Consider the following 279,543-nt stretch of genomic DNA (forward strand, 5'->3'; position numbering starts at 1 on the left):
TCACAGTTTCAGTCATTTTTACCGAAATCCAGAACATCACCATCTTCGGTTACTTTCAAGAAAGTGGCCTGGTTGTGGCCAAAGGTCAGTGATTAGTTTGTGTGCCCATGGAGACCTTTTCGTGGAATCACAAGATCTATAACATATCAAAGTTTCAGTCATTTTTACCTAAATCCAGAACATCACCATGTTCCGTTACTTTAAAAAAAAAAGTGGCCCTGTAATGGCCAAACGCTCAGTATTTATTGGTTGTGCCCATTAGGACATTTTCTCAGAATCACAATATCTACAATATATCACAGTTTCAGTCATTTCTATCGAAATCTAGAACAACACCATGTTCCGTTACTTTCAAGAAAGTGGCCCGGTAATGGCCAAACGCTCAGTATTTATTGGTTGTGCCCATTAGAACATTTTCTCAGAATCACAAGATCTACAACATATCACAGTTTCAGTAATTTTTACCGAAATCCAGAACATCACCATCTTCGGTTACTTTCAAGAAAGTGGCCTGGTTGTTGCCAAACGGTCAGTGATTAGTGGGTTTGCCCATTGAGACCTTTTCTCGGAATCAGAAGATCTACAACATATCACAGTTTCAGTCATTTTTACCGAAATCCAGAACATCACCGTGGCCCTGTAGTGGCCAAACGGTCGGTAATTATTGGTTGTGCCCATTAGGACATTTTCTCAGAATCACCACATCTACAACATATCACAGTTTCAGTCATTTTTACCGAAATCCAGAACATCACCATGTTCCGTTACTTTCAAAAAAGTGGCCTAACGGTCAGTAATTATTGGTTGTGCCCATTAGGACATTTTCTCAGAATCACAATATCTACAACATATCACAGCTTTAGTCATTTTTACCGAAATCAAGAACATCGCCATCTTCGGTTACTTTCAAAATAGTGGCCTCGTGGTGGCCAAACGATCAGTGATTAGTGGTTGTGCTCATTAAGACCTTTTCTCAGAATCACAATATCTACAAAATATCACAGTTTCAGTAATTTTACCGAAATCCAGAACATGGCCATCTTCGGTTACTTTCAAGAAAGTGGCCTCGTTGTGGCTAAACGGTCATTGATTAGTGTTTGTGCCCATTAAGACCTTTTCTCAGAATTACCACATCTACAACATATCACAGTTTCAGTCATTTTACCGAAATCCAGAAAGTGGCTATCTTCGGTTACTTTCAAAATAGTGGCCTCGTGGTGGCCAAACGATCAGTGATTAGTGGTTGTGCTCATTAAGAGCTTTTCTCAGAATCACAATATCTACAAAATATCACAGTTTCAGTGATTTTACCGAAATCCAGAACATAGCCATCTTCGGTTACTTTCAAGAAAGTGGCCTCGTTGTGGCCAAACGGTCATTGATTAGTGTTTGTGCCCATTAAGACCTTTTCTCAGAATCTCAATATCTACAACATATCTCAGTTTTAGTCATTTTTACCGAAATCAAGAACATCGCCATCTTCGGTTACTTTCAAAACAGTGGCCTCGTAGTGGCCAAACGATCAGTGATTAGTGGTTTTGCTCATTAATACCTTTTCCCAGAATCACAATATCTACAACATATCACCGTTTCAAGCAATTGCTATGAAATCCAAAATAACGTTAAGTTCTGCTGTTGCCAAAAATGTGGCTCTGTAGTTGCCAAACGGTCAGTGATTGGTGGTTGTGCTTATTGAGACTTTTTCTCAGGATCACAACACCTACAACCCATCAAGTTTTACTGATTTTCATTGAAATCCAGAATATCACTATTTTTGGCTGTTTTCAAAAAAGTAGCCCTGTAGTGGCCAAATATCAGTGTTTGGTGGTTATGGCCATTAGGACCTTTTCGGAATCACAATATCTACAACATCACGGTTTTAGTATTTTTGTCCAAAATCTCGAATGTCATTTTCTTCGGCTTTTTTTAAGAAAGTGGCCTCATGGTGGCCAAACGGCCAACGATTTTTGGTTGTGTCCATTGAGACTTTTTCTCAGGAACATAATATCTACAACATAACACGGTTCCAAGCAATTCCACCGAAATCCAATTTCCATAAAGATTGTTCGGAGTCCTTTCTCATTTCGAAGGAGCATTGCCTCTGCAAAACTTCTCTGTGAAAAACTTCAAAACCCGTATTTTGTACTTTGAAGTCATCTTTGCATCGGCAGAGTATCGTTCCTTTAATTTGGTCCTTTTAAATCAAAGGTACCCTTTTTTTAAAAGGGACCCTTTGCCTCCTTTAACCTGTTCTCCGAAAGAAACAAGAAAAAACATGTTTGCATTTATTTTCGGTCTAGTATATATGTGCCAAGTTTGAAGAAAATCAGATGAATAGAAATCCTTGTGAAGCTATCTCCTTTATAGTTTCACTTTTTGGACTTGACAAGTCGTTTGTCCCGAAGTCCTCAATTTCTTTATTACCTCAAATTGCATTGTAAATAAATGCACTTGCAAATTTGCAATATTATATACTGTAATTTCTTAGCCGATACAATTTTCTGTCCCCGAAAAACAAGAAAGCACCCGTCAAAAGCAATTCGAACTTTCCCCTAGAATTTATCAGAAGAAAGTTTTTTGTTCCTCTCTCTCAGAGATTTGCATCCCTTTTACCTTTAGGGCCACTCATTGACAAAAGGTACTCACATGACCGCTATATACAGACATGCTCTTAGGTAGGTCAGAGATTGGGAAAGTAGACGATTTTTAATAATCATAATAATAATAATAATAATAATAATAATAATAATAATAATAATAATAATTATTATTATTATTATTATTATTATTATTATTATTATTATTATTATTATTATAACAATTAGGTTTACAACTAGGGTTCCATCTCTTTATCTTGTATGAGAGGCCCGCTAGTCAGCTAAGCCATTGGTGTTCCTTATTCTGTGTTTCTCTCTCTTTCTGTGTCGTGTGGATGTTTGTTTTGGGGTGTTAGGCTTTTATATTAAACCTTTACATTATAAAATCTTTTTCTTTTTTACGAGATTTTCTTTTGGAAAAGGAAAGAAACTGCTTTCCTCTTATGTGTGTTTCTTACCATTCACCTTGTTTGAACTGCTTAGGTAAGATGATTTTGTAACTTTTATGTCATCCATTGCCATCACGATAATAAAATGGTAAGTCTTAACAATTTATTTTATTCTCTTATTTGCAGTTTGCCACACTGATATATTTGTAACAAAATTGAGGTTTGGTCCAACGCCTTTCGAATGTGCAACCAACCCAAGCGCTGAGCTTTTTGGGTTGCCTGCTATTGCAGGAAAGGGAGAATTGCAGGTGGTAATGCACTTTTGGAGTCGTGTATACATTCGGCAGGGGAATTGATCGCAGAACTTGGGTAACACGTGATTGCCAAGGCTATATTTCTTTTTAACCTTTAACATGTTCCTAAGCTGGAAAGTGTATACTGATAGATCTTGAGGTAGAAATGGAGCCGTTGTTAATAAGTGTTCAGGAAGATAGCAGGAGCAACGATGAGTCAACAAACCCATTATGAAAGTGAATGAAGTAAATAGATTAAGAGATGAGTTTTTGGATGTTTTACTTCAACGTTTTATTTTATTACATTGAGAAGTGTAATGAGAAGTGTATTATTATTTTTATGATGTGAAAGATTATAATAAATATTTTTTCCTATTACATTCTTTATGAAGTAGGCTTCGCGCTACAGGCTTCCTGAACGCGACAACACTGTACGACAGCGGTGCCGCACTTCCACTTACTGTATGCTGTATCTTCATACAAGCGCGGGGAATTTAAAGGTTGGGCTGCAACATGGCTCACCGCTTAACGCAGAGAATATGTTGAAGTAAATTTTTTTTTTAAAAATAAATACTCTACCAACTAAACCTTTTTTGTTAATAGATTCAAATATTTGGAACACTAGACTTCCAAATTTTCGAACAGTGTTTTGTACGTTTCTCTACCTACCATGGTAAAGGAGATCAGAGCGTCGTACATTTGTTTTAATTACACAAAAAGTATCAAGTGATGAAACTTGAATTTTTCACAACTTACAGTTAATGGATGCATCTTCATATTGTACACAGGAAATTATTTCACGTGATCTCTTTTCTGAGATATAGTCCTATAAACATTGATCTACCAAAAAAGTACGAAAAAATACGCACTTTTTCATTAATTTTTATTTTTTTCTCACTACATAGTACAAAGAAAATTTGTATGTCTTAAGTATTGAAAAGACAACATTCCAACAATTTCAACGAGGTACGACAATGCAATATAAATTTTGACTGAACGTCATGGCAGCACCACGAAGTCAGGGGCCTATCTTTATGAAATGGATAGTAGGTGACTCGTGATAACGGTACCTCATACAAACTAATATTGTCTAGCGCGCTTTTGTCCCATATTTGGATGATCTTTTATCTATTTGAAGATATCACATAATTACTGTAAAGTTAGCGGTGTTTTAATTTCGCAGTGATTAGACCCCTTAATTATAAGTTATATACTTTATATAATTTACTTATAATACAAGTTGGTCGAAAGATTCTTATTGTATTTTAACATTGAATTCTTAAGTGTAACCTTCAAGAAATTTTTTGACCGTGTGCACAACACACATTTCTTTTCCCACCTAAACTTATTCTCAGTGTTGTTTATGCTTATTTTTAGGCTTATGAGCATATAAAAAATTACGAGTTAAGTTACGAAATTAATACGTTACTTTTTAAAAATCTCATTGCAGAAGTTTCCAATAATGTTACTTCTATCACTGTTCGTCTTCAGTTTGTCTCCTGCAGCAGCCCAATTGAGAGTCCTCTATGCGTGGAGCAGCTTGGATTGGGAATTTCCAAATGAAACTGCGAGAAACGATGCGATCCAAAGTGGTGCTTTCAATGCACAAAACGCAGTACCAGCTGGAGTTGTACAATGGGGCAATCGTGTGTTCGTCTCCGTGCCGCGATGGAGGGATGGTATTCCTGCAACATTGAATGTTGTTGAACTGAATCAAGGAACTAAATCTATTTCACCTCGTCTTAATCCTTATCCAGACTGGAGTTGGCATCAGAATCTAGGGAACTGTGAAGGTATAATCTCTGTAGTGCGACTGGCTGTTGATAGATTTGGTAGGCTTTGGGTTGCAGATAATGGAGGTGAAATAGATGGTGTTATTTGTCCTGCACAACTTATGATTTTCGATTTAGACTCAGATCAACAAGTTCTCCGCGAGAATTTCCCATCAACTGTAATATCTGACAATTATCACATAATAAACCTTGCACTAGATTATAGCGAAAGGGATGGACGAATGTTTGTTTATTTTGTTGATTTACTAGGCAATGCCATTATAGTTTATGATGAAACCAATAACAAATTTTGGAAAGTTAATCATAATTACTTCTATCCAGATCCTTTCGCTGGCGATTTTAAGGTGAATGGAGTAAGATTTCAGGAGATGTATGGACTATTTAGCCTTACACTCTCTCCGGAGAGAAGTAACGGTGAACAATATCTGTTTTTCAATGCCATGGCTAGTTACAAGCTATTTGCTGTACCAACAATTGTTCTTAAGAACGAAAGTTTATCTCAGTCAAGTTTTGATAGCTTTTACTATACACAAATGGATAAAATATCTCAATCAACAGTCATAACAATGGATGAAAATGGTGTCCTGTTTTACCCACTACTTTCTCGTTCTTCAATTGTTTGCTGGAATTGGAATACTCCTTTCCGTTCAGAAAATAACCCAGAAATATACCGAAATAATATAACTTTAGAATTCGTTGCTGATCTTAGAGTTTTTGGACAAAATTTATGGGTATTGTCGAATAGATATGCGAGATTTCATACTGGTGTAATGAACTGGACCGACACAAATTACCGCATTTCAACTCTTCCTATACAAAACGCCATACAAGATACTGTTTGTCAACGGAATTAAATAATTCTTTCTAAAACTTCTCAGATGGAACTTCATGTAAATATGTAATTATAAGATAAAAACAAAACATTAGCCAGTATATTTGTTAAAATTACTTTTAATATCCACACAAATGTAAATATGTTCCTAGTGTTTAATATGAAGGTATGTTCAAAGGAGTTTGTTTCCCTTCTTCTTTCTAAAGGTCTATTCCAATCTACCTGTAACTAATAATATATGAAACAAATTTGTGTTCTTCCCCCTGTTGATAATGAGTGTTAAAAATTGGTTACTATTTTTGTTGTAGATTTATTTTTGTAAACTTTGTTTAGATTTTAAATCTTACATGTTTTCAGGAGTAAAATGCGTAAACAGTATTCGAAGTGAGGAAATATATTAGGGGAAAACATGGTTCTTGTACTTTAAATAAAAATTGTAATACATATTCTGAGTAGTTTTTGAAATACTATGAGGAACAAATAACAATTTTCATGTAAACTTTTCTTTCAACTCCTAATCTCACTTAGATATTAGTATGAATTAAATAATTTGTGTTGTATTTAATACGTGAAAGGTATAAAATGATTATTTGTTATTTTTATTGTGTAAAATAGTTAATATGCTGTGAGACCTGTCGATGACACTTGTAGGGTCTGCTTTGACAACTCGAAAAGGCTACTTCAGGGAATACTGTATGAAAGAGTGCACACAGTACAACTTCTCTATTAAGATATCTGTGAACGAAGTGGTGTCTCTTGCAAGGAAGTATACAACATATAGTGCATTAGTGTAATGACAGGTTTATTTTACTAAGCGTAAACAATAAAGTTTTCTTACCTGTAGTAAATTGTCTTCTATGTGGATTTGTAAATAAGTTTAAACGGTTTGGGTACAAAACCTCGCGGCGACAACCTCGCGGACCAAAACCTCGCCTCCCAAAACCTCGCGGCCCAAAATCTCGCCAGGCCGAAACCTCGCCTGGCCAAAACCTCGCCGCCCAAAACCTCGCGGGACAAAATCTCGCCGGGCCAAAACCCCGCCTGGCCAAAACCTCGCCGCCCAAAACGTCGCGGGGTCAAAACCTCGCCACCCAAAACCTCGCGGGCCAAAATCTCGCCGGACCAAAACCTCGCGCCCCAAAATATCGCCATACTCAAAATCTCGCCTAACCAAAATGTAAATGTTCCAACAGATGATAAGGATGACGGTATAAAAGACGCTGTTTCAGAAGAAGTATCACGGGTATTTGACCAAGTCCCGCGATACCATATGAAAATTCTATTTTTGTATTAGAGGATTTCAATGTGAAGGTAGGGCGACAGGATGTTTTTAAACTGGTTATAGGGAAAGAAAGTCTGCATAAGGAAAGTAATGACAACTAACGAGGTTAGTTTCGTGAACTTTGGAACATCCAAAAACTTAAAATTTTAACAAAAATCTAATAATATTTATGAAAATATGAAACAATATATGAGTTTTTACGACGTCCCTTGATTATGTCCTATAGGTTAAAGGAGACGTAGATGACCAGGATGAAGGAAATGATCGAATAAAGAAAGTGGGAGGAAACGGGAATAACGGGAAAGCCCACGCACACGATGTTTTGTATATTATTATTATTATTATTATTATTATTATTATTATTATTATTATTATTATTATTTGTAATGTGGAATACCCGTGATACTTCTTCTGAAACAGCGTCTTTTATACCGTCATCCTTATCATCTGTTGGAACATTTACATTTTGGTTAGGCGAGATTTTGAGTATGGCGAGATTTTGGGCGGCGAGGTTTTAGCACGGCGAGATTTTGTCCCGCGATGTTTTGGGCGGCGAGGTTTTGGCCACGCGAGGTTTTGGCCCGGCGAGATTTTGTCCCGCGAGGTTTTGGGCGGCGAGGTTTTGGCCCGGCGAGATTTTGTCCCGCGAGGTTTTGACCGGCGAGATTTTTATCGGCGATGTTTCGGCCGCGAGATTTTGTCCGTATACCGTTTAAACTTTTAAGAACACGTTTATTTTATTTTAGAGAAAATTATATTCTATATAAATATTCTTGATTCATGAAAAATTTTCTGCCATACTTGTAAATTCCATGCCCAAATACATTCCTTGCCCAGCTTGGATATATTTCAGAATTCCATGGCCAAATCAATAATATAAAAGATGACTGCTACAGTAATGTATGAGGCTGTTTACTGTATACTTATTTAATGTGTAGATTGAAAGTTCGTTATACGTATGTATTATAAAATTCCTATGTACGACATGTGTTTATACATACGACACTACAATATTTTGTACGCAAGGAAAATAGGATACAAATATATTTACTAAACTATTCTGTAAAAATAATGTATTTTCGTCTTAATATGAAAGATTTATATGTTTAAGAATTTTATTCATGAAATAGCACTAAAAATAAGCCCGAATACCTTAATATATGGACCGCTTGGGTGCCAAGTGGCCTAAATTCCCCTCAAAAATAAATAAATAAATAAATAAATGACTAATCCTTTCACTCACCTCTATAGATAGTATCTCTTCTAAGAGAACTTTGTAACCAGTAAATTATAAAATCATCAACTATATAGTAATGGTTTTGGTTGTCAACAGAACAGAAATACGAATTGCTCATTAGATATTAAATTTTAAATCTCACTCTTGGAAAATATCAATTTTGGAGTTAGATCACTCGACATTCAAGCCGTCCATATTCATTTCTCTAAACGATTTTGAAAGACTATGATGTAGGCCCAGAAGTTCTCGACATTTCGTTACTCATGTTTCCTTGTTTTAGTTCTCCGAACTATGCTATGCATAAACATTCGAAGTCTTATAGAACGGCTGATGATATGAAGTGTGAGGGTGAAATAAGAGCAAGGATAGGAAGGACGAAAGAAATAATTAGAAGGAAGAAAAGTCTATTTTGTGGGACCTTGAATAAAGAGTTGAGAAAAAGAACCCATAAAGTGCTTCGTGTGGAGTATTGTGCTGCATGAATCAGAAACAAGAACATTACGCATAAATTATGAAAAACGACTGGAAGATTTTGAAATGTGGATGTGGAGAAGAATGGAGAGAATTAGCTGGGTGGAGCGTAAAACGAACGAGATGGTGTTACAAATGGTGGGTGAGTAAAGAACAATTTTAGATATTATTAAGAAGAAGAAGAAAAGTTGTTTGGGACATCGGTTAAGAAGGGACTGTATCATGAGGACGTTTTAGAGGATATGGTCGCAGGAAAGAGAGAGAGGGGCGAAGGAGACTACAATTAATAGATGATATTGAAACAGAGAAATCGTATGTGAAGACGAAGAGATTAACGGAAGACCGTGGAGCATGGAAGCTTTTCAGTTGCAGCAAGTGACCTGCCAATAATGGCGGAATACCTATGATAATGATGATGATGATGATCATGTAGATGATATAGAACGGCTGTGTCAGTGCATGTCCGACGACGGGTATCAGAACAGAGCAAAAACGATAAGATACAACGAGAAGCGGTTTGTCGAAATTAGTTCAACGTTTCATTTTCGACCTTAACTATCTATTCAATCTGAGATTGGTAGAAATAAGCAATTTCCGATTTTAACATTGATCTTGGTAAGAGTTAGAGCAAAAACGATAAGATATGGCGAAAAGTGACGTGTCCAAAAATAAGTTTAACTCAACCTATATCCATCTATTCAAACCGAAAGTGGTGAAAATCTAGTTAAGAAAATGGTGATACATAGCGAAAATCAATTCTTTTATATGGATTTAGTACTATTAACTCCGAATTTATTTTCCTATTACAACCGGAGGTGGGCAGAAATCTCTATTACTTCAGGTTTCAAAATTGATCTTTATAGAGCGAAAATGGTGAGAGGTAAGAAGAAATTGCTTTGTAATATGGACTCAGCGTCTCAAGAATAAGTCTAATAACGTACTTCATTCCTTCACTCAAAACAAAATTTATAGAAAACGAAGTTTTTTCTGTTTCAGGTCTGATCGCCATATTTAAAATAAAAACTGTAATGGATAACGATTTGCATAGTTCTGAAGTGTACCATAGGTTCACAATACATTTTTTTTTTTCATGTGGTAAACTTCGTCAACTTTTGAAGAAGTATTGTGGACGCTGTTGCATGAAATATTCCAGTTTCTGAAATTATCTTGTCTCTCATCACACGTCTATCTTCATGACAACGTTATTCAAAACGTCTATCAATTTTGCACTATACAGCTGAAAAGAATTCATTCCTTTGAGCACTCGTTCACATTCATCCTTAACTGATCAATCCATTTTTACACAATCGCACAGCTTGGATCTCAATCATCACATGCACTGTTCATAATCTTTTGAGGGCATCCGGGATAGATTAACCTTCTTTTTAATTAAAAAAAAAAAAACTAATCACAATTAGTACCATTTATCACCCTGTTCATTGATACGTAGAAAAATTACGCATAGGCCTATACTATAGACCATAGTTTTTCGTATTTATTAAATTTTTTCGTCTTTGGTTAAAAATGTGTGCTTAATAAGTGGAGATGATAGAAAACTTCTCTGTATAAAAATGTTCCCAAAAATATTTAAAAATTATAAAATTATAAGCAAAGAACAAAGTCCGACGGAATGTATCCTGGGAATCGTGCCTTCGAGGGAATTTCGTGGTGCCAAAACATGTTTGCGAAGATAAAATCACATCAGTACATGAGCTGAATAAGAGACGGAAATGGAGTAAAATATTGAATACATTGGTTTAAATCTAGTGTCTTGATTGTTTGTCAAGCATATATTGACTCCTGAAATCGATATTTCGTACGCAAATATACAGGTAGAAACAAACAGAAAATATCTTTCTCTTGAGGCTTGAAGCGACGCGTTACAGATTCAAAAGCTAAATCTGTGTGGTAAAAGGTGGGGAGCTCTTTCAGTGAAGTCTTTATGGGTGAAAGAATAAAATGAGGAAGTATAGGAGTTCATACTACGTTTCGACACTGGTTTAAATACCATTCACTTTACTACAACCGCAAGCAGTAGAGTTCTTTCCGCAAGTATTGGGAAAGCACACATCAAATTTCATCAAAATAGGATACGTTTGCGACACTTATCGTGAGAAAGATGGACAGATGGACACACAAATGCCGATCAAGTCCAATAGTAGAAACTTCGTTAACGTCATTCTCTCTCTTTTTTTAAATTCTGTATTTACAGTATGTTAAAGTGTCAAAATGTAATGTGGATATGAGTTTTTAAATTTCATACAGAAATTAGCCTAGATCAACGTTGAGACAAAAATTGACTTAAAAAAAAAGAAAAAAAGAAATTGCTTTACGATTATGATGTGCATTGCTTACGACAAAATTAAATAATAATAAATGAGGAGCTTACTTTCGAAAGGAAATTTCAATTTTCAGTTCCAACTTTTGTTTTCCAAATGAACACTTAATGGTTTCTGAATCTTCGTTGCACAACTACTGACTTTACAATAGGAGTGAATGAACGAGATAGGTATATGCTCCTTTGATTTTTTTTTTAATTTCTAACTTTACGTTGTATATAATTTCTAGGAAAAACTTTTCCGTTTATATAAACTTTATTGTTTAACAATACAGAGCTCATCCTAAAGATTCAGAACCGGTTAAGGGTGAATTTAGATTTTAAAAAAGAAAAAAACTGAAAATGGGAGTTTTTCTTTTTGAAATTAAGCTCCTCAACCTCAATTTCACACTTAACAGTGTATGTGTTCATATACACATACATATACACATACAGTGTATGTCTTCATATAAATAATTTATTGTAGTAGAATAGGAACTGTATACTAGATGAAATTAACAAGGAACAACATAATTTTTAACACTATACAATTAGTTTTTTTCTTCCATTTACTCAAACACTACGCATGAAAGTTTATCCTAGAGCATGTCATATTGTTTAGCTCGATGTGATCTATCATTTGGTTTGTGCCTCATCTTTGTGATCAACATTTTTTTACCGTTAAACTCTAATAATATCATCGAAGTTAAAATAAATTATTAGAGAATAGATTTTTGTCTATTTATTGATAAATTGTCTTGAGCATGAAAAATACAGAGGTATGAAAAGCTGTACAAAATACGATTACCATATTGTATTTTGGTACATCATCACAGGTATATTCATAACCAAAGAATTAAACCCATTTTAATATGATTAACTCATAATTTTATTCCAAATTACACACACTGAAAGTCTGGCCTTCGGATTATTTTAATGATCAAAAAGTAGTACATATGATTGAATTATTTTTAGATACTAAACAATATAGATAAATCCTGTTCATAGGTCATTAGGAATATCATCTTTTTTATCACTGCAAATTGCTATCAGTGCTTTGAATAGTTTCCAATAGTTGTTTCTGGAGATGAGCGGATATGACGTGTTCAATCTAGAAATATTTTGTATAAACTCAAAATTTTCTGACGTGGTAGGAAGTTTACAATCACTCACAAGGTTACCTCGTGTTTTCGAACAGCCAGTCTGTGATCTTTGTACTCGAAAGGATTACTTTTCATTAATAATATGTTTTTCACGCTCTTACTATCGCAATGTTCATGCCAATCCAAAGATCCAAAGATTCATTTGATAGTATCACATTAAATTCAGTTTAATCTCAATATAACGTTAGGTTGACAGTGTACAGAGAATAGGGGGACTAGGCGGGCATATCACTCCTAAACTTCTCCTGTCCATGTAAATTATATCAAATAAGGGTGGCAAAAGAAATAAAATTTCTAGTTTTACATCCCACGTTATGCCCTATAGCCTAAAGGAGACGAATAGATAATTAATGAAAGAGAATGATTATTGACATTGTTTGTGGACTTAGAACGAGGAGAGAAATCAGAGAAACTAGAGGAAACCCACGGACACAATGTTGTCTATCACAAATTCGCATAGCCTGTGACAGAACTGTGACTTCTCGCACCACAAAAGAGCACTCTACCGCTGAGCCATGGTGGTCTCCTATGGCCAAAACGTTATAATAGTTCCTCTAAATATATATAAAACTCCTTGGAAAAGTTTGCTAAGCACAGACAAAGAAGTAAAAGCAATAGTTTATATAATGCAGAAATTTTCTGTTAGATAAGCTTATTTGAGGATTATTAAGGACATTCTATGCTATTATATGAAAATTTCACCCAGTAATATACAAAGAGTGAAAGAAAATCCATATTGTAATGTAATTCTCAAAATATACATCTATGTACAGTATATTAAATTTTTTTGTTATTGAAAATAAAAAGAAACAGGCTACGTCTCTACAAACAAGTAGATTGTCTTTCAAGAAAGTGAAATCAGGAAAATGAAAGTGACAATATCAAAAATACAAAACACAAACAAAGAATTTATACAGGTGAAAGAACGAAAATAAAAATATATAAACTGACCAAAAAAAATAAGCAAACGCTCAGAACAGTCAGAAGCGTTAATAGAGTCGTTATACTCTGCATCTCTCCCAGCATAGTCAAGTTAGTTGACAACCAGATTCTAGATTGCAATAATGGTCTACAGCAGGTTCAAACCTTCAACTATCCTGTAAGTATACCTTTAATTCAATTATGTAAAGAAACAACATATAAGAAGTTCATAATGCATGGAGGTCTTCGTCCTTGACAGGTCTTTCTTCTTGAATTGATCTATTCAATTCAAAATTCTTTAAATTTATTCTATCAATGACTTTAATTAATTCCATGTAACATTATGTATAAAATATAAATAGATAGATGCATCTAACTTAATTCCTTTTACAACCGAGAAATCAACAACCTATTTCATATCTCTCAAAAGTAAATGGTTTCATATTTTGAAATTTAACATGGTAATATAAGCAAATATCTATCAAGCTTCAAAGTCTGTTCTCTATCATCATTTTATTACCAGAAAACACTCTATTTTAAAATTACAAACATAACTCCTATTATATTTTAAAGTTACGAAACAATATTATAAAATTGAAAGTAACTATGTTTGTGACTCTTAATCTCTTGAACCACCCGACCGATCTCGATCAAATTTTCAACATAGATGAGGTTCGGATCTGAGATAGATATTAGTGTTGAATCCATAGTTTTCAGGGTCGCTGAGTTGAACAAAAATACTTCCGAATACTCCCCTTTTCATCCAAATTCAGCCCCACAACTTGGGGGAGGGAGATATACATAAATGTGATAACAAATGACCAATATTAATGTGGAATCCACACTTTTCGGGGTCGCTGAGATGAAGAGTAATACTTCCAATCCCCTTTAAATCCAAATTAAGCCCCGGAACTTGGGGAGGGTGAGGGAGGAGATATTAAAATGATCGAAAATGACCAATACCAGTGCCGAATCCATAGAATTCCGGGTAGCTGAGATGATCAATGACACTTCCGATGCCGTGCCCCTCAACATTGGGGAGGAGGAGGGAAGATATATATATATATATATATATATATATATATATATATATATATATATATATATATATATATATATATATATATATATAAATGATCGAAATTGACTGATATTAGTGTTGAAGCCATAGTTTTCGGGGTCGCTGAGATGAACAGTGATCTTTCAGATGCCCTTTAAATCGATGCAATTAAAAACGAAAACAGCTCATTTCACGGACACCAAACTGTACACTTGTATACTTCCTCTTACACAAATGATGTGAAGTTTCAACCACAGCAATATTTTATTGAGGTTTAACCAACTTCTGGGAAGCACATCGGCTTGACATCAATTAAAAGAACAAAAACGATCTATACACCAAATATTTGAGAGTTTAAAATCACCAATATTTTGTTGAGACTTAACAAAAAAAAAAAAAAAAATACTGTTAGCCTCAAAGAAATTGTAACCTCAGCACATATTTCCACGTATGGGGTGAGATATGGACAAACGCCGTTAAAGTCACCATTCGCCCCCAGAAAACAGAAAGGTAGTAAGCGCCATTATCCCTGATTTCCAACTAAGTGCATATCCTGACTTCCCATTTCATGTTTAATGTTGTGCAGGAAGGAGACAAGTTGCAGGAGACAACATGAAAGGTCTGCAGTGAAAACTGAATTCTATAGAAGAATGAAAGAATCGGAATAATTAGTATTTCATACGTTTTTATGCTCTTCTGAAAATTTTGCAGTTTGGCGCTTAACACCTTTCTGCATTCCGGTGGCGCATTATCCGTTGATTGACTCCATTAACGAATTCGGCCGAGATAATTGCTCTAGCTATCTATCGCTAAAAGCAGTATTCAAAAATTTGCTTTCGTTCAAGAGTTTTCGTGCGGAGTAACGAACAGACGGACGTGATAATTCTGCAGTCTTATAAGGCTCATTAGTGTGATCCTAATAAAAGCTATGGCTGCAATAGCAGAGAAAGTATATTTATTTTGTATGTTTGACCGTATTCTTATACAGATAGTTATCTGACCACACTGAGAAAAAAACGTATGTGGCGTATGTAAAAACGTAGGTTATATGCGTAAATCCTGTAGATTTTGGACAACGTACAAATGTAATATTCTGCAGCAAACATATAACTGAAAACGTATGTTTTATACGTACTTTCTGCATGTGTTCCTAATAATCGTACTTCCAGTACGAGAGAAAGACCTGTATATAGGTGGTCAGGATGTTACATATAGATGTACGTATATACTATACAGTTGACATATGTAACATACGTACGAGGTCCGACAAAAAAGTAATGAGGGTTTTTTTTCAGCTGATGCTGGCAAGCCTGCAGACTGAAACCGCCGCCAGCGTGTGACGTTGGGCCTGCTCGACTAGCACAGTACGTGGCACTCACGAAATATTATTCATTGTGGAGTTAGAGGTTGAAGAGTGCGGTAGTGTGTTGGACCCCCGTCACAACAATCGAAGCACGTAATATTGAGCAACGCTACGCAATCTCTTCCTGTGTGAAACTTGATGAGACTGCCGCGGTAACGTACCGGAAGCTTCAGTAGGCGTTTGGAAATGCACAGGTGTATCGTTGGCCCAGAAAAATCGAAGATGAACACCGCAGTGGGCGAGCCACAACAATACGAACGGAAGAGAACATAGACAGGGCGAGAGAACTTGTGTGAGCGGATAGATGATAAACCGTGAAAATGATTGCGAATGAACTAAAAATGAATCGAGAAACAGTGTGTATGATATTAACTGAAAATTTTGGGAATGTGAAAAGTGTGTGCCAAACTGGTTCCGAAAAATCTCACACAGCAACAAAAATATGACCGGGGGACTGTGGCGGCTGATTTCCTGGCACAAGTGGAATCTAACATCAAAATCCATTACAGTGCTACCACAGTAGTCAGTGTTTACAGTGAGTGAGCGTTCACTTGCTGGGCAATACAGATTAAACGAAAGGACAACAGTCTCCCGCATGAGTTGACAGTTAAAACAAGAATAATCATGATTGAATAGCATTGATATAGCAAGCAGCAAGAGCAATGAGTACTTACAAACTTTTTGTCAAATGTACATTTTCACTTTTCTCGCCTTCTGCAGATAGCGGCATATGGGTGTGATAAGACAGTGAATCACAACTAGAGGAAAGAAACAAGCTTGAGAACCTTGACTGGACTAATTATTCATCCTACTTTCTTTTACGTCACAACGAATTTCCAGTTGAATTTATGAACAAAACACTTCCTAGAGTATAAAATCATTCCTTAATACTTTGACCCCCTTATGCTCAAAGACACAAAACGCACTTTATTGTGTGTTATGGTATACTAACGGAGTAACTATTCCCAATTTCAGATTTTTTTATCCAGGCCCATTGGAGATATTAGACGGTGAAATATGCCAAATTCACATAATTAACCCAACTTTACGATTTTTTCTCAGGCCTTTGGGAGCAGCTACAGTCTGTAAATTTTTTAGTATAAACTTATGACCTCGGTCTACAAGCACACACAAATTCAGATATCTACGTTAGTTGCTTCCTATTCCCAAACATGTCTTAAATGTCGAAAAATGTTGCTACTATAGGACCTGATTTCACCCCTTTCAAGTGGTTTTAGGCAAAAATGTTAAGAGATCAAAGTTTTAGCTCTGCACAAGTTGAAGGCGTCTAGCAATCTTCAATTTGGTAGGACAAATACATTCTGAGATATTCAAAACGACGTAAACGCCTGAAATCGAGAAAACGCAAAATGGCGGCAGCCCCCGCGTCGCCATGCGATGTTGTAAAAAATAATTAATTGTGGTTTTGAAGTACTCTTATATCGACTCAACATTTTTGAAGAAAATAGATTTTTTTGAAAAGGTCGAGCGATGATTTTCCTTTTTTACTCGATCAGTTAGCATGGATTGGCCCCATAATGACTTTTTTCTTCAATTGAAACAGTAAAACAAAGAACATCTGCCTCGAACGGTTAAACAGGAGGAATGATGAAACTGTAATAAATTTTCAAAATTACAAGAAAAATCTTTCACAATGAGTGCGGCCAAGTTTAGCCCCAATTTCATCTCCCCATGAATTTGCCCGAACGATTGCAATCAATAGTTTCCGATTATTAGAATATGACTGTGAAGGAACCAGAGTGGTCACATGCACCGTTCCTGAGATATCGCGTTCCAAAGGTGTGGGATGCCACGAGATAGAAGTTAATATCGATGGCACTTTAGTTTACGAAACTCAATCAGAAACATCCTCATCATCGGAAGCATTTTCAATGCGAAGAGAAACATTGGACAATCGATGACCGGGCACAACAAACTCATGGTTGTTGCCGTAAGAGAAGTACCAAATAATGGTGGCCATGTGTGAACAACATCCTACTGTACGTGCTCCAAACTCGCACGTACAGTGGTAGGCAATAATTGCAGCTCTACCTATCTTCGCCTTGTCCGTTAACAGAAATATATAGTGCTCGGTTCGACTGCGATATCTCGACTTCATTTTGTGAAGAGGCGATCTCACAGCTGCGCCTCGATACTGACACCATCTCATGGCATCCCACACCTTTGGAACGCGTTTTCCAGGAACGGTGCATCTGACTACTCTGGTTCCTTCACAGGTGTATTCTACGAGTCGAAAGCTATCGCTTGCACTGAAGTTCGGACAAATTCATGAGGAGATGGAATTGGGGCTCCAGGCTAATGCTTTGTTGGCCGCGTTCTTTAAATATATTTTTCGCAGAATTTATAGAATTATAAAAAAAATTATGTTATTTTTCAGAGCTTTATGGAGAGTAAATTCTGCAAGTTTTGTTTCATTATGACAAATTTTATAGAGTATGGCCACTGTCCCACTTTGTAAATGTAAACAGGTAAGTTTATTTTTATAGCTTTTAATCATAGGCCAAAAAGCTATGGATACTGGAAATATGGTTTCAATCGTCCCAGTCCTTCAAAGCTAGACCCAAGAGCCAAAAGCCTAACCGAAACCCATCGGCGCCAATCGGAAGGTGACACCCAAAAGAGATACGCCAAAATCTCACACTCAGTTTTGTATACAAACCAAGGATGTTATGAAATAGAGGATCTGCCCATACAAGAAAATCGTGAAACCATACGTCAGAGCTTCGCCACACCTACTCTGCCTACTCCGCGCCACTAAGATCGCGATGTTTCGAGCGAACAATCATGGCGAAAACGAGAGTAGCCGATCAGACGTGCCGGCTCAGACGATGCTCGGTTGTTTTTTGGCTTCATTGAGTTCATATGATGAAGATACGTATGGGCAGATCCTCTATTTTATAACATCCTTGATACAAACCAGCTTTTTTCTGTTGTTGTTGTTGCACAAACGATGCGCTAACGATTGACACCATTTTGGCTCCAATTGGCGTTGATGGGAACCTGGAACCTAAACTAATTTATGCCAATATCTCACACTTCTGGCTGTGTACAAACGAAACTTTAACACGTATATACAAACGATACACTAACAATTGAGATCATTTTGAAGCTAAGCGATAGGATAGGAAGCTGCCGTTTATACAGCCCCAAATTAATTTGAATACCTTAAAATTGCTCTGTGCGCAAATTCCAGTTTTCGTACACAAATGATGCAGAAACGTTTGAGACTATTTTGGTGAAATTTGGAAGTGGTGGTGGTAGAGGGTGAGCTGTCTAAACGGATGCGAGATTACTGGGAGTCAGAACCACTGAAAACATTTAAACGTAGATATTGACTTTCTTTTGGGGGGGGGGGGATACATGTCAGGGAATTTGAAGGAAATGCATTATGGAGCTTGGAAATGATTGACTTTAGGACAATTTAGTTGTAATCTTGAGATGTGTACCATGTATATAACTATGATATCGCTTTTGAATCTTTTTCTTTAATTTTTGGTGTTCTGTGTAAATTAAAATCGTATGGCACACTTGTTTCTGTATTAGATTTTATTTGCATGGCCAATACTAAGTTACTTTGTATTTTTGATCGTAAAGAAATATATTAAGGAACTACAACTGCCCAACTATTAAATAAAAAAATAGTTGGGACGGTTTCGAAATGTAACTTTTCAATAAATCGCACATATTAATTTCAATGTCACAAATTCTGTGACTTCATCATGAGACATTAGTGTGATCCCCTGGTGTTTGAAACGGCTCGATTAGAACAATACATTTTTGTAATGAACTCAGTTATAGAGAGAAAGGGATTTAAAATAATAGGTAATTATGTGTTCTTGGTTAAGGAGCTATGTATTATTGTCTCAAGGAGTATTCATGGAAGGTTATTTTGTCTGAGTTCGCACAAGTTGTTGGATAACTGATAACCCTTTGATAGGTTAGTGGAGTAAAAATATGAATGAAAGGACAAAATATTTTTCTAGACTGATAAATGTAATCATAAAATCCTTAACTCTTGTCGCTGTTACTAAGGGATGGAATAAATACACTACACACACACACACACACTCACGTGCCCCTTTGATGAAGGTTTTGCTTTTGCACGTGATTGTAGTCAAGGAGAAGAGAAAGTTTATTTCTTGAAATTTACTTAAGAAACGTACATGCACAACTTTTATATAAAAACGAAGAAAACTCAGAAATTTAAAAATTGGGATATATAGTATGTAATACAGTTAGTTGTCGACTTACGACCGACTTCAGTTATACCTGCTCGGTTGTAGGTCGGTCACGTGGTAGCCTACTATACAATAGTGATTTCCAACCTATTTTGACTGACGATATACTTTACAGAACCCTCACGACACATCTATTAGATTTGTTATTAATGCATATACTGTATTTATGTTGTTATGTTATTAATTCTGTTCAGTGTTGGTCGTTACTATCAATAACTGGCAATGCCGCCGACCTCCTGCACAAAATGCTGTTCGATACCTGCATAGAAACGTTCGATGACTACTGGTACGGAGGTCATGCAATGTTTGAAAGCTTTTGTCCATAAACAACGTTTCTTGACAAATCCCCCGAAAGTAAGTCTAGAGGAGTGATTTCTGGGAACGTGGGGATATTCGACAAACCCTCCTCGACCTATTAATCTCTCGGGTAATTTTCATTGAGAAACGTCCTGACAAGATTATGGTAGTAGGATGATGCATCATCTTGTTGGAAATAAAACATCTCTCGTCCGCATAGAGGTCTTTGATGACAGATAAAATCGATGTCTCTAGCATCTGTAGGTACTGATTCCCAGTAATTCAGCCGTCAAAGAAGAACGGCCCAATCAAACCACTATAAGACAACCCACACGACACATTCATCTTCGGTAAATTCAAGGCTTTGTCTAGTGGATTTCCGGATTTACAGCAAACTTGTACACACAATTATAATCGGTGTACTGTGGCAGACCACATTGATTAACTCTGCAAACGTTTTGCGTTCCTTTCTTCAAATGTCAGCCTTGCAGTAATGTTTCACTACTCACGCCAGTTATACGAAAGAAGAAAATGAAAGCATTATAAGAATGTAATGTAATAACAGAATATTAAACTGTAACACTGCCAAAAACGAGACATTTTCATCAATCTATTTGAGTTATTTACAATTAAACAGTGTGTACATTTTTGAGCCACTCTGTGTAAATATAGCACATTAATCATCATTAACGATACAGGATGGTCCAAAAGTAGGTATACAATCCCATATTGATCGGCTGATGCCATTTTATATCATTTACTTATTTTAACCATATAGCTATTGACTTAGTTTCCTTATGATTGGTTTCTAACATATTTTCACTTATAGGGCCTACGTTAAACACGGAACAGACCAGAGTCTTCACTTATTTAAATAAAGTAAAATGACATACTTGAACAACACAGGGCTCAAAAAATACCTACTTTTGAGCCACCCTGCACATAAAACTATATGAACTGACTCACTGACATAAAATAACGGGTACTTTTAGTCGACGTGGAAAGTTGAAATTTGGCACGATTGTAGCTTTCTGTGACTAACCTACAGAAAAATTTGCCAAAAGTAAAAATTTTTAATTTTTAGATCCAAAGGGGAAGAATAAATTCTCCATATTATTTAAATAGACCTTTTTATAGACATATAATTTCATGTTTTAGGTACTTGAAATTGGAATAAAAACTTGAAATTTGGTATGCTTGTATATTTTCATTACCGTTACCTAAGTATATCACTAAAAATAAAAATTTCCAACTTCAGTGGGATTTTATGAGCAATTGAAAAATCTTCCCCATGTTATTTATATGGGACATCTTCTACATCCCAAAATGTTTAGGCACTTCCGGAAGAATTAGAATGATAAAATTTTGCATGATTGAAGCCTTCCGGAACTAACCTACAGCAAAATTGCCAAAAGTTAATATTTTTAGTTTTTAAGGAGTCTAAAGAGGATGGAGAAATTCCCATGTTATTTAAATGGGCATTTTCTTGGGATACAAAATCTTATCTTTTAGGTAGTTGAAATAGGAAGAGAAACTTGAAATTCATTGGAACTGTGGGGTAAAGAAGTATGAGTTCGTAGGCCGAGCAAACACGGGGATTGTTGGTAAAACCCCCAGCTGGCCGAATTCAGGAAGTATTAAGACAAATGCACGAAATTCACTCTTGATGCAAAGGCTAATACATAAGAGATATGAGGCCGAGGCCGAGCAAACACGGCAGGGGGCTGAGGACGGAGTCCCCAGCTAGTCAAAGACTAATCTGGTACTCTAAAACTCGCGCCCATTGCTCAGCGGTGTGGTGTTACCAGTAAAAAGACAAAAACATAATATGACCTTCGACCTGTGGGGACTTCTTTCGGCATTTGGGCCCGGTAAAGATGTGAGATGGCAACACCGCATGGCACATTAGAAGAGAAACGTTACTATTGTTTCTCGTGGAGTATGGGTGATGTGTGTATTTGCCACTCAAACGATCCGTTTTCAAATCTCCCCAAGAGTTCCTTTTATTTTATTTTTACTGTGCAAAACTATTGCAAGCTAAATGTGAATGAAAACAAATGAGAATAACATGAAGAAACAAAATAAGTACACTGACGTTCTACCACATAAATATCTGAACATGTCAACATCGGGAATCGAACCAGGCTCACACACACTGCATTGGTTGATTCTGAGTTTAGCATTCTGTTCAGCGCCGAGTTTATATATGAGGCGTGGACTTACAGCTTAACGAGGTATCCGAACCACGTGATTTCCCACCAAAAATCGAACCCGCATCTCCCGTATCAAGAGGTCGTACAGTAGCCATTAGGGATGGCCACATTTTCCAAAAATAATGGAAGACAGAAATTTCCGGAAAACAAAAGACGGAAAATGGAAACTGGAAATTTTACGGGAAACAGAAAACTGAAAATTTACGAAGAAACAAGAATATAAAATCATCTTACGAGAAACAAACCACACATATCACTTCAGGCCCGTATCCAAGGGGTGTGTACAGGGACCGTCACCCCCTAGTTTTCACGGTAGACTTGCAAATTAACTATAATATGGTAACTATAATGAACTATTATAATGAACTATAATATGGTTTGATGGCCCCCTCCCTAACTTCTAGCAGGGCCCCTCTACATTTTCGGACTGGCTACGGGCCTGTGTCACACCACACAAATCTATGGATCTACATATCACTTGTTTGTTTCAAGAACGACATTTCTAGTAAAAATTTCTAGCTTTTCAGGAGAAGCGATTGAGTTTCAAAACGCAATGAAAACAAATGGGCGTAAGAACGACACAAAGTTCTCTGTAGTGCCCAGTTCTGGAAGCACGTCTGTGAAATTTTTACTAGATAGACATCAAGATTAGTTTTCATTTTCTGTCCATAAATCAATAAGGGCGATTCTTGAGTTATGTCACTCTTGAAATAAACAGGCGACGAATGGTACGATGTGCCCGCGCGTGACGCTTAAACGTTTGTAACAGTCAGGGGCGGATCCAGGACCGACTTCTGGGGGGGCGGTGGGTTGTCATACTGCTACTTTTAAGAGCTCCAAACTTTGGGATGGGTTTTATTTATATATATAAAATAAGAAAGTTTCTTCTTCTGGTGGGGGCGATCGCCCCCCTGGATCCGCCCCTGGTAACAGTCATGTTCTTCTTTGATATATTGTTAGGGTAAAGACATAGAGACCTCGCGGTCGCTACCTCGATGTCTAGGTCTAGATCAGCGTTTCCCAACCGGTGTGCCGCGAATGGGCCGCTGGTGTGTCGCGAGGAAATCAAAACAAAATTATTAATTCTATTACAATCAAATAGCAGACATTGAGTATCACATTATATTTATGAGGAAAAATGTATATCTGTGTTTCACATTACTATGAATCTACAATTTTAAGTTTCATATTCTGTTAATATTCTGCACATTTTTAATGTTAGAGAAGTATTTGCCATCATTCTTATCACCATTATTGCTTCTTGATTGTTGCAGATTATTTCGTAAGTTGAAATTTTAAAATATCATTCAATCCTTTCGACAAAGCAAACATGGATACAAATGACCTACATTTGTGTTTTAAAAGTACAAGAGATTTGTTTCTTTGTTGTTTATTGATCTTCCTACTTAATGAAGGTTTGGATACAGTTTTCGAAAAAGAAAGCGTATTTTTAAAAAAACTGAGGCTATACGTCATTGTAATTGTTTTTTTTTATTTTTAAATTAGAATGAAAAATAAGCTTAATGAGTTACCACGGAGAAAAACAAGTGATCGATCTTTCTTCGCTGTGAAAAGATCAGTAATTACAGAAAAAAATACCACGGTATTTTATATTTACAAATAATAATAATAATAATAATAATAATAATAATAATAATAATAATAATAATAATAATAATAATAATAATAATAATAATAATATCTATATGAGTGTGCCGCGAGAATTCAAGTTACACCTGTAGTGTGCTGCAAGTTGAAAAAGGTTGGGAAACGCTGGTCTAGATGGATAAAGGGGCACATAGCGAGGAGGTCGCACCCTCGCTCTCTAAGTTCTCAGTTTGAGGAGAAACATTACTGTGACGCGTGTGAAATTATTGTATAAAGATCACTGCAAAACATTTTGAAATTGAAAGGACCAAACAGTTTATAAATAGGGATTGACGCGAGACGAAACACGAAAAATGCTAGTCTCGTCTCTTGTTTCGCAAAAATATTTGATTCTCATCTCTTGCCCATCTCCATCAATAAATAAATCAAAGACTTTTACATTTTTTCAAATTTCTGTGAAGAAATTCCCTCTTTCAGCACTCAGGCGAGAAATCATTTCCCAGAAAAAAAAAAAAAAAAAAAAAAATCAGTTGTCTTCAGATTTCGAGGTGGAGGGGGTATTAACTTCAGCAAATGAAGTTTCATCACTGCAATTCCATTATTCGACGTTTCCTCCCTATGGATACGTGCCTATCTTTATAGGTATTTCTTTACCTTATATCAGTAACGAATTTAGAAGAAGCCCTTTTTAATTAATCTCGGACCTCTAGGTCGCAAAGTAGTGTACATCTTCGGCATGCGCTTACCCATGTGTTTGTGCCAGTATCGAGGGTGCGACCGCGACTTAAACCTCGACCTCGATCGCGAGGTGTCTTCGGTATGTTTCTACCCATACACTTTCTATGTTTCTTTATCTTCGCTTTCATATAATCTGTTGTCGAATAGTTAAATCTTCCTCAGTATTTCTTCACGCTTTTTAGTTGTTGTGTCATCTATTTTCAGCGCTTCGATCTACTTCAATTTATTGCTCAGATTTGCTTTTTCTTCTTTAAGGTCCTTGTTTTATTCAGTATTTCTTACGAGATATCTGTTCCTTTTTTTCTGTGTATGTGTGTTGTGTAACGTATTTCCATGTTGCTTTGCAAAGTTTCACAAACTTTATTCCATAGATATCGCTAACTAACTAACTAAACTAACTCTATGGCCTATGGAACCCGGAGGTTCAGTGCCGCGTTCACAAAAGCTCTCCACTGACTTCTATCCTTAGCTAATTCCATCCAGTTTCTACTTTGTATTCCTATCTCTGTGAGATCCATCTTAATATTATCCTCCCATCTGCGCCTAGGTCTTCCTAATGGTCGTTTTCCTATGGGTCTACCAGTCAAGACTTTGAAAGCGTTTCTACTTTCTTCCATTCTAGCTACATGACCTGCCCACCTAAGCCTCCTAGACTTGACAACCCTAACAATGTTGGGTAAACCGTATAAACTATGTAGTTCCTCGTTATGAAGCTTCCGCCATTCCCCATTCTCGTTCCTCTTGGGTCCGAATATTCTTCTCAGGATCCTGTTCTCAAATACTTTCAGTCTATGTTCTTCCCTCAGAGTAAGCGACCATGTTTCGCAACCATATAGAACAACAGGCATGATTATCGTTTTATATATTTTAAGCTTCAAATTCCTCGACACAATTCGCGACGACAAGAGATTTTGAACCGAATAGTAACACGAATTCCCTGCTTTTAGTCGACATTTAATTTCTTCGTGAATATGATTTTCGTCTATTAATATTGATCCTAAATATTTGAAAGTATCCACTTTATCAAAAGTATTATTTAATATTTTAACGCTTCCACAATTTGCCGTATTACGGTCCCGACACACTTCCATGTATTTAGTTTTCTCTGCATTTACTTCTAAACCCATGTCCCTGCAAGCGTTTAAAAAGATCTCTGCATTTATTTCTACTGTTCTCCTATCATCCCCTATTAAATTTACATCATCAGCATATGCCATAACCTGGTGAATGCCATTCAACTCTAGGCCCTGGTTGCTATCTTTGATTTTCCTTATGGCGTATTCCAGCACAAAGTTAAATAATAATGGCGACAACGCATCTCCTTGTTTCAGGCCATTTTCGACGTGGAAGCTCGTGGACAAAAATTTTCCTACCCGGACTTTACTTTGGGATTCACTTAAACATATCTTAATTAATCTAATTAGCTTTCTCGGTATTCCAAGTTCTGTAAGAACGTTGTATAATGTTTCTCTCCTAACCGAGTCGTATGCCTTTCTAAAATCAATAAATAGTTGATGTACCGGGGTATTGTATTCCCACTTCTTTTCGAGTATTTGGCGAATGGTAAATATTTGGTCGATAGTTGATCGATTCCGTCTAAATCCGCACTGATAATCACCAATAATTTCATCTGCGTATGGGGTCAATCTTGCTAACAGAATATTTGAAAGGATTTTATAGGATGTTGACAGAAGAGAAATGCCTCGATAATTATTACAGTCAGTTTTGTCGCCTTTCTTGTGAATTGGAACAATGATTGACTCTTTCCACTCTTGTGGCAATTCTTCCTTGTTCCAGATAAGGAGAATGAGTTTGTGTATCATGTTCCACAATTTTTCGCCTCCAGCTAAAATTAACTCAGCCGGAATTTCATCTACACCCGGAGATTTGTGTTTCTTTAATTTCTTTATAGCGGCTTCCACTTCTATTCGATTGGGTTCTGGAATATACGGTTCTGCGGTGTGTATCTCCTTTTCTCCACGCACATTAGTTTTTGGCTGCGTGTTCAGCAAATCGTCAAAGAAATCTTTCCATCTATTTAAGAGGCTATTCGTATCAGTGAGAACTGTTCCGTCAGATTTCTTTAAAATATAAGCACGAGGTTGATAGCCTTTCTTAAATTCGCTGATCCCCTTATACATGTCCCGAATATTTTTATTTTTACTATTATCTTCAAGTTCCTTAATTTTAGCTTTCAAAAAATCCCGTTTCTTTGTTCTAAAAGTTTTGGAAGTTTCCCGCCTGATATCTGCGAAATTTTGTGTAGTTATTTCATTCGGATTTTGTAGCCACCGTAATTTTGCCTGTTTTCTCTTCTCTGCTAGTTTAATGCATTCTTGGTCGAACCATGGTTTGTTCCTACGTATTTCCGCGTGTCCCAATTTTTCTATTGCTGAACTTTTAATGCTATCTCTAATTTCAATCCAGGTATCCTCAACACTAGTGCACTCCGAGTCTTCTAAAACCGCGAATCTATTTGAAACTTCAATCTGGTATTCCTCTCTTACCTGGCTCTCTTCTAATTTCTTTAAATTAAATCTCTCCGTTTTCGGACATTGAATATTACCTTTATTCAACGATAATCTCTCCCGTATTATCGCTGCTACCAGGTAGTGATCAGTGTCACAATCAGCCCCTCTAAACGACCGGACGTCAATTATGCAAGATTGTCTTCTTCTATCTACTAAAACGTGATCAATTTGATTATGTGTTTTTCCGTCTGGTGATGTCCAAGTGTATTTATGAACGTCGCGATGTGGGAATTTTGTACTCTTCACGATTAGGTTTTTGGATGTTGCAAAGTTCACGAGTCTAACACCGTTGTCATTACTTTCCTTATGCAAACTTTCGTTCCCTATAATCGGTTTGAAAATATCCTCTCGTCCTACCTTCGCATTGAAATCCCCTAATAGAATCTTCATATGGTATCGCGGGAGTTGGTCAAATATCCGTTCCACTTCTTCGTAAAAACTATCTTTTATATCGTCACCCTTATCTTCAGTTGGAGCATGTACATTTAAAACAATAATATCACACCACCGTCCCTTAAGAGTAATAAAAGAAAGTCTGTCAGTAACAAATTCAACCCGTTTAATTGCTGGTAATATTCGTTTGTGAACGAAAAACCCTGTTCCTAACTGGTGATTTTTATTTCCTTCCCCGTAAAAGAACGTAAAATTTCCGGATTTCTCAGATCCATTTCCTTCCCACCTAACTTCCTGAACTCCTACTAAGTCCATCCTGTATTTCTCTAACTCACTCGTTACAGATTTTAACGCGCCTACCCTATAAAGACTTCTAATATTCCATGTTCCAAATCTCATGTCCATTTTCTTTTGCTGATGTCGTGCCAAGTTATCAGTCCTTGTCCGAGGCTTTTGTGAATGTTTCTGAACAAGTACCTTTCTTTACAGGATAAGGGTGTTAGCCTTACCCAAACCCCCAAGCTGGAGGACCACTCCTAGTCGTCTGTCCGCGACTGCTTATTCAGTATATTCGCAGCTAACCTCTATATCTAGAGGCCTTCTCCTCGATCCGCAACCTGAGGACGCGCCATGCCGTGGTGACAGGAACCCATGTTACACGGCGAACCATAGATATCGCAGTCTCTATTATCCATTTCTTCATCAAATGTCGAGATCATACGAGGCACACTAGGAGAGACATGGTTCTCTGCGTATGCAAAACTTTATTATAGCTATTACGTGTTTTCAAAGTATTCTCCGTGACACTTCACACAAAGTCTCATCCTTCTGAACCAATTCGGGAAGCATTGGCGCCAGTCTGCTTCAGGCACTGCACTTAATTGCTCTGTGTAAGCAGTGACAGCATCTTCAGGGGAAAGAAATCTACGTCCACGAAGTTTATCCTTCGTCGTAGGGAATAAGAAAAAGTCACATGGTGCCAGGTCCGAATTGTAGGTTGGGTGGCTACGAAGTTTAACACGATGTCTTTAATGAATTTTACTGTGATGTTCGCTGAGTGAGCAGATGCATTGTCATGGTGCAGTGTGATTTCCCGCAGGCCAGTTCTTAGTCTCTCTCCTGGATTTTCTAGAACACAAACATCTATGTACCATCTCGCTGTAACTGTTCGTTGATTTTCCAAAGGAATTGTGGCAACATGCCCATTTGGTGAAAAAATGTTGCCAACATTTTCCCTCCAACACTTCTTGACCTTTTGACTCTCATGGATGCTTCTTCGACAGGAAGCAACCATATAGACGAGTGGCGCTTTGTTTCGAGATGAAATTGATATATCCATGTTTCGTCACCAGTAACTATGTCTGACACCCTCCTAGAATCACCATTGTTAAATTTCTGGAGCATGTCTTCACACCATTCGACACGAGTCTGCTTCTGAGCATCTGTCAAGTTGTGGGGCACCCAACGTGACGAAACCTTCCTCACACGCAGGTGTTCGTGTAAAATGCTTGAAACACTCGGTGAACTAATACCAAGGGCACACTCATGTTTTCTTCCGTGACAGCTGTGGATGACGTCCCACTGCACCCCTCATCATTGAGTGAGGCCCGGCCCCGTTTCAATTCAGCATATCAGTGAAAAACTGTTGCACGTGATGGTGCACTGTCCCCAAATGCAGCAGACAAACGTTGAAGGCACTGTGATTCAATTAAACAACTTTTTTTGGTCCTACAAAATCATTGCACGAAAATATCTCCTTTTCAACTCCATGGCTGAAACTCAACTAACGACAAATGCAGCGACTTGGCAACACTGTTCACCCTGACGAGTGGCGTAATTGTTACGAAACTGGTTGAGTTCACTTGTAAAGAAGGGGAGTTCCTCCTTTCAACGGAATTTTTTCACTTCCTAAGTTCCAGTTTTCTACATCTCAAAACTTTCCCAGTGCCCCTCGTATTTTTTTCTTCTTTCTCGCAACATTTCATATCTTCATAACTGTATTCATTAGGATGTTTGTGACCTCCCTGTTGGCTTCTGAAATGTTCACATTCTGTTTGAGTGTTGCAGAAATTTCTCAGTCCTAGCTGACATACGTTACACAGCTGTTGAAGAATCTTCCTCTTTACATACATACCTGTTGCTCTAGAACCATGTCACCTGTCACCATGTCAATTATTTGGGGTGGTAACTCTTAGTTTGGGCAAGGCAGTGATATACTGTCAGTACATATTATTGCCGAGCGAGCGTGAGCGAGTGAAGGCGGGTTAGAGCCCCGCAGGGCACGTTGATTTCTGTTTTTCCTTCTTGAGACCTGTAACTATAATTGCGGGAACCGGTTCAGATTCATTGCTTATTGTCATTGTCTTGCCTAAAGTAAAGACTTGCCTTTGGGGTATTTTTCCTAGAGGAAATTTGTAACGTAATCTTCTCACCTTGTAAGAATTAAAAGGTAGCAATTTTCTGGTGAAGAATAAAATCGTCAGTTGTATGCTGCGAAATTTTATATCATTAATATTTTCCACTACATCTTGGTTTAAGTAGATTTTACCTTAATACGTCACTTTGCACTGTATTCCATCTATTTCAATTTCATTAACAAGTTAGGTACTTTACATACATCTATCTATTCTCCCTGTGCGAAGAAGGGGCATTACAGCTAGTGAGTGTCCATACCTTGTCACACTGAGCCAAACTCACAAGGGAACATCTTACATTGATAGTAGCATTGCAATATCAAACAACGCGTAATCGATAGAGGAGTGAAAAAAAGTGAGATATCCAAAGTTGTACGTAAAACTTTGCAGCGTAGAAACACTATTGCATCCGCCACTCTCCGGACATTGCACCGTCCGATTATTACGTGTTCCAGTCCTTAGACAATCACCCTAGAGGATGCCAGTTCAAGTCCCTAGTAGAGGTGCAAAATACACTTGATACCTTCTTTGCTTCACGGTCCAGCAAGTTCCACCGTGATGGAATCCATAGCCTTCCCGAATGTTAGCAGAAGGTCGTCGATGCTGATGGGGACTTTTTTGATCTTCCAGGTACGTCTTAGGTGACATATCGATGTTGGAAGGTGGTGGGTGCAAAAGCGACAAAACTTTCTTGGTTACCTTTATATATTAGGAAACAAGATAATCTTAAAAAGTTACAACATATAATTGAAGGATTTTGTGCTTCCACTGAAACAACATTCGTGAAACAACCACTTTATCTTTGTTATAAATATTCATAATACAAGATCTGTATTAACATGGGCGCCCGAAGGTGGGGGCAGTGGGGCCCAGGCCCTTGTCTGGCTCATGAAAATGTATACGTAATATGGCAAACCACGTATATTAAATACCAGACCTAATATAGCAACCATGAAAATGTACCCCCCTCTAGAAAATCTTCGGGCGCCCTTGAGTATTAACTCTAATTTCCGGTTATATTGATATTTCAGTTAGAATTTTATTAAACCCCGTTTCGAAATAGAGTGTCATTGCATTAAGCAGAATAATATAAAATAATAAGATGAAACTTAGTATACTTTGTGGGGTTCCTATATGCTAGATGGGGCCCGCCGAGTGAGGATCCTGCCGTGGCCCTATACCCTCCAGTCCGAGACTGGTAGGGCCTATAGTTAAACCCATCTTGATTTACGTTGGCCATTGTCGCTTTTATTGAAAAGTAATCTACTTACACAAAATAAATTTATCTGGAAGCAATAACTATTATAGATCACAATATATACGTATTAATAATGTAACAACTACATATTATGTGCGTATCAATTGTATCTTATAAACACGATAGTAATCCAAAAGCAAGATCTTCAAAGCGCTGGAGACACAGAGAAACTGTTCGTGCGGCCGTTTGTAACACTGTTCTTCTTTTTGTCCCCCCCCCCCTTTACAAAGAAGGTTGCGTGAATCTCGCAGGGATGTTCAGTCTTGGCTTAGCAGCCGCTTGTAAAAATGACCTCTTGGCGCTACCATCAAGTGCGTAGTTCTTCAGTTTTTCAACATCAAAATGCGTGAAACCGTTAAAATTGATGGAAATGCATGGAGAGTCGTAAGTTACATTGATGTTTTAAAAAACAGTCCATAAGCGATGTAGGAAGTTTACAGCTGGTCGTACGTGAAATTCATGACAAAGGAAGACGCGTAGACCTGCAAGTTTAGATGGAACATCATCGACAACCCAACCTGTACTCCGGAATTGGTATCTACTGACAAGGGACATCACCCAATTGTCCGGCTCCGATTTCAATGAAATTTCTTTCGCTGATAGAGGACATGTATTCATTATTTATGATGACAAATTTTTGCCATGGTGCATGTTTTCTATTTTTTTATTTTTTAAGAGTTGTGGTGTGGTTATTAGAGATTACTGCAGAAGTGCCTTACTACCCTTTGGAAACAGTGTTAATGAAAGAACAACCATGTAGATACATATAAGGCCTAGGGGAAAGTCGTATGGTAAGTATGACCTTGACGGCAGCCACCTTGAAATCCGCCATTTTGAATTAAGGTCAAGTTTTTTAAATGGGAATAGAATATGATACATAATTTCAGGCTAAAATTTAATCAGGAAGACAATGGTGAAATTAGTTTTAAGATACGCTCATTTGGAGAAACGTTACAGGCATATTAATTGTTTATACTTACTATGTGCGTAAGTCCCTTACCTCCGCTTCTGAGTGGCGTATTATTGATAATACGTGGATAAAAGCTTCAGTAATGCATATTATGCCTAGAGGGAGGTGATACGGTAAGGGTATCCTTGACGACAGCCATCTTGAAATTCGCCATTTTGAATTAAAGTGAAGTTTTGATAAATGAAAACATGTCACGTGACACCTCATTTTAATAGAAAATTTTCCCAAAAAGCCAATGGTATGCGTACTTTTGTTCTATATTTAACCAGTATGAATTTAGAACTGCTTCTAATGTGCACCAAACGTCCATTATTCGATCTTTCAAATTGGAAACACTCCTGATTTTTACCGCGTTTTAAGATTCCAACTGGCACTTTGTAATTGTTGCCATGGCTCGTTTTCTAAATTGATTACATTTTTTAAGAGTTGCGATTTGTCAGTTCATGAATAGAGTTGGGATAAACATCCAACAATCTTCAAACATTATTGAAAATGAACGTGTCTTTGTATCCTTAAAAAAGCTTTACTTTTGGGATTACTCTTGTACTATATATATGCAATGCAAAATTTGTGATTATCAGCACAGCCATTACAATGAATTTTTCACTTTTTGCGCTGCGTTACTGTACGCAGAATTTTGTTAAGAGTGTACAGAATGATCTCTGCAATACTACGACCAACTTATTGTCGTCCTAAATGCATCCTCTTCCAACTCTGCCATTGATGACATTCCCGAGGTCATATAAGCACAAATCGCCTAGGAATATTTACATAGTGCAAGAATGTTGGGGACGCGTTGGGAACAAGCCTGTTGATAAAACCAAAAGTTACGCCACCGTATGAAATAATGTATGGTGCAACTGGAAAAGTAGTTGTTATAACATTTTCTTTTTCTTGTAGGCTTCATCAACACTGCGACACAGGTATTTTAAGATGGATTCTTAACCTTCTTTGAAACTAGCAAACTAATTCATCGATGACGAAGCATGTCAGAGCAAATCCGCTGTGAAAGACAAAATGAAATTCAAATTCTACCAATGGCACTGGCAATTGATGGATGTGTTCTATAGGGAATGTTTGTTTCTCCAACAACTGAAATTACACAAACTATAGTTATTTGAGGCACTCTGACGAATTGCATCTATTGTTACAGGATATAATTGATGAATGAAAATCACGCCATGTAAGGTTGAAGCTTTACCTGTTACCAGAGACTCCAGAATCAAGGTTTCTTTCTGTGTACTCATATGTAGCAATGGCGACAGGCTTATTTTTCATATTTACTTATCTCAGGGCAGTGTTGTTTCAGAGATATATATAATGACGATTCCGATGTTAATCTACTGCAGGAAGTTCCAGGACACCACCTCTGATGATGCTCAACTTCGTGGCTTTGCATCGCCCAATATCGAAATTTCTATTGGGAGTGACTGCTGATATTCAGTGTAGATATCCCCCAGTCAACCACTCTTAATGATATTTTCCACAAACCATTAGTGTGCCTAGGCCCGTTTCGGAGACGGCAGTGGTGAAGGATTCCGAGAATTCACTGCACTGCCCTTCTGCAACTTGAAGGAAAAGGATCTAGAATGAGAGGTGTGTGTGTGTAATTGCCTTACTTTGATACAGCCATACTTGTTTCCCTCAAATTCAGACGATGAACGTCATGGCGATAAATTGGTCAGGATATCACTTTGGCATTTTTGGCGAACGGTGTACATAACTTTCCACTGTAACACAAACGAGCAATGATTTATATCTTGCCAAAAGTTTCCTCACATTTACAGTATCACTTTTGAGTTTTTATATATATATATAGGCAGCGGCCTGTTAATCGTTTTGAGATAGACATATGCCTAATCATGTCTGACAAAGTATTGTAATTCCACCTGTTGTGTGCTAGGTGTACTCATAGAGCCGTGGACAATTGGTGTGACTCTGCAGTCTGGCAACAGTTTCTGAATACATTAATTTTCGATGTTTTTTCAATCTTAGATCAGGATGGAATTATGGTGTGAATTGTCTTGAGAAATCATTCAACACGGTTTACAATACCACTCTGTATATTTGAGTTCTTCCTTGTGACAGGAGTTCGCACTTACCTGATAGCAGTTCAATAGCATGACGGTAGTTGGGTTGTTTCTTGCGATATATGAATCGCCACTCTCCTCATATTTTCTGTCCCTTGTAACTTCTAAGTAGAGGCCCGTCTTGAACACAAACGTTCACCACATCTATTACGTTTAAACTGACGTGTACCAACCACTGGTGCTGGCATTCACTTGGCGCTAGGTGGCATTAATATTACTTGTACAAATAAGTATACACTTAGTTACTTGTACAGTGTAACTTTTTGCGTCTCTTTTGGTTCGGAAATATCTCCAAAATCCTATTTTCGAATATGCCTAGCCTATCGTGCCAATGTTCAATTTTCGCATCCATGGAGAAAAGAATGTACTTGTACATATTTCCTTCCATGTAAATCTGTTAAGGACAACTCAGCTAATTTTAAAGAACATCCCACTGATATATGATGTGTCGATTCATAATAACCGATGGAACACAGCAACTCCACACACTAAAAGCAGTCAAAACACTCGAAACATTTTCATTTTCCACTTCAAAGTTGAAGGCCAGGTTTACGAAGTCTGATGAAAAGAAAAGAGTTTCGGCTTGATTCCCCAATTTTCGAACTTCGTTTGAGATTCTAAATGACAGTGTGTGATACAGAATACATCTGATTTTTTTTTCTGTCTGTTTCAAGACTGATGTTCAATCTGAGAGGAGCGCAGTTTGAGAAATGCTGCCTTATTACATTGTAGCTGAGGATGAAAGATGGGATAGAGACATTCAGAAAAACTGGGCAACAGTTGAGTGCCCACAGTGGTTTCCTTAAAACACTTTTTCTTCGTTCAGGTTCCTATATCCATTACCTCAATTCCAATTATCAGGTTGCTGCTTTGTTTATAAGTTGCTTTAGTTGACCGTACCCCTGACTAAGCAGTAATATAACAATGTGAAAATAAATAATAAAAGGCCCATATTAATACATAATACTTTTTACTTGGAATACAAAATGTTATATTCACAAACTTTTATACAACTGATATTACTTTCATATTTTTTTTTTATTGTTTTCTTTTTAAAACTGGAAAAAAAACATTGGGGGCTGGCATCATAGAGGCAGAACATGAGAAAACCAGTCTTTGGCCTTATTCAGATAATTAACTGTGAAACACTGGGGTTTTTATACGCATCAATAGTGGAAAATAAGCAGAGAATAATAACTCGCGCAACATTAAACAAAATACACCCTGCAAAAACAGCATTTCAGATTACTATTACCCTTCAAAAATTACTAGTATTACTTTCTTATTCCTCTATTGGATATATATTATATATACCTAGTGAGTTCAACCTTACTATATCTGTATGCACAGATTTACATGGAAATTACTTCACTCGATCATTTCAAGGTTTGTACTGAACAATGAACCTAGTGTTTATTTAAATGATCAGCAAAATACGCTTAAATACCCTACACACATATATATGACATACTGTTTTCTTTTATCTTCTCTCTTCAATTTATGTACTTATTTCTTTTAAACTACATTGTTCATGTGAAAGACCCAATAAAACTACGAAAAAGTGAGAAAAACGACCACAAGTTCCAAGAGTATAAATTTAAAGTAATAGATATAAAGTACCCTCTTTTTAATGTGGGTTACCTAACTAAATTCGGTATTTGCCACGAATTACATTTTCTAGAAAACTTTCAGTATTTTTTGGATCAAACTTCGAGGCATGTGACCAAACATAACGAGACAAATTAAAGAAAGCCAGGGTTTTCAGTAGAACATTGAAATTTTGGCTCCTATAGTGTTTCATAAAAAGCCGGTAAAGCTAGGGACTCTATTTTGTTGAACATCCCGTGTATCTTAGTTCAACGAGCATGAGGTGAAACTTTCTTAAAATTACCTCTTGTACAATGTGCTCGGCAGCACATGTACCATTATTCGGCCACATACATAGTTAAGTAGATATTTAATTGCAGTTTGGATGACAGAATTCACCGAATACCCTATATTTAGCAATCAGCAGTGTTGAAATACAAAACTTCAAATTTTAGAACACAACACGCTTCTAACATCAACATATCACATCACTTTTACTGAACAAAATATAACATTGGAAACTTATTACAGCATTGATATCAAAACTGTCAATTCCTTCTTTCACATGATTAATGTACATTTCTTTTACGTAGTACTTTCATTAGAACACTTCTAAGAAATCATACCTCTAATTGTTACATCAAACGAAGCTGAAATGAGGAGAAATAACTTTAAACAATCTTAATGCAGGAATAAATTACTCTCAACAATGCTAAAAGCAGCCAAAAAACATATTCGTCTCGCCATTCCTTGATATGTATCAACTGCAATTTAGAGCGTCGGAACTAGTTGAAAAATTAAAAACATTACTTTTTTGTGATGCTGTATATGGAGAAAATCCTCCCTGTTAGCTGAATTACAATTTAATGTCCCTTCCAGTACTGATATTGTATGAGACATTCACCTACAGCTTAACATGATATCCGAGCCATTTGATCTTTAATCCAGATTCGTACCCGAGTACACGCACCAAAGCCGGGAACGCTAGCCATACAGCAATGAGGAAACTCAAAATGATACCGGTGTTATTTTACTATCAAATATTTATATATAGTAACTTGTGTTTAACAAGTACATATATATTTTTTCTTTAGTCAAAGTTTCCCCCAAACTGATACCCATGTGGCATGTACATTGTTTGCATGTTATTATTAGTACTTGAACTTTTTATGCAGATATTCTTCAAGTGCAAATATTTTGGAATTGCTGTTATACAATAGGAACAAAAAATATTGTAGATAATAGCAGTCACGAAATGGAATTAAACATCACAGGACAAACAAGCTAAAATATAACTAGCTGCAAACTATTATTTCATGGCTAATTACTCGCCACCAATTACATGAAGATTAACAAGATCTTAAAGCACTGCAAACAACCTATAACGCTTTTAGCACTACTTTTTAATTCTCAAATTAATTGAAATTCATTTCATGATCTTTATGTGTTCAGTTTATCTAAATGAGAATGCTTATGCACGATAACACAATAGTAATGGAAACTCAAATTGCACTTATGCTATAATGAAATAATAGATTTTACATATAACAGCTTAGGAAACTAAACTGACGCATGATTCAAATATGAAACAAACATGCACTTACACTAATCTTGGTATATGTCTCTCATTTAGTAATTGCCGAAATTTCCAATAGGAGCACCCATCTTTATCAGCGGTGCTTTATTAACACATCCACAGCATACTCATCACTACACATGGTACCCAATGATATGGTACAGAAATATCAAAACTAGATCCCTTCTAGTAATAACAATTACACAAATATGTCGATATTATCAGTGACAAAAACCTGTTTTTTTTTAAAGAAAAAAATTAAGTTCACACAATTACTCAGAATTTTTTCTGAATAGTTCAGATGTACACTCATGTCCAAAATTATTTTCGCATGTCTATAAATATGGTGTTTTAGGAATATAATTTGATAACGAATTCGCCCGTTATTTCTTATAATGTTAGTATGTGTATAATCGGCAAAGACATGGATGTGGCAAATTTCATGTCAAAAGAGCAGTAAATAAGAAAAATAAAACTTTCTTCTCCATTTAGCAACATTTTGTTTTACTCATTCTAATTTTCGTATTTATAGCTTTTTTCCTATGAAATTTACCACAAATATACATTTCCCGATTATACACATATTATCAGTATTAAAAGTACCCTGCAAAATCATTATCAAATTATATTCTTACAAGAAGACAGTTATAGATATGCGACAGTAATTTTGGACATGAGTGTACCGTATGGTTGTCACCTTGAGGTAATGCTCATCCTTTACTACAGTACATGCAAATTATTTTATGCATTCAATAGATTTTCTACTGCTTTCGGCTTCTCGTAAGTATCCACAAACTAATACTCCATCCTTTCATTTTTATACGGCATTTTGTTGGCACACTTTCACTGAGACAAAACTAATCGGAATTCCTATAATTTATCTACACTGCTGCCTTTAATTTAAATATATATGAAATTTACGGCTATTTTTTTTATAGTTTTTTCTCCGAACAGTATAGATTTGTGTTATAAACACTATCTTGAAAATTTTACAGTAGTTCCTAAACAAAAAGCAAAACACCACTGAGAAAGATGTAAGTCCCTATTAACATTTTTGGCATTACTAAAAACAGACATATATGAAGAGTAGATTTTATTTTTAAATTAATAACCACAAACTTAAGTTCAAAAAATACAAGATTATTTAGCATAAGATCACTGACACCATAATCTAAATAATATCAAAATATTGCACAGTTGGTGTCCTGCGTGTTTATATAACTTCCTACAATTTTCACAACAGAAAACGATTAAAATTTGAGCTTCATAGTGAAATAGAATTTATATAGTCGTCTCATGAACAAAAGATGTGGCGAAGTCTTTTAGATCCTGAGCAACTTAATCGTTCGTCAATAATTGCAACGCTACGCATCAGGCTATCAAATTACAAGGCAATATCGTATCTTAAAGCCACTAATCATTCTGTTCCACAATACATGCACTTCAACAGCATAGAACAGTTTTTTCTAGTTAATCTGAGAAATGAATCAAGTTAACCTCTTCTTAATTTCACAGACTGAATATTTTCATGTACACATTATCTCAATTTTTTTTATTGGTTTGTTCAACTTTAGCCCGTTACCACGAGATAAATTGTTTCTGCCTGATTTATTCCATATTTTTTGCACCATCTGATACGCCAAAGTCATTCGCTTCTGACGCGCTCATATTTCAGTAAAATGATATTGCGCTCATATGAGGAACAAACTAACAACGTGTCAAATGTCAAAGAATTTGAGTTTTAGTTTTAGAGAGTGAGTTTTGAGTTATAATCGTTACATATTCAGTAATTTCCGTACAGTCCTAATTTAGGGACCCATAAATGAATTCACCAGCTGGATAGTCCTTTCATCACGAAATACACTCCTAGGACCTTATGAATTATTTCTCATAAGAGTTGCATTCCTGGGCGCAGATTCATTTTAGGAGGGATTATCCGTTGTGGGTATAAATACAGTGAGAGGAGATATGCAATAAAAACGATAGTGCAAAAAACACTACCCAACCTTGCTAGGTGGCCACTAAAAGCTAAAAATTGTATTTAACCTGAATAAGGGTAGAGCGAAGCTGAGAGCCCACACAGCGCGTTCGTAAAAACGAGGCCCGTTGCGCTTTAGACAAAGATAGAGGAAAAACATTGCATTTCAATGCTTTACGTTTACAGCAATTTTTGGATGCTTGTATCGTCACGGATCATGACTTCTTCTCATAGTGTGTTCAGAGAGAAATTCAGTTCATCATGGCTTCCTTATTGAATATGTGGTTAAAAGCATACACTTTGGATTACGTTTTCAAACATTACATGTTACACTTCAGAGTCCCATATATTTTTTATTGCTTACACCTTCATGGCACAAGAAGGGGAAGACAGAGTGTCCCCTCCCCCTCTGGCTCACGAAAATGTATACGTAATATATAGCAAACCACGTATATTAAATACCAGACGTAATATAGCAACCATGAAGATGGGCCCCCCCCTCTAGAAAATTTTCTTCAGGCGCCCCTGTTAACATTAGATATTTCTGTAAATTTTACAAATCTATGGTTCCCTAAAATAGGACAGCACCGTAATTCCTTATACAATTTTAAATTTTGCACAGAAGTTAAGTGGGTAAGTTACATCACGAAAAGAAACAACAGCGCCTAAGAGAGACTAACAATGTTAGTGTCTACAAAACTCGCATTATTAATATATACAGAATTGTTAAATCTTCAGTTCTTTCGTAAAGGAACAGTAGGTTTCTTTTCAACAAAAACAACCAGTATATCAACAAAATCTTATTATGATTTTAGAACCCTTGCATGGAAAGTGCAAAGGGTGTTTATGAAGTGATTGTATCTTAAGTAACTTAACCTAGTGAGCACGGCCACACAATAATATGTAAAAACGTTTCGGAAAACTCTTACAGAGTAAATTTTGTTTCCATTATCTATGTAAAAATTTGAACTAGCTAGCTAACTCCATACAAGAAATTAGTGAGAAACGAAATGACAGCGTTATTTCACGCATTATAGTAACACAAAGGAGATAATGAAAGTAAACTTCACACACAAACTGCCTATTACCATCCTGTGTACACATGAATGCACCAATACATATACATACTGAAGTACAGAGAAAGCGGACAACACTTATATTTTCCAGGAATTACCAAAATAACAAATCTGCAACAAATGAGTCATGAATAAACGTTTAGCAAGCCACTTGTCCATAGCTAGTTTCCAATCGAAGCAGTCGAAAGTAATTTCTACTCATTTCATGCTTCTTTCATCATTACAACCTACGCAAGGTTACTTTTAAGTTAATTATATTGACATTATAGAACCATCAATAATTTCCCTTTTACGTGATTTAAGAGAACAGAGAATTATGATACTTACTTTACGAACTAGTTATTTCACTACTATCTGAGAAGGACGGATTTGTGCATACCCCTCTTCTTACTGGCAATCAGAGGTGTATAAGTTCGGCAGTGCATGCACTTGATGATTTGCCTCATAGTACAACACACAATATTGAAAATATATAAAGTAGTGATGTGTTAAATTGGAATAGCGCTTATAACAAAGAAAAGAATATTATGTTTACTTCTTGGTTTAATAGGATACATATCCAATATTCATTAGAAAAAAGTACTTGCACTAATGGCACCCAAAAATTATTCAGTTTTGAATTTTTCGGCAAGTTATTTCCTTACCAAGGATCCTTACAGCAGATAACCTTGCGTATTAAACTACATAGAACCCGTTGATTATCTCATGCAGTGTCAGTTTAAGTAAACAAAGTTACATTCATGATATATGCACTTCCTTCGCCACGAATTTCATTTTTACTACTTTAGAAAGACATTTCTTAAGGAATGAGCTGCATTACTTGGTGCAGATTCACTTCACGAGGGCTTACACGTTATGGGTATAAATATAGCATGGTGACTTACGCCACAAAAACTACAGTACAAAAAATGGGTTTTAAGCCAGAGCAGGTGCAACATTTTCAGGCTTAAAAACATTAAAATCTTGTCATTCATCAGGAAATTCACTAGTGTTTCTCAAGAATTCATCGGTGCACGTTTATTTTAAGAGGACTCACTGTTTCGTGTGTTAATATTGAGTCCGGAAATAAGTCATAAAAACTACATCCTAAAAACCTCAAACCAACCTGTGCTATGTGATCACTAAAAAGTACAATTGCTATCTAGCAGAGTTAAGGAGGAGTACAACATGCAGCCCCGAGCGACAGGAAGGGGGTACGTCTGTAGTGTGCAGGCGTGCAACAGTACATTCGATTGCAATTACTAAACCTTTACGGTTTGTACAATTCCAACACTGCCTTCAGATAACTATGGGCCACTGTCTCGTTTGCCGTAGAGAACTTGAATAAGAAATCTGATAAATAACCTTCCATGTGCTCACTTTTTTGTTCCCGAATGCTAATATCGAATACTTCTCTATCAACAACTTTGTTCACATTTGATCAACATGATGTTCACATTTGTATATGTAACTATTACTCCATTTCTTTATTTTCAATGCCTTCCTACATTTACCACACTTTCTGCTCAATTTCAATAATACGCGCTGCTCTACAAAACGTATTAACTACTACTTTCCAAATATACTTTAAAAAAAAAACCAGGGTGTCGAAAATACCAAAATGAAATTTCGTGACCTTTTCTTTACCAAATCATAAAATTTCTTAACATTTTTAAGAGCGAATTTGCGTGCGGATTAGGCCGAATTTTCATCCATGCGATCGAAACGTACTTTGCTTGCGATTTGGTAGCGTCTAAAGCCGACCATAGATATTTTTGGTGGTGAATTTTGACGTTTTATAGAACAAAATTTTCCAATCTGTACTTACAATGTAGTTTTAAAAAACCGAGACCCAAAAGCTAAATTTCGTGACTTTCACGACCGTTTTCTGATTTCGTGACATTCGTGACCGATAGACACCCTGAAAACTCAAAATCGGAATGTCACGTGGAACTGCCATATTTTGAAGCCTGGGAACTAATTTCTTCTTTACACCCTAATGTCTGACATCAGCATACTTCCACTGAATGTAGTACCAATACCACGCAGCTTTTCACATTTCAAAATACCACAAACTTGTTTTAATTTTCATGAATTTCATGAAAAATAACCAATCCACCATTGCCTGCAAATTTTATGTATTTTTCATATTTCTCGATTTAGTCTTTGGCATTCAACCCCAAAAACACTAACCAACTTGTGCTAGGTGGCACTAAAAGAGCGAAAATTCTATCTAACCGAGTCAGGGCAGATGCGCAGAGGTTATGTTTCCGTCGGGAACAGGCACGTCACCCATGGTGGGTAATCGTATAAAAGAGAATAGTGGTGAAGCATCTCATATGGCATAAAAAGATGCGTTGCGTATATCACACATCTACAACACTTCCATGTTTACATTGTACTCTATCTTCACGTAGCACTTCACTTCATCAGGACGTGAAGGAATGTGATGTGGTAAAAATCACGCTTTACATTTTGTATTTACCTTATTATACATGTGAGTGATAAGATTCCGGTATGTTTCGAGTACTTATACATTGATCTTTGACAGTAACGTAACACATTTCTTCCATTAATTTTGTAAATTTATCATTATTTAAACTAGAACAACACCAAATATCTTTCGATTATCAGCACTTTTCTTACTTCCAGTAGCCCTCCATTAAATTTCCCTTGTATCTAAATACTCCCGTGCTCTAACCGGTATCTTATGGAGCTGTGCTTCTCAATCTCATTTGCTTCACTTATGATTAATTATTATTAATTAGCTACATAAGGCACCTATTGGTGCTCAAGAGGCTATTTAAGTAGAAGATATATTTTATGAAGAGCTACTGGAACTAAAAAGATACTGATATTCGTTAAGTTAATCAACGGGCTATAGTTCCACCACAACGTTAGTTTTCTCTAAGGATTCTGTGCTGAATAAGGCAATAACTTTTCGCCGAAATTGAGTAAATTTGAAGTACCTTTTTTATGATTGTGTGTACCAATATAACAAACTTCAGTAATTGTTAATGCACTGAAACCTGTATATAATATTCAGCTCTTAGAGTTGCCTAACTTGACAGATTGAAAATAGCATACTACTGTGTCTATATAATTCCAAATTTAGCAAGTGTCCAACTTAACAGGTTTTATTGTATTATAATACCATATTTCTTCAAGTAACACGTTCTTATAATCCCCACAAATTCTAATCGTACGGTCTTGTCTTTCGTCTTATAATATAGCAACCAATGATTTCAAATAAACAAAAAAAAAATGTAACATTTGGTTCCGCATGTGAAAACGTTTAGAACATGATATGTAGAATATAACCAAACAGTACTCGTATAAGTTAGATTTAGTCGCACAATACACTATATACATTTCCTTATATTTTAATACCAATTCATTTACGCTATCAAATAGGCACAAAGATAAAGTGGCCCACTTTCGCTCGTTTACCACTCTTTACCACAACGAATATGTGACTATTACATACATTAGCTACATCTCGAAACAAGTTTGAACAGGAAATTGTGTGTGTGTGTGTATATATATATGTATTCGCCCAGAGAATAATAAATCTACACAATAACAAACTTCTGTTCCTGTTGTTTAGAATTGAAACAAACAAACAAAAAAGTTATCCCTTATATACTGGATAAATTTGGTTAAACTGGTTACTGAGCCACCAAGCAAAATATGAAGACATCACTTTTTCAGCTTATTCATCGGCATTCAGAAATGAATACGTTAATTTGTTGTGAGATCCGGATATTCTAACTTAACGCACACGACTACAAAGGTAACAAACAAGTGAATATCCCGTTTCTACGCAAAAATGGACACCACACTTTAATGAACAAAGAGGCATCCACTTATTTAGTCATGATTGTATGAACAGTGTTCTTTCTGCTTTATTGACAGCCATAATTATGTAATCTTCTTCCTTAGAACAGTATATTCTAAAACTGTAAATACGCAAAATTTAACTCATTATGGTACACAATATACTGTACAATAACAGATTGACGTCAGAATTAATGAAACTATGCGAAGCTGAAAATCCGTATTGTCAACCGTATTGATACTGTTTACTTTATAAAAAAATAATAATAATAATAATAAAATAAAAATAAAATTACTACGTATTATGTGAAGAAATATGGTTTTATTTACAAATAAGAACTTACTGCAGAATCTTTTTTTTTTTCTTTTTTTTTTTTAACAGTCTTTCTGCACGACGTTCAGTAAATGTCTCGGGAATGTTCACTACAAGTAAAACTTTATTTTAACAACAGGGAAAAGTGAGCGATTTCTATCACACAAAAACACTTTAGCACTTAATTATTTGTTTTACAAACAGTAGAATTTCATCATTGTTCTAAAAGAGCAACAAAACTAACTATAGATGCCATACCTCACTACGGTGCAAGTTCACTACTAATTCTTGTAGTATTTCTGAAACTCACTCACATCATTAAGAACGATATATATATACTTAATATACAATACACACTCGTGTATGTTGACACTATAAGTAGTCTTAAATTATTTGGGTCAAATGATCAAGCAACAGCAACTTGGGGTAATATTTACTTGTACAAAATAAACTATAACGTTGTTAAATATGTACGCTTATTTAATGTTACTTCACACACAAGAAAAAAGAAATCAATTTTGACCAGTAAGAAAAGCTACGTTGGAGGGGAGGGGAATGAAATGACGAGAATTCACCTTTACGCTATCTAAGCGAAATGGTGTACACAGCTTCTCCGTCACAAACCAGAAGGAATCAATCTTACGTACACACAAACACTTATACAAGTTATAGCTGAATGTTCACGATAGTAAGTTTGATATCCATATGAATCTAATTGTAAATTAAACTTAAATGGCTGAATATTTTAATTAATCCACTCCATATTTCATTTAGGGTGAAAACCCGATGGCGCTATTGTAAATTGCGTTTGGAAAAATTTCATTCATAGAAGTGCAACCAATCGTTTATCAGAATCTACTATTATTTTACAGTTGGATTAATACTTTATATACACAAATTTAAGATGTGAGAAAGCAACTATCCCCATTTCATATACTGTACTATGTGAGCTATGCGTATTTCTGGTAGTATTACCCTACGAAAGTACCATACAATTAATATTAGAAAATAAGAAAGAAAAAAAAAAATACGACTATCATTGTAGTCGTTAGCACTATCGAAAAGATTTTAATGGCAGGTACCTCCGACTCCTACAAAAGTTGTTTCTATATACTTTCTCTATAAGGGATACACGTATTAAAGTTTTTCATGACACTGAACATATATTAGTCTTAATATGATAGTTCACACAATGGTATAGTTTGCGTCTTACCATTCTTATTTTCTACAATTTTGCTTCCTACCTCGTCCTCCAATCAAGAGAATTCATGAAATGGCGGTACCAGATCAAGCATAAGATGGTAGCATTTCTTTCTTGATTAGGATTTCTTAGGATTTAGCCTGGAGATGGTTAAAGCGAAGCTGATTAGACCATTATCTGAGATGAAATTATCTTACCAGGAATACGATAGAAGACCAAATAGGGAAAGGAAAAACCAAATAATGCACAATATTAAAGAGAGGGAAGTTGTTACGCCAAAACAAAGAGAGGAATACTAGAGAATTCTAATCTTAGCGTATGGAAACTAAATACGCTACAAATGACTGATCGTGATCGACTTTACTCCATGAACTACTATATTAACCCGTATAGTACAAAGTTTCGTAATAATTTAAACTTTCAACAGACTCACACACGTAATCCATTTGTTTAAACTGTTAATGTTTCGAACCTTTGCAGTACTACCCCGTGCTCATAAGCAACCATAATCACATTCAAGAATGTATGGTTGCCTATGAGCATCTTACTTTGTCGTAATTACCCAGTATCCGTTGAAGTGTTTCATTGTGTAGCTTCAGAACTCATCACAAGATCCTAAAGAAATTTATATGGGACTACAGTGAAGCTACATACTCCTTCAAACAAACAAATATAAATCGGTGCATCTATCTCGAAGTTATGCATAAACAAACTCAGACATACATACCGGTATATACATAAACGGGTTGAACTGAGATTTCTTTGAAGTCAATTAGAAAGCGTTCTGGCTTGTAATCGAGGCCTAGCTCTTCACACTTGAAAAGAAAACGTTCATTTCATATCTTAAAGTCGCTCAGTGAATCATCCCAGCATTTAATTGGATGATAATCAATCTGAATAAGAATCCAGTTCCATTTTAAGAGATAAGATGATAGAAGAGGGCGGTGAGGATTGTAAGTGATAACCACCAGAAGGTAAGTTGAGTTTATTTTGGATATACGGCTATATGAGACGATTAACGTGGAATCCGAACCACATCTTTCGCTCCCGCCGGTAATCGAACCCAGGCCTCCCACGACAAAGGCGCATACGCTAACCGTTTAGCCACGAATGAGCTCGAACCATCAGAAGGTGCAATAAAAACGATTTAAATCTTAAAAAAACTCTAGATTGATAAATTTTCCATCAAAATCATCTCACAAACTTGGTGTCGTATTACATTCGAGGCTGTATTACAATCAGGCCAATACGGTATATGCTCACTATGTAATCTTAGATATAGTCTAGTATTACATACATTATTATTTCTAATCCTTTTTACAGTAAAGTACAGATCGTTTTTGTATTAAAGCAAACAAACTGTATACAATTCCAATTAGTAGAACTTCAGTACCACTTTCAAAGAGTGAGTTGAGTAATTTGCATTTATTTTTAACAGTTTACGAAATATCTCAAACAAAAGAAATAACACCTTTCTGACCCAACTGCAGTCTCGTACTTAAACTAATTCGTGAAACGAAGTGATTGAAGTTTCCAGAAGTGCTACAGGAAAACTATAGATATCTCGCTTATGACAGAATCATTATTTGGTACTCAGCGATAAAGAGTATCTTGAAGATACCAATCATTTTGTTGGACAGTTTTTTCTAACCATTTAACTCTCTACTTTTGTATTTTTTAAACAAAGTACAAACACGTACTATGTAAACTGTAGAATTCTTGAAAGAACCTTCTAACTTACACGAGTTTTATTGTATTACCAAACATCGTTACATCAGGTGGTAGACCGTTCGAGGTAATTTATCATTAATCTGTCAACAATGATCTTAGACAATAAATTTCTTAACAATAAGCAAAACTTTAATACAGATAGTCTGGCATATTCTTGTTTAGAATAACAACCACTAACTTCTTCTTGTGTACCCTAAGAGTAGGTCGATGGCAGCTTCCAAAATTACGCCAGGAAAGCAATTATCCGATTAGGACTTCCAAAGGACATAAAAAAAGTTGTCATTCGAACCACGAAAGAAAATTACTGTTCACGTGCGTCCATTGATAGTAATCTGCAAAAATAGCTAAAACAGACAAGTCATTCGTAGCTATATGGAATTGTTAGGCTTAATTCATTATAAATCCACCTGCGACGAGTTCAGTTTTTTTTTTTTTTTTTTCTGAAAAATGTAAAAGAACTTTACAAGGACAATTAAAATACCGAACTTTTGAGATTTCCTAAATGTTTCTCCACCACCAAATAACATGTACATGTATTTTGAACTTGAAATATCTTTTTATGTTGAAAGTTTTAATATATCGTCTGAGATTCAACACCGCGTACCTCCAATTTTGGCGAATTTCAGTTTTTGATACTACTAGAATCATTATAGGATGGCGCACAATCTGAATAAGTAGTACACCTAAATCACAACAGAGGTCTCTGTTATTCCTCAAAGTAATACCGCGTATAATGAGGCTTAAGCTAGTTTTCAAAGTTTTTCTCTCTCCTGTAAAATTGGTGAAATGTTACTGAATCTCAAGACGACAATATTTTTCTGATTAATAACCATAAAATGAATAAAATGAGAGCAATAAGCCACAAGAAAATATCATTCTGAATAAACTGACACACAATACGCATTTGCAAAACAATTAAATTGTACAATTTAAAGCACTCTATAGGTACTGAACCATAGTGTACGACTCATTAGAACTGCTTTTCCTGCAGAACTAATCTTACAATAAAATTTAGTGAATGGCTTTCCACAGAACATTTATACTTAAGCAGTAAACCATTATACATCGTAAATTATGATAGGTTGGCTGTATTTCCTGAACAACTTTCTTAAGTTTAATATTTTAATACTCCTTATGAAGTTATCTTTTACATTCCTATTACTGAGTGAGAGAGAGAGAGAGAGAAAAAAAAAAAAAAAAAGGAAGAAGGATTACACCCAAATGGATTCATAATGAAATCAAAGTGAACCTAACAGGTCGGCAAGGCCCCAAATAAGGGGTCTATCTTCGATACTTTTGCAGCTAACCACCAATGGCCTCATCTGACACCTAAACAAGAATTCTCTCCATGCCGCAAATGACGCTGAACCCATTAACAAGGTTTCCTCATTAAGCAGCACACATAAGTATTATAAAGTTTAGAATAAGATTCAGATATTGTTCTTTTAATTCTACAAGAGTTTGTGAAAGACAAATTACAACAAACAGAAATAACAGTCGTGAAAACAAATTAGCTAGAGTGATTACAACGTCTTCCAATTCATTTCTCGAGACAATTTTTTTTTTTTTTAAAGGGGGAGAGGATTAACACTATAAAACCAAATTACAAATACAGACAACTTGATTATAGCAAACCTGTATGTTCTTCATATTTTATTATACAAATGGGAGAAAAATTCAAAGTGAAATAATATCTTGGAAATACTATGTACTTTACAGTTATTCTGTATGCCCTACATTATAAATGATCTTTGTACTTTCGGAAAAAAAAAAGTCGCCAGAAATGTACATATTCCTCATGATTCTTTTGTCAGTAACTACGAAATGCATATATTAATTTCCGTACATATACATACATACACATTATATATATATATATATATATATATATATATATATATATATATATAAACGGCAATTGCAATGTAATACATGTTATCTAAGTCGTGTAACAGTCTTTAACGGAAATAACGTGACTTGTATGCGGGGTCTTGGTTGCATTGTAATTAACACACAGGCACGATAAGCCTGATACCTAGATTTAATTAAGTAAACAAAATTATGTATATGCATGTCAAAGAAACCTGTATTCAAACTGTCCATTCGTTTCAAAATTACTGACAGAATAATGAGATGGTACGCTCTTTTCCTGGCAACTGTGTCCCTTGCTAAACCATGTACAATAAAACAGCGAAAAAGATGAATCTTACGCCGAAAAATATCTATATTATATAAGATCGAATTTAGGTATTCAACTTAAAGACAGATATCATTGTATATATTTACTCAAAACTTGAACTAAACGTTGCAAAATCCACACATCGTGTAGCTTGTTTTCTAGTAGCTTATGATGATATGTTTTTAACCTCCACGAAAAATTACATATAGTAACTGTTTCCTTTCCTATTTACTATCAGTTCAGGAAAAACTGAAGAACCCTGACGACTGAACACAGAACTAGAAATCTTTGTATATAGTTTTACATGCTGCAGCTTCCAATCTTTGATAAAATCATATTAATATTTACACTTGTACACATACGTATAAAGAATTTCTTCATTTAAAAAATGAACAATTTTGCTCAAATTCACAATTACATCGACTTCAAATATAATATTCAAAATAATGTTATAATTAATTCTCCGTAAGTCATCCACTGCAAGTCTTGTATTTGACTGAATAAAGAAATTCCAAATGAAAAATCAAACGGCTCCAAATTCAATTAAACTCGAAATGTTAACATTAAAGAATAGCTTCCTACCACCTTTTCAATTTAAGGACACTTCGATTTATAAACCAAGTTAATTAAAAGCAGTACCACAATAGAAATTTTTAGAATTATTATATTTAGCCATATCCACTTTTGCTAGTAAAGAACTGTAATTCTAAGTGCATCGTACCAGAAGTAGCTTCTTTTCTACTTTTCAAATTTTATTAAAAATATTCAAATAACCAACTTACAATCGAAAGAATACGGCTTTCTATGCATAGGTGAGTTAATTTTGAATACAACTTGTTTGGAAATTGTTAACCTAGGTTGTGCACGATAAAAATAAACATTTCAAGGATGAAACATGTCAATAGACTTTATAAAGTAAATTTATATCAGGGTTCAGTTACTACCGAGCTGATAGTTGTACATGATTTGTCTTTCTGTGCACTTTGAAAAAGTAAAATAAGAAAAAAATATTTTAGGAAAATATTGACCCTACTATGGTTGACTTCTTATCCTAAACTTTGTATATTCTTTCATACTTAAAAAGTAAAATAAAATAAAATAGAATAAAATAAAACTATAACAAAGATGTAAACAATGACGAAACTTACTCTAACTACCTGCAATCCCCCTCAAATCTTCATCCACTGGCTTACAACAAAGTTAACATTTAAATCACCGTTCATAGAAAATGCAAAGTACGTTTCCTTCATATAAAAAGAAAGTAAAAAGTGCTATAAAATGTTAACCACTCTTCTTTCGGTAAGAATAGTTCCCTTTATATTCAATTAAAAAAAAAAAAAAAGGCCAAAATATAATATGAAACACCATTCAACTTTCTTTCTTGAACCCAGCTTATTTTCTTCACTAATTTTACGAGGAATTATATGTAGAATTTACATTTCTACAAACTGAAACAACTGCCATACGAAGACTTACATAGAATATAAGAACTAAGAGGACAAAAAAGTAACGTTAAAAATAAAGTACTAAAAAAAAAAAGATTATTATTACAATAAATGTATTCGTTTATTTCGTTAACACATTCTTAATTATATATATATATATTTTTTTAAAAAGTAATGCAGCAAAGACTATGCTTCACATGCGCCGAATTCACAGATTTAACATCATATTAATATCGCTTAATACTTCTTTGGTTTGTACCCCACTTGATAAAACAAGAATTATATAACGGATTCCACTATATAATAAGTGATGGATCATTTTATGCAAAATGAAATCGTGTATGAAAAAAAAAAGATACATTCACAAGGACACAATATGTGTATATAACACACACATACACTCACTCACTCACTCTCTCTCGCTAAATTAATAATCTCTAGCATTCTCACGTATATGATTATATACAAGATTTCACATACATTCATTTTCTGTTACACACGCACGCTAAACATTCGTAAAAGGTATAATGTTCTTTTCTTCTTCTGAAATTACCACTTTAAAAAAAATAAAATAAAATAAAGCTAGTTCCGATATTTTTTGGAAGGAAAGCTTCTTTTGACGTGAAACTTTCCAACTAACAGAAACGACTGTAAAAATCAGCTTACAGCTTCCTGTACAGATTTTGTTTACACCATATTTGACATCCTCATCACTCTGAATCAGAGTCTGATGAATCAGAATCATTGGAATCTGAATCACTTGATGAATCACTATCGCTGCCTGATGAATTGTCCTCAGATCCTGATTCCTAGAACAAACAATGAAAATTATGCATAACTTTTTTCTTTCTTTCTTCGGAACACACTAATTTTCCAACCAAATATATCAAGTTCTACAATCATCTCTTGAACTTTACATTATTGAAATTATTCTGTCAATGGCAAAATTATTTTAACATTTTTATTTGCTGCTTCGATCGATTAAAAAATAAAAGGCTTGTATTTCCAGCAGTAACAATATTAAACAACCATTTTACTTATTTGAAAGAACTAATGATCATACCATCAGTAAAAAAGGACTTGTATAAATTTCTAATTTCGCTCTTTATGCTAATTTGAGGATACTGAATCCACTGGAAGTATTTTTAAACATATCCGTCCATGGGGTAACGAAAAAAAAATGACCCTTAAGTTGGAATCATTGAAGTACCACTTAAACCAATGGTAAAAATCCCCACGCTTGAATATATTTCTAAACATGCTTTCTATACTAATTTGAGGACTCTGCATCCAATGGATTTTTTTAAAGGACGCTTAGAAAAGTGATCTCAAATTTGAGATATAAATAAACATGCATACCCCAACTCCTAAGGTAATTTCTTTCGTGATTCTATGGGTGAATATGTTTGAAAGAAGATCCACTTTATTCAGGATCCTTAAATTAGTAGCAAAAACACGCACCTCAAAGATCTCAACTTTGAGGACATTTTTCTTGTGACTCCATGCACGGATATGTTTAAACAATAGTTTCATTGCATTCAACATCCTCAAACTGGCATAAAAAGTGCAAGCATTCGCACTCTTTACTAGTGGCATGATCGTTAGCTCATTGGTTTCCTGAAAATTCCTTGTACTTTCAAACTTTCTAGTTCTTCCTCCTGGAGCCTTGCTCACGAGGGATACAAACAGGAATGAAACTAATAAAAACAACAAAGAAATGTAACTGAACGGACTCACCGAAGCAAAAAAAAAAAAAAAATAAATAAATAAATAAATAAATAAATAAAATAATAAAAATAAAATTAAAAATGCGTTTTACGTCCCACGGTTATGCCGGTTAGGCTAAAGGAGACGGTGATGATGAGTAATGAATGAAATGGTGGAATGAAGAAAGTGGGAGGAAACGGGAGAACCCCGAGAAAACCCACGCACACGGTGTTTGTCCACCACCGAAGTAAAGCAGTGCAGAAACATCTTGTACATTGTTGTCGTTTACACGTTCATTGATAGTGTACACATACATCTAATGGCTACCCTGGTGAGTCCGTTCCTTTATATTTTGAACGAACTTAAAGGATTTGTTATTGAATTTTCTATGTCTAAGTGCGTCTGTTATTTGCGTTTTTTTTTTTTTTTTTTTTTTCCCTCCATCCGATAGAGCATCAAAAACTATCTGAGAAAGTGATGGGAGTTTTTCGCGTCACTCTTACCGTTACCGCCAAAAAATCTGATTTCGGGAGATTTAAGGAGCCATATCTCGGGAACCGAAAGTCATAGATCATACTGGGTTGATTTAGGGTTTTAGGTTTCTAGACTTTCGACATCTATGGGCATGTTAGTCCGTCACGTTTAAGGGATGACGTCCCTCGGCGAGCACACTACCCAGAGAAAGGGAAGGAAGAAAGGATTGGAAAAGGAAGGAAGCGACCTGGGACCTATATTTTAGGTATCACCCCTGCATTTGCCTGGTGTGAATGAGAAAAACACAAGAAAATCTTATTCAGGATGGCTGGCCTGAAAAATTTTTCCTACTTTTTCGACTGAGTAGCCCACAGGGAATCGAACGTGGGACATCATATTGGGTTCATCAATACCTAAGAGGATGGTGAACATTTTGGTACGAAAGAGTAACTGGTGGCCACTGGCCAAGCGGCGACCGTTCCTCAGATATTCCCAAGTCTTTGGTTGCACCAAGATGAACTTTTTATTCTCAACTTGTCATTGACCCTTGTGACATGCGCAGATCAATCAAATTTCTTTTCAGGATGCTAACAACTATTTGTTCTTTCTCAGGAAATTTGGTTACCACACATGCCCAACCTTTATCTTTAAAGAGTCCGATGCAAGTTTTGCACCTATTAGGTTTTCCCCGGTCACCTAGATTTGTTTCGAGTGCAAACCTTTCCAAGCCCTTTATAAACTGCTGTTTTAATAGATTGAGTAATTTGCACATGTGTGATTTCTTAGAAATTTGCCGGGTAACGAGGGGTGCGCGAGGAACTGTCACCCTAACGTACGTCCACAAATTGTAGAGCGATGAAATTTTACATGTGTAATCCTACATACTTATGTAGGTCATGTGGTAATGCACAGCTCGTAACTCTGCACCGTTGCTGTGCTATAGGTCCTAACGTGAAGTAAGGACCAGTGGTCCAAAATCTATTACTGCACCTCAAAAAGCAGCGTGGTAACATCGCAGAAGTACTTGCCCATAGGAAATGACAGTATGGTTGGGAAGAGGTAGAATGAGGAAGGTGTGTGGTCAAGAGAAAACGTAAACTATGGAGGATTTCATACCCAGAGTCGTGCATCTGTCTGGCCAACATTCCAGCGGTGAACGGGTGCGTTGGTTTCCAGGACACCTTTTGTCAGCATGCCGCACTTTTTTTCATAAGCTTTTGTTAGTGCTATAGTGCTAAATATGTTATTTTGTCATGACTTTCCAAGGTTTACATTTTTACCTTTGTAGAAAGATTACGATTAGGTTCTCATTGTAGCAATTGGCACGGCAATGGTCGTAAGTTTGTTTTGAGTTATTAAAGCGATGTATTCGATTGCTATTTCTTTATTCCTTTCTTTCTTTATTTATTTATGCGAGAGAATGACTCAGGGAAGGGTTCGGACCTCCAACTCCGGGGTCACATCGGTCTTTTACGTGGACCTAGAATTTGTGAAGGAACTGGCCCTGACTCTCTAGAAGATACGATCCTTGCCTTCGCCAAGTGCGAGTGAACAAAACCAGGGAAAACAACTAGTATTACATAACCCTAATATTACTTGATGCACAATATTTGATGAAAATACTACGAGGACAGAATTTAGAATTACGTCATGAACTTTAGTTTGGTTTTGTCGATTGTCGTTTTCAAACTCCTGTTGCGCAAAAATCGGTCGAACAAAAACTGCTACTGAATTTAGTTTTATTTCTTGCTTCGATGAATTTTCTTTCGACAATGGTTATTAATACCTGCGGTAAATGGTCATTTTTCTAAAATATAATTATGTATTAGAAAATGAATTAAGAAACAGCATGACATATTCGCGAATAACAACCTAAATTTAATAAGCGCTAAACATGGTATATTACAAAATATTACCTTTGATGACCTAAAACATGATTTTACGGTATTAAAAAGTAGCAAAGTTGCTTTATAATGTTAGTTTTGCTGTGGAGAAGGAAGCAGTTGTGGATAGGGAAGAATTTGTGTAACTTTCGTTTTGAAAACCTTTGAGTTTTACGTCCCACGATTATGCCGGTTAGGCTAAAGGAGACGGTGATTATGAGAAATGAATGAAATGGTAAAGTGGGAGAACCCCGAGAAAACCCACTAGCACGGTGTTTGTCCACCACAAAGTCCACATGGCGCAGGCTGGTCTCCCAAGCGCCAGAGGTGAACGCTCTACTACTGAGCCACCGCGCCCCCTAGTATCTTTTGTTTTGAATATCGCCTTCACATCCAACAAAAGAAATTACTTGACACTTCAAAATCGGTGTGCGTTTTATTCTCATTATTGCACATTATGAAATAATATAGGAGCCCCATTTTTCTCTTTCCGCAGGGGGCCTAAGAGATGTTGATTCGACATACATTTTAAACAAATACAACAAGAAGCAATCTGTAGAATAACTTTTATCATCATAATATTATTATTATATGTGAAACTTATTTTTTTAATATACCTTATGCGCCCCCTTTCTGCTTTATCAATATTTTCTCACTAAAGCGTGACTTGAAATGAAATGAAATCTTAAGTAGTTTTATGTCCCACGGTTATGCCGGCTAGGCTAAAGGAGATGGTGATTGAATTGAATTGAAAAGATTGGGGTGGGTGTGCCGACGACGGAGGTCTTTTAGCACACATCACTAAATAAGAGGACACGCAGTAGACGCGAAGAGACGCAAACACACACAGCTATTTAAAAAAAACATGGGAGCGCCACTTCCCGACGCCGAAAGGAGACGGTAATATTGAGAAAGTATTGAAATGGTGGAATGAAGAAAGTGGGAGGAAACAGAAGAACCCCGAGAAAACCTACGAACACGGTGTCTATCCACTACAAAGCTCACTTAAGGTGTGCTGGGGTCGAACCAAGGAACCCATGCACAAGAGGTGAACGCTTTACCACTGAGCCACCGCGGCCCATGATGGTGAAAAAAATAATCGAACTCGAGATTTCAATGGATTTACACGTTTCGTGGTTCAAAAAAGTAAAAGTTTTCTCCTGGGCATGAGTTGTTTTTCGGACGTCTTTCCTGAAAACGACTCAGGTGATTTTGTTTATATTTCATAAATATTTTGTTCAGAACATATAATGTGGAATGAATTACTTGTTATGAGAATAACCACAAACAGTAGTTTGCTTTTGCGGGAGTCTTCTTCGAACAATGTTTCCCGAAGGCCTTACAAGTTGGTTGATATTTCACAAGTAAATAATTCAATAATAGATTTAGCTTAAACTATAGTGTGGTGGCCTGTATCTTTATATTATGTTAAGACAACGTAGTTAATTCACGATACTAAAGTTGTAATACTATCAATTCATAATGAAGATTGCAGCAAAAGCAATTGAAATTACTCAGTCAATTATAAAATCAAGAACACAACAAATAATACTAAACATAACATGAATAATATTTATGAGAACACTGTACAAATAAGTTACAACCACCAAATATACTTACAGCATTCTCATTTTCATTCTCGCTCTCCTCGTTTTCTTCGTCCTCTTCTGCATCGCTATCACTGTCATCGTCAGAATCATCGGAATCATCTTCATCCTTTGATTCTTCCGATCGCTTGCAGTTTGCCTTTAACATAGAGTATTCCTTTAGCTCGTCTTGTGTCAAGCCCTGCACGACAAAACACAATCGCTTTTCAAACCACCAATAACGAATAAAGGGTTCTAGTCAAAGATGAAAATACGAAGTATCAAAAAAGTCTCGAGACCACTTCTGTTTACAAGAAAGTGCTTTAACCTGCGTTTACCTATTACTACCTTCAAAATAGGCTTCTTGCACTTGCATCCCTTCTGGAATACGACCTTGAAGTTTCGTTTTAGGTGTGAATAATCTTCTGCAATTCGTTGGGTGTACGCATTGGATTAACCCTTAAGAGGCCTAATCATTGCGAAAATAAAATACCATTAATTTTACAGTAATTATGTGATATCTTCAAAAAAATAAAATATAATCGAAATGTGAAACAAGAGCGCTCTAGACAGTAGTATTTCGAATGAAGTAGCGTTATCACGTCATCTAGTAGCTTTCCGTTTGCAGTCATTTAGAAACGCGAAAATAAATGCCGATTTTCTAAAAGGCTGGAAATAGAAAGCAGATAAGTGTGTCGTGATAACTGTATCTTATGTAAAATATTGTCTAAGGCGCTCTTGTTTCACATTTCGATTATCTTTTATCTATTTGAAGATATCACATAATTACTGTAAAATTTGCGGTATTTTAATTTTGCCGTGATGGGACTTCTTAAGCTGCTTCATCTTCGGGAAGACAATGAAGTCCACAGGAGCCAAATCTGGTGAGTAGAGTGGCGGTAAAGTCAAACCCAGTTTTTGACACGAAACGTGTGTGAACAGAGCTCAGTGACACGATGCATTATCATCATGTAGCATCTTTTTTTCTGTCTTTCCATTATTTTTTTAAAAATCATATCAGATCCGGTCTCTTTCACAGTATGTCCTACCTCTATCAAGTTTTAAAAAAAAACCTGACCACCCATGTTGATAAGCAGTCATATCTATAGTTGGAATTAAACAAGTGTGGATTAGCTTATATCAATTCAAGTCTTCTTTACACCCAAAGTATTAGAATTTTCTATACCCTGTTGCTAAAATAGGGTTTTGTAAGGCAAAGTGGGTTGACCAAGACTCTCTTATTATCTTGTTCTGTGACCCCGCGTGCAGCCCTGAGTTGTCATCTGCTGCAGAACTAGCTACAGAACTAGTCTCGACACTTTTTGGTACCACGTCGTATTGACAAGGAATCTTTCTTTAGATAGTTTTAAATTTCTACCTAGGCAGGATATGTTCAACACACACAAGCACAGAAAAGTAACAAGATAACAATGGAAACCGAATGTTCATACAGAGCAGCTGAGAAAAGATAAGATTGGTCTAGTTATGTTTGATGTTGACTTACAAATTTTAATATTATCAATGTAATACACCACCAGATAAATATCGAGAGTATGGACAGTGATATGCAGGCTCCAAGTTTAAAAAACATGTTGAACAATTTCCAACCTTGAGGAAATTTCGATGTAAAGAAATCTCGTTAATCACGAATTTAGAAATTTCAAAACAAGATAAAATAAGCAAACAGAACAAAAGAAATGGGAATCGAAATAAAGGAAAAAGAGAAATGAAAAAGAAAAAAAATAAGATAAATATATTGACTGATATTACTTATTCTTTCATCAGTCATTACAAGTGATTTCTTGCATACAAAAATCAGAAATGAGTGAAAATTGAATTGATCGAATTCGGAAGAAAGAAATTAACATTTTTCAAGATTACTCCTATAAACAGCCGACGTATTTATTCACTGCCTACAATTATTTTTACTATAACGCCGGCAGCTCTCAACTACTTCTGAAACTGCCTCACTGACCAAACAGGCATTGTCTGTACCTAATACTCGAAGTGCGAATATTCTACAATAAATATATTAGCATAGTCAAAAATAAACCGAACTTTTTGGACATCCTTACTGCAAATGAAATAAAATATTTTACACAAAACCACCTTCAAAATACTGATCCTCGCACCGAAACCACCGCAGCCCGCACTCGCTATTCTTAGAGCGTCACATTTCCACCCTAACAGACTACCTTAACAATAAAGGAACCACTTTAACTACACTATACTAGTCATGCTACATTAGCTAACGTGTTTGCACAGCCGAAGGACTGTCACTGCAAGTACAACCCCGAGGCGGCCAAACTTCGGTTCACCTTTGACTCCTGTACTAGTCTTACAAGATAACACAAATTACGAGTACTATTGAATTCGATGGTGACCTGGAGATTATAAGAAGATAATTCCAACGGTTTCCACCAAAACCAACAGCTCATTTCCATTAGTACTCATATTCAGAATTACGCTGATCGGCTGAAGGAAGACAAAGCCCCAATTTCACGTAACGTGAGAACAGAACAGCGAACAGTGTCCCCTATTATCATTTAGTAGCTACATGGATATTTTTTTTTCTAAATGAACCATAATTTTAGATCTTGTCTGTTTTCTGTTCATCATCTTAATTTACGAAACAAAAATAATAAAGCTTAAAAGTGGTGCTTTGACTCTGAAACGTTACTCATAACACAACCTAATACTACCCAGAAAAAAAAAGAAAGAAAGAAAGAAAGAAAGAAAAAAAAAAAAGATGAACGTATTAAATTTTCAAGTTAGCTTCATACAATGTGTTACCGAACTAGAGCTCTGGATTTACCGGTGTTCGCTAACAGTGCTCTACAAAAGTTGTAACTTCACGTCTAAACTGAATACCTGTGAATGACTGTCCATCTGCCTCCCCTTGGAAGTACATCATGCTCAATGACGCCAATCCTCTGCATTTGCTTTGACCTGCACCAGAGGTCAAAGCTCTTGCACTAAGTCACTACGGCCACTCTTTCATATTCCAGCATTATTGCATTGACTGTATCATGTATCAACAACAACAACTGTGTAAGAACTCACAGTGAAGTGGTGCCATTTCGTGAAAATTGTCCCACACGAACTTTTCCTTACGAAAGTTGTTTCCATGATCTTTTCAATGATGTACCAAATAGCATACCTTTTCATTTAAAATTTTCGGGTAATCACCCAGGACCTTGTGGGGCAAGTCGAAAGCTCCATTTGATGTGCTCTATTAACATTTTCTTTATCATTTTTGTACTTCGATAAGGAAAATTTCTTCTAATGAAAACCATGTTCGAGATTTGGTCGAAAACGTTCTAAATAGCAGAATTCTACCCCATGTACAAAACACTTAAGTTCTAAATGGCATTAAATTATTGAAAATAATGAAAATATAATTCCTGTTTATTTTATTGCTAAATAAAATTGGTATACTAATAAAAAGCAATATTTTGTGACTCAACATAATAGATATTCATATCACGATAGAATACGACTCACAAAAACGCTTATATTAAACGAAAAAAAAAGATTCGATTTCATTAAAAATTATAAAAAAAGGAATTAACTTACCTTGAGGAACTTTTCGTAGTTAGCAATATACTTTTGTTTGAGCTCATTTAACTTCTTCCTGTGTTTGGCCTTTTCTGATTCGGGCAACATCTGCCAATACCGTGGTGCTTCTTTCATCCTATTGCTTGGATGAATGTGTGTTGCGTCGTTCATAAATGACTTCAAAAACAATTGATATGCGGTACTGAAATTTAAAAAAAAAAAAAAAAAAAAAAAAAAAAAAAAAAAAAAAATCCGTAAAATCGTCAGTCACACACACAGACTCATCTTAAAAGAAAAAAAAAAAGTACACAGTGGTTATTTTATTTGTTTCATGCCACTATAACCCGTTTCAATTGTTGCAAGTAGTATGAGGTGAATGTTAAAATTCCGTGTGTCAATGTTAGATCAAACAAGATACAGTGTGCTACTTAACAGTGTAATTTTTCAAATACGATACGTAAATCAACCATGTACACAAGGAGATCATGTAATGGAGAAAATTATTTACTTCACGGCAAGATTATGATTCAGTACGTATGCTTCTCACAGAAACTGAACGGAACCACTACAGTAAATTAGCAAACATTGTAGATAACTTTCAGGAAACTGAACGTCATCATGCATTACTGATGACGTAGATCTATCACTTTTAATACTAACGACTGCCTATCCTCTTTCTTTCCTATATCTACCATATACGAGGTGCATACCAAAAGTACGTGCCATTTTGTTCAAAAATCTACACTTTTGTCGTTAAAAGAAAGCAATTGTGGTATCGGACATTCCATCCTTCGTCTTTAAGCAGCGCAGGTTTCGCTTATTACGTGGCCTGAACGAGGAAGGCGTGTTTCTGATATTCCTTGGGGACATGGAATTTTCGGTTAAGAGCAACGAAAAATGAAATGAAATCTTTGAGTTTTACGTCCCACGATTATGCCGGTTAGGCTAAAGGAGACGGTGATGATGAGAGATGAGTGAAATGGTGGAATGAAGAAAGTGGGAGGAAACGGGAGAACCCCGAGAAAACCCACGAGCACGGTGTTTGTCCACCACAAAGTTCACTTGGCGGGGGCTGGGTTCGAACCCGGGACCCCAAGCACCAGAGGTGAACGCTCTACCACTGAGCCACCGCGCCCCCGGTTAAGAGCAACGAGTGAATGTGAAATTCCTCATCGCAGTTGGACGTTCTGCAGCCGATATTCATCGTCAATCGGAGGATGTGTGTGTGAAGATAGTGCTCTTGCAGAAAACACTGTTAGGAAGTGCGTGCGTCAGTTAAAAGCAGGGCAAACGAGTGCGAAAATATGACCAGAAGTCTGGAGTCCAAAAACAACATCAACGGCCGCTAAAATTGTCCGTGTTGAAAATTATCATAGAAGACAGTGTGCAACCACACAGGAGATTTGAGATACACTGAGGCTAACAATGGGAACAAATAATTACGAAGAACTAGACCTAAGGGAAGTTTCTTCTCGCTGAGTTCCACGAATGCTTAATGACGATCAGAAAGATACGCTGGGGCTAACAATGGGAACAAATAATTACGAAGAACTAGACCTAAGGGAAGTTTCTTCTCGCTGAGTTCCACGAATGCTTAATGACGATCAGAAAGATACGCTGGGGCTAACAATGGGAACAAATAATTACGAAGAACTAGACCTAAGGGAAGTTTCTTCTCGCTGAGTTCCACGAATGCTTAATGACGATCAGAAAGATACGCTGGGGCTAACAATGGGAACAAATAATTACGAAGAACTAGACCTAAGGGAAGTTTCTTCTCGCTGAGTTCCACGAATGCTTAATGACGATCAGAAAGATACGCTGGGGCTAACAATGGGAACAATCGAACGAATAATTACGAAGAACTAGACCTAAGGGAAGTTTCTTCTCGCTGAGTTCCACGAATGCTTAATGACGATCAGAAAGATACGCTGGGGCTAACAATGGGAACAAATAATTACGAAGAACTAAACCTAAGGGAAGTTTCTTCTCGCTGAGTTCCACGAATGCTTAATGACGATCAGAAAGATACGCTGGGGCTAACAATGGGAACAATGGAACGAATAATTACGAAGAACTAGACCTAAGGGGAGTTCCTTCTCACTGAGTTCCACGAATGCTTAATGACGATCAGAAAGAGGCAAGTGTTGCAAATTCGACACGCTTGAGAAAAGAAGGACGCAATTTCTTGGAAAGTATCGTGACAATGGATAAATTAGATTCCATTATTCAACCCAGAAACAAAAAGGCAGTCGATGCATTGGAAACACACACATTCCTTATCCTCGCAAAATTTTTTTAAGTAGCATCCAGTGAGAAGGTGCTGTATGCTATCTTCTGGCATTCCCACGGAGTGATGATGTCTCACTGTTCCGAAAGGTCATCCAATTACGGGCGAATATTTTCGCACACTTTGGATACAGAACTTTTGCCAAATTTGACTCAGAAATAACCACAAATGGCAAATGGCAATTTCATCCTCCACATGCTCTAAAATTCTTGGCTGACCACAGTGAAATTGTCACACACACCCTACACACCAGATTTACTCCGAGTGACTCCTCATTGTTCCCAAACCTTAAGGATTCTCTTTGTGGGTGCCATTTTGCCAGTAGATCAAGCCTGGAAATTGCTATTTTCCAGTATCTGAAACATCCCTCCAAGATTTCTATGCCACATGCTTAAAAACCCCCGGAGTGATGGCCACTGTGCACCAAAAAAGAGGGGGAGTTTATTGAAAAATAAACATAGTTTAATTGCTTGTATTTTCTTGTTCTTAGAAATTAGACAGAAATGGCAGCTGCTTTGGTGTGCACATCACATTAACAACGCAATTTACTTTCAAACTATAACCTGATCCGACTTGCTTTCAGTTCTAATTGTACACTCATGTCCAAAATTATTGTCGCATGTTTATAAATATTTGTTGTGGGAACAATTTGATAACGAATTCACCCGGTATTTCTTATAATGTTAGTACGTGTATAATCGGCAAAGACATGTATGTGGTAAATTTCATGTCAAAAGATCAGTAAATAAGAACAATAAAACGAAAATAGAACTTTCTTCTCCATTTAGCAACATTTTGTTTTACTTATTCAAATTTTAGTATTTATAATTCTTTTCCTATGAAATTTACAACAAATATACATTCGCTGATTATACACATAATATCAGTATTAAAAGTACCCTGTAAAATCATTATCAAATTATATTCTTACAAGAAGACAGTTATAGATATGCGACAATGATTTTGGACATGAGTGTACATAACACTGTTTTTTTTAACCTCTTCGGAATTGCTTTTCTGATCCATTCATGTTGTTTTTTCTTATTCTTCGCAATATCTACACTTCGAAATCTTCTAGTCGTAATGTCCAAGTACGAGAGTCTCTGTACATTTTATGCTATCAGACATAACATTATGTACTAAGATAAGAAATTTAACTTTTACCCCCCCCCCAAAAAAAAAAAGTTTTAAATAGCATACTTACACGGGTGGCGGTTCTGGCTCTCCTTTGTACAGAACTTTATTGTTTTCACTGAGGGACTTCTTCTTTTCTTTCGTTGGCGTCGTTGATGAGCTTTCCTAAATTAAAAGAAGCAAAATAATTTCATAAATATATTTATACAAACAAATACAACAGAAAATAATGCGTGCTATGCAGCAAACACCTTCAGAGGAGTTAAAAAAAAAAAGTTTTTAAGTGAGATAAACAAAGCTATCACTAAATATGATCATTACCGTTTCCACGGAACAATATAATCAAACTTTCTGAAGGGTTCTGGTTCCGCATGTACATCCTTTAAAAGAACACATCACAAGTATAAAAGTATGAATCTGAACGAAACTCGGAACTATTGTAGGTTGAGTATACAGTATAATCATGTATCTGTTTACGTTTTTACTGCGCGTTGTAGTGACAGTCGAATATAGCAACGCAGCAGAAAATGGCAATATAACGTGCACAGGACAAGATTCTGAGCAACTTCAATGTTTTATTTAACATCCAGGGTTCCCACAACTACACACAGGACTACACCGCGTGAATACTGATCCACTTTCTTACAGTTCCGTTAAAACATAAAATGAATTGAACCAACCATTACTATCTATTTGCAAAGTATCACGAAAAAAAAAAAAAAAAAACTATTGGCACCAATTACGTCTATGTTACACCAATTATGTTTACAGCAAGACTACGTGTGATACAAAAACAGTGGGGAACAGCACCGCTGATACAGGGTTAAGTAAATATAATTTAGTATGGGAATTATATTAATCCTTGTATTATAAACGAGAAGTACAGAGATTACTGTTAACCATAGTTTATTATTTCGTATTTATTTATTTAAATATTATCTTTTAATTATGAGCTATTATTTAGGTATAGTTTAAATGAAATTCTCAGTATTAACCAAAAAAAAAAAAAAAAAAAAGTATAGTACTAGCACAAAATGAAGTTAATAATATTTTTCTGTACCTTCTGGTCATCAGGTATCAAAGTGTCTTTTTTTTTCTGTATTACCCAAGAATTTCTGAATTGGATATAAACTGTACACTCATGTTTAAAATTATTATCGCATGTCTATAAATATGAAGGGTAAGGGGAAAAAACTAGGAATATCCATGTGTGTGCTTGAACGGGTACTTTGGCCTATCTGTTGATGACTCTTGTTACTATTTGACTGTATATGCCATGCATGGGTAGATGTTGAAATATCAATATGAAAAGGGCAAAAGATTTGACTAACCCTATTCATTTGTACGCGGTTTTCAATATTAAAACGCCGTTTTCTCGAAAATGCACTTTCGTGACATTCCTTCTTTTTTCTCCTTACCCTTCATGTGGTGTTGTAGGGATATAATTTGATAGCGAATTCGCCCGGTATTTCTTATAATGTTAGTATGTGTATAATCGGCAAAGACATGTATGTGGCAAATTACATGTCAAAAGAGCAGTAAATAAGAACAATAAAATGTGTTTTACTCATTCTAATTTTCGTATTTATAATTCTTTTGCTATGAAATTTACCACAAATATACTTTTCCCGACCATACACATAGCATCAGTGTTAAAAGTACCCTGCAAAAATCATTATCAAGTTATATTCTTACAAGAAGACAGTTATAGATATGCGAAAATCATTTTGAACATGACTGTACATATGCCAATTTATTGTTTCCATGAAAACATGCTCCAAGCTCAAATTAGATGCATGAATGTTATCATCAGAAATTTCAAGAAATCAAGGGATCCTGAAGTGAAATAGGTTCCTCAAGAAACGTTTATGATGAAAGAAAGAAAAAAGAAAGAAAGAAAAATAGATAAAGATCATGTACTCTGTCTTATCCTGAGGTGGCATACTGTGAATGTTGGTCAACAAAGAAAATAACGAAATTTCTTACTCATTAACGACAGAAATCTCCAACGAGTTGAATGCACTTGGGCTGACGGGCCTGCCAATTCTATACGATCTTAAAAATCACATTTCACACAGCATTCAGAACAGTCTCCGGCTTCTTAACAGTTACAGATTAGCCAAATCATTTATTTCCTAGTTCTAATTTTAAGCGAGGGAATGAAGATGTGAGAGCTGTGGGGGTAGGAGTATATATATTTAACAGTTTTCTTGGCACTGTCAAGAGCGAGATAACAATCTAATAGGCATAACTCCGAATGTGATCAGCCAGACTCTTCAAAACTTATGAAATACTGTTTATTACCTTTAGTAATGGAAGCACTTTGTGCTAGTACACCATATCCTTATAGTTAAAGAACGCAATCAAGGATTAATTTCGGCCTTCTCTTGCACAGAAGAATCAGATGATCTCACAGTGCTGGCTTGTTTACCTTCCAGATCATAGTGAACTAGACAGTAGTCTTAATTTTCCATGTCATGCTTCGTAATTATAAGTACGAAACTCATCTACTGCGTGAATCGACCAATGCTGTCAGACTAGTGCAGCATTTCAAATACTCCACAGGGATTCATCCACAGTTGTCAAGAATATCTTTTTAAACACCCTCCAACGATTTCATAAAATACGCTGGGATCCATATTATCGAGACCTCAACACGTACAGGAGGTAGTCCTGTTTGCTAGTGGCTAGCGTGTCTCTCTTGGGGGGAGCAAAAATTTATCTTCACTATCATCCACTATCATTAATCATCTGTCTCCTTTAGCCTAAAGAACATTAACGTTGGACGTTAAACTAAAACTTCATTTCACATGCAAGAGGTGAACTCGAACACCACGCTCCGATTGTTCTTGGCCTCACACACCTATTTAGCAGAGGCTTAGTAAACTCCTAATTCGCATCTTAATGGGAATAGAATGACAAGGAACTCCGACTTATCTAATAATCGCACCCAAGTATGCAGACACTTTACATGCTACAACCACTGCAGCTCTCATCAAATCATTCTTTACTGGCTTGTTCCACTAATCTTCGAAGCAACTGTTTATGCTACTTTTCTCTATGAAAGTAACATTTAAACGACAAACATGAAATAGAGAAAGACTTAATGCACAAACCTTTTTCGCCTTTTTGGGACTAGGTGCAGTATTTGTCTCGTACGCATATGATTCTTCAACCTTCGGTTGCGGTGACTTAGCAGGGCGTTTTCTTCTCTGATTATTCATGAGTTCTTCTTGACGCTTATCTTCTGGTAGTGACTCCAAATATGAGGCGTACTCCAACTTATATTGGTCAATCATCTGAAGGGAAAAAAAAAAAGTTACATAAGTAAGAAGTTTTCGCATAAAGAATTATAGTAACGAACACCAAATTTATACAATTTCAAAATTCCACTTATGCTAATGCATCAAGCGTTTCAAGAACTTACTGCGTTGTACGATTTGAACCGCTTTTAGTCTTTGTGAATGCATACTCGCTAAAACTACCCAAAATATTGAAAGTATATTAGTCTCCAAAGGAATATAAAAAGGTAAAAGGTACGTACAATTTTGTACTTACATGTTCCTTTCATTAGTAATTAAAAACACGGTTGGTAACTTTCATGAGAGGAATGCGCCAAACTAGGAGACAGTGCTTCTTAAACGATTAAATCTTTCCAGAATAATTCTATTACAATTACATTCTCGAGATGTACTACTCGAACCCATGTGCTTCCTCTACGCCAGTTCAAGTAAATTTTGACTTGTAACCAAAAAGAAATATCAGATTCACCATTTACAAATGAAAGTAATTTCACGAAGTTTCAGAGCGAAACGAGCTCTACTATCAAGTGAAGGGATTAAAAGGTAGGTTATAAAATAGTAACGTGTGCTATAAATTTCAGTTTACTTAGTATGAAGCCAAACAGCATCTAAGTGCTAAGTGATAAGTACATCACGTCTGAAATTTGTTCCACGACTAGATACGATAACTCGCAAGTTAACATTGGACAGTTACTGAAGGTCAAGAAACAAAATAATAATTATTTTAGGCTTAATTGAGAAGCGCTTAGATATCACTTCAAAGTATTTTAGGACTCCAATCTACATGATCGAAATTTGCCTTTCTGACTGAAATGACCAACATTATAAAAATAATGCAACGTGCTCACAGTATCAGCGGCGATGGATTTAAGCTTTCTTTCCAACTGTGTCAACCTCACTCTTTAAATGACGACTCCCTCAGACAATACCTCTCGTACCTACCAAGTTACCTTCTATTCGGAGGTCCTTGAACTTCTTTTTGCTGTATAGTGCTTATATGTGATCATCTTATGGAATTACTATGTTGTATCTTCCAGTATAGAAGTACTTCCTATATTTGGCATGATGTCTACGTTTTTTTTATTTCCTTGAACAAATGAGTTATTTACAGCTTGACTCAAAGTAAGATTTCAAAATAAATTTACAAATAATAACTATGGCGTTATTTTGGATATTTTATAATAGAGATGTTAAAATATTAGTATAGAGGATACTTAGCTCATTAATATATATATATATATATATATATATATATATATATATATATACTTAGCTGTGTCGGAGTCTATATTATGTTCCATACACCTATGAACTCTTTTCTCTTTCTGATTAATACCTTAGATGTTCAATATTGCATTGGATTTTCCATACACGTCTATGCAAACTTTCTCCAAATCACGCGATTTTAGTTTAATATAAAAAGCCTGTATTCTCTCTCTTTCAATGTTATTATTCAGTTTTAATGAAACTTATTCCTTTTACGTTTGGGCAGTTGGGATAGTCCTGTTTTTCCAGTTTCTAGTGTGATTGATATTTCTTTTTATTACTTCTGTGAAATTCGTTCTACGTGCAAACGGCTACAGGACTGTAAAATACCACTTACATTTGATTTCTATGATTTACCTCGCTTTAACATCATATTTATTTCCAAGTAGTTGGGAACAGTTTTATGGAAAATATTTCTAAGGTATATTTGAACCCGCTCCTAAAAACCTAGCTTGATCGAAGTGATAGCTATCTACAAAGATTCATTTCAAACGGTGCAGTGTTGCGAAACATTAAAATTTTCCTATGAAACTACTCATTTCAATCAAGGTTTACCAAAGTGCTAGCTACTTTAAAAGATTCACTGTAAACGGTTAAACAATGTGCATTTGTATAGCGAATAACCAACCGAACACTTCTTTATACTCATATATTTTATATATATACTGTATATATATATATATATATATATATATATATATATATATATATATATATATATATATATATATTCAGACTATTATTTAGGCTGTGGATCTCCGGTAAAGTATGAGAAATGATCGAGGAAGAAAAGTTACAAAGCATGAAACTTATGTTATTTCCTATACTTAACAAAATTTATTTGTATATTAATAACATGCCTGTCTTGGTGCAGGTTTGAAGACCTCGGATTCTGATCATGTAAATCCAAGAAGCGGACATTAAAAATGATGACCCGACTGGAAAATTGGTCAAGAGTACAAGTGAGGTGAGTGATGCGGTTTTTGTGGGTCAAATATTTGCCTACATGCTGACATTCATACGCAGATTATAGAGGTGTGTGCAGAGAGCTAAATTTCAAAGCAACATGTAGGGAAGTGGAGTTGGGCCTTTAAAGAAAGACGGACCAATGTTGTCAATGACAACCCTGGACCGAGATAGTCCCAGTACTTCAACCACTGACGTTACGCTTGGAACGATTAGAGCACCCCTTCTACAAGCCCTGACCTAGCCCTAGTGACTTTCACTTTTTCCCTGTTCTAAAGCAAAAAATGGCTGGCCACCATTATCTGGCCATGTGATTGTCAAAACCGCTGCCTCACGTTGGCTACAAGAACTTGACGTGGGTTTCTATGCAAATGGTATAGAAAGCTTTATCTGCCGTTGAGATCAACAGTTGAACAAAAACTAGTTACATCGAGGACTATTTTTTTTAATAACCCCTTTTTATTGGTTACTTCTATTGGAGAAGGATTTTTTTACGTTCCTCAGCCTTTTCGTAAAATTAATACAGAGTATCAACTTTTTCGTTCTATTTTTATTGTAAGTCTAATCGATTACTTTTATCTTTTTTTAGCCCAAAGGGTCAACTTCCTGAGGGGAACGTTCTCTCATATTGATCTTTTCGAAAGGATGGGTTGGCTCATAATGGATGGACTTTGTATCTGTTATTGGCTAAATTTCTGTGTAGATCTTATTATTTTCCCTGTATATTAACTGATATTAATAAAAATGAAAATCATCTCATATGTGATGGAATGGCGGCCAAATGGCTGAGCCGACTAACATTATTTTCTTAACATAATTAGTTAGTACCTACTCAACTGGGTTTTTATCGTGTTCTTTACACGGAGGAGCTTAAGGAGGTTGAGCAGGAATTTAAAATTTCACGCCGCAACAGTAAATTATCATATTTAAATACATAGTATTATTAATTTTCATTGCTGTACATAAATTATTCTCCGTTGTTACACATTATAAAATATTTTCCATTATTTCTAATGACTACTTTTACATATTGTTAAGATGATCTCTTGTGAACCTGAACAATACACAGCTTCTCCCTCCTACTCGATTGCCAGTAGTGTTACCAGCTGACACGTTAAAAAATACAACTGTAGCTGCGTGATAGACTTATTCCAATGTCTACATTTATTGCCAGAATTACAGCAACAACTATCACTCACATAAACAGTCTTCATTATTTTGTTTTTAAGGTTGTTTTTTTTTTTTTTTTTTTTTCCCACTTTAAAACTGTTTTGACGATGTTGCTGTTATCTCGTTTTAAATGGGAAATTCCCTTCTTCAATCTTTGACCAGGCTGCCTTCGGTTCTAGAACAGAAACAGCATACAAAGATATCAATGTTGGTTAACAGGTCTATATATATACAAACACCGTAATCTCAATCTCATCTTAAAAATAGGAGTTTTCCTTTGACCAGAAGATACTATATCTTGCTCGAGAGTTTCGGTATATGGCACATTCATCACTGAAATCAATTTTTCACTTTCCGAGATAAGTGTCAAACACCTGAAGAAATACGTCATATGCCTCCCCCCTTCGGCTTAAACGACTGTCTGATAATTCTTTAATAATAATTAAAAAAAAAAAAAAAATCGGTCGATATGGGTGTAACTGTCAGTCATGCTTTGTGTTTTTGTGCAGACCTGACCACGCTATACCAAGTTCCGCAAAAAGTTTGTGAATTGACTTCATTGGTGATTTTTTCACTGACGCCGCAACTTCTTTGCATTCTTCCTATCTTGTCGATGGTCTACCACACATATTGTGTACATACTTCATATTATATAGTTACTATTGTACCTGTAAAAAGAGTATAGAACATCTTACCTGTTGTACTTTATCTTGATACTTCTTTTTATCATTCTCCTTGAGGTCTCTCCACATTTTGGAAATTTCTACCATCCTCTCCTTACTTGTTATTTTCTTCATTTCATCACTTGCCAACATAATACGTGAAAACAAACTGTACCCAGAGTTCGGAGGTTTCTCTGGTTTCCCTGCCATTCTGTGGAGAAAGCACAAACAGGAATATTTTTAAACGTCTGAGGAGTCTATCTACTGATCACGGTCAAGTTAAAAGCATTAATCTATACAATTATACAAAGAGAGTAGAACTGGCTCACTCATTATCGCCCACGGCATACTACTTATAGTTAAATTTGGACAGAATAGTCCTATCGTCACGGAAGCAAGGGGTAAGAAATGATTTTTTTAGAATATTTATGCTAAGAGGCCTTTAAATCTTCTGGCAAGAATTAAATACCCTGGGCTGGGGATGTTTACTAAGATGTCCATACGAGCTGTTGGAATGTCAAGATTTCGGGTTCAGAAAAAATCTATATGAAAGATGCAGAAGAAAAGTAAGATATATTAAGAAGCGGTTTTTTGAAATCGATTTAGAGTCCCAAGGATAGGTTCCGTCTCCTCCGTTAACTTGTCATTCAAACTAAAAGTGACTGAAATTACCCATTACCGGTTTCAAAGTTTTTCGTTCTAGAACAAAAACGATAATAAATGACAAGCTTTTTTTTTTTTTTTTTTCTCCTCCCGCAAATCGATTCAACATCTCAAGGAAACATATTGTCATCATCCTCAACACTGCCACAACTGGACGTGGTTGAATTTACTATTACTTCCGTTTTCAATACTTATTTCCCAAAGAGCGAAAACGGAAAGCGGTTCTTTGCAATCGATTCACCGTCCGAACAATAGGTTTCATATCCTAAGCTAACGTTCTATTCCAAGTAGAAGAAATCAACCATTTCCAGTTTCAATGTTTACCGTCACAGAACAAAAACTTTAACAGCTAGCAAACTGTTTCTTGCGATCGGTTCAGCCCAGCGCCTCAAAGAACATTTATCACCAGCCACAACACTACCAAAACGAGGTAGCTGGAATGTACTAGTACTTCCTGTTTCAATACTTAATTCCATAGAGGAAAAAAAAAAAAAAAAAAACGTAAAGGGATATCTAAAAACTGTTTTTCACAGATTCAACGCCTCATGAATGAATTTATGTTTGGTTGATCGTGTTTTGGATAAAACGGAAATAGTAAGCGACAAGCAGATTTTTAATATGGATTCAGTATCAAGAATATGTTCATCTTTGATTTTATTCTTTTTATTGCAAGTGGAAGTGTCCGACATTAATTTCCACTTCCGGTGTTAATATCAATTCCCATAGAGCAAAAGAATGAAGAGACAGTGAGTAATGGCTTTCTGATATGGATTCAGGGTCGACGAAGAAGTTTTATATTTGATCTAATTCTTCTATTGCAACCAGTAGTTACAGATACACTATTTTAGGTATTGAATTCACATAGTTTGGAAGTCTATCGTAGTTTCACAGTGTGAAACAGAACTAAAAAAATCTATCATTTCTCCAAAATAATATTTCTTCTGCTTATTCTCTGTAACACTAAGTATTTAATATGGAAATATGAGCAATTTTCAAGATAGAACAATTCCTTGAAATGAGGAAAATATTTATGATTAAAATTCAGCGTATCTATATATAATTACAAAAGCAAACTAACATAGCCCTGTTAAATCTTATATACTAATATTTCTTAAAAACTGGAAACACTGTTTTTCGGATTATTCAAGATAAGTGTTGAAGGGCTGTACATAAGACACAAGAAGCACAACATTTCTTCTAAAATTTCAAGTTAAGATTGTTGTTTAAGTGCAATGAATACTAGTACAGTTATTATATGTACTGTGTAGTTTATTTAAGTGTTAGTGATAACGAACGTTTAGTATTACCAGCTAAGTTACGTTACTCGCGAACATTAAAGAACATATATACCCACAATAACAGAAATTCTAAAAGCAGTAATAATCAACGATTATTTTGACACAAGAATCGAGTTTTATTTTGTAATCATTCAAATTCTACAATGAATTTTGTTCAAGGATTGCTGAATACTGTGACTGTGACATGTGCCACTTTTATATAAATAGCTCAATGTATATATGAAATATTTATAGAATATCTGAGATGGTGAGTGTCATTAAAGAAAAAACAAAAAGTTGGCTGAATCCACGTGGAATGTCTCTAAGTTATAACCATATATAGGAACATTTAATTCATCTTTCATACATTTTTCTCTCAAAGTTTGACTTAAATACGGGCCAGTTACTACTTTCCTGGTAACACTTTTCAATATCACAACTGCAATTCCTGTGACTGCAAGAAGCACTTCAGGTATCTCTGCCTCAAGTGCTCCTTACAGGGGTGGGGTTTGCAGTGTCGCCACTAGTAATACAGTCATCTACACACTGCAGTTGGACAAGTGGATGTTGTATATTAAATTCCATGTTCCTGTAGTGATGTTTTCGCGGTTGAAAGCACTGAAGTTGGGTGATTAGTTCATGGAAACCTCTATATTTTATAACTGTAATTAAAATAATAAGATGTGGCTATTCGGTCTCGGTACAGTAAACTCCCACCATCGACAAATAACATGTCTCCCATAAAATTCAAGTTGAGTTTTTTTGAGTTTAACGTCCCGTTCAGCAGCTAGGTTATATGAGACGTGGACCTACTGATTAACGTGGAATCCGAACCACATGAGCTCCCGCCGGGAATCGAACCCGGGCCCCCAACGCCAAAGGCGCGTACGCTAACCGCTTAGCCACGGAGGAGCCCTCCCATAAAATTCAAGTAGCCAAGATAAAAAATTTTTAACACCCATCGACTATACCTGTCTGCTAGAAAAAATGAATGACAATGCAAGTGAATGAAATTATACAATTGAAAAATGTGGGAGCTCCCAATAGACATAATGTGCCCCACAAGTTTAAGATATCTTGAGATTGAAGCTATTATGTCCTACATCAAATGTAAGCAATTTACCATTACGCCGCAGTGGTGCAAGTTTACTAGTATTACTGTTATAAATTGTTAGCTATACTCAATTCAAAGAATAAACAACAAAATAACTCTTATGCTTTACATACAGTCTCGCCTTATATAACGAAATAGTTATATTTTATTCGGAAAGTTTCAGCATGCGTTCACACATTTGTCAATGGCTTCTAAGAATTACTAAACTAGACAAAATCAAATTTATCAACATTCTTGTGGCGACCAAAACTTCTCAACTGGTCTATATATTTCAGACAAAAGATTCGACTATCCTTCCCATCAGAATAGTTCAAAAGTGATTTATAGGTATCAGAAACTTCATCCCAATATTATTCTAGACAGACAAGTGATTAATAGCACTCATAAGACCGTAAACTGTACATCGTATTTTCGTTGTTTTGAGAAGTGAAGTTATTTTACTTTCCGTTCAGAGAAGTTCCACTAACAGGCACTGGAGTACTAACCTATATCCAGTTTAGTAATTTTTACGAGTCACTGAAAAGTTTGAATGCACACTAAAACAGTTTGATTAAAATAAAACTACTTCAAGACTGTATATTATTTATTCATCACGTATTCTATAGCATCTATCAGAAAACACTCTTACCTTTCTTTAAGCTGTCTTTCATCCTTTGTCAACACTGCTTTTACTTGACTTGGAACGAAGTCCGGGTTTTCTTCAAGATATGCTTTTAATTCATGCTGAAATTAGTAAGCACATGTAGTTTTAGTACAAAATATTCGCCTTACAAGAAGATATGTGTTTGCTAATAGTAGCTAGCGGATACATACTAAATACTTAGAAATAAAAAGATTGAAGATACTTACAATATCTATTATGTTTATGATATCTACAATACTTAAGATATAAAGATGGAACCAGAAATATGAGAAGTAATGTCCACCTAGGGTGTTTTTACTTTTTTTCTTTTGTACTGTTACGAACAATATTCATCTTTTATGCCTTAATAAAAAGACAAGTACGTCAACATTATTTCTGGCTAAGTGAAAAACACTTTCCATTCCAACTACATGAAGCATCTCGCCACCTTAAAACGTATTTATCCAGAAGCCATGTTTACAAAATTTTTTAACCAAGGTAATATTTACTCGCTTTTCTTAAACTGTGGAAGCTATGAGAAGAATATGTGCATAATTTTAGTATAAATCTCGTAAATCTATCGTTTCCGAATGCAAAGAAAGTTGTTTGGCCAAACTTTATGAGAAATCACATAGGAGTTAACATTGGAGCGCAGAGGGGATCAAATGCTTCAGTAAATTTAATGTGATTCCTAAGCCAGAAAGCTGTTTCAATTACTCTCTATCAATAATTGACAGAAACTGACGCATAATAATAATAATAATAATAATAATAATAATAATAATAATAATAATAATAATAATAATAACCTACCACTTCCTGCATCATTCTATAATTTATTTAAACTGTTTCAGTAGTTGCCATCCTCAAGTAAATTAGTTCTTTACTTAAAAAAAAAAAAAAAAAAAAAACTCATTTCAAATCTCAATTGCACATTTATAAGCACACTACTACAGAAGGATGATATCACAAATCGAAAAACCAATTTCCTTGTTTTTTAACTTTTGAGTAACAAATATTCATGGCAAGAATCAGCTGTCTCATCAATTATTTTCATGTGCCTCGAATTAACGTTTTGAAGAGTTCGTTTCAAGTATCTTCGTCCCACATAGCAATTATTTTTATTCGTTTATCAGGTTGTCAAAAAACCATTGAGTCTTTGAAGGTCAAAACTGAGAATGCATTTATTATGATTTGAAAATAACTGCCACTACGCACGGATTTCTTCAATGGCCTTGTGCCATTTTTCCGACATCATTATAATCCCGTCGTTACAAAACTTTTCGGTTTCTGGTATTAAAAAAAGAAAAAAAAAGTGACACGCGGTTTTTACGTGCTTCTTTTGAAATTAACTCAACATCATTCAGGGAGTTCTGCAAACTAAAACAAATGATGCAGGTCCGAGTTATACGTTGTATGCATTGAAATCTCCCAGCCAAATTCTCTTAATTTCTAACAGGTCGTTGAAGATGTACGCAATCTGGAAGATATCAGCGTGATATAAGACTTTTTGTTGACCAGTCTCAGTAGTTTCTTTTTAACTGCTAGATGCACTCGCGATAACTGCCGACAATACAGGTTTGAGTCTATCGTTCTCCCTAGTGGCAGCAGTTCGTGATGCATGATGCCCTTCTAATCCAATTAAATGCATAGCTTACCTTTCTGAGTATCAGTGTGGGTTGTGCCACATACTGTGGAGCTTCTCGCTTCGACCATCTTTTTCGCACATTGTTATCGTAGGTTATCTATTTCTCATCACTCGTGATCAAACGCTTCCAGAAATGTTTCGAATCATGCTTCAGTCGAGATTCACAAGATAGAAATTCGATCAAGTAAATGTTTTTGAGTCAGATCATGTGGCATCCATACGCAGAGTTTCCTTTTGTGGCCAGCATTCTCCAAATGGTTCAAGTGCTTGGTAATGGACATTTAGGTTCTTGGGGACCCGCGACGTCATGACTGCTTAATGCCGGGTCTTGCTCAATTCTTGCCAGAATATCATTCAGTTTTGCTGCGGTTGGTCACCCACTGCGAGGAATGTCTTGGACATCAAATTTCCAGAATGAAAGCGATTGAACTATCTTTCGTTGTTTTCGAGGATGTATCTGAACTACCTTTCCGTTATTTTCGAGAATGTATCTGAACTATCTTTCCGTTGTTGTTTTTGAGAATGTATCTGAACTATCTTTCCGTTGTTGCTATTGAGAATGTATCTGAATTATCTTTCTCTTCTTTTTGAGAATGTATCTGAACTATCTTTCCGTTGTTGTTTTTGAGAATGTATCTGAACTATCTTTCCGTTGTTGTTATTGAGAATGTATCTGAATTATCTTTCTGTTTTTTATTTGAGAATGTATCTCAACTATCTTTCCGTTGTTGTTTTTGAGAATGTATCTTAACTATCTTTCCGTTGTTGTTATTGAGAATGTATCTGAATTATCTTTCTGTTGTTTTTGAGAATGTATTTCAACTATCTTTTCGTTGTTGTTTTTGAGAATGTATCTGAATTATCTTTCCGTTGTTGTTTTTGAGAATGTATCTTGTTCATAAAAAGGATACATTTTTTCACATGCTTCCGCAGCATTTGCTCCTTTATCAAAATAAAATGTTAAAATGTAGCGCTGTTTTGCAGAAAGTGCACTGATCTTCACGGTATAATACCTTACGTCTGAGTTTAAGAATTCCACCACTTTTTACATATCTACTAACTTCAACTGTCAGGTCTTAAATCACGTTAGATGTGATATGCTGTGTCTCATACTCTGAGATTTGAGACACTAATACCATCTCGTTCGTAAAAGACTATTTTTTAAACTACCTGATACATATTTATTTATTTTCGAGAATTTTAAAAGGCCAAACCTTTTAAATTCGACCGTCCATCACTCGAGAACCAAAGGTATGATCCGGAAAGTATTTAACATGCGCATTAAGTACGTAAAGCGATAAGAACTATACTAGGTTTTATAAGATCCACTAAGTTCACCTGAGTTTTATATATATATATATATATATATATATATATATATATATATATATATATATATATATATATATATATATCGCTTGGAAATAACTGATAATGTTCCACGCAGAAGTAATTTAATGTTTTATAGAATGGCTGCATGAATAATGTTGATGTTGAAGTCCGTTTTTCGTATCAAGCTATGTGTTAACCACTTCGTTACACATGAGCAAATGAATTAAGTGTTTCAGTTCACAGAATGCGTCATCATCATTGAAGTTCTACATGGATTATCACGATTTCCTAAGATCATGAACAGAGTTTAGCTACTCGTATTCTACGTGTCATTTTCCTATGTGCGTGCTGTAATATACCAGGCTTTCATTTACTGTTAAAATACTGTCTATACCGTTATACAGGGCATAGTTATTCTGCACGCGTGAGAACATTCACATTACTGATAAAAACGATTACTTGCATTGTGGAACATTAGACTGAAAAAGGGAAATACTGGTATTCTGAAGGGGTTTTATGCTGCTTCAGGTTAACAACACTAATCAGCTTTTTGTTTCCTTTTTCCGAGCTCGAAATACGATCTGGAAGTTGTGTTGTAATTCAATGCTCCCTTAGGTCTGCCATCTACTGAGAAAAAACTTTTTCTTTTTTCAGTAAGGTGCTGTCACTTAAGGGAAATAGTAGAACTAACTCTTGCTTTGCATCCACTAAAAATTTCACCATCTCCAGGATTAATAAGACCTTTAGTAAGGAATACTTTTCATGACATTCCTATGGATGTCTGGTACGCAAGGGTTAATGATAATGATTTAGAGTTTAATGTAGTTTTCAGTACCGAGGATATAAAAGGCGAATAGAAGAGAATGAAATACAAGAAATGAAAGAGCATGAATATTTATATTAAATGTCCAATATCAAATGAAAAACTCAAAAAGAGTAGGATAATACGCATTGGCGGATCTAGAAGGTAAAAACTGGGGGACCAGCTAGTACCCAGACTACGATACATATATACAAACTTTCAAAAATAAATAATAGCTTAAATTATTTCGTCACTAAAAAACCGGGGGGCCTAAGTCCCCCGGCCCTAGCCTAGATCCGCCACTGATAATACGATGCGATAAAAGAATCTACACTGCGTTCCCTTGTCACTAAAATGGAAAAGAATTTCACATTTGGCAAGAGACATAAGGTTTGAGCTGGTACGAGTACGTGCAGCTCGGATAAACGCTAAAACTAGAATTCCATTCCTCATATAGACTCAATGCTGAAAAGAGTCCTCAAATTACAGACCAATCTCACTTACAGCCGCTGAGAAGGCATTATAATAATTGTTTCAAATCGTGTGTTAGATGTACCTTTGACATTCAAATTAATTAACGATAATCTCTCTTCTTACCTGATACCTCGCTTCATCCTCTACTGCCCAGTTAATCCAAACCAATTTCTTCTTGTCACTCATCGCCTTCCATTGCTCCTTACATCGTTCTAAAAAGGCAGCTTTATTGAAATCAGGATCGTGTTGGTGCTTTGTCAGTTTTTCATTAAAATACAGCTGTAACAAATAACATAATGGTGCAAATAAAAGTACATACTGTCATCTTCAATAAACATATTTACTGAAAGAATAGATGAGTTTGAAATATATAGTATTCAAATATGAGAACACACCGAGAACATTACAGAAAAATCAAAATTTCCTACCTCAGATTTCCTAAGGAACTGATTTTACATTATTTGTCATTATTCACTTTTAAAATGGGAAGAAAAATGTGTGTTCAGAAGAAACTGACCCAGATTCATATTGTCCTAACAATACAATTCTGCCTACTACAATCATGAGACGAAATTACACGTTAATTAATAAAGCAATGTGTACAAGAGAAGGTAATCATGACAGGCTATACTCATTTTCTTTCTGAGTTCCAACTGGGCATTTCCCATGTTTCTATAGAATATCATTCATTAAAAGTGTAAAATTGTTAAGAATTGAGAATTTTACCTTAAAAGGTGTTGAAGGCTTCTTTGGTCCTGGTTCTGCTTGAGGAGGAGGCTTTTCTTTAACCACGGCTTTTGGAACCATGTCTGGGTGATCCCGACTGAAAAGTTCAACACAAAAGATCATTTAGCTCTCATATGAACATTATAAACTTGTGCATTATATCTGAGTTGATTCGAATGATGTAGCGCAACAGGGTGATATCTTAGATATCCGTAAAATATCTCTGTTGAAGAACGTAACAATCTTGTCAGTAGATAATAATAAGCATGTAATTAATCTAATCTAAATCTCTCACCGCTTTTACCAAGTTGCTTATGTATGATCAAGTAATCTGGTACATATAATAAGACTTCCTGCATTTGGTGCTTAATCACTATTAATACTATCATGGTCAATAGATTATTGGAAATTATACACTGAAATTTAATGAATGTTTTGTGTAACATGGCTATTTTCTAATATATAATAATAATAATAATAATAATAATAATAATAATAATAATAATAATAATAATAATAATAATAATAATAATAATAAAAGACTACGGAAAACCGCGTTGTTCGAGGTCTATTTACAATGGATTTTAACTGAATTATTTTATTAGGAAAAGTTAGGATAATAAACAAGGTTAAAAATTAATTATATATATATATATATATATATATATATATATATATATATATATATATATATCTAACAAGCAACAGACATGAATGTCATCCGGTCTTCCGAATCAAACCTAGTCCATTCAATGAACATAAAGATATGTTCATGCACAAAACATTAGGTGTCATGGACAACCGAGTAAGCCCCTGGGGCCCATTAACCCTGTTAGTATAAACAAAATAGTAAATTCGCAGTGAAATAACTATTGCATCAACACTGTTTACTGGAAATTCATCGTTTATAGTTCATTCTCTTCGGCATGAAACGAGCTTTCCAGAACTGCTATGTATTGGCGCCCATAACATACCTGCACAGGGAAAATTCCCTCCAAAAATCCTCCATCAATTTTGACCCCCTCTGGAGTGGCCCCAGGTAAAAGCACACATTTCAAATATATCTCGAAAAATACTTTAGGGGATAGGAAATGTGTGTACCAAGCTTCGCTTCGATAGACGGCATAGGTATGAGCGGAAATGTTGTATACCAAAGTTCCCCTCTGAAGAATTGGATGTCTCCCATAAGTTTTGAACTTCCCCATGCTAATTTACTTGAACGTGCACTGCACCTCCCCTGTAAAATGTTCTTTAATTCCCACACTGATCCTACCAGCTCCGGTGTCGCTTCAGAGGACGCACAACTTCACAATAGGGCTATTTTGAAAGGTATTTTTCCGACTTATCCCCCATTTCCTCCTCCACATGTCACGGAACAATATGCGTGATAACTATTGAAACGCTTGCTTCATTCTAGAGAATGTGGTACAATTCTTGATATCAGGAAAAATAGTACTGCGTTCATACTTTTTATACAGGATGCGGCAGCGTTCATAGCGTAATTCGACTTGTGTAGTACAATGACGTACTGCATGAATGTGTGCCAGCTCGTGCAGCATTCGTGTACTAATGAGCTGCTATTTCGGGTGTGACAGTGATATGGAGCGGTGGAGTGCACAGCATCGTGCCTTTGCTGTTGAAAGTTATTTCAAGAATAACGGCTCTGTTATTGCTACTCAGCGTTTATTTCGGCAAGCATTCTAACACATAATTAAATTTGTTTTTCAATATATCCATTAGAGCGTACGTTTGTCAATATATCCGTCAGAGCATACTTCCACATTTCTGTTATACTGTATCTGTGCAATGATTTAGCAATAATCTTCCGAATACAACCTTGAATACCATTTTATAGAAATAATCAGTAGTAGGTTTAGAGAAGAATTTTGGGAGGTTTTTCTAGTAATGTTTAGTTTATTTATTTATTTATTTTTTAAATCCCTAACTTTTATCTGGGAGAAGCTTGAAGTTTATGAGTACAGGCGTAACTAATACTTCATTTCGTTTGTATGTTCAGCAATAATCTTCCGGATACAACCCTGAAGACCATTTTATACTGATAATCAGTGGCGGATTTAGAAAAGTATTTTGGAAGGGTTTTTTTCGTATTGTTTAGTTTTTTTTTTTTTCTAAAACTTCCTAATTTTTATTTGAGGGGAGCTTGAAGTTTATAAGCAAAGGTAGAACTAATATTTCATTTGTTTTAGAAATTCCGTAATTTCAGGGTACAGGTTTTAATCCGAAAGACATATCCACCTTAACCCCCTTTGCAAATCCGACACTGTTGATAATTAGTAATAACGATTTAAAAACGGTAAGAAACGAAGTTTGCCAGGACACTCAGTCTACGCACTATCTCTACATTCACAGATGGAATTAAGATAAATTTCTAAAATGATCGGATGCGGGGTTGAATCCCGGACTTCTCGACAGAAGCGCAAAAGCTAACGACTGAATCATGTTTGCTGCAAAGTTATGATTAACTTAAATGTATTATCTCTCTACGGCCTATGGAATCTGAAGGATTGCGAGTTCACAAAAGCTCTCCATTGACTTCTGCCCTTACCCAATTCGATCGAATTTCTACTCTGTATCCCTATTTCTGCGGGATTCATCTTAATATTATCCTCCCATTTGCGCCTGGGTCTTCCTAATGGACGTTTTCCGATAGGATTTCCAGTTAAAACTTTGAAAGCGTTCCTACTGTCTTCCATTCTGGCTACATGACTTGCCCAACTGAACCTCCTACACTTGATGATTCTAACGATGTTTGGTAAGCCATATAAATTACTTAGTTCTTCGTTATAAAGTTCCCACCATTCCCCATTCCCGTTCCTCTTCGGTCCAAATATTCGTCTCAGGATTTTATTCTCAAATACTTTCAGTCTGTGTTCTTCTCTCAGCGTAAGCGACTATGTTTCGCAACAATACAGAACAACAGGCATGATTATCGTTTTATATATTTTAAGCTTTAAATTCTTCGAAAGAATTCGGGACAACAAAATATTTTGAACTGAATAATAACACGAATTTCCTAATTTCAGTCGACATTTAATTTCTTCGTAGATATGATTTTGGTCTGGTAATACTGAACCTAGATATTTGAAAGTATCCACTTTGTCGGAAGTATTATTTGATATTTTGACGCAACCATACTTTGCCGTATTACGATCCCAGTGAACTTCCATGTATTTAGTTTTCTCTACATGTACTTCTAAACCCATGTCCCTGCAAGCGTTTAATTAGGCCTCTGCATTTCTTTCGATTGTTCTCTTATCAGATTTATATCATCAGCATATACCATAACCTGGTGAATACCATTCAGCTCTAGGCCCTGGTTGTTTCCTTATAACGTACACCGGAACAAAGCTGAATAATAATGACGATAACACATCTCCTTATTTCAGGCCATTCTCGATGTGGAAGCTCGCGGACAAGAATGTTTCCATCGGACTTTACTCTGGGATTAATTTAAACACATTTTAATTAATCTAACTAGCTTTTTCGGTATTCCAAATTTTGTAAGAATATTGTACAATATTTTTCACGTAACCGAGTCGTAAGCCTTTCTAAAATCAATAAATAGTTACTTTTCGAGAATTCGTCAATGATAAATATCTGGTAGATTGTTGATCAATTTCGCCTAAATCCATACTGATAATCTCCAATTTAATCTGCGTATGGGATCAATCTTGTTAACAGAACGTTTGGAAGGATGTTGACACACGAGAAATGCCTCGATAATTATTACAATCAATTTTATCACCTTTTTTTTGGAAGTCATTGATTCTTTCCATTATTCTTAAATGTATTCCATAGTTCTTCTTTTGTTGGAAAAAAATCGTACTGATATGTTGAACTCCTCTTGTTAAAAATTCAGAAATCTTCAGGATTAGGTAAACCATGATAGTGGTTATATATTCTAGAGCGTAGGAAACCACACGCTCCGATGAACACTCTATTATGCATATGATCCATGAACAGAAAATTCGGTATTTTACCGATTTTGCAGGTCCGAAGCACCTGATGGGTGGTAACAGACTATTACGTATGTGATCAATGAATGAAAAATTTGATCGAAATATTCCTCCAATGTATATGAAAGTTAAAACTACACTGAAAATTTTTAAAAATGTTCAGAACCACCAGAAAAGAAGCTGTTGATGTGCAGCGTTTAAGAGTACCATATAAATGTATTTCTCTCATGTTTTACTTTGTTTCAAAAAGAAAGAGTGCGATATTTTGAAGTAAAAATACTACATACATTTTTGCTAGTTACTTTTTATAAAATATTTACTTTTGTATATAAGAGGTTATAAAATTATTACATGCATTGGTTAATCCTTTGGAATTCATAATGTAAATACGGTAAGAATTAAAATTGCTTGAAAAATCTTTTCGAAATTCATGGTTTATTTTGGAGGTTTTATATTATTATGTGCATCAACCACTAATTAAATGAGTATTTATGTTATAGAGAAGCGAACCAGTCTGTTTTATCAATTTAAAGCAAAATTTTGACAGAAAGCCCAAAATTTCCCAAGCAAAAAAGCAAAGCAGAAAAAACTTGAGCTTTTATTTATTTTTTTCAAAAAAGCCGTTTTTTTCTCTGAGCCCTTGCATCTCTTTGGTTCACATTGAAAATGTGGTATTGATTTCCCCTTACTTTCCCTGAATTTCCATAACCAAGTCAGTAAATTTTCCCTATCATTTATGACGAGGCTTAGAGCTATATATAATATACAATTCCCATAGCCATCCAACGATTTCCTACCTATTTTTAAATACATTATAATCTTAGTTTCTTACTGTAAATACTTATTATGAGCTAAACTTCCTGTATTTTGGAATACAAAAAACATTAGCGACAAACGATAATTACACATTAACATAATATCTCGGTACTCTGAATACATTAAAACAAACAAGTAGGTATTTCATATTTTGGCTTATCTCTTCGGTTATCTACAACCAACAAAACGTAAATTATTTTCTTCTGTAGCATCTAAATTTATTTAATTCGTTATTAATTCAAAGTTTTAAGTTTTAACATTTGTGCTCCTCAAACTTGTTTCTAAGAATATGTATCTCTTTACTGCCTTTCTATTCTCTTTTGCAATCGTTTGTATGCACTTGTATGGTTGTTAACATCGTTTGAGTAATAAGACCTCTGAAGACTTACATCACATCAGATTGTATTTTTACTGATACTTCTGCGAAAAATAGTAATTTCCCTGGCTCTGCATATTTTGAAGCATTTCCCTGACTCATATTAATTTCCGTGTCTTTCCATGACTTTCAATGTCAGTGTGAACGCTGTTGTATATTAACTGAAATTGGTGTTTGTTGTAAAAACCAATAAAATATGTAAACATTTGTAATTTTGAAATATGAATTCCAGATCTATGATAATGTTTCTACACAACAAATAATAATAGACACTTAATGAGAAAAGCAAAAAGGCTAATACTCACCGCAAAAGATACACAGTAAATTTTCTTCTACATGGAACAAGCTGGTTGTCACATGTAGAAAACTTTACTATATATCTTTTACGATATTAGCCTTTTTGCTTTTCTCATTAAATATCATCACTGCTCGCCATACTATAATAATACTAGACACTTGTTCAAAATATGTTAATATTTATGAAAATTCTATGAATCCTTCTCTTTATTGTATAAACTTCATACTATATCTATATTGAATTGTTTTGTTCTTATTTATTTTAAATTTTAGATTAATTGCCTACGCCTTGGTTTCTCTTAAAAGTATATGTTCGTCAGAAAGAAATGCGACACGGAAATGATCTATATGTGACTAATTCAATATCATTAATTCACTCACTAGCGTGAAGCCTACTAACAATTATACATAAATACTTACTAGAATTGCTCCAACTTCTCTTCATATTCCTTTCTTTGTTCCGCTGCCTTATCTACGTACTTTTGTTTTTTCTTCTTCGACAAATTTTTATACATCTCGGCTATCAACTTCGAAACAGCAGTCTAAAAAAAAAAAAATAAAGGGAGTTATGAAATGTTATAGTTAAAGAAAAATATACCTTTTACATTCCCACAATTAACAGATTAATTTTATGGAAATTTAAGAACATGGGCGGTGATTCGGGGGGGGGGGGGGGCAAAGGGGGGGCAGTTGCCCTCCCCCACTTTTTCGAAGTGACCAATTAATGTATATAGTTTCATTTGGAAAGGTAAAGTTTTTGTATCTTATAGCAGGTTCATAGAAATAATAATAATAATAATAATAATAATAATAATAATAATAATAATAATAATAATAATAATAATAATAATAATAATAATAAGAAGAAGAAGAAGAAGAAGAAGAAGAAGAAGAAGAAGAACCAACAGAGAATAACCAACACGGCAAGCAATATGCATAATTCAGTTTCTTTGAATAATTCAGCCATTTTAGCTACAATGACTGCTCCGCTTTCGTAATTGTTTTGTAATACGCAGACCGAAACCCTTTATTCTTCTTATTTTTTGGAAATGGACCATTTGGTTGACAGGATCCAGACTTGACAATAAAATGCTTAATATTGTCATGTGAATTGACGTTTTCATAATAATTTCTATCAGTTGGATTCTCTTGCTTCAGCAAATAGGCACAAAACCTTCTTCAGAATTTGAAACTTTTGAGAACGTAGTAGGGGCATCTTCAATCACAGATTCAAGATTTGAGTCTCTTTTGTGTGTTATGCGGACACTTCAACCCTAGATTCGTCAAAACTAGAATCTTTCAAAAATACTTTAGATACAGTTTAAGTTGTGATTTCACGTAAATTCTCGGTCGTAAGTTCAGGATCAAATACATCAGTACTCGCAGATGGATTTTCAGAGAAAACTGTCTTGCAATTAGAACCCATCGATGTTTCAGTGCCTAGAATGAAAGCGAAGTTTCGCATAACTCATAATGAGAATATGATTGAGTAATTAAGCTATTTAAGTAATTAAGTAATTAAAGTATTGTGAAAATATCATTCTTTTCAAGTGTTTTAAAAATTGGTATTTACAGGCAAGGTGTAGGGGACCTTTAAAAGACCTTGGGCCCCTTAGGGTCCGAGTCCCCCCGCACCGCGGGGTCTTGCGGTTTATAGATCCGGCGCTGATTATAGGATTATTAAATTTTATAGGGTTATTAATGAAATATAGATTTATGAAATGAGTTTAACGTCCCATGATTAAGTACCAAGGCTGAGGGGGACTGTAATGACCAGCACGAAGACCTCAAACTCAGCGCCATTAGGAATTCCTCACTGAGAACATGTGGGTCTGATTCCTTATAAAGTTATATACTTTGTATGTTGCTGACTCATACTTTCAGTGCTCAAAGGTGATAAATTCACAATAAACACACAAAATGTCGAGTAGTACATGATAATAGATTGTGTTTGGTTTTCTCAGATTGAATATTAGAAAAAAAAAAATCAACTGAACTGCGTTATCCGATACTATAGTTGAAAGTCTAAATGGGTATAGATTATACAGAGTCCGCCAGAAAAATGTACACACATTGTCATCCTGTATCAGAATACTGGCATTGATAATTGTTCTGAAATTTATGTGTTGTAGTATGGTTTTTCGCAAAGCAGATGTTGGTGCTGTCAGCACGGTTAGGGAGATAAGAAAACGGCAGGAGCACGCTTGACGTTCGAGCGGCGTAAGTACGTTTCGAAATGTTTTATCAGGCTTGGGAATGCCATCGAAGTGCAGCGTCAATGGAGAGGGGAGTCTGATACTTAAGCACCAACCCGCCTAACAAATCAAATGCATTGTTGACCCGACTAACAATCAAGCGCCATTTTGCTGCGCCATTTTGAAGCACATGAAGCGATTTGCGATATTCGAAAAGGAAGATCGAGAAGAACGCCTACAGCAACAAGTCCTGCCACGTCCGCTCTTGTGAGCGACCCCTCGTCATTCTGTTAGGTGTTTGGCCGCCAACGGCTACCATTTTGAGCATTTAATGTAAACATATGCTTACTTGAAGGTTTGTAACACATGTTTGATCAATAATTAAATTAATTTAGAAATATGATATATAGGTATTTCTTCTTAAACAGTGTTCACATTTTTCTGGCGGACTATGTGCAATTTAATAAGGTAAATGTTATATACAAAGTCTAATAACTTATATAAATATGTTATTATAAAATATTCTACTAATGAAAAGTTAAGGAATTTTATTAAATAAATGAAGTAAAGGTGCTTCCCCTTTCGGGGGGTTCAAAGGCTGTAAGTGGAGGTAGAAACTTTACACTTTCTTGACTTCAGCACTCATGGGGTCAGCACAATATTCCGGTCCCAATTTCAATATTTTAAAAATGTACGTACTGCTCAAAATATTTAATTTATAGTAATAATAAATTTGCTCCGAAGAGGACAAAAATAATGTGGTCTGCAGAACATTCTGACTAGTAAAAGTTGTCCCCATTTGCAAACGTTTGAGAAGTGCTGGTCTAAAAATGTTACTGAAGAACAAGTTGAGCTCTTCAGAAATTACGTTAGATAATCTTGGTTAGTTTCAATAGTCTTATTAAACAAACAACAACACAATTCAAAGCTCCATAGACGAGAAGATTTCTTAGCGAAAGAAGTTTCTCATAAATAAGACTGTTTTGCTTTAGTGCTTATTGCATAATTTATAATCCATATGAACTATTCCTTATGAATGGAGAAATCCATGTGCTAATAGTTTGTTCACTACAAAACTCAATACCTCACGAAGTGTAATCACTATTCTTACATAAATACCACTCTATATTACAGAGGCGTGCCCTGAATCACTAAGAAACTATCGTCTTATTAAATTCATCAAGTATAATATAATCAGTTCCGCGCCAACAGGAGTTTTAATTCGACTAGATTTGTTTTCACTGTCATTCTTATAAGAGCAAACAATGAACAGTAGTGTTCTTAGTTTTTATATTATATGTAGCTCATTAAATGCGCAACCATATTGACTAACACAATTGACTAACTAGCTTCGATTTAGCTTTGTTAATATTACTAGTTGCAAATGATTCTGACCTTGAGTGTCTTGAAAATAACGGAACTCATAAAAATATACTTGGTTAATATCAATACTTATTAGGAAACAATGTAGTTTGCTTATTTGAAACAAGAAGTATTTTCGAAAACGTTAATATGTTGGTTAACAAAAGAACGTTTGTTAATTCCAACTTTCTTCCTTTCTTACAACTCTTTCTGCACATTATGAAACATTTATGTGTCATGTTCCATTAATGATGCATGGTACAGGTACCGTGAAGAAATTCATCACTTGTTCAAAAAGAATACACTTTTCTCTTGTTTACCATCTTTACGTCCTTCAACCTTCCCGCCACTGTAAATTTTGTCAAACAGTAGTTCGAAAGACATAATGTGACCCTTGTAGATTCAAATAATTTCCTTAACTAGTTTAGTGGTCTGTTTTGCCCTAAGACAAAAAGTAGAGTAATTTGTTTCGTTTAGCAAATATTTTAGGTTCGAAGAAATAGGCCATAGTCATCTGTTCTACTTTCTGGCCGCCTCCTTTTGTTGAGGTCAGATTTCTTAGCTTCCAGTGACTATTGCTTATATCTTTATGATGAATATATAAATATATTAATAATACTAACCATTTCTAAACCTGGATTTTCAGCTGCCACTCTATCTTTCTTCTCCATATAGAATATCATGTAAGTGGATAGCGGTCGGCGAGGCAAATCTGGATGACGATTCTGTAGATTAAGAAAGAAAAAGAAAAAAAAGGGGTAATAAGAAATCGAGAATAGAAATTCTAATATGTTATTATATTTTCTTTTGTTTCTAAATTTTTCTTGTATTTCACTAACAATTAAATTTATACAATGAGTTTAATATTATGCAATTAACAAAACCTATTAAGTTACAACTTAAAATCGCTAATGTTGTTTCGTTGGAAAAAAGTAATCACATAAGTTCATTTATACTTCTGGACAGACACGCCTCTCACCATGAACGTTAATTCTACAATATTATTCAAATTTCACGGGAAAAACAAATCCAAAAATAATATACATACCAATTTGTTGAGTTAAACATCATCTACAATCTCTGTTTTTAAAAACAATTTTAATTTGGAAACTCGTTAAATTTTAGTTTAAGTGATTTTATTTTATATGAAATTTTATATCATGGTATTTAGTGCCAAAATATTTGTGCTCGAACAATTATTTACTGTTGGAAATCTTAACATGGAAACAGACGATTTCGGCTTCAGCCATGCCATTTTGTGTAAAACTGCTAATTGTGTAAACAATTTTTTATAAAATAATTCTAGTGGTATGGTCGATAAAGCCATACTGCGGCGACCGTAGTTGGTATTAACCCGTTATTTTTTTTGAGAACAGAACATGTAGAGATCCTAAATAACGGTGAAAGCACGTGACTTTATAAATGAGTCAAGGGTTCATCAGTATTAGTCCTATAAATATGGAAAGCAACCTTACTACTTATGCAAAGAATACGCAAATCGTTACAATACTTTGAGTTAAAGAGATTATTTATTTTGATACCACTGGAAACGGACAAAATATTCAACTGTGTTAAAATTCTATAGCTTTCCGCTGCAGAGTACAAACAGATTTTAACAATGGATGAAGTCAATAAATAAAAATGTTAAAAATTTATTTACCTGTTTTTGACTACGATAAAAATTCGTCCACGGTCGACTAACCCAACTTTTTGCATCCTGTAGCAGTTCGTGGAGCAGTCTGTACCGTCGAAGCCGCTTCTGAATTTTACACCAAACCTCTTTACACTCAACTGCTGTATATCCACCGAAGCTGATCTGAAAAAAAAAATATATATATATATATCAAAATAAAAATTAATCTAAATTACGGAACACTTTCAAAAAATCATTACAAGTAGCGAGTGGATGTTAGGTAAAATGCCTATTTCCTCATGTTAGTAATAGTAATAATGAATCATTATAAGCAGAGACTGGATGTTAAGCAAAATGCCTATAGCTTAATATTAGTGATGGTCAAAATTAAGTGTAGAAGTTTATTTTAGGTATTTGCGTCACTCAACAAAATTGTCTACCTCCTTCATCCTAGAAATCGAAATTACTGCCAATGGTGCAAAATGAATCTCAAGAAACGCAGATGTAGATTCACGGCTTCTCTTTGTGCGAATGCGCAATTTCTTAGTCTCATGTGTACAATAAAACATGAACACTTAAGTGGTATTTTAAGTAGAAATACAGATTTAAATATACGTATAAAATTTAATAAAACCCACTGGGTTTTTCTTCAAACCTTGGATTTCACAATTCTCCTTTTCTTACACATTACCATTCCAGCATTATTTCACAATCATTCACTTTCATTAATTATCCACCTCCTTTACCCTACAGGGCATAATCGAGGGACGTAACACGAAGACTTCACTTTGTTTTTCAATAATAATAATAATAATAATAATAATAATAATAATAATAATAATAATAATAATAATAATAATAATAATAATAATAATAATAATAATAAAATGATTTAAAGATGAAACTGCTATAAACCTATGTGATTTTTTGAAAATATATTAAAAGGTTTCAAATATAATTATATAAATGCAGCAATTTGAGCAATAAAAGATACATCGGCCATTTAATTACAGTATTTTTACTCCTAGTATTCTGATATTAATTTCCTAGTCTCGAACAATAGTTGCGAAAGAGAGAATTATTACAAATAAATTTTGTCTATGATCGAGATTAAATTTTAAGGAAAAAAAAACTATTAGCTTGCTTGGTGATAAACTCAACAGGTTAAGCAGCTCTTGCTAAGGATAAACAATTTAGGTTTATGACAGGCAAACTAATAAGCAGGCAAACAAACAAACCTGAGAAACTACGTAATCCCTAAATTCAATACGACCACATACATTACTTGTACAACAAGTAACCTTTCTACTTTTTCCATCCATGTTTATTTTACGCAGTCAAGCAGACTCTAGAGCACGGATGACCAATCTTTTTTTTAAGATTGAAGGCTACTTATCATTTGAAAAAAAAAATAAATAAATCTTTCAGTTTAACGTCCCACGATTATGCCCTTTTGACTAAGGAAGACGGATGATTAAGGGAAGTGAACAATGATGGAAGAATTGATAGAATGCGAATGTGTGAAGAAACGGGAACACCTTGAGAAAAACACGGACACAGTGTTGTCCACCACAAACTTACTTGGCCGGGGATTGAATTAGGGACCCCACGTACTACAGGTAGGCGCAGCTTGTAATTTCAGAAATCACTGCGGTCTACTTATCTGTTCATTAGCCAGATAGAGGGAGTCATAAAACATTAATAGTTATCAATATAGACAATATGAGAAGACCTATGCGGGCTACCTGTCAAATTACCCGTTGACGCGTTCGCTACCCCAAATTTATTGTATCCGCTCTATACTACTTCTAGAAAGTAATTAGCTACTCAAAACTTCAAAGGACATAACCGCAGTAACTTAAATTAAAGTAGAAATAACAGTAATAAATAAATAACAGAAGAAAACTACAACTACACATCACCACATGTGTAATTTCTAGTATACATCTCTCTCTTCTAGTCTATTAACAATAATTGCATATTTTTTAAAAGGCATGTGCAATTTATTGCGAACATTCCTATCCACTAACAGCGTGTAAAAATAATAAGCTAGGTAGTTATAAAAATGTAAAAATTATTTTCGTGGTATTATTTTTCTTCGGGAAGTAACTTTTTCCAAAATATCTTTTATGGTTGAAGGTATTCGAAACCTAGTTTTATGTTATTTTGCTTTATATATATATATATATATATATATATATATATATATATATATATATAGCTCTACGCTGTTTATACAATCTGGTATTTCAGCAGTATTACATATCAGAAATTGCTACTTCTCAATGAAAATGAATCCGACTACATGCCTCTTCCCAGTCAAGTCGCTCCACTCGTGAATCATGTCGAAGTGAATCTCTAGGTGGAATGGCATTCTCCATGCGGTGGACAAGTTCAAGCAAGTCCGCTTCTGGCCATGATGGAATATCTGCAACAATAACATAGTTATTTAAAAAAAAAAAAAAAAAAAACTAAAATGGTGTATCAAATCTAAATTACATGCATTAGTTTCAGTGGAGTTGTTGATTTTTCTAATAGCGAAAAAAATTAGAACTCACCAAAAAACAGTCCCTTACGGTAAGCCACTAATTCTACAACAATCTAAGAAGAACGCACTGCACTGCATTTTGTATAAGCTCGCCTGGATATTCAGCAGTTTAAACTCCACATGGAAAATCAGAACCATTGGATTGGTGGGAGCTCAAATCATACTTCACCGAAAAAGCACTATCACTTGAGCTAGCCCACCAAAACAGAGAACTGTTTGTGTGTCTGATAGTTAGCTCAACTGGCATAGGATGCCGGCTTATGGCAAGCAGGAAACTGGAGCTCGAATCTCTACCAATCAAGTGATCAGATTTATCATACAAGGTGGACTATTTATCTCCATACGCTCTTGTTACACGCTGAGCTTTCGTACCATGCAAATATTCATAGGGGATTATAGTTTGATATACTCTTCAATACTGCCAGATTAACAGTGTTGCCAACCCATTATAAAGTTGTAGGATCAGGTAGATCTATTTCGCGATAAAAAAATAATACTTTTGCCGTAACTCTTGTGTTAATTATGCTAAGACTACAAAAATATATCAGTAAATTGAAATTTTATTAAGATTCCATCATCTGAATGTCATTTCAAAAGGGATTCTGCATTAAAAAATAAAAACAGGGTATCATAATAACAAGTACTTGGGTGTATTATGAGACAGCAGTGGGGCTATTACAGGACATCCTTATTACTCAAGCCCAGGTGGTCATACAAATGGTTATTATAAGACAGTCGTGGGCGTTCTCCGTCAGAAAAACCAAGTTTGGAGAGACTGATGGATAGTCTTTTACAGTATTTATTCAAAATATGTACTACGATAGTCAAAAAAGAAACCTTAACTGCGTGCAGATTCTGTGTGTGTTTTTTAAATGACATTCTGCTTCAGTAAGAAATCATAGTGTTTTCTTTGTTTCTGCCAGGTTTCTCATTGTAAAAATGAAAATGAAGGTAATAAACACGCAAAGCTTGGAAGAATATTGTAGATATTATTGAAACAGAAATTAGTTGTTTACACGGTGTTATTTATTTAATAATGATACAATTTTGATCTTCTTTAAGAAGAACAAAAATTAGTACATAATACGATATTGTATATCTATGCGATAAATTACTTCCATTTTCTTATCTTGATTTTGGGCAATGGTGAATAAAAAGTATACAATCTATTGAATAGAAGAAGAAAAGAGATAATATGTTGTTGATTCTAAATATAAAGAAATAAGAGTTAATCGCAGTAGCTAAAAATCTAAGTTGGTTTTAAATGTATAAAACTGTACTCTTAGTTATCGTAATAGCAAATAATTGTTTAAAAGGTTACTATGACGACCGAAAAAGATTATTATTAATGAAGTTGTGAAAGAAAAATGAAAGGTAATAGAGATATAAGTGAAGTGTCTGATTTAAAGTAATTTGATCGTGTTGACATATAGTTTAAAATTATACGAACTGTGGGCTAAATGTAACGTGAAAAATAATAAGTTAATAATTGTTAAATTTTAGATCGTGGTTCCTATATACGTTACATTTTAGATGGTTTACCGACCAGGACCTTGAGATTAGTTTGAAGTATAGTAAAGCAGTCCCAGCATAGTGTTCAACATGGAGTATACTTTACTCAAAAGTGAGAAAAAATTTATACAAACATAAAAATGAATGTTTCTGGAAATGAAAATATGCATGAAGAAGGTGGTGATGTAGAACTACCAGGTACGAATTCATCAACGAACGTAGCTGATCTTATAAGACAGCTTGGTCACCAAATATCGCAGCAACAGCAAAGAATGGATACTCAGCTAGAGCAAATGTCCCACCAAATATCGCAGCAACAGCAAAAAATGGATACTCAGCTGATATTCCGGCCAGTACATTCCTAGAAAAATTCAAGGAAGAAAGTGATCTAATTGGAGTAGGCAGATCTAAATTTTTAAAAATTCTGCCTCATGTTTTATTACCACCGTGTTCCGTATGGTTTAAAGCAGTCAGAAGTAATTTACGTATTTATTTAGATTTTAAAAATGCCTTACTTTCCAATTTTGAAAATGATTTCATGTTGGCCAATAGAGACGCCTTAGTTCGAAATAAGACATTATAACCCAAAATTAGATAAGTGTTTCACTGATTTTGTAATATCCGTATATAAAGAATTGAAGTTAATTCATCCATAGCAACAGGAATTGAGTAATAGCATCAATCAGAATCTTGTTACCTTTTAAGTTGCAAGAAATGTTGATTTCTGCATAATGCGTTAATTTCAATCACCTTATTATGATAGAGCAAAATTGTGAAAGTCAATCTATGTTGCAAGCTAAGAGTAATCGAAATCAAGCCAATGCTAATCGTAATCAAGTTAGTTATGTACCTGTTCGCGACATCAATGTCAGAAGAAAGTGTTCTTAATGCGAGAAATAATAGTAGATTCTATTGTAACGAGAATAGAATTGAACCCAGTTTTACCGGTAATAGAACTGAATCTAATTTTAGGAGAAACAGGAACAATTATCGTAATACATCGTTTAGGAACCAAGCGAATAATAAGTTTAATTTTACACGAAATGGATTTTGTAATAGATACATATATGGCAGGAATTCTCAAAATAGAAATCAGAATACTGTTGAAGTACACAATAGGCAGGACGGTACACAAGTTTGTAGCGTACAATGCAACTTAACCGAACCCTTTGGTAATATAACTTAAGCTAATATGGCGTCCGAGAAAACATATTCAATTGATTTTTGTTTTATTTCACTTTGAATACTATTATTCCATAGAAATTTGGAATTATTCAAATTGCATTAATATAATTTATGTACTTTTTTTACTTTTCTATAACTTCTAATAATCTCTCCCATTGCTCATGTATATTTATACCGCTTGTCCAGTTCATTAAGTTCTCCTCTTGTTCTTTTTTTATTCTCACTTCCTTCCACTTCCTAATAATCTTCCTTTTTTTCTCTTTCTAAACCTCTAGCCCCTTCCCAATCTATCCTATGTCCCGTTTCTTTCACATGTTTGTAAATAGCGTCATTTTCTCTTTTCATTCGATCATTATCTTTATGCTGTTTTAATCTGTCCATAAGTCTTTTTCCTGTCTCCCCTATGTATTTCACGTTACACTCACTACATTTCACTTCATAGATAACTCCTTCTTCCTACTCTATATTGCTTTCCCTCCTTTTCTTTCTTATACAATTCAACAACGTTTCTCCTTTTCTATATATTTTAATACCTCCTTCTCTTAACTTCTTTATTACTTCCGTCTTTTCTCCTATGCTCTGAATTCCATACCACTTCTTATTTTCTTCTTTCTTTTTTATAATTTCTTCTTTTCTCTTTCCTTTTATCTGTTCTATCTTATATCCAATACTTTTAAGTTGTTTATAGAACTTTTCCAAATCTTTCTTCCTTCCCTCTTCTTCACTATTGATGTTCTCTATCCTCCCTTCCATGTTCCTAATGAAGTTCTTCTTAGTTGCTTTGTCTGCACCACTTCTCCAGTGACAATAAATACCTGCCCAACACGTTTTTTTGATACCAACTGGTAATTACTTTCTCACCTTGCTTCTCTATCTTCATATCCATAAAATTTATAGATTTGTTTTCTTCTATTTCTAATTCTAACCTTATACCTTTTTCTTCCTCTTCTATGATTTCAACATATTTCTCCAGTTGATCTCTGCTCCCTGTCCATATGCCTAAACAATCATCTACATACCTGCTAAAGAAGATTAACTTTCCCTTTGCTTCTTTTGTCATTTTTTTCTCCCACTTGTTCATCACGATTTCTGCTAAAACAGAACTCAGCTTTGATCCAATGCTTAGACCTTCTTTTATCCTTACTACTCTTTTTCCAATTATACAGTAGCTATTTTTCCTTAACGTCTTAAGCGCTCTTATAACTTTTTCTTTTTTCCATTGACCTATAACTTTCCCTTTCATTTCTTCTTCTATCGCCCTTATAACATAATCTCTTCTTATAGTTGTGAATATGGCTTTAACATCTACATTAAACATTAACGAGTCCTCCTGATTCAATTCTTCCGTGTTCTTAATTCTGCATGTCTCTTGCTCTTCTCTGATTTCTTCCATTATCTTGGAAGAAACCATGGAGTATGTTTAATAGGTAACGGTCCAGGATTCTTTCTAAAATTGTAACCAATTCAAGAAGTCATCATCCGGGAGCCATAATTACAACGATATTGTATGTCTATGCGATAAATTAATTCCATTTTCTTATCTTGATTTTGGGCAACGGTGCGCAAAAATACACAATCTATTGAATAGAAGAAGAAGAAGAGATATGTTGTTGATTCTAAATATAAAAAAATAAGAGTTAATCGTAGTAGCTAAAAATCTATGTTGGTTTTAAATGTATAAAACTGTACTCTTAGTTCCCGTAATACCAAATAATTGTTTAAAAAGTTGCCATGACGACCGAAAAAGAAGATTATTATTAATGAAGTTGTGAAAGAATAATAAAAGGTAATTCAGATATAAGTGAAGTGTCTGATTTAAAGTAATTTGATCGTGTTGACATATAGTTTAAAATTATACGAACTGTGGGCTAAATGTAATGTGAAAAAATAATAAGCTGATAATCGTTACATTTTAGATGGTGGTTCCTATATACGTTACAATATAAGAGCAGTGTAATTTCTAAACCGAAACACAGTACAAGGAGTGAAGACACACTTCATTGGCAACAAAAGTTAAGCAGGTAACTTCAATTCTGAAGATTGTCTATGCTTTCTGCTGACAGACCAAGCATTCAGCTTCTGGCCTTCTTGCCTCAATGCACCATGATCAATAATGCCGTTGAATGCGAGATTTCATCATGACATCTAGGTGGCAACAATTCGATAATCCCTCCTTTCATCCCAGATTTAGCGCCAAGGGGGTTTCAGTTGATCCTGCAGCTCGAAATTTACTTGCTATGCGGCTGTTCCACAACAACAAGGCCAAAATTCAGTACCACGTGGTTTTCTTCACAGGTACAATTCAAGAACTACTAACGATGTACCTCAACACAAGGAGCTACATGGAAAAGTAATGGATACGATTTTATTTTTTTCATTAGAAAAAAAAAAAAAAAAACTGGTCATTCACATCTCATTGCACTATTACTTACAGTTGGAATTAAACAAATGTGAATTTTCTTCGGCCAGCAGATTTAATTTACAGTCAACTTAGAATTTCCTATGAATGGTTGACCAAAGATCGGTGACCAAGATTTTTTTGAACAGGATTACATCAAGTAGTATAACTCTCAATAGCGAAATTTCCGGTCGCCAAATCTTCCTTCGTGACGAAATATTTTACAGGGTTCCTAGTGATCTTGGGGAATCTATTTACCTGACCTTTGGCAGGAAATTCTCTAACTTTCATGACAGGTGTCGGAGGACACTGACATACAAATAAGGAATAAATAACGGTGAATATTTATATATGAGAACGTTTATTCTACAGAGACAAATAGTAATCAATTGCTCATACGTACATTCCATTTACCTTCCATAAAAATGTGAACAACGTCCATTATAGTGGTTGGCTAAGCTGAAATTGGTATACAATTAATGTTCGAAAACATAAAATTCCCTGACTTTCACTGATTTACCGGCTTTTTTCCTTTAACGTCCCTGGCCTTCACCATTTTCCATGACCTTTCTGACCAGTAGGAATTCTGTTTTAGTTTGGCGGTAGTCCCTTACTTTTTGCCTTCGAAAAAACAGCGACCAAGCTCTCTGATTTGGCTACTAGATTTTGACTTGACATTTCGTATCGGCACAAATGGAACTTACTACCTATATAACGCTTCTAACTCATAATAGAACTTACCGTCATTGGAATTTGTGCTGCCACCCCCACCACCACCACCGCCGCCTCCCCCTCCTCCACCGCCACCAACACCCTCTTCATCACAATCCACCACTTCAGTCTTTATCTCCCTAGACTGCTCGCCAAGCTTCTCGTAGCCCTTGGAGTTAGCTGATAAGTCTAATGCCTTTGCTTTCTTCACCGCAGGCTCTGAGCTGTCTCGTGACGACGACAGCAACGTCGGTCTTTTCTTCTTCTTATCGGACACCATTATCTTCAATCACACGATAACTGTAAGAATAAATAAAGAATCCACCATCATTCAAATCTATATTACAACATACAATGCAATAAAGTATGCTAAAAACGAAAACAGGATTTTAACTGTAATTTGTAAAACTTACTACGTCCAAATGCACTGTAATCGCACTAAATTATTTCTGTAATATGTTGCCCTCAAGAATTCTGGATAATTAACATGAAATCTTTTTAGGGTTCACACTGAAATTTGGTATCGATTTCTCTGAATTTTCATGAGTAAATAAGCACATTTTCCGTGATCCGAGAACATCATCATCTTTGGTTATTTCGATTTTCTTTAAATCGGGCTCCAAAGATCCCCATAGCCATCCAACGCTCTCCTTTTATTTATTTTTTTAATACATATACCGGTAAGCTTACTCTGTTACTCTAGATACTTAAGTGTCAAACTTCCTGTACTTGGAATAAAGCAAAAGAAAACAATTATACCCATGCATTCTGAGTATAAACAAAAGCAATTTAACATGTTTCATAATTTAGCCTATCTACAACCAACAAAACTAACTTATTTTCTTCTGTAGCACTTAAGTTTTGACTTAATTTGTTGTTTTCCTTTCAAAGTTGGAAGTTTTTACACTTTTGGTGCTGCCCAAGCTGCTTTATTTCTGAAAACAGTTTTTCATTTTCAGCCTTTTTTTTTTTTTTTTTTTTTTAATTTCCTTTCTGAATCTGTCTTTATTCTTTGTGGTATTCTCTGTACCTTCATTTTGTACTTTGTTCGTGTGCCCAGTTGAAAAATAACACACTGAGTAGTGAAATCTTCCCCTGGGCTACTAACGAGGGCAACTGATTGCTGAAACAGTTAAGTGTAACGTAAATGTAAGTGTAATATAAGCTAAATGTAATTAAAGTGCATTTGAATGTTACAACTTGTATTCTTTTACAAATTCTATAAATATGCGCGAAATCATACCATTAAATAAGCATGATTTGAACTACTTTCATACCAATAATAGACTCAATGGCAATCCGTGAGCTCATTGTATGCAATTCACATCAAGTTCACAAAATTACCATACACACTGTCAAGTATAGATGCTGAAATACGTATAGATCCTGCCTAATGCTAGGAACCCATCATAGCATATGACAATTGTGTGAGCTGTCATTTTCTAAATGTCCTGCATTTCATAATTCTGATGCGGTACGTAACCCCATATGGAACTGCACCAAGGCAAAATTTTAAGACACACGACCACAATATTGCTGGTCTTCTCCCGAAGCATGGTAGCAGCCACGCTACTCCGTTCGCGGAAACCCGTTAAGAACCCAGATGCTAATCGACTGCATTACGCTTTTGAACTTAAACTGCGTCTTGCACCATGTTTGGTTCCCCTCTGGAAAGCCTCCACGTAGTAGGACAAAATACCCCTGCTGCAGCTTCAATGAAGTCTACTGCAATGGAAACTATGATGTCATGCAGTGGTTCATAAAAATGACCATCACATAGAGCATGATAGGTGGTAGTGAAGAACATCTTAACGTAACCAACAAGATCAATTTGTTCAGCTGAAAATGGATCAGCGGATGGATGTGTATGCATGTATGTATATGTACGTGCATCACCCAATCCTACTTGCAACAACTCGTCCGCCTTTGTAGCCATTTTTCCAAGTGTAAACAAAATTTCTATTCCTTTCGATCAACTTATTCATAATACGACAGAGATCTCACAAAACACCGCAAGCAATCACGTCTCCCGTAACTTTACTTGGACTCAAACGAGGGATAAACCAGCATACAAGGGTAGTTCCCTGAATAATATAAAACACTACGACTTTCTCAAAAAAAAAAAAAAAAAAAAAAATCTAATGTATCGTGTTTATGCCATTAGGCAAAAGGAGACAGGTGATTCAATTAAAGTGAATGATTATGAAAGAACTAGTTGGTTCAGAACGTAGGATAAGATGGGAAGAATCCTAGAAAACACACACCGATGATGAGATGAAACAAGCGACTCTTCACAAAGTGAGCCGTCAAACACTGAGCAAGGCTGCTCCCTTATCAAAAAAAGAACTTAGTTCATATTTCACAAATAAATAATCCTAAAGTACTGCCTCGTCCATTATGTCTCATCACAAAATTTCAGAGAGGGTAGTTTGTGGGTATGTTTACTCTGACGACTTTTTCGAAAATTGTTGATTTCTTTATTTTTTTTTATTTTTTTTATTTTTTAAAAAATCATTAAACCCAGAATATGACATAACTTATATCTTCCTAAAGAACCAAGAAAGTAATGAAATGAAATCTTTTTGTTTTACGTCTCATGGTTATATCAACTAGGCTAAAGGAGACGGTGATGATGAGAAACGAATGCAATGGTGGAATGAAGAAAGTGGGAGGAAACGAAAGAACCTCGAGACAACCCACGCATACGGTATTCGTCCACCAGAAAGAACAAACAAAGACTAGGCGAATTTTCTTCGCATGAAGAATTCTGACAAATCATTACAATTCATAATTCATAATTCATTAATAAATATTTCAATAATAGCGGCAGCATGACGAAATTTAATTTGAGAAACAGGAGCGCCAAAGTTTAAGTGGCCTGTAGCTTCCCTTAATTCACTGGAAAATGTTTTTAAAAGTTTGTAACAATACACTAGGAAAACGATTAATAACAATTATTAAAACCTGAAAGGTAAGGCTGGCCGATTCCGGAATTTTTACTTTCCGGAATCCGGAAAATAAAATCGGAAAAATTCCGGAATTCGAAAATTCGGGAATCTTTCCGAAGTCCGGATTTTTCCGAATTCCAGGAAGTAAAATTTCCAATTCCGGAAAATAAATTTTCCGGAATCCGGACAATTTTGGCCATACCTACTGAAAACATATTTTCAATAATTAATGGAAAAGGAAATTATTCACCAATAATAAAAAGAACAATCCTCCTCCTCTAAAATCTAATAGAAAAAGGCGTGAGAGACAACGAATATGATCAGAAAATAAAATTTCTATTCAACATCCCAAATTTATGATGCAGGAGAAGGATGATTAATAAATTGGTGGAATAAGAATGTGGGAGGAAACTGGAGAACCTTGAGAAAAACTACGGACACAATTTTCTCCTCCACAAACTCACATAGGCTGGGAACGGGTCAGACTCCTTGCACCACAGATGAACGCTCTACATCGTGTCCCTGCGTATTATTACAAATAAATTTTTACTTCATTACAGAGAGACGGTTTCATTATGACTTTATTGTCGCAATGTCTGAAATAATACCTACATAATTTATTATACAGGGTGAGTCAAAAGTCCTTGGACACCTGCATAAGTTTGAAAATCGACGGGAAAAGTAAAAAGTGATGATGGGAACAGAGGTTTGATGAGGGGCCGCAACTTTTGGAGTGTAAGTCATTCATGGCCGCCATCTTGAAATCCGCCATTTTGGATTCAAGTATTTTTTTCTAAATGGGAAGGGGGTGTATGACACATCAAATAACACTAGCTTGAGCTCAGGAATTTAGTGGTGTATTTTTTTCTGTCTTGTACAGTTTAAAAGTTATTAATGTTCAAAGGTGGGAATTATTTTGTCACTGAATGTTACAACACATGTTCCACGTGTTGTCCATCCCGTGCAATGCACAACTGTAGTCGCCGCAACCACTCTGACTGCACACGAAGGAGAATGTCTCCTGAAATTTGGTCACAGGCTTGTTGGATGCGTTCCTTTAGGTGTCTCAAATCACGGATTATCTCAGCATACACTATCTGCTTAAGCTGTCCCCATAGATAAAAATCAAGGGGCGTTAAGTCAGGGGATCTGGGCGGCCACTCCACGGGACCACGGCGACCAATCCACTTCCCTGGCAGTTGTTCATCCAACCAGTCATGGACACAAAGTCCATAGTGTGGAGGGGCTCCATCGTGCTGAAAATAAGATGGGGAAATGCCGTCAGCTTTCAGTGTGGCAGAGAACACAAGCCCCTGCAGCAGCATCAGATACTGTGGTGCAGTTAAGGTGTTGTAAATGAAAAATGGACCAATGATGCGGGTGTCCCACACCACACCATCACCTTCGCTGGACTATGTTCTCGACTCGGGTCAACCCAGTTCGGATTTGCGTCACACCAGTATCGACAATTATGTCGATTAACCTCCCCGTTCAAAGTGAAATACGCCTCGTCGCTGAACAGTATGCCCTTAGCAAACGCAGGATCCAGTTCGTGTTGTTCAGTAGCCCACATGCAGAACTCCAACCGGCGATCAGGGTCATCCTCGTTCAGTTTATGTTGCATGTCAGCTTATAAGGATGCCACTGATTGGCGTGCAATATCCGGACAACGGAGGATTGGCTTATTGCACATGCTAGGGACACACGACGGGTACTTCGCTTAGGACTTTTCACAAACGACGCAACAACCACCCTTGCAGTTTCCTCATTGGTGGCAGTCTTTGGTCGCCCACTACGTGCCCTATCTTGAACAGAGAACGTCTCCCGGAATTTAGTGATCACGTGAGCCACCGTGCTGTGCGATACCGGTTCTCTGTCTGGGTACCGTCTGTTGTAGTCAGCTGCTATTGTTCGGTAGCTGCGTTCCCCTGATATAAGGATGATTTCGATCTTCTGTTCACGTGTCAGACCCATTTTAGATCACCTGGAACAAAGAGAGAACTGGGTCAGTATCAAGGTAATTTCCCACCTTTGAACATTAATAACTTCTAAACTGTACAAGATAGAAAAAACAAATTACACCACTAAATTCCTGAGCTCAAACTAGTGTTATTTGATGTGTCATACACCCCCCTTCCCATTAAAAAAAAAAAAAAAAAATTGACCTGAATCCAAAATGACAGATTTCAAGATGGCGGCCATGAATGACATACATTCCAAAAGTTGCGGCCCCTCATCAAACCTCTGTTCCCATCATCACTTTTTAGTTTTCCCGTCGATTTTCAAACTTAGGCAAGTGTCCAAGGACTTTTGACTCACCCTGTATTTTCCTTCGCTCAACTTGTCATATGTCACGATGTAGTTGTTTGCTATTTTTTATTCAGTATTACAGTGGTTTCCTGTAGTTATTACATGAAGCAACCTTTACGAAAATTTATTTCCGAGTATACGCACTCAGAGGTTGTCCACATATTACGTAACACAACAAAGGGATTGAGGGGGTTCGGCCTTGCGTTACGAACTGTGACAAGGGGGGAGGGGTTTAGGTCTTCATTACATAATGCACGTTTTTTGCTGTAATTTTTATTATCAGATTTATATGCAATCTTTTTAAAAAAATAATTTTATTCAGTTCTTTTCTTTTTTATAAATATACTAGCAAAATACCCGTTCTTTTCACGGAGAGAATACGTTTCATTTTGGACACAAAGGGTACCTAAACTGTCCGCAATCAACTTAGGTACCCTAAAAACTATGAATTCGACACTAATATCAGTCATTTTCAACTATTTTACATGTCACTATTCCTCCTTAGGAATATTAATGGTGACTAAATTTGGATTTAAACGGCAAAAAGTGTTACTGTTTATCTCAGCGACCCAGAAAGCTATGGATTCGACACTAAATTGGTCATTTTTGATCATTTTTATATAGCCTATCTCACCCTCACCCAAGTTGCGAGACTGAGGCTGAATTTGGATTTAAACGGCATCGGAAGTGTTATTGTTCATATCAGTGACGACTAAAACTATGGATTCGAAATTAATTTTGATCGTTTTCGATCCCTCCCCCAAGTTGCACCTTCAAAATAAAATGATAAAAACCATCCCAGGCCCGAGCATCATCTTTCAAGTTACAAACATACTCCCTTTCATACATATATCTATCTAATATGTTTCGGAAAATTGCCAACTATAGCCCATATAAATTCAATAGTACAGAAGGAATTCGAAGACGTACTAGACACCAGCATTACTGCTGACGAACCCTGCGTATATTACAATACAATATAACTGCGTTTTGTGGCTATCGAAGCATTGCATTTACGGTATACGCTTTTCTGGCGTTAGTTGTTAATGATCGTAACCATCGCTTGAAAATGACCTCGCGTTCCTAGGTTCCCACTCCTATCGCTATTTCTAAAATATATTATTTGAAACTTTTGATTTGAATCATTACCCACTCTTTTCTTCTTAGGGGTTTCGCATATGAAACAGAAGGAACTATTTTTCATGAAATAATATTCTCCGCGACGGAACAATCCATGATTTGCAGACCAAAGTAATATGTTAACAACCTACTTTGTCGGATATTCTTCTCGTACTATTTTTAATTTTTCGATTCGAATATTTCTGAAGAAATCGAGTTTATTCGCATACTCGCACTGATTTAGAGAAAGAAGAATTTGAAAGGGGGTAAACTGAAGTTCATAGTCCAAAGAAGATGCTCCAAAGTTTGTTCACAAATGACATGTTCCTGCTCTTTCACGTGTACAGCCACCTGGAATCTATGGTCGACGAGGAAGAGAACTTTGCATCGTCGAACTTCAAATGCACGAAGAATCCTGGATCCCTGAAAAAGAGGTCGATGCCAGTTCTTTAAATTCTGTTTCACCTGCATCCTTCGACAGTACTTCCTCCTTGCCATCATCGGTGATCTAAAAGGATGAGTGCGATCTCCTTGGGAAAACGAGATGCAGTTTTGAAGAATTAGGACCAGTTGAAGAATGGGTTAATTAAATAACCTTATGGGATTAAATTATTACGGTTCTACCATTTTTTAATACCTTAATTTGTTGACGAAAAACACTACAAATATTCAATATTCAAAATATAAGCATTTTGTAATAAAAAGGTCTACTATTGCCCCCAAAATAGATGAAAATCCAAAAATCAAAAAGTGTTACGTAACAAATAGGGAAGGGTTCGGCCTTGCGTTACGAAGTGTAACAAGGGAGAGTGAGGGGGTAAAAAATTGGTCAAAAGTACCGTTACGTAATAAGTGGATAGCCCCTTAAAACATGTGAAAAATTGAGAGATCATTTTCCCTTCTGTATCTCATCAGTTACGATTTCTTTAATTTACACAGACATTTTATTTTTGCTTTAATCCATGTAGTTTTACTATATTATTGCACACGATATTGCACAAAGCATTCGTTTGCGACATATTCACGTCACTTCGTTCAAAATCGATCCAATGCTACACAACTAATATAATACAAGCCCACGAAAAAGTCGATGCATTAAGCCCATTTACTGTACTACTACGCGTGGGAGTTAATCATAATCGATAAACTTGTTTGTTCCATCACATAAGTAAATTCCCTGGTGTTACAACACTTTTAACTGGATACTGGATAATGAGCGCATTTGTTCCTACTGCTGAAAATTTGGCTTTTTAGTTTGGAGCTAGTTTCATCTTACATCCAGGTAGCTACTAACGACCTTATTATTAGGGCCCGAATTTTTGTGCTAAACAACTGCAAAATATTTTTGTGCTAAAAATGAAAAAAATATTTTTGCTAAAAATTAAAAAAAAAAAATATATTTAACAAAAAATAACAAGGAAAAGTATGCGAAAACGCCCAACATAACAAATAAATACTGGTGCTCACCAATAGCTCCTATTCACATCAGATGTCGAAATTCCAAAAGCAGTGGATAACTGTCTTTTCCAAATTGTTCATCGTAAAGCCATGCTTATTGTCACAAAATAATGGCTTATAATGAGAAAAGGAACGTTCTACATCACACGATGTTAATCTAGCGCATTTAAGAAGGGGCATATCACGGATATAAATAACAACTTTCACTTGTGTTTTAGCCTTCCAATACTTCAAATATTATACATAAGGCTTTATAGCCAATGTTTTTCTCAAACAAATCCTTAAACTCTTTTTCTTACGACTTCAGCTTTCGAAGCAGAAAGAGCATTCAGAGCATTCTTTCAACGCACTCAACTTCCTTACCCGAAGTACTCAATAAATCTCCCATAGTTTCTAGTTTCTTTATAGTGAGAGCCAACAAACCGAAATTGGGAGATATGAAAGCCAAGTCACATTTCAAGCTACTGTCACTTACTAAAAGGATGAACCATCGTCTGGGTTTAGTTTCGTTACTACAGATACAAATGCTTCAAAATGATACGCATAATATAGTACTGTATTAAGCCAGATATCCCACCGCGTAATTATGGGTGTTGGAGGAAGTGACAGATCGGGATTTGTTTCTTTGAAAAGCTCAATTCTAGTTTGCGTTTTTATGAAAATGTTTTCCCGTTTGATACTAACTTGACCACTCTAAAATAAAGGGTTCGGATTTTTTTCACATAATCGATGTAGGGTGCGTACGACACATGTCACGTGAATCATGTTAAGATAGCATATGGCAAGAGCTTTACCAGCTTTTCTCATATAAGAAGCATGTCAGAAAAAGCAAAATTGTTGTATTTCACACCATTCGGCCACAAAATGTGCAAAGATTCATCGAACAGTCTGACAATTGTCACGTGATTTGTAACTGGAAGTTCTTGAAAGGATAGCAGTGCTGTACCCACGATTACTTCCCCTTCACCTACGGGAGTTTTGGCATCAAAAGTACAAAGCGCTCCTTTAGAAGCTCTTTGTTTGGCACAAGTTACCCCAGGGTGCGAAATCATTTGAAAATGGTAGGGGGAAGAAGTTCAGTTATCCACACTAATGCTTCGTGGAGCCTCCAAAAAAATTGAAATATTAATTATTATTATTACTACTACTACTACTACTACTACTACTACTACTACTACTACTACTACTACTAATAATAATAATAATAATAATAATAATAATAATAATAAATGTTCACACTAGTCGTCATTGTTATTTAAAAATACTTTAAAGTTATTTATTCATTTAATCAAAATTGGTAACTTATCTACTGCATTTAATATACACTTCGGTGCGTATGGTCCAGGGTTAGACTCTCTTGGGAACATAGTACCCTTGTGTTTACCATCATATTGAAGACTGCACTCACGAAAATAGCGGTAGAGATCTATAAGTCAGAAATAATAGTTCCTGAGAACCGATGCCCTAACCAAGCATTAGAACTACTAACTTGAAGCGAGATCCCCATGAGCTCCAGAGTCAGAATAGTTTTTATTATTTATGAAATTCTCGTTTCTTCGCTAAGTACGTAGTGTTCCAGTTTGGTCGTTCAGATATCCGGTCACCTTTGTAAGTCTAAATAATACTATGTATCTATATTGTATTATTAGCAAGAATATATTATTATAAATAACAGATATGATTTCAATACAAATGCTTGATAGACAACAAAAAGCGTGTTGCTTCAGTGGTAGAGCGCTCACCTCAGGTGCGTGGGATCACTGGCTGGATCCTAGCTTGCGCCAAATTCTGCTTGTGGTATACAAACAATTGTGTGGGGGGTTTCGCTTCCTTCCAGTATCCTTATCCGCCATTATAATTAATTTCATCATGACACTCTTCATTAGCTTTGGTGAATATTCGTAGGGCGTTAAACTTTAGAAAATAAAAGCACAAACACTATAATACGATTGATTTGCTTATTTAAGTTTAATGACCCTTTTCAGCAGCGAGGCTATGAGATGTGGACTTACAGTTTAAGGTAGAATCCGAACCACGGTAATCGTTCAAATTTTTGTAAGGCGCTCCCACCGGGAACTGAACCCAGGACCTCGTGCACCGAAGATGGTGCACGCGTGCTAGCGACTAGACCACCGAAGAGAGCCACAATAATACGAGTATTGAATGATTGTGTTACTATATTTATAGACCTAAAATATATTTAACGTCAGGGTTGATATGTTTAAAACAAAATGTTTAAAACAAGTGTTTAAAACGAGGGCTGTTGTTTTATTCAGTTTGTTTTAAACGTTTTAAACAAATTGTTTTAAACGTGTTTTTTTTTTCGATGCTGGTTGGACATGTTTAAAACAACTAAAATATCAGATTGAAGAAGCTAATTTAATTTTCTAACAAACAACCCATCCTCCGCAGGGTTTGTGCATGGAGTAAATTACAAGCAGAGTTATATTCTTATTATAACAGCAATTACTGAACGAAATTCTGCACATCAGTGTGCTTATAACTAAACCAACAGAAGTTCAAGTGAAGTATTTGAACATTTCATGAGATATACACCATTGAAAAGCTTATAGACCACAAATTCCAACGAGATAATATGCGTGAAATTCCCGCCGTATTCATAGAAAAAGAACAGACATAAAATATCATTAAAAATATGAAAATATTGACTTTGCGGGGCCCTGGCAACCCTTGCAGTTACCTGCGCTGACAAAATGATGCTAATGTGTAGGCCACATACTTGTGACAATAATATAAGAAATGGTAGCCATTGCTGTCATTACGTAATGAATTCGTTTTATGTAGGAAATATTTTTTAAAAAAATATGTGCAGAAAAACATTCATTGAATTAGACATTCTCTCCCCTCCCCCACTATAGTACCACGTCTATATGCAAATCATTTATGCTGCACACATCATATATACGAACAAGAATTATGCTTCTAGACCACTTCAGTGAAATATATCTTGTGTTATACGGGACCGTCCCGAAAATAAATGTAAATTAACCAAATTTGACCCCCTCTTCCTCTATAAACAACAAGTACACATACAGGTTACTATCATGTAGGGGACTACTTCATTGCTTCACATACCAATTTTTATGGATGTACTACACAGAGGGGAGGAATACCCGCCAAAACCTGATGAAAAAAAATTGATGAAAAAAAAAATACTTCATCCTCCCTCTCTCGGCCGTACATACGTACACCGTATATACATAAAATGCAAGTGACGGAAAGCTTTATCTCTCAAAAATACTTTGGTACCAAATCACCTTTCTAGCTTAATTAAGGACTGAGCTATTGATGTTTGTTGTAAAAATAAATGTAATTTACGTCAAAAAACTGAAACTCCAAAAATTGGCTAACTTTGTCCCCTCCCTGCTCCCCATAATAAGCAAGTAGTACAAATCAGGGTTGGCAAAAACCATGGTTTTTATTGAAAAAACAAAAAACCGTTTTTTTGGTTTAAACCAGGTTCTTTTGGTTTAAATAATTTGCTCTATATATTCATATTATATATGGACAGAAATAAGTTTGTTTCGCCTTGATGTTATTATGCAACTACCGGGTTTATGCTGGAAGGGATCACATAAGCTTAAAACGGAATCCAAACCGCTTCTCGACTTACATCCGAGAGAAACTGTCCTCCATTTGAACTCGGAACCAGGACTAATTGGCCACAAATGCGATACGTCTGCCGACTCACTCACGAAGGAATCCTGATAAAAATACGTTGTACTGATCTTTACATGCTTCTTAATATATCTGTCAAGAGTCATTTCAGAAGGACAAAAAGATAAACAGTTGCACAAGTGAAACCATTATACAGAATTACATATGGACAATTTCAAAGTACTACGGAGTACAGAAGAACTAATTTAGTTCGAGTTAGTTAACAGCAACTTTTATTAATACAAATTAAAGAAATACAACGACTTAATTTGCATATTAGTAAGAAAAGTGAATAAAGATACGAATTATTTGAGTCCACTTTGGCTCAGACTCATTTATACATAAATAAATACCAAAGAGACTTCTCATTTCACTAAATGTCTCTCGTGGGGTCTGACCCCCCCTCCCCCCACACAAAAAGTACGGCATTTCGATGTATTTTATCAATAGTAAACATTGAAACGAAACAATATTTAGAATTTTTCTTTGATTGCAATTAAATAAAAACAATAATAACAACTACAAAAAAATCACAAAACAAACATTTATAAACTTTATATATATATACAAGTTGCTTATGCAGTATAATCTTTTTGAGTAATGAATGGGGAATTTAGGTCTGAATATAATAGGAGTAATATACGGGAGTGAAACGTGATAACCCACAAACGTGTGTTCATCAAGATTTTACAACCACTTACACTTTTAGGAACATTTTTCGTTTTTTGGTTTAAACCAGCCAACCCTGGTACAAATACACGATATTACCATGTAGTAACCTACTTCATTGCTTCATGTAACAATTTTTATGAATCTATCCCCCAAGAGGGAGAACGGCCCCCCAAAAACTGTTGAAAACAAAACAAAAAAAACACGATATTTACCCTCCTCCCACATACATAAAATGCACACCAGGCAAGTTGCATCTTTGAGGAATAAATTAGTACCAAAACCATCTTCCAGCCTTAATTTGAGGTTTAAGACTGAGCCATTGAGGTTTAAAGCCCTGACACAGCAGTTGCGTCAATGGGAGTTTAAAGATGAAGAATGCAGACGACCAGTAGAACGTAACACAAAGAAACTAAACTACATATTCTGTGAACGGAGATCGGGAAAATCCCGATTTTTTCTCCGGAATTGAACATTTGGGCGGATCGAGATTAGGGAAGTTCCCGAAATTTGATCTAGCGGTTGAATATAGATGGCAAGCAGTACCTAAGAGTGTAAAAATGTAATATATATTCTTATGTAGATTATTGTTTTAAACAAAATAAACGTTTTAAACATGTTTTTTTTCTTGTTTAAAACAAAGTACTTTGTTTTAAACGTTGAAAACGTTTTAAACAAAAAAAACATGTTTTAAACATAAAAAACGTTTTTTATGATTTTTTTAAAAAAACATGTTTTTTTTCAACCCTGGTTAACGTATCTTACCTTAGAGAAAAATTTTAAGATTATACTTCACTTTCTTTCCGTGTGTAACGAGAATTGAACATGTGATGGCCAGAAAAACCCACGTATGAGCAGCAGTAACAGCATCCCATAATTTTAAAGGAAACCCACTGAATTTAATTATCATTAAAGATTGCAAGGTACTCGCCAACATACGGTTTCTTTCGGAACTTTTAATATGAACAACACTGAATCCACGTTCACAGGCAACAGTTAATAATGACAGAACGAACTTCCCGCGTTAAGGCTTTAAGAACTTGAAAATCATTTACCGACTTAGAACTAATTTGTACTCTCTCCATTCTGACACTGTAGAACCCCCGCTTGGTCTAGTGGCTAGTACGCTTGACTTCGGTTAGCGTGGTCCCTGGTTCGATTCCCGGTGGGGTACAGTTGAACGACCAAAGTGGTTCGGATTCCATTATAATCAGTAGGTCCACGTCTCACTTAGCCTAGCAGGCATATCCGTGGGACGTTAAACTAAATCAAACCAAATCATTCTGACACTGCAGTATCAAGATTCAATCCAAATAATTGAGCTGCTTTATATACGTCTACGTTACTGTATAAACCATTCATGCTATTACGATCTTTATTTTCAAACACTGAAAAGCACTTTACCACATCATTAGAAGGAAACCTTCTTTCTACTTCGTTTACTAAACCCTGGATTACCTGCCCCCTTATTTGATCAAACTCACTATCATCACTCCCTGTATCAGATGCTTGTCTGCAGTGCACTAAATACTTATCTTTACAAAAACTTTGGTAGACATCATATTTCATACGCATTTCTCTCAGAGCTTGGATTGTAGATTCAATTTTTTCTCTATTTCATTGTACGAAACTGCTTCCTTTTGCACCATTTTACTAATATTAAACACAATGGACGCAATATTCAGAAGAAAACCGAGCAATAGAATGTTCTTTTTCCCCGACTGTCTCTGTTGAAATGGTCAGTATTTTCATACTCCGAAAGTAGAAATTGCATTATACAAGAAAAATATGTAAAGACTGCCAATAATGCATCCTTCTCATTTGAAATCCAACGTATGTGAAACAATCTTTTGATTTTCTGCAGTCCTGCAGCATCTGTGACTGTCGCGATACTTTTAAGTTTTGCAACTGTAGATAATTTACTGAACACTTTGTAAAGTTCGTCTAATAAACATTCAAAGTTGTGAACAGCATTCACAACACCAAAAACTCTTTCAGAAACAAAATCCATTCGATGTACCATGCAGTGTACGTTAGTTAGGCACGGGTTGACATTTCTTCTAATTTGAGCAGCAACACCTCCGTTTCTCCCAGTAAACACTGCATCCCCGTCCGTACCAACAAGTTTTTCTTTAAGGTTAAAAATATCTATGCCATTTTCGGAAAATGCTTGAATAATTTTCTCTTCAAGGGATTTTGCATCGGCATTTTCTACATGCACTAATTTATAAAAACGACGACACGGTTTATTTTCTTCGTCCAAATATGTTACATATAACAGCAAGTGCTTATCCGCAAACCTATTTGTAGATTCGTCAACTGAAATGGAAAAACAATCTGTTTGAGAAATTTTACCAATTTTGCATGCAACTGGTACGCTAGAGAATAAAGATCTTCATCTCGTCAACAACCGAACAACCAAAAAAGTTAAACACCTGATCCTTTTACAAATAAACAACGTTTTTTTAAAACAGGCATGCATTTAAAATTGTTTGTCTGAAAATTTACATTATAGACCTACTTACATTTTCCTATTAAGGTATCCCCCTTACAGATTTTGGTGAGGGGGAAACGCAAGTGTAAAATTTTTGGTGGGGGGAAATCCCTCCCTCCCCGGGATTTCGCACCCTGGTTACCCCAGCGCTGATGGGCAGATTTTATGACGACACTGTTTCTACAGGTGGGAATTGCTTGTAAATACGATGGATAGATTTATGTAGCCTTTTCTTTTCCCTATGTTAATTTCTTTCGAGCAAAACAAAACAAAAAAAAAAATGTGGAATTTAGAATAAAATGACGGAAAATTATTAAAAATATGTATTTATAACAAAAATGTCTAAAATATTTATTTACATAACTTTTTATAAAAAAATACCTATTTTTATGTTAAATAAAATTATAATTTATACTTGCAGACTCTTAATTCAGATAATAAACTTTGTTTTGGGCATGTACGTGTTTGGAAAATATATGTTTTTACATAAAAATCCGGGCCTTACTCATTATCCTGGTCCTACACTGTAAAATGTGTGTTTCATTAGGAATTTAACTCCGAACAATTACCCATTCAAGCACACAGAGAAATAGAGTGCAATACAAAAATGCTGTTCTAATACAGGGTGGGCCACTTATCTTAAGAAAAAAAGGAAAAAATTCTGTACGATGCAAATATCGATAGGGCAACAATATCCGAAATGCTCCACAATCCTTATACTTTTCTTAAACGCCACTATTATTAAACGTTAGATTATTACATATTTCAACATCTATTTTGTAAGGTTTCATAACCTCACGCACAGCAACGACATATTTTTTACTACGAACCCGTGTTTTTACGTTTGTAACACAAACAGCAGCAGGCGACAGGACACCCCCAGGAAGACACGAAGAGGATCCGGAAAAACCACGAAGGGCTACCACTTCTCATGGGTCCTCCCTCCAAGATGTCTATAAAAGAATACGACGAGACGCGGAAACTATCAGTTTATCACTGATCACTCATCTATTAAGAGTCTTCATCCCGGCGAAATTAAAATACCGCTAATTTCACAGTAATTATGTGGTATCTTCAAATAGATAAAAGATAATTGAAATATGGAACACGAGCGCCCTAGACAATATTATTTTGCATGAGGTACCGTTACCACAAGTCATCTAGTGGCTTTCCGTTTTCAGCCGTTTAGAAACGCGAAAATAAATGCCGATTTTCAAAATGGCTCGAAATCGAAAGCAGATAAGTAAGTCGTGATAACGGTTTCTCATGTAAAATAATATTGTCTAAGGCGCTCTTGTTCCACATTTCGATTATCTTTTATCTATTTGAAGATATCACACAATTTCTGTAAAATTAGCGGTATTTTAATTTCGCTGGGATGAAGACTCTTAACAGCTTCTCCTGAGGCCGCCATGGGCTACGGAACATCCTTAGTACGATATATCTCTAAATACCGTTGTACCGTAGTACAATACCGCTGTAAATTTACCTTCATTCCGAGGCCACTTTGTGTGCCGAGGAAATGTGTTATATACTTCAAACATTTAGAGATTTACAGGAACTTTGTAAAAACTTTTAGAAGACTATTTTTATAATAAAAAGGTAACGGGTTTATATCCCAAGTCCGTTACTTAAGACTCTATCAAACAAAACACTGCAATATGTTACACGAAAACTTATAACAACAAATTTTTGAACGCCCTAACAACAGTAGTGACGCAAGTGAGACGGACGGGGCAACGTTTATCTAAGGTAATTTAATCGTCAGTAATTGTGATACGAGGTATTTTTGAGTAAATAAGAGTAAAGCCTGGGAAACAATGCACTGAAAATTATACTTTTTCGAAAGTTTTATTTTTTTCCCGAAAAAGTGCGTACAGAAATATCTCAAACCAAACGAATAGGTAGAAAACCCATTGGTACCTTGTAGGACAGGGTTGGCAAAAACCATGCTTTTTATTGATTTTTTTTAAACTAGGTTTTTTTGGTTTAAATAATTTACTCTATGTATTCATATCATATGGAAAGAAATAAGTTTATTTCGCCTTGGTGTTGTTATGCAACAACCGAGTTATGCTGGAAGGGGTCACATAAGCTTAAAACGGAATCCAAACGGCTTCTCGACTTACATCCGAGAGAAACTGTCCTCCATTTGAACTCGGAACCAGAACTAATTGGCCACAAATGCGATACGTTTGCCGACTCACTCACGAAGGACTCCTGATAAAAATACGTTGTACTGATCTTTACTTAGGCCTACTTGTTAATATAATTGTCAAGTCATTTCAGAAGAACAAAAAGATAAACAGTTGCAGAAGTGAAACCATTATACAGAATTACATATAGACAATCTCAAAATATTGCAGAGTACAGAAGAACTAATTTAGTCCAAGTTAGTTAACAACGACTTTTATTAGTCAAAGTTAAAAAAAATACGACGTAATTTGCATATCAGTAAGAAAAGTGAATAAAGATATGAATTAACTTGAGTCTACTTTGGCTCAGACACATTTATACATAAAAAGATATCCAAGATACTTCTCATTTCACTAAATGCCTCTCGTAGGGTTTGTGTGACCTTCCCCCACACACAAAGTACGGCATTTCAATGTATTTTATCAATAGTAAACATTATTGAAACGAAACAATATTTAGAAATTTTCTTTGACTGCAATTACATAAAAATAATAATAAAGTATTAAAAAAATCACAAAACAAACATTCATAAACTTATAAAAAAACCTTGCTTTTGTACTATAATCTTTTTGAGTAATGAATGGGGAATTTAGGTCTGAATATAATACGAACAATATACGGAAGTGACACGTGATAATCCACAAATATGTGTTCATCAAGATTTTACAAACCCACACACATTTACGAACATTTTTCGTTTTTTGGTTCAAACCATTAAAAAAAAAAAAAAAAAAAAAAAAAAAAGCAGCAGCTGGTTTAAACCACTTTGGTTTAAATCAGCCAATCCTGTTGTAGAGTATGTCAATGTCCTCGTTCCGATATTTGCATTTGCAAAATTTTAATGCCTATTATCCATTCGTTTAAATGTTAGAAGGGCGTTTCAAGATAAATGGTTCATCCCAGGGCCGGATTAAAGGGGGGCTTAGGGGGCCTCTACTCTTATCAAAATCTCAACTAGCTACCTAAAAAGAATCATAAAGATACAATCATCATCATCATCATAAAATAAAATATAACTAAAAATATGAAACATGTTCCCACAACTTTCCTTCTGAACTTTCAGAAATGTATTAGGCGAAGTCAACAGGGGCCACGTATTTTTTCTAGCCCCGGGCCTCCAGATGGGTTAATCCGGTCCTGGTTCATCCGTATATAAATAATTTTATCACGCACACAAATCTACAGCTTTGGCTCGATATATTTCTAGGTAACTACAAGAAATAGACCATAGGCTATTTAGAATTTTTATATATTTAAGAGATTAGGATATTTAGAAGTTTTATACGTTTAAGAGACCATAGGCTATTTAGAACTTTTGTAGGCCGTATGTTTCTCTTAAACTTACAAGGGTTCAACTTCGCCCTCAAATCTAGGCAAACTTTATTTAACTGATTTCCCGAGATCATCAAACAATGATGAAATTTTGCAGAGCGGTTTAAGTCCGGTAACAATACAATATTTCATTGTTACTTTTATATAGTTCTATATGCTTTTTCAAGTTACATGATCTCTTGATCTAAAAGATCAAAAGCATTTTCGTATGCAACCAGTTTCACTCTTTAGTAAAGCGGGGTTATCTACTATACAGGGGTTAACTTTCACAAGTACCAATAAAATTTCACATTTTCACTTTGTCGTAACACAATTGAAAGGAAATTAAATATTTTTTAAAACTACTTTTTAAATAAAAATCGTACTACAAAGTAAAAAAAATGTTTTCAAGAAAATTACTTTAAAAAAATTCTATTTATGTATGACTGAAGAAAAGCATGAGGAGTGCTCCCATATATAATCAATTTATAATTTTTTCAGTTCTCAAGTAAATCAAAAGTGATTGCATTTGTGAGCGCTCCCCACACTTTTCTATTTAGTCATGCATAAATAGATTTTTTAAAAGTAGTATTGAAAACAGAACTATTTTTACTTTTGGTGCAATTTCTTCTATTGTTTATTATACAAAGCATTTTTTATTTTTTTTTCTTAATTTTTAGATTATCTTAAGAGGGAACTCTTTTTTTTATATTTTAGTACTATTTCTTTTATTATTTTTTAAACGAAGCATGTTTATTATTATTTTTTTAATTTTCCTAAATTCTACGCGTATCTTAAGAGGAAAGATTGTGATTCAAAACACACAAAGTTATCTCAAGTTATTTGATGTTACACAACCCAAACGGCCGTACAGTGTTCAAGGTCGCACACTGTTTAGCTTGTACGAAGAATGTGCACTTCTATTAGTTATAAATAAAAGAAAATTTTAAAAAACTTCCAGAATAATAATGCACATTCGCTTTAAAATCAGACGAAATTGTATTTATTAAACTTTAGACGCCCCTCCCCTGGGGATTTTAATAAAATCGTAGACTCTCACATTGGGGCTCTGGTGGTCTCCCTAATTATCACAGTCATGATCCATACACCATTAGAATGCTTATAGACCAGTGCTGTCCAAATGGCGGCCTGCCAAACCATTTTCTGCGGCCCACAAAGCTCTCAGGATTTATGATTGTTATTACTCACACTACTTTCATTTATGTTTATTCATTCCTTTAATGTTTCCACTCTTCTTTCGAAATAAAGAATCCATTTAGCGCTTCTGTACAACAAAAAAGCGCGGGCATCCACGGCAAAGCGTTTCCTTAACTTTTAAGAGTTTGGTCGGAAAAGAGTGTCAATGTTTGGTGATACTTATTTGTGTGAAAGTGCATTTACCACCATGAAAATTGTAAAGAATCGCTTCAGAAGCTACCTTGGAGATTCTTCTCTTTTACATCTGCGCCTCGCAACAACAGGAATGGATGTAGATATGCCACCCTTGTAAGCGCTGCTATTGACCATTATCTGTCACATGGAATAGGTATATAATATTTCAAATACATTTTTTACATTTTTCTTTTGTAGTATAATAATAATAATATTATTATATTATATTATATTATATATTATTATTATTATTATTATTATTATTATTATAGGCTGCGGCCCTCTACTTTACTAGTAAAGACACTTATGGCCCTCAGGCTCATTATAATTGGACAGCACTGTTATAGACCACAGATTCCAAGAGGTGTAATTCCCCCATATTCGTGAAAAAAGAAACAAAAAAACATTAAAAATATGGAAATGTGGTGAAGTGACTGGCCTATACATTAGCAATCATTCATAATTGTCCACAAATACGAATAAAATCAATTATGAATGATTACATTCCTCTCTGACGGTTTAGTAACAGGGCACTATAAGCTTACTGGCTAATGCCACACGCCAATTCGGGTGATGCGGACTATAGCGATGTTATGACTGCTCGCTCGACTTCTGCCAGAACATCGAAATTTTCAGAACGAACGTGAACTGAACTAACTTTTGGCTATTGCTTTTGATAACGTGTCTTGCCTACAGAGAGCACTTTTTTTTTCACGGGTACGCACAGTATTTGCGCATTTATGGAAATAAAACTAATATGTAGCGCCGTTTACAATAAAGTTTACTCATCTCCACGGCACAATACCTTAGTCCTGAGTTTCTTAACCTGTGGTACGCGTGCTATTGCTGGGTGGTACGCACAACTTCTGTTAAACTCTGGGAAAATATTGTCTTACTTGAGACAAAAAATATGAATTATGTCCGAGCAGAAGTTCCAACCTAGCAACTTTCCGATATCTCTTTCATCAATACATTGTCCTTAGATTTTTTTTTTTTTTTTTTTTATCATCAAGTCCCATCTCCTTCTAGGCCTACACCCGTTGCCCAATTTCTTCCACAACCTAATTAGTTCCACATATTGAACAGTAATTTGTGCCTACCAAATTTGAAGACAGTTCATGCGATTTTGAGTTATCGTGGATGAAATAATCAAGGACATACAGACATATTTATGCGTATAGATATAAGAATATACTAAAATAATACAGTAGTTCCGTGTGAACGTATAGAAAAGAACTGTAGTAGCGAGACAATCATGGGAAGCAGGCGATAAGCGTTTTATTAACAACAAAGCAAGTCGCTGTCTTCGAGTCTCTTTGCTCATTTTACTCGTATGTAAACATAGAAACTATTAACAGGGTGTCGATGTGTATCACTAAGAGTATCAATTCTGTTTATTCTCAGCCAGTAAACCCTCCAGATAAAAGGCCAAATGACAATAATGACACAAAGCATTGTTTTGTAGATTTCAGTAACACCCAATCGGTTTTCCTTTTTTGTTTTTAAAGGTTGTTGTTTAAGTATGCGTTCTTCACTTTATACCTATGTAACGCAAGATTTCTCTCTCTATTTGTACAGCCACTGTTGTTATTGTAGCAAACCTTTCATGAAAGACATGCCTAAACAATAGGTCAAGACCTAATGAGAAAAAGATACTTTTGTAGAAGCCAGTTTTGTACTTGAGTATGTGTGGATAAGACTACATGCAGAAAGAGTTTATCCTGTGTTAAGCAGTGAAGTGTCGTGAAGAAAATAACGTAGCTGTGTCTTGGGAAGTTATTATTTTACTTGTGAATTTGTCAGACGATAGAAACCAGAACATGGATAAATGGTTAATCTGTGGCCCGTCAAAAAGATCGAAGGAAGAAATTAACACAAGCGGGGATGACAAGCCTTCTTCACCAGAAGAGAGCACTTCCAGCTCCGAACAACCACTGGAGGACACCATGCAAGACAACAAAAGCGTCGTACAGAGCAGCGTAAGTACAATATCAGTTACTTATACGGTTTCACATATATTGGAGAAGAAACTACCCCTATTCCTCAATGTGTAATCTGTTTGCGAAACGCTATCAAATCGGTCAATGAAGCCATCCCTTTTCAAACGCCACTTTGAAACAAAGCATGCGGATTTGAAATACAAACCTGTGGAATGTTTTGAGAGAAAACTGTCCGATTTGTTAGCAAGGAAAAAACAAATATCCTCGTTTTCAGGAATTAACTTAAAGGCTTTGGAGGCATCTTATGAGGTCGGTTTAAGAATAGCTACAGCAGGCAAACCTCACACGATCGGAGAATCATTAATATTACCATCAGCTACAGATATGGTTAGGACAATGTTGGGGGATAAAGCAGCAAAACAATTTGAAATGATTCAACTTTCCAATGATACTGTATCACGAAGAATTTCAGATTTCTCTTTAAATGTTAAGGAACAGTTAGTTGACAAAATTCGGGCTAGTAAATATTTCTTTATTCAATTGGATGAAACTACTGACATCACCATTATGGCTCATCATCTTACGTATGTAAGGTTTATAGATAAGGGGACAGCGAAGGAAGAATTCTTGTTTTGTGAACTATTACCTTCTCGAACAACCTCAAATTAGACCAATTCATGAAAATGAATAACAGACTGGAAAAAGTGTGTTGGTGTTTGTTCCGATGGAGGATCTTCAATGACTAGGAAACGCAGTGATGTTGTTGCGAAAATTAAAGTAGCTCCAAATGTAAAATTTGTGCATTGTAGTATCCATTGTGAGGCTTTAGCCACAAGAAATATGCCTGAGCCTCCGAAAACAGTTTTAATTTAAAGTGTTAAAATTGTCAACTTTGTTAAAGCCAGAGCTTTGAATTCAAGACTGTTTTCCGTTTTGTGCAATGAAATGGGTGCTGAGCATGATTCACTTTTACTTTATACTGAAGTCCGATGGTTGTCGAGGGGAAATGTATTGAATCGCCTTTTTAAAAAAAAAAAACTTCGCTTCATGATTCAAGAAATTAACACCAGCAACACAAGTTCCTTCCCAGTGTTGGATGCTTTCTTAACTGAGAATGAAATTGTTCTCCCTACTGAACTCGCAGTTAATGTAAAGGATCATCTGTAGCTTAATCACAGATTTCAAAGTATATTTCCCTGAAAATCTTGCTTCAGAATTTTGGATTAGGGACCCGTTTTCCATTGAAGACACTTTACCAGAAACGCTAACTTCTTCTAAGATGAGTTAATCGAGATTTCATGTGACGAAAGTCTCAAATGGATTTAACAAATTTCTGGTTGGAAAGGACAAATTAATATCCAATGATTTCCGTCACTGTAAAATTTCTATCGGTGTTTTCTACTACTTACCTTTGTGAGTGTTGGTTTTCTTCTCTCGTGTATATCAAAAACAAGTACAGGAATAAGTTAAAGTTGAACCGGATTTAAGACTAAAATTAAGTCAGTTGAAACCAGACATTAAGAAGCTATGTTTGGCTTCGCTAACGATTATCCTGTCTGCAAGATTATTTAAAAACCGAAGTACCATAATCCAAAATGTGTGTGTTCACTTAACGTTATTTTAATTTTTGTAGTGTTTGCTTCTATACCTTTGTGAATGTGGATGTTTCTCTCGTGTATATCAAAAGCAAGTACAGAAATAAGATAAATATTGAACACGATATAAGACTAAAGTTTAAACCAGGCATTAAGAAGCTGTGTTTAGTTACAAGAACAATCTTCACTTGAAATAAATTAAATGAATTCTGTTTCTGTTTATATTAATTGGTTATCCTAAATAAGTTTATTTCATAACTAATTAAAATAATAGTCGATTTTTTCAATGTTCTTCAATATATGTCTGGTGGTACGTCAACGAAAAAGGTTGAGAACCCCTGCCTTAGTCTGATTATAATTGCAACACTTCACACCTACTAGCTTAATCATCCGTCAAATGACGTTAGGCCTGACTCGCTGCGACTAATATACCCTGAGACTTGGGTTACTAAAGCAAAGGGCTCAATATTTTTAGAAAACTTGATATTACGAGGGTAGATCAATAAGTAACACACAACAAATTCTTCACGCGGTATCATATTCATCTGGGGGGTAAAAACTGAAAGCGACGTACGTTGAAGATCGCACTGTGGTTGTAGTGTTTCAATCAAGAATATCTCTAGCAGGAGAACCATGAATTACTGCACAAACATGGCACGTGTGTTAAACCTGAATGAAATCCACAGGGAAATGGTATTGTAAATATACGGAAGACTGTACGGACTGTGCAAATTCTTTTAATAGGGCCGTATGATCGTACATCCCTATGCTGCTACTTTTGTTCGTGAAAAATTCGAGAAGTCTGGATGGGAAGTACTCGAATACGCGCCATTCTGTCCTTACCTGGCACCTTCCGACTATCAACTGTTTGGTCCGGTGAAGAAATTCTTGTCTGTCCACCGTTTCTGCTCCAATGACCTAGTTAAATTGGTTGTGTGCAAATGGGTATTCTCCCGAAAGACGGACGTCTATGAACATCAAACTTGTGCCATGATGTGTGTCTTGAGAGGCATGTGGAGTAATGTCTTGAGAGGAAGTAATTTTAATATAAGCCTTTACTTTCTACACATTCTTAGTGTGTTACCTATTACACTTTTTTCTACATAAATTGTTGTGCGTTCACCTATTGACCCGTCCTTTTAGACAGGCACTTGCAATTCCAGGCCTAGCGAAGAGCTTTAACGAGAAACTATGATATACTGTGATTAATGCGCATATGCAAACGTATACTTTAAAGATTAGTGTATATTCTAAGTTTTTTCGCACATATAAGGCGTTACATATCATCCTGACTCAAAGTTAGTGTGAATCGGATATCCATTAAGAATACATTTTTCCTGTTCTGAGGGAATATCGACAATTGCTGGAACAATTAAGTGTCTGGAAACTAAAGGTCCATCCCGTCAAGTCACTCGAACTTAGGAAAACAACTTTAAATTCTTTCTACAGACGAAACTGGAAAACAGACTAAAGTTGGAAAAGATGCTTAATTCAAATCCAAGAGTGTGGTAGAGGGCTTGCCAGTAATGCGTGGGGTTCCTGGTTCGATCCCCGCCCAAGTAAGTCTGGTGGTCAACATCGTGTCTGTGGTACTCATACATTCTCCTTCCACTGATTCTTCCATCAACATTCACTTGCCTTAAGATTAGTGTAAAGGGCAAGTTTTGCCGATAGATGTCGCTACAGTCTTCGTCTCTCTCCCATGTATTTTTTACCTTTCACGAAAATTTATAATTTCTCTTATAAATTTCAACCTAGAGACTTCAAATTTTTGGAGAAGGAACTTCATAACCTATTAAAGAGAACAATTCGTGCCGATTTTTTTTTTCATTTAGAATTTTCTTCACTGTTGAAACAGTTCCATTGTTAAACGTTTGGGTATCCATTTCAACAATGAAGAAAATTCAAAAAAAAAAAAAAAAACGGCACGGATTGTTCTCTTTAATAGGTTATGAAGTTCCTTTTCTAAAAATTTGAAGTCTCTAGTTTGAAATTTGTAAAAGAAATTGTAAATTTTCGTGAAAGGTAAAAAATACACGGGAGAGATACGAAGACTGTAGTGCCATCTATCGGCAAAACTTGTCCCTTTAAACCAACCTTAATCATCCGTCTCCCTTCGGCTAAAGGGCATAGACGTGGGACGTTGAACTAAAAGATTTTTTTTTTTTTTTTTTGCAAATCCAGGAGTGGGAAGATAGAAAAAATGAAATCTTTCAGTTTTACGTCCCACGTTTATGCCGGTTAGGCTAAAGGAGACGGTGATGATGAGTAATGAATGAAAATGGTGGAATGAAGAAAGTGGGAGGAAACGGGAGAACCCCGAGAAAACCCACGCACACGGTGTTTGTCCACCACAAAGTTCACTTGGCGGGGGCTGGGATCGAACCCGGGACCCCAAGCACCAGAGGTGAACGCTCTACCACTGAGCCACCGCGGCCCCAGTGGGAAGATAGAGTCAATCAATCAGTACATATGTAGAATAAGTAAATCTTCGCAGATAAATGATCCGAACTTTATATGCTATTGTATAAATACTGTCCAATCACATCAGTTGATGTTTAAATGTCATTTCCGGCCTACAAATTTATTTTAATAGACAACAGACGAAGTGACATCAGGAAATCTTGAGAAACTCTTAGTAGTGTACTAAAATTCATTCTGCACACAATAAACACCCAAGTAAATCTGGAAATTAATAAGGTGTTTCTTAAGTATTTGATTAACAGACCGAATGGAATACATATTACAAGATAAAAAACATTACTCACTTTATTGTATTCCTAGAAGCTAAAAAGATTTTCCCATATCGGGTACATGAGTAACCTTTATCGAGGATTGCAGAGGTTAATACAAGTTCTTCAGTGTAAATTCTGTAACTTTTTAGTACATATAAATCCGAGCCCTAGTGATTAGGTATAAATATTTTTTTTCCTGCCTAAGAGTTACTGCGCCTCTTTTCAATTAACTCTTATTGCTGATTGAAGTGCGTATTACTTTAAAAATAAGCAAAATAAAAATAAATAAAACTTTATAAATGCTTAATCCTGAAATTCTATGTTTAGCAGCGACCAAACAAAAGATATAGGACTTGCTCTATTTTTGCCGTTAGATGAAAAAAAAAGATAAGATTCTAATATATGCATCAAAATTATGAATTAGTCCCAGAAGCGATAGTCCTATTAGCGACAGGAACTGTTATCTGTCCTATGAGCGACCGATTCATTTGTATTGAGATGATGTAAGATATGATACGATTCCATCTTGTAAAATATGTTTGCCTCTGGTGTTATTAGCGCCCGAACAACCTTGGTATGAAATATGTACGTGCCAGTGATACTGTTCATCTAATATATTTTCCTCTACTGTGAGTACAAATAAAACTAACTTTAATTTTGAGTTAGATATGACATAAAATATATCAAATAACTTAACGAGACAACATGGATATTTCCATATAAAGTATATTCCTATGTAAATCCCTGTTTTCTGTACATAATTTGATTAAAATCTAATTACTCACTCAGCACAGTAATATATTTTATTTTGAAAAAAACTTAACAGTTTCGCCAACTATCTACTTTTGAGGCTTCCTAAAGACACTGTGAATAAAATGAAAAAAAAATGTCAATGATAAAAGACAGCTTTTGAGATCCTTTACATCTGATTGGCTGTTCTCAGCCAATCCCACCAATCACAATGCAGTTCACTCTAAACAATCCAAAAGGTAAACAAACTTTTTAAACTACCTTCCCCCCTATTGTAAGCTACTAAAACGTAAACTAATTGCTTAATTTGCCTTCTTCCCTTGTTTTGACTTATACATAAAACCTTGTCTATAGCAATCTGAAATAACCCTTTATAACTAGACGAACTGGTAAGCAGGGACGTAGTGTCCATTAAGGCTATAAGGCTTAGCCCAGGGGTGCCCACAAGGGGGGGCTATGACGCAAACTGCGTCATTGAAATATTGTGGGGGGGTTAAAAATCCATATAAATATATTTGATGGGGGGGGTAAAATTAATCGAAAAGAAGATTTTTTTCATGGAAGAACACCTACGGATAGACAATTGGGGGGGTGCGTCATGGACATAAGGGGGGATGGGCACCACTGGCTTAGCCTATCCATTTATTTGTACATCAGCCTCAAATGTTGCTTTTGGATATTGATACAATTAATTTTATTAAAATGGATTTATTTTATAATACGCTGTTTCAACATCAAGCGAGTTAAAGCGAAGCTTCTGCAAGAACGCATTGAAGGCTATCGGCGGCTAGCCTTCCGCTTCTCTCATGGAATTAGGAGAATGGGGCGGTGCCAATCGCTTTCCCGCCACGCTCAGCAGACGACAACTTCTTGAGCTATACACAAATTCAACATGATGCAACGAAAGTGGACGAATGTTGACGAAGGCTAGCCTTTCGGGTGTTTGGGGAAACAAAAGCGACAGGATGCGGTCTTGGAAGAAAGTATAGAACAGAGACTATGAAAAATTTAGAAGCTCACATTCAGTATCGAGTTTTGACCAAGAAAAACAAAACAGAGAGAGACAGAGAGAATAAAAATGTTATGTTATTATGAATAGTATTAATTCATCAGGGACCTTATTGCGTACTGGTTTGCGTTATCACAGCGTAAATTTACATTTTAGTTTTCGATAATTGACATAGCAGTTATGTTGTATTTTTTGCGTTGCGTTGCTACCCGCAAGTTTTTCGAAGATCGATACTGAAGACCTCAGATGATTTATAGTTTCTCATTTTCATACTTTCAATCTAAAAATAGCTTTTTCTATAAAAATCATCAATTGACTGTGATGCTCCACTGTTTTCCATTAGTATGCTGATATGTGTTGTTGTGGGTAAAGTGCTTAATTTTGTCTATGATTTGGGGAAGTTATACTTATGATCAGGGTGCGAATTACCGGGGGGATGAGGGGGATTTTCCCCCGCAATCACATTTTGTCCCCCCCCCAAAAAAAAGTCAGCTGAAGTATCCCCACCGGGGATGCTCGCTTTCCCCCTCAAACTATGCTTAGTATAACTCCAAATTTCACTGATTTTTGTTATTTCTTGTAAATTTAATCTTCTAGCTGTATTTCGAAATGATCGATGTAAACTGTTCAGTTTTGGTCATTTCTACTTACCACCTAATTACCCACTATTTTCAACGTTGTTTAGTAAAACTATATTATTATGACTACGGTTGTTTGTTGCAACTGTACCTTCATACCCTTCAGTTCGTCATCGTTTGTGAATTTGAATGTACTAATTGCGTATAACAAAGCCACATATAGTTTATAAATGTTCTTAGCGGTTGGCCAAGAAGAAGTAAACAAATACCGGTAGCTTCTTGTACCATACTTGGCGAAGTTCGGATATGTCATATTCATCCTCTATATTTGTATCGATTATCATCTTATTTTAATTTTTGTTATAACTTTTGTTATAATTTTAGAAAAGCTAATTTTAGGCAACTCTATTCTGAACTTCAAAATATTGACTGGACATTCCTTAGCTGTTATTCTGAGGTTGATACGGCTACAGAATCATTTTATAATATAATATGTAATATTTTTGATAAGTGCATTCCTCTCAAAAAAGAGGTAAGTAGAAAGTACCCGTTTTGGTTTACTAAGAATATAATTAGGAAAATAAAAACAAAAGCCCATCACCACAGGGCAATTAAGCACAATAGCAGAAATATAGCTTATCACTTCCTAGAATTTAAGAAGTTACGAAATGAACTTAAAAAAGAAATTAGAACAGAATATAGTAACTTTGTTGCGAATACAGAAAACACGTTACAAGCTGATCCTTCCCAGCTCTGGACTTTTGTTAAAACTAAGACCCAGCACCTTAATTGTAACACGCTGACATACAATAACCAAGAATTAGTTAGTAATGACGAGACTGCAAATTCATTTGCTACATATTTTCAGTCAGTCTATAATAACGAAGATATCATGGATAGCAGTAGTAATAGTAACAGCTCATATGAGACACTGGACAAATTAAGGATTCTAAAAATTGAGATGACTGAAATTAAAAAAGCAATAAGAAAACTGAAGGGGAAAGGAACGATAGGACCTGATGGTATTCCAGATTATATAGTAAAGGGATGTGAAGAACACTTTCTACTTCCACTCTATATTTTATTCAACCTAATTATTTCTACTTCTAAATTCCCCAGTAAATGGAAAATAACAAAAGTCTGTCCCATTCCTAAGTCTAATAATGGTAAAGATATTCAAAATTATAGGCCTGTATCAATATTGAGTACTTTTGCTAAAGTGTTTGAATCTATTCTTTATAAACGGATTGAAAATCATATAAAACTATCAATTTCAGAATACCAGCATGGCTTCGTCCAGGGTAGATCGACAGTCACAAATCTCAGTATTCTTAACAATTTTGTAGCAAGAACCCTAGATCAAGGTGGTCAAGTAGATATTATCTACACCGATTTTGCGAAAGCATTTGATAGAGTAAATCACAAGGTACTAATAGAGAAACTTCGTCAATTTAACTTCTCCGCAGAGTTAATTGGGCTCTTCGAGTCGTATTTGAGAGACCGAAGGCAGTTCGTTGTATATAAGAGATACAAGTCAACCGAATACTTGCAAATATCTGGTGTTCCACAAGGGTCAAATTTGGGTCCACTACTATTTGTAATATTTATAAATGATCTTCCTAGATGTATAACTTATTCCCACAAACTGTTGTATGCCGATGATCTCAAACTTTTTAGATGTATAAATTCCATAAATGACTGTAATCAACTTCAACAAGACATAAATTCAGTGGTGCAATGGTGTCAAAGTAATTTATTGAATGTAAATATTAGTAAATGTAAAATCATGAGTATTACAAAACGTAAAAAACCAGTGCAATTTAAATATTCAATTAATGAGACTCAACTACCCGTTGTAAGTACTGTCAATGATTTAGGAGTAATGTATGATACGAAATTTACATTTGAACCTCATATTGATAACATAATAAATGAAGCGAACAGAAATCTTAAGTTTATTCTAAGAATTAGTAGGGAGTTTCGTAAACCTGCCACACTTCATAAATTATATCAAACTTACGTTCGATCCAAACTCGAATACGCGACGCTTGTATGGAACCCAGATACAAAATTTAACTCACTAAAAATAGAAAAAATCCAATCCAAATTTCTTAGATATCTTGTATATAAGGAAACAAACATTTTTCCAAGAACTGAAAACACTAATTCATTGAATAGGAATTTTGAAACTCTAACCCTCAAACAAAGAAGAACGTTATCTGACATATTTTTGTACAAGGTACTTAATAATAAGCTAGACTGCAACGAATTGCTTTCGAGCTTTCAAATAAACGTTCCAGGTAGAAAAACACGTCCAGAAAACTATAACGTATTTTATTGTGCAAAAGCAAGGACTAATATCCTAAATAAGTCGCCAACATGGAGGATTAGTGCAACCTACAACAGACTCTTAAAAATGACAAATAATATAGATATTTACGCTGATTGCCTCACAAGGTTTAAAAGGGAAATTGTAATTATATTATTTCATGAAAGATGAACACTGTAATTGGGTATAATACCTGTTGTGTTCTGTTTCAATAAATAAATAAATAAATAAATAACATGTTATTTCATTTTCCAGTGTACTCTTTGTTAGCACATGGTCTTCATTCCCTAGTAGGTTGTGTGTATGCAACTCAAAAGTTGCATTTAATTTGTGATTAGCATAGTAATCACTGCTTTTACAGTTTACGGAAATGAACTTTTGAAACTGTACTCAAAATCTGAGATATAGGTATTCTCTCGTAAGTATATGTTAACGTACACGCTGGAGGATACGCTCCTAGTGAGCAGACATGTTAATGAAGGTGATTTTTAGGTGAATAAGCGAATAATTCAAGATTTGTTTCAGCATTTGTTAATACGACTGGTTCTCCGTGTCATTGTCCGTGTCTGTATAAGCATTTCAACTGGAGCGGGTTTTTTAAAGTTAACCCTTCATTTTTTCATCTTTTCGCTCTTCGCTGTACAGTTTGCTGTCCACGCAATTAATGTTGTCTGAAAAACTTCAGCGTAATGTTTTACTTTATTTGAATAACGTAACCCATAGTGAATCAACTCATCTTCAACCTAACAGTAAAGTAATTTTTAAGTGTTGACTTTCCGTGCCCATCACGGAATCGATATTTGGATGAAAAAAAGTCGTGATGAGCATAGCTTTAGGGGGAAGTAGAAGCACAAGCTCGAAATTTGAATTGAGAGATTTTAAATATTTGGCCTTCGATTTGACCTTGATGTGAGAAATCGGGATCAGCAACAATTCATTTCTTATTTGATAGGCTAATATCTAGATTTTCTTTTAAAAAAATGTCCGGTTTAACTGATAATTTTAGTGGTTTTCACAAGACTGAAGTAGGTTTCTTTTCGCAACCTGTATGTATTAATGCGAATTGAAAGCTTTCAATCTGAGTGGAAAAATTAACATATGCTTCTGATCATGGCTATCGCTCGAGCCAAATTATTAACTAAATAAACCTTAGAGAGCTACAGGGACAAGAGTGAGTACAACATTAAAACACGTTCAGAAAGGTTTAATGGGGTGTGTGTATGTCAGACAATATATATGTGCATAGTTATTGTCGGTAGATTTATTAAATTAATAAATCTCTTATTTATTACAGATGTCACTCACTCACACACACACACACACACACACACATATATATATATATATATATATATATATATATATATATATATATATATATATATATATATATATATATATATGGGGGGGTAAGGCATTTATTGGCTCATTTTGAAATTTGAACCTTCAGACTATGTCCTTTGGCCTAATTTTATCCCCCCCAATATAGATTATCTAATTCGCACACTGCTTATGATCGTCCTATAACATTAGCTATCCGTTTTTATTTGTTTCTTCGAAACAGTAATACAGTGTATGTGTGACATGCGAGTATTGCATATGTAAGGAAACCGTATGTGTAAGGAAAATATGAAGCAGAACCACTCATACTTTTTCTTGCATTGTATGAAAAATATATTTCATGAATTAGCATTTTTCTATCAAGCATTACAGTGTAGTCAGAACACTAAGACGTGGTCGTTTAAATAAGGGCGGGATAGTTTTTTTTATGGGGGGGTAACTTAAATTCACTTCACACTCATATATACATACAACAAAAATTGCAAGTTTCAGGGGATTGGGCCCCCCCTAGCCACCCTCTAGCTACGAATCTAATTTCAGCCTACCCATTTCAAAACTTCACGCTACGTTACTGCTGGTAAGTCCTGCGAGAGATTTGTAACCTGTGTAATAATTTATTCGAATACTCCGTGTTTTTAGATTTCTTTGATATCCTTAAGTGGTGAACACCCTCTTTCCGTGGGCACCCGATGGGAAGGCATGGATCGCCCCCCTGACTCACGAAAATGTATACGTAATAGAGTAAACCACATATATTATATACCAAATATACCAGTCGCGATACAGCAACCATGGAGATGCCCTTCCCTAAAAAAATTTCTTCGGGCGTCCCTACCTCTTTCTGATTTCTTTCTTATGCCATAAACATATTCAATCTAAACTTATGTTCCGTATCATTTTAACATGAAATTTTTAATTATATCAGAATCATAGGCAAAGGCGGAGCTAGGGATGCGAACGAGGCAAGATTTGTGGCTGTATCGTCTCGAAAATGTGCTGTAAAAATGATGTCTCGACTCGAATTTTGTCAGGAAAATCCTGTCTCGACTCGTCTCGTGCTCATCCCTAGGCGGAGCTACTCTAAATATTTAGTTTCCCCTTGATAGTCAATGTATTCATAGAAATTAATTCAAAAATATAATATTAGTAAAAACGTATAAAAGATTGTTAATGTAATGAGAGCATTCTTACGTATTAAATTCAGGTGGAATTTTTCTTAGTATATTTTGTTAGGTTCTAAATCACATTAGCATGAAACAAGTTAAAGAAGAGAGAACCTTAGTTTCTTCCATTATCTTAGTATGAACGAATCGGTGACTCATAGGGCAATTAATAGATCGAATCGGTCGCTCATAGGACAGTTAACAGTTCCTGTCGGTAATAGGACTGTCGCAAGTGGGACCAAAATTATTTCTCTTAAAATGAAAAATTAACATTTTGTAAAATATGTCAATGCGAATATTAAGTTAAAAAAATAAGTTTAAAAGAATACTAACACATTAGCAGGCATTCCACATTAAAGGTTCGAAAATGAACTTAATGCGCTGAAGATCTTAAAGTTGACAGCCTCGTATTGATGCACAAAATTGAAATTTGCTTGCATGTAGTCTTTCCCGTCACCCATCTCTCTTTGAATTAAGTCCTGCACTCTTGCCTACAGTTGTAATTAAGCAAATGTGATTTTTTTTTTTTTTTTTTTTTTTTGCCAATTCAGATCTTTGATTAGAATTTCCTACATACGATTGTCAAGATATTGGCTTTTAAGCAAGGTGGGTGGCGAAGAGTTTTTTAACAAGACTGTACATATGTTTTGTCATCTTTGTATAGATATATCATTTTTCTCTTCTAAACTTTAAAATAATAATAGTAATCTTTAAATTTAACGTCCCACGGTTATGCCAGTTAGGCTAAAGGAGACGGTGATAATGAGAAATGAGTGAAATGGTGGAAGAAAGTGGGAGGAAACGGAAGAACCCCGAGAAAACCCACGAGCACGGTGTTTATCCACCAGTGTTCGGATTACTGAGACTCCTTGGGCAAAGAAACAAAAGCACTGCTGGTGTATGTCTTTACATAGATTGCAAAATATACTGCATATGTGGTAATATACAGTATCTCCTTCTCCTGTGAAAATTCTTTTAACTGCGCACTAGACGCGCTAAAGGCAGAAGTAAAGCAATAAGCATATGCAACATTAAAAATATAGATGGATGTCATCAATCATGACAGTGATGGAAATGTTTTTTTCCTACTGTATTGCATCGTACATTTAGTTTCATATTGTAGAAACTATTTTCTGGGAACTGAGAATAAGTTGTCTGGTATGAAGAGACTTCTGTACCGAATATACATACTGTTTGTCAGTATAAAAAAAAGTCCATATTATATGGATGTACACTCATGTCCAAAATTATTGTCGCATGTCTATAAATACCGATATGTTGTTGTAGGAATACAATTTGATAAGAAGTTCGCCGATATTTCTTCTAATGTTAGTATGTGTATAATTGGCAAAGACATGTATGTGGCAAATTTCATGTTAGAAGAGCAGTAAGTAAGAATAAAAAGAAAATAAAACTTTTTTTTACATTTAGCAACATTTTGTTTTACTCATTCTAATTTTCGCATTTACAATTATTTTCCTACGAAATTTACCACAAATATACATTTCCCGATTATACACATCGTATTAAAAGTACACTGCAAAATCATTATCAAATTATATTATATTCTTACAAGAAGAGTTATAGATATGTGACAATCATTTTGGACATGAGTGTACTATATATATATATATATATATATTACACATAAAAGGAAGAAATGTGGTATAAAATCAAAAATACAATCTCTTTCAAGTAAGTAATAATTATAAAATAAAGTTTCAGTGATTAATGCGAAAACAAGTTTCGAGCAGGTGGTTGGATTTTCCAGCCTCTATACTATTTCCTGTCCTGGCACTGCATCACACGAGACGAACACTGCGATCTAATACGCCTTCGTTTCTGGTTTTCCTCGGCTCCGACGTACCACATCACACCGGTTTGCCTTCCGCCGGCTCGCTCGGTCGCCGGGAAAACATCGATATGAGTTCCTCCAAACAGCGAACGAGCGGCTACCAGGAGAGGGGAGGACAGCGAGGTAGCGAGCGGCACGAAATGCGTGTCCGTGCATGTCACTCGAGTACTGCAGGAGTCTACCGATCGCCCGAGTGGTGTGCTTTTATACGGGAAACATTAGCACAATACAGTCAGCAACAAAAATTTTGTCTTTCAACCATAATGTCTAGTTTGTGCAGAGCTTCAGGTTCTAAAATATAAGGTTTCAAATTGCTGAAATGTTAAATTAGGCTCCATAAAACTGGCTTTCGAAGCCATAAAGTAGTGGATTTATTCAACTTCTTTAAAACACGATCACAGCCAAAGTATTCTTGCTTTTCTAGGCTCACTACCCATTTTATTTTAGTGAAGGACTGCTTCCAAAGTCCTCTTATAAAATAGAAACAGTGTTCGAAGTGGAAAAAAGGCAGAGATAGTATGTTTTATTACGATTTTGATTCGATATACCGCCTATCTAAATGTTGAAATAAGTGAGGTATGTTGTATAAAAGATTGCATTTCTATTCACATAATGACTGAAAACTATTGGAGTGCTTCTCTGTAGTTATAGAGGGAGGGGATATGGAGACTGATCCCCTGCAAACAATTTTGTGGAAAAAAAAATCCCCTTATGTTGTATTATAGAGAATTATACACGAAAATGCTCAAGAACCGAGTTTTTGTATTAACAATTTCCTGTGGGAAAACTCCAGGACCCCACACCTAAGGGGACAAACCCCCGGAAGATCCGCTCCCACAGCTGACAACCCGTAAATCTGCCCACGCTCAAAACATGACATTTATATGCATTAAGGCAAGAAGACACACACACATATATATATAAATGAAAGAAACAATTTAATATGGCACATCAATATATGAACTAGATGAACTTTTTTGAAGACACATCATTTTAAAAACAAAATATAGGGAAAAAATAACAAAAGTGTCGGTGTTGTCAACTAAGAAATTATTTCTACATAAGAATTTTAATTTTATTTTTTTACGTGCAAAGCTATTCATCAACTATTGTGTATAAAATCGAATTTATTAAAGGTGATTATCATCCACTCTCCAGTGACGGTACGTCTTGATCACTGAAAAACCAGAGGCGGTATGGCATACCATCTCATTTCAACCTCTGGCTAGAAATTTAACATTATAACCAGCAACCAAATTTATACAATTTACGAAAGGTCTTGAAAACAATTATTAGTTTATGTAATAACATTTTGCTGACATTATCTTGCTCACTTCTCTAAATTTTTTGTCTTCTTCATTGTTTAAGTTACTCTCTAAAATTAACAAAAAAAAAAAAAAAAAAAAAAAAGGTGACATTAGTGAAGAGACCCTTGGTAGAGTTGACAAATCACCGGTTTTTCACGGTCCTGGCCGGAAATATTGCTGTTATTTTGATTAAAGTTGGTGACCCGTACAAACTCCTTACCAACCCCTTTATGACCGTTTTTTTTTTTTAAATCTGTATCTAGTTCGAAGTACAGATTTAAAAAGTAACTTTCATTGTGTAAATCCAAAAAACTGTCACCTTTCACCATCTATCAACGATTAATCTATTTTGTTCATCTGTTTAGATAATTTCAAAAGGATGATCGGGACTGGATCATCGAAAATTTGAAATCTCCTTGTAAGGAATTTTATACATTTATTGTGAGTGAAAAAGGACTTCTTAAAGTAATTTCCTGTAGCTGAAGTTTAAAGAATAAATTTCGTTTTCCAAATCCAAAATTGTCATGTAAGGATTAATACATGGCTGTTCGTCTGTTTCGGTGATTTTAAAGAAGTAGCAGTTACTGGTAAATACAATAAAATAATCCATATCGATTTCAGTTTCTCATTTTTAGCACAATGTATCTATTAAGTTCATTAGTGAATGTACTAAGGATATGCAGAATACAGGTGCTAATGCACTTTTGTTCATGATAGTACATTTCTTTCCCATGGATGGGTCCGAACAGATACTTCACATATAGACCTATATCACAGGGAATTTTGAGAGGCTGCTGTTTTTCTTTTTTTAATTTTCCAGAGTTGGTAACCCTACACTTAAGAATAAGCTTACAGTTTTTGGACGTGTTGTGTATTTATATAGGATTGTCCTGTTTAACGGCATCTATGATTAGAACTCTCCTTTCAGTTAATTATTATTATTATTATTGGATAACTCACGTTCTCTATTTACAGTGTAGAAATATGGCAACTCTACTTAAGCTCCTTCCTCAGCCTGCTAAGTGACGTTCTTTAAACTGTATCGCGAAAGAAGACCAGAGTTAATAGCACTATTGCGTTCGGAGAAAACAAAATGACATCTCCAGTAAATACTAGTCAGAATCTATATAAGTTTTGACGCTTAACAGGTCGCAATATCCAAATATACATTTCATATACTCTCTACAGCTTTACCTAATTATGTATAGTATTGAATAAGCTAGCATGTACTGAGAAAGCTTTGTTAATCATATTGTCACCACTACGGTTAAACTGCGAATCTGCCGAACGATGGTTTTGAGAATGTGAATTAAATTGATGATGAATCAGAAAAATTTTAAAACTAGTCTTCTTCGTTTATTTATTTACTTTTTTTTAACAACAAATACAAAGGAAAACTTAAACACCCCAAACTTTTTTTCTTCTTCTGCTTTGTAAAGTCTTGGTTACAGACATTGTTCTTTTTTCGTCTTCTTTTCGCTTGTTTCAGAACAGTAGTAAGTACTGAATTCTAAAGAATCTCTGAGAATATATTCTAAAACACTACGCTACGAAGTTACTGCATGTTTTAACAGGAACAACTTCATTTTGAGAAGTTGTGTATGAAATGACAATTGGATGTCTAACTGGGACAACTTTACGGAAATATCTTCTTACATACGAGATCGATTTCTTCAGTCTTATTAAGCCAAAATAAACTTAATTCTTTGTTACAAAGCACATTTTGTAAAATGTAAATTGCCTTCTTAAGCTTGTCTCTTCATATACATATTAAAAGATTCCCCCCAACAACAACAACAAGAAAAATAGCAGTAGTTAAGTTCCCAGGACCGCTGTAATTATTACAAAAATCATAAGCATAACACGATAAGAAGATACAAAGTGGAATTTTAAATAAGGAGTTTGTTAACTGCACGCAAATTGCATGACTTAAGTTTCGAAGCATGACGTGCGTTATTCCTATACAGAAAAAAAAAATCAAGTGTAAAAGATTTCAGCTGAAATGCAACAGTTTAATAATATATAATACACTGTATATGTCAACTGTAGCTTTATGAAATCTTAGTGGGAATAATAAAGGTCCAAACACACCGTCTGTATTGGTGTTCAAAAATAAAGTATACTTCAAGGCCGATGTTAATTCTAGAACGAATTTGTTCCGAGCAGAATCCGTTATGATGAATTTTAGTCGACGGAGACTATGAAAGCCATTATGCTTTCTCATTTAATGAGCTGACAACTTATCTTTTTTAACATCTAATTGATATCTCAAAACGTTCTGGATATATTAAAAACATGACCATACATCAATACAAGACATAAATGGAAAGAACGTAAAAAGGAATCGCCATGGGTCTGATTTGTGATACAAACCCGGTATTCACGACATAGTTCCAGTAAAAAGACAAATCCTTTTGACTTTTGCTGACTACTTAATATTACATCAGGCAGCTATTTTTACACCAGAAAATAACATATATAGAAATTATGCAAATAAATTTAGAAAATATTCCTCGTACTCAAGAACTTAATTCAAATTAAATTGGCCAAAATGAGATAGGTAAGTCAAAATTGGAGAGTTACGTGTCATGCTCCACCTCCGATTAACTTGGTTTAAGTCAATCCTAAACGTAAACTGAATAATCGCGTCTTGGTACTGTTAGTACAAGTGATTCACATTTATGCTTGGTAAAATAGCCTTAAAAATTGCCCACTGAAAACCTGTTTTTTAACTTAGGCCCATACTGTCTCTCCCGCGCAGTCTATATACTATAGCACGGCCAACAAGAGATGGTCTCTGACGTTTCTTACCACATGCGGTAAAACATTGCAGCCCTACTTTGATACCAGTATTAACAACCACGATCACTCTGTCTTATACCATTAATTAAATTGCCACTACAGTTGCACCGAAAAAAAACCTTGACACGCGAGTAGTGGCAATGTCACTGCGAGCTGTCAGAGACGTTCTCTTACTGGACGCACTATAAACGACTTGGCGTAACAGCCCAAATTTCTGGGCCTGAGCCGCTCCACGCCATCTGTTAGCGATTAGTGGAACTACGCCCAGCCTAGCGACGAACGCGTGGTCACCGCGCCGCGTCGTTCTATCGCTAACTGGCGTATCGGGAGCTTTCTAGATCTAGCAGCCGTCACGTCTTTTATTCACGTGATTTCCCAGTTTGCCTCACGACGCTGGGTGGACGTAGAAAATTAGGGAAGCACCGGCCGAGAATCGAACCCGGGACCACACGGACATGAATCCAACGCTCTAACCACCAGACTACGGAGTCCCCGCAGTCTATATATGGCATTTACAAAAAGCAGCATTTTTTTCATGTTATATTCTACACAAACTCTGTACTTACACTACATTGTCACTAAAAGAAAATGCATCACATTGCTCAGGTTGAACTCATTTCCTTTATTGTGCAAGCACAAATCAACATACACACGAAAAACATGGCTTTTCTTCAATTTCTTTATACGCTCACGTGTGGGATAGTAAAAAAATGCTTTTTATCCAGTCACGTAACATCACATATCGTTGCTTTGCAGTAGGGCTATAGATTTCCTCAGTTTCCTTACCATTATGACCCAAGGAAACATTCTGCGAACTGACGATTAAACATCACGCCTCATTCCGCATATTGTGGTGGCTAACATTGCCCGACTCTATGCACTTAGTAAAGAAAAACAGCCTATTTGAAATGCAGGGAATATGAATTTGGAGGTCAGAAACTTTACCTTAGTTATGTACTTTTTTTCAATCAATATATGACAATAATTGACACGCAATGCTTTCACGTCATAATTATGTCGTAAGAGCACCTTTACATTTATCCGTACGTTTGCACAGACGCAGACGAGTGTCTTCTTCACATTTTCAGCATGGGGTAATTTACAAGAGTTGCACCTTCATATTCCTGCCGATTAGTTTCAGTTCTCCCTGTGTCATTACAATTGAGAAAGAATAAAAGTCATGTGTGACATTCTTTTACAAGGTGTGATGACAAAGGGACATAACCTGCATTTATAGCGCTGGATGCTACTTACATGAGTTGTATTGGTGAGATGAACGATGCTAGAGTTAAAAATTATAAAATACGCACTATGCGGTTATATACTTTTCCTATTGCGTTTACCGTAATAATAAAAGCAGATAGTGGGGGGAGGGATGCGGAGCTCAGTAGTAAAGCGCTACCTCTGGTACGTGGGAGCTGGGTTTCGATCTAACTGGGCTTTGTGATGGACAAACACCGTGATCATGGACTTTCAGGGGCTTCTTCAGATTCCTCCTTCTTTCTTCATTCTACCATTTCAATCATTACCATAATCACCGTTTCTCTTAAACTTCGGTGCACAATTGTGGTATGTTAAGGAAAAAAAAAAGAAAAGAAAATAGGAGGTGAAGTATTAGAATCTTATATTAAGAGAATACCACAGAGCATGTCGGTCAAGTGCGAACTTATAGTTAAGACGCAGTTTGAAGGGTGAACGGATATTTATTCTCGAAAAACGTAAATGAATTTCGAGGGCTTTACGACCTGTATGCACACAGAGCATTGGTGCTTATTAATGCTGATGCGCACACCTTTCGCTTACGAGCTGTAGTATTGCTCAAGGTAAGTCATATCATAAAAATACAAATATGAAATTGTGTCCGTTTGAGAATCAAGACAATTAACGTTCCACCATGTGATTGGTTGGTTGATACGGAGCTTGTCCCGATCAGCACAGAGGCCATGAGACATGCTCTATAGCTTGAGGTAGGATCGAACCTCATGAGCTCCCACCAGGAATCTAACCTGGAACTCCTGCATTGTGCTATGTGATTACTGACTGACTAGCGAATATAGCTACTGCGCATTTTAGTTGACAATCTTTTAATCACTATTAACGAATACTTGCATATGGCAAAAAAAAAAAAAAAAAGAAAAAAGAAAAAAAAGAAATTTTTGAGTTTTACGTCCCACGGCTATGCCGGTCAGGCTAAAGGAGACGGTGATTATGAGAAATGAATGAAAATGGTGGAATGAAGAAAGTGGGAGGAAACGGGAGAACCCCGAGAAAACCCACGCACACGGTGTTTGTCCACCACAAAGTTCACTTGGCGGAAGCAGGGTTTGAACCCGGGACCCCATGCACCAGAGGTGAACGCTCTACCACTGAGCCACCGCGGCCCCCTTGCATATGGCAAGTGCAGACCTACCCGCTGGTCCAGTGGCTAGCTCGTACGCCGTTGCTCCAAGTGGTCCTGATTTCAATTCTTTGTGAGAGATCACTGAGCGCATTACGGTAGTTTGAACTGCATCTCAAAATCATAAATTATTTAACCCTTTTAAGTTTTTTCGGTCGTTTTCGACCGATATTGTAGTGTCTTAAAGATTCGATTAAAAGAGAACTAAGAATGCTATTCAGTTCCGGTTTTTTTTCTATTTTCCAAGAGAGGAGGCATTCAAGAAAGCCTTGGAAGGGTCTATACGCTTCCGAGCGTCAGAACATAGAGGGGTATGACGTCATCAATTTACAAATTCCCTTTTTTAACTGAGGTCTAACTTCAACATTTTTTGGTGAGCTTCTCTTTAATCCTAGAATCCTAACATTTTCCCTAAACAATCAGTAGACCAATTAGTTTTTATGAGAATTTTTTCAGATCTCTTTGTCAACACAGAAGGGGGGTCAAAGGGACAAAAAGGGTAAAAAAGGGATATTTATTGACCAAAAATCCCGCTTTCGCGATTCTTGCTCCGCTCGGCTACATGATAGGGACATTTGAGTGGTACTTTCTAAAAGCCTACTCGATTCTGATGAGAACGACGTATGAATCATCATCCTACGATAATTAGGGACGTGTCAGGAAATTTTTTAAGTTTGTATAGTATCCTTGGGAAATTTCGGAAATATTCGCAGAAGAGGAAAATATTTTTCCCGCCCTTAGTACTGAAGATAGGAGATTGGTATTTGGCACAAATAACTAGTACCATAAGTACTATTTTTTAGAGTGATTTCCAGATCTTTATGTTAACCCTGGGCCGCGCCAGAGGGCCTCAAAACGGGGAAAAGGGATTTTTTCTGCAAAAATCCCTATTTTCCTCACTTGTAACCTCCTTAGGAACGTCCTAGGGCAATGCGGGTGATACCATCTATAAGCCTACTCTATTCTAAAGAGAACGACGTATGTATCATCATCCTACGATAATTAGGGACGTGTCAGGAAATTTTTTAAGTTTGTATAGTATCCTTGGGAAATTTCGGAAATATTCGCAGAAGAGGCAAATATTTTTCCCGCCTCGTCCTTAGTATTGAAGATAGGAAATAGGTGTTTGGCACAAGTAATTAGTACACTACGCCTATTTTTGAAAGTGATTTCCAGATCTCTATGTTTACCCAGGGCCGCACCAGAGGGCCCGAAAACGGAAAAAAGGGATTTTTCGGCAAAAATCCCTATTTACTCAATTTGTCCCTCCATCGGGACGTCCGAGGGACATGAGGTTAATACAATCTGGAAGCTTGCTCTATTCTGAAGAGAATGGTGTATGAATCGTGATACTACGGTAATTAGGGACGTGTCAAGAAATTTTTGAAATTTATATAGGGTATTCTGGGAATATTCGCAGAAGAGGAAAATATTTTTCCCGTCCTTAGTGTTGAAGATAGGAGATTGGTATTTGGCAGAAGCAATTAGTATACTACGTAGTATTTTGAAAGTGATTTCTGGATCTCTATGTTTACCCAGGGTCGCGCCAGAGGCCTCCAAACGGGGGGAAAAGGGATTTTTTCAACAAAAATCCCTATTTTCCTCAATTTTTCCCTCCTTAGGGATGTCCGAGGGACATGCGGGTGATACCATCTGAAAGGCTACTCCATTCTGAAGAAAACGACGTACGAACCATAATTTTACGATCATTAGGGGCGTGTCAGAATTTTTTTAAAAATTTGTAGGATGCATGTTAGGGAAATTTTGGGCGTTTTTTTTTTATGCTCTCTCAAAATGGGTAAAAAATTTTTCCGCCCTTATTATTGAAGACAGGAATTTCGAATTTGTCACAAGTAATTAGTACACTACGTAGTATTTTTCCAAATTTTTGGAGGTTTGTGCGCAGACCCGGTAGGGCCTCAGGGGGTCCCGAACTTTGAAGAAGTTTTTTTTGGTAAAAAAAAAATCCCGATTTCCCCTCAAATAATTCCCTTCTGGCATATTATAGGGACATGTAAGTGGTACCGTTTGAAAGGCTGTTCCATTCTGAGAAAAACGAGGTATAAACCATGATCCTAGGATAAATAGGGATGACACTGTCGCTGCTTATTTGAGACTCATGAAAAACGTCGAAAAAGCCAAGAATTTAAAAGGGTTAACAATTAGTTAAAATTAATTTTGAGACTATTTCCAGCTGTAGAAATGATGTTCAGTACTACACGGAATCACTACTTCATTCGAACATAGTCTTACACCACCATAACTTACATTATTTCAATAATAAAAAAAAATTATCAAGTGTATCCTGTTGTTGTTGGAGTTGAGCAAAGTGTGTCATGGAAAAAGCTTGGGAACCACTGTTTTAAGATATAGCTTCATATCTTATACAGCCTCGGTGCTGAAAACGAACGCTTTAAATTAGGGATAGCCAATTCCGGAACTTTTACTTTCCGGAACCCGGAAAGTAAAATCGGGAAATTTCGGAATACCGGAATTTTTCCGAAATCCGGAAAATTAATTTCTGATTCCGGAAAAATTTTGCCATTCATACTATAAATCAACAAACATGATATACGCATGTGCAAGGTGGGTACCACGATTCCACAGAGCTGAATAAATATCAGGTCTTCATAGACTAGAAAGAATTTCAGCGCCTGGATGTGAAAGATAGTAAAGAATGCCAAAAATTTATCGCCGTTAATCCTGTACCACTATATAGCCTACCCGGAATGGAAAGACCAGCAGCGTTAGGACAGCGCCCGTTCCTTCAACACTAGTAAACGACAATGGTCCTTCTATAGCAGAAAAAGCAGTAGATACCTCGTTTGACTCCCAAAACTTTGCACGATGCTCTGTGTACTTCGCCAACTTCACCGGATTCAAACCACGGTCTTAACTAGGAGCTGAAGTTAGTACGAGGCAGCATCATTTGTAACCTCGGTATTCATAAGGATACAAAACAAAGTAAAAACCGAAATTATGCAGAAACTCTGGGCAGTGTACGACAGTCAGTTCAAAGGAATTCTTAATAACGTCTTTGACAATAAAATCAACTCTCTATCTATATAATCACTATCTCAAAAATACTAAATATAGACAGAGGACTACGATGGCTCAGTAGTGGGGTGCTCGTCTCTGGTGCAAGGGTCACCAATATTAAATGAAATTTCTGGTTTATGTCCCAGTTTAGGCCCTGCAGACGATACAACCTGCCGAAAATGTGGGATAATGAACTTCAGAGGGCTGTAATTCAAAAACAACGCAATATAGGAAGTATTCCTCACTGACCAAAGTTCCAAAGGACTTTTTTGCCAGTTTCGGTGTCGGGAATCAGCTCCCGAAGTTCGGAAGAAAATTTAAAACTAACTCCAGATGGTATGACCAAAGTATTTACATATATACAATGCTCAGCGAATTCAGAAACCTTATCGATATTATCGATCGACAATCGATATTTCGATAAGTCAGCCTATAGCTCTACATTTGTTTACTATTTATTCCTCCCTCTAGTGTTTACCAAACAATACCGTGAGCGAACATTCAAAACTCCATATAAATATATAGCCCGCGAAACTCGACTTTTCGAATAGCAACAAATTCTAGTATTCATCCTTTAATTTAGTTCTATCATGTAAAGAGGGGGAGAAACAAAAGTAGGCATCCCCCTACCACCAAGTTTATTTCGCCTCATCACAGAGAAAGTTAATTGTGTATGATAAAACACACACAGAAACTAGTAACATACTCGCAGATATTCAATCCACGGCATCAAATATGGGAAAACGAAATCCTTAGTTTTATGTCTCATGCTTATGCCCTGTAGACTGAGGGAGATGTATGATTAATGTAAGTAAATGAATACGAGAAAACTGGTACAATGAAACTACGGAAGAATCCTGACATCGAACCAGTAACCGTCAGCACTAGAGGTGAGCAGTCTATCACAGTCTCCGTGCACCCAACAATAAAAGAAGGCTAAAACTTAGTTTTACGTCCCACGATTTTAGGCTAAATATGAGAGTGAATAATTATGAAAGAACTGGTGGAATGAGAATGTAGGAAATGGGAGAAACTGGCGGATATGAAGTGTAATGAAATAAAAATGAAATCTTTCAGTTCGTCCCACGATTATCCTCTTGGATTAAAGAAAGTGGATGACGGTGGAATCAGAGAGTGGGAGGAAATGGGAGTACTTCGAGAAAACTCACGGACACATTGTTGTCCATCACAAACTTACTTGATAAAGGATCGAACCAGGAATCCCACGCACCAAAGGTAAGAGCTGTATCTGAGCCACCGTGCCCCTCATAATGTGTAATGTCAGTTGGAAATCATGTGTGGCTGATTAGTCTTTTAGTCCAACACAATAACTGAATTATATAGCTGAACCGTATGGAGCCCACCTCATCGGTCTAATGTCTAGCAAGTGTAATTTTGATGCGTGGTACCGGGTTGGATTCCAGGTGGAAGACGATTATTCATTTCTATTAATCATCTCCTTTAGCCCAAAAGCCGTAATTGTGTTATGTTGACCTACAAAGAATTAATTTCCTTTGAACGATACACGCGAAAGACCTGGGTTCGATTCTCGATTGCGATACAGACCCCATCGTAGGGCCGACCGCATATTGAGCAGGGGGGGAGAGAAGAGATGGTGAGAAAAGAGACCTGAATGCAGTGTGTGTGTCACAACGTTGGATGGGCCTCTGCCTAGCACGTGTCCGAAAAAATGAAATATTTCAGTTTAACGTCCCAAGATTATGCCTTTTTGGCTAAGGGAGACGATTTAGGCAAGTGATGGAAGAGTTGAGTTGATTTTGAGTTTAACGTCCCGTTCAGCAGCGAGGCTATATGAGACGTGGACCTACTGATTAACGTGGAATCCGAACCACATGAGCTCCCGCCGGGAATCGAACCCGGGCCTCCCACGCCCAAGTGACGGAAGAATTGGTGGAATGAAATGCGGGAGGAAACGGAAGCATTACGAGACACGATGTTGTTCACCACAGACTTACTTGGCCGGGGATCGAACCGGACAGCCCAGGCATCAGGTAAGCGCTCTACCACTGACCCATCGTGCCGCTCGCTAGCGCGTGCTCCAGTTAATATGGGTATGAGGCTTCTTTGTATTACTCACAACAATGAACGTCTTCTGATCAACATACGGCCGGCGTAAGCTGCAGGTCCATGTGTAATATAGCTTTGGTACTAAAAGGTACGCTAAACTCTTAAGGCAACCAACAGAGGCATACGAAAGTGAGTGATAATCATAGTCACAGCAGGGGTTTGAATCATGGTATCTCCCAACGGTGAGGTTGTTTCTGCAACAATGAACTTTCACGTTCCCTTAACTGGTTCGTTGCGACAAAATTAAGAGTCTTCATCCCGGCGAAATTAAAATACCGCTAATTTTACAGTAATTATGTGATATCTTCAAATAGATAAAAAAGATAATTGAAATATGAAACAAGAGCGCCCTAGACAATATTATTATGCCGAGGTACCGTTATCACATGTCACCTAGCGGCTTTCCGTTTTCAGCTGTTTAGAAACGCGAAAATAAATGCCGATTTTCAAAATGGCTCGAAATCGAAAGCAGATAAGTGTGTCGTGATAACGGTTTCTCATGTAAAATAATATTGTCTAGGGCGCTCTTGTTCCACATTTCGATTATCTTTTATCTATTTGAAGATATCACATAATTACTGTAAAATTAGCGGTATTTTAATTTCGCCGGGATGAAGACTCTTAAAGGATTTTTCAGTACAAACTTTTCTGATATATAAACATAATAAAATCGAAGTCAAAAGGCAATGAGATAAAATGTGTGCATAAAGAATACGCATTTCAGAAGGTTTTTAAATTTTTCAAAGAAGCTTACTCTGTGAATGATAACGATGTAAACAGCTTCAAGGGATAATTTTAAAACTGACTTTTAGGATTTAGATTTCTGGGCTTTCGGCATCTATGGCCATTTAGTCCGTCATATTTGAGGGATGACGTTCCTCGGCGAACACACTATCTGGGGAAAGGGAAGAAAGGAAGCAGACTGGTACGTATGTTAGGTACCACCCCAGCATTTGCCTGGTGTGAAAGAATTACACCTCACTCCGAGTGGCTGGCCTGAAAAAGGTTCCACGCTTTTTTCACTCAGTGCACGGGAATCGAACCCAGGAGCGCTTGCACCGAAAGTGTGTTAGGACTACGCTATGCGGGACCACAATTTTAAAACTGAACCCTAAAAAATAGCCATATGACAAGTCCTAAGGAGTTTGCCTCACCAAAACTCTTTTGTATGTTTACCATGCCTGTGTGTTCTCCCGAGAAACAAAAACAAGAACTGCTCACAACCAAATTAAGTTCGAATGTATTTGGTTAAGAAGTTAGGAATAGAGCTAGTTCATGAAATAGGTATTCAAACCAAAAGTGGCAGAATTTCCTTTTTTTTTTTTTTTATCGGTATTAAGCAAAAACGGTCATAGATAGTGGAAAGCGGCTTTCTGTAATCAATTAAGCATCGCAAAAAAAAAAAACTTCCTCTCCATCCTTAACTTCTTACTACAGCCGCAAGTCGTAGAAATCCACTATTACTTCCGGTAGCCCATTAATATTCATTTACAGAGTGAAAACTAAGATAGTGAGAGGCGACTTTATGGAATAGATTTAGCGTTCTAGGTAAAGACACAATCTTTTCTCGTAGCCCTTAATCAAACCGGAGGTGGCAGAAATTACTGACGGCAAGGTTCTAGAACACAGCTCCCCCTTCCTACTAAGTTGTAATAAAAACAGAAAACAACGAGCCCTACAGGGCTCTAACCCGCCTTCACTAGCTAACGCTCGCTCGGCAATACTATGTGAATTAAATATTAAAATTTTGGTACAGAAACGAACAAACCTAGCTAATAACCTAAAAGGGGGAGGGGAACTTATCTTCTAGAACCTTCCAATCATTGACGTTGCCTGTTTTAACATTGATAGCCATAAAATAAAAATAATAATACGTAATGAAAAGCGGTTTTCTGAAATCAACTAAGTGTCCCAAGAATATATTCGACTACCATCCAAAGCTTACTAAAACTACAAGCGGCAGAAATGACCACTTTCAGTTTGAATATTGATAAAATATCGATCCACACAAATCAAACTCTTTCACGTGGTGAACAACATTCGTGATGTACACGTGATGTTTACATTTTGCACAACAGTTAATTGTGAAGTAAATAAATATTTAAAAAAAAAACAAACAAAAAAAACAGAGTTGTTGCACGCGCGCGTAAAACTGAGAACTATGCTCTGTGGAAATACAGATCTTAAATTATGTAAAACAAGAATACTGTTATCAATATATTCCAGAGACAAGGTCACAAGGGCAAAACGTAATTGACGGCAGCATTGTCAGATTCATATTTTCCCATGCACATGTTATGGTACTTCATTATTAAAAAGCACGAGTGTAAGGCCTGTCGAAGAACAGATTAGATTTTCGATCAAAGAGCTATGTTATTTCTGTTTTTACTGTTGACTATTTGTACGAAGCAATCTCCACGTAGTCGTAATTAAATATTATAGCTGCTTAAGATATATATATATATATATATATATATATATATATATATATATATATATATATATATATATCCTTTCTCGTAGATTCTGTTGAAAAAACTCATAGCGCTTATAATTTGGCCTTGCACTAGAAAGTAACCAATAAACGCACTTTTTTTTTTCAATCTTCCATTAGGTAAGGAACAGAAATTTAACAAACAATCTACGGGAAGGCTTGATAAGTTGGCTGAGTTAATTGTTACTACGAGTAGTACTTTGCCACAATCCGTCATCAAGCTGTTGCCGGCTTTAGAGTCCCAACACAAATAAATGTATCCGTAGTTAAGGAATTCCATGAATTGTCAGTATAGAAGAGGAAACGACAAAACTTCGTCTTCTATCGGCATTTTCAGTCTTACAGTATTTCAGTATTAATATGAAAAATACTTACTTTTAAGTTGCAAGTTGCTTTTAGAAGGAATTAACTTGGGACCAGTAAACAAATTTGTTATGACTGAAATCACTGCAAGTGGGCCGAACATACACGTATATTTAACGTGTGAGAAAACGCAATAAATAAATACCGGTAAATAATAATGTGTTACTCACAGGAATTAGGTATATGGTATTGAAAATAGCGAGAACACCATTATTCACACTCTCACTCCTAAAAATCGACCACTCTTATACTGACGCAAGCGTCACTTCATCGCAGTGGCTCAAGAAGCTAAATTATCTTCTGCAGTTTGTGATTAACCATAGTAGTTTCACTGATTATAAAAATATGATAACAATTCTTTGAACACAAAGTATTTCTACAATATGCACAATAATGTGAAGCGTTATAAAATAATTCCTACCTTCCTTTTTTGCTTTGTTCCTTGCCCGGTCGACCACCCTCTGTCAAGCTCCGCGTCTATTGCTTTTACCGCCGCCAGCCACGGACTGGGCCGGGTTCCACCCAACCGCGACCCCGCAGCCTTCACCGATCCAGACAAGCCGAGCTGGCGGTCCAGGGCAAGCCGAATACCGCCGACCCCCGCCAGCCCCAGAAAGCACGTCACGATAGGCCAAGCTCCCACGATGGCGGCGAGGGGCCAGACGCCAGCCCAGCTCTTGCCAGACGTGCAACGGAAATCTCACTCACCACTAACTTCAAATAAAAATTAAATTCTTCTTACATATCAGCCCTACTAGACTGAAAACCACTACATATTGTTGCTACAAGATGGTAGAAAGTAATTTTTACAGTATATGTCGTGAAGAGAAAAGGATAAAACCATTATTGCAGACTTTGATGTAGCGAGAAACAACCAGTACGATGACGGCCAACGTCGCTGCGATAACGGGCAACGTATCGAAGAGGCAGCCATCTTGAGCAAGTACCTGAAATTTTTCTATTTTTACGTTATTTCTACATAGAAGTACTACGAAATTATTCATAATGATCTACTATACATTCTCAACTACAGCAAACCAAATAAAAATGACAATTAGGACGAAATTATGTAGTTTGAAAGTGTATATATACTAACCTTCACCACTCCTCCAAGTTGATCCGTCCTACCACGTGTGACAGGCCACGCGCTGGTGCAATCAATGCATGACGTCACAAAGAAACATGTTTACGATTGGTCTGTCATTTTCTCTCACCACAGCAACAGAGAACAAAAACATGCTCGAATGTGACGATGTTTGACGCCCATTTACTTTTGCGATTTTCGATAAGTTGTACAGGTGTTACTGTAAACATTGTAAATTGTTTTAGACTTTCAAGGATTATAATATTTAATTATTTATTCGAGCACTTTCTTTTTCTTGCTTGCCTGTTGAAGACTTCGTATTCATGTGAGATGTAGCAGAATACTCTAGAACACAGTATCAAGAAATGTTTCTCTTCCTGTGGTTCGTGAAGTTTACCGCGCAAATGAACATGTAAACAACGTAAAAGCAGGAGTAATATTATCCAAATTAAGTTTTCGCGGGTGGGCATTTTCAATGATTTGCTAATTTATTAATATATTTAACAATTGATATATTAGCATACTTTATTGATAATCAGTGCTCACATTGGAGGGAGACAGGCTTCACTTACGTGTATTTTTCAATCCCTACAGTTTATCTATATAGAAGGAACGCTGAGTAACAGCGCAATGGCCTTGGCAGTTTTCCCGTTTACTGTTTATGAACAACAATGAGAGAACACTCAATACCATTTGTTTCCTGAATTATTAATTCGTGCAATTATCAAGCTTAGAATTTGTAATATGTTCCTGTTAGAATTGTGGTTCCTCTTAACAATGAAAGAAAGATTATTTTTGAGATGGGCTCCTATGTTGACCAACCTCTCATTTTTTCTTATTTCTTTAGTATACTTACATTAGACTTGTAATTCTTCCGCAGTACTAAGGTCTACATATATTTGTTGTATTTTCTTCCTCGCTAAGACAAATTTAGGATTAAAAGAGTAGTTAAGGGCATACTCACGTGCCACGGGGAATCCACCGGGTCTGGATCCCCAAAAACTTCCTAACTCAACATACATTTGTATATTTTCCCACAAGAAAATTATCCTGTTTAACGGAAATGATTTCTGTAGTATGGAAATTTGATCTCTCATTTAATCTGGGCTCTTTCTTTCTTTCTTTTTTTTTTTAATCTAGTTCTATTATCTTTTTCTGTAAAATAGGTGGAAGTATTTTACAAACACTTATCGTCTTTTCGGGTGCAGAATAATACCTGTTCAGAGTGGTATCCCCCCCCCCCCCAAAAAAAAGCTTCAACGCCTCACATCAAGAATTTCTGGGTGCGCACCTGCGGGTACTTGATGAAATAATATTTACAAGTATATTTGCAAGGTGAGAACATCAATATATTCACACTTCATCAACATTACTGTGTTTTTACGCTTTTATCGTACTATTGCAATGAACCATTACACATTTGATGCAAGTTTCAAGTAAACCCGCAGTAGCAGAATAGCGATAAGTAGGGATGAGCACGAGTTAAGCTAAAACTCGACTCGAGTAGAATTCGAGTCGAGTCAAAGGTAATTTTCTCGAGTCGAGTTCCGAGTCGAGTCACTGTTTTGACGTCGAGTTACGAGTTGAATCGAGTTTGATAAATGGCTCGCTCGTTCAGCTCGTTTTAACTCGTTTTGAAATCATGGCCTGATTAGATTGGAAAGCGAAAGCTATGAGAAATGTAAGCAGTAATATGGAATACTTTTAGTGTTGCTCACGACAGGGGACACTACTCGCATCTCGTCTCGTCTCGATAATGAGACGACAATAGATTTTTATAACGAGACAACCTCAAATGTCGTGAGCACCAACTACTATCAAGGGTATATACTGTAGTTCTTAACACCAAGCTGAGACCTGCAGAGTCGAATTTTTTAACCCAATCAGAAGTTAAACCCAAGTAGTTATGTCAAGCGGTTCGGCTTGGTTTAACTGAGCGAACAGCTCCAGTCAACTCGGTTAGGACGAGTCACAGCTCGACTCAATTGAGGCGATGGCTCGAGCCGCTCGGTTCGGTGAACTGTTGCCTCGGCTTACTTCTCGGTTCAGCTCGGTAGTGAATGAACTGTGAGCCGAGCCGCTCGAGCCCTTGACAACTCTAAACCCGGGCCGAGCAGTTTTGAACATGTTTGACGGGTGCTCTATAACTTTTAAGAATTTTTTGCTTGAGCCCGAATACTAGCTCCTCCGGAACTCAAACCCAGAACCTCGTGAACGGTGTCTTTGCCTCCTGAAGACTTCTCGACTACCGCCCGGTGGATGCTCATGTGGTTCGGATTCCACGTTAATCAGTAGGTCGATAGCCTCGCTGCTGAACGGGACGTTAAATTCAAAATCAACTCAACTCAATTCGCCTACCGAAATCGGTAGTCAACTAGTTTTTATTATTTAGATACAACCGCCTATCTTTCATGGTTACACATGGTGTTGTAATAATAATAATAATAATAATAATAATAATAATAATAATAATAATAATAATAATAATAATAATAATAATAATAATAATAATAGTAAGTTGTAGTAGTAGTATCATTGATGATATTGTCTATGTAGGATACTTGCAGAGAGTACTTGAAGCTACACACAGAATTTAGCTCGATTTGGTTCGATTCGACTCGAAACTCAACCCGAATTCGAGTCGAGTTGGACGAAATTTTTCGAACCGAGTTCTCGAGTTAAGGTCAAAGATGTCAGTTTCGAATCGAAACTCGCTCGTGCCCATCCCTAGCGATAAGACATCTGACAAACAAAAAAGAAAGACAAAAAACTAAACTTTATTTACACATTGCCAACATTGACTGTCCTTGTGTTCGGGGGCGTGGTGGCTCAGTGGTAGAGCGTTCAGGTCGGTTGCTTGGGGTCCCTGGTTCGATCCTAGCTCGCGTCGTGTGAACTTTGTGGTGGACAAACATCGTGCTCGTGGGTTTTCTCGGGATTCTCCCGTTTCCTCCCACTTTCTTCATTACACTATTTCATTCATTTCTCATCATCACCGTCTAGTTTAGCCTAACCGGCATAACCGTGGGACGTAAAACTTAAAGATTTCATTTTTTATTTCATTTGTTCTTGTACTAAAAGAGAGAACAAATTAAAATGATTGTTCTCGTAGTCATGGTTCATGTTTACAATAACGATAGTGGGCGTTCGTCCGTTACTCCACAAAATAATCCTTGAACGAAAGCAATTTATTTTTTTATTTATTTTAATATAGTCAGAGCGATTATTTCAGCCGAGTTCGTTAATGGAGTCAATCAATTAACAACTCCATGGGTAATGGTTATAGGCGCCCAAAGAAAATTTTCTAAGAGTCCTTCTCCATGATTGCTATATTACGTTTGGAATTTTTTTTATTTATATTAAGAAAATCTTAAGAAATTTAAATTTTTTTCGTGAGCCAGAGGGCGGCCATGGTAGTGGTGTGTTTAATGCTGAAGATCCATCTCACATTCATAAATATACATTTTGCATCATTCTCTTTTCTGTCTTTAAACTAACCACTCGCGTGACGGTATCCGGTCAAAACAGCGCAAGGACAAAAACCGCTAATACAAAAACAGCGCATGCAAATACCGCGTGGACAAATACAGCTCATGAACAATAACCGCGCAAAGACAAAAGCAGCACATGGACTAAAACCACGCAAAGATAAAAACAGCACATGCAAATACCGCGTGGACAGAAACAGCGCATGACCAAAAACCGCGCAAGGACAAAAACAGCTCATGCAAATACCGCGTGAGCGAAAACAGCTCTGAATAAAAACCATAGATGAACATTTTGCACTAGGCTTGCACGCGCTGGAGCTCACTTCTTTCAACTGGGCTCGCGCTCATTCAGGCTCGCGATCACCTTAATTGGGCTCTCGCTTCCGATCACTTTCTTCGACTGTTCTCGCAATCACTCGCGCTCGCTCTCACCTCTCTCGACTGGACTCGTACTCACTCGGGCTTGCACTCATACGAGCGGATCAAGATGGGCATTAGGTTTAGAACCACTGCCACAGACTGTTCACAATTTTTATAGACATCCTTAGGAAAGAAGATTCAGGAGCAATTACAGCAGAAGTCCCTTAAGTTTGACAACCCACATGTCTTTACTGTGTTTCAGGTTGCATAATTGACAGATACTCTTCCTAGTTAAATAGGTTAATGACAAAAACAGCGCATGGACAAAAACCGCGCAAGAACAAAAACATCGCAAGGACAAAAACAGCGCATACAAATACCGCATGAGTGAGAAAAGCCCATGGACAAAAACCATAGATGAACATTTTGCACTAAACTCGCTCGAGCTCACTCCTTTCAATTGGGCTCACGATCACTTACCTTAATTGGGCTCGCGCTTAATACCACTTCACTTTCTTCGACTATTCTCGCAATCACTCGCGCTCGCGATCACTTAGGCCCACGCTCACCTCTCTCGACTAGGCACGTATTCATTTGGGCCTGAACTCACACGAGCTTGCACTCACTATTCTTAACTGGGCTCGCGCTCACTCGGGCTCACGTTCACTTCTATCAACTGGCTCACACTGGCTCGATCTCACTAATCGTAAGTGGGCTCGCGTTCACTCGGAATAGCGCTCACTTTTCTATTGTGATCGCGCTCACTCGGGCTTGGAATCACTTCCAGATACGGCTCGCGCTCACACGGGCTTGCACTCAATTCCCTCTAATGGGCTCGCGCTCACTAATCCCAAGTGGGCTCGCGTTCACTTCTCTCAACTGAACTCGCGCTTGCGGTCACTTCTCTTGACTGGGCTCGCGCTCACTCGAGCTCGTGATCACTTACCTTAATTGGGCTCGCGCTTCCGACTACTTCCCTCGACTGTTCTCGCAATCACTTCTCTCGACTGGACTCGTACTTACTCGGGGTTGCACTAACACGAGCCTAAACTCACTATCCTTAACTGGGCTCGCGCTTACATGGTCTCACGCTCACTTCTCTCAACTGAGCTCGCGTTCATTTTATTCAACATGGCTCGAGCTCGCGATCACTTCTGTCAACTGGACTCACAATCACTTCCCCAAACTGGTCCCGCGTTCACACGAGCTCGCATTCAATTCTCTCGAATGGGCTCGCCCTCACTAAACGTAAGTGGGCTCGCATTCACTCGGACTCGCACTTATTTCTCTCAACTGAGCTCGCGCTCACTCAGGCTCAAGCTAACTTCCCTTAACTGGGCTTGCGCTCGGGATCACTTCTCTCAACTTAGCTCGCGCTTACAGGGACTCGCACTTAATTCTCTTGAATGGGCTCGCGCTTACTAATCCTAAGTGGGCTCGCGTTCACTCGGACTCACGCTCACTTCATTCAATTGCGCTCGCGCTCACTGAGGCTCGCGATCACTTCTCACCACTGGGCTCGCGATCACTTCCCTCGACTGGGCTCACGCTTACTCGGACTCGCGCCTACTTATTTCATTGATGCTCGGGCTCACTCAGGCTCGTGCTCAATTATTCAGCCGGAACCCGGCTGAGCGCGAGTGCCTAGCTCATGAGCGTCGGGCTCGCTAGTTTGGACACACATAACAAAAGCAGCGCATGCATGGTTCGCAATGCGCATCCTTTCCCAAGGCAAGCGTGAAGGCAATAGTTGTGAGACTAATCTAGCAAAGCACACTAGCTCTTGCGCTGAATCCGACTCTCGGCTGGATCGCGCTGACTTGTAGTACTTCAAATTTTACTACAGACTTAATCTTACTTGTGATTCCTACCAGTCAGGACTATATTAACAAGTAACACTTCCCAAGTGTAACACTCCGATTTTGATAAAATTTGGCAGGTAGATACTAAACATAAAACAAACGAATACGTGTCTTTTTTAATTTTCTGCGGAAAAATGGTTTTATGGAGCAAAAACCCCCACCCAAAATTTTGGAAGTTGATGTTCGAAAGGCAAAAACAAGTGGACCGAAGTGAACGAAATTGTGCACAGATATTGTAGACGTAAAGTGAGGGAATACGGGTTTCGTATTTTCCTGAAAAAAATATTAGATGGACCTCTGATAACCAAATATCAAAATTGCTTATAACTAGGGCTCGGAATTTGAAGAGCTAAAAATTGCCTAAAAAGGCCCTATAAAAAGACCTTAAAATATCTTTAAAAAAATCCTAAAAACTGGAAAAAAGAACGTAAAGGACGTAAGGAAGAGCCAATTTAATTAGAATTACATATTTAATGAATATAATGCTCAGGAAATACAAGCTTCTGGTAAGTTAACAGTCTGGCCTTCTTCCACAAACTGAAGTACAAACTAAAATAAGAAAATTTCCCTACCCTCACCCCTCTTCCTGGAGGACATTCTTACGCCTCCTTATCTGACTTGTGATTATTTCAGATCTGGTCTTATCAGTTCAGTCGTTGAAGAATGTCTTATCATTGGAATTTTCTTTACTAAAGATGTTTAACAGGTGGTGGTGATTTGAGTTAATGACCAGTAAATTTATTGTCGAAAGACTGAGTGCAAAAAAGACATTAAGACCTATGAAAAGCTAAAAAAAAGACCAATAAACAAGAAACGCCGAAAAAGGAAACAAGGACACATAAAATCCATTTTCTTGCCTACAATCATCCAAAATGAACATATATTATGTTAAGCCTCGTCATCGGGCACTCGTAAAAAAGAGGATTTTTCCTGAACTTCCGGTCCCTACTTATAACAATATGTCAGATGTGTGTAAAGGACATGAAGAATTGCAACAAAACTTCGTGTAGGTACACGCAAAAATAAACGAATATTTTTTTTATTTTCTGAGGAAAAACCATTTTAGGGGGCAAAAGCCCCCCACTCAAAATTTTGAAATTTGACGACCGAAAAGCAGTATGAAGTGCACCAAAGTGAATGAAATTGTGCACAGATATTGTAGACGTAAAATGAGGGAATACTTGTTTCGTATTTTCCTGGAAGATACGGTTGAGTGGGGTACGGTCCTCTTCAAACCTTAGATCATTAAATATCAAAAGTGATAATAAGAATATATCAGAAGTGCCTAAAGGACATGAAGAATTGCAACGAAACTTTGTGTTGTTACAATAGGCAAAAAATAAACGAATACGTGTTTTTTATTTTCTGCGGAAAAGCTGTTTTAGGGGCAAAAGCCCCCACCCAAAACTTTGAATTTTGAGGCCCGAAAGGCAAGAAGTTAGCCAAAGTGAATGAAATTGTGTACAGATATTGTAGACGTAAAATGAGGGAATATATGTTTCGTATTTTCCTGAAAAAAAAAAGAAAAAGAAAAAAACCGTTAGGTGGGCCACAGACCTAAACCGTTGATTACAAAATATCAAAAGTGCAAATAAGTATACGTCAGAAATTCCTAAAGGATATGGAGAATTGCGACGAAACTTCGTGAAGTGATAATTTGCATGCGAAAATACATTGTTTCAGTCAAGGCCCAATCCGAAAAAAAGTGAATATTACCGTAATATTGCAGGAAGAAGTGGAACGAAACAAATGAAATTGTGTGTAGACATTATATATGTAAAATAAGGCCTTTCGTGTTTCTTAATTGTCTCTATCCGATTTGCTTCCAATTTGGCACATCAACAGCAAAGAGAAAATAAATCGACACGTGTGTTTGTTTATGCGGAAAAACATTGTAAGTTTTAAAGGCGCCTCATGAAATATTATAAAATACGCTATACTGTTTGTACTTACTGTTGATCCGCCAAATTTGAAGAAATCGAATGGGGACACTTGTGAAACACAGAAAGCCATATTTTACATATACAATATCTACACAATTTCGTTCGCTACGGTCCACTCTTTCCGCCACCCAACGCCTCGGTCCGCCGAACAGTTTTTTTTTTTTCTTCAGATAATACGAAACACGTATTTCCTCATCTTTCCTCTACAATATCTGTGCACAATTTCATTCACTTCTATCCACTTCTTCTTGCCTTTCGGACGTCAAATTTTAAAATTTTGGATGGGGACTTTTGCCCCTAAAACAGCTTTTCCGCAGAAAGTAAAAAAAAAAAAAAAAAAAAAAAAAGTATTTGTGTATTTTTTTGGTATTGTCACTACACAAAGTTTTGTTCTAATTCTTCATGTCCTTTAGGCACTTCTGACTTACTGTTATTTTCACTTTTGATATATCGTGATCAAAGGTTTGGAGGGGTCCATGAACCACTCAACCGCTTTATCCAGGAAAATACGAAACCCGTATTCTCTCATTTTACGTCTACAACAATTGTGTACAATTTCATTCACTTCGGTCCACTTCTTTTTGCCTTTCGGGCGTCAAATTTTAAAATTTTGGGTAAGGGCTTTTGCCCCTAAAACAGTTTTCTTGCAGAAAATAAAAAACTCGTATTCGTTTATTTTTTGCTTATTGTCTCCATGCAAAGTTTTCCCCTAATTCTTCATGTCCTTTAGACACTTCTGACATACTGTTATTAGCACTTTTTATATTTCGTGATCAAAGGTTTGGAGGGGTCCATGCCCCACTCAATCGTTTTCTCCAGGAAAATACGAAACCCGTACTCCCTGATTTTACGTCTACAATATTTGTGCATAATTTCATTCACTTCGGTGTATTTGGTTTCTCCTTTCGGGCGTCAACTGTCAAAATTTTTGGTGGGGGCTTTTGCCCCCCTAAAACCGCTTTTCCGCAGAAAATAAAAGAAACACGTATTCGTTTATTTAATGTGTAGTATCTACCTGCCAAATTTTATCAAAGCGGAATGTTACACTTGTCACGCGTTACCCAAAATGGGACAAATAGAGCATCCAAGATGTCAATGCGAAGAAATAGGCACACCAGAACATCACGTATTATGGTGTCCATTACTGGAAGAGCGGCTAGAGGGAAGAGATCAAATAGAAAGAAAAAAAATAAACGAAATTATAGCTAATGAGGAGGACTATATAGGATATTAAGCAAAATAACAAATGACTAATCAAAGTACGAAGAGAACAATATACTAGGACAAATGATTAAAATTGTAAACAAAACGGAGAAACACGGAAATAGGAATGCTATTTATAATAGTGTAATTGAATGAATGGAAGAATGCCTGTGAATCTTTCTGGGCCGGAGGACTTCTCCAGGAACGTCGGCATTCCGCGTCCCAGAAAGAAACTGTATGCTTGCACTCGATATATCCCCGGATCCGAGTACGAACTCCGGATATATCGAGAGAGTGTCTGGTTCGTCGTTTGTGTGTGTTGTGTGTGTGTCGGGAACTTGTCGGAAAGTATTTGTGTAAATAGTAAATTTATAAATACCTTTAATGAAAAATGTCTCTGAACGGAAGTATTCAGTTCCGTTGCCGTATTCGTATTGCATTGCCGTATTCAAATGACATGCAGATCTCACAAGGAGCATACATGAACGTGTGATTCTGACATCAGAATCAAATCTAGTCTATTCGATTTTAAACAACAAAAATATGTTCATGCACTAAATGTTAAGTGCCATGGACAATGGAGTAAGTCCCTGGGGTCCATTAAACCTGTTAGCATTTTAAAAAATGTAGATTCGCAGTAAAAAAGCTATTGCATCAACTCTGTTCATTGGAAAGTCATGCTTTATAGTTCATTCTCTTCAGCATGAAAGAAGTTACCTAGAGGTGCTACGTATTGGAGCCCATAACGTATTTGAAAAACGGAAAATTGAAAAAAATTACTTCCACAAATACATCACATCAAATTTGCCCCCCTCTGGAGTGGCCCCAGATAAAAGCACACAATCGAAATGTATCTTGAAAAATACTGCAGGGGTTAAAATGAGTGTACTAAGTTTCTTTTGATAAACGGAATAGATATGAAGGGAAAGGTTGTATACCAATACGCTATGTATGTACAAAACCGAACCGATGACTTGAACTATAAAGAGAATGCAATATAAAAGTATAAACACAATACTATTTATTGAGATATCAGACTTGTACAATGTTTGCTTTGGGAAAAGATGTGCATTGCGGGCCATGCATGCGCTCATAGGTATCCAAACTCACTAGCCCGACGCTCGCGAACTCTGCACTCGGCTCAGCTGGGCTCGGGCTCAATAATTGAGCGCGAGACCGAGCCTCAATTATAGAAGTGAGCGCTAGACCACTTTGGGGAAGTGATCGCGAGCAAGAGTGGGCGCGAGTCCAGTTGAGAAAAGTGATCACGAGCGCAAGCCAGTTGAGGGAAGTGAGCGCGAGCCCATTCGAGGGAATTGAGTGCGAGCTCGTGTGATCGCAAGCCCAGCTTGGGGAAGTGATCGCGAACCCAGTTGAGAGAAGTACCGGTAATCGAGAGCTAGAGCCCGGGTGAAGGAAGTGACCGCGATCCCGAGTGAGTACGAGCTCAGTTGAGAGAAGTGAACGTGAGCCCAGTCGAGAGAAGTCAGTACGAGCCCGAGTGAACGCGAGCCCAGTTGAGGGAAGTGAGCGCGAGTCCGAGTGAACGCAAGCCCATTCAAGAGAATTGAGTGTGAGCCCGTATGAGAGCGAGCCCAGTTTGGGAAAGTGATCGCGAGCCCAAGTCGGCGCGAGCCCAGCTGAAAGAAGTGTGCTCGAGCGCGAGCGAGCCTAATGCAAAATGTTCATGTATGTCCACGCTGTATTTGCTTGCGAGGTTTTTAATTGCGCGCGTTTTTTGTCCACGCTGTATTTGCATGCGCTGTTTTTGTCCACGCTGTACTTACACGCACTCTTTTCGCTCAACTCTCTTATTGTTTGCGTGGTTTTGACCTAGAACCAGCGTGACACGTATCAGGAGCCTTCTGGACCTACTTTTCTATCTTTAGCAGTGTTTGTTGCATAATGTAAACATTTTTGTAATCCCCGATTAACAGAAGTTTTCAACCATAAAACAGTTAGGGAGTCCTCATGTTCATTAGCAAGTAAAAAGTTTCAAGCAATATATATTACCCGCATCGTTAGCAAATAAGCCCACCGTTTGAAAAGTAAGATTTTACGATCTGAAAGACCACTGGCACTCAATCAACACCGTACTAATAATAAAACGATATTTAGTAACAATATGGATATGAAATATTAAGGATATAGGTAGTCTCCCATGTGTTATGCAGTCAATAGTTAAGTAGTTACAACTAACTGAATTTTAAAGAATAAGCTTGGACACACAATAAACAAGTCACCATTGGAAACAGATTTCACACTAATTTTCAACAATATTTATTTGATGGCATTTGAAGCAAATTAATTCATCATCGGCGTCGACCAAGCCAATGCATTCGTCGTGTACCCATACACCGCACCCTTTACAGCTTCGCATGTCACCGAGCTTTCTTTGTCGCATAATGAACGATATCACGACACTACGAACGTTCAGAACCGCACGAAAATGTGCTTAGAATATACCCAAAAACAGTGATATTACCCATTCGCATGCATTAAAAATAGAGATTTACATTATGAAAGACACCAACGCAGAACTCGAATTTTCGAACCCCCATAGTCAACAACTAGGCCCGAACACGATAGACCGTCCTACTACAGAGGCTGGCAAGAAAGAATAACAAGCTAACACACATTTAAGTTGCCAATTTCTAAATATTTAACAATGTATACATGTTTTGTAGGGTAATGAGGGCCAGTAGATTTTTGATGGCCCTTATTTACCGACTATGTACTCGTCATTTTATAAATCATTATCTACAAATATGTTTGGAACTCAAACAAAGTAACTACTATCCCGAATGCTAAACACTATGATCATTCTACACAGAAAAAATGAACTTATTTTGCCTCCCTAAATTATATCAACAGACAGAAACTAGCTTCTCGATGCTTCAATACTGCCAGCGTTCCGTCTAAGTATGCACAAGAAGACGAATTCTCTCAAGCAGGCATTGTGAGAGTAGTCGCTACTTGTGATGTGTCAAATTTCTCCTACAATGCTATGAAATTTTGCACTGGGTCTTATTTACTTCCGGTCCTTCTTTGCCGAAAGTACCTTATTATTAATATTAAAGTTTTATGAATTTAATGATTCATCATGCTCCAAAAAAGTTAAGTGATTTTTTATAGTTGTTTCAGTGGTACAGCGCTTTCTGAAACAAACCTAGCTTCCGCAAAGTGGGCTTTGAGGCGAACAAATACCATGTGCGTGGATTTTCTTGGGTTTCCCTGTTTCCTCCCACCTTCATTCCACTATTTCATTCATTCTCATCACCGTCTTCTTTAGCCTACCCGGCATAACCGTTGGAGGTAAAACTTAAATATTTCATGTCATTTCGTTTATGGCTGTTTGTCGAGAACAATAAAATAAATAAATAAACAAACTCTGGTAAAAATAGTAAAAGGATCACACAACATTTTCTCAATTAATATGAAAACCATAAATAGTAGTATATTTCTACCACTTTCTGTTTTTGTAGAGATATAATAGTCGAAATTTAATATATTCTTGGGACTCTTAACTGATTATAGAAAACCACATTTTGCTGTCTATTACCGTTTTTACTCTATAGCAATCACAGTTAAAACTGGAAGTAGTTGATATCTGGCACTGCCGGTTTTAGTATAGAGATTAAAGCCGATAAGGAATACAATCTTAAGACACTTGATTCATTACGGAAAGTTCCTTCTTGCTATCTACTACCGCTTTAACTTTCTAGCTATCAACATTAGAACCAAAAGTGATAAAATTCTGTCACTTCCGATTTTACTAGAGACGGCAACAATACCTGGGACGTCGCTCAGAGCAAGAACCATTAATTTTGTTTTCTCCCTTATTATTGAAGTCATGGCAGAATTCTTACTGTGGTGAGACAATGGTGCCTGTTTATATTGAAAGAAAGAAAACAAGAAATCTCATTAATTAAGCAGAAAACAAAATTAATGGACCGTGCTCTGAGTGACGTTTTGGGTATTATCACTGCTTAACGTCGACAGACGACTGGAATACTCCAAAAGTCGACGCAGTGAATGCGTCGTTTCCAATGAACGTAAAATTGTTTTTAAAGTAATATAAATGAAACTTCTTCACTACTCAAAAATTCTTGGTATACATATTGATTTATTAAACACCACAACATTATTAATTTAAAAGAAAAAACAAGTTCTCAGGGCGGATTCGATCTACCAATCTTCTGGTTGCTTATCAGCCGAATGCGCTAGTCGATTGCGCCACGGAAGCGATGAGCGAATGGTCACTTGTAGAAGTCTTTGAGTGTGCTTTCTGCCTTAAAAGTGTGGTATAGTTAGTTTAGGCCAATTTGGCAAGACACATTTCTTAAATATATACAGTATTTTATTCTAGAGTGTAAAGGACATCTAAAACATATTTTTCCATAGTTGTGTTCACATAGGTAAAGAAGAGCTGAAAATATTGAATAAATATTTTTTACGAGAGGGAATGGTGGGGGCAGAGCTGTTACATTTTTCAGAAGAAGCTCTTCTGTATACCCATACATATACATCTAAGTTTGAACACAATAAATCGAGCCAATCTTGCCAAATAACGCACTTTTCCTATTTAGTAATATTCCTCACGAACCAATAATCTCCAAAGCGAGACGATAATTTGAGTTAGCCTTGTTCCGTCTCGAATTTAAAATGTTAATTCTCGTCTCGATTTTGTTTTGTTTTAGAAATGACATGAGAAATTTCTATTCTCGTGGGCAACACTAAACAAAACCTCAATATTCTTGCCAAATGTGATGTTTCTGCTTGTAATAATATGACAAGCTTCTAACTTTTCATCTTTTCGAGATTATTATTATTATTATTATTATTATTATTATTATTATTATTATTATTATAGATTTTGATAATTCAAATATTGAAAAATCCAAATATTCAAATATCTTAAGATTATAAAATGAGTGTCATTGCCCATCAATCGCCACCGAAAATTCTAAAGCAAAAAATATATTTACACCGTGATTCCGATCCGAGGACTTCCAGATTACTGGTCGAGTGCCTTGACCACTGAACCACGATCAGTACGCGCTAAAGGATTCGTCTTTAGTGTGTTTAACTTAGATTTCTATGCCTCCAATTACAATTTTGTCTCAAACCTTCTTTCGTATTTCTTTTATGATACGGTACTATAAGTCAATAATCTTTGGTATAGTTTATATTAGTAACAGTAGTTGTTTTTAAACATTTGGTTCATAGTGTTGCTTCTTCTCCACACCAAATGACAGATATTACAGATTTAGTTCTCATACTCTGCATTTGGTTTGACAGCAGTCGCCATTAACTGGTAAAGCAATTTTGTCTCCTTCGATACAATTCCACAACGAAAGGTGCCGGTGTGAATATAAATGAAATGAAGTATCGGAGTTTGTTAGTTTGTTATATAAGAGTATACGGCCCATTTCGAGCAATACATAGAACACTTAGTGTCGTCATTATATCTCTTTGGGGCTCCGAGACAAAAAAAAAAAAAAAAAAAAAAAAAATCTTTTTGGATCCTTCAATCAGAGAGTTGGCGATAGTATATGAGGGGCTTTGTACTCTCCTCCAATCGTAGCCCTCTTTTTAAGAGCAACAGTTGAAAGTTCATCTTCTTGTCAAAAGCCATAATAATAGACCCCCCTTGAATTGATTTATATATGTGGTTCCTGATGGTTCTGCAAAATCCAATCAATTCTGTTCGCGCGATTCGAGTAACCGAATTGTAATTTCATGTCACGATAGTAGAAATAGGTCCTAACATGACCATCTTAACCCGTACCCTCTTATTTTTCCAGTAAATTAAGGATTTAGCCGGAATTATGACGGCATTGGTTCCTTGGGATCCTTAGCTTTCTCCTTCTGAGAGGCACAAACAAAAAATGCTACCATCTTTTTTTTTTTTTTTTTTTTTTTTTTTTTTTAGGGGTCAACCTACGATTTCAACAAAGATGTATTACACATAGTGTGTAATATATCGGCTGATAATTTAATTATGATATTAATGATCGGCTTTGCCATCGCTTCAGTGACGCCTTTGCTATTCTGCATTCAAGGACCCAGCCCAAGTTGGCTACTTGCAAGTTGCTACTTGTATTGTACCATGTGAGTATTGTGTTAGTTGTTGTAATATTTAAATGCTCTTTAGGGCAGCATGGTGGCTCAGTGGTAGAGCGCTTACTTTTCGTGCGTGGGATCCCTGGTTCGATCCCCAGCCAAGCAAGTTTGTAGTGGACAATATCATACTCGTGGGTTTTCTCGGGGTACTCCCAGTTTCTCACTCCACTAATTCTTCCATCATCATTCACTAGCATTCATCTTAAAAGTCCTTAGCCTAACGAGAATAACCGTTCGACGTTAAACTCAAAGATTTCATTTTCATTTTAAATGATTTTTAGTTTTCAAACATTACTTGCATGTTAACAATGGGAAAGGGAATCAAATCAAGTTTCCTACTAATATGAAACTTTAAAATGTTCAAATCTCTCTCACACAAAATGATTAGCAAAATGAGTAGAGTAATTTAGAACAAAGGAGCGGCTCGGGTCTCCTTCGTCCGAGAGCCCCGTTGTATTAAGGCGCTTGTGTTACTTATTGTTACAGCTCTGAACATACTTCTACTATGGGTTATACTAACTTCCCGGATATTCAGAATGAATAGTAGAAAAAACGACAAATACAAAGAGGTAAATTTCTTTTTCTTCTTGCATCACGTTTTCGCCACCGTGAACCGAATGCACGTCCATGTACACCAATCGCACGCTAGCCACTAGACCAGTCTTTAAGTGCGATTTTGGTGTTTTACATAATACAAATGCGTTGACGGATAACACCTACAAAAACCATTCAATTCTGTTCGCCCGATTCGAGTAACCGAATTGTAATTTCATATCACGATAGTAGTAATGGGTCCTAACGTGACCATCTTAACCCGTATCCTCTTATTTTTCCAGTAAATTTAGGATTTGGCGGGAACTATAACGGTATTTCTGTTAAAAATGCGACATTTTTACATATAGCTACGTAATATTAAGTCACTTTTAATAGGCGTGACAGATTTGATTACATAATACTAGATCATTTCTTACTTATGATTATACACGTAATATTACCTCATTATTACTAGGACATGGCACGTACATTTTATAATTTTTTTCGATTTAACAAGGAAATGATCCCAACCTGACAAGCCCGAATTGGGCGAAATTTCGTATAGATACTAATTTCAGGTCGGTGAATAACGTGGGAATAGTCATTCGATTTGCTTCTGCGTTACAGGGTGATGCAAAACAAAATACAACAGAAGACAACTATGTAATCCGAGTCCGAATTGGACAAAATTTCGTATAGATACTAATTTGAGGTCGGTGAATAATGTGGGAAATCATTCGATTTTGTTTTGCGTACTTTACGAGATATACAAGGTGATGCAAAACAAAATGCAACATAAGACAAATATGTAGATAATTCGAGTCCGAATTGGACAAAACTTCGTATAGATACTAATTTGAGGTCGGTGAATAACGTGGGAGTAGTCATTCGATTCACTTTTGTGTATTTTACGAGATATACAGGGTGATGCAAAACAATGCAACATAAGACGACTATGTAATCCGAGTCCGAATTGGACGAAATTTCGTATAGATACTAATTTAAAATTGGTGAATAACGTAGGAATAGTCATTCGATTCGATTTTGCGTACTTTCAAATGTACTTGGATTAGCCTGTCGTATGAATCTGCTGTTCGTAGGTAAGAGAAAGACTTGCTATATTTGAATCGTGTATGCAGAATGACAGTCTGGCATGCACAGAAAACAACATTCACAAACAAGGCTCGGCCTACCGCACGAGAACATGTGAGTTGGGCTGTTTCTTTTGCCAAATTTGTCTGTTACTGTTTACTTTACAGTCGCTGGAACCCAGTTACCGTTCTAATGGTGACTTTCCAAGGTGCTACTGCAATTGGTAAACGGTGCTATTCAAGAGACATGTGTCCTCAAAGACTGGTACTTCTTCCCAGGATGTCAACATCAAACACTTTTTCTCTTTCATTTTCAGGTTGATCCCCATTTACTCAACGGGACATTTTCCTGCGACGCCACTGCGTTCTTATTTTGAGTTTTGTTTTGCATCAACCTGTATATCTCGTAAAGTACCCAAAAGCAAATCAATTGACTATTCTCACGTTATTCACCGAACTCAAATTAGTACCTATAAGAAATCTCGTCCAATTCAGACTTGTAGATAGTTGTCTTATGTTGCATTCTGCTTTGCATCACCCTGTATATCTCGTAAAGTACGTAAAAGCGAATCGAATGATTATTCCCACGTTATTCACCGGCCTCAAATTAGTATGTGTACGAAATTTCGCCAAATTCGGACTTGTCAGATTGGGACCATTTCCTTGTAAGAGTTATTTATCTTTATGACGATTGCTGACGGAGCCACGGTTGTTATTATAGCCCTGCCCACTGCGTGATATTGGAGATTAGAAAGTTTTACTTACATTTCCATATACCTTTTGTTGATGCGCCGCCGAAAGCGGACCGGACTGTTGTACCACCGCTGCTGTAAGTCTTGACTACCTGCTACACGACGGGTGGTTCCTTTCATTTTCCGAAAGCCCAGTGGGACAATGGTTTCTTCATACGTAGGCGAATTTCGTAACGATTTAATACGCGAGGATTTGAATAAATATCTATATTTATAGGGGTGAATGTATCTTGAAACTGATCTTGTATTTTATTGTATTGCACAGCAAAGCGTCATATGGATTATGCTTTGAAATGAGTCTTTTATTTGTGGTGGGAAACTATATTTGTGATTAGTTGAAAAGCTTGCTACTACTGAACTGAATAAATTTTTCTCTATAATTGTTGTCTTTGTAGATTAATTTGGTAGGCACACACTGAATAAATATATGATTACAGAACTATTCGTCTTACCGCTAGTCTCATCAAGAATTGAAACAGGACTCCCGCGCACCAGAGGTTACATCTGAAAACAATAAAATTGTTGACTTTAACATACCACGAGTAGGGCTTTTGGACTATTATTTTAATTTAAAAAAATTGCTGGGATAAGAATGACAGAAGACACGATTCTCTCAAGAAATCCATAGGCATGTATGCTTAGGATCGAGTTACGAACATCTACCATAAGAAGATACATTACCATAAGTGCTTGTATTGTTTCCAGTTAATATTCTTTATGTGATACTGTCTATTTAGAATAATTTTCAACGTGGATAGTTTGTTTCGTCTTATGTAAGAATAACATCATCAAAGCCTTCGCCACTTTGATTTAACGAATTGCTTCTGTTGCGAATTGCTAATAATATTTAAATATTGGTTTATATTATAACCGACAGTTTTAATACTTTAGGTGAATTTCACGTGTATAACCACTACATATAACAATATAACACTTTATTCGGTGTGACAGAAATATATCAAATTTAATTGACATTTAGCATGACTTATATAGTCTTGTCTCGAAAATTATACATTATTTGGCCATTTCGTTTCAAGGGCAACACTACTATTATTTTATTATCGTTTGTTCGGAAACATTTTTATGAACATTTAAATTGATGTGTGAGATTCTTGGTAGGTAAAATTTTATCCTGTCTTGGAACTTTATGTCATTTGTTGCGACTTGTCTCGAAAATTTTATATCGTATGCGTTGTTTGTGTTGACGTGAAAATTATTGCGGAAAATATGTGAGAATATTATGTCTAAGGTTAGAATATAACGTTTATGATACACTATAAGGCCTAGGTCAATTGAATTTGGGAATCAGAGATCCACACATTGGCACGCAATATATACATAACGCTTTTACTGTTTGGTATAGATGTATTTAAATTTGCGTTGTATGGATGTACTAGAATTTCAATATTTGACATAACTTGTATTATATTTATGCGCTAGAAAGTCATCCTTTAGGATCATTATATGAAGATTTGAATGATTAGAGCGCATATATTTGCTGAAGTAGATCTTTTAGGAGGATACTTTGTATAGAGATACAGAATAAAGGGGTTATGAGCACTGATATTACTGTATGATGGAGAAATGTTCGTTATCCTGTTGTTAGAAATATATATATATTATTTGACTTGTAGGAAAAAGAATTCACGAAAATGTGTGTATTCAGATTTGAAGATAGAACTTTACTCATCGCTATATAGTTTATATATGTATGCTGTCAGGAACAACTACAAAATTTACTTTATTATATTGTCTGACTTCAATAAAATAATTTTATCATAGCAGGGAAATATATTGGAAATAAGATTGAAGACAGTGAACTATGTTTGAATTTAGCAACGATTAATGTTTGCTTATTATATTGACAAGAGTTTTAATTATGTGCTTTTGCTCTTTCATTGATTTATTCCTTTATTTATAACCTATGTTGCATACATTGTAGAATAAATTCGATTTCTTGCTAATATTTCAAATATACTACAATATTAACTGAAGTATTGATAGCTATTAGTTTAACTATGAATTATTAGAAATGTATGTTTCAGATTTAATTTTGTACGTTTGAAAGCACTATTTTCTCTTTTAAGGAATACTTGATTGCCAAGCTTGAAGAACAGGGAGAAGTGACCTACACGCTAGTGACATCTGTTGCATTAGATTGGAGAAAATTCGTTTAGCGTTATCTATGAAACTATAATATATTTGAAGTTTAGCTAACAAATTGAAATAGTTTATTTTATAAATACATGGTAATAGTGAGACTACATAATTTATATGGTTTACCCAACATTGTTAGGGTCGTCAAGTCTAGGAGGCTTAGATGGGCGGGTCATGTAGCTAGAATGGAAGAAAGCAGAGACGCTTTCAAAGTCTTGACTGGAAGACCAATCGGAAAACGACCATTAGGAAGACCTAGGCGCAGATGGGAGGACAATATTAAGATGGATCTCGCAGAGATTGGAATACAGAGTAGAAACTGGATGCAGTTAGCTAAGGATAGAAGTCAGTGGAGAGCTTTTGTGAACGCGGCATTGAACCTCCGGGTTCCATAGGCCATAGAGTTAGTTAATAGTGAGACTTTTTGATCATCTACAAATGATGTAGTCATTAATGTCCTTTAGATTTGTTTGGATTAAGTCAATGCAACAAACTAATATTAACTATTAACGCTGATAATTGACATTTTACAACCTTTTCTTTATGATATTGTCAGGAAGAGTTTTTCAACTTATAAGCCGATATTATCAAGAATACATGATAAAGAGACATCAGATATCAAACATTGTAGTTATAATCAAGTATTTTCATGATTATGTATTATCAGGATCGTAATTGATATATTGCTATTTTACTTTCATATTAAGAAATACACAGTTTACAATATTACGGATTGACAGCTTATTACTAACTCTACCGCAAGATACTTTCGATAGATAAGAGGCAGCAGAGTTAAGTGACAACTATTAACTTATTTGAATTATTAAAATCATAACTGACAGACTGACATGTTTTGCTTTTATAATAATATATAAATGGAGTTTGTAATTCCACAAATCATCAGCTGAAGAGTACACGCATTTTATTTTGACATATAGGCGGGCAGTGCAACTACCGGCAATTATTATTCTGTTTATACTAGTAAATGTATGATTGACAGACCACTATCTTTTCGCTTTCATAATATTATTAGCTGGTTTCATTGCCACGGATTAACAGTTAAACACTATATTACCGTATTTTATTCCGATCGATAGGAAGGTAGCGCAACTACTGACAACAATTATACTATTTGACTATTAAAGATATAACTGACAGATTGGAATGTTTTACTTTTACAATAAGATATAACATTTACATTCTCATGAATTACTATTTGATTAGTACGATACTGAGATTTATTTATTTGGTAGATAGGAGTCAACGCAGTTAGTGACAACTATTCACCTATTAGAACTATTAAATGCGTGAATGTCAGATTGAAATGTTTTACTTCAAAACTATTTGTTTATCTTTTACCCGCAGGTATCTTTTAAAAATAGCTACATACTAGTAACATATGTAGACATTAAATACGGGACAACATACTCATCATTACCTAATAGTTTGGGTTTAAATTATTAGAATCATGATTGACAGACTAAAACATTTCGCTTTCATACTAAAGAGTAATTAATTTGTGTAACTAATTAATAAATAAATACTAGGGATTTGTACTATCATGTTTCGTTTTATACAACTTTATTTTTCGCTTATGTTCTTGATTCTCTCAACACTTTTCCATTATCACGTTGATAGTGTTATCATTTTACCTTGCCAAAGACATTTGATAAGATAAATAAAATTATATGAATGTAGGTAAATTGAAATTATACATTTGTTAATTACATAATCTCTAAGTATTGGCTTGATTTACGAAATGAAGAAGAATTAAACAAATATGCTGAGAAATTTATATTCTTATAGCACTGGAAAACTATATTTGTAGATATAAACGCACATTAGTGTTGAATAAACATAACATTAAGGATAACTTTCTAGGAATACAGACTGACTTTTCCATCTACTGAAGAACAATGTATCCTTTTAAGACATACGTTTACAAACATATAAGTATATAGTAACATATGGTATACAGGAAGTTTCTGGAATCACACGGATTACTATATAGTGGTCCTAGGGGATGAGCTTCAACCACAAATATAATACATGTCAAATATTGAAATTCTAATACATCCATACAATGCAAATTTAAATACACCTATACCATACAGTAAATGCGTCGTGTATATACTGCGTGCCAAAGTGTGGATCTCTGATTCCCAAATTCCATTAAAACCTAGGCCTTATAGTCTATCATAAACGTTATATTCTAATCTTAGACATAATATTCTCACATATTTTTCGCAATAATTTCTATGTCAACACAAACAACACATACGATATAAAATTTTCGAGACAAGTCGCAACAAATGGCATAAAGTTCCAAGACAGGATAAAATTTTACCTACCAAGAATCTGACGCATCAATTTAAATGTTCATAAAAATGTTTCCGAACAAACGATAATAAAATAATAGTAATGTTGCCCTTGAAACGAAATAACCAAACAATGTATAATTTTCGAGAAAACACTATGTAAGTCATGCTAAATGTCAATTAAATTTGATATATCTCTGTCACACTGAATAAAGTGTTATATTGATATATGTAGTGATTATACACTAAAATTCTCCTAAAGTATTAAAACTGTCGGTCATAATATAAACCAATATTTAAATATTATTAGCAATTCGCAACAGAAGCAATTCGTTAAATCAAAGTGGCGAAGGCTTTAATGATGTTATTCTTACATAAGACAAAACAAACTATCCACGTTGAAAATTATTCTAAATAGACAGTATCACATAAAGAACATTAACTGGAAACAATACAAACGCTATGGTAATGTATCCTCTTACGGTAAAGGTTCGGAACTCGATTCCAAGCATACATACCTATGGATGTCTTGATAGAACCGTTTCTTCTCACATTCTTATTACAGCAAATTTTTAAATTTAAAAAAATAATCCAAAAGCCTTAATCGTGGTATGTTAAACTCAACGACTTTATTAAGTATTCGCTTGTAACCTCTGGTGCGCGGGAGTCCTGTTTCAATTCCTGATGAGACTAGCGGTAAGACGAATAGTTCTGTAATCATATATTTATTCAGTGTGTGCCTACCAAATTAATCTTCAAAGACAATAATTATAGTGAAAAATATTTATTCAGTTCAGATGTAGTAACAAGCTTTTCAACTAATCACAAATATATAGTTTCCCGCCATAAATAAAAAGACTCTCATTTCAAAGCATAATCCATATGACGTTTTGCTGTCCAGTCCAATAAACTTAATATCATGTAAGCAAAACAATTTTGAAAACTAGTGCAACATCTAGTAAAATTACTGCTGTGAACTTATATCTTTCACGTATTATATAAGGCACTTTACATAGTAAATACAAAGTTTAATTAGTAAATTCTAGTTTGACTTGACATAATTCATAATATAGCCATTATTTTGATTACAAGATTATTAAATTGGTCATAAATAATATCAAATTGAAATCTTATACCTTAAAGGTATGTGTATTAATATCGTAAATAAAAATTCGACGCGGCTTCTGTAATAAATGAAATAAAGAATAACTTTAACCAAACAAAAATGATTATTTTTAAAACATCCTTTAAATTATCTAAAACACAATATCAGTTTCAGGATACATTCACCCCTATATATCCAAAGTCTAGTCTTATACATTCATGACAAAACCTGTACTGTGCAAGAAAGGCTTCTGTGGACTTTTCGACCTGTTTCTTCATTGCTGGAAATCATATATTAATCTGTTATGATACACACGCTAACTTATCAATCTACATTATAAAATTGAAAGTGACTATGTTTTTGTCTCTTGATCTCTTGAACCGCCCGCCCGATCTCGATCAAACTCTCAACGTAGATGCGATTCAGGAATGGGAGTGTTTATACCTATTTACTTTGACGGTAGAACGTAGGGGAGGAGGAGGAGGGGATGTAGAAAAAATAAATAAAACTTAAAAACTCTTGAACAAGCGACCGATCTTGATCGAATTTTCAATGTAGATGAGGTTTTGGACTGGCATCATTTTTGTCATTTCATTTTGACGGAACACCGTAGACAAGGGGGAGGGGGAGATATAAATAAATCAGTAAATATAAAAATAAAAGTGACTATGTTCGTGAATTAATTACTTTTGAACCACCCGATCGACCTCAATCAAAATTTTAACATATATGAAGTTCAAACCTGAGAAGTTTTTAATCATTTCATTTTGACAGTAGATATTAGGGAGGGGGAGGGGAAATATGAAAATGAATAAAACTTAATAACTCTTGAACCACCCGACCAATCTCGGTCAAACTTTCAACATAGATAATGTTCAGTCCTGAGATGTTTTCTTCACTTCACTTTTATAGTGCGATGAAGGGGAGGGGGAGATATATGTCAAAAAAGTAAACATAAAAGTGACTGTTTTTGTGACTTCATCACGTTTAAACCACCCGACCGATCTTAACGAAATTTTCAACATAGATGAGGTTCAGATTTGAGGTGATTTTTATATCATTTTAACTGTAGAACTGTAGGGGAGTGGGAGGGGAGCGAATAAATCTATAAAAATAAATAAAACTTAACAACTCTTGAACTACCCGACCGATCTCGAACAAACTTTCAACATGGATAAGGTTCGGGCCTGAGATGTTTTCTTCATTTCACTTTTACAGTGCAACAAATGGGAGAAGGAGAGGGAGATATATATGTAAAAAGAATAAAAATAAGTGACTGTCTTTCTGACTTCATCACGCTTTAACCACTGGGCCGATCTTAATGAGATTTTCAATATGGATGAAGTTCGGGCCTGGGGTGGTTTTTTATCGTATCACTTTGACGGTAGAACTTAGGGAAGGGGGGAAAGGAGGGGACAAATATATAAAAATAAATAAAACTTCACTCTTGAACAACCCAACCGATCTCAATCAAATTTTCAACATAGATGATGTTCGGGCTTGGGATATTTTTTATCATTTAACTTTGACGGTGCAACGTAGGGGAGGGGGAGTGTGTGTGTGTGTGTGTAAAAAATAAAAATGAAAGTGATTATGTGACTTCACTCTAGAACCACCTGACCAATCTCGATCTAATTTTCAGCATAGGTGAGGTTCGGGCTTGGGGTCGTATTTATCTATTCACTTTGACAATAGAACTTATGGGAGGAGGTAGGAGGGAGAAATATATATAAAAATAAATAAAACTTAATAACTCTTGAACCACCGGACCGATCTCGATCAAATTTTCAACCTAGATGAAGTTTAAACCTGAAATGATTTTTGTCGTATCACTTTCACGATATAACTTAAAGGAAGGGAGAGACATTTACAAATGATCGAAAATGATCGATATTAGTGTCGAATCTATAGTTTTTGAGGTCACTGAGATGAGTAGTGACACTTCTGATGTCATTTAAATCCAAATTGATCCCCGCAAAAAATTGTGGGAGGTTAGGGGGATATACACACATATATATACAAATTACCAATATTAGTGTTGAATTCAGTTTTCGGGATCGCTGAGATGAACAATGATACTTCCGATGCCGATGCCGTGCCCCGCAACATGAGATGGGGAAGACTATATATATAAAAATATTCGAAAATGACCGATACCAGAGAGCGATTTAGTAATAGTAAAAAGTCACTGACTAACGAAACATGTTACTATTTTTTTGTTAATTTAACTCAGCGAATCGGGTAATTTATATTAGTTAAACAATAAACCCTAAAGTGCACTACAATCATATGGTCTCCGCAAATAATAATAGATATTATTAACTGTATTATATATATATATATATATATATATATATATATATATATATATATATATATATATATCAATTAATTGCAGCGGTGATTTTTCTCATTTTAAATAATAGGACGTATAATAAAAGTGTTCAGATCTAAATGTTAGACGTTTCAATTACTATATCTACTTTCAGTTAGTGAATCACGTAATCACATATTCATACTAATTTCCTCCAATGTGCAGGAGTGTGTTTCATACACACATACACACACACACACAAAAAAAAAAAAAAACCTGCCCCTCTCCTCAGAAAACACATTAGAAGGCTAGTGGATAATATAACCGTGGGACGTAAAACTCGAAAATTTCATTTCATTTCTGAACTATACTTCCACTAGTAATAATCGAACCCAGTTCTGTAGTGGCGAATACAGATATACTTATCATATATTTACGAAGGAGCTCCGTAATTTTTTTTAGCACATTGCAATTTCTCAGACTATGACTACAACAATCTAGAGGCAGTTTATTTGTTTATTTATGTACAAATGTTTCAGATACATATCTAAGTCCATTTTACACTGAAACAATGTTTATACCTTTGTAACCGTTTTAGAGCTTTTGGTATTTGTAATTTCTAAAATTTTGGGTATCTCACCAGGCACCACTGAAAAAGTGTATAATATGCTGCAACATTTTGGGCAATGACCTATCAGAACCTGAAATCCAATTTTGTCTTACCTCCCACTGTTACTATGTTTTTGATATTAAATTCAAAAGAGAACGTACAAGAATGTTTGGTATGTTTGCATCCCTTCGGATTCTGTCTGTCTATCATAGTTTATCAGGATTCTGTCTGTTTGCAACCATTTCCGAAGTCCTAGCGTTGCAGACGGATACAGCAAAAACGACTTCCCAGATTCACTTCAATGCAAAGCATGAAATCAAATTGATTTCTTTCCTTTTCATGTTTTTTCTACAAAATTAATCATAATGGCGACTACTAATCGTAGCATACCATTAGAAGAGTTAAATTTATTCGTGATGGTCGAGTTGTAAACGTGAAATTATTTAGGGATAATGTTGGATGCATATTAAATTGCTGAAAAGAATTACCATTAAGCGTGTTGGCATACATAACCAATGTTTCCAACTTTAGTCAGTACTCCTTGTACTGGTGATAATTTTGATCACTTATACGATGTTTTCCAATTGTCATTTTCTGCTATGTATGCAAGTCCCTACTATCATTATATAACCATTGGTTTTCGCTCAAAGAATCCAGAAGGTATACTTTTCTACGGTGTCAAGTGTTCCAAGAACTCAATTCCCCACTCCCAACTCCTTTTGTACATAGTCATCCATTCTCTACAAGTCAGAAGCTTCTTGATGAAGTATTTAATTACGAAGCGTAAGTTTTCTTACACCGCACTAAAGGTGATGAGACCAGATCATCAAAAATACATACAATTTATACTCATTTAAAGGGTGCTTAAACGTGATCTTTTCAACTGTAAATGTATATAATAAATTCGAAAATAGTTTTTCAAACGTTTTATTACAAAAATAACAGACTTATTGGATTGACGAATTTCCAGCTGTCTTTAATGATAGGAAGTTCATAGCACATACATCAATATTTCTTGGAGTTGTGCGGAATAACTGTAAGAGAAGTTTTCAAATTTCTTACAGAATAAGAATTGGTACAAAATGAAGTTCAAACATATGATACAATATGAACTTTTTTGCATTAAATAACAAAGCCTGTCATTAAACAACTGGAAATTCCCCATTAATCCTGGACAATATTTACAAACTGAATAATACTGACAAGGTATTATTCACAAAGCATAATTAATATTTTGTTAAAATTTATTTAAACACTTCAGAAGGATATCTCTTAATTTAAGTCTCAATGACTCATCTCCCTCGCAAAAGATGTGTGTTGACGAATCCTCAATTGTTATCAAGGTGTCTTCATTCGGCTGTAAAATATGCATACAAGGATTAAATAGAAATAGTTAGAAGATTATATGTTGTCACTAAATCTTAAATGTACACTACGAACCTCACACAATAACCATCAAAGCACTACCTTCGAACTTAAAATACACAGTGAAGCAATTTGAAATCGAGACTGATTTTTCCTTGGCAGAGCGTTCTGTGGTGCGAACAAGTGAGGGATCTCACCAACAATCGATGTACAGTTCGACAACATGAAGGCCCGTAGTGATGAAATAATAATAATAATAATAATAATAATAATAATAATAATAATAATAATAATAATAATAATAATAATAATAATAATAATAATAATAATAAAAAAGCCAACATTAAGTTTTGTGTGCCTGGGTAAAACTGCTACGGAAACATTTTACATGTTGCAGTAAGTACCTGTATATGGTAACAATTGTTTGTCCCGTGCGTGCGTATTTAAATGGTACAGGTGTTTCAGCAAAGAACGGAAGTCAATGAAAGACGACGAGCATCCAAGTGCAGGAAGAACCGCGTGAACACCGGAGTTAGTTACGGAAGTGAGTACAATCAGTATGCAGGACCGAAATGCTATGCTTCGAGTCTTTAATGAAGAAAAGTGAAGAAGGAAGCTTCTGACACAAAGAATAGTACGTGTAAGGTCTGAGTATCAGGGTGATGGCAGTTGGTGTTTGCCTTATGGAATGTCATAGTCACAAGAGTTTAATTGTGAAGTAATTTTTGGCCCGACAGGGAATCTATGTAGGGTAACACCCCACCTATTCATCGCATCCGGCTCCAATGATTTTTAAAAAATTATTTCCTAAACTGAAAACCGCATGGAAAATTCCTACTTTGATGATTATCAACAACCAAAGACGTGTGACAAGAGTTTCAAACAACATTACAAAAAAAGAATCCTAGCAATCCTACCATGCGCTGCCAGACAGTATAGAATAATGTATGGGTGAAGGAGGATCCTATCTTAAGTGATCTATTGTAACTATCTATGAATACTTGTTTATTTTTTTAAAACACCAGTCTCGACTTCAAATTGTCACATTATTTGCATGTACACTTCAAGTAGATGATCTTTCTGTAGCAAGACGTGATGGCATATGTATCTACATTACTGCATAAAGTTATAAAGGTGCATGTGTATGTGTATATCGAACTTAAAAGCTAGTAGACTGTTTTGCAATAAAACTTTTATCAATGCTTTGATTAGAATCTCTGGATCAGTCATTTCCAACTCAATGCTCAGTGACGACACAGTTGGCTTCTCGCCTTCTTTCTGTGAGAAAGGTAGAAGCTGGCAGGTAATAAAAGATAGTAGTGATAGGCGAACAAGAACATCGATAGCGTAATAATGGATCATTCCATAAGTAATGTAGTTTTGCACCATGAGGAAAAGAGCGATAACTTACCTGGAACACTACCGTTCGTAGGCAAATATTTCCATCGAACATTCGGTCACCTGTAAACCAGTTGCCGCATCTTTCGTTGAAAGAAGTCAACGGTTCTGGAAACAAAGAAGTGGGACACTGTTCGTCGCACGTTATCCTCATCTTATACTGTTTTTCCGGAAAGTAGTCCTGGAGTAAGTATCAATATTTCCAACTCCGTGAGTTTTTGCGTGAAGGGAAGTTGCGAGTAGGGCAAATATCTTCATTAGAAGGAACATAATGCAGTACATATGGTACAATGTATAAATTCCGAAAAATGTATCAGGGGCTCAGGAAAAGGAAATCAATAAATAAGGCCACCAGCGGAATTCATCTCTCTAGTTTTAGAAGTGTTTCAACTTTTACAAATTTTAAAATCAAAAATGTGTTTGCGTCAATATTTAGAAAACAAATTAGAAATTGTACCTGAGGACAATCCGTTGCCATAGCGACACCACGTTTTAAATATGGCGTCCGTAAATCCCAAAATTAAGTATTCTCAACCACTTTTTCTTTATATTCAAAGTCAAATAACTTTAAAATTACTACATGTGAGTAAAATCACTCTCAAAATAAATGTTGTTGGAATCTATTTTATGTAATGGTAGGTGTAGTATGGCTATGGCTTTTAACATATGACGAGCAAAATTGGTCTAGAACATTGTGAATGGTGTAAAATCCAAATAACAAACTGAGATTTTCAGAATATGTTCCTCTATGTGTATGTATTAATATATATATAAATCCTACTTGGGGTACCCAAGATATAAGATTATCAATATGCCACCATCGAAATTCATCTCTCTGATTTTAAAGAGCCATATAACTTCTGGGCATATTAAGTAGGAAACTTCATTTCTGATTCATTAAAAATTTAGAACATCATAATTCCTGAAATTGGAACTCTTAAAATTCTTTGAGAACTCATTAGAATTTGTATTTTGGAGTTCATTAGAAATTGCATTTCAGAATAATCCATTGCGATGCGACACCATGTTAAATATACCTAAAGACTTTTTTTTTTTTTTTTTTTTTTTTTTTTTTTTTAATTCTACAGCCATTCTCTCTCTGGTTTAGTCTATCTATATTCACAAGGTGTATTTAGATATTTAATGTACTGATTTTTCATTGACCGACTTTCGAGTAGCGTAAGGAAGGAACTTGGGGAAAATCTGCATTCTTCTGTCAGCTTGTTAGAAAAACCTGCAACGAGGTCACTCGGAAAGATACCTGAATCAATGCCAAAAAGTTTACCTTGCATCATCTCAATCACCGTTATTTAGACAATCAAATTTCTCTCCGGTAAGTCCAGCAGGGTCTTCAGAAGAAAGTTCTGAGATAATTCAAGGATATTAACAAAATGGCATGGTTTGGATGAGAGCAAATTTGCAATTTCTCTCATCACACGCGGATGATGATTTAAAATATTTAGAAGAACAATATTTAAAGGATATGTTTCTGAAAATAGTACACATAATTCTGAATATCTCGGTTTAAATTTCGATTATAAAAAACCACGCACAAAAAGAGACTACTTCTGATTGACAGCAATACAACCAACGTTCCGACTCAGCATTTATGAATAGACTTGAAGATGTTTCAACGTCAGTAATGAAAGAAAGTCTATTGTTACACTTCATGTTGGTCTATACAGGCCTACTCTGAAACTATTGATGAAGAAGAATCAAAAAAATGGATCTTACGACCTGGTGAGCTTCATACACTGATGGCTATGATACGAAGTATTGGTACATTTTTGGATGAAACTGGACTTGACACATTTTTGAATTTTACTTTACGGTGATTTTTTTTTTTAATTATATGATTCTTGCTGGTAAATATGTGAGGAGAGCTGTGGGTACAAGTAACATTGATAATGGTTCTTTTCAAACTTTTTTTTTTCTTTCTTCAGAATTCTTATGAGAAGTAAAGCAGAGATTGAATAGGAAATTCTTAACATCATAATGGGCTTGCAGATTTCGGATAACGAATTAGTAAAGAAAATCACGAAAAGACGACACAAATAATGGTTTGTCTTCATATTTTTTTCGAAGATCAGAGAGTTTGCAGCTGCGAAGTCGTATGACAGTACAACGTTCAAGGTTACGTGGTAATATATGGAGAAAGTGGACTTTGAGTCTTTTCACACAATCTGTGAAAACTGGTAATTGGTTGCTTCACTTTGAGATATTAGAAAAATTCGTGAAGTATTTCTTCGCTCTTGATCTGATCAGTTATTGAAGTCTGGTATCTTGGTATTTTGCCGAAATGGAGCTGGTAAAATCAAAGCATCCAGATATATAGGTTGAATTTCTGAAAATAAGTTGGGTAGTTAATAGATCAACCATAAAATGTTGTGCTTTAGGATCTGATGAAACACTTGAACAAAAAAGTTTTGGGAGACATCGAAACTATAATTCAGAAGAAAAACGAAGTGTCTCTAGTTTTAAACTGTTATAAGTGTTACAAATTTTAAAATGAAAACTTCGTGCTTGCGTCAATATTTAGTAACATATTAGAAATTATATTTTAGGACAATCCGTTGAAATAGCGACGCCATCTTTGAAATATAGCGTCCATAAATCCCAAAATTAAGTATTCTCAATCCTTTTCTTTGTGTTCAGAGTAAAATAACTTTGAAATTGCTACATGTAGGTGAAACCACTCTGAAATAAACGTTTTTGGACAATTCAATAGCTGTTAACTGAGACATATATACCATCCTTGTATCTTTAAAATTAACGTAACTAGTCTATTTTGTGTAATGGTAGGTGTAATACTTTATGGTCACCCTAAGTGGGATTTTTTGGACTTCAATACATAGGCATAGAGGAATATATTCTGAAAATTTGAGGTTGTTATTTGGATTTTTACATCATTCAGAAGGTTTTAGACCACTCTTGATGGTCATATATTAAAATCTGAAGGTATTACCCCTACCATTACACAAAATAGACTAGTTACGTTAATTTTAAAGATACAAGAATGGTATATGTGTCTCACTTGACATATATTGAATTGTCCAAAAACGTTTATTTCAGAGTGGTTTCACCTACATGTAACAATTTCAAAGTTATTTTACTCTGAATACAAAGAAAAGGATTCTGAATACTTAGTTTTGGAATTTATGGACGCTATATTTAAAAGATGGCGTCGCTATGGCAACGGATTGTCCTAAAATATAATTTTTATATGTTACTAAATATTGACGCAAGCACAAAATTTTCATTTTAAAATTTGTAAGTTATAACACTTTGAAACTAGAGACACGAATTCCAGCGGCGGCCATATTGATTCCCTTTTCTTCAGTCTCTGCCACATTTTTCGGGATGACACCTAGTACCACATGATCACATGACTTCTGATGAAGGTATTCTTCCTATCCGTAACATCCCTACACACAAAAAGCCACGAACTTACAAATTCTTCTGGACTAGGTGGTTCTGTAGGCTGCAAAAAAGACAATCTGTTGGTGCTGATGAAAAGCCCAGGTGCGGGATTTTCTTTCAGCGACCATTTCTCGGTCTTAGCATGTGTGTACGTGCGATGAACCAAAGCTGAACGTAGCTCCAACAATGCAGTCCGTAGGCGTTCAAGCTGCTAATAGTAGATACCTGCATTGATTGTTTGGTTATGTAACAAGAACTCAAAATGAATTATTCCACGGTTATCCCACCAAATATTCAACATCACTTTGCAGGGATGGAGATCCTGCTTTGGCAGAGTTCCTGGCCCTCCGTAACTTTAGATACCACTGATGTTTGGCTGTAATTTTATAGTAGAGGACCCACTTTTCATCCCTATCACCATTCCTTCCAGAAATGACTCACGTCTGAGATAGTGAGCAGAGAATTGCAGATGTCCATTCAGTGCTGCTTTTGTTGAGGTTTTAACGCATTTACCAAATTTCGATACGTTCCCAAGGTTCTGCAGATGAATGGTCGAATGGGTGACACGTAGTTCGCTAAGCAGTTCCTCAACAGTTTGCACTGGATTTGCCTTCAACGCCGCTCGCAGGGCATCGCTGTCCAGCTGCACAGGTTTCCCTTCTCATAGCTTATCGGTGAGGCTGGTGTCCCCAGACCTCTGAAATCACTTCTGCACATCCACAGTACCCTGACCATATGCGGGATAGAGGTTTCATGCCGGTGTGCTGGCTGAATGTTCTTGATGAAATTCATACAGCATCGTATGTGGTTCTTCGACACTGCTATCATCAAACACACGCCACAATTCCAAAACGTGGATTGTCTGCACAATGAAGTGATCTATATATCACAGTTATGGCACATGCCGTCTACTTCGCTATTTGGCCGTCAGATGGCACCATTGCAACGGTCACCGAAAAAGCGAAATTGTTTATGCACTGAGTTGATAAATGGTATTGCAGGTACACTACTCGTGAATTCATGACTACGCGTTCACTGCCAGTCAACAATTACTCTCCAACGTCGTCCCCTCTTCTCCTCTACTTTGGAAAATTATACAACCGCACTCTTACGTCATACGTTGACAAGTTGGAAATGACTGCTCTGAATGGAGGCTACTAACACGTTTACATTTCAGGAAGCTGAACAATACTGAGATGGAACAAGATGAATGAAGAATTTAATAACTAATTTCTTTTTCAATAAAATTCAAAAAGTGAAAAATAAGCGATTTGAAAATGAAATGAAATGAAATATTTGAGTTTTACATCCCACAGTTATGCCGGCTAGGCTGAAGGAGACGGCGATGATCAGAAATGAATTAAATGGTGGAATGAGGAAAATGGAGGAAACGGGAGAACCCCGAGGAAATCCACACACACGGTGTTTGTCCACCACAAAGTTCACTGATCGAACCAGGGATCCCATGCACCAGACGTGAACGCTCTACCACTAAGCCACCGCAGCCTCATAAGCGATTTGAAATGGAATCAAACCCTTGTATGTTGTTTACCATGCCGGTGCGCTAATCACCACGCTGCCCTGTCAGTTTCATAGTCAGTTACGCATTTTAACTAATGAGGTTGGTGTTAAGTCTTTCGGCGTTTTGCTTCGGTAAGTCAGCGTCTATATTTGTGAAGTTTAAAAGCTCCTTCTTGGGTCTATGGTTTGCATATGCGCCACCAGATTCGACTGTCGGTGGAAGCTCGTGTTGTTCAGATCCTTCGAGCCTCGGTGTCGAAATAGGTGTTAAACTTGAAACCAACAACCATCACTTATGACTGTCAAATTACATATTAATTCGTAAATGGAGACGACAACACACGAATTGTGTTACAATCCATTTAACCCAAAGGGCTAAGCATCAAACTCAGTAATAAAAACGTGCATCTGGTCATGGATCGGACTGTGCAGAATAAAATTAACGCAAAGCATGGTAAGCAGAAGACCATGGTTCAATTTCTAGTCAGTCGCTCATTTTTCACTGTTTGAATGTAATTAAATTCGCACTATGGAGACTTGTGTGAGCAAAATACTCGGTTGTTTCCTCCACTTATCATATAATTAATTTTGAGTATCTAACGGTTTCCACAAATTTACTATTTTCGGGTAAAACATAGCGTTGACTATTTTCATGATATCAGGGGAGTCTACCACTTTCAAACAAAAGAAAGCCTTTTGATTAAGTTTCGATTTCGAAACTCATTTTGAGAATATCTAACGATTGTAATTTATTTATGGGTAAAAATAAATGAATAATTTAAGGGCGACTGGAGAAAACTCGTTTTTGGGACGTCTAACTTGTCATTGAAGTGAGGAGAATCTCGTTTCTGCACGAGAGAAAGCGTTTAGCCTAGATCTCAAGTTTGGAAAAAGTTATTTAGGGATGACTGGAAAACTTATTTCGGAAGTGGGAGAGAGAGAACAATTTTATGAAATAGGGTGAATATCATTTCCGGTGTGCGAGAAAACCATGTAGGAGAGCATTTTGGAAAAATCCTTTAGGGACTCTGGAGGGGAAAGGCGGATAGAACTCCAGTGAAGTCTAACTCTCATCAACGAATTCCCTAACCTAAAGGTCCTGTGTGTTTCAAATTTTCAAATATTTTCTATTAGCCTAATCAACAGGTCAAAACTCTCTGAGAAATTTTCACTTGGATAGATTTCCGCGACAGAGATTGCATAGTTATTTTTCTTATCCACAAAAAAGCTGTTCTTTTACTGTTGGAAGTGGAAACTCGCCTCATTGAGGAACAATACGTGTTCATCATCTTGAAAACGAATATTAGTTTATAGAAAAGTCTACTGTGATTGATTTAAAACAATTATGTGTGCCAATCGGTACTCGTGCGTAACCCCTAATTAGATTCTCTGTAGGCCTACGGAATATTCGGTGTTGACTTGTGAGAAAAGTGAAGTGATACTCGAATTAAGAAAAAACGAACTCCGATCTAGAAGGTTAGAAATAACGGGTTAACCATAAACAATTAGCAAATATCCTAACTACACTGAAAACATAACTTATATGTTACATGTTATTAATTTATATATAAAAAATAAAAGTATTAAGAACTTAGTAACGCTCTTAATATGGAATAAGGGCGGAGGCAATCTTCACAGCATGTTATCAGCGATATAATAATACAATGCACATCCAAATAATAATTCCCCAAAATCATTGTTCTATTTAAATAATGTGTATAGTTGCTATCACAAAGCAGAACCAGTAAATCAATAAACTATTTACGCTTCTTGAATGAACATATTGCGAACTAAAATATTCTACAAAATCAAAATTAGATTACATTTTATAACAATATATGATAAACGCAATTAAGGTAACCTGGGAACAATAAATTTGATTTTTTTCCCTCACAAAGATAAATGTACTTATCAATCACTTCTCTGACTATAGTAAATCGGAAATAAATAGCACTCACCAACTTGTACTTCTAGAAGTTGGAGAACTTTCCAATGTTTCGGATACTTAAGCGAGTGTCTTCTATTGAGGATCACAGAGGCTTAATACATGTTATGTAAAAAATTCTTCACATGCTTGTAATTTCAGTATATGTGAATATTTTAAATTCCTATACGAAATATACATTTCTTTTTTCTTTTTTTAAAAAGTGAAGTCTTTTCAGAAATTAACTTTTAGGTAGGGGTCTAACATGCCTATTCATTTCCCCTTAAAATTATGCTTTGTACAGTGCACTTACAAAACTATTACCTATAGTTTTTCAGCTTCTAGGAACACAATTTGGTTCTATTTCGAAAAGAGAAGCTTTATAATAAGAATGCAAAACCTACATCTGCCATACTGCAATGACACAGATTAGATTCTTGATTCATTATCACTATCAGTAAATCACTCGTAGCAATGTTACACGATCGTTTAACACTTTTGGTGGGATTTTTAAACTATACTCATTATGTATCAAAATTCACACCGTTATCTTGTTCAGAGATTATACACATTTCATCCGGTGCTCCAGCAAGGGTCTACCTGATCAGGGCTAAAGAGGATCAAAACGATGCATTCCGGGCAAAATTGAACTAGTTCCTCTGCACAACATCAAATCAAATGAATAAATACATAGCCTTTGTAAGGCTGCCAGGGAATTTTTACTTTATACGCTGAAGCGTATATGAATGTAACTTACCAAGTGAATAATGTATCCAGTTGGACTCTGCTCCACTTTAGCATCTGTAATACCTTCTTGAGTAATCTTCTGGATAAATTCATCAATATCCAATGAACCCCAAGTATAGCTTACAGGCTTTTTCTTCAGTTGCTCATCAATTTTCTTTTTCTTGCTTAGGGACACGGGCTCAATTTCGGGTAGATTCTGTAAAACAACAACAATTTAGTATTCATGTAGCTAAATAATTCACAATTTAAATGTCATTAAACAATAAATTAAATCGACTGGAAATTATAAATTAACTTTTAATTTATCTAGGAGGTGCTTCCAGAAAGTAAATCTGATGGACTGTAAAATGCAAGACGAACATCACAAGGAACTGATTTGATTACTGTGGAGTTAGTGATACAGAACTTAATTTTCAAGATATGCACCATCCTTCCTGAGGCATTTGTCGTAACGCAGCACCAGCTTTTGTATTCCTCCGTCAAAGAATTCTGCAGGATGTCACAACTGTCTGCAACTCAGCTCTGCTGTCGGAACGTTGTCCTGACAGAAATCACTCAGGTGGAGGAACATGTGGGAGTCCCTGAGCGCAATGTTTAGAATTATACCATGTTTCGTTCCTGGTGACGATACACTCGAGAAGCTGATCACCTTCCTGGTGGAAATGCAGCAGGAAGATCAAAGCGGACGCTAGGCACTTCTTGTACTCCACTGCCAGTTGTTTTGGAACCCATCATGCACATAACTTGCGACACTGTAGTCGCTTGGTAGTCTCATGCAGCGGGGAACAGAAGTTTTGCGGAAACTGACATAACGATTTCGGACATTGTGAACCACTGATTTTGCAGAATTGCCTGGTGCACACTATCCACCAATTCAGTCGACCACTGCGGTGTTCGTCATGCACATTGATGTCCCTGCTATGAATTGTCTGCACCATCTTCTGACCATACATTCACTCATAACATCCACCATGACCAGCCTTTAAACCATACACTTCACACAACTACCGGTGGATCTTTGACGCAGATAGTTTCTTAGCATGGTGAAACTTAATTAACGCGAGTACCTCGCACTCATTGGAGACTATGCGCGCAGCCATGTTTACCATACCACAGTTCTCTCGCACTGACTTCACACAACTGCGCTGGCGCCAGGTTATGTCTATGTATTCCTCTTCTACGTGTTCCTAAATACAAGCTGTCCGTTACATTCCCTTTTGTATTACCCTTACACCCTTTATCCCACGTGATTACAATCTCATAAGTCAGGCTGTGTTGTGTTTTCAGAAAAAATAACTTTTATATCTAGTTAAATATTTTCCCCGTTATCCTTTCATTAATTAACCTTAATTATCTATAGTATGTTCTCGCTTCACATATGTGGTAATTCTAAATCTTGAGAAATGATATATGAAACTGAAACAGATATTAATGTGAAGTTATGCAATAATACACATAAGTTTGCCACATGTTCTTATTCTAACTAAATTTTATTTCTATCGTATAAGTCACATTCAACCTTACCTTCAGAACATATTTGTTATTTTTGACATGTAACGCTCCTGTAACAGTGGACAATGTTATTCCTGGTCGCACCTCGGTAGGTGCAAGTCCTGAAGCTAATTCCAAATCTAATTTAATTTTTTCTTGATGTCGTCTAATTGGTAGTGTGAGCACTTCAGCTCTTTTAAATGGAATCGTAGTTTTCTCCTGAAATAAAAAGGAAAATGTTATAACATACAGTCTTTCTATGATGAAATCTCTGTACTGTTAAATACCTGGGTAAATTACACGAAATTTACTCCTATTACCACAACGAATAAAAGTAAAAAGTTCACGCACTCCTTTTAATTCATAGGGTCTATAGCAACATGGCGTTGATGTCGCACCAGGCATAACACCCTGTGCAGTTCCTGACAGACTACCACCTTCATGAAAAGTTTCATTTTTTGTCGTATATTAATCAAATGCCTTTCTATAAAATAGACTCTTAGAATGAAAAAAAAAAAGTTCTGTTGTTAATCAATTATGGAAAAAAACAGTTCTGTTGTTAATCAATTATGGAAAATAATGTAATTTTTACTTTTTGAATTTTTAAAATTGAAATTAGCTGCAGTAAGTTCCCTTCATTATTTACAAAAAAACATCGTCATCTTGATCAGCGATCACTATTTACAAATAATATCATCATCAACCTCTTGAAAACATAGAGCTCCTAGAAACCATAATTGCTCATACACTGCCTATAATGCTATTCACTTATAGTTCGAACTACCTTAGCTCACTCTTTAGCTCTTGGTTTTCTCTGCGAACTTTCGCGCGAGAGCATGCTCTTACGTTATTCTTTATTAAGCTGGAAATAACTGCTCTAAATAATAATCGATATTGCTACTGATGATAAAAATTATATTACTTCTTTAAAAGAAAATAAAAGTGCTTCTTGGTTATGGAAGTATTAAATCTTTACAGTAATTCCTCTTATAAACCGATTACATAAATAGCATGATATTGAAATATTGTTCATGGAAACACTGAAATCCAGTGTTTATAATCTTCATGTAGCATCACGATTTTTATCTTCCGCATTTAAAACCAAAACAAATCTATTCATGTCATCTTTCTAGATTTTACGTAAATGATTCGGCTACATATGCTTTTATATAACATAACTCCATGATTTGTTACTACGATTTCAGAAATATTTTATTAAATTAAAGATGGGGAGGAAAAACATCTTAGTTTGACGATATACAAGTTCATTTAGGTCTAATGTTACAGGAATAGATTCCAGCAGATCAAAGATATTGTAAATATTTAAATGTTTGGATACAACAGTCCCTGTCTACAAACTGTCTAGAGTTGCTTATAACAGACAACTTGATACTGTCTACAATTCTCTTTAGACATATTCAGCAAAATATCACACCGGAAAAAGTGATCAAGAAACATAAATTACATTTTAAGAGCAATACTATTTGCGCACACAGAAACATTTTAGGGAATTGAAGGAAGGGGAGGAAAAACTTCTTAGTTTGACGATATATAATGAGTAAGAAATAAATACTGTAATAAATTAAATGCACGATGACAAGTTTAACAGAATGTATGGCTGTTTAAGAAGCGGACTGGGCAGTGTATTGATTAACGCATCGATACTATAGAGATCCAATAGTGAACTTCTTCAGTTTTTGTATATCATTAAATTATTCGACGTGTTGAAATTATTAGACTCAACATTCAGTTTCTGAATATTTTACTGTTCTTATAACATTACGTGAGGAAATACGTTCGAACTTAGTCCAAATTACTACTTTGTAACTCTGTCCTAATTTCTAGTGGGTGTGGCATATGCTTTTCAATATCAATAAAACAAATGCGTACGTAACATTCAAATATAATTACTATAAAGTGTGTATATCCAAATTGGAAACAAAAAATGAAATGGAATACTTACAAGAAAATTATCTCTCACACAAAGATTAATATTTCTTATGAAATCCCTTATTCTTTATTAAGTCTTTTATCCTTTGTGGCATCCTATGTAGGAGTTTAGCACATTTTGCCTTCAAGTCAGCATCGTGATACCACAAATTGTTGATCTCCTTGATCAATTAAAGACTGGTTCTAATGTGCTTCTTCTCTAGCTTTTCTTTCATGAAGCTCCAAAAGTTTTCAATCGGGTTCGTATCAGGACTAGTGAATGGCCACGGAAGAACACTAATTTCGTTGTCCTCGAAGAAATTTGTCACAGCTTTGGCCCGGTAACATGGGGCTCCATCATCCATAAAGATGAATTGTACATCATCAAACTAGAGTGCAGTCTGGGAAAGCAGTTCTTGAAGAACTTGTAGGTATTAGTCATGCTTCATTGTCCTTTCTACTATGTACAGTCTTCCAGACCTGAAGACAGAGATCACACCCCACACCATGACTGAAGTAGGATGCTTCACGGTTTATTAAAGACATTTCAACTTGAATTCCTCCCAGGTCAACGTCACACATATTGTGAACATTCATCAGACACAAAGATACATCATTCATCACTGAAACACACTATTCCCCAATTGTCAGCAGTCCAATATTCTAGGCCTCGAGCCCATTCGAGGCGCTTCTTTGCCATAATTGGAGTAGACTCTATTTTTTTTTCTTTCTTTCTTGACAGTGTGCTTTTATTCCCTCGGCACAAAGAATCCTTCGAACATTTTCAGGTCAAATGTCTGCGCCATACTCAGCCATTTTTATGCTTAAGTTTATTAGAAGTTGCAATCTGTTTCCCAGAGCCAATCTTTTTAGTTTTCTGACACCTCTTAGCGATAGCTTTGGTTTTCGCCCACACTTCCCAACCCTATTTTGGCTCTTGTTCATTTCAACAGAGATTCTGCTCACAGATTTTTGTTCTATCCCAACTCTACTAGCTATATATTGCCGTGTATATCTTATTTCCACCAGAAGTATTTTGTTAACTTCCACTTTACGCGGAGAAAGGTCTTTTGCTTTTCCCATTATGATGCAATTACAAGACTACACAGAACTAAAAGTTGATACACGAAACACGTTACGATAATTTTAAACTGGCCCATTCGAACTGTTGAACGCTTTGAATGTCGTTAACTTCTTACGACAGCAACCACATCACTTCAGACTGTAATTTGTTGATAGGAACCACAATAGCTATCTATAACTGAAACCCCACTCTCAGAATTCCCCCCTCCCCTTCCCCACCATAACCATCTGCTGTTCAACGGTGATATCACCACTTCAACTGTACAGTAAACAAATGAAGGATCTTATATTGGTGGTTTAACCATTAAATTAAATGTTCTAGAACTCTGAAATTAGGACCTACATCAATTTTGCATTTTTCGAGCGTGAGTCTAATAATTTGAACACGTCTGTAAAATTAGCACGTGTAATGGAATTGGTGGGATATAAAGTAGGATAGTCTTCCATTTATCAACTTATTTTGTTCTTAATCAAAATGTTGAAAAATAGTATTTAAAAGGAATCTATATCTAGAATGTTAGAAAAACACAGACTGGAATAGATATATCCAGGGAAGCAGTACTTCGAACAATCTAAAGAAATAATAAAAATTTACTGAAAAAAAAAAAAAAAAAAATATGATTTCAATTAACAATTTGTAAGAATATTATCAGTTTACCGTATATCCAATATGCTTATTTTCAACAATTAAATCATTGCTAAGTGTTCTGTGATAGAACAAAATTGTTAGAATTTCTGCTACTCTTGGTCAGTGAAGTTCAACAAATTTTTATTCTGCACTTACTTGTTCAGTCACTGAGATTAAGAAAGTGTAATATAAATATATTTCCTACAGATTAAGTTACGGACAACAGATGAAAAGAGATCACCGCCTTGGAATAAGTCTCTCAGCAAAAGAAATCTGAAGATATTTGTATCATTTTCTCTTTCCCTTCAAGAGGACAAAGAAGCGAGCGTCTACAGACAGCATGAAGCATAGCATCAGGTTTTACATAGCCCACCTTCAACTTTGCCCATATTTATCCTGGAATCATTTTCACGGAACAAAACTATACACCAGTACTGTGAAGTTGTGGGTTCGGACTCCGTAGATATCAGTTTAAACAAGAATTCCAAACACAATTCAATTAAAGATGCCAGTTTTCAGTTCTTCTTTTAGCAGTTCGTGCAGACAGCCTCCTTTTAGGTCGTCATTATTGAGTCATCACATTTACTATCGTTTACAGTGACTTTACCGAGATTGGCGATGTGTTTCGAGATGGTGACAATAACTGCTCAGTTTCATCCTGTTACTTTGCTTGTTAGCTGGAATAAGCAAAGTTAATTTCACTGGTTTTGTCCGTAGTAAACACTTGAAATAAAATATATTTTAGCACCAGTTCTAAATGGAGTACCATGTTGACCACAGAGCTGTACTGACACGCTATTGAACACCACTTCTTCAAAGAGTTAATTTTAATATTTTAGAAACATATACAACCACAATTGCAGTGAAATATTAATCTTAGTTGTTTTTATTACGCTGCTTTCATTAAGTTAGTTTTGTTTGTTGCAATCAAATTTTGTAACTGAAATTTAATGCACTGCCATACTAAAAAGAGCTCTGGAATTTTGTACAAACACGTAAACCCGACGACAATACAATATTTTTACATACGCTTCTCTAGCTTATCCTTTTACTGTAGAAGTAATTAAGTTGTTATAAATGTATTTAAATTGACTATACGCGTACGCGCCGTCAATTAATTACACATTATTTCAATAAATGGCATTGTTCCAGTGCAGTATTAAGATCTTTGTCACGCCTTTGATGGTAGAGTTTGTTAGGAACTGCTGCCTTCCGCAAGTGTTCTTTCACCCGTTCGAACCCATAAAATTGATTGCAGGATATGGAACAAAGACTAAAAGGTAAATAATAACTATCATCAGACTAATATGGCACTGGACCATCTTTCGCCCTCTGAACAGCTTAGATGCGAAGTCGAAGGGAATCACAGAGATTGTAAATGATAGCAAGTGGAATATTACGCCATTTCGCGTGAAGTGCATCACTTAGTTCAGGGTTTCTACTGGTCAGGGAAGTAAGGGAAAACTCAGGGAAAAAGACTGGAAATCAGGGAAATTTTATAAAATATATTTTTTCTAACATTAATCATACACCAATTTCAGCTTGGCCAACCATTAATGATCATAGTATGGAACGTTGCTCAGATTTTTATGGATGGTAAGTGGAATATACGTATGAGCAATTGATTACTATTTGTCTCTATAGAATAAATATTCTCATATATAAATATTCACCGTTATTTATTCCTTACTTATATGTCACCGTCATCCGACACTTGTCATGAAAGTCAGAGATGATCAGGGAGAAGTCTGGGAAATAGATTTCTTTAGATCAGTAGGAACCCTGTAGTTCCTTGAGAGAGAATGAAGGCGGAAGTCTGGGCCGGATTCGTGTCTCCAAAACGGACTACACATGTTCAATTTATCTTCAGGTTCGAGGTACGAGTGGGCCAGGAGGAGGTGTCCAACTTTATGACGATGTTCCTCAAACCACTCCGTAACAGCCTCAGCTGTGTGAATGAACACATTATCATCCTGGAACATGGTGTTACTGTCCGGAAACCACGTCTAGGCCATAAGATGCATACGGTCCTCTAAAATGGCGACATAATCACAGGCAGTGGAGCCACTGATAAACGTCTACACAGGCCCAACTGAAAACCAGGATATTGCAGTCCAAAGCAACATACAGCCATACTTCACGGTTGAAGTGCGGATCATACACTTCTTTTACGGTGTCTGCCACACACAAGCACAAACCTGTGATGTTAAGCAAGATAAACAATGACTAGAGACGAAGCTTTTCCGTTAATGCAATATGTGCGGAACTTTTTTAAAAAAATGTATATATGTTTCAGAAAACCTCAAACTTTTCGTTTCAGGGCCAGAAATCACGTTTATATTATCGCGAATTTTTGCGAAATTCGGCATTATTGTAATAAATGCGAATAAAAAAAGTAGAATTCTTGCTAATAATAACTAAAAAGCGCATTTCCGATATTATTTAACTTAAAAATCGTTACATTTCAGCGAAAACATGCACGACGCTAAATTAAGTTCTCCATAAAATCCGTAAGATTGCATGGCGTGATGTCACTTTCTGGAATTTTCAACGCCTCTATGTGTATTATGACCAGGCTGGACCTTTATGCTCCCCTTATTGTCGAGAAAACGAAAAGCTTGCGAAATAAATTAGAGTTAACTCAAGAAGGAAAATTTGGGTCTGGTATTGCAGTTAATTAAAGAAAGTAGTGCTTCTCATCAGGATGAAGTTCTAGTGAAGTTGAAAACCTCCGTGCCAAAAGTATTGATGAAACTACAAAATTATACGCAAGCAAGTAACGACAATTCTGTTTGGAGAGTTTACGAAAAACTCTGTACATTATTTCATCCAGAAACTGTTTCACTTTATAAAAATGTAGATCTACACAAAACTGAAATGTTGTTTAAATCGTTGATTGTGTTTTGTGGTAAAAATGTTCATGTTTTGTTGATTACTTATGGTGAATTTAAAAGTACGGTTACTGAAGTTCTCAACAGTGCGGATAAGGAAGTTGGCATTGTACCATTGCTAAATAGTATAAAAGTTAACCATAATTCATTTGCAGTCAGCTCGGTATGTTCAATATGGTTGCCAGTCTCGAGTGTTGATGCCAAGAGATTCTTTTCCAAGTATAATATGATTGTTATTGACAGGAGAACAAACTTAAAAGAAGAATTCGTAATGTCTTGCTGCATCTTATCTTTTAACTGAGGATGAGGTTAGAGGAAATGTTTGAAATTTTGCATTAGTTTCTATATTTCAGTGAATACATTAGCTAGAATGTGCATCTAATCAAAGTATATACTCATTTTTGTACTAGATACACCTTACTACTAAAAAAATATATGGTTTACAAGTACCATATTTAAAAAAAATGTGCTACATTTAAAAAAAATAAATGCGAAAATTGTGATAATTAATGCTACAAATTGATGCAAAAAAGTTTCGTCTCTAACAATGACTCATCCGATCATCTACATTTCCAGTCATCAGTGGTTCATATTGCATGTTCTCGGCAGCATTAGCATCGTGTTAAAGCGTTATGGTCCCTCATCAATGATTTAATCCTGCAATCCGACCCTGTACGTTCATGTCATGTAATTCGTGGCGGACAGTAATTGTCGACACAGGCTGTGGGAGGTGCTGCTTGAGTTCCTTCGCCACTTGCACCGCAGTCGCATGACGGCTCTCAGTGACAACCCGCTTTAATGCTTGGCGCGAACTGTCACTGAGGATCTCCTGTGACTACTGTTCTCTTTGTCAATGTGGTTTTTCATGTATGTTTTGTAGGCAATCATCATCTTACTCGTTCTTCAATATTATACTTTTAACTAGAAATAGCAAGTATTATCAAGGCAATGGAAATTTAACGTCACCACGTGTTTATACCTACGGTATTAGTTTGATTATAATACTATTTTTTAGTATACAAACAGATTCGTAAAACCTACTGTATCTCGTACTACAACCGCAACCATGCCCTTTACACTTATATAAAAAAAAAGGGGGACATGGTGCTCAGTAGTAGAGCGCATACCTTTGGTGCGAGAGGTCTCTTGTTTCGATAACAGTCCATGTGACCATTTTTTCCCACATTCTCATTCCATCAATAATCATTCACTTTTATTGATCATCCGTCTCATTTAGTCTAAATGGACGTACATCTAGAGGTTTCATTTTATTAAACATACATCATACCACGAAGGACTGAATCATCTGTACCATTGAATGATAATGATTGCGAAGATTGGGACTGATAGCCATCAGAAGAAGGTGGAATAACGACAGAGATTTCAATCTAAAAAGAGCTTCCAATATATAATATTCTCAAAGACTGTACAATATTTTATAGTGAGTATTTTTATTTTTCCACTAAAATCACCTCCAAAACTTGAGGTCGAATTATATTTGGGCTAATGCTGTTAGTGTACAACTAACTATGATAAATAAATAAATAAATAAATAAATAATGAACATTAATTTACAAACTTACACATTCAATAACTAAATCCACTCTATGAACGGCACTAGCTGGAGGCTGTGTATATTGCTCTGGCAACACTAGTGTTTGTGGTTTCAGGTCTCGAATAAGCTTATTAGCCTGAGTAAAATTCAGACTTGTGTCTATGGGACAGTGCACAGCTTTCATTGCAAGCGGCTGAAACGGAGCTAAGGCCTCCAGGTACGGAAAATCAGGTTCTGCAAAAACAATAATTCCGTCAGCTTTCTTGGAATTACAACTAGCACACAACACATACATAAGAGTTAAGGGAAATATTTTAAGTAAGGTCCATTTGTGAATTGGACATTTCGCACCTCAGAGTGCGCGCGCAGGCTTCTGGCATCCATTATGTACAATCTTACGCCAACTGCAGTAAGGACATTAACCTGTATGTTTCGCAGTGTGTAATACATTTTAAAAAATCAAGTAGCTCTCCGATTGTGAAATATGGCAGGTTTCTAACAGCAAGAAACATGACAGATACAAATATTCATCCTCACGTATGTGATGTGCATGATGGAATGCAATGAATGACAGTGAAGTGGATCACATTGTTTAAGCAAGGTCGAAAAAAACTGTTGCTCAAACTTAAGATCTGAATAAATTTTTTGACTGGGAGGAATTCGGTCATCCGCCCATACCGTCCAGACCTTGTGCTTAGTGACTACCACCTCTTCTGCCATCTGACGACTTCCTAAGCAGCACACGTCTTCACTGGTGAAGAAGTGAAAACGACCTTGATTAACTGGCTGTCATCACAGGCGGCAGAGTTCTATGAGGAGGATATCCAAAAACTCGTTGTTCGGTATGATAAATGTTTAAACCAGCAAGGAATTTACGTAGAAAAATAGAAAATTGTATCTAAATTCAGATTTTTTTTTTTTAAAGTTTGTTTCGTTTTTATTCCGACATGAACCTTACCTAAAAAATAACTCTGGCAACAATACAGTTTAATGTACAAGCTTTTCACACACCTTTACTACTGTAAAATAATAATAATAATAATGTTTCCTTTCACACTTCCATACTTTCACTATTCTATTTTCTTTATCCTTCCTTCCAAATACTGAATAAACCAACAAAATGAATCAGCTTTCCAACCGCTGGTTCGAGGAATCATTTCCGTGTCTGGCTGGTACACCTTTTGTTCACTACAAACAATGTATTCTTTTAATATATACTACTAGTAAATGCACTTATGTGTCACTGCGGCGGTCAATATTTTTGTGACTTCTCTCAAATCTGTACAGTCAGAAACAATATTAAGTATACGTTGGAGGTACAAGAATTGATAGCTCCAACCTATACTTAATACTGTTTCGGATTGTACAAGTAAACGACAGTGATTTTCGTATCTACTGATAAAACGACAGTGATTTTCGTACCCAAATTTGTAACGTCATAGAATTGTATCTTTATCTTTATAGAAACAGCAAAGAAAATAATAATAACATAAATATTCATACAAAATGTTAAGACATTTTTATTGTTATTGTTACTACTCCATATAGAAGGTGAATGTTGGTCACTGATACGCAGAGGGAACAGGTTAATCGTCCTCATTAGTATAGTGAGGATTTTCGTAAACCATTTTTTTTTTGAGAGAAATGTTTGACCCTGTTCCGCCATCTTTCACTCAGCAAATTCTAAGCAATTCAAAGCCCATTTACCGATTTCCAGGTACTTTTAAAGGCACTGAAAATGGAATATAAATCCCAAGATTTTCCAAGAGTGTAGGAACCGCATTTATCTACTTCTAGTTGGTAAAGTTTTAATAGGCCTTTGGAAACGCTAAAAAGATTTACGGGTAAAATCAAAATCGACATTAGAGAGAAGGGAATAACAATCATTAGTGGGTCAGTTTGATACAGAATAAAATACGACGTCGAGCCTTTGTTTCTGCGATAATGAACCTTGAAATTTCTTGAACTATACACTTAGCTTACAGTGATAACTTTAGTGACTGTATGCTATCATTCTCCGTTTCACAGAATAATAATAATAATAAGTGTTATTCATATACCGAACTAGACACTAGAATGTTTTAAGAAAACAGAATGAGAGTGAATGAAACATGATGATTAAATATTACAATAACTATAATGCAAATTACCTGTGAAAATAACCGTGTGCAATGGATTCGAACCCCATAATTCGATGAAATGCACTGAATCACCAAAGCGAAGACTAGGATGTCCGCAAAATACAACGCACGGCTAGAATGATGGAGACAATTAATGTACTCTTGGACTTTTTAAAACATACAAACCTATGACCTTAACAGCACATCTATTTATTCATATACTTATTCATATATTATTTATTCACAGCAGTGAAGCTAACTAAAGTAACCCACAAGTTGCTGTAAAACACTACAAATATACAATATATCTTCAAAAATACCACTCTTAACCAAATAGTATACCAAGTTTGAAACAGTGGTGTGGAGAAGGAAGAGTCAGTCTTTCAAAGGCTCAACGAATTATAAGGAAAATTGAACATTATTGAGAAATAGCAGTTTATAAATACATTTATCATTAAGAAACAGCAGTTCATAGCACTTTTATTATCGTTAGGAACAGAAATTCTGGCTGCCAATTCCTAGAAACAAGTAACATCATGAATATCATGTTAACTTATATACTAATATAATAAAACTAGCTGTGAATATCATGTAAGCTTATATACTTATATAATAAAACTGATTGTATGTTTGGTTATTAATGGATCAAACACTATTATATCGATTTCATGTCTTCATTGATTTTCAAAATTACTACAGCCTACCTATTCTTACTCTTTGACATCACGGAACTGACTAATATCGTGGAAAATGGAGCACGGTACAAGAAAACTTTATTTTGGCATGGAAAATTTTACTGCAGTATCCTACACATTTCCTTTCTACCATGGCACAAAAAGGCACAAAATTTGGTATACGAAAAGTACCTTGAGAGAATACAAATATACCATTCACTTGCATGAATTCAATATGGAAGTGGCAGAGAGGTGAAACTCTCTTGAACTGTTGTACGTACAGCCAAGAAACAGTACATGAGCTTCTCGGGACATAATAGACGAATATATTATCCACATGCACGAAAAGAGGAAGGAAATATAAGTATTATTTTATCTCTGAACGTTTTCCATTATTTTACCTTTTACTAAGTAAAGAAGAGGTACTTCAGCAACTACGAAATACTTTGTATTACTTCATTTTAGCATGCTTTAAAATATTTTATCCTTTCCTTTTTCTTACAGAGTTCCTATTGAGCTTTTTCTTACCTTTTGAATATTACGCTTTGGGCCAAATTGATGTACTATGAATGAACACAAATAAAAACAGCCCTTCCCTGCAAAGTCAAGATCAATGGGTAACATCATTATAGACGAATCCTTCCTGTGACTCCTAGTGACACCTGCAAGAGGCTGACTGTTTATAACGGTGGTAAAATTCGACTCATTGACAGTCCTTGGGTTATGAATATTGATTTGTGAAAAATATACGAAATTGTTAGAATATTTCTGGGAAAACTGAATTTTTGTATTTTCACCCTCAGTAACCTACTCTTACTTCTGGGAATAAAGAGAAAATTCTATCTCCCCCTCCGAAAACTTTATAAGAAACTTAAGTTCAAAGTTTGGTCGGTAAACATTATGGCTCCTAGGCGGGTGTACATACATCAAGATGAATCAAATATCCCGAAAATCCGGGATTGTTCCGGTTTCCTGTTCTACATTCAGGAGTCTCGGAGAAAAGCTGCCGGGATGCTTTTTTTGATAGTGTTCTAGTTATGTTTATGTCAATTTTTGTAGTAATAAATACTTGTATTTACAACTATCCTACATGCATTTAATCTGTTGAGATTTTATTCCAGAAGGAAGCGGAATTGTTTTGAGAATCGAAGAAGAAGTTCTCGATTTTCGTTCCTTGAATTAGATCACCCACCCTTACTAATATTCAAAAAGCACTAAGATTACATAAACCAGCAATAATTATGTTTTTATGAAAGTAAAATAATAATGTAATTTTCTAGCAGACATCTACCTGTCTATAATCCGTGCTAAATCCTTCAGCATACAGATTCTTAAAATGTTTCAGTCTTCCGTTTCTGACCAACGTTGCGTGGGGAAACGGTTCTTCTGGTAGGTACACTTTGCTTTGTTTGGCTTGGGACAACCTGAAAAGATGACAGAAAACTTATGATAGAGATTTCAAAAATGTAAAAAATACTGTGTTCACAATTTAGACAGAATCCAGTGATTGTATTATGGTGGAACAAATTTTAGCTACATTAGTTCAGTCACATATTTTCGTTCTTCAGCCAATGCATATAGGGACGATGCTAGAACTTACATCTGGAATACTCAAACAATTCCGTGACTACTTATATTGAATACTGATGTAGATTGAGTGATAATAAATCTAGTTAGATGAACAATAATCAACAACATGTTATATACTGCATCTTCTCTAGGTACAGATACAATAAAATTCAAAGTATTTAACTGGTTGAATACCACCTCATAAGTGAAAACTACTGCTGGTATAAGTAACAAATGGTAAACGCACTGGTGTGTAAAGCTGAAGCCCGAGTTCGATCCTTGGCAGGGTCGCAGTTTCATCTATAAACAAATAACAGGTGATTCCTCCATTTCTCACTAGATGTATATCTTTACTCTTGAGTACTCTCCCACTACAAATTTTATTTATTATTTTCTAAAATATTAGTATCGAAGTAATAAATCAATGCTAAGACAATCTAAGTTTCAAAACTTCATTCACAGTTAAGACAATACACTAAAAAAAAAAAAAAAAAGAAAAAAAAAAAGAAAAAAGTAAGGTCGGGCGTGACAATTTCTCTTTATGGACATAAGACAAGGCACTAATACCTGGGTAAGGACAATGGTTTCTTCCTCTTATTATTATCATTATTTCTTCCTCTTATTATCGAAAATAAATTCAAAGGTAATGTACTTATCCTTTTTTCTACGAGTGTAAAGTCGGCGCCATTTTTGTCTGTGAATGCTGCTACAAAACTCTCTATTGCAGTTTCAATTTTGTCTCCTAAGTAAAGTTACCTCCTCTCAACTACTGTTTAAGATCTGGAACAACAAAAAGTTACACACAGCCAGATCAAGTGAGCATGAAGATGACCAACTGTTTTAATATGACTGGCCTGCATAAACTCTACTGTTTGTTTTACGATGTGAGGAGAAGCACCATTGTGAATGAAGAGTAAACCGAGAATTTACAGGAATATACGAAATTTTATTAATTATGCTGTTGTGCATCAGTTAGTCGTAAAAAAAATTCTGCTCTTGTAGCCTAAAAGCTACGACCACACCAATACTATCAAAGAACACAGCGTGCATGGCTATATTTATTACTAGTTGTTTTATCAGTATTCATGTGAGTCATCTTAACTCGTCTATAGATAGTTTTGTAGACGATGAGCTGGGCAGTCATAAAATAGTATATAATTCTCATGTGCAATATTGGTGTCCACCTCGGTTCAACATGTGTAAAGTTTCATAAGAAATTCTTACTCTCCGATTTTTGGATATCTGACAATTGATGGGGATATCCAACAAGAAATAGCTTTGTTTGGATTAGTTTTTCCTTTGAGGACTGCGTATTAGGACGAAAATTCAATACTAAAGGCCTCTCCTTATATCCATGGGTACACCTTGAATCTTTGGAAAAACATCTCTTGCATAGCAGCCACATTATATTGCACAGGATAATCTTCTTTCACACAATTCATCTTGTAGCGACGTACGACCCCACTGAAATTCCTTGTACCAGCTAACACTGTCATATATGGTAAAAAAAAAATAAAAACTTGAAGCTAATGACATTTTGTCCGTCAAATCTATATGGAAGTCGTAAAAAACATGATCTCAAATTCCTGTCATTGTGTCCATGAATCCTCTTATTTTTCCATCAATTCCTCCATCATTATTTACTTCCACTAACCTTTCGTCTTTTTAACGTAAAGATATAACGGTTATTACCACATCTTGCGCAATGCTTTTCCGATATGTAAAACACATACTACACCAACTGAATTATTTTATTTGTTATTATTATTATTATGAATTATAAAATGGATTTCTAGAGACCTCTCCTCTTTGAAAACCTGTTTAATACTATATTATGCCAACGTAAGTAGTCATCTGGAATACTGTACTAGTGTTTGGAATAAAAGTGCCCAGTATTTTCAAGAAGACATTGAAGTAGTTCAGAACTTGTTTGTCTCATGGTTACGATGGAAATTCAAATTCTTATCAGAGAAATCCCATGATGAAATTAGGCACCAAGTTGATCTACTTAAATTATCTGAACGAAGAACTTGATTTGATATTAAACTACTTCATAATGTTTCGATGGGCAAATTGCTATTAATAGAGGCTGTTAGTCTTTGTGTTCCTAACATGTTGATAAGAAATTTCAAAATTTTCAAATATAATCCTATTCTTAGAGACGTTTCAATATATAAATGGTTGTCAAATGTCAACAATTACTTACATATCGTCACCTTTACTCCTGATTTTCCTTCTATTCAGAGGAAGTTTATAACTTATCATTTATCATAAATTTTATTCTTCTTTGCATGTTTTGGTTTTTATTGTTCCTATATATCTTATTTTATTGTTGTCCGTGATTGGTTCTTATTATTACGGCTGTATATTTATAATCTGATAATCTTTATTCTGTATGGTTTTATTTAATGTATGTTTTTATTTTCATGTTACTTTATGCATGTTTTTTGTTTGTATTGCTTATCCTTATTCTACTCTTTGGAAATTGTAATTGGTGCCTGTAATTTCCTGATACCAATAAAAAAAAATTATTATTATTTTGGAATTATGTTTCTCACCTTCCTATACGCCGTTATGATACATGTGTTTTCAGCTAAAAAAGATATCTATGCACTAAATCACATACACGTAATTAATTCTGGTTACTGCAACAAGAAACGTTCAACATACTTCCAAGTAAAAATGAACAGAAAAACATCCTACCATTCAGCGAGAATATTTGAGTACGCTAGAGAACTGTCAGCAACCGGAGAGATGAAGAACATCGGAACATGACTCACTCCAGAATTATCTAAATGACTTGACAGACATTCGAACAAATCGTACACAACTCCTGACGGATAACACGGAATAAGTACACTTCCACCACTCCGCAGCGTTACAGCTAAAAGTGAAAGACAAGACAATACAAATAAACACATTCATAAATAAAGAATTTAAACATACAAATTGTTTCAGAATAACATTCTACTTACAGATTTGTGCAATTGCTGAATACTACTTGCACTTCCTAGCTTTCGACTTTCCCCTGGAATCCTTGTCATGAAGAATAAAAACAGTAAGAAAAATAAAAGGAACAGACTTACCAACGGAAGAGCCAGGCACGTAGCCAAGGGGTGGGTCCGGAACCCCCCCCCCTTCGGAACCAGAAATGTAAAAAATTAAGGAAGGATGAAACAATAAGAAACGAAAAAGAAGAATCAGCGTTAAAAATATAAAGCTACAGCAAGCGTATGGTTACTCTTTCTTATGAGGAGCTTTGTGTAGAGGAAACTGTAAGGGGGGGGGGGGAATCAAGTTGAAATTAATATTATTTTAACGGAGCATTCAAATTCCATCTAGCTCCATGCTAATCCTATGGACAACAAATGATGATCGAGAAACCGGTTCGAACAGATAAACTCTAAGAAGAACTTAAGAAACTCGGAATATGATATCTTTTTCAATACTGTTTTTATATTTTTTTACTCGAGAGATAGTTCATTATTCAAATACTTACTAGGATATCCTCATTTTATTGTCCTAACAAACCAATATACGTGTTGCCACTAAAATAGTTTAGATTGATCGAGCCCTTGGTGTGTAACCAGAGTATTTCATATTATCTTCCCCCCCCCCCAGCATTACGAAATCCTGGCTAAACGAACCAATATATGTTTACAGTAAAATAGTTCAGAATGATCGAACCCCTGGAGTGATAACCGCAATATTTCGTTACGAAATCCTGGCTACGTGCCTGGAAGAGCAATGCTAGAACAAATTTTGTCCAAAACAACGATCATATGTCACATGATAGTGATAGAAATTGTGATATGGAGCAGTTGATTTGCTCGATCTTTCTGTTATACAATAGAAGAATGTGCAAGTCAACTCTGCCATACTGCAGCTCGTATCATCATCATTTGATGTATGATCGTTGTTTTTGATAAAGTGTGTTCTAGCATCGCTCTTCCTTTGGTAAGTCTGTTCCTTTTATTTCTCTGATGTTTTTATTTTTCTACTCCCTGTTTTTATCCTCCGTGACCACGACTCCAGGAGAGACTCGAAAGCTCGGAAGTGTAAGTAGTATTTAAGAGTTGTACAAATCTGTAAATAGAATGATAGAATTCCGGAACGTGGTCACTTCAGAACATATTTAACAAATTTCAAGTCATTGAAATAACCACAAAATACAGTTAAACCTCTGAATAACGAGTCCGCAAATGAGAGCTGCCCGCTACAGAGTGCTTACACAAATTTAGCTTACTCCTAGCTCAGATAGTATCCAGTAAATATATTACAATAACTATACACTAAATACATATCAAAATACTGTAGTTAGTGTCTGAATTACTGGAGGGATTAGTTAAAAATTTCCATTTGTAAAGAGCTAAAAGGATCGCTGGGAGTTGTGTTTATATGGGCGTGTACTGAAAAATATATTAAATGAGTGGTAATTTTCTTTTTAAGTTCATGTCAGCTCCCTATATATATATAGTATAAGTAATATAGTACTACTTCGAATATAATACGAGCCCAAGTTTTTGAGATGTTTTTAATGAAAAAATAAAAATGCCCAACATAATATATAACACACACTGACAATTTTTTACAAGTGTGTATCAACAAGTAACGCATAAGATTTTTTCCTGTGATATTATACTGAAATGGAACGTAAAAATTGATAAAGAAAGAACACTAATTCTTTTTAAACCCAGAACTTTACTTTATTTATCATTCCTGAAGAAGGGAGGTAAGTCCAATGAATACATGTATTATTTACTTTACGCTACGAAAAAAAGAATAAATGCTTCCTTACTGTTAAATTATACGTAATTAATATGCCTTATTCTCTATACCTTTTGACTTTAGAAGATGAAGAATCCACCCTCAGCTCTCATATAGTTTGCACATTGGGCTACATCTATCTTTCTGAAATCGTGCTAGAAGAGCCGCAAAAATCCCACCAGGAATATAAAGACAGATGTATATGTTTGCATTTGATAGATGTAATTGCATGAAACACAATCCAAAACATACTGTCTCATTATTCCAGATGTCATTCTCTTTCCTAGTTCTCCTTCTAACACTCCTTTTAGGGCCCTTGCAAATGTTGAGCTCATCATTGGGTGGAATAAATTATTTTCTTGGGCAATGAAACCAAAGTGCTTTATTTATGTAATTTCTGTCGTAGTATATGCTACTTACGAAAACTACCAATACTTTCTCAGTTCCTATGGCTTAACTTGCTTACTTTATGGTTTAAAAGAATCAAAGGTTGTCGCTGCAGAAACGAAACCTCGTTTCTGAATTCTATCACGTGCCAAGATAATCCAGTTTAAATCGTTATTAAGATGGTGCTCTAGATTTCCTCGTCGTTTTCATTATTAATTATTCCACTCCACCTACGTATTTCAATTTATTCACCTCTTCTACATTACTATGTGTACTATGTTCCTGATTAAATATAGAGGGTGTTTCTAAATGATTATCGGGGTTTTAATTAATACCCTCTTCCATATTCAATACAGAAATGAAATGTATCTTAAGAGAAAGAAGTGTAACTTACTAATATTTTTTTCTATATTGCAGGCGGTGTTTCGTAACGTCGTAGTAGGATGGCGCTAGTTGTAAATATGCGACGCCTTCTGAGCGTCAAATCTTCTGTGTCTTGATTTGATTTGAGCTGAGTTGATTTTGAGTTTAACGTCCTTTTCAGCAGCGAGGCTATATGAAACGGGATCTACTGATTAACAAGGAATCCAAAATATGAGCTCCTACTGGGAATCGAACCCGAGTCTCCCACGCCAAAGGCGCGTACGCTAACCGCTTAGCCAGGAAGGAGCTCTACTTCTGTGTCTTGTAATTTGGAAGGTGTAGCTCAGCAATTGGATGCAACATGCTTTCCTGTGGGAATATGGATGTGATCCCCTATCAAGTAACAACATCCGAAGGGGGTACAAGCAATTATAATTTTTGCATCTTATAGGTATCGAGGTGTAGTAAGTCTGACAACCATCAGGGTGCATCACACTGTTTCTTCTGCTGACGGACTACGAAACATCATGATGCAATAACTGCAACATAAACCAAAGGCGATGGCGTGCAGTACTATTCAATTTACTTAGCGGCATACTTAGTGTGTATGCTAAGGGGTAAAACAGATACAACTTCATCAAAAAGTGGTAGATGTTTATGGAGAAAATGTGATAACGCGCAAACAAGTGTATATGTGGTACAACATGTCTGTCAGGAGAAGAATTGATTTGACAGTTGTACCAAAAAAGTGGAAGATCATCGACTTTAGTCAATGGCAGGAATGTGTTTCAATGGATGCAATTATTCGTAAGAAAAAGGAGACAACACACTCTGTACAGTCCTGATCTACCCCTCTCTAATATTAACTTTGACTTCCTGTCGAATACTTCTGTGGACGTTTCGACACTCCTAAAGCACCCAGCTCATGAGCTAGAGTTTTCGGCAACCGAAATGAACGATATGGTTTTCTTCTGGAATAAATGTTGGACAGCAGTGGCGACTACGTGAAGTTTTAGTATGGTACCGTGTGCATAAAATCCTACAGTTTTATGTTTATTTCACGTTAAGTAATAAATTCAATGTTCACCTTACTTTTTGATTCTCTTCGTACATTTCGTTATTCCTATGATAAATAAAATCATCGGAAGGTAGGAGTGAGATTTTCATTTACTTTCGTTCTAGATTGTTCGTTCTTACTTGACACTAGAATAATGAATAAATTTACTTACAGCACTATACTACGTATATACAGTAAACCCATTATGTGTTTGTGTCAATAAAGGAGTGCACGTTTCACTCAGCACAGTCATTATGGGAAGGGGTCGTGTGCCTGAATTTATTTACACACGTACGTATTTTGTTACATATTCATGAAATGAGTGGAAGATAAATCGTGGTCAATTCAGATTTATCATATTATTTAGTACCGAACAGAGGAACCAAACAACTGTTACAAACATCTTAATCTCACATAATTTATGTTTACGCTCTCATACCTTATAAATTTAACAGCTAACGAATATAATATTTCTTACCAACTGTCATACATAATTCACCCAACATAGAGTCGGGATTGGCTGTTGGCGTTTGTGTTAGTCCTGTTAAAATAAGGATGTCAGAGTTTTTTAATGCTCCTTGATCCATTGGCCTGAAAAAAAAAATATTTAAAGTTCCTTAAACATAATATGCAAAAGTACAATGCCATCATGTTATTTAAACTCATGAAACTTATCTTTAACATTCTGCCCAGTGATCATTTTGTAAAAATGAATATACTTTCTGAAATAAAAATGATAATATTTACATACGATACATACATACATACGATAAAACATTTATTGTAATGTAAACCGTCTGAAGAGCTACCTTATGAATACACTCCAAAGTACTCACGTTTGCGTCTCAAATTTTTTAAAAATTGTTTAAAAATCCACCCTCAGCTCTCATTTAGTTTGCACATTGGGCTACATCTATCTTTCTGAAACCGTGTTACAGGAGCCACAAAAATCACACCAGGAATATAAAGACAGATGTATATGTTTGTATTTGATAGATGTAACTGCATGAAACACAATCCAAAACATACTGTCTCATTATTCCAGATGTCATTCTCTTTCCTAGTTCTCCTTCTAACACTCCTTTTAGGGCCCTTGCAAATGTTGAGCTCATCATTGGGTGGAATAAATTATTTTCTTGGGCAATGAAACCAAAGTGCTTTATTTATGTAATTTCTGTCGTAGTATATGCTACTTACGAAAACTACCAATACTTTCTCAGTTCCTATGGCTTAACTTGCTTACTTTATGGTTTAAAAGAATCAAAGGTTGTCGCTGCAGAAACGAAACCTCGTTTCTGAATTCTATCACGTGCCAAGATAATCCAGTTTAAATCGTTATTAAGATGGTGCTCTAGATTTCCTCGTCGTTTTCATTATTAATTATTCCACTCCACCTACGGATTTCAATTTATTCACCTCTTCTACATTACTATGTGTACTATGTTCCTGATAAGATATATAGGGTGTTTCTAAATGATTATCGGGGTTTTAATTAAATGTATCTTCTCTTTCAAATACAATACAGAAATGAAACATACCTTTAAAGAAAAGATAACTCACTAACATTTTTTCTGCATTGCAGGAAGTGTTTCGTAACTCCGTCATAGGACGGCGCTAGTTGTAAAGATTGCGACACCTTCTAAGCGTCAAGTTTTCTGTGTCCTCTAACTTGGAAGGTGTAGCTCGGCAATTGGAGCGCAACATGCTTTCCTGTGGGAACATGGATGTAGTACAAGTAGAAAGGTAGTACAAGCAATTTAAGAATACGAGATACCTGTACAACGGGAAATACACTGGAAGATTTCGTGCAAGTCAGAGCAAGTTTCGTTCAGAGTCCCAAGAAATCTCTAAAGCGGGGAGTCCAGAACTAGCAATGTTGACCATACTGTTTGGAGGACTATGAAAGAGACTGCAACTGAGACCGTACCGTATACAACTGTTACAGGCCCTAAAGCCTAAAGATAATGTGAGTCTTGTCAACCTTGGCGAAAAAGTGCTGGACATGGAATATGATTTTCTTCGTCCTGTGATCTTTAGTGATGAAGCCTCATTTCATCTTAGTGGTCTGAAAATCCACACGAAACAGAGAAGTATACGAGGGATTCGCCAAAAGCGATTGTCTTTTGAGCAATATCCAAAGAACAGGAGTATGGACTTAATAAACAACAAACAAACAAAAACACTATCACTGGTATTGCATATTTGGACATGCTCCAGTAATGATTCTACCTCAAATGAATACCGAGAGAAAGAAAAAGGAACATCATCTGGCAATAAAGTAGCGCGCCTCTCTCATTTTCGTCGTGAAATACGGAATTCGTTACACGTTGTTTTTTCCCATCGATGGATTGGTTGTCATTGTGAGGATGATGCAGTTCTTCTGCAATGACTCCCAAGATCTCTCCACCTCATGCCTGCGATTTCTTTTTTTAGGGATATGTAAAGGTTCATGTTTGTACCACCGCTACCTTCTGACCTCCTCGAATTGAGACACAGAATTGCTTCAGCAGGGGAGTGTATCACACCAAACATATTAGCTTCACTGTGGGAAGAAGCAGACTGCAGACTGGATGCGTGCCGTGTCGCAAAGGGATCTCACATTGAATACTTGTAATTTGTGACAAAAAGCTATTTGAGTTAACGTTCCTTCTAAGGCATGTCTCATTTCTGTATCGTATATGTAACAGAAGATACACTTAATTAAACCTCCGATATTCATCGAACTCTTTTGCCTTCGTCAGTAGTTTTGGGAGACTCACATGAAGTTTTCTTTCAACTTCTCAGAATTTCATTTTACATTTTTTTCTCGTGTGCCCAACTGAAAAATGATGAAGATGTTAAAGTAAAACCCTTATACTCAAATAAAATTCTGGGAAGTGAAAAAAGTTTCATATGAGTTTTCCAGAGTTATTGACGAAGGCACCAAATTGCTGAAGCAGTTTAGTGCAATTAAAGAACATTTGTACGCACTAACTTGTTATACATTTGCTTATCATTATCCATACACAGAATCACTAAAACACATATTTCTGATACGAGCTAGAAGAGGAAATGTTTCATTATGATTCTAGTACTACAATGAAGTTGGCTGAACAACTATGACAGTAATCACATGTCTCCAACAATGTCCATTTCTTGAATAAGAGCTGACTTCCATCACTCTGATTTAGATTATTATAATAGAATAGATTTTGCATGGATTCTATAGATGTCATTTTAACAAGAACAGATACTAAAATATGATGCACCATTAAATAATACTTCATATTTGACGGAAGCAAATAACATTTCATCGTGATGGTTTGTTATCAACTTTCAAGAATTATCAAATTCATTCATAGTGGTGGTGGTGTTGGTGTTGTTGTTGTTGTTAGCAGTAGTAGTAGTAATAGTAGTAGTAAAAATGAAATCCTTTGAGTTTTACGTCCCGCGATTATGCCGGTTAGGCTAAAAGGAGACAGTGATGATGAATAATGAGTGAAATGGTAGAATGAAGAAAGTGGGAGGAAACGGGAGAACCACGAGAAAACCCACGTACATGGTGTTTGTCCACCACTAAGTTCACTTGGCGGGGACTGGGACTGAACCCGGGACTCCAAGCACAAGAGGTGAACGCTCTACCATTGAGCCACCGCGGCAAAAGCCTAACTTGAGGTAGCTTACTAACTATATTCAACAGTTTTTTTTTTTTTTTGTGTGTGTGTGTGTGTGATGCGATCACAAATAACAAACAACTTCGCTTTCAGTGTAGTCAAAAATTTATTTAAAATATCCCTCTGTCCTCACAAAAAAATGAGAATTTTCAAAAACCCTGATACGTGTCCGCTTATTTTAAATGAGTTTATATGCTGAGTTTCATTTCCATAACTTGACAAGCATGTGAGTTACTCGTTTTTTCACATAAATTATGATACCTTCCGCTCCCCCTTAGGATATGCATTTGAATCAAAGTAATATGATAAAGCCAGTTCGAGGCAGAAGATAACCACATTCAAAAACTCATTTCAAACGATTCAGGCGTTTTCCCGTAATTCAATGACATGCAAGGTCAGTTTCACCGTTATTTTGTATTCGATTATTACTACTACTAATAATAATTTAAAATTAATAGGAGTCCATCCCAATGTTTGCATAAGTGACTGTTTAAGAATTGTATTTCTGGGCTTTCGGCATCTGTGAGCCCGTCATGTACAGTCCTCAGCAAAAAATCTGCAACATGAGCACGTAAGTTTATTGTGAAATGACGAAGTCTCTTGCATCAAAATAGTGTGCATGGGAGGACGCCGAGGTTTCTCCTGGCGTGATTCGTGCCACTTAGATGTTATGTTGATTCCCTGGGCTATTAGGCGTAGTTTCCCAATAAACTTACATGCTCATGTTGAGGTTTTTTGCTGTGGACTGTACAAGGGATGACGTTCCTCGGCGATCACATTTTCCGAGGAAAGAGAAGGAAGAAAGGATTGGGAAAGGAAGGAAGTGGCCTGTGACCTATATGTTAGGTACCATACCGGCATTTTCCTTGTGTGAATGGGGAAAATCCAGGAAAACCTGATTTAGGATGGCTGGCCTGAAAAAGCTTTTACACTTTTTCGTCCGTGTCAAAACGGCAATCGAACTCAGGACCGCCTGCACCAAAGACAAGAGCGTTAGCGACTACGCTACGCTGGGCCACTATACATAACTGTTTGAAACCCTAAAAAAAAATCTTATTTCAGATTATTGGTGTGCATATTACTGAATTTACAACGTTGATTACCATGAAATGGCACATAAAACAATGTAATCTTTATTACATGATTATAGTCTTTACGCTACATGAGACGGATGATCAATCAAACTGAATACTTATGAAAGAGTTAACGAAGAACGTGGGAGAAAACAGGAGAACACCGATAAAAATATGGATATTACGTTGTTCACTAGAAACCCACACGGCCTACAATCAAACCAAGGAGATAAATAAATACATTAATATCATTACTGTTATTAATAATTGCTAAACACCTCAAAATGTTTCGCCAATCTTGATAGAGGATAATCACTGAAAATGAAATGCAGTCTTTCAGTTTAACGTTCCACGATTATTCCCTTTAGGTCAAGGGATATGGATAATTAAGGCAAGTGAGTGATGATGGAAGAATTAGTGGAATAAGAAAGTGGGAGAAAACGGAAGTACCGCGAGAAAACTCACGAACAAAACTTACTTGGCCGAGGGTCGAACCAGGGACCCCACGCACCAGAGGTAAGCTCTTTACCACTGAGCCACCGTGTTCCCCTAAGGATAATCATTCTCTGCTCCTCTCACATGTAATTTTAATCTATTATCTTGCTTGTTATATTTTCAATATTTAGTTATCGGAGCTCCACACAACTACATAAACACTACTGTTTTGTTCTTGTATTAAAATTACGTTGGATCTGTACTTAATTCTGGATTTTTGTCTAATCATATGCTATGTATACACGCAAAAGAAAGTATTTGACAGTAGATAAATTTTCTTTTGCCGATACTTCGGGAACAAATGAATTAATTTGGATCTTTTTCTCGTTATCCTTAGAATAGTTATAATTTGATAACTTGCCAAAATCGGTACTCTAATAGGTTAATTTATTGTTGTTATTAGGAAAGGAAATTTTGTCAACTGAAGAATATCTTCTTTCGTGACTGTACATATTTATCTAACTTCAATCGGAAACTTTCTTTAACCTATCTTTACTAAAGAGGGGATTTAGGATTTAGATTTCTGGGCTTTCGGCACCTAAGGCCATTGAGCCCTTTACGTTTGAGGGACGACGTCCCTCGGCGAGCACACAATCCGGGGAGAGGGAAGGAAGAAAGCGGCCTGGGACCTAGAAGTTAGGTACCACCCCGGAATTTGCCTGGTGTGAATGAGGAAAACCCAGGAAAACCTCATTCAGGGTGGCTGGCCTGAAAAAGCGTTTTACACTTTTTCGACCTAGTACCCCCCACCAGGAATCGAACCCGGGACTATCTTTACTGAAGAATGGAGACAAGTTCCATTAACATATGTTGTGAAAACTTACTTCACACCAGTAATGGCTTAGAATTTAAGCGTTCTTACAGTTTTAATCTATTTACAAATATATTATCTCTTATGCCATTTTAGTAAAAGACACATAAAATCCACCCTCAGCTCTCCTATAGTTTGCACACTGGACCATATATGTTCTTCAACGACCAAAGTGAGGGAAGTACAAAGATCACACCAGGAATGTACAGATATGTACGAATGGATTCGATGATCTAATACTCCGAAACACAATCCAACATACTGTCCGATCACTCCAGATGTCAGTCTCCAATCCTCCTCTCAACCATTCTTTCAAGGCCCTTGCATGTGTTGACCTCATCACTGGATGGAATAAATTACTGTCCTGGATAATGGAATTAGATCATTTTATGTATGGTATTTTTGTACTGGTATATCGTCGTCGGCAATTCAAAACCTGCTATGTGCATTTTTCAGGAGAAGCGAAAAACAGTATCCTGGTTAGATTTTTCGCTTTATAAAAGTGATGTTATAAGTAATATTTGATGCTGCACGTAACTTGATATCTTCTCAAGTTACTTGAGAAGGTATCAAGTTACGTGCAGCATCAAATATTACTTATAACATCACTTTTATAAAGCGAAAAATCTAACCAGGATACTGTTTTTCGCTTCTCCTGCAAAATACACATAGCAGGTTTTGAATTGCCGACGACGATATGTTGTTTATGAAGCTACCAGTTTTTCCTAAGCTCATGTTTATCACTGCACAAACCAACCTTGACAGTGAATCTTATTCTTTGCTCAATCAACGTAGACACTGGCTTGTTATTACCCATCTGCCTACAATCCTATTTTGTATTATTCTATCTTATTCCTTTCGGCCCATTTCCCCAAAAGATTTTTCCAACTAATTCTCTATGTAATCTGCTTATGTAGATGACGTATCACATGCTTCTTAGCCGTCTCAATTTCATTAACAATACAGTGATCGGGAACTTATAGCTGTTGTGAAGTCCCGTATTTTTTAACTTTCAATCCTTCGTTTATTCATACCATCTCGCGCCAAATACAAAGAAGGGTCAAAAAGTATCACACTATCCCCTATAATCTTTTATTTGACAATAAGGCAATGAAATTTTGAGTTTTTAAATTTTTTTTTTTATTTTTTTGGTTTATAAAATATATATTTTCTTGCCTATACTTATGAGCTTAATATATATTGTTTATCTTTCTCTTTTATTACTGTTATTAATGCAAATAAATACTTACCTTGGATGTGTTGTTAAAGTTGATGATCCACTAACATATGCTATTTTCTCATACTCAGAGGTAATAATCCAGTTACTGCTTCCTAAGCAATAACCAGAACTAACAGGCATCACTCGAAGTGCACCGTATACATCCTGCAAAGTGATTAAAAATATTATAGTTTCAAAGAACACAACGATAAAATAACTAAAATTTTATAAGTTTTTATATATACAAAGTATATTTAGACACTAAGTTCCGTCACAACTTTTGTTGCAGCCGCGCTGCAATCGTAAGAGTGTGTCGAATAGTGTGGGCCCATTTCCGAGGAAGCGACGCTATAAAATAGACAAGTCCACAGTCTTCGTAGTGAGTTGCGATAATATTCAAAACACCAGCCACAAGTGAACTGAGCTCAGTTATACAATTTTTGAACTCACTTAATATGTCGGCAGCTGAAGTTCACTTGGAATTGGTGAGATGTATGCGAACAGATCATGGGTATCTCAATGGTAGACGGGTGCAACAGTTTAACAAAGCACGAAAAAATAAGCATGGTGAGAAACGCTTACAGACTGCTGGAAAAATTTCATCCTCTGAATAGTCAGACCTTACCCTGCCTAATTTCGATCTCGTTTTACACATTTCCTTGGTGGTCAGAACTTCAAGGACATGCATATGGTCAAACAAGCTGTTACCACAAGACTAGATGGAATCGTTCTTCAATATGGGGACACATAATATAAACACATTGTCCTGTGTATGGAACTATAAAGTTTAAAACAGATTGTACTACTGGTAGTTCAAGTACTACATCTACCCTGGAAGACAGAAGTCTGAGGTTGAGTTTTCACCAATATAGCGATCATTTTTCTCCCCGTGTTTTTCTAACTATACGATGATTTCATGCGACAAGTCAAGCAGCTTTTGACTGACATAGACTTTATTTATACATGAAATATATGTAAAAAAAACAGGAAATATTTAGTTTTATGTACAAGCAATCTAACAATATTTTCTTACTTTTTAACTACATAACAAATTTTATCAAAGCAATGAAATAGTTCTACGCATAGCCAACCCTACAAAATAACTAGCATGAAATTTAAGAATAAAATAACCGATCCACAGAATTCCATAGAATGAGAAAACGTAGTCCTCAAAATTTATTTAGTTTTCATATTTTCATATAAATATATTTATATCTACAGAAGTAAGCACTGTCTTTCAGCTTTATTAGAAGAAACAAATCTTTAAGATTACGTCCCATGATTATGCCGGCTAGGCTAAAGGAAACGGTGATGATGAGAAATGAATGAAATGGTGGAATGAAGAAAGTGGGAGGAAACGTGAGAACCCGAGAGAAACCACGCACACGGTGTTTGTTCACCACAAAGTTCACTTGACGCGAGCTGGGATTGAACCAAGCTCTTCATATTCCAGAGGTGCATGCTCTACCACTGATCCACCGCGGCCCCTTATTAGAAGAATGGATGAGCCAAAAAGAGATACCATTTACATGGAAAAATATAATGTACATTCGGTTTTAGATTAAGCTAGCAATGCCTCCGCGATCACTGACATAAGCATTACGCTCTATTCTCCGCTCTCTGCATCATTCTTTTCGAATTCGTGCAAATGAACAATAGATCCGTATACTTTCTAACAAAAACCATACTAACATTAAATTTCATATCGTTATGTCTAGCAGTTTGAAAGAAAATTCAACGGTGACATAAATATACGCTGTGAGCATGGGCGGCGATTAGGGGGGGCAAGAGGGGGCAGTTGCCCCCCCCCCACTTTTTTGACGTGACGCCCTAATTTATAGTTTCATTGGAAATGTAAACAGGTTGTCCACACAATTTGGAGAAATCTCTGACTTTTCCCTTACTTTCCATGACGAAAGTTCCAGATTTCCCTGACCCCACTGTATAACTTAAAAATATAGAAAAAAGAAAGAAACCCCATCCTCCAGATTCCCCATAGTTGACCTTGTTCTCTTCCGCTTCTGTTTCTTTCTTTCAATTTTCTTTCCAAAGGAATGTAAATTTACAAATATGTGCATTAGGGCGATATTGATTAAGCTATATATTACACAAAATGTAAAGTTACAAACGAAATTGCGCAGTATACAGAGTACTTAAGATATTAAAAAAATACACATTATAATACCAATTACACAGCATTATAATATTGCCTATAGTAATAAACAGTTCATACATGATTTTACTGATTATTAAAAAAAAAACATGTAACATAATTTTGCTGGTGCAGTTGTTATATGCAATCCATTTAGAAATTTGTTTTCATCCTATCTCGCATAGTTTTCTTCTCATTGATCTGAATATCCTTCTTGTTGTCTCTGCAGTTTAATTTTCTTCTTTTCTTCCTCCAGCTCCTTTAGTTGTTGCTGAATCGCCTGTTTCTCTCTCCTTTTCTCGTCTCCAGCATTTATTTCTCTTTTCTTTTGCAAATACACCTGATACTGTCTCATTGAACTTCTCACTGAATTTATTGATGATCCACCTATTCTCATCACATAATCATATGTGATCCGTTGAGCCACCAGAGATTCTTCTTGTAAGTTCTCAACAATGAGAATTTTATTTATTGTGAAAACACTTTCAAAAAATGCGTTTCCGTGAAAGAAGATAAAACATAATTTTATAACTGACCATAAGTCAACGAAGTTCTTCCCATTTCCTAAGACTAAGTAAAAACTCATCAAGTCAATACCATCTCTGTCATTGGCTATGAATTCATTCGATTGTTCTTTAAATTCTTCAGTCTGAGCTTTCACTATGAGCTGGAGATACTATTTCTTCGCGTTCTCAGCCACTTGTCCAAATATCCTCTTGGCACCATGCAATTCTTCTAGAACAGCGTCTACCCTTTTGAGCAAATATGCCAGGATGCAGTTAGATGTGTTTCTCGCAGAAAATTAGTTTTAACAACTATATCAGAGAACACTGAATCCCTCAATATCATTATTAAGAACACCACATTTTACATCCAGTAACAGTAAAGAAATCAACCCTATTTCATAAATTCAGTAATTGAATAATAGACCTAAATCGATTTTTCACTGACTTTCCTTGACCAATCTGCCATTTCCGTGACTTTACCTGATACATTTTTACTTATCTGACTTTCACTTATTTTCCAGAATGTGGACACCCTGGAAATGGTTTTGTATGTATTACTGTTTCATAGAAAGAAATGGTGCCATATGATATTTGCCATTGCGTGAGTAAGTATTGGTTATTTGTCTTCCCGTGGAGTTAAGAAAGTTACAGGAATTGCGTTTTAATTGCAATTAAAAGCAATTAATATTGCAACTGCATATTTCTTTAAATGTCATAGCATATGCTTGCAGTACTTACTGTATTTCATTTTCTAAGAGTAAAAACATTCATTTAATGGCATGTGTGGAATTAAAAGTATAAGTTGTTCATTAATTCCCAGTTTCAATATAACTTCTGCAAAACAAGCGTCATTATTCATTACTATGATTAATATTATCCCTTCTATTTATTTGTTCTGCAAATTTATTAAATAATTTGATCACACAACTTTCCAGATAGAATTTTAAGATGCTCATGAGCAAGAACTCAAATTTCTTCTTATACTTTCGTTGTTTTAAAGTATAAAGGGCTAGTACCTACCTGTATTGCTCTTATGAATTTACTTAATAAAATAGAAATACGATATACGGTATTTTAAGTGAAAAAGGATAGTATCCTATTGGTTATACAACCTTTCATCGGTGTTAGGAACAACCAGGAAATCTAACACTGATATACAATTGTTCAGATCATGTCTTGTCCCCCCACTTTTAACTTCCAACCGCCGCCACTGGTTGTGAGTAAATTTCTGAAGGAAAAAATCATGATCTAAGAAAGAAAAATAAACTTAGGAATTTAAAAAACGAAACTTATCTCTCTCCTGTATCATTTAATAGCAATCCCAAGCCAAGTCTATCACCATGCAAAGAACTCTTCAAACTCGATCAAGCAGTTTTGTGTGATACTACATCAAACAAGCCCCATTACTCACCTCTATTCAACCAAAATCCATCAAATAGGCGCTTAGAAGTAGAAGAATGCGCTTTTTATTTTCAACTTCTACCACTTTTAATGCTCTTAGGGTGTTATGCGTGAGCCTCCTGCTTACACGAGAAATAATTATTACTAATGAAAAGTTAACGTGCATAATGATTGGAGTTTTAAAAATCCGTTGTTACCAATCATCTGGAAGCTGAGGATAACTATCTTATCATATTTCACATCACACTGACAAAAATATAATATATTATTTTTTGAGTTTTATTCCACGATTTAACTCTTCAGGCTACGGAAAGGATGAATTATGAATAATCGAAGTGTGAAAGGATAACACATAACACCCACGCCCTAAGCAAGATTCGAATACGCGACAAATAGGTCCTGCAATTTCCTGTATAACGCCTTAGGTGCTCCGAAGATACAGTAATCACTGACTTAACAGTGGATTCGATCTTGAAATGATATGAAATCCTTAAAGTTCCAGTATTCTATTCTTTACATTAAAGGAGACGGGTAATTAGTGAAAGTAAATGATTATGAAGAGATTCATGGAGTAAGAATTTGGGAGGAAACGGGAGAGCCCTGAGAAAACTCACAATGCTGTTTACCACGAATTTACATGGTCTTGGATTCGATTTTGTTGCCAGAAGAGTTTCGTGACAACTGGAAGACCACCAGCAGTGGAAATTTGCGCGTGATGGATAAATGTCAAGATTTATCAGTGTCTGACAAAGGTTAGATCGAATGGACCTGAAGTCTGGTGACTCGCTCGCGCAAACGGCTGCACTAGTGAGATGTTTGAAAGCAGCTGGAGGTGTCATCAGGAAAAAAAAATGAAGAAACATTGGCGGAACTACCAAGGTCTGGTTGGACGTTAAATTCAGTGACAGTACGGGCTCACGAGCGAAGGAGCACTGACAACCGAATATAACCATGATCACGACAATGCTCTACCTATGACCATGCGCTGTATACTCACATGTATGAACTATTCTAGCATCAGCAACTCGTCACTTTGATTCTTCAGCATCAACGATTAATCTGAAGTTAGAACATGCGAACTGGACGGTACAAGGTGTGATGTAATCGACATATAAATGGAAACAAATTATAAGTTTCTCTTTCTAATCGTTACTTATATACAGATATATATATGTTCTGAAAAGAGGAACTTAATCCTGGTGGAATGAGGCTCTTAACTTCAGTTAGTTACTGCTGCCTTTAGTGGCAGATTCATTAACTAAGATTCTCCCTAGGTCCTTTGACAATCCTAATCTGCCACTGCAGGATCTTATCTTCAGACTGCTGCTCTTAGGGTGTTATGCGTGAGGTTCCTGCTTACACGAGAAATAATTATTACTAATGTAAATTCCTACAAGCCTGCAAGTAACAGAAACCGGTACTTTATTGCTGGTGGTAATGCTTTACAAAAAGGATAAAAAATTAAATGTAATTGTGGATATCGTTAGCATATAAATTACTAAAAATGTGAAACAGGTTTGGTATAGTATTCATTATTATTATTATTATTATTTACTTTGTTTGATGTCTTCGATTAATCGAACATTAACCTAAGAAATTATGGTTACTGCAGGTTCAGTGTTAAATAAATGATTATTATTAAGAAGCTATGCGTATTAGTGTTAGAAAGAAAGCTATATATACACAGTTGTTCTTGTTCATTATTTTCCTCACTACAAAACACAAATAAAAGAATCACATATAGTATTAAATACAATTATCCATGCAATGGTCATTCCGCCGACAAATTTGGTTTGGTATGTAAATTTAAATGTACACATTTAATTGTTACAAAGGAAGGGTGAATATCTGCTGGTCTCACGAGTTAAAACTTTTATCCCACTCTGTGGATGGGTGTATGCGTGTTTGACAGGGACTCCATGAGGAGCTGAAGCTCTCGTGCATGATGTCAACATCTTTTCGTTTGCATGGTAATAATTAGATTCCTTAGTTATAGATGAACGCTTGACTGGAGGCTGATTTCGTTATCTCCTGGCAGACTGGAGATATCACATCATGTTGCACTTTTTTTTCCCACGATATCTTCCAAAATTAGACGCACCTAGCAATCGGGCATATCCTATTCAGGAATAGTTCGAGAGAGACAGTGCAGGTTTATGGTATCTTCCATGCCCTCCTCCTTCCCCCAATACTCATAAATCTTAACCCCTTAGGCACCTGTGGGACATCATGTCAATCTCTCGAGATCCTCCCTTACCTCCATCTCCACACTGAAGGCCGTATTACACGCTGTTTGGTTGCCTATACCAGCATACGACTACCGACATTTAATTACATCCCTGCCACGCTCTATGGATCGCTGATGTACGGAAAGCGAAAAGAAGACCTACACGCTATCAGGGAGGTAGCCATAATTAAGTGATTAATCGGTGTATATACATGTGTTATAATAATAATGACCAGTTAATTAGAGTTTAACGCCTAATTTCAATAAAAATCTCAGACAAAAAATCTATAACTTAAAGGATATACAGACTAATGCAGTCAGCAGAAAAATTAGAACATCTACAATTAGTTTAGGCTCCCCCAATGGATAGTCAAAAATTACATTAGAAAAATGGAATAAAAAAAAATTAAAAAAATGCTTTAACCAACAACTTAACCAGGTATTATCTGGTAAATCTTGATCAGGTATTATTAAGAAACACGATAATGCAGATAAATGGATTACTCTTCTCTTGTGGCTTAAACTTTCTTAGACTCTGAAAGGTTGAAAATAAGTCTGGTTTTAAGGTTGCTCTAAAACCACTTTTTTTTTTTTTTTTTTTTTTTTTTTTAACACACACGGATTATCTACGTTTTCTGATCAAGTGCATTGCAGTTTGTCAATGTTAAACAAAAGTATATTGGAATGACAAAAAGAAATATACTACATTAGAACTCTGAAACTGGAACTAACTCTAGACCAGAGAGTTTTGGATAAGGATTGGAATCATATAATCATGCTATGTAATAATACAAAATATAACTAACTGTTAAGTAAATACATAAGCCCGGAATCTCCAAGCTGTGCAGAAATTGTGGTTTTAGTTTATACGCTTATTATTGTAACAGCTTTGATTTAAAATTTGCTTTCACTATGGTGACTGGCAACGCAGAATTTAATACGTTCGCTGCGTTACGAATCACCGGTGGCTCGTGTGATACTTCATTTCTGTGTGGTGCCGGTTTATGCATTGTATTACCTCTCTGTGTTTGTGGTATTTTCGTCTTGTACAGATTTTTAACATTACTAGCATCCACGTCCTACACAAGTCACGAGTCCTGCTTTGGTGTAATGTAGCTTCAGATTCTGTCAAGAGATGGCTGAAGTGAATTTGAAATACCATGTCGTCATCTGCAGAGAGAAGCTCGAAGTAAGATCTGTGCACATGTCACTGGTGACTCATAACGCACCGACGGACAAACCTTCAACGAGACACACGGTGACTCGTATAGTACTGAGACCCAAACTAAGTTTATACTGCCGCAGCGAACGTGTTAAATAGTGTGATTCTGTGGTTATATGCGCAAAAAAACTGGTTATTTCTGCAAGAGTCATCAAATGTGTTTTATTTTGACATTTTAAAATTCTGCATAATAAAGCTCCAATATATTGACTGGCAATACTGAATTTAAGTAGTCATTCTCTGGTTATATGCGCAAGGGTCATGGAGTGTATTCTATTTTGAGATTTCTTTGAACTCTGCAGAGTACTTGAGAAATGTTATTTTGTCCAATGGTGAAAAGCATTATGTGAAGTCATCTATCCGATTTGGACGCTCAAGTTTAGTTAACCATTCCTAAACTCATAAATCGAATAAATGACATCAGAAACAAGGACTAAACTATAATAAATAAATAAATAAATAAATAAAATAAATAAAAAATTATTATTGACCTACCATTTTTTCATTGTATCCAATCATCTGAATACGAGCTAGACTAGCATTAACGGTTTTCATGTTGTATAGCTGTCTCCATGATTTAGGCTTTTGAGCATCGCATAGTGGTGGTGGCAAAATATGAAGCATGTCTTTCCAATGCGTAGCGTGCGTAGCTTTCGGAGTTTGTTCTATATACTGTACCAATTCCTCCATAAAGAGCCTGAAAATACATGTTTAGAAACTAAATTTAAAAACTAACATGGTACCAAAGTTTTCGGTTATCTTAAAACAAGTACATGAACAAAAAATCTAAATATTAAAATGCTAGGTTTATATGAGTTTCAAAACAAAAAATAATATATATATATATATATGTTTGTCTCCAATCCTTTCGACAATGAGATCTCGAAAACCACAAGTGTTACAAACTGTGAATGGTTTTGAATGGTTGTGTCTTTTATCTATCCTTTTAAACTTTCAAATTATTTTTAAGTATTGCAAAACAACGCTCTCTCTGCTATGCAAAATACAAAAAAGGAATGTTGAGATTCAACACCTTTTTTTCACGATATTTATTATTTTTTTTATATGCAAATATCATTAACACGCTACACAATATGCTATTGGAGTCTTGTGTTCCAAGGAATCTAAATCCGAACTATGCATAGGAAATCATTCATTACTGTCATTCGGCTGCTCTACGAATCATAAAATAATCTACAAAATTTCAAACTGATATGTATAAAGATACATATTAAAAGAAAATAAAAAAAATAAATTTAATAAAATCATAATATGGTAATTTTAATAGTCCTGCACAATACTTTTGTGAAAAATTTCAGTGTAAAGCCGAATTTTCAGTTCTTTAAATACGTGAGTTATGTTTCTACGAATTATGTTTTACTAGCTGATCAACACAGCGTGCTGATCTTTAAAGCAAACTACAGGGGTTTAGGTTAGATATATTTAAGTATGAGGGAAAATAAATAAATAAAAAAAAAGTCTTTGCGACTACTAATTTATTGTCCAATTACAAACCATAAACGAAATACACATAGAATGTTCTACGCATCTTTGTCTATTTCTTTACATAATCACCACGTCCGTGAAGACACTTGTTCCACAGTACTACAAGTTTCTCGATGCCCGCTGCGTAGAAGGCGCTCGGTTAATCACAGAAACGACGAGCACGTTCTACGCATCGGTAATGTTCGTGAACCTCTGTCCTGTCAGAAACTTCTTCAATGAACCAAAAAGATGGTAATCACTAGGGACAAGGCCGGGACTGTAAACGGGATGCTCCATAATCTCCCACACCTAAGGGTGATGCTGGGCAACTGTTTTGTTCGCCAATGTGCGGTTTTCTTTGTCATAAAGAAAATCCACATCGTCAATCCCGAATACCCTGACGCTTCTTCTTATTGGCTGTTCGCAGTGAGAGATTATACGACAATAGTGTTATACATTAATGGTTTCACTTCTTCGCAAGAAATGTAGTAGGAACGATCCCTGACTCTCCCAAAACACTGTGAACATCAGCTCACCTGACGCTGGTGTTGTTCGGAATTTCTTCGTTACTAGCGAGCCGGGATGTTTCCACACCATGCTCTGCTGTTCTGACCCAGGAGTGTAATGCAGTATTCACGTTTCGCCGCCAGTGAGAATGAGGTTTAAGAAACTGTCATCCTCCTCGACGTAACACCGGAAATGGTTCAGTAACATGACTATTCGCTTGCTTTTGCTGACGTAGTTATAAGAAGCTTAAAAACCCACCGACATGACACCTCGAGATATCCACACAAATCGTGGACAATGTCATACACACTTCCACCGCCTGGCAACGTCCTTCAAACTAACATTCGATTCGCTTTCACTTTTCGTCAACATGCGTAATGTTATCTGGTGTCAGTGAAAAACGAGGCTGGCCCGATCGCTGATTGTCCAACGCATTTTTTCGCCCATTTTCCAACTACTGCACACTTCGCACTGCTAAACACCTGTCCCCATACATCGGCTCCATTTCCCTGTGAACACCTGTGGCTATGTGTCCCTTGCACCACAGAAAACGAATAACACTTCACTGCTCATATGGCGTGGACGTCCTGTGCACTCTTGCCAATCTTTGGCAACTGGTAATACCGCCATGCGATGGAAGAAATCGAAGTTAGAAGTTAGACTGGAGCAGCTCCAAGAAACGTCCACCGCATCGCTCGTACATCTCGAGTTTATATTACACGCTCGAAACAAAACAAAACAAAACAAAACAAAACAAAAAAAAAAAAAATGCAAAGACTTTTCGATTTTCTCTCGTACCAATTTTAATGAATAAGGGAATAAAGTACACTAGATTCCTGTTTAACCGAATTTCATGGGATTGATGGAGCTTCAGTTGAATGAAAATTCGATTAAAACCGGAATAAAGGATTTTCTGATATAAAGTATTGTGTATTCGATATATTTTCAAAGTGAAAAGACGTTGTTGGTAACATATGATGTTTTCAAAACTGAACATTGCTAAACTAAGGAAGTAATTCAGCTTGTGAAAAAATTTCTACATCTTTATTTTGCTGAAAATTACACAAACACTTCCTAGAATTATATAAAATATGTATTTTTAGCGATTCAGTAACTCGAAAATTCGGATAAACGGGATTGTAGTATACCTGAAAATAACAGAGTAGACCCATATTCAAAGCACACTTTGAAAATAGATGTAATTTATTCGGAAGTGGGGATTGCTGGTGCAGATAGTCCCACAGATTGAAAATTAACTACAAAACCACGTGCATGAAGACTGACAATGTCAACAAGACAACTGAAACGTCTTACAGACACTACTAAACTGCATACCCATTGACCATGAATTATTTGTAAGTCAAGCAGCCAAGAGCTCACGAAAAACATGCTAACAACTCCGATACGACTGCGTTAGTCTAAGATACAGTGCTACTCAGGAGATGTTTGGGACGCTACGACTCCAAAAAAAGAAGAAAAAAAAACTTCCATAAGGAATACCGAATGTAATCCTGCATAATGATAACCAAGACCTACTAATAATTACTAATAGATGGTATAGGGTAAATATTAATATAAAAAGAAAGAAAAAAAAAGTACAAAGGGCCGCGGTAGCTCAGTGGTAGAGCGTTCACCTCTGGTGCATGAGGTCCTGGGTTCAAACCCTGCTCCCGTCAAGTCAACTTTGTGGTGGACAAACACCGTGTGCGTGGGTTTTCTAGGGGTTCTCCCACTTTCTTCATTTCCTCATTTCATTCATTGCTCATCATCATCGTCTCCTTTAGCCTAGCCGGCATAACCGTAGGACGTAAAACTCAAAAATTTAATTTCATTTTTACTAAAAACTACAATTATTTTTGTACCCGGTGTTTTTAATTCCCTTTATGAGCTCATTTTCCTATATATTTTAACCCTCTCGGGAATTTTAGACGCGAGCTTTTTGTGAGAGCTGGGAAACACCAACTCGGCATGTTGTACTGTAAGAAGAAAACGGTCTCTACTACTGCAGTGTCTTTTTACAATACTTGGGACTTGTTTTTAGTTCTTTTAACACGACAAAAAACAGTACAAGATGTCAAACTAATGATTCTCAGCTAACAGAAAAAGCTCGGATCCAAGACCCTCGAGAATGTTTAAATATTAAATATAGAGGAAAATGAACTCATAAGAGAAAGAAAAAGTACCAGACACAAAGGTAGGTTTAGTTATAGTTATGTATCCACTCATTATATTTCATTACGCATGAAACTGGGAAACGTGACCTGTTATCGTCCTTGTATGAGTCCCGTGGCCAGCCATTCTGATTGGGGTCAGTGTACATTTTTTCTTTCAGTCCCACCAAGCAAATGCCAGGACGCACATTTACATATGTATATGTCTTTGCTAACTCCCTTTCAGATACCTTCGCATCTTTGGTTACTTTTTTTTTTTGGTTAAATTTAAAATAACACCAGTTGTATACGGCATTTTGTTACTCTTCTATATACTAATTGGCTATATACTGAGAATATCGTCATCGACTCTAGTGGAATCTAAAGCTTTACAGCTGTACCGTGTCACTACTATTAATAGTAAACACAAATAGTCCAGAGATACAGTTCTAGTTTTATTCCAATAAAGCTGCTGTTGAATACCTTGACAAGATAGTCATGTACACTGGCGGAATTTACAATTTTCCCTTTGACTCAAGCATATCTGCTCAAAATAGAAAATTTACTATTAGTGCAGGAATTTTGTGAAAAAAAAAAAAAAAAAATCATACAAGCAAGAAACTTTGTAGTACTTGACCCCCTATCAACATACTAAAAGTCCCCTAAGATTGACCTTGAGCTTCGGCCGCCTAATTGGAAAATGGCCGCCGATTTTCAGTTTTTCGCTGATAATTCCAAAACGAACAGAGATAGCGTAAACTATAAACAGAGATGATATGTAGAGAATTAAAAGACACGCACTTTGGTTTATAATACATCTCTCTAGCTTTATTCGTTCAGGAAATATGAAGATTTAAGTTATGGAACTTTGTTATTTTGTGCAGATAGACGGTTTCTCAGGTAGAATTCGATCACTACAGATTGCATACTTACTCAAATTGTGCACGGAAAATAATACTTTTACTCAATAATAATAATAATAATAATAATAATAATAATAATAATAATAATAATAATAATAATAATAATAATAATAATAATAATAATGACGACTGGAGCGATGAACAATGGAGGAAGGCCCTCTGGACCGACGAATCTAAATTCCAACTTTTCGTCTTCCAATGCAAGAAGTGTGCATCGTCGTCCCGCACAGCGATTTCATCCCAACCATGTAATACCTACAACATGGCACGGAGAAGATAGCGTCACTGTTTGGGGATGCTTTACAGACTACCACGTTAAGTTAGTTCGAATTAACGTAATAATGGATAAAAACGTGTTGCACAACGTTTAAATGAGGCATGGAATTCCATCAGGAACGTGGATTTGTACTACAACAGCATTTCATTCCAAACATTCTTTCACGCTGTAAGTATTTATCTGCAATGCAAAGAAGACACCTACATGAGCAACAAATGGAAGTCGCCACAGTCACCGGATTTATTACCCATCGAGCTCTTGTAATATACATTTGACAGTCCATAAATGAATGTCAAGAAATACTGAAGTTATTTTGAGCTACTAGAGCCGCATACTTTCAATATTCAATACTGAAACGAAAGAACTAAGTTACCCCTCTGGCTTCAATAATTGCAGGAATAAAAATCCATGACAGTAATGTAGTTATTAGTAGCCAAGAGTTACCCCATAGAATTATCTGTGTCGTAAAAGGAATTGATCAGTTGAAAGATTGCTTCCGATATGAGCTTTCCCCAAAACCACCTTCATTATTTGATAACATCTCAATGAGAAAGGGTATCAAGTCATTTTAGTTTGTGCTTTTAAATGTGAAGAAAGCAACTTCAAAGTACTAACGAATGCTATTCATGTTTTAGATGGACATATTCTGCATTTCATTGTGACGCCAAGACCAGCAACATACGATGATATTCTTGACTGTTACATGTCGTAGATAGTATTCCATTACGATTTTTTTTTTTTTTTTAAATGGATGTGCTAAACAGGCAACGACTGAATGAATCGAGGAACAGAGAACAGCACGCACAACGTTGGCAACAATTCACTTTCAAGAAAACTCATTTACCTGTACTCAAGCTAAATTTTTAGGTAATCGCAATAATAAAGTTGTCTTAATTAATACTTTGGTAGCTCGTTGTTTGAAGTCCAATGTGAAGATCTGCCAAGTAGAAGCGGCGTTAATGTAGCCTTCGAAAATGCAAAATGTCAAGTACCTGTTGTTGATGTCAGTCAGGACACTGATATTTTGATTATGTTAACAGCATTAAAAAAAAGGAAAAGTGTCTAAGTCCTGCCTCTATGACTAAGAAACAGAAAACTATATTTAATATTTATCAGCGACAGTTATTATTTGGGGAAGAAATATGTGATGTACTGTTGTTTTTGCATGCATCAATAGGTAACACAACAACGGCTATAATATATCGAAAGATAAAGATTTGAGGACAGCAGTTTTAGTGTTCAATGATCCATTGTCTACCAAAGAAACAATAGCCGAAGCTGATGAAAGATTTCTGCTTAAACTCTGTAGTGTCAAGAAAAATGAAAATGAAATGAAATCTTTAAGTTTAACGTCCCACTGTTATGCCGGTTAGGCTAAAGGAGACGGTGATAATGAGAAATGAGTGAAATGGTGGAATGAAGAAAGTGGGAGGAAACGGGAAAACCCCGAGAAAACCCACGAGCACGGCGTTTGTCCACCACAAAGTCCACACGGCGCGAGCTGGGATCCAACCAGGGACCACAAGCACCGGAGGTGAACGCTCTACCACTGAGCCACCGCGCCCCCAGTAGTGTCAAGAAAAGCCAGTGCCTTGATGAGTATTGTTATTATGGGTACAATTTTCTCATGGGTAAGCAAACATTAAGTTCCAGATTTGATCTCGCAGTGCTACCCCCAACAAGTGCAGCCGCAAAGCAACATTTTATTCGCATATATCATCAAGTACAGGAATGGAAGGGAAATTCATTACAGCTTACAAGTTGCTGATAGATTCAATCTATCAACAAATTGTTGCCAGTTTGCTCAGACCTGGAACCTGCTTCTTCTGGGTTATTACACAATATTTTGTGGGTATAAAGATAACTGTAAGAAGAATTGTGTTGGTTTTAACGCTGGGCTGCTTTGTTCGACCATGTAGAGTTATTGCCAGTGTTTCGTGTGATAACTACCCAGATATTCCTACTTCGCAAGAAAATGAGGATGAATTATATTTGATATTTAAATTACATAGACAAAACAACACACTTCAGATCATACTTTTAATAATAATTTTCAATATAAATTCTTGTATCCCAATGTATTTTACCATCCTTAGATATAAAAATATAGTGGCACCTTTGAAAATTATATAGAGGTTTGTTAAGTAAAATAAGCTATGCTCAATAGACGTTTAAGTATAGTACAAAGTAATTACATTTATTGTAAACTTTACTAATCGAAAGTGCTATTACTCTGTGATTTACAAGCCATTGATTAAGATATATAAACATATTATACACTAAAATCTGTATTTTTATCCTCTTCATTTCAATACACAATTTGAGTAAGTATGCAATCTGTAGTGATCGAATTCTGCCTGAGAAACCGTACTATCTGCACAAAATAGCAAAGTTCCAATAACTTAAATCTTCATATCTACTGAACGAATAAAGCTAGAGAGATGTATTATACACCAAAATGCGTATTTTTTAATTCTTTACATATCAATTCTTTTTATAGTTTACGCTATCTCTGCTCATTTTGGAATTATCTGCGAAAAACTGAAAATCGGTGGTCATTTTCCAATATGGCGGCCGAAGCTCAAGGTTAATCTTAGGGGACTTTTAGTGTGTTGATAAGGAGGTCAAGTACTACAACTGTGCAACGTTCCTTGCTTGTATGTGTATTTTTATATAAACCCCTAATTTTGACCTAAAATTCCTGCACTATATTGGCAATATGACTCCTCTGCAGGTGACATTCTCCCCCCTCCCTCTCTTGTCCACTACATGTACCATGCACAAACTTCGAACGCAAACAAACAGAAGTGAAGAGTGTTTTAAAGCACAGGTAGTTTTCTTCTGTACGGAATAGATAACCTGCAATGGCTATATGAAACATAGACCTATAGTTTGTCATGAGGACCGAACATGAACTATCGCCTTGAGTCCAAGATGATTTTTTGATCTCATTTGATTTTAGCGTCTCTTTCCGCAGCGAGGTTGCATGTGACATGAACCTACATTTTAACGTGAAATCCAAACCACACGAGCTTTCGTCGGGAATTGAATCCGAGTCTCCCATGTCAAAGGAGCTTTCGCTAACTGCTTAGCCATGAAGGAATTCTTGGGTCCAAGATGAGTCTTCCACTTCTGAAGTGAGAACCATCGTTTATTTACGACCGAGGAATATCGTCTTCCTAATACATGCAGTGGCAGCTCCTAAGGGATTTTCTCTCTGTATGTATGTTTCCTGGACATAGTGAAAAGAAAACATCATATATTCTACTTGATTAACTCATGTTTAATTAACTAACTTTGGTTAATACCATTCTTTGCCTTATATAAGAGAGAAAACTTAGAAGAAAGCAAATCAAAATTTTGAACAAGGGTTGCATCCAGAATTACGAAGTTCGAAACTCGAAATCATCCACCTCTTCGATCATACAAGAAAAGAGCAGCATTATTAGTTTATATCATTCGTTAACTAAATATATTTTCTCGTGTTAACATTCTTTATAACCATTTGAAGAAGCTAGTTCTTTGATAATAAAATATTACAAGTCCAATGTAAAACGCAGAAAACAAATAACAATATTTTTGCAAACATAGCTAAAGGGAGAGAGGGAGGGATACAGAAGACACACATAGGTCGTTGTATAAGCCCAGCTGGGAGGCAAATACAGACAGCTACAAGCAATATGTCACTTCTCTTGCAGTATCTTCTGAAGCCCTTACCTTTGGGCGAATGCAATGTTGCCAAACGTATTTTGAGAATGGAAAATAACTATTTCTTTGAGTGTACGTAGCACAATAAGGTAAATACATTTCATTCAAAAGTGTCATAAGTTAAAATTAAGTGCACATTTCGCACTATAAAAAACTTTTTTTAAACACACACAACTTACAATTATTACACGTTAAAAACTTATAACAATTTAAAACCTATTTTGAGTTACTACACTCTTACTGTGGGAAAGCGATTTGAATAAGAGCTTGGTAACTTCAGACTGGTTGAAGGATTGGGTTCTTCAGAGAATCAGGGGCTATTAGAATTAAGTGCACTTGAAAGAATTGATTCTTTAGAAAACAGAGAGCTCTACTGGTGCATACTACCACAAAACTCTACATTCTAACTACATTTCAACTTGATTTCATCCTAAACAGCAACGCTCGAATGGAATAATCGAGAAGTGATACGAATACTTGTAATATGCAGGATTTTCGTTATGATTGGATAGATATCCGCACAAAATATTTCTTGGATTGCAAAGAAAATCTCTTATCTGACAAAACTACTTGTTATGGGATACTTTCTTCTGTGAAAACACGGCAAAGTACTAAATATATACTGTTCCTAATGCAAAAAACAGTTAGTATGTACTAGACAAAAGAATATATCTTCCAGGTCAATATAGAATATAAGCTATTTTAAGATAGCTTGTCTTCTGAAAACTATCCTATAAAATCTTGTAAATATTAAATTGCCAGATTATGGTATATTATGCCACGGAGCAGGTCGCATGGTCCTATAATCCAGTTCTCTAGGAGGGACGCTGTGGTGGAGGACGACCTACATTGTAAAGGTTGATCTTCCCTACTAGTCTGCTTGCCAACTGCACTAAATTCAAACCCCAACTGTGATTCGGTGCAGGGTGAATTGATTTAGATCAATCTGCTTTAAATCACGAGTTGAATCAAGATTTAAATCACTTGATTTTTTAAAATAAAAAATGTTGATTTAAATCAAATTCCGAAATAAATTAATTTAAAGTGAAAATAAGTAAAATACGTTTCTTTTTTTTTTATTTCGATTATGGAAGATAATAATCATAATACAATGATACTCAAATGTATGTACAACACAATATGAAAACGCGTATTTCATGCAGAGGATGATTAGGGAACTCCCATATTGAACGGGTAACGAGGCAATCCTCCTTTCTTCCCTTCGTAATATAGTGTTTGCAAATCGTTAAATATTAAATCACCACCGACACTTAAGACGAAAATTCTTTAATGCGCGCGTCTGTTTGTTTGTTTCCAGATAATAGGGGCGTATTTAGGGAATCCGACACCCTCTCCGGAACTTATTATTATTATTATTACTATTTGATTTTATAACTTTAGACGAAATTTATGTATATATATTATATATATATATATATATATATATATATATATATATATATATATATATATATATATATATATTCATGTCACAACTAGTTCCGATTTTTTAAAAAATATGCCCCTGCCAAATATCAGTAACTTTCGTATTAAAAAAAAAAAAAAAAGTTGATAAACGTTGCTCTACATTTTCCTTAATGCTTACGAAACATTCTCTGGGATTGAAATAGGTTAAATATTGGGAATTAATTCAAACTTCAACTCCAATACTTTTACTTAAATGGCATAATTAACATTTAATACTAATTCCTAATTTTTTTTCTCCAGTTCGCGACTCCTATTCTACGAGAAAGATTTGATTCCACCCTAGTTCGAAGCACTTATTATTAGTAGGTCTCGTTGTTCCTTGTGTTGCATAAAAGCACAGAATTCAACTCAAGAATTGGTCGCTCCTCAAATTAGACATGAGCGCACGAATGGGAAAGTAGGTGGACTTCCCCCTGGCTCACGAAAATGTACTAAATTTCTTAAGATTTTCTTAATACAAATTAAAAATCCCAAACGTAAAATCGCAACCAGGACGATGAGTCTCCCCCTAGCAAATTTTCTTCGGACGCCCATTCTAACAGGTTACTTTGAATTACCACAAGACGACAACTATGTATTATTTATGTCAAAGTCAGTAATACGTCTGTCTATCATGTACGCTCTTTCAATGTAAATAACTAATTACTGCCTGCGAGTTACTTAAAAGCGCTGTGAGCTACTATCCAAGACAGGGCACTGAGCATATCTTTCCATTACGCATATATTAACAATATTCATAAGTTTACTCACATACACTAACAAAATAATGTACTTAAACACATTCATCATAATACAAGAACTTGATAAGAAAATTACCTTCCAATCTGCAACGTGGGCTCAGTAGCATACACAACACCTTCAAATCCCGTTCCTTCCGTAATGAATGGCAACGCAAGCATGCATGTGTAATTAGAAATAAGTATCACATCTACTTCCGAGAAGTCTACAACTTTATTTTGAGGTGGAGCAAACTCCGGAGGTGAATCAATGAACACTCTTCCAGAACATTCCTTTAATTCCTGAGGGAAAAAATACAAGACTTCGTTAAGACGTTACTAGGAACTATTAATAACACGGGACTTCAATACTATGCAGAACCGGATTCAAATTTGCAACTTACCGTACCATTAGTAAATGAACTGATAGGACGCATTTTTAATAATCAAATGCTAAACTTGAACTCCTGCATTTATTAATTTATTAACCCTCGCACTACCTAGGTATTTTTTTGTAACACGGACTACCAGGAGGGGGGGGGGTTATTTGTACCCATTTGTTAAGATTAAATATATTTCGCAAAAGAAACAAATTAGAAACTCTCACAAAAATTTAGTGACTGAAGTAAACAGTACACGGAATAAGACTAACAGCTGTTTATTATGCTCCCGTCTAGGAGTGACAATTTTAAATGTCAGTCACATCTCCTACCAACGGGAGGGGAGGGGGTAATTTGTGTCCACCAATTTAAAATGGTAAATTTATGAGACACACTTACGTTCAATTTTCACCAGTTGAACATGTTGAGCAATAATATTTTATTTTTACTACTGTAAAGAAACGATTAGGCGAGTAATTACAAAAAAAACATACTGTGGTGGGCACAAAGTCACCCCGTAAGGGTTAAGTAAGACTTATCCGCATTTTTTTGAATTTTAGTAAATACCTTAACGACAGTAAAGAATACATATGAAAAATGTAGAAAGTGAGCCGGATAATGTATATACATCGGGACAGCTTTAAAGGGCTCTTTCCCCAACCACTGCTTCTTTTCACCCCCACAATCCTCGGTTAGTCCTCGCGAGCGTGTAAGCTGTCACTGCTCTCAATGTTGCCGTACCTCCGATCCACTTGTGTAGTTAAAAGTCCGGCAAAATAAGGAGAAAGCTTTCCTTCCTGTTCTTTTAACAACAAAAATTAAAAAAAAATCAACTAGAAAAAAAAGGAATTGAGGCAACATTGGTTTTTAGCCAGAAGGGATCATAAATCTCTACCACGTGTCGCTGAGACTAGTTAGCGGAAGGTTTAGAGGGGTGGTCAGGATTTTCAGAATTCCTGGAAAAAGAGCCCTCTCTTTCTGTCCCAATGTATACAAAAATATATACGAACTAACAGTTGTTTCCACGACCTTTTGTCTAATTTTGGGTGGTTAGCAATCATGACGTCATAAACTGCTTACTCAAATTTCTAGTCTATAAGAAAAGATGTAGAAACAATTATTAGTCTGCATAATAGTGTTTCGTAGATATTAGAGTCTTTCTATTTTAAGTGTGCCCCCCGGAAAATATATGAAACATACTTCCGCCCCGCCCCTGCCGCTCTCTTATTGTGAAAACCTTCCTTATGCTTTGGGAAAACACCTCTACAGCAACTTTGTCCTCCTCTTTCGAGAGAGGTGCAGGAAAACATACATCAACAGCAGCGCCAGAGGGGTACAAAGCTGAAACAGACACAATCATTTTTATTTTCAATATTCTTAATATTTTTCATTCTCTTTAATTTACTCACTACGTTTCCAAAAAGTGGCGGTGAACTTAGCAAAGTTTTTAAGTAATTTAAATAAATAAATTAATAAATTAAAAAAAAGTTTAATATCCCACGATTGTGCCCTTTAGGCTAAGGGAGAAGAGTGATGGAAGAATTGGTGGAATGAGAATGAAGAAGGAAACGGGAGTATCCCGAGTAAATCCACAACACGATGTTGTCTACCACACAAACTTCCTTGAATCGGGGTCGAACCATGGACCTCACGCATCAGAGGTAAGAGCTTTAACACTGAGCTACCGTACTGCATATTTGCACATAGCAGAATAAGTCAGTCTTCATTATGTATTCTACGCAATTATGTAAAATAATAGATAATACTCTTTAGTGTATTTGGATTTTATTAAACGCCAACAACTTCAAGTCGGAAAAAAAAACCTTGAAGTTTACAAACTGAGTTTCTAAAATTTTATATATAAACCTGTGATTTTTTCATCCAATGGTCAAACTTAACTTTTCTTTTAGTACTGCAAATGTTACCATCACTCACAAATGACTAGAAAAAATATACTCAAGCAAGTTGTTAGAAACACTGAACTAACTACGCTCCTTCAAACACCCAGTCGCTATTATTATTATTCAATGTTGCCAATCGCTATTTCTGTTTAAACGCTAAGGTATATGATTTTATTTCTTATTACATAGCAGTTGGTATTTTAGGATTCTTAAAGACAGCTGCGAGGCTGGTAAACCAGACCCCACTTCCTTGAAATTTTGCACAAGTTTCCCTACAAAACGGAAACTGCGCGCAACTCGTTATATACTTGGATGATTTCCCTCTGATTGGAGCCTACCTCAGGATCTTTTCACGGCGCGTAAGATCATTCAAGCTGCGGAGTATCTACAATTAAGAAAACATGTTATTACCTAAGTTCCTAGACTTATGAAGCCCCTATAGCATTGGCAATTACTTCCAACTGTTATACGTAATTTCGACAACAGAAAAATCAATGATGTACTCGTCTACATAACAGAGGAAAAGAATGCCGACATCTATCTGGATTCCGAAATCAGAAATTGACTCGATACCTTGATCTGCGGCTACTCAGCGGTAGAGCGTTCACATCTTGTGCGTGGACCCCTTGGTCCGATCTTGGCTTGTGCCAAGTGGACTTTGTGGTGACAAGCACCGTGTAAGTGAGTTTTCTCGGGGTTCTTCCGTTTCCTCCCGTTTTCTTCACTCCATTATTTCATTCATTATCATCGCCGTCCCTTTTAGCCTCATTGCATAATTGTGGAAACAAACAAACAAAAAAATCCGCGATTCAACTTTCATACATAAGGATCAATTGCACGGGTTAAAGCTACAGTGGGTGTCACTTTTCAAAAAGAAAGACCGACACAGAAATCAGAAAACATATAAATAAGTCAACAACAACAACACAAAAAAAGCAATTCAGAGCTTTATTCAATTGTCAAAAGATGACAGTGGAAATTTTAGTGATAAAGGACTCTTTTTATTTCCTAATTTGTTATAGTACCTTTTGTGTTAATTTACGAAAGACAGAAGAAAATATCTTACCCCTTCGAGATGTGCATCCGAACAGTCCCGTGGCATCCAGTTTGTAAGATTGTTCAAGCGTGCACTGGGAACCAATGGAAGTGGAAGAAAATTTAGCACCGTATGAGCACAGAGCCCGCAATCCAGCATTATGGTGATTCCCTTGAACTTCAGAATGTGACATGGTTTGTTCGGATGGCTACTTAGACAGTACTAAAAAACAAATAAATATAAAAATTAATACATAGTAATTAATGAAATACACCAGCTTTCAAAAATCCTGATGGTTACAATAAAATTTACTTCACAGAGCTTCAAAAACAACGTGCAAAGACTGCTAAATATCAAAGAATAAAAGAGCAAGACGATCACATATATTCTACGCCAGCTGTGCTGCGATTACGTATAGACTCTTATTGTTTAGGTTTTGATTGTGAACAGTTTTAGTTTACAATATACCTACCCACTTCAAAAATTGAAATTGTACTAAGTAACTGAGACACCCAACTATTGACGGCAAATTGACGCAAAGTTTTGTTGACTCCTTATCACCTTTTTACTTTTTTTTAATCACGTTTCTTGTAGAATTACATATTCTGATCAGTTTCCCTCCACTGTAGAGAAAATATTTAAAAAATTTTGAATCACCGCTAAAGAATTCCTTAACGAAATCCACCCTTTCCTCTTCTAAACGTTTCTCAAATGCATGTCAAAATCTCATCATAGTGTTAGTAAATACTGCTGTAATTTTAATCAATATTTTTCAAGCTATGTTTGTCTTTACCGCATTATTTTACATCGTAAGTCCCCACTGAAATACGTGGATATATTCTACTACGGCGCAGAAATAAGTACAAGGATTCAGAAGAAAAAAGAAAATTAAGATTGATGGTTTCCGTTTTCCAGATTCCTTCTATGTTTCCAAAATCGTAAATATTAATATTTGTTTCCCGTTCTTCACAAATTTTGATTTCAAACTAAGTTATAAGCCTTCGATTAGTACACAAAAGGTCATAACTGGGTATAAATAATATTTTGCAAACACACGCACTCAAGAGTGTGAAATCATATACGAATCTGATAGCATATATATTCGCATGGCACAGCGCAATATTAAAACAAATATTAAAGAATACATCAGAGATTCAAAACAGGAAGAGCCTACAACTTCAGGCTTTGAGTTGAGTTGATTTAAGTTTAGCGTCCCTTTCAGCAGCGAGGCTATATAAGACGTGGACCTACTGATTAACGTGAAGTACGAACCACATGAGCTCCCGCCGGGAATCGAACCTGGGTCTTCCACGCCAAAGCAACTTCAGGCTTTCTAACAAGGAAAGGACATGAATTTGTCATCCAGACATCCGAATCAAACCTAGTCCATTCGATAAACGTAACAAAGATATGTTAATGCACAAAAAATTAGGTGCCATGGACAACGGAGTAAATCCCTGGGGCCCATTAACCCTGTTAGTATAAAGAAAATCGTAGACTCGCAGTGAAATAGCTATTGCATTAACACTGTTCATTGAAAAGTCATGGTTTATAGTTCATTCTCTTCAGCATGAAATAAGCTTTCCAGAAATGCTATGTATTGGGGCTTATAACATACTTGAACAGGGAAAATAGGCAGAATGTCGGGAAAATTCCCTTCAGAAATTCCTCCCATCAACTTGGGACCCTCTGGAGTGGTTCCGGGTAAAAGCACCCAATCCAAATGAACCACGAAAAATACTGTAGGTGATAACAAATGTGTACCAAGTTTTGTTTTGATAGAATAAGTATGAGGGGAAATCGTGTATTGGTATAAAAGTTTTTCCCTCATATCTATTCCATCTATCAACACAAAACTTGCTATACCCATTTCTTATCCCGTATCCTATTATTTGAGATACATTTGGATTGTGTGCTTTTACCCGGGGCCGCTCCAGAGGGGTCCAAAGTTGATGAGAGAGATTTCTGGAATTTTCTCGACATTCTCCCAATTTTCCCTGTTCAAATACGTTATGGGCCCCAATACATAGCACCTCTGGAAAGCTTACTTCATGCTGAACAGAATGAACTATAAACCATGACTTTTTCAATGAACAGTGTTGATGCAATAGCTATTTCACTGCGAGTCTACGATTTTCTTTGTACTAACAGGTTAATGGGTCCCAGGGACTTACTCCGTTGTCCATGGCACCTAATTATTTATGCATATCTTTGTTACGTTTATCGAATGTACTAGGTTTGGTTTGGAAGTCCGGATGACAGGTTCATGTCCGTTCCTTGTAAGCATTTTTTTCCAGAATAATAATTAAAAAAAAAAAAAAATACAAATCTTAAATTTTTTAAACGAACACTTTAGAATCATTCTTCGTAGAACCAAAACTCCATATTTTAATAAAAATAAAGGAAATCTATTAAAATATTGAAAAATATGAATAAATAGTTTGTCGTGTCAACAAACAATTAAAATTACGTACATGATTTCCATTTTAATAGTATACGGGATTGGTATACGTCCCTGATATCACACTGTTTGGTATACGTGAGTGCCGCGCTCACATTTGTTTTTCTTTTGTTTTTGGTATTGTTGTTACCAATACCGTTGAAAATGACACATTAGACTTCACTGACTCCATCTTGCCATGCTAGAATTTCCTTTTGATTACTTACATCACACGAAAGTGCAAAATTGCACAAGTGTATAAAAAATAACAAGAAGTGAGTCTAGCAAAAAAGATCATCGCCGTTGGTATACATATGAGCGCCACGCTCACATTCACGACATGCTATTTTTTTAACAATGCTTTAACTTCAACTGGCCAGGTTGCACCACCACAGTAGCTACATTCCTTGACTACAGAAAGTACAAAAGATAGCTAGAAATAATTTCACAATGCTGCTGTTAGTAATATATGAGAAATTAACGAGTTTCCCCGCAAGTGAGCGCCGCATTCACACGTATACCAATCTAGAGTTAATTACAATTTCACAGTCTGTCAATTACAACAATTCACGTTACAACAATATTGTTATTTAAAAAAAAAGAAAGAAAAGAAAAGAAAACTGAATACTGAAAAGCGACGACAGTATAGAAACACCAATGAAGCACAGAATTATAAAGAAACAGTCACAAGATACTAACAATCTTTCTCATTGATTTACCATTAATGATCGAGGGTAAGCTTACTAAATGCTGAACACTAAATACAGGCGATGTAGAAAATATTACAAGCTCTCCTCGTCCCGAAGATACAGCCAACGGTATTCTTACTTTTCGAACCGTCAGTACACAATATATTAAAATCAGAGTACTGTCGTACTGTTTACTCGCGGACATTAGATCCCTCGACACTTCTGCGCACGACAGAAGTAGAAGAGTCCATTACGAAAAATGGGTATGTGTATGTACGGACAACATGTGTTCGTTTTCTCCTCTGGGAGCGAGAGAAAGAAGGTTGGAAGTTTAAACATAGTTGCCAGCCTACGTAAATTGGTCCCAGGTCAGCAATACATTCTGGTCAGGTGATGATGTCACGCAGTGAACAGAGCGCGCGCATTTTAAATACAGCCTAGCATTGTGTTTTAGGGGCTTCGACATTCGGTTGATCGCGCCAACAACCCGCGGGAGAACTTCAGTTATTGTCTTTCTCTACAGTATACATACACTTGTGCGTGTGCAGTTTACTGTATTTTTCTAGATCTTTTTCTTACCTGTTTCGTGGTTATGCTTGCGTGAGCGTGTGCGTGTACGCGCTTCGTTTTGTTATTTTATTATGATGGAGCCAATACCGTCAACCAGTGAAGGCAAAGTATTGTGCTTATCCCCTCCTCCAAATTTTGAATTCCTTTATATATATATATATATATATATATATATATATATATATATATATATATTGCACCGTAGAACCTTAGTCATGCTCTACGGACAATAATAATAGGTTATCGTGCTTTCAGTGCTGTAGGCCCACTTTGATTTCATTCTAATATTATTATTATTTATAAAATCTTATCAGGTATAAATTTACTGCGCCGGGTTGGTAACACTGCAAACGATACCTTTACCGCCGACCCGAATAACCAACGCCTTCCTTCCTTTTCTTTTTCTTTTACAGTCCATTCCTTTCATTAAGATAGACTTTCCTTGGCATTCTGCCAACTAGAGGTCTCAGCCAAATGGGTAAACAGTAGCAGCGTTTCGAATTCTGAGATTTCTGGGTGCTTGTGTGCTGTTTGGCATGTGATGACAATCAAAGGTCAAGATCTAGTAGAACAGTACAAACATGTAGCTAAGGGATGGCCACACATATTCGTCTGCGGTGAGAGACTCGTGCACAAGAACGTGTAGTTCGAAGATATGCTGAATACCGGTCATAAATCAGGGCACCACAAGGAGGAAAACTGCAGACCTGGTCAGTATTTGAACGCCTATGGTAGGCTATGTATAATTTCTGAGATTTCTCTTACGAAGATAAGCTATTGGTGGTCCGTTTGCTTCTGCATAAAGACTAGTAACAGGGTTAGCGCGAAAAGCACCAAAAGCTAGTCGAATTCCTTAGAGACAAACGTCAAATCTCTCCAGCGGAGAGGAACGAGCAAACAAACCCAATACAACCGAGGTCTGATTTGGACCTGATTAATCGCAATAAAGCAACACGATCAGTACTCCAAGTGTAGTGGAAATAGTTCACAAAGGAAATTCACATCTCGAAGATGTCTCTAATATCTTAATCAAAAAACTTTATGTCCAAGACGACTGTGTAACATTCTAATTTCCATCAGTGGTCTGTTCCTGCACGATGTAGGAAAGCAGTATTTTATGTTTACAAGTATAGAGTTATTAGTGTGAAACCGCTACAAGGCTGTAACCTGATGATTTTATGCGATATCTAGTGCCTTCTATAATACCCTCATTTATACGTGTATCTTCCATCGCTGACGCGCCTGCCTCCCAACAGACGTACCCCAGCGCGGGCCCGGTAGCTATCGTTTTTCCCTGAATTGGTTCCGTAGCATTCTTGGTTTTGTGGCCAACAAGCATAAGTTGGTTTGTTTTGTGTACTATCATTGTTTATGTGAATACTCTGTCACTGACGCGACTGTTCCTTACGTAACCCTCCGTGCGGGCCATCTTGCTGCGCTCCTATGTTCTGTTCTAACTCGGTTAGTTAATATGGCTTACGTCAGAACGCGTATTTAACCCGTAACAGTACGCATATCAGTTTGTATTCACATTATCCATCTATTCATAATTTGGGAATGTATCAGGGTAACAACAGTCCGGAACATTTAACGGAATCAATTTAAGTACGACAAGTTATATGTTTATATATTTTATTGAGGTACTCTTCTGCATTTGCACCAAAAGAGGGCACTTGTCAGATTTTCACAATAGCAACTCTATACTTGTAAACATTAAAAAAAAAAAAAAAAGGAAAAAAAGAAATCTTTAAGTTTAACGTCCCACGTTATGCCGGCTAGGCTAAAGGAGACGGTGATAATGAGAGATGAGTGAAATGGTGGAATGAAGATAGTGGGAGAACCCCGAGAAAACCCACGAGCACGGTGTTTGTCCACCACAAAGTCCACACGGCGCGAGCTGGGATTGAACCAGGGACCCCAAGCACCGGAGGTGAACGCTCTACCACTGAGCCACCGCGCCCCCTAAAAAAAAATGTTTTGGCTTGGGGGCAGCTCAATACTACAAGTTAACCTAACCTACCTGAAGCAACAAAAGAATACAGAAAATATACCAATAAAGCAGGGTTGGCAAAAACCTTGGTTTTTATTGAAAAAAAAACAGTTTTTTTTTGTTTAAACCAGTTTTTTGTTTTGTTTGTTTGTTTAAACCAAGTTTTTTTGGTTTAAATAATTTGCTCTATGTATTTATATCACATATGGACAGAAATAAATTTGTTTCGCCTTTGTGTTATTATACAACAACCGGGTTATGCTGGAAGGGGTTACATAAGCTTAAAGCGAAATCCAAACCGCCTCTCGGCTTACATCCGAAAGAAATTGTCCTCCATTTGAACTCGAAAAACAGGGATTAACTGGCGATACGTCTGCCGACTCACTCACGAAGGACTCCTGATAAAAATTCGTTGTACTGATCTTTACATACTTGTTAATATAATTGTCAAGAGCCATTTCAGAAGAACAAAAAAATAAACAGTTGCACAAGTGAAACCATTATACAGAATTACATACGGACAATTTCAAAATATTGCAGACTACATAAGAACTAATTTAATCTACGTTAGTTTACTACGACTTTTATTAGTCCAAGTTAAAGAAATACAGCGACTTAATATGAATATCAGTAAGAAAAGTGAATAAAGATACGAATTATTTGAGTCCACTTTGTATCTGACCCATTTATACATAGATACCAAAGATACTTCTGATTAAATGTCTGTCGTGGTGTCACCCCTCCCCCCCCCCAAAAAAAAGTACGGCACTTCGATATATTTTACCAACAGTAACCATTATTAAAATGAAACAATATTCAGATTTTTCTTTGGTTGTAATTGCATAACAATAATAACTATAAAAAAATCACAAAAGCAGCATTCATAAACTTATAAAAAGAACAAAAGTTGCTTTTATAGCATTATCTCTTTGAGTACTGAATGGGGAATTTAAGTCTGAATATAATACGAATAATATACGGGAGTGAAACGTGATAACCCACAAATATGTGTTCATCAAGATTTTACGAACACTTACACTTTTACGAACATTTTTCGTTTTTTGGTTTAAACCAGTTTAAAAAAAAAAAAAAAAAAAAAAAAAAAACAGCTGGTTTAAACAACCTTGTTTTAAACCAGCCAACCCTGCAATAAAGTAAAAAATTGTGGTCCGTGTTCCGTTAAGGGGGTCCAAAACTAACCTAACCTAATATAACGTTATAGGTAATAGTTAAGAACAGCTACTTCTCATCTCTCGTGCACGAGGATACATCTTACTGTTGTACTACCTAAACACCCTAAGTACAAGGGCAAGAACTCAGTCTATTACCTACTTTTTAACATCCTAGATAGTCAATGAATAATTCCTGAAAGTATGGCGTTTCTCGTCCTTCCCTAAATGGGAAGTACGGCTCCTTAACTATAACCACGTTATATTATGTACCGTAATCAAACGAAAATCAATGGAAAGAAGTGCAGATATTGCAAATTTCGTGCGCAAGAAATTACTGGACCCCCTTAACGGAACATTGGCCGAAATTGAAACTTAAAAAAAAAAAAAAAAAAAAAATCCGACTTTCAAATCCAAAATTATACCAAACTAAACATTCTCTATATTGTACAGAAACCTCCGTCGGTGCAAATTAATGTTACACAGTCGACTTTTATATGCATTAACTCATTATAATCGTGGTATCGCACCTGTAAACACAAAATACTGGCTTCCCACCTTGTGCAGAAATGCTCTGCCAGTGGAAATAATTTTCCTAGGTAATTCTCTTTCGTATGTATTCACTTTAACCGTAAAATTATCTTTTTTATGACTGTCTTTTTTAAACCGGCACAATATTACAATCAGATATGGTCTTATTCAATAAGCTTTAAAAACATAGCATAACTCACTTCCCGAAAGTGAATCTATTGTATGGATATAGTTATTATCTTTTACGGCCAGTTTCTAAACTACACAGAACTAAGAAACAAATAATATTCAAGCTTACCAGCTTCATGATAACGCTCAAAACATTCAAGGCGGATGCTAGAAATAAAGAGTGGAAAGTAGTTTACGTACAACTATCATTCATAAATAAATATTACAAATAAAAATAACACCAGCTTTCATTCTCGATTAATGGAATAATCAGTAGTATCTAGATAATCAAATAAATATCATATACAGTTTCGTTTTTCTACTTCATAGTCGTTTTTTAAATAAATATCCAACAAGCGGTGACAAACGTGAAAATAAGAAACAATGCAAATGCGAAATACGAATCATAAGCAGCGTTGCTAGTACATGTATCTGAAAAACCTAGATATGTTTCATGTAATAACCGTTCCACGATCAAAATATATCCATATTACATACTAAAACTACAAATAAAAGAAGAAACACAACTAAAAGGTGCGGGTGATGGCACTAAACTTTTTCACACTCACGTCTTGAAATGAAAGGATATCTACCATCGGTAATAGTATACAACAGTGCCTCATGATCTGTGCGCGTGGATACTTCCTACTGTTGCACTACGTATAAAAATGATTTTATTACATTTAGAAGTAGTAAGAAGCATCCACGTGCACGTGACATGCGATATGTGTTTCAAATCCCCCACATATACTCATACACTACGTACAAGGGCACATTATTATTCTTCGCATACCATAAAACACAACGAAACGCAACGCAAACCGGCGTACATTTTATTTTATATTACTCACAAGTAAACCTTACGTTTGGGTGAATCGAGTTGCTTACTGAGACACATATGAGAAAGTAGTACTAAATATGGTCAGTATTTCAGTGAAGTTGTAGGTGCGAAGCTCCAGGGGTTTAGGAGATACAGCTACCAGAACATCACATGGAAGTACAGAATAGTCTTCATACGGTTGGAGGTAAAAGCTCTGTAAGACCTCTTGTAACGACAAAAGGTGAATAACAAATATATGGGTACATATTAGGACTAGGGGGAAGTCATATAGTAAGGGTATACCTGACGGCGGCCATCTTGAAATCCGTCATTTTGAATTAAGGTTAAGTTTTTAAAATAGGAATAGGGTCATGTGATACATGATTTAAGGCGCAAATTTAATCAGAAGAACAACGGTGACGTTGATTTTGATTTATGCGCAATTGGTAAAAAGTTACAGGGAAATTAAATATTGTTGCAGCATATGTATTAGTTCTTTACCGCACCTTGTAAATTTTGTGTTATTTTAATAAAAAGCAGGTGGATAAATATTAGGTCTATGGTAAGAGTTGGCTTGATGGCGGCCATCTTCAAATCCGCCATTTTGAATCAGACAAAAGTTTTAAACAAAACGCATAACAGTGACACCTTATTAATAGCAAATTGTATCATAAATCCAACGGTATAACCATTTTTGCTTTATCATTAACCAGCACAAAATTAAATGGGAATAGAGTAATGCAATAGATGACTTCGGGCTAGAAGTTAATCAGAAATACAATGGTGGCGTTACAATGTTAGTTGTTTGATGCTGTACTTGCACGCCATTTCGTTGTTTTTCTTGTATCCTGTTAAAGGACTAATACATATGCTGCAACAATATTTAATTTCCCTGTAAATTTTTACCAATTGTGCATAAATCAAAATTAACGTCACCGTTGTTCTTCTGATTAAATTTGCGCCTTAAATCATGTATCACATGACCCTATTCCTATTTTAAAAACTTAACCTTAATTCAAAATGGCGGATTTCAAGATGGCCGCCGTCAGGTATACCCTTACTATATGACTTCCCCCTAGTCCTAATATGTACCCATATATTTGTTATTCACCTTTTGTCGTTACAAGAGGTCTTACAGAGCTTTTACCTCCAACTGTATGAAGACTATTGTGTACTTCCATGTGAGGTTCTGGTAGCTTTATCTCCTAAACCCCTGGAGCTTCGCACCTACAACTTCACTGAAATACTGACCACATTTAGTACTACTTTTTCATATGTGTCTCAGTCAGCAACTCGATTCACCCAAACGTAAGGTTTACTTGTCAGTAATTAAATGAAAGTCGCATTTTTACCTCATTTTCAAGTTCCTATATCCTCAATGAATAATCCTTAAAAGACTGCACTTCGTGAGTTCTCGCTAAATGATGAGGCATTCTCGTATACTATATCCCTACCATCTTTCGTAACAATTTTTATATAGGTAGTTGGTGAGAACTTCAAATTATATGCCCGTTGCAAAAGAGCCTCTATAAAAATTGTTGCGTGAGTATTATAGGGAGCTAGCTTTAATGCGAGGCTGAGGAATTCAGAGTTGATTGGCAGGATCCCCACTCCGTCGCCAAGAAACGGTCACTCGACGGTCCTGGGCAGGGTTGCCAGTGCGTTGTGAAAAAAATCAGCTAATACTCACTTAATTCAAAGAGTTTATGCAATTATGCAATCCCTATCAAAGATCTCTGTATACGTGAACACACGCAAATTAGACTGTGATAACAAATGCTTCAGTTTTTTCTCCCTCGCTTCTTCGTCGCACTGCACTATGACTTTCCTTATTACTTCTCTAGCATCGCTGTGTATAGTTTGCCCTCTCTTACGCTGTGAAGCCATTGTCAAATGAATAATAAGCAACAAAACCGCAACCACAACAACACACAACAAATAACCAACTCATACTAACTCTTCAGAATGACATTCATGTGACAAATTTTTAACCCTGGCAACGCTGACATATAGAAGGAGGGTAAGGGAATATTGCAAAAGTCAGGCAGAAAGATTGTTGAAATTTTTCCCCCTTTACCTCAGCCCCCGCTGGTAAACAAGCTAGCTCCCTATAATACCTTACCTTAGAAATCTGAAAAATGTATTTTTGAATAGCGCACATATTAGTTCCTAAGTGAAGTCTTGACTCGACTACAGTAAGTCCCATATTTTTGGAGCTGTGGGTCTTCCCGTAATCAAGTCAAGACTTCACTTGCACCCCATCCCTCCTCCCTTCGTTGTATATATACACTACCTAAAGTGAAAAGGTAACAATGAAAATAGCAACACTTCCCGAAAATTTCTGCTGTCATATTTCCGTTTGGGCTTAAAACAAAGGGAAGTTTTGCAAAGTCGATAGTTTAAGTCAATTTTCTAAAAGTTGAAAGAAAAGAGTTCACCGAGAACAGACATTTAGCATTTCCAGGGCATTTCCTCATTCACAGATGCCTCAGGGCATTTTAAAAATTCCAATTCAATGTACTGGTGATTATTAGTTCACCCTTGAGAAAATCCTGGATCTGAAACTGTTTAGATTTCATTTTTTCATGTTTTCGGCAGCCTATAACTCCGAAAGGAGGCATTTGTGCACTCAGCTTGGTCTGTACTTTCGTCTTATCTTGGTGTGTGGAATAAACTCCCAAACGTTGTCGATGTTTTTCGAAACACCCTGTATAACACCTTCAAAGCAAACTACTCTTTGTTATTTTTTTCATTAGAAATTATTCCTGCGATATTTTAGGGTTGTAAGATAAACGTCTATTTGTGAAATATGAACTAAATTGAGAAAATTATCTATAAAGAACTCTCCCAAGAATAAAGTCTCTCTTACGATTTTTTTAAAATTAAAAAATGTTAATATCATATTATAGATTGCATAATGGAACATTTATTTATTAAATATGAACGAAATTGACTGAGTCGCTTTGAGAAAAATCATCCGGGAAAACTCACTTTCAACAATAATCTACCCTTTATGAATGGAAAAAACTATTTATATCATATTGTCGGTTTTTGAATGGGACATTTATTTATTAAATATGAACAACATTGCCTGAGTCTTTTTTGAGAAAATGGCCCACAAAAAACACCCCCAAGAGTAAACTAGTCCTTGTCAATTTTTAAATGAAAAATGACTTACATCATATTGTCCTGGTTTCTTAATGGAACATCTTTATACATAAAAGAAGTCTTGTAAAAAACGTTTTATACTTTTTCAGGCCAGCCACCCTGAATGACGTTTTCCTGGGTTTTTCTCATTCATAGTAGGCAAATGCCGGGGTGGTATCTAATTTATAGGTCCAAAACCCCTTCCCCAATCCTTTCTTCCTTCCCTTTTCCGGGATAGTGTGCTTGCCGAGGAACGTCATCCCTCAAACGTGACGTGCTAAATGGACATAGATGCCGAAAGCCCAGAAATCTAAATCGTAAATCCTAAAAGAAGTCCTAAGTGAGTGAATGATTAAGTAAGTGATCAATGATCTATGCCCAGGCTTCTTTGATCAATCGATATAGCCCCGGGCTACCCTATGCATGTACCGCAGCGTTTCAGAAAATTTTACTTTTTAACGAGAGTAGGTAGGAAATTTCTAATATTTTGTTCTCGATATATAAAAATGGCTTTGAAATTGTCAGCCTCATCATCACGGGAAGATGCGTAAACCATTTAAAATGAATTTTTAAACACAGTGACAATGAGTTCACAAAAATGGAAAATTATGACGTGAAATAATAAAATAAAAATAATATAATAAAATAAAAAGAATGAGTTCGTATTAAAGAAGGACGTGTATGATTGATATTAATTTCCACTAGTGTAACATGACTACAAAAAGTAACAGAGCTGTATTTTATGTTTACGAGATGAAAGTTACCAGTGTAAAACCACTAGAGGTGCCATAGGTGAAGACACGGGGAGGGAGAGTGTGGGGCCAATGCCTTCAATGCAAGAACATCCTCCTAAAGCTCATACATTTTGATATAACAAACACGCAAGTTCAGTATAAGAACTGAGTAATTACAAACAGTAAAATAAGTATAAACAGCGTACACAAAAGTTGTAAGCAAAAAATTTAATATTATGCCTGATCGACTATGTTTAGAAATTCTTTTTTTTCTTTTTTTACCCTCACGACTCTCAGTTTGTTTGTATTTCACAACGAAGTGTTTCTTCAGTAACTGGAGTATAATATAATATAGCTTAAAGAATTGAAGAGACAAAGTTTAGTGCGGTGACACGTACCTTTTATACAAGGCGTTTCAAAAGAACACCAACAACGTTTGGGAGGCGACTCCTGACACCAAGATATGACAAAAAGTATAGACCGATCTGAACGCACAAATGCTTCCTTTCGAAGTTATAGGCTGCCGAAAACATGAAAAAATGAACTTTAAAGGTCCACAGTTCCAAAACTATGGGATCTACTGTAGTCGAGTCAAGACTTCACTTAGGAAATAATATGCGCGTTATCCAAATATCCATGTTTCAGAGTCCTGTGATACTTCCGAAATAGGGATGTGCTCGAGTCGAGACACACTTCGTAAAATTCGAGACGAGTCGAGACAAACGTATTTCTCGACTCGAATTTTCGAGTCGAGTCGAGACGGCTCTTAAAAATCTCGACTCGACTCGAATGTCTCGAATTTTTTTCATAATTTTTAATATTATTTTGAAGAAAGTATTCACTCAGAAACAGCCTTGAAACCAATTCCAGCTATCATTCCTTCAGAAAAGTACAGAACGCATAAAATTAATAGTTAATCTTTAAAGATCAAGATTTAATTTTCAGCTCAATTCAGTTAATTAGAACTAATAGTTAATGTTGTTATATTTGGTTGTACTGCAAATATAATGATAGTAATAATAATAATTGATTATCTAGTTTGTATAAAACTATTATCCGTAGTTTAAATCTAGTTTGTATAAAACTATTGCGATAAAGTGAACTTCATAAATTCTCTGAATGAGCAGTAGATAGTCTATAGTAATTTAGCATAGTTATAATTATTGTTTTTATTCCCATGAACGCAATAGGGTTACGTAACTTCTGGATTATTCGCTTGCCCAACTATTTTGAGGCTTTAATATGTTGCAGCATATCAAGAGCTACGGATAATAATAATGAAACATTTGTTGTACATCACATATTGTAATACGAGACTATTTTACATAGTATATCTGATCTAATATAAATAAAATAAAGAGTTTGTTTGTGTGTTTGTCTGTCTGTTTGTGTGCGACCTGGGGACCAGACGAGTGGACAGAGAGTTCCCAAAATTTGGTCACGGGTACCTTGGTCCAGGCCCCAGATCAAGACGAAGCGTTTATTTTTAAATTTCGAACCAGGGGGGTCTCGGAGGGGGCGTTTACTGGGACCGACCTGGGGACCAGACAAGTTAACCGAGAGTTACCAAGTTTTGGTCACGGATACCTTGATCCAGGTCCCAGTCTAAGGCAAAGCGTTTTTGTCAAAATTGTAACCAGGGGGGTCTCAGGGGGGCGTAGTAGTAGGGGCCGGCGTATATTGAGCCGAGTCAGCAAAAATTTTTGTGACGTCATAGGTCAAAGGTCAATGACCTTGGCCCGGGGTCAATGACCTAGGGGTACATAGGACCACCCCCTCTAAATTTTGGCAGGGGTACCATGGCCCACCCCCTAAATTTTGGCAAGGGTACATAGGACCACCCCCCTTAAATTTTGGAAATTGTCAAATCTAAAAATTTGGTGTGGTAGCCTAGGACCTTAGTATGTACCTCTATCAGTATTGGGTGTCTATGTCGTTCCCTTTCATGGGTAAAAAATTGCCAAAAATTCAAATTTCGGGGGTTTTTGACCTAATTTATCCCCTTTGATGAGGTATTATTACCCTATATAGTTATATGGGCGTATACAGGGGTCCATTCCCTTTCATAAGACGTGGGTATATTAATGCACCCCTTGAAAAATTTGGGAGGGGTACCTTGGCCCACCCCTTAAATTTTAGAAATTGCCCAATTTAAACATTTGGTATTATAGTATAGGACCCTAATATGGATCATGATAAATTTGGGTGGTCCACCTCGTCCCCTTTTAGGGGTACAAAATTGCCAAAATATAAACGTAAGCAATACGTTATACCACGTGTTTGGTTTTCGACCTAATTTATCTCCTTGGATGAGGTCATATTACCTTATATAGTTATATGGGCGTATACAGGGGTCCATTAGCTTTCATAACATATGGGTATATTAATGCACCCCTTGAAAAATTTGGGAGGGGTACCTTGGCCCACCCCTTAAATTTTGGAAATTGCCAAATCTAAAAATTGGGTATGGTAGCCTAGGACCTTAGTATGTACCTCTATCAGTATTGGGGGTCTATGTCGTTCCCTTTTATGGGTAAAAAATTGCCAAAAAATCAAATTTTGGGGGTTTTTGACCTAATTTATCCCCTTTGATGAGGTGTTATTACCCTATATAGTTATATGGGCGTATACAGGGGTCCATTAGCTTTCATAAGACATGGGTATATTAATGCACCCCTTGAAAAATTTGGGAGGGGTACCTTGGCCCACCCCTTAAGTTTTGGAAATTGCCCAATTTAAACATTGGGTATTATAGTACAGGACCCTAATATGTATCATGATAAATTTGGGTGGTCCACCTTGTTCCCTTCTAGGGTACAAAATTGCCAAAATATAAACGTAAGCAATACGTTGTACCACGTGTTTGGTTTAGACCTAAGTTATCCTCTTGGATGAGGTTCTATTACCTTATATGGTTATATGGGCGTATACAGGGTTCCATTCCCTTTCATAAGATATGGGTATTTGGTGCACCCAGGGAGGGGTACCTTAGCCCACCCTTAAATTTTGAAAATTGCCCAATTTCAACATTTGGTATTATAGTACTGGACCCTAACATGTATTATGATAAATTTGGGTGGTCCACCTCGTTCCCTTTTAGGGGTACAAAATTGCCAAAATATAAACGTAAGCAATACGTTATACCACGTGTTTGGTTTTTGACCTAATTTATCTCCTTGGATGAGGTCCTATTACCTTATATGGTTATATGGTTATGTATAGGGGTTTATTTCCTTTCATAAGACATAGGTACATTTGTGCACCCCGGGAGGGGTACCTTGGCCCACCCCTTAAATTTTGGAAATTGCCCAATTTAAACATTTGGTATTATAGTACTGGACCCTAACATGTATTATGATAAATTTGGGTGGTCCACCTCGTTCCCTTTTAGGGGTACAAAATTGCCAAAAATATAAACGTAAGCAATACGTTGTACCACGTGTTTGGTATTTTGGCCCAATTTATCCCGTTTGATGTAGTCTTATTACCTTATATGATTATATGGTTATGTATAGGAGTTTATTCCCTATCATAAGACATAGGTACATTTGTGCCCTCTGGGAGGGGTACCTTGGCCCACCCCTTAAATTTTAGAAATTGCTCATTTTATATATTTGGTATTATAGTACTGGACCCTAACATGTATTACTATAAATTTGGGTGGTTCATCTCGTTCCCTTTCACGGGTACGAAATTGCCAAATTTTAGTACAACCACGTGTTTCGTTTTTTGACCTAATTTATTCCCTTGGATGAGGTCCTATTACCTTATATGGTTATAATGTCATGTATAGGGGTCTATTTCTTATCATAAGACATAGGTACATTGATGCACCCCGGGAGGGGTACCAATGCCAACCCCCTTAAATTTTGGAAATTTTTCAATTTAAGCATTCGCTATCATAGTACATGACCTCAATATGTATCATGATAAATTTGGGTGGTCCACCTTGTTCCCTTTCATGGGTAAAAAAAATTGCCAAAATATAAACATAATCAATATGTTGCATCACGTGTTTGGTTTTTGGCCCAATTTATTCTGTTTGATGTGATCTTATTACCGTATATGGTTATATGGTCATGTATATAGGTTCATTTCCTATCATAAGACATGGGTACATTGATGCATCCTTTAAAAATTTGGGAGGGGTATTTTGGCTCATCCACTCGGTTTTAGAAATTGTTTAATATAAGCATTTGGTATCATAGTACAGGTCTCCAATATGTACCACTATAAATTTGGATGGTCCACATCGTTCCCTTTTCATAGGTAAAGAACTACCAAAAATCAAATTTCGGAGGTTATTGACCCCTATTTAGCATGTTATATGGTTTATTACCTTTATATGTTTATGTTCCCTTTTAAATTTGGGAATTATCAGATAACAAAATTCGGTAAACGTTTTCTAGGACCCATTGGTATTCCTCTTATGGCCAAATATTCAAAATGTAAAGGTTATTGACCGGCTTTATTATTGAATAAGTACAGGATTTATTACTTTTTCATAAGACACAGGTGTATTTGTGTACCAATCTTAAATTTTGGAAGGGGTACATTTCTTATTGTCGTATCAATAATTGGTAAATGTTCTTTGGGTAAATCATTATGATCACGTGATCGGTTATTGACCTATGATGGGATTAGGAGTCCAGGACATTGGTACATTGAAACTTTGTAGGATAATTTGATAATGCGTCATTGGTTTTGATTATTCCCGTCAAATATAAACGTAAGCAAGACGTTGTACCACGTGATTGTCCTTGATGAGGTAGTGTACAGGGATTCATTTCCTTTGTTGTGGTACTTCTTAAGTTTGAGTACACACACACACTTCTAGAAAACAGTTGGTTCTACTCAGGTAAACAATTGACGGACATTATTGACCTTATTGAACATATTAACTCTAAGACTTAGGTATATCAAGAGAAGTATTCTTTAAATTTGGGAATGGTGATAAACAGAATTTTAACATAAGGTGCGACATTTGAAACAATACATTGAACTTTAGTCACAGCTCATAGTCTAAGATCATTGGTGGTGATTGATTTGAAATCTGATAGCTAACCTTATTGAATCTTATGACTCATAGACGAAAGGCAATACATGCTACAACACTGGCAAAGTTATTGTTAATGCAATTTGATTGGTTGATCACTATCTTTCGTGCAATCTGATTGGTTCAAATCTTTGCTGTATTCAGTTTTAAGTTTTGTTTAACATTTAAAAATCTTGGTTTCGTTCAACATTTTGCACTCACTGATAAATATGATCAAAACCGTTTATTTGTTAATCGAATAGTTAAAAACCGGATAAAGTTTGACGGTTAACCGTGAAACGTAAAATTTTTTAGTTTGAAATTTTTTTTGCTTGAAATTTTTTGTTTGAAACTTTTCGTTTGAAATTTTTGTTTGAAAAAATTTTTGTTTGAAAATTTTGTTTGAAATTTTTTTGTTTGTAAATTTTTGTTTCAAAATTTTTTTGTTTAAAATTTTTTCGTTTGAAATTTTTCGTTTCCAAAATTTTTTTCTGTTTAAAAAATTTTTGTTTCAAATTTTTGTTTCAAAATTTTTTTGAAAATTTTTGTTTGAAATTTTTTGTTTCCAAATTTTTTGTTTGAAATTTTTCGTTTCAAAATTTTGTTTGGAAAATTTTGTTTGAATTTTTTTCGTTTGAATTTTTTTTTCGTTTCAAAATTTTGTTTCAAAGATTTTTGTTTGAAATTTTTGTTTCAAAGTTTGAGTTGACATTTTTAAAAGTTTGTGCACCTATTAGTAAAGAACCGGAACTGTTTAGAACAAAAACCTTTGACAACATTGTGGTGCAATAGTACACGTCAGAACCTGGGGTTGTACTTGAAATGAAAAAAACACAATTCATTGAAATGGATCATTTTATTACACTCCACATACATCCATACCAGATAGTGGTTCTGGATATTGTCGATACAATGTATTTTGAACTTCTTGCACTAGTTTGTCTTTAGCATATAATTTTAATTCCAATTGAAGTCTTTTAAGGTCTAATGCAATATCAATTGGTGGAAACTCAATGTCCATTTGATCACAAATAAACTGTTTATCAATACAGGTATGCACTAGTCGGAACTGTTTAGAACAAAAACATCTGGCAACATTGTGGTGCACGTCAGAACATGATAATGCAACGTCATCAGTTTTGCATCATATATAAGTATCGTTCGAGTTAGTATTCATGATAACGTCATCATGGCTACTTGTCTGCAGTTTCTAAACACACGTGATGTGATGAAATCATTTACCAAGATTACTGATTTACAACAGAATGTACCTTATAGAATCTTAGCTAGCCAAATGATCCCTACAAAGTTTGGAGTAAGAATCGTAGTGAAGCTTGAAAATGATAAGAATATAATTTTACCAGCAAGATATTTACCCATGGAACCATCAAAACAAGAAGAACTGCTGCGTTTCTTAAATACTGGATCTATATCTTTATGCTATAAAAGACTCTTGGGTCGAAGTCATCAGTACACAGCCAGATTCGTCAGCCATTGTGATGAAATCATGAATCAGCACATCAGACATAGTTGTATGAATGTGGTTGGTCAGCATGACGTCAACAACTGTGATGAAACCATGAATTCAAACGTCAGCACATGACGTCAGCCGTAGTTCTATAAATCAATCAATACCGTGAAATCATTTGAGCAAGTGCTTTTCAGGAGGAAAGATGTGTACTTCTAACGATAAAGAATTCATCTTCGCAAGCTATTATCCAATAAACAAAACATGTGATGATTGGTATCAGTGCTAGAACATTTGACCCAGTGATTCGATTGGGCAAAGCAGAACAATTTGGTGTACAACTGACCTGTGAAGAATGGCACGAATCGACCAAATGAATGATGAGCTAAATGTGACCATAGTCAAATCATTAGGCTCAAATCATGAAGTGGTGCTCGAAGAGAAGATGGTGCTGTTACGTAAAAAGAGTACATTTCATGTCCCTCGCAACATGGTGTATCTAACACAAACGGAATGGAACAAATTCATCAGCGTATTTCAGTGTGTGAAACATGTAGTGGAAGTGTGCAACAAAACTAGTATATTCCTTCAAAAATGTGTTATACATATTGTACAACATGTATCTAGATATTGTCAACATCGTTCGTGGGTGCATACCTGTATTGATAAACAGTTTATTTGTGATCAAATGGACATTGAGTTTCCACCAATTGATATTGCAATAGACCTTAAAAGACTTCAATTGGAATTAAAATTATATGCTAAAGACAAACTAGTGCAAGAAGTTCAAAATACATTGTATCGACAATATCCAGAACCACTATCTGGTATGGATGTATGTGGAGTGTAATAAAATGATCCATTTCAATGAATTGTGTTTTTTTCATTTCAAGAACAAACCCCATGTTCTGACGTGTACTATTGCACCACAATGTTGCCAGAGGTTTTTGTTCTAACAGTTCCGGTTCTTTACTAATGAGTGCACAAACTTTTAAAAAATGTCAAACCAAACTTTGAAACAAAATTTTTGAAACGAAAAAAAATTCAAACAAAAAATTTCAAACGAAAAAATTTTGAAACAAAAAATTTCAAACAAAAAATTTGGAAACGAAAAATTTCAAACAAAAAATTTCAAACAAAAATTTTCAAAAAAATTTTGAAACAAAAATTTGAAACAAAAATTTTTTAAACAGAAAAAAATTTTGGAAACGAAAAATTTCAAACGAAAAAATTTTAAACAAAAAAATTTTGAAACAAAAATTTACAAACAAAAAAATTTCAAACAAAATTTTCAAACAAAAATTTTTTCAAACAAAAATTTCAAACGAAAAGTTTCAAACAAAAAATTTCAAGCAAAAAAAATTTCAAACTAAAAAATTTTACGTTTCACGGTTAACCGTCAAACTTTATCCGGTTTTTAACTATTCGATTAACAAATAAACGGTTTTGATCATATTTATCAGTGAGTGCAAAATGTTGAACGAAACCAAGATTTTTAAATGTTAAACAAAACTTAAAACTGAATACAGCAAAGATTTGAACCAATCAGATTGCACGAAAGATAGTGATCAACCAATCAAATTGCATTAACAATAACTTTGCCAGTGTTGTAGCATGTATTGCCTTTCGTCTATGAGTCATAAGATTCAATAAGGTTAGCTATCAGATTTCAAATCAATCACCACCAATGATCTTAGACTATGAGCTGTGACTAAAGTTCAATGTATTGTTTCAAATGTCGCACCTTATGTTAAAATTCTGTTTATCACCATTCCCAAATTTAAAGAATACTTCTCTTGATATACCTAAGTCTTAGAGTTAATATGTTCAATAAGGTCAATAATGTCCGTCAATTGTTTACCTGAGTAGAACCAACTGTTTTCTAGAAGTGTGTGTGTGTACTCAAACTTAAGAAGTACCACAACAAAGGAAATGAATCCCTGTACACTACCTCATCAAGGACAATCACGTGGTACAACGTCTTGCTTACGTTTATATTTGACGGGAATAATCAAAACCAATGACGCATTATCAAATTATCCTACAAAGTTTCAATGTACCAATGTCCTGGACTCCTAATCCCATCATAGGTCAATAACCGATCACGTGATCATAATGATTTACCCAAAGAACATTTACCAATTATTGATACGACAATAAGAAATGTACCCCTTCCAAAATTTAAGATTGGTACACAAATACACCTGTGTCTTATGAAAAAGTAATAAATCCTGTACTTATTCAATAATAAAGCCGGTCAATAACCTTTACATTTTGAATATTTGGCCATAAGAGGAATACCAATGGGTCCTAGAAAACGTTTACCGAATTTTGTTATCTGATAATTCCCAAATTTAAAAGGGAACATAAACATATAAAGGTAATAAACCATATAACATGCTAAATAGGGGTCAATAACCTCCGAAATTTGATTTTTGGTAGTTCTTTACCTATGAAAAGGGAACGATGTGGACCATCCAAATTTATAGTGGTACATATTGGAGACCTGTACTATGATACCAAATGCTTATATTAAACAATTTCTAAAACCGAGTGGATGAGCCAAAATACCCCTCCCAAATTTTTAAAGGATGCATCAATGTACCCATGTCTTATGATAGGAAATGAACCTATATACATGACCATATAACCATATACGGTAATAAGATCACATCAAACAGAATAAATTGGGCCAAAAACCAAACACGTGATGCAACATATTGATTATGTTTATATTTTGGCAATTTTTTTTACCCATGAAAGGGAACAAGGTGGACCACCCAAATTTATCATGATACATATTGAGGTCATGTACTATGATAGCGAATGCTTAAATTGAAAAATTTCCAAAATTTAAGGGGGTTGGCATTGGTACCCCTCCCGGGGTGCATCAATGTACCTATGTCTTATGATAAGAAATAGACCCCTATACATGACATTATAACCATATAAGGTAATAGGACCTCATCCAAGGGAATAAATTAGGTCAAAAAACGAAACACGTGGTTGTACTAAAATTTGGCAATTTCGTACCCGTGAAAGGGAACGAGATGAACCACCCAAATTTATAGTAATACATGTTAGGGTCCAGTACTATAATACCAAATATATAAAATGAGCAATTTCTAAAATTTAAGGGGTGGGCCAAGGTACCCCTCCCAGAGGGCACAAATGTACCTATGTCTTATGATAGGGAATAAACTCCTATACATAACCATATAATCATATAAGGTAATAAGACTACATCAAACGGGATAAATTGGGCCAAAATACCAAACACGTGGTACAACGTATTGCTTACGTTTATATTTTTGGCAATTTTGTACCCCTAAAAGGGAACGAGGTGGACCACCCAAATTTATCATAATACATGTTAGGGTCCAGTACTATAATACCAAATGTTTAAATTGGGCAATTTCCAAAATTTAAGGGGTGGGCCAAGGTACCCCTCCCGGGGTGCACAAATGTACCTATGTCTTATGAAAGGAAATAAACCCCTATACATAACCATATAACCATATAAGGTAATAGGACCTCATCCAAGGAGATAAATTAGGTCAAAAACCAAACACGTGGTATAACGTATTGCTTACGTTTATATTTTGGCAATTTTGTACCCCTAAAAGGGAACGAGGTGGACCACCCAAATTTATCATAATACATGTTAGGGTCCAGTACTATAATACCAAATGTTGAAATTGGGCAATTTTCAAAATTTAAGGGTGGGCTAAGGTACCCCTCCCTGGGTGCACCAAATACCCATATCTTATGAAAGGGAATGGAACCCTGTATACGCCCATATAACCATATAAGGTAATAGAACCTCATCCAAGAGGATAACTTAGGTCTAAACCAAACACGTGGTACAACGTATTGCTTACGTTTATATTTTGGCAATTTTGTACCCTAGAAGGGAACAAGGTGGACCACCCAAATTTATCATGATACATATTAGGGTCCTGTACTATAATACCCAATGTTTAAATTGGGCAATTTCCAAAACTTAAGGGGTGGGCCAAGGTACCCCTCCCAAATTTTTCAAGGGGTGCATTAATATACCCATGTCTTATGAAAGCTAATGGACCCCTGTATACGCCCATATAACTATATAGGGTAATAACACCTCATCAAAGGGGATAAATTAGGTCAAAAACCCCCAAAATTTGATTTTTTGGCAATTTTTTACCCATAAAAGGGAACGACATAGACCCCCAATACTGATAGAGGTACATACTAAGGTCCTAGGCTACCATACCCAATTTTTAGATTTGGCAATTTCCAAAATTTAAGGGGTGGGCCAAGGTACCCCTCCCAAATTTTTCAAGGGGTGCATTAATATACCCATATGTTATGAAAGCTAATGGACCCCTGTATACGCCCATATAACTATATAAGGTAATATGACCTCATCCAAGGAGATAAATTAGGTCGAAAACCAAACACGTGGTATAACGTATTGCTTACGTTTATATTTTGGCAATTTTGTACCCCTAAAAGGGGACGAGGTGGACCACCCAAATTTATCATGATCCATATTAGGGTCCTATACTATAATACCAAATGTTTAAATTGGGCAATTTCTAAAATTTAAGGGGTGGGCCAAGGTACCCCTCCCAAATTTTTCAAGGGGTGCATTAATATACCCACGTCTTATGAAAGGGAATGGACCCCTGTATACGCCCATATAACTATATAGGGTAATAATACCTCATCAAAGGGGATAAATTAGGTCAAAAACCCCCGAAATTTGAATTTTTGGCAATTTTTTACCCATGAAAGGGAACGACATAGACACCCAATACTGATAGAGGTACATACTAAGGTCCTAGGCTACCACACCAAATTTTTAGATTTGACAATTTCCAAAATTTAAGGGGGGTGGTCCTATGTACCCCTGCCAAAATTTAGGGGGTGGGCCATGGTACCCCTGCCAAAATTTAGAGGGGGTGGTCCTATGTACCCCTAGGTCATTGACCCCGGGCCAAGGTCATTGACCTTTGACCTATGACGTCACAAAAATTTTTGCTGACTCGGCTCAATATACGCCGGCCCCTACTACTGGCGTTTACCGAGACATGTAGTAAAAGTAATCCAAATTGATCGACATTAGTGTCAAATCCATAGTTTTCATGGTCGCTGAGATCAATGGTGACACTTCCATCAGCGATGACTTGCAAATTCAGCTACCACTGTATGCGGGCCGGGTGTCAGCGGGTGAGGAATACCGAGACATGTATAAATAGCCCATATTGATTGATACTAGTGTCAAATCCATAGTTTTCGCGGTCGCTGAAATGAATTGTGATACTTCCACAGGTGTTGACTTCCAAATACAGCCCCCATGCGAAGAATGGGTATATTAAGCTAGTATTATAATAAATGGACTGCTTGGATGCCAAGAACTAGTACAGATAAGCACCTTTCACTTCTGTGAATAGGTATTTTTTAAAAGGATTTTTGTAAACACTAAATTATAAAACAATGAACTACATACAGTAGTTATGGTTTTGGTTCCCAACATAAAAGAAATATGGATTGTTCATGAGATATTGAACTTTAACTTTCACTCCTGGAAAATTTCAATTTTGGAATTAGGCCACTTGGCATCGAAGCAGTTCACTGTAAGATAAATACATTCCGCACATTTGTAACATAGTTGTTCAGGAGCCTTCGATTTCCATCCTCTCAAATGAAAGCTGAACGATTGCTTGATACATGCATAGGAGAAATAGTGTATTAAGTTTTCGAGCTTTGGTGCGTATCCGTATTTACACTCTGATATAACTTTAAGTTCACACTCAAATCGAGCTAATTGTTTAATACATTTCGAAAGCTTTTGTTTATATGCAGCTCATTAAGGAAAATCTATTTCATAATCGTAACATTTATGTACTAAGAAACTATGAACGTAAAGTGGACTCGACCTAGCCCCGTGGCTGCTGTGACTCAGTGGCACAGCTTTCACCCTTGGTGTGTGAGGACTCTGATTCTGTGTGTGTGTGTGTGAACTCCGTGGCTACTGTACGCGTCTTTGTCGTGGAAGACTCGGGTTCAATTCCCGGCGCGAGCTCATGTAGTTCGGATTCCACGTTTAATCAGTAGGTCTACACTTCATATATCCTCGCTGCTGAAAGAGACGGTAAAGTCAAAATCAACTCAACAATATATATGTGTGTGTGCTTATGTGAATTTCCTCGTGGCTGTATGGTTAACACATACACCTTGATCGCGGGAGACTCTGGTTCGATTTACGGTGGAAGCTCATGAAGTTGTTACCGGTATTCCACTTTAAACTGTAGATCCATGCCTCATATAACCATACATATAATATATATGCCTTTGATACACTTATTTTCCGACTTGGAAGCCATCGAAAATTTCCGGACACAGAGTCCCATAGACCGAAAATGAGAAACATGGCTACAGAGTAAAACTGCCATAAAAATTTAAGCTTTTTAGGCTAACTTAATCCTTATATATAATGCAACTAGCTTGGCCAAGTTATAATGGAGGAAATGCTATCATTTGCAACACTCTGAGAATAGAAAATGTTCGCCAGGTATTACTATCCTCCCCTCTCCTGCAGAATGAAAACTATTTTGTGTAATGTAACAAACAGTGGCGGATAGTATTCATGTTTTCTTGCAGAGGTCCTTACGAGGGTTCGCTTCCATCTTCCTCTCCCCAAGAACTAAGATAAATTTAAAAATTGCGATTACTTGTTAATCTTGTAAAATTGCGATTACTTGTCAATCTTGTACAAAGGACGCAATTAAAGTCCCAGTGTAACACCCCTTCACATTTAGGATTTTGCCCTAGAAGAAAACCAGTTATTATTGTTTCTTGATTTCTCAGTCTCACCTACATAAACATACGAATAGAATTAAAGGATAGGACATGTTTAGAGTGCTTGCACGTGACATCTAACTATATTTCTCATCAAATGTGTCACAGATGAAAATGTCCGTTTGTACTGCCTCTATTTTCTGGTACACATGTTTCATTTATGTTATGTTGCTAAAATTCGTTAGGAAACAAGTACAGACTGCGCCTGTGTGCCTGACAAAACGTAAATGTACTGGATAATTATTTCTTCATTTTCTTCAAAAAAAAAGAAAGTAACCCATCTCATGTCGGCTAACAAAAGGAGATAGCGGACCAAAGATAGCCGTTGTTTACCTAAGGTCGTTACACAGCAGGGGTTTCACTCAGTCAGAGAGAAAAAAAAATAATTTAAAGTTTCTACATTTGTTTTGAACTGCAATATACTTCTTCCTTTTATTTTAAGAACCATTTCCTTGTCATTTGTCTGCATCAGAAAAAAATGCAAAAAAATCACTAGAATGTGCCTATTTACCCAAAGTACGTACTAGATCACTAGTTCAATAGTAAAATCACTAAATCTAGTATTATACGAAATCATAAATGTTGCATCCCTTGGTTGGAGCGAAAGTAATGGTTGGAGTAAAAACTAGTCCGTATTTCTACTGCGTTCTGTTGTTGAATTCACAGAAATGTTCAAAAATAAATTCAAGAAGTAAAACACGATCCTACAAAAGACTGTTTACTTGCTCACTGGTTTTAGTATTGTGAACTGAAACTCAAGTCGCAGTCATGTTGAATACTTCTGTCCCTTTCTAGTAGTTTCTACTTTACAACTTGAGGTAGGATGAGGGTCGAGTCGGAAGCGGTATGTATTGTTTATACTACTTACAATGTTACCCCCCCCATAAAATATAAATTCACCCTTTCTCCCTTCCCTTTTTCGAATACAATGAACCGACTCTTTTGCTGAAGAAAGATGCTAAGAGAAAATTGAAACATCTGTGTCTAAACTTTCTTTGAAGCGCATTCTTTTGTATTTGTAGGGTTTTGCGAGTGTCTTCACATCAATATGAAGAGATAGCCAAATCTTTTACCATGGACTCCTGCTGCGAACTGACCGTGAGTAAACACCCGATCTCGCTGTGCTCAATTTCTCTCGCACACGTGAAATGGGTGTTGTTGTTTCCAAAACAAATAGGAAGTTATCTTGTGCTTTTGCATTTCTGCACGCACACAGGTACCATTGCTATATTTTAATGATCAGAAGAAATATCAAAACCATCCAATATATATGATACGAAACAGCTAACAGAGGGAGGCAAAGATTATAGTATACCAAGTTTTCCGCGTGGTACCATTATGGAGAATAAATATTTGATAAAGTCACGTAGATGCGCTTAAACCTATTCCATCTGTCCTTGTAATTTTTCTGGTCTCATCAATTTCTCAGAAGAATACGTACAACATTTGTCCAAATTCCATATATACTCTTTCTAAACTAATGAGTAAACTCATTAAGAACACCAACTGATATCAATAAACAGGAAAGAAAACAATACTTTATAGTTCTATCATTTGGTACACATCTCTATTGCGGCCCATACACGTAAACACATGCCTGAAGAAACAGCCCGACTTGCATGAAAAATGATAAAACCACAGGCAAGTTGATCGTGTATGGCCTCGTTCATTCATGTTGAAAGTTTTCAAAATCTGAAAACATGCTTGATGTGTTTGCCGTTCTGCATGCATGTTTACTGTGTATGGGCTCGTTCATGCAAGGTGGTTGTTTTGTATTTAGGTCCGCCAATCACGACAGCGGAAGAAATCACGTGACTCTCTCCTCCGTCGCATGCCAAGGTCGTTTAAGTTTGGGTGATCTTCGTTATTCCTGGAGCATCAAAACATAGAGAGAGAGAGAAAGAGATGCGTTACATGACAAGGGATTCTGTGCATGCATTTATTCAGGTATACAAAGAAGTACCATGTTTTTGGAAGGTAAAATAAAAATTAAAAAAAAACTACTGTGTGGGAAATGACGTAAAGAATTCTACATTTGAAAATCTAGAAAAGCTGAGAGAATTTCAACCTCACTTCACACTTGATAGTTGTTAAAAGGAGGATAAATACGTTGCGCTCCAATTACAGAAGAGAGCACATCAAAGTGAGAAAAAGGAAATTAAGTGGTTCTGCCACTCATGAAGTTTACATGCCAAAGTTATGGTACTACAGGGGTGTAGCCAGCAGGTTTATCTAGGGGGGTCGTTTTTGAGGAGAGACAGCTACAATGTACAAAACCCCAAAAAATGTGTTACAGCTAGAGATTTTGAGGGCTGAAAAAACGGATTTTTTTTGTTTCCGTCCGAAAATCTAAACACACTGTTTTTTAAGCTTTTTTCTTCAAAAATATTATGTACCAGGTAGTTTTTATTATACTTAACCAAGAACTACTGCCCCGAAGCAAACGTTATACCTTTGTGCAAAACTATTTCAATCCAAGTCCTTGTACACAGAACCTATCTACATAAGACTGATTTTTTTTAAAATTTCATTTAATTTCTTTAAAATTTCCTGACAAAAATATTTATTTATTATTCGTGACTAAAAACATTATAATTATTTTATTAACAGCTATATATCACTTCCTGTTTTACACCAAGTGTAAAAAAAAAAAAAACGAATAAAATTCAAACTGAAAAACTGAATTAAAACGTTGTTTTTCACCATATTTTCCAACTGATTAAAAAAAATGTGTTTTTTAAAACACTCAGTTTACGGCGATAGTTTTGTAGCAGTATTTATAGTACCTTGTTGAAACGTTTGTCTTCAAACTGTCAAATATAAAACAGGGGCGGATCCAGGACGGACTTCTGGGGGTCGGTGGGTTATAATACTGCTACTTAGAGCTACCTTTAAGAGTTCCAAACTCTGGGATGGGTTTTATTTATATATAAAATAAGAAATCTTCATCTTCTGGGGGTTATCGCCCCTCTGGATCCGCCTCTTATATAAAATCACAGTAAATCGTGTAATCTGCTGTTACAAATAAGTATATATATATATATATATATATATATATATATATATATATATATATATATATATATATATATATATATATATATATATATATTTCGAAGTCCATTTGTTTGTTATGAGTTTATATTGACACAAATCTAAAGAAAAATTACACAAAATATTATAATTTGTGTGGAATAATTTAGTTCCATTATCTAAACCATTTCCATCCAATTTGGACATGTTGGCGTGGGAGACCCGGGTTCGATTCCCAGCGGGAACTAATGTGGTCCAGATTCCACGTTAATCAGTAGGTCCACGTCTCATATAGCCTCGCTGCTGAACGGGACGTTAAACTCAAAATCAACTCAACCAATTTGGAAATGATCCGCACAGGAGCACTAGATCAATCGATTGTAGTAGATGTGGTAGCAACCTGTGCATTTGGTCATTCCTTACACAGAAGATACACCATATTATTTTTCAATCGGTAAATAATCTAACGTAAATTATTAATTATATGTAAACTTTGTTATATTTAAATAACTGGAGCGATACAATTTTACGATGATGTTTTAAAAGCTGGTCGTTTAGGGGGTCCAGGAAATCATTTGGGGGGACTGGCCCCGACGCCCTCCTCCCCATGGCTACACCCCTGTGGTATTACGATTAACTTTAATTTTTATCGGATTAGGAAGAAACACGTGTAAGCAAAAGCAACCTAGATGAATACAGCAGTGATGAAGAGCCTGATGAGTCATCTCCACAGGTAATTAAAATAAAATATTATTGCAACTAGTTTTATTTTCACACTTATTCCTGTGTACTGACATGTAGAATGAAGAGACCTCGATGGTCACTACTAGTTGGTAGCAATCATATTGTCTCACCATTCGACTCTTCACGGTCTCCGTCCTCCACATTTCTCAAACAACTTCTAGTAAGTTGAACAGCATGTTGGTGCGTGTGTGGGCAAAAAATTCTTCCAACATACATGATGAGACAAATCTTTCATGCATGTTGGTCATGCAAGTGTGTACATGTATGGGCCGCTTGTTTCTTTTCGAAATAGCTCCTTCGTGTCACAGCTGTGGTTAGTTTTGTTTTGTGTTAGGATGAAAGAGAGAAATGCAACATTTGCTTCGCGGTGAAAAGCGAAGTTTAACAAAGAGTGCCTTTCGGATGCACAATTTAACGGGTAGTTGCAGTCCGTGTTGAGAATCGAACCAAAGCTATGTAAGACATGTCAATATTGAGCTCTTTTGTGGTAAAAGTGAACTTCAGAAACACACAAAAGACTTGAAACATCAAGCTAATGTAAAGCAATTGAAAAATAGCCTACCTATCGCTGCATGTTTTCTGTGGCAAGGAACATGCAGTGCGCAACAACAAGAATCGTGTTAAGGACTTTTTTTTTCGAACATAACATTCCCTCCCACACCATAAAAGACAATATAATGTTTGTTAAAAGAAAGTGCACATAATATTTTTAAATTTTGCTTGTGATCCTATCATGCATAATTATAAACAATGCCTTTCATACTACGAGAATGAGTTCAACTATACGTCATGGCCCCTCTAAAGCGGGGCCGCGGTGGCTCAGTGGTAGATCGTTCACCTCTGGTGCTTCGGGACCCTGGTTTGACCCAGCTCGTACCAAGTGAACTTTGTGGTGGACAAACACCGTGTGCGTGGGTTTCCTCGGGGTTCTTTCGTTCCTCCCACTTTCTTCATTCCACGATTTCACTAATTTCTCATCATCACCCCTCTCCTTTAGCCTAACCGGTATAACCGTGGGACGTAAAACTCAAAGATTTCACTTCATTTTTTCCCTCGAAAGCGATATTTTTCAAAATTATTTATTGTTAGATATTGTAAATTTACGGTATCTATTTTAGTGGACGGGAAATTTTGCATCTAATCGGATAATTTCATGGCTTTTAACAGGAATTCGCAGTTACGAAATTTGCATCACTGTCTTTTGAAAGGATGCCTAGAAAAAATACTACTAGAAAATAACTGAAAACACAAAATGAATTTTATAGCCAAATTCACGTCATCTTGGTACGTCATCATTTTTCTTTAAATATTTGTATTTAGTATTAGATTAGAGTTTAGTGTCCATTTCAGCATCAAGGCTATATGAGACGTGAACTTACTAATTAACGTGGCTTCAGAAGCACACGAGTTCCCATCGGAAATTGAACCTAGGTCTCCCGCACCAAAGACGCGTACGCTAATCATATGGACAAGGGTGTTCAATATTTAGTAATGTGTACATAAAGTTGTGAAATTGCGCTTGTATAATGGAATGCAATTCCTTCTACTGACATAAACCTTCACAATACTCAGCTGGACAAAGTATCTTTAAAAAGAAAATATCACTCTTTATGTTTCAGTTCCTGGTTCGACTGAAGGATGGAACAAATTATTTTTAGATCCTACTTTGTGTAGTTGATTCATCATAAACTTGGTATTTGATACGGATATGAACTAAAAACGTACAAATATAAATTTAAGTCATTCAAATACCTTTAAACAAAAATTGAATATATATATATATATATATATATATATATATATATATATATATATATATATATATATATATATATATATATATATATATCGTTCGTGAAAGAGTCATGTTATTTCTTTAATACAAGTACATGAATACAGTTAACTCCTCTTAATGAAAATAAGTGGTGGTTGGTCTTTAAAACTAGTGTGGAAAAATTAGTAAAGAATCTGGCATAATTTGGAAAAATATATGGTAATTCAGGCCCGTGTTTGGCATCATCGATTGTCTCAAGAGTGGCAACCCTAACTTAAAGGTTTCACTTCGAGAATAATGGATTCTCTGGGATATATCAGATATACAACTCGAGTTGGAGCAGTATTCTCTATAACAAGCTTTGAAGCAGGCAGTATATCTGTTGAAATAAGTTATTTCTGAGTATATGAATGGAATTCAGAACTATTTTGAGTCAGTTCGACTTGTTTCTAGTTAAGGCAAGGTAAATCAATCCCCAGATAGAGAAATAGATTACTCTTATGTTATTTCTTAGTAGGGAACATCTAACATTTTCACGGGAGACAGTGTCCTTTTATGGGTATTGACATTTCCACGTATATTTAAGATTGCTAGCAATACCTGGTTTCCATAGTAACGCAGCAAGTCGTAGGGATTTTAGAGTGAAAGCCTTATTTGAATTGTGAGCAAGAAGGATGCTTGTTTACGAGGTTCAAAGACTGTTTTTAAACCACAGTCTGACTGTATTCAACTGAGTGTGAACTTAAAGAATACTGGACTAGTTCTCGATGCGAACCTAACCTCAAACGAAGATTCTGCTGAAGGCGCTTCACTTCTCTGGTGAGAGAAATTTTCTTATATTCAACCAACTCAATCCTATAAGTAACAGAATTAGCCTTTTTGATGGAGAGTCTGTTTATAGACCATTCCATGTTTAGGACTTTAGGCCAGACAGCTTTCTGATTATTGAAATTGTCTTTTAAATGTGAGGGAGTATGATGTAAGAAAACACATGTTCTGCTCTCTCATGATTAAAGCATAGCTTAGCTGCGTTAAAGAAAATCGATTTGAAGTTATAGTTTCATGAAGGCTTAAGTAGGCGACTTCTTCTCCGGACTGAAAAGTTGGTCTTTTATTTCATGACAGTTAACTTAAAAGAAATTCTTCTCAACCTGTATGGACTGTGGAAATGCTTTATTTATCAAAGTTTCCCTAAACATGTGGTATGTACTACTCTGTGCTTGTTAATTACCCTAGACAAACTTACCGGGCAGTTCAAATTTTTACAGTTAAAGAAAAGATTACAAGACTAATAGTTATTTACTATATGTTATTTTAAATGCGACACTAGTAGCAATAGAAGCCACGAACTCATTTTTTCTGTTCTTTCTTTCTTTTATTAATTGCACACACAAGAACACCTGTATATCAAAACGGTCATGTTCGACAATGTTCCTGGGTTCATTGCGTGTTTCTATCTCTTGGTAGATGAATGTTTGTCCAGAATCACTATTAAAAATCGGGTTGCAGACCGCGAAATGCATGTTTAACCCTTTGAGACCTGGTGGTAACATTTGCGTACATCATATTTGCGAACACAAAATACTACTTAGTAAATAACCAGTGGTTTTGAAATAGTCTTTGTTACTACTTAGTTTATTATGTAAACAAATTAGATGGAGCACTATGGCTCAGTGGTAGAGCGCTTACCTCTGGTGCCTGGGGCTGTGGTTCGATTCCCGACAAAGTAGTTTTGTAGTGGACAACATCGTGCTCGTGGGTTTTCTCGGGGTACTCCCGTTTCCTCCCACAATTTCATTCCAACAATTCGTCCATCATCATTCACTTACTTTAATCATTATCTCCCTTAGCCTAACAGACATAAACCTGGGACGTTAAACTCAAAGATTTCATTTCATTTTTTAAAAAAACCAATTAAATCATAATTAAATTGAAGGCTTATTCTTTTAGTATGGGAAACATATTGACACCCATGGCCGTAATCAGGCTTGAAGATTTGGTCGGACAGACATCATTTAGGGTCAGGCTCTTAAATATTCTTTTAATAAACAATGCTGAACAAACTAGACAATCGTGTTTTAGGATTGTAGAAAACGACCGTGAATTATGTTCAAACACAATTATTATTATATTTATTTCTCTGACTATTGGATCTTTACACAACAGTGTTAAACAAAAGAGAATAATTGTTTGTATAATAGTATTCAAGAGTTTTCTCATCATGATTAGTTTTGTAAACAATTCAATTACACTTATTTGGTGTTTATTTCTAAATAATAAGTCCTAATACAATTTCATAAAGTTGTAATTCTTCTTTAGTCTGTATCACTTTACACAATGACAAATCCAAAAGGTGGGTTGTATCGGTGCAGTACCAGTTTTTCACGTTTTTCAAAATTTTCCAAAACCCAAAGAATAATCTTTAATTTCTGATATTTTAGTCGCCACAAATTACAATTTTATAATGTAGTCAAAGTTTATAATTACTGGGCAGTTGGGCGTTTAAACTAATGACATCATAATAAAGTCAAAACCATAATTTTGAGTTGAATTGATTCTGAGTTTAACGTCCCGTTCAGCAGCGAGGCTATGTGAGACGTGGACCTACTGATTAACGTGGAATCCGAACCACATGAACTCCCAACGGGAATCAAGCCCAGGTTTCCCACGCCAAAGGCAAGTATGCTAACCGTTAGCCACGAAGGAGCTCCACCATAATTTTAGTGGGCGATAAGAAATATCTCGCCAGTGCTTTTACAATAAATAAAATTTTATAAGTATTAAAGAATAGTGGTAAGAGATTTTATAATAGCTCTTTTATTTATGAGATATGAGTATTTTGAAAAAAAAAACTAAAGAATAGGTTGGCGGAACCACAAAAGACTCGTAAAATAAACTTTCTTATAAATACATACGCACCTTACTCACCTTTTATAATTGCTATGCTTAAGTTCATAAAAACAGAAATTCTCTTTTAGTGATACTTTACACAAGATCACGAAGTGGATTCCAATTTAATTAAAGGCAAAATACAATACAATAATCCACAAATATTGCCTCAAGTGAGTTTAAAGATTTCTAAACATTAGTGCGAAACCGGCTCTGCCGTTGCGATCGATTTGCAGGTCTTGAGACGAAAGTAAGAAGGGACTTACGCGCATAGTAAGTAAAAACAATTAATATGCCTGTAACTTTCCCCCAAATGGGTGTATCTTAAAACTAACCTCACCATTGTTTTCCTAATTAAATTCTAGCCCGAAATTATGTATCATATTACCCTATTCCCATTTTGAAAACTTGACCTTAATTCAAAATGGCGGATTTCAAGATGGCTGCCGTCAAGGTCATACCTACCATACGACTTCCCCCAGGACTTATATGTATCCACATGGTTGTTCTTCACTTTTCTTCATTAACGCTCCGTTTACAAAGGGTAGTAAGGGACTTCTGTAGTAATCTCTAATAACCACATCACAACTCTTAAAAGTTATAAAAAAAAAAGAAAAAATAAAGAAAAACATGCACCATGGCAAAAATTTGTCATCACAAGTAATGCATAGCCGGACATTTGAGTGATGTCCCTTGTGGAATGTGATTGAACGTGACGTCAGAACGCATCGCCCCCCTTCCCGGAATTTACGGGAATTAGGTGACCTGAGTGTGCACATGTGGTGTCAGCTCTCTCCAGCGACCTATCAAGGATCATTGCGTGTATGCCAAGACGTGTCGCCGTTTTTATCCATGCCAAAAGTCGACATACTGACAATTAGGTAGGTAGTCATAATGGTCTGGCTGATATGTGCGTATATTTTAACTCGTACATTTTGTCTCGACTCGAATTTCGAGACGTCTCGACTCGAATTCGAGTCGAGTCGAGACAGAGACTGTCGAGTCGAGACACGAGTCGAGACAGAAACATATTTTCGAGTCGAGACAACATTTTCTCGAGTCGAGTCGAGACAGGCTTAAATCTCGACTCGACTCGACTCGAACGCATCCCTATTCCGAAACATTTCTTATAGAGGTAGTTGGTGAGTATTTCAAATTATATGCCCGTAACAAAACTCCCTCTATAGAAATTGTTCCGTGAGTAGTTTAGGATTCTGAAACACGGATATTTGGATAGGGCCAATACTAGTTCCTAAGTAAAGTCTTGACCCGACTACGGTATTTTACGTTGTTTTAAAGCTATGAACCTTTAAAGTTCATTTTTTCGTAGTTTTGGCACCCTATAACTCTGAAAGAAAGCACCCAGGTTGGCCTATACTTTTCGTATTATCTCGGTGTTAGGAATCACTCCCAAACGTTGTCGGTGTTGTTTTGAAACACCCTATGTATTTATAGAATACTGAATCTGTGTCAAGAAACTACTACTTGCTGTCTGTTAATGTTATTTGACTACAGCGAACAATCAAGGTTGTAATGGGACGAATATCCACCTAATATTTTTATATTCTAGCGTTACTCATCTTAAATTTACAGATTGGTATAGAAAATACACTGTAGTTTTTCAAAAGAGTCGAACGCATAGCTATGAAAAATTCTAGCGTTATTATCAGTGGCAATCAGTGTTATAAACAGAAATCGTAGGTTTTCACCACTTTCGGTTTGAATAGGAGGACAAAGGTCACAGTAAAATTGGTTATTGGGTCGCTAATTTCATGTTATATATATATCAATAAGTTATATAAGTTATATGTATAAGTTATATATATATGTTATAGATCAAATTGAAATAAAAAGGTAGTAGCAGATTTATACCTCTTCTGTTTGAAATTGAGAAATAATGCCAAAGATAGCCCTTATTCTTGCAGTACAGAATCTTAATTAAAAAAAAAAAAATGTTTCTCGTTATCTATTTTCAGGTTTTGTTCTCCGGTGGTCATCATTGATACTGGAGATCATTGATTCTCACTACTGTCCGTTTGAATAGAGATATAAAAATGGATATAAAACATTCTTGGGACGCTGAATTCACGTCCGAAAGTCATTTCTTGCTATCACTTAAAGTTTTGTTTTAAGGAGATTAATATTAAAACCGGAAGTTGTAGTGAATCGCTACCACTTCCGGTTTTAGTCGAGGCATAGCTCGAGAGAAACTAATTTTAGGACGCTGAATCGATTGCAGAGATCCGCATCTTGCTATCTATTACCGTTTTTGCTGTATGTCGATCAACATTAAAACGGAAATGAATTATTTCTACTGCTTCCAGTTTGTAAAGAGTGTTAAAGAAAGAGGAAATGCTATTTCTGAGATTCCAAAACTCTATTTCTTGCCATCTTTTGCCGGTTTTGTTATGTTACATTTTAACAAACTGACGGATAGATACACAGACAAAGTCGTTCTACAGCACTTTCCACACTAATACATGTATACTAGAAAAAAAAATAAATGTAATATTTCAGTTTTACTTCACGCAATTGTGCCGGGGAGGCTAAAGGAGACGGTGATGATGAGGATGAATGAAATGGTGCATAATGATGAAAGTGGAAGGAGAGGGGAGAAAACCAAAAACCCTGCAAACGATTTCTGTTCACCACAAATCCTGCTTGGCGCGAGCTCGAATCGAACCACGGATCTGTTGCACCAGAGGTGAACGCTCTGCTACTATGTGAACGGCCCCATTATGTATAGTAGAGATTGGAAGTGTCAAACAAGGGGTTTAATTATGTATTACACATATTTATCAAAGTTACAGGATTTGGAGTGAGCTTTGAATTTGAAAGACTGTCAGAAAACAAATGAAATTTGTAGTTTCTTCACATGTACCGTGAAATAGAAACATATTTTTCTTTCTTTCTTTCTTCATGGTGGCCTTTATGACTACAGAATATACAGGGTTTATTCGGAAAGTAATAGGACTGAGTCGATTTAAAAAAAAAAATTATTGAGCCAATCGTTACAATTCTTTAAAAACTTTCAAAATAGGCTCCTTCTGCGTCGATGCAGCGCTGCCAGCGCGATTTCCAAGCATTGAAGGCGTCACGGAAGTCATTCTCCGGAATAGCCTTAAGAGCCGCGGTGCAAGCTGCTTGGATCCCCTCTGTCGTCTCAAAATGCTTGCCTTTCATCGGGCGTTTCAGGCGAAGAAACAAAAAGAAGTCCGGGGGGCCACATCTGGGCTGTAGGGCGGCTGCGGAAGCGTTGGAATGCCGGCCTTGGTCAGGTAGCTGTTCACAAGAAAGGCGGTGTGAGCCGGGGCGTTGTCGTGGTGCAGCTTCCAGTCGGCTCCGATGTCTAGTCAAACCCGATTGACCCTTCGTTTGAGTCTCTTGAGCACTTCCACGTAAACTTGGCGTTGACGGTTTGTCCAGGAGGAACAAATTCATGGTGGACGATGCCTTTGATGTCAAAAAAGACAATGAGCATCGTTTTCACTTTCGATTTGCTCATTCTTCCCTTTTTTGGGCGAGGAGACGCCGGCGTATGCCACTCGGAAGATTGCCTCTTTGTCTCGGGATCATACTCAAAGATCCATGATTCGTCACCTGTGATTACGTTATTCAAAAATTGGGGGTCACTTTCACACATGTTCAAATTTTCTTGGCACAATTCCACTCGCCGCAATTTCTGGTCGTCAGTGAGCACTTTTGGGACAATCTTCGCACACACCTTGCGCATGTTCAAATGCTCCGTCACAATTTCATGAACCACAGTTTTTGGTAAATTTAACATCTGGGCAATTAAACGAATACTTAGTCGACGGTCTGAGTTCAAAACTTCGCGCACACGAGTCACATTGTCGGTGTTTGTCGAAGTCGAAGGTCTTCCAGCACGGTCTTCATCGGCGACCTCTTCCCGGCCCTCCGAAAAGGCCTTGTGCCACCGAAACCCACCACTTCTTGCTAAAGCATCATCTGGGTAAGCCTGCTTGATCATATCAAACGTCTCTGTCGCAGATTTATTTTTTTCTACCGAGTTTAACACAGAATTTAATCGCGTACCTCTGCTCTAACGAACGCTGCATTTTCGGCTTGCACCACTCACAGAAACACGTCGCGCGAAAAAGCCTGTCCTAACTCTCCGTGTGCTCGGAGACAACTGACCAGCCGCTCGTTCGTTAGCTAGGAACGCCCTCTACCGGATCCAGTCGGTGCGCGCACGCTCCGAAGTACAGTCATGGCGGAATAAAATCAGTCCTATTACTTCCCGGACAAACCCTGTATGTGTGTATTCCTTTACTTTTGTACGTTTATGATGAACTTTTACAGTTCGAGCCTCCTGTAAATTTTCGTTGAGAAATTCGAACAAAAATAATCAAACGAGGAAAGGATAGGTGCTGGTAGTAACAGACGGTAAGAGGATATTAAACTTTGCACATAGCAAGATGCAGAACAAGCTGTAGGTTACCATGATTACAAATCGGCTAAGAAACCCCGGATTACAGAGCAGATGTTGCAGAAAACGAGAGAAAGGAAGGCGTGAAACAGAAGAGGGCAGAAAGATATACAGGAAGATATACAGATATACAGTACCCTTGATCTTGGTCTTGGTCTTGCGCGCCCAGTCTTGGTCTTTATCTTGGTCTTGCATGCAAGAGTCTTTCAAGTATTGCATTTAAGAAATCTCAAGCTTTTCATAGGTAAATTTTACTATGAATATAAGGGATAATAAACTCTACAATGCGCCATTAGTAACGGAAATATAATGTATGTTTCTAAATGTAATGTAGTTTAACTTTGTGTAAGTATCATGATAGTGTACAACATAGGTGATGACCTTTCCTTTTTTAATGGGAGCCCACGCTTCACTACTTGTAAGGTATGCCAAAAACACAACGTTTCGTAATCTATTTATATTTTTTAACAGATCCAACACTCCACTGGTTCCAAACTGGGGAGGTTACCCCTGAGACGCATGAAAGAAAATCAAGACGGCACAGATTATTGAAATACCATGAATTGCAAAATTATTTTACAACCTAAAGGCGTCAGATTTTTCTTTTCAACCACGATTAGCTAATCCTTGTATTAATCAAACTTCCAATTAAATATTGAGATTTTGTTTTACAGATACCAATATGTACTCTATGAGGCAGAAAAATTGACATTACGCAAAAGTGATGAAAAAATAGCAGGCTTTCGATACATGGCCATGGAGATAAAAGAAGAGAATTAGCTGTGTTGAACGGACAACGAATCAGGTGTTAAAAAATTAGCAGTAGGGGAAAAAAAGAATAATTTTAGATATTGTTAAGAGGAGGAAGAGGAACTGGTTAGGATATTGGCTGAATAGGAACTGTATCATGAGGGGCGTGCTGGAGGGTATTGTGGAAGAAAAAAGAGGGAGGGAGCGAAGGGGACTAGTTGATGGAAGGCATTAAAACAGATAATTGCTACGTCAGGACGAAGAGACTAGCTGAGGATCACCGAACGTCGAAGCTTCTCAGTTGCAGCAAGTAACCTGCCAATAATGGCAGAATAGCTATTATGAAGATGATTATATATTTAGCAATATTGACTAAAATAGAGAGAGAGAGAAAATTAAAATAATAATTATTATAATCAAACCTCTTAATATTTTAGAATAATTTGAGTGAAAACTGAAAACGATTCAACTGTCTATGTCTTTTGTGTAAATTCAATCTATATAAATACTTTTGACCTGTATTTACAAAATAACGGCATCAAACTCCAAGTTATTTGAAGTCTCACTTGTGAATATGGATTACTAGCATCAATGACCCACTTCGTTGGGTTAAACTTAAAAAAAATAATAATAATATATTTCGTTAGTCAGTCACTTTTTACCATTAGTAAAGCGATCTCTGAGATCGGTCATTTTCGATTATTTTTATGTTTCTCTCCCCTCCTTCTCCCCAAGTTGCGGGGCTGAATTTGAATTTAAACAGCATCAGAAGTGTCACTGTTCGTCTCAGAGACCCCAAAACCTAAGGATTCGGCATTAATATCGGTCATTTTCAATAAACTTATATATTTCCTTCACCTCCATGTTGCGAGGTACGGCATCGGAAGTGTCATTGTTCATCTCAATGACCTCGAAAACCAAGAGTTCGACATTGATAATAGTAATTTTTGATAATTTTATATATCTTGTTCCTCCCCCAAGTTGCGGTGCTGAATTTGCATTTAAAGGGGATCGGAAGTACCGGTATCACTGTTCACCTTAGCGACGCCGAACACTATGGATTCGACACTAATATTTGGTCATTTTTGATCATTATTATGTATCTCCCTCTCCCCAAGTTACAAGGCTGAATTTGGTCGTAAACGGTAGCGGAAGTATCAGTATTCAATTCAGCGAACTGGAAAACTATGGATTCGACAATAATATTTGTCATTTTCGATCGTTTTTATATATATCTTCTCTTCCCTCCGCCAAGCTACGGGGCTGAACTTGGATTTAAATAGCATCGGAAGTGTCGCTGTTTATCTCAGCGAGCCCTAAAACTATAGACTCTATTTTAATATCGGTCATTTTCGGTCATTTTAAAATATCTTGCACTCCCTCTCCCCTAAACTGCACCGTCAAAGTGATATGAAAGAAACCACCTCAGGTCCGATCCTCATCTATGTTGAAAATGAGATCGAGTTAGGTCGGGTGGTTCAAAAGTTATTAAGTTTTATTTTATATATATCCCTCCCTTCCTCTTCCCCTAGGTTCTACCATCAAAGCGAAACAAACTCTAAAGAGCTTTCCAGGACCGGACCTCATACATGTTAAAAATTCGATTGAGATCGGTTCAAGAGTTATTAAGTCACAAACTTAATCATTTTAATTTTTATTTACATTAATTTTTGTACATCCCCCCTCCTCCTCCTCCTCCCCTACATTGCTTCGTCAAAGTGAACTGACAGATAACATTCCTGGTTTGAACCTCAACTATATTAAAAAATTGATCGAGATTGGTCGTTTGGTTCAAGAGTTATTAAGTTTTAGTTATTATTTTATAACTCCCCCTTTCCCTTCCCCTATTACTGTCAAAGTGAAATGATGAAAACATTCCCAAGCCCAAACCTTATCTATGTTGAAAATTTGATCGAGATCGGTCGGCTGGTTCAAGAGATTAGGAGTCACAAAAATAGTCACTTTCAATTTTATAATATAAATTTATTGTTGTAGTATAATGCTATATCGTTCAATCCTCGATGTGCCGTATACCTAAGGAGGCTAAAAGTTATATTAATAAACAATTATTCAATGTATAAGCATCCGCCCATGAAATCAAACTTGCGGTCACATGCACTAAGTTTTTGTCAATGTCATGAAAAAGTTATTTCGATATTAGTTTTAAGAGTACAAATTGAAAATTTCCAACGGATGCTTGAGTTTCGGAGCCAAGGCCATACCCATGTAGTCGACATCTATGGCGTACGGTATTACCGATGTTCAATACTACGGTACATTTCTCTAGTTTTGGAAGAACACGGGAGCCGCGGTGGGTCAGTGGTAGAGCGTTCACCTCTGGTGCTTGGGGTCCCGGGTTCAATCCCAGCCCCCGCCAAGTGAACTTTGTGTTGGACAAACACCGTGTGCGTGGGTTTTCTCGGGGTTCTCCCGTTTCCTCCCACTTTCTTCATTCCACCATTTCATTCATTACTCATCATCGCCGTCTCCTTTAGCCTAAGCGGCATAATCGTGGGACGTAAAACTCCAAGGCTAATGGAGATAGTGATGATGAAGAATGACTGAAATGAAGAAAGTAGGAGGAAACGAAAAAATACCGAGAAACCCACGCACACGGTGTTTGTCCACCAAAAAAAAAAGTTCGCATTGTGTAAGATGACACCAGTGTGGCTTGAAAACGAGTAATATCTACAGAAAACGTGAACAACCAATTCAGAAAACGGCATACTGTTGCTATAAGCTACAGGGGCAGATCGACTCACACGGATTGCATAAACTACTGGGAACACATTCACTCCAGCAGCATTTTTACTGAAGCCAAGAAATCCATCTCCTTCTTTTTTACATTATATAAAAAAATCAAGTAGTGCCGGTACTTGTGCAAAACTCTTGCGCAAGAGTCTTGGTCTTGGTCTTGGTCTTGTTCTTGCACCCATTGGTCTTGGTCTTGCATAGGGATCCCTGGTCTTGGTCTTGGTCTTGTATGCAAGACTCTTGCAAAAACTGCAAGACCAAGACTCTTGCGCTCATCACTATGAATAAGCAGCCAAACTCAGCTAAAAACGACGACCCAGCAAATATATCACAACCATCTCTAAATCCTGTGTATCAGATAGATACACCTAGACTGTAATTTTTAGTGTGTATATTGTTTTGCGCTTTCAAAGTCTCGACTGGAAGACCAATCGGAAAACGACCATTAGGAAGACCTAGGCGCAGATGGGAGGGCAATATTAAGATGGATCTCGCAGAGATAGGTATACAAAGTAGAAAGTGGATCCAATTGGCTAAGGGTAGAAATCAGTGAAGAGCTTTTGTGAACGCGGCATTAAACCTCCGGGTTCTATAGGCCATAGAGTTAGTTAGTTAGTTATATTGTCTTGCACAGAAATCGTAAACCCTAAAAACTAACATTGAGAATTTGTATTGGATTTTAATTTTTGCTATGCTCAAAGCTTTACGCGGAATATTTTTCAATTTATACCAAGTAACGAACAACGTAATTGTATATTTTTTTGTATTATTATTATTATTAGCGCCGGACTGGACACGTTGGCTACTTCGCGATTTCGAAGGGCCTGAGGCCTTAGGGCCTCGCAGGGATCACGAGACGCAGAACCTGTAGGCTTTGGTCGAATTTTCGTGATTGCAAATGCTTTCTTGAGTCTTCCTACCAAAAACGTTTGCAGAAGCCTAAGTTCGTCTTCCCTAAAGAAGTCTTCTCAAGCCCCCTTGCTTATCATGCACATTTTCTCTTCTGTTTCAGCTTTCGCAACAGAGTGATTGGTTTGGTAATTTTTACACTGCTTTAAAATTTTTCCTAACCTCCCACGTACTCAAGTAACATGCGAGAGGGCATTTTCTAAATTGAAAATTGTTAAAACTAGACTAAGATCTACGATAAGTCAAAAGTCTCCTTTACTTCTTATGTTTACAGAAAAAGATTTATTCCAGAATGTAGACAAAGAAAAAGTAATTGATTTGATTGCCGCCTCATCAAGTAAAGAACTGCGTAATAAACTGTCAGAGTAACTGAAGTGACTTCACGGAATTTTTTGCGATCTGTTTTGTATTACGTATTTATTGAATACAGAAAATATGACTTGGTTTTGCTATGTTTTGCAAAACTGACGTGGTATATACAGGCTGGTAGGAAACTCCACCGACAAAATTCGCGAGGTGATTCCCAACACCGAATCAAGAAAAAGCGTCCTTTTGCACTTTTCTCTAGGACACAGTTTCGGAGCTACATGATGCCGAAAACGGGGCAAAATACACTTTAGAGCGCTATATCTGCTCTATTTCGAATGATAGAGGCAAGGCGGCATGATCTCCTCAAAGGAAAGAAACCTGCTCTATTCAAAGATGGGTAAGTCGCAATCGTGAAATCAGTGCACAATTCCCCAAAGGAGCGTAGGGACTCCCGGAGAAAGTGTCAGGCAAAGATACGTCAAAATAGGCGTGAAGGGATAGGTTTCCCACCTGGTAACCATAATTAGTTGTAACCATGTCGAGATCTCAGAGACGAAATGGTGGACACATCATATTCGCTATGTGTGGTTGCATAAGAGTCTTTACCACAGCGAAAATTAAACTACCGCTAATTTTATAGTTTTTTTTCTGTAATATGTTCAAAATAAATACAAATATTGGGAAAGCAAAAACATAGTGCGCTAGATATTATGATTCTGCATGTGATACCGTCATCACAA

The 279,543-nt window shown here is 36.0% G+C and overlaps 2 protein-coding genes and 2 pseudogenes across 4 annotated transcripts; 2 read left to right on the forward strand and 2 right to left on the reverse strand.

Moving 5' to 3' along the window:
• Positions 1 to 4,738: 4,738 nt before the first annotated feature.
• On the forward strand, positions 4,739 to 6,304 carry LOC145683486 (protein yellow pseudogene; annotated as a pseudogene).
• Positions 6,305 to 42,271: 35,967 nt separating this feature from the next.
• Positions 42,272 to 149,673, reverse strand: LOC145683994 (nucleolar transcription factor 1-A-like). 3 transcript variants are annotated; one of them, XM_081755764.1, is made up of 15 exons: positions 149,515 to 149,673; positions 99,088 to 99,357; positions 93,013 to 93,131; positions 90,731 to 90,886; positions 89,694 to 89,795; positions 85,934 to 86,055; positions 80,048 to 80,144; positions 79,445 to 79,600; positions 75,072 to 75,166; positions 71,423 to 71,600; positions 67,140 to 67,322; positions 64,094 to 64,188; positions 60,618 to 60,801; positions 57,076 to 57,243; positions 42,272 to 52,200 (listed from the first exon to the last, which is right to left on the reverse strand). In XM_081755764.1, the coding sequence occupies exons 2-15, from the start codon at positions 99,335 to 99,337 to the stop codon at positions 52,102 to 52,104; spliced, it is 2,004 nt and encodes a 667-aa protein (XP_081611890.1). In that variant the 5' UTR covers positions 99,338 to 99,357; positions 149,515 to 149,673; the 3' UTR covers positions 42,272 to 52,101. The 3 variants fall into 3 exon arrangements, with proteins under 3 accessions (XP_081611890.1, XP_081611891.1, XP_081611889.1); XM_081755765.1 differs by lacking the exon at positions 149,515 to 149,673 and adding an exon at positions 148,840 to 149,354 and having other exon boundaries at positions 57,076 to 57,201; XM_081755763.1 differs by lacking the exon at positions 149,515 to 149,673 and adding an exon at positions 148,840 to 149,352.
• Positions 120,717 to 121,241, forward strand: LOC145683099 (SCAN domain-containing protein 3 pseudogene; annotated as a pseudogene).
• A 26,603-nt stretch (positions 149,674 to 176,276) lies between the features above and the next one.
• IntS9 (integrator complex subunit 9) lies at positions 176,277 to 243,542 on the reverse strand. The gene is made up of 13 exons (XM_081755766.1): positions 243,272 to 243,542; positions 235,615 to 235,806; positions 232,368 to 232,570; positions 221,509 to 221,710; positions 213,537 to 213,670; positions 206,733 to 206,845; positions 202,384 to 202,564; positions 199,403 to 199,535; positions 197,468 to 197,570; positions 195,346 to 195,551; positions 187,265 to 187,450; positions 185,751 to 185,936; positions 176,277 to 176,722 (listed from the first exon to the last, which is right to left on the reverse strand). The coding sequence occupies exons 1-13, from the start codon at positions 243,278 to 243,280 to the stop codon at positions 176,603 to 176,605; spliced, it is 1,968 nt and encodes a 655-aa protein (XP_081611892.1). The 5' UTR covers positions 243,281 to 243,542; the 3' UTR covers positions 176,277 to 176,602.
• Between the last annotated feature and the right edge of the window lie 36,001 nt (positions 243,543 to 279,543).

The sequence above is a fragment of the Thermobia domestica genome, chromosome 4 (genome assembly GCF_964235325.1).
Source record: "Thermobia domestica chromosome 4, izTheDome1.hap1.1, whole genome shotgun sequence".
NCBI lineage: Eukaryota > Metazoa > Arthropoda > Insecta > Zygentoma > Lepismatidae > Thermobia > Thermobia domestica.

Bases quoted from the DNA above. Each gene is read 5' to 3' on its own strand.
- LOC145683994 (XM_081755764.1), bottom strand. From the start codon at position 99,337: ATGGTGTCCGATAAGAAGAAGAAAAGACCGACGTTGCTGTCGTCGTCA. The intron at 93,132-99,087 runs GTAAGTTCTATT...TTATTGTTGCAG, and splicing joins CAGCACAAATTCCAATGACG to ATATTCCATCATGGCCAGAA. The intron at 90,887-93,012 runs GCATGTAGTCGG...TTTTTTTTTCAG, and splicing joins AGCGACTTGACTGGGAAGAG to ATCAGCTTCGGTGGATATAC.
- IntS9 (XM_081755766.1), bottom strand. The intron at 206,846-213,536 runs GTAAGTATTTAT...TTTTTTTTTCAG, and splicing joins ACTTTAACAACACATCCAAG to GCCAATGGATCAAGGAGCAT. The intron at 202,565-206,732 runs GTAAGAAATATT...TTTCACTTTTAG, and splicing joins TGAATTATGTATGACAGTTG to CTGTAACGCTGCGGAGTGGT.